This window comes from Vidua macroura, chromosome 25, assembly GCF_024509145.1.
Source record: "Vidua macroura isolate BioBank_ID:100142 chromosome 25, ASM2450914v1, whole genome shotgun sequence".
Taxonomy (NCBI): domain Eukaryota; kingdom Metazoa; phylum Chordata; class Aves; order Passeriformes; family Viduidae; genus Vidua; species Vidua macroura.
In genome coordinates this window covers 3,410,013-3,623,214 of record NC_071595.1, presented here as the reverse complement: position 1 = coordinate 3,623,214, position 213,202 = coordinate 3,410,013, and the positions used below count along the sequence as shown (strand labels likewise).

At 57.2% G+C, this 213,202-nt stretch overlaps 9 protein-coding genes and 2 long non-coding RNA genes across 18 annotated transcripts; 6 read left to right on the top strand and 5 right to left on the bottom strand.

The window, feature by feature from the left end:
* Window positions 1–4,491: 4,491 nt before the first annotated feature.
* AHDC1 (AT-hook DNA binding motif containing 1) lies at window positions 4,492–54,969 on the top strand. 3 transcript variants are annotated; one of them, XM_053998862.1, is made up of 6 exons: window positions 4,492–4,662; window positions 45,747–45,909; window positions 46,674–46,714; window positions 47,097–52,154; window positions 52,264–52,871; window positions 53,589–54,969. In XM_053998862.1, the coding sequence occupies exons 1-4, from the start codon at window positions 4,527–4,529 to the stop codon at window positions 52,109–52,111; spliced, it is 5,355 nt and encodes a 1,784-aa protein (XP_053854837.1). In that variant the 5' UTR covers window positions 4,492–4,526; the 3' UTR covers window positions 52,112–52,154; window positions 52,264–52,871; window positions 53,589–54,969. The 3 variants fall into 3 exon arrangements, with proteins under 3 accessions (XP_053854837.1, XP_053854840.1, XP_053854839.1); XM_053998865.1 differs by lacking the exon at window positions 4,492–4,662 and adding an exon at window positions 46,488–46,580 and having other exon boundaries at window positions 45,868–45,909; XM_053998864.1 differs by lacking the exons at window positions 4,492–4,662; window positions 45,747–45,909 and adding an exon at window positions 46,455–46,580.
* On the top strand, window positions 28,186–35,402 carry LOC128818993 (uncharacterized). Its single transcript, XR_008440620.1, has 3 exons — window positions 28,186–28,451; window positions 33,012–33,121; window positions 35,299–35,402. It is a non-coding gene; the product is annotated as an uncharacterized LOC128818993 (long non-coding RNA).
* Window positions 54,970–63,942: 8,973 nt separating the features above from the next.
* Window positions 63,943–96,379, top strand: WASF2 (WASP family member 2). The gene is given in 10 exon segments (XM_053998590.1): window positions 63,943–64,014; window positions 80,645–80,798; window positions 84,844–84,978; window positions 85,473–85,626; window positions 86,694–86,811; window positions 87,578–87,708; window positions 89,069–89,224; window positions 91,016–91,432; window positions 91,434–91,537; window positions 91,961–96,379. Coding segments are annotated over 9 exon segments (1,503 nt in total). The 5' UTR covers window positions 63,943–64,014; window positions 80,645–80,668; the 3' UTR covers window positions 92,119–96,379.
* Window positions 96,380–101,679: 5,300 nt separating this feature from the next.
* GPR3 (G protein-coupled receptor 3) lies at window positions 101,680–104,233 on the bottom strand. 2 transcript variants are annotated; one of them, XM_053998592.1, is made up of 2 exons: window positions 104,145–104,233; window positions 101,680–103,536 (listed from the first exon to the last, which is right to left on the bottom strand). In XM_053998592.1, the coding sequence occupies exon 2, from the start codon at window positions 103,518–103,520 to the stop codon at window positions 102,534–102,536; it is 987 nt and encodes a 328-aa protein (XP_053854567.1). In that variant the 5' UTR covers window positions 103,521–103,536; window positions 104,145–104,233; the 3' UTR covers window positions 101,680–102,533. The 2 variants fall into 2 exon arrangements, with proteins under 2 accessions (XP_053854567.1, XP_053854566.1); XM_053998591.1 differs by having other exon boundaries at window positions 101,680–103,691; window positions 104,145–104,227.
* Window positions 104,234–105,992: 1,759 nt separating this feature from the next.
* On the top strand, window positions 105,993–111,170 carry CD164L2 (CD164 molecule like 2). 2 transcript variants are annotated; one of them, XM_053998594.1, is made up of 6 exons: window positions 105,993–106,189; window positions 107,808–107,912; window positions 108,270–108,347; window positions 108,529–108,594; window positions 109,234–109,399; window positions 110,722–111,170. In XM_053998594.1, exons 1-6 carry the CDS (start codon window positions 106,105–106,107, stop codon window positions 110,726–110,728), a joined length of 507 nt encoding a protein of 168 aa, XP_053854569.1. In that variant the 5' UTR covers window positions 105,993–106,104; the 3' UTR covers window positions 110,729–111,170. The 2 variants fall into 2 exon arrangements, with proteins under 2 accessions (XP_053854569.1, XP_053854568.1); XM_053998593.1 differs by lacking the exon at window positions 110,722–111,170 and adding an exon at window positions 109,794–109,884.
* A 401-nt stretch (window positions 111,171–111,571) lies between these two features.
* On the bottom strand, window positions 111,572–117,649 carry SYTL1 (synaptotagmin like 1). Of its 3 annotated transcripts, none has more exons than XM_053998588.1 (15): window positions 117,406–117,645; window positions 115,437–115,707; window positions 114,973–115,118; window positions 114,797–114,896; window positions 114,436–114,475; window positions 114,084–114,126; window positions 113,794–113,888; window positions 113,403–113,522; window positions 112,980–113,146; window positions 112,795–112,897; window positions 112,535–112,696; window positions 112,391–112,469; window positions 112,221–112,320; window positions 111,938–112,143; window positions 111,572–111,864 (listed from the first exon to the last, which is right to left on the bottom strand). In XM_053998588.1, exons 2-15 carry the CDS (start codon window positions 115,655–115,657, stop codon window positions 111,725–111,727), a joined length of 1,722 nt encoding a protein of 573 aa, XP_053854563.1. In that variant the 5' UTR covers window positions 115,658–115,707; window positions 117,406–117,645; the 3' UTR covers window positions 111,572–111,724. The 3 variants fall into 3 exon arrangements, with proteins under 3 accessions (XP_053854563.1, XP_053854561.1, XP_053854564.1); XM_053998586.1 differs by having other exon boundaries at window positions 114,084–114,183; window positions 117,406–117,644; XM_053998589.1 differs by lacking the exon at window positions 112,535–112,696 and having other exon boundaries at window positions 114,084–114,183; window positions 117,406–117,649.
* A 3,412-nt stretch (window positions 117,650–121,061) lies between these two features.
* Window positions 121,062–127,846, bottom strand: TMEM222 (transmembrane protein 222). The gene is made up of 6 exons (XM_053998962.1): window positions 127,720–127,846; window positions 126,145–126,229; window positions 125,450–125,481; window positions 124,663–124,759; window positions 124,244–124,374; window positions 121,062–123,366 (listed from the first exon to the last, which is right to left on the bottom strand). The coding sequence occupies exons 1-6, from the start codon at window positions 127,833–127,835 to the stop codon at window positions 123,279–123,281; spliced, it is 549 nt and encodes a 182-aa protein (XP_053854937.1). The 5' UTR covers window positions 127,836–127,846; the 3' UTR covers window positions 121,062–123,278.
* Window positions 127,847–132,633: 4,787 nt separating this feature from the next.
* WDTC1 (WD and tetratricopeptide repeats 1) lies at window positions 132,634–157,138 on the bottom strand. The gene is made up of 16 exons (XM_053998585.1): window positions 156,976–157,138; window positions 151,206–151,353; window positions 148,759–148,842; window positions 147,676–147,722; window positions 146,409–146,520; window positions 145,799–145,986; window positions 145,228–145,410; window positions 144,850–144,944; window positions 143,561–143,676; window positions 142,409–142,484; window positions 141,717–141,813; window positions 140,270–140,443; window positions 136,756–136,991; window positions 136,214–136,382; window positions 135,615–135,807; window positions 132,634–135,494 (listed from the first exon to the last, which is right to left on the bottom strand). The coding sequence occupies exons 2-16, from the start codon at window positions 151,311–151,313 to the stop codon at window positions 135,297–135,299; spliced, it is 2,076 nt and encodes a 691-aa protein (XP_053854560.1). The 5' UTR covers window positions 151,314–151,353; window positions 156,976–157,138; the 3' UTR covers window positions 132,634–135,296.
* Window positions 157,139–159,366: 2,228 nt separating this feature from the next.
* On the bottom strand, window positions 159,367–161,558 carry LOC128818974 (uncharacterized). Of its 2 annotated transcripts, none has more exons than XR_008440609.1 (2): window positions 160,119–161,558; window positions 159,367–159,769 (listed from the first exon to the last, which is right to left on the bottom strand). It is a non-coding gene; the product is annotated as an uncharacterized LOC128818974 (long non-coding RNA). The 2 variants fall into 2 exon arrangements; XR_008440610.1 differs by having other exon boundaries at window positions 159,367–159,728.
* A 799-nt stretch (window positions 161,559–162,357) lies between these two features.
* Window positions 162,358–188,749, top strand: SLC9A1 (solute carrier family 9 member A1). Its single transcript, XM_053998945.1, has 12 exons — window positions 162,358–162,697; window positions 180,325–180,785; window positions 182,287–182,537; window positions 183,010–183,227; window positions 183,667–183,869; window positions 184,089–184,178; window positions 184,540–184,610; window positions 185,023–185,196; window positions 185,316–185,430; window positions 185,870–185,971; window positions 186,278–186,350; window positions 187,018–188,749. Exons 1-12 carry the CDS (start codon window positions 162,370–162,372, stop codon window positions 187,338–187,340), a joined length of 2,409 nt encoding a protein of 802 aa, XP_053854920.1. The 5' UTR covers window positions 162,358–162,369; the 3' UTR covers window positions 187,341–188,749.
* Window positions 188,750–194,448: 5,699 nt separating this feature from the next.
* TENT5B (terminal nucleotidyltransferase 5B) lies at window positions 194,449–201,219 on the top strand. The gene is made up of 2 exons (XM_053998746.1): window positions 194,449–194,882; window positions 198,644–201,219. The coding sequence occupies exons 1-2, from the start codon at window positions 194,706–194,708 to the stop codon at window positions 199,661–199,663; spliced, it is 1,197 nt and encodes a 398-aa protein (XP_053854721.1). The 5' UTR covers window positions 194,449–194,705; the 3' UTR covers window positions 199,664–201,219.
* Window positions 201,220–213,202: the final 11,983 nt, after the last annotated feature.

The following is a 213,202-nucleotide window of genomic DNA, read 5'->3' as shown; positions in this document are numbered from 1 at the left end:
TTTTTGCTTCAGAGCTTGCACTGGGGGCTTGAAGGGAAGAGCAAAGCTCAGAGCTGGGGGCCGTGCTCTGGCCCCTTCCCCTCCCGGCTGGCTGGTCCCTGCAGCACCGCAGGCAGCGCTGCAGCTGCAGCACCTCCAGAGGGGAGAGAGCAGCTCAGCACCACTGCCCCAGCCCTGCCCTGCACCCCAGGGTCACTCCAGCGCCACCAGGTCCCCCCGATGCTCCACGGGACCCTCATCCCCCTCGTGCTGAGCCCTGCTCGCCCCACTCCTGCCCGCACCCCCTGCCCAGCCCATGTGGCCCAGCTCTGGCTGGCTGCTCTGCCAGTGCTGGGCCAGCCTGGGCCACGCACGGCAGGGGGGTCTGGAGCCAGTGAGCCCAGCCGGTGCCAGGGTACAGGTGTGAGGACGCTGCAGATGGCCGGCGCTGCAGACCCTGGCACGAGGCAGCCGCAGCATTGCTGCCCTCCCCGGCGGCCCCCTCGCCCCCAGATGCTGCTGGGGGCCCTCGTCGCCGGGAAGGAGCCATCCCCACCCACAGCAGGACAGGGGTTTGTCCCTGTGCCCCCTGGCCCCAGCTCCCCAGGGACTGGCAGAACCCGCAGAGTCCTGGGTCGTGGACCGGAGCCACGTCTCCGCAGCAGCGATGGCCAGACAACAGTGGAAAATGGCCAAAAATGTGGGTTTAGACTTGACTAGGCTTGATCCTGCTGGTCCAGGCCTGCAGGCACTGTCCCCTCAGAGGGGAAACTGAGGCACAGATGGATTTATCTGCAATCACCCAACAGCTCAGCACTAGTCACTGTGAGGGGACACTTTTTTCCATGGAAAAACAACAGATAATTGGGAAGAGCTGTGCACTGACAACAGCAGCATCTGTGACAGCAACCTGTGGGGGAGCAGCAGGATTTGGGGACGGAGGTTTCCTGGGCGTTTGCTCGAGTGACAGAGCAAACTCAGGCAGTGGGGAGGGGGCACAGTGGGAGCCTTGCTCTGCTGGCCACAGGCTGCTCGGAAATGGTTTTATTGGGACAAATCGGGAATGATTTTGCTGCTGCTCCAGGGCAGACCGGTGCTGGAATTTGGGGAAGAATTGTGCTTTTCTGCCTCAGTTACCTTTATGGAGACAAAATCTGGCTGGTCACAACCCTCCAGAGACGTTGGAGGGGCAGCTCCCCCCCCCCCCAACCCCATCAGGGTCTCTGGACTGTGCTCCTCACAACGGCAACTCCTGTATCCCAGCAAAGCATCAAACACCTCTCTCTGTCTCCTCGGCCCTCTACCCCCGTGCCCCCAGATCTCCCCCACAGCACCCCACTGCCTCCTGACCCCCTGCTCCCACCCCGGGGAGCTGGTGGTTTTCGGGGTGACAGCTGCCACCACCCCCCCAGCCCAGCCAGCTGCAGCTTTCCGGGGCCAAACGCAGGCAGCTCGCCCTGGCCCTGCTCACGGGGGTGGCTTTACGGGCGTGGGTGGGGGTGGGTTACGGGGACACGGACTGAGCCGGGGACAGCGGTGGCAAAGCAGCCACTAGATGGTAGCGTAAGTCCACGCCAACGCTGCTGACACAGCACTTGGCTGGGAGAGAGTGCCCGAGTGACCCGGGTGGCCCCGGGGACCCGCCTTCGCCACCCACCTCCCCAGCTAAAAAGAAATCCTGGCAGGGCTGAGCGCTCGCGGAGCTGTGACATGAGTGGCATGGGCACAGCTTACCCGCCCCAATGTCCACTGCCATGGCTGGAGCCACCTGTGCCCACGGGGACAAATGGGGGACTCTGCTCCCAAACCCCCAAATCCCAAATCCACTTCTACCCCAAACTCAGACTCCAAACACACCCCTCAAACCACCACTGGGCACGACCCTGATGTGAGAGGGGTCAAACCCAGGCCTGGGGACAAGCAGGATGACCCACAAGGCACCCAGTTCAGTGTGGGGGTGCTGGGCACCCACGGGAATCTGGCAGGGCCAGCTGGGGGTGTCCACCCCACTGGAAAACACCTCATTTAACTCCTCATCCTCCTCCAGCCCTGCCTGGGGCTGCATGCCAGACTGATATATATATTTTATGATAACTATAGAGATGCACTTCAAACCTGACAAAGGACTTTGACAGTTTTAAGCATCTCTTTGATTAATACATGACCTTTTAATACTTTGGATTAAATTAATAAATCTTTTACATTCTAACCCATTCTGCTTGCAATGTCGTGGGTTTTGCACGACCTCTCTCTCTTCCCTGCCCTGTCCCTGCACAGGTACAGTAATCCACAGCCTTGCAATATTCATGGGGCACAGAGCCCTGCAAAGCGAGAAGGGAGGGGATACTCCTCGGTGCTTGGTTGTTTTTTTTTTTTAACCATCCCTAAAAATAGCAAGAAAATTCATAGCTGACATTCAGGGTGAGGGGACGAGGAAGCCTGCAAAGTTGCTCACTCAGCCACCAGCAATTGCAGCGATCCTGTCTGCGTGTGCAGATTCCTCTGCTGACCGGGCTGGAGCCCAGGCCTCCACTCTGCTCTGCTTCCAGGAGCAAGGCAGCCTGCTCCTCATCCTCATCCAGAGTGTGCAGATCCAACCAGTCCCAAATCCAGCCCCGCTGATCCTGATGGGGTGCACGGAGGGGACGGAGCTGACACCTTTCCAGTTCCAATAGGTCGCAGCTGGAAGGCAGCTCTCAAGCATGACCCCAGCTCACCAGTTCATCCCAGTTTAGCAGTGAAGCTGGGGTGACCAGTGTGTATCTGGAGCTCAGATTCCTTCCTTGCTGCCCATTGATCCAAAAACACGCGTGAAACCCCAACGTGCCCCTCACAGGCCAGGCAAAGGGCTGCTGTAAAGCCAGGTGCTGTGTCTCTCCCTGCACCCATGTGTTATTCCATCGATGACTCACGTGTTATTAGCAGCCAAGCAATATTCCCAATTCCCTGGAGTTAACCCTTCACTCGTCACTCACAAAACCACGATGTCATAACAAACATCACTGGTATTATCTATTTTAATTATATTGAATCTACCCAGCTCCAGGAAGATTAACAGCGACGGCGACTTGGTGCTGGGGAGATGCTCCATGGAGCTGCAGGGAGGGAGGTTTTGAGATGCTCAGGAAGTTGGGAGGCAGCTCCTTGCTGTGCCACCACTGTCCCGAGGGGCCTTGTTCACCACCTTTCCTCCTGGCATTCCCTTTATCACATGGCCAAGAGGAGACACAAAAAAATTGGAGGAGCAGGGTGTTAGCAAACAGCAGGGATATTGCCTGGTTTCAGATAGAGCTTTTGATTTAAAAAAAAAAAAAAAAAAAAAAAAAAAAAAAAAAAAAAAAAAAAAAAAAAAAAAGTTAAAAGTTGGGGGGAGGTGGGGGGGAAGGAAAAAAGGAGGTGATTGGCTCCATGGGCACCCTTGGCTCCGTGGGGGTGTGTGAGGGCGAAGGGCTGCTGATTTGGAGACAGCGATGAACCCGTGCACCCCAGATTGTGGGGAGGGGGGCTGCAGAGAGGGGCGTGTGTGCCCAAATCCTGCCTCCCTAAGGAGGGGGTGGGCAGTGCGGGTGCAACCCGGGAGAGGGCAGCAATGCCCCGCACATCCCACTGGGACCTCGGGGAGTGGGAGCAGCGGGTGGGGGGGGTTACCTTGCCCCCGGGGTGTCCCCCCCAAGGTATACCCCCTCTGTAAGTATCCCCCCTCCCAAAGCGGCGCTCAACGGCCGCGCGCCCATTTGCGCCCCTCCCTGCGCGCTTCGCAGCGACTGGGAGGAGAAAAAAGCGGGGGGGGAAGGAAGGAGGGGAAAAAAAAGAGGGGGGGAAAGGAAGGACTACAAGGCCCGGCATGCCCCGGCGGTGCTGCACGGCTCCCCGGGGTGCCGGATGCTGGCCGTGCCGCTGACAGCGGAGCGAAGCGGAGCCGCGGTCCCTGCCGCGCACGGAGAGAGAAGCGAGGGGCTGGGCGCGCCTGGCCGCCGGCTCTGCTCCCCCCCTTTTATCCCAGCCCCCACAAAGCCGGGAGCGGCAGAAGGCAAGAGAGAGGGAGGTGGTGGTGGTGGCGGAGAAGGAGGAGGAGGAGGAGAAGGAGGAGGAGGAGGAGGAGGAGGAGGAGGAGGAGGAGGGAGGAGGAGGAGGAGGAGGAGGAGGAAGGGGGGAGGCAGCGGCAAGCCAGGGCTCTGCTGCGCTGTGTCTTTCTTTGCTTTCCGCAGGCGGCGAGCGGCGGAGGCGCAGAGGGGAGGTCGGTTCCCCTCCGCCTCCCGCTCCGCTGCCTTTTGTGTGTGTGTGAGAGGCGAAGGGGGGGGGGGAGAAAAAAGAGGAGGAAAAAAAGGGGGAAAAAAAGGTGAAAAAAAAAGGGGAGAAAAAAAAAAGGAAAAAAAGGGGAAAAAAATAAGCTAAGCGGTAGAGGGGAGAGAAAATCCCGGAAAAAATAAAATAGAGGGGTGGAGGGGGGGAGAGGGAAGGAGGAAAGAGCAGGCAGGGGACGGAGGAGGGGGCGGGCTGGCAGGAGCGGAGTTGCCTGGGGAGAATGTGAGCAGGAGGCGCTGGAAATGCTCTCGTTGAAGGTGGCGAGCGGTGCCGAGGGCTCCGGGACCCCCGCGGCCGGTCAGGACGCAGCCCCGGCGGGCGGCAGGAGCCTCCCCAAGCGGGAGGGCTCCGAGGGGCGCGGAGCGCAGGAGCCGGCGGGTGAGTACCGGGGACCCCCGCCTTTGTGTGGGGCTGGGATGGGGGGAGGACACACGGGACACCCCCTTTGGGCAGAGCGGGGGGGGGAGGAGGCGGCGTGTCGCGTGCATGTTTCCCCCCCCGCGCCGTCCCCTCCGCTGAAGTTGCGCGGCGAGTTGGTGCCAAATTGCCGGAGTTTAATGGCACTTGTGGTGGGGAGGGGCGTGCGGGCGCGGGGGGCCCGGGGCGAGCCCCCCATTGCGCGGGGGCTGCCATCGCCGCCAGTTCGGCCGCCTCCCCCTGGACACCCCCCCAGCTCTGCCCCCCCCGGGTGCGAGCGGTGAGTGACAGCTGTCAGACCCGACTCCGGCCACTAGAAGGCAGAGCCTGTCAACAGCGCGGGGGGCTAGGGGGGCTCCCCGGAGAGCATGGGGACCCCCCGGAGCACAGCATCCCACCCCCTTCCCCTGGCAGGCTGGCTCGGGGGAGCGGCGGGCTGCCCTGCGGGGGGCACTCCCGGGAGGCTGCGGGGTGAGGGGCGTGCGGGAGGCTCCCCCCAGCCCCGTCGGTGAAGTTGCGTGGTCCGTGGCGCGGGGCTCGGCGAGCGGTTGTTACTCCCGTACCTGTCATCCCCCCTCTGATTTGTTTTTATCGATCAGCTGATTTATCCCCCCCCCCCCCCCCCCCCGCCCCGCATGGCCCCTCGGTGCTTGTGACAGGGACCACGGGGGACCGCGATGGCTTTGGCGGGGGCTGGAGTCACCCCACAGGGTCACGCTGACGCCAGACCCTCAATGTTTGATGTCCCCAAGGCCGACGCAGGTGGAGACACCTGAGTCCCCGCTTGTTTATGTGCTGGGGGGACGACGTGGCTGTGCCCACGACCAGGTGGCCTCGTGCATCCAGCCCGTCTGCCCGTGGCTGCCAGGAGAGCTCCCCAAAAGCAGCGGAGTGAGCTCATTGTGTGCCACAGCGTGCGGTGGAGTCACTCCAGATTTATCCTGGCGTGACAGAGAGCAGAAGCGAACCCCCGGGGTGACGGGCACAGACCCTGCCCCACTCTCTTTCCCACCCTGGTGCCGGCATGGTCTGAGTAGGGGCGCGTGGTCCAAATTGGGGCCCCGTGGTCTGAATCGAGGCTCCCCTCCCAAGCCTCTCCCCCTTTCCTCGCCCCCCCAGGTGTCCCCTTACACTGGCTTCTCCTGCTGGGCTGTGGAATTTGCAAGGGAGGGTGGTGGTGGTGGTGGGGAGCGGGGGGTGGAAGAGGAGGGCGGAGGGGGGGGCTGGAGAAGGGATGGCGCGGCGCCAAATTCCGCTCTGCCATGTCTCTGTAACCTGAATAGGCCAACTCCATCCCCGGTGCGAGTCCCCCGGGGCTCTGCCGCGCTCCGATGCAGTCAGGCGGGAGGTGGCTTTCGCTCGGCTGTTGGCGTGTCCCCCCTGTAGCCCGCCAGCCCCAGTCCCGTTCCCTCCCGGACACCGGCCGGAGCTACCGCGCGCCCGCCGGGAGGCGGCCGGGCAGGAGGTGGAGATGGTTTGGGGAGAGGGGTTGGCACCGTGGCGGCGACAGGGTAGCCAAGGACATCCCCGGCGCGGGGCGGCCGGCAGGGGAGAAGCCATGGAAGCCCGTGGAAGGTTACGGGAAGCCTGGGGGGGCTGACACTGCCCTGGCCTCCTTAGAGGAGGCAGCAGAGACCCGGGGCAGGCTATTTCTGCTGAGATCCCGAGGAAAGCTCTGGGAGAATTGTGGGCTTCTATAAATAGTGTGTGTCAGCCGAGTGGAAACAGGGCCTTGAAATGCTCCTGCTATTCTCCCGAGTGCTTGGAACCAGCTCTTGGTAAACAGGGCAGCGGTGGGGAGGGCTGTTTCCTTCTTCCGGGCTCGGTAACAGGAGCGGGAGGGATGTGGGGGGGATTTTTGCCTGGTGATATGGCAGCGTTCCCCCCCTGGGGCCGGCCGGCTGGATGCTGGGCTGTGGCCGGACTGCCCGGATGCGGGATGGCCCCTGAATGCGCCGCAGATGTGTGTCCTCCCCCACTGCCGTCCCCTCCCCGCCCCACTGCCTGCCAAACTTCGGCGCTGGGATGCGCCGTGTGCTCTGGTCACGGTCCTTGGGGAGCCGGTGATGCTGGGAGAGGTTTTTGGGATGTGTGGGCTCAGCTGGCCAGGAGATGCTCAGCACACCTCCCCCTCTGGCCGGCACAGGGGTGCATGGGGTCACAGCCTGGTTCCCTCTCTCCCCACCGTGTGTCCATCCATCCGTCCATGCCGGCTGGAGTTGTTCCCGCTCTGCCTCAGGGCACATGCTGAGCGATGCCTTGGCCCCATGCTCCTGCTGGAGGGCAAGGATTTGATCCCGCGGGACCTTCCCAGGCATGTCTGGACACCCAGGGTGCTGGGAACCTTATTCCTCAGGGGGTTCTGTATGCAGTGGGAACATGGTGACATGTTCCCAGGGTGTTTGCTTGGCTCTGGGGCACATCCTGGCAGCCCCAGTGCTGTGGTGAGCATTCAGCTTCCCACGAGGACCTGGCATCGTGCTCATTTGCCACCACCCCTCGCACCCACACCCCAATATTCACCTTGTGCTGCAGACAGTGGCTTGAAAGCTGACTTGTTATTATTTTCCTTAAAAATAACACAAAAGGGAAATAACTGGGCTGTGCTTAGCTCCCCACTGGGAGTTTTTAGGGTGATGTACAGTGGGCTGTACATCCAGTGGGAGGGATCCAGCGCACTTCTGGTGGGATTTGATGTTGGATTCGGAGTTCACCAGGGTGTCACAGGGCTGGGGGGTCCACCCCATCCCCGTGTGCTGCCTGCCTGGGTGTTCAGTGCCGGCACGGTGGAGTGTGTTCATGGCGTGGGTGGGAAGGGGCGAGCGCCAGTCCAGTGGGGCTTTTTTTCCTTCTCCATCTTTCTTTCTTTTTTTTTTTTTTCTCCTTTTTTCTTTCTTTTTTTTTTTCCCTCCCTCTCTGTGGGTTGAGCGTTGGGGCGACAGACAGGGAAAGTCTGAGCAATGGTCTCCGTGCTGGTGCTGTCTTCAATCACCGCGTCCCAGAATCCCTCGCTCTGGGCCTTCTAGGCACAAGGGCTTACAGCGAAAATCGGCAGCTGCAGCTGCGAGTGAAAGCACAAGAGCCCGGCTGGGTCTTTGGCATCGGCAGGAGAGCAAAAAAAAAGCTGGGGGAGGCGAGGAGGGAAGGGAAAAGGCGGGGGGAAATGTGCCCTGTGGTTTTTTTCCAGGCTTGCCACCGAGGGTTGTGTTTCAGAGCATCGGTTCCCGGGCGCGGGAAGAGGCGGGAGGATGGGGGGTGCAGAGCGATGCCTCCGGGGAGCTCATTAAAATCTGTCGGCTCCCCCCTTTCGCCGGCCGAGAGAGGCTGGATATGGAGGGAAGGAGGGAGGGACGTGCTGGGAAGGAACATGCCAGCAAACCGGCTGCCCGGTGGGGACAGTTGCCGGCCCAGGCAGGAACCCTGCCCCGGGGGCTCACCTGTCGGAGCACGTCGGCCGCAGCGTGCCAGCGGGGCCGTGACAGGGGCCGGCGTGTGCCGGGGACTCCCTCGGCACTGCGAGAAACCCCCTGGCCGCTGAGCCGGGCTCAGAGGGGTGATGAGCTGTCCCGGTGCTGGCATGGCACCAGGTAGGGTGGGTAGGGTATGGGTGTTTGGGGCCATGCCGGGGGTCAGTGGGGTGCAGGCAGGAAAGGGAGTGTGAGTGGGAGGTGTCAGCACGTGCATGGGCAGTGTCGGGAGTGTTGGCTGTGCAGGCAGGGTTTGGTGTGCAGGTAGGGTGTGTGGACAGGGTTTGGTGCAACACTGGCATGCAGGAAGGGTTTGGTGTGCAGGTAGAGCTTGGTGTGCTGGCAGGGTTTGCTGTGCAGGTAATTTGGTGTACAAGATGGGGGTGCAGGCAGGGATTGGTGTGCATGGGCAGAGTTTAGTTAGCAGGCAGGGTTTGGTATAGAGGCAGGAATTGATGTGCGCAGGGAGAGTTTGGTGTGCAGGCAAAGATTGATGTACAGGGATGAGGCTGGCTTGGAGAGCCTGGGTACTAAGATGGGTCTGGGCAGGTGCTGGCAGGGGGCACACCACCCTGGCAAAAATATCTCCTTCCCCTCCCAAGTGAAGGGGACTGACAGTGTTGGGGATCCCCCTTCCCATTCCAAATCCCATGACATGCCAGAGGGAGAGCGTTGTTGCAGCCTGGCCTGGCACAATGTGGGGAGACAGAGGAGAGGCAGAATGTGGTATTGATCCTCTCAGACGGAGAGGGAAGCAGTTCTGGCATCCTCCAGCTCCAATCCTCTGCCCTTCCCACTGCTAAACCAGCTCCAGGCAGAGGGGGCACCATGCCATGCCATGCCATGCCATGCCATGCCATGCCATACCATGCCATGCCATCCCATCCCATCCCATCCCATCCCATCCCATCCCATCCCTCAGCTGCCGCTGCCACCTCCAGGGCCTCAAGCCCCACGCACACTCTCCCTTCTTCTCTCTTCCCTCTTTCCTCTTCCCTCTTCGCCTCCTGCTGACTTCAGCGCATCGGCTTGGGCTCAGCGCCTGAACATTCCTTGCAAAACCTGGGCCTAAAATATCTGGAGGAGGATGGAGCGCCTTGGGCGAGGGAGATGAGCTCCTCAGCTGCAGGAAAGAAGGAGGCTGCTGGGCTGGAGGCAGCAGGGACGCTCTGCTCCCTGCCAGCTGCCAGCCCCACTGGCCCCCCGGGAAAATGCCAGGAATAAATCTTGCCTGGTGAAGTCACAGTTTGGTTTGGTTTGGTTTGGTTTGGTTTGGTTTGGTTTGGTTTGGTTTGGTTTAGTTTGGTTTGGATGTGCCCAGCAGAAGCAGGGGCACGAGCACCCTGTGGAACACCAGATGAGTGGCACAGGGAGCGGGGATGGTGTTGGGAGTGGGGTGACAGAAAGGCGTGGTGGCATGGAGTGTGGTGACAACAAAACAGGGGGACAGGGAGAAGAGGGTCACGGGGGAACAGGCCAGCAGGGTGACAGTGGATCAGGGTGGCAGGGAATGGGATGAAGGGGAGCAGGAGAATAGGGTGCCATGAGAGAGGGGTGGCAGAGAGTAGGGTGGCAGGGAACTAGGATGGTAGTGGAGCAGGGTGACAGAGGAACAGGGTGACAGAGGAACAGGGTGACAGAGGAGCAAGGTGGCAGTGAAACGGGATGGAAGGGTGACAAGAGAGCAGGGTGGCAGGAGAGTGAGCTGAGTTGGGGTGGCTGAGGAGGGACAATAACTGCTGGGAGGGATGTGCTACGCGGGAGCTGTGTGAGAACCAGTTTGCGAGGTCCAGATTGGCAGCAGATCCTGAACCAGGAGGAGCTGAGCATCCATACGGCCCCTGCCGAGATCAGACGCGACGACAGCGACTCGGTTTGGGGGAAGAAATTGGAGGCGGGGGAAGCTTTTTTGCTGAAATGAAATTTGAACCCCAAAGTGGGAGGGAAGTGGAGGTGGGGGGCACGGCTCTCTCCACATGGTTATTACTGCTGTTTTCCACCCAGCTGAAAGGAGAATGTAGCTTAATATGGACCCACGGGGAGGAGAAGCACTCGGGAACAGGGATTTGGCAGGAGGGAGCCGGGAAACAGCGAGAGGAACGTAGAGGTGAGAGTGGCCAGGGCTTTGCCCAGGGAGGAGAGGACGGAGCCGGGCTGGAACAAGGCGCTATTGTTCTTGGCGAGCAGGGGGCCAGCCGCGGCCCCCCCAGACCCACAGAGCTGGCACGGATGTGGGGAAGGTTTTTGGGACCGGTTTTTCCCGGCGGATTGCTGGCTGGGGAGTGAGAAGAGCTCACTGTGCTGGGGTGCACCAAAGGGAGCTCACGAAACACCCAGAGAGGCAAAGGGAGACTCTGGCATTTGATGAAGAGGTGATGGCAGGTGAGAGGACAGGGGTGAGTAGGGGGAATTTCATATCAGTGAGCGGAGTGGGGGTGGTGGGGCAGGGGCTGGGTGACCGGAGGATGATGTGGGAGTGGGGCAAAACCCAGTGTCCCTCATTCTGCCAGCACAGCAGCTCCTCCTTGATGCATGTGTGGGGCGCGGGAGGTCAAAACCGAGAGTCTGGGGACCTTGCTGGCCTGGGGACCTCTGTCACCCCAGGATTCACATCCTGCCTTGATCCCCTCTTGGCTGCTGGCACCTCTGCAGTGGTCCCCATTAGGCCCTGCTATCCCACATGTCCCTTTGGTCCCTTGCCCCAGCACCTGACATCGCCAACCTCGGCGCTTCACCGCTGCTGTAGATGTCACGCGCCACGTTGCCAGAGCCACCGGCTGCTCCCCAGGCCATGACAGTGCTTGGGGACACCCCAGGGTGCCAGTGAGCAGGAATGTGGGGAACCAGTGAGGCTCATGGGGCTGGAGGAAGAGGAGGAGGAGGAGAATGGAGGGATAGGCAGTCCCAAGGGCTCTGGGAGCTGTGGCCAGGGAGGGGGCAACGAGGCAGGAACCAGGCTCAGGGCAAAGCTGAGCTTACCCCAGCCTTTCCTGGGCTCCTGTGCCTTGGCCCTCCCAGCCCAGCTGGAAAAGAAAGACTCCCCCTGCAGCACATCCCTGGCATTTGCTCCCCATCCCCCCAGTTCCCACCTCTCTGATGTTTCCAACGCAGCAATGCCCTAAAGGCAGCAGAAGCACCTTTGCAAGTCCACACTAAATATTTGAACACGCTTGGGTGGCTCTGGCGCCACTGCTGCTCTCACCCTTCCCCATCCTCTTCCCTGGCCTCTCTGGACTCCCCAAATTTAGTGGGTACCCCTCCATTCCTTTAGTGGGTACTCCTCCTTTCCTTCCAGAGAGGGGTGTGATATTTGCTCAGCAGCTCTTGCTCAGAATTATTTGCTCCAGCCTAGCCAGTGCTTGGCATCACCATGTCACCCCGGGTGTGTGTCATCGCATGTCCCCCCCTCCCCAGCCCACCCACTGCCAGCCCCGGCTGCACGTGGTGGTACCACGGCATCTGCACGACACCCGCCTCCCCATCCTTCATCCCTCCTCTTCCTCCCAGCCTCAGCACCCTGCAGCCGGGCTGGGCGCCCAACGGGGCGGGAAGGCAGGGAGCAGTGTTCCCCTCCCCTCCCCAGCATTCCTTGGGAGTGAAACACAAGAGCTGGCAGGGCACTCCTGCTTTCTCTGGCCTCCGCTCCTCCGGTGCCTGAACAAAGCCTTCCTTGCCTCTCCCAGGAACCTGGGGTTTGAAACAGGAGAGATGGCTGGTGCTGCATGGCAATGCCCTCCTCAGGCATAATTTGGGTTCTGTGGTGGGTGGGGTGCAGAGGTGGGCACAGTCCCCACAGGGGGCAGCTCTGGACAGGGTACCCCAGGGTACCCACAAGCACTATGCCAGCCTCAAGAACTGTTGGCATTCTCCCCAACCTGGGTTTTTCGTCCCCACCATCTCACTGCCATCATATTGCCATGGAAACTGAGCCCTGAAGAGTACCAGTTCAATTCCAGTTTGCCCCCAGTTTGATCGTAGTTTGGCCCCAGCTCTCTTCCCAACCTGTGACAACACGGGTTGGTGTATCCTTCATCCCATGATCCAGGTTGATGCATCCCACAGGGAATGTGCGCTCCGTCCCCCTTCCCAATGTCCAACAACCCCTCCTCACCAAACAAAGCCCCCCCACCCTCCCCACCACCCCCGGTGAAACAGGCCCCTGTCGGAGCGCAGTCCCCGACAGCGAAGGTTATTTTAATGGATGCATTACTTTAAACGAACCCTCCGCCATCTGTTCCACCCCCTAATTACGCATGCAAAAAAAAAGCCCATCTCACAGCCAGTGCAGGAGAAAGTAAAGATATAAGTGATTTAAATGCATGTATCCGCAGCTCCGCCAGCAGCTGGGCTGGGCTGCGCTCCTCAGCTGCCTGGTGAGCTGGGCAACTTGGAGGCAAGAAGGCAAAAGGGATGGTTCTCCTGGACCCGGCCACGCCAACACCTCGGGAAAGCAGCCACGGTGCTGGGTGGATGGCGGGTGCAGCAGGCTTTGGAATATGGTGGCCGTATCCATCCATCCCTGCATCCATCCCTGCATCCTGCCATAGCCTTTCCCCATCACCCCCCTGAAGGTTAGCTCTGCCCGCTGGCTGCCAGCCTTGGTGTGGCGGTGGCTGAGCCTTCAAAGCATGGGGACACACCACCGTCCCCAGGCTGCCGTGGTGCATGGCGGGGCCCTGGGGGGGAGTACCCCCATCTCGGCTGGGCTCCTTGTCCTGACACTGCTTGGAGGTGGCCGGACGGGCAGGGCGTCCCCTGGGCATGAGGACGGGTGTGGGCGGCCTCCGGGCAACACTGGGTGCTTGTCCTCTGGAAGAGAGGCTGAGGAGGGGAGGCTTTTCCCCCGTGCTGCTTTTCCCAAGCAGTAGCTCTGTTTCTAATGAACCATCCCAAGATCCAGGTAATCTTGAGTCCTGAATGCTCCCAGAGGATGTTTGACCCTGAGAGTGTGTCCTTTGGGACAGCAGAAGGTGAGAGTGGGATGGGGGGGCTGAATGAGACCCACTTGGAGAGGCAGAGCTCATAGGTGATGAAAAACCCCATTTTTACATCAATCTCCTGCTTTGAGAAGTCCCAGCAGGGACAGGGAGGTGACAACAGTTTAGGGGGCTGTGTCTATCCCCTGTCTAGGGGGAAGCAGGGGAACCCTGCATCCAGGGCTGCCCCACTCTGACTCAGTTTCCCCCATCCCCAGTACAAACCACCCACAGGGATGGGATGGGTGACTGGCATGGCTTTGGGTGACCCCACAGTGACAATGCAGGACCACGACCAGCATAGCAGGGCCACCGCCTGGCGCCGGAGTCGACGGCGGTGCTGGGTGCCCGTTGTCCCCCCCTCTCCCTCCGTCTCCTCTCCGTGCCTGACTGCAGCAGATGCGCCAGCTCTGCAGGAAGAGGGAATTAAGTTGGGCTGGAGGAATTTTAAAGATTGCTGCAGGCCTGAGGGTCTTAGATCCCCCCGCGGAGATGGGCAGTCATGCAGAATTAATCCTATCGGCAGCCTGGCTCAGCTTCAGCCAGTGCAGAGCTCCGGGAGAGCGCGCGGGAGCGCGGGGGGCGATGCTGGGGGCGGCTGAGAGAGCCCTGGTGCCTCTCGGTGTCGATGGGAAATTAATAATGAAAAATTAAAAGCCCCAATTCAGCCTTTCACCCCCCCCCTCCTTCCTTCTCCCCATCAGCCTGGAGGTGGGACTTGTAGGGGGGAGGAGGTGGGTGGATTCTGCAAAGCTTAAGGAAAACCTGTTTGCCGTAGCCAACAGAGCCCATGGTGGGGGAAAATGCTGGGGCCACATCCTGCTCCCAGTGCACGGAGCAGCCGGGGCTCGCCCATGTGCCGCAGGGGGCTGGCACGGGGACACCCCTTTGCTGCCATCACCCAGCTCATCCACAGTGAGGTCACGCAGAGGCAGGAGCAGGCTGGGGTGACAGCGGGCAGGTTGGGGTGACAAGAAGGAGGTTGAGGTGGCAAGAGGGAGGTCGTGACAGGAGCAGGTTGGAGTGGCAGGAGGAAGGCTGAAGTGGCAGGAGGCAGGTTGGGGTGCTGTGCCAGCGCAGGGGACACAGGAACACGCCAGACATCCCCACGTGCTGCCCCAGCCACCTGCAACATGCAAGGGGACACCAGGATGACATCTGAGTGCCCTGTGGTTCTGCCAGCCCCACAGGCAGCCTTGTCCCTATCGTCCCTCGTGGCTGCCGGGGCTGCGGTGCCACCGTGCCAGTGGGCTCAGTGGCTGCATGACGCCAGGCAGGGTGGCCCGCGAGGGCTCTGCAGCTGTTGCCGAACCCTCTGCTCCTCCAGTTTATAAATAATGCAGCACCGAGGCATGTTGGCAGTGCCCGCACACACCTGCAGCCCTGGCGTGGCGGCGGCGCTTTGGGGGTGAGCAACGGGTGCTGTCACCCCGGCAGGGTGACACCGAGCCATGTCATCCCGGCAGGGAGATGGCGAACCCTGGTGTGTCCCCCCTCCCCTTGCTCTCCACCCTGTCCCCCAGCTCCACTTCCCGGGGGGTGGGGGGTGGCGGTGGTGGATGCCCGCGGTGACCCCACGCGTGGGGACGTCCCCAAGCCTCACGACAGTGGCGCGGATGGCGACGCGCAGCTTGCAGCGTTGCCATGGCGATATGCTGGCGCTAACGAACCCGAGTAAACATTAACGAGGGAGAGCCCCACGCGGGTGGGTGCGAGCGTGGGGACCCAGGCGTCCTGCGGGGCTGGCGCTGCGGTGGGCACACATCGTCCCCGTGTGGGGCGCCCCCGGGAGATCCCCCCCGGGTGGTCCCCTCTGAGTGCTGTGTGAGGCTGTGGTTTAATGGTTAGACTGGGAGCTCTGGGTGCTGGGTGAGGTCATTGGGGGCAGGATGTCAGTCCCCTTCTCAGTTCAGGGGCACCCAGAGTGGGAAGGTCCCCACCTTGAGGTTCCAGAGGTACTGTCGTGCCCCGGCACTGCCATCCCGCTCTGGCCACGGTCACCCTCTCTGTGCAGCGCCCGTGGGTGCTGGCTTGGAGGGGGGTTGAGTCCCCAGGGTGCCCCTCGGCGCTGGTGGGGACCTCGGGGTGTTCCCGGCAGCAGCTGCCACTGCCGTCGCAGTCGTCACCATGACTCAACTCCCCGCGTTCCTCCTTTCCCACGGCCACGCCGGCACAGGGACCCACACCCTGCTTTGGGTGGGGGTCGGGATGGGGGCAGCCCCCGCACCAGCACCCCCACCGTGCCCGAGGTCCCCTCCAACATTTAATGGTGCTGCAGCTCATTAAACGGAGGTGCAGGTGCCCCCGGTACCTTCATCCTCCCGGAGGGCTCTTAATGAGCGGCTGCTAACGAGCGCCCGCGCTCCCCTTGCAGCTCCGGGAGGAGGCTGATTGGCGAGAGGCACCCGGGAGCGACGTGCGGGCTCCTTTCAGGGGCTTCGAGGGCTCCAGCGACCCCTTTGCCATGCTGTAGACGTGGCCTTTGCACCGTGCACGAGGGTCCCACGTCACCAAAACTGCACTGGTGTCACATCAGTCACCAGTGTCACTGAAGCTGTCTCCACCTGTGTGTGCATCGTGGGCACCTGGTGCCCTGTGCCTCAGTTTCCCCCCTTCACCCCCGCTCGGGGACACAAGGCCTTGGGGATGGGCACCAGTGTTCGCAGACATGCAGAAGTGCAGGTTGAGGCTCCTGTTGGTCTTCCCAGCCCCATTGTTGTTCCCGGAGTCACACTCTACAAAGCCACCCAACCCCTGGAAGGGTGACCTGCTTGGGTCTGTCTGCACGGGGGACTCCAGGGGGTTTGGCAGAGGGGCTGTGTGGGCCCCGTGCACCCCAAAAACAACCCAGTGGCACTGATGCCGTGCAGGGAAGTGGGTGCCCAGAGGAGGTCAGCTGGGGGATGCCTGGCTCAGAGGGGCTCTTAAGCTTGTGCCCCTCTTTTGGAGGCTGTAGTGGGGAGACCCCATCCTGCAAAGAGCCATCGACCCACACCAGGGCTCGGTCCCCCAGCTCCCCACCAAAGGGAGCCCTAATCCTCGGTGACACGGTGCCCAGCTCCGTGGTGGCTAATTGCAGTGTCCCCAGCTGAGGATTACAGTTTAAAGCAGGAAAGGAGCAGCAGGAGCAGATGAGCTCCTGAGCAACAAAGCTCCTTTTCCCCTGCAAAACGACTTTTATTAGGGGTATAATTAAAAGCTGACAGGAGGCGAAAATCATGGGGATGGTCAGGGTGAGGGTTGAAGCCACCTGAAGGTCCCTGTGTCCCCCCAGGTGTCCCACCCGCCAGCTTTCCACTCTGACCACAGTGTTGCTGGCAGGGCAGGAGGGAGCGAGGTGCTGGGCTGGCAGAGGAAATCCAAACTCAGCCCCTATGAAAGGGGCTTTGTGTGCCCAAGAAGGAGCAGCCCTCCGCCTTCTCCTCCTCCTCCTCCTCCTCCTCCTCCTCCTCCTCCTCCTCCTCCTCCTCCTCCTCCTTCTCCTCTCCTCCTCTTCCTTCTCCTCCTTCTCCTTCTCCTTCTCTCCTTCTCCTTCTCCTTCTCCTTCTCCTTCTCCTTCTCCTTCTCCTTCTCCTTCTCCTTCTCCTCCTTCTCTTCCTTCTCCTCCTCCTCTTCTACTGGCCACGGGGCCACTTTCCTGCCTGGGGGTGGCCTCAACGTGGGTGCCAGAGGGAAAATGAGGCACAGAGCAGCATGTCAACCCTGTGGCCTCCTACCCTGCTCAGACTCCTGAGATTTTCCCCATTACTTGTACCCATGGCTGTGGACGAGGCAGTCCCTGGGGATGTGCTGGGATCCCCCATGGCTGCCCCAACTGCTGCCATCCCTGAAGAGTCCCTGGGATGGGTCCTCTGTTCCAGGCCTGGCCAAGGCATTTGCAGTGGAGAAGGAGCTGCAGGGACAGAAAGACACAAGGACAGAGGGACATCTTCCCCTGTCCCCTTCATGCCACCTGGATTGCCCTTTTCCAAAACCACCGCCTGCCTCAGTTTCTCTTTCCCCCCTCATGAGTGCTATGCCTGCCCTCCAGCACAACAGGACCCCAGATTACCCTGGGGGAGTTCAACCTTCCTTGGTGACCCCAGCTGCCCCCACAGACATGGCTGACGTCCCCTGGGAAGAGAACACTTTGTGGCACCCAGTGTTTGGCACCTTTCTGGGTTTGCTCTCACAGGAACATCGCTCCAGTGCCAGTCTGGTCCCATGGCAGGGAGGAGGGTGGGTGCAGGCAGGAACCCCCAGCTGGGAGCTGGGCACTGGCCACCTTGGCCTGGCCCAGCCCCAGCCCCAGCGGGCAGTGGAGGGCTTGTTCTTTGCCTGGACAGGAAGACGAATGAATTCCATTATGGGATCGCAGTTTTATTCCACGTGTCAGGGAGCCTGAGATTAACTTGCTCACCGGGCTGTGACAAACCCAGACACCCGCGTGCACGTGCTCGAGTGCAGGGGGCTTCACGCACTTGCCAGGCATGGAGCTGCTGAGACCCTGCCATGCCCACTCGGGGCAAGCAGAGCTGTGCTCATCCACACTGATTCCAGCAGGGAGCCCTCCAGCACCTGGGGAGGTGGCAAAGACCAAGGCCAGGGGGCTGGCACTGCCACTGTATTGTCCCGTGTCCTAAAGGTCCTTCAGCCACCCAAGGACTCCTGTCTTGCAGACAGGTGAGGGGCGAAGCATGATCCCAGCACAGCTCTGGGAGGCCATGTGCTGCCAAATAACAGGCTGGGAGGAAGGAAGAAGTGGGACATGGGGGCTTGGGGACCTTGACGATAGCTGATGACACTGGGGACTTGACAAGACCAATGGGCTGCTCTTATCTCACCTCAGCCAGGTGGTTGCCTACTTTGGGAGGACATCAGGGCCCTGCAGTTGTGTCGGGGCTGTGCTGTGCCGTGCTGGGGCTGGCTGCTCTCCCCTCATCACCCCCCCCTGCGCGGGCGCAGGCAGCTGGCTCTGTTTGCTGGAGGCTTTGCGCATTCCAGTTCGTGGGTCACTCGCCTTTGAAACCTCTCCGGGGACAGAGGCAGTTGGGAGCCGTAACAAACAACCCAAGGGCTCCAGTGACGCCCGCGCTCAGCGCTGCCTGCCAGCTCTGGGGTGGGGGGGCTTGGGAGAGGGCCCCCTGCTCCCCTGGGGTGTTGGAAGGGAGCTCTGGGGTGGTGCTGGGAGGTCCCAGTGAAAGTAACCAAGGAGGAGGGACATGCCGAGCAGGTTTCCATGCAGGAGGTGGGAGTGATCGCTTTTTGGGGAGCAGTGAAGAGTGCAGGAGGAATGCTGTGATCACGTGCATTGGGGACTGGGCACAGAGTGGGGCACTGGCAGGGGGGCGTCATCCATGATGCATATGGGGAGGAGTGGTGGAGTTGGCCGGGCACAGTACGGACAAGAGGACAACATGGGCAGCAAGTATGAGGTGGCTCAGGGCTGGTTATGGTGTCCTGCAATGTGGATCGGAGCCATCCCGAGGAGTTCCTGGGTCTGGTGGGGTGGTCTGAGAGTGGTGGAAGTGCAGTGTGGCTTGGGGAGGCTGGGCGGTGCAGAGAAGGTCAGCCTTGGCCAGATGCAGCCACTCCACCCTCCTCCAGTGCTTTGCACATTAATGCAAATGCACTGGCCTGAGTGGTTCATTAGCAGCATGTGGAATGGAATAATGCATCCGCATCCCATTAGCCTAATGAAAAAAAGGGAGCCGGCACCTGGAACAAAGCTGCCGACTCTTGGCTAGTGCTCTGGCTCGGCCATGCTGGGCCGTGGGGGCCCCCCCTCCTTTCCCCTCCCTTCCCCTCCCTTCCCTCCCTTCCCTCTGCTGCCCAGCCCTCTGAGCATCCCTGTGCCCAGCGCTGCGGAAGGGGACCCCATCCCCAGGGTGTCACCACAGATCCCATTCCCAGGATGTCACCACGGCAGGGTGCAGCCCCAGGAGGACTTCAGGGTGGTCCCAGCATCACCCCTCAGCAGCCCAGCGTGGGAGAGGGATCCAAGCCAGTAGTGCCACAGAGGCATTGGCTGGGTGTTGAGATGTCTCCATGTCCCTGGGGCTGTTGAGATGTCTCCATGTCCCTGGGGCTGGGAGTGCAGAGCCTTGGAGGATTCGGGGGCACCCCAGGGTGGGTAGAGCCGGTCACAGCATCATCCTTCTGCATCCGCGAGTGGGAGGGGGTCCAAGCTGGGAGTGCCGCAGTGGCGCTGGCCGGGTGTCGAGATGTCCCCATGTCCCTGGGGCCGGGAGCGCGGAGCCTGAAGGATTAGAGGAAACATTGCCAAACAAACCAGGCTGTGCCGGAACCAATTAGCCTCCAGCAGGCAGAGTTTCAGATGCTGTTATTTCTGCCTCTTCTCTTTTCTCTCCCTCCTTCTGTCTCCCCCTTTCCCCCTCCCCGGCCCTCCCCAGCCCCTCCTGCCCGCCCCCAGCATCCCTGCTCTCGCCATTCCTCTCCGTGTCGGAGCTTGTTTTGGGCACTGGCTCTGGAGTGAGTCATGCCGCGCGTAGGGGATTTTAAAAGCTTTCTGCTGTCGCTGGGAAGCCGGTTTGGGCTGCTCCGACACTGGGGGTGGAGCGCCATGCCTCGCAGACAACCCTCGTCTGGGGAACCCAAAAAAATCCCCCACCCCGATGCCCCGAACCCCTGGGATCCCAGAGGCCCCCCTTTGCAGGGTCGGCTCCGTCACCCCAGCCAGCGGTTGAGTCACAGGCGAAACTTTCGAGCCGTTGGAGCTTCCTCCGCCGGGCCCCTCTCCGAGGAAGTGGTCTGCCGGGGCGTCGAGCCCGGCGGGGCGGTTGCCCCGTCCCGGTGGGTGCAGCACGCAGGCGCGGGTGGCCAGCGCTGGAGCTCGGAGCGTGGGAGACTTTTTTTTTTTCCACCCCCCCTTTCCCTCCCTCCTTCCCTCCACTGCCGCCTCCGCCGGCCCTGCTGCCAAACCCGGGGTGGGGGCCCTCCGGCACGACCCTCCCGCCAGTCCGCAGCTGGCCGCGGTCCCCCCCTTCATCCTCCTCCTCCTCCTTGCCTTGAGCTGTGCTGCTGAGGGACTGCAGCTCTCGTGGATCAGGAGGAGATTTAGGTCAAGCGCTCGACTGAGTCGAAACAGCCATCTGTGTGCGGAGGAAACCGGCCACCCAGAGCCTCCGGCGCGGCTGGCCCGGCATCGCCACAGGGTCCCGGCACCGCCGACACTCCCCGGACCCTGAGCCTGGGCACACAGCCTGCCTTTGTCTCCAGCAAGGGAAAAAACCCACCCAACGAATAAACAAACGGGGGAAAAAATCCCCCTTCCTGCCGATCCGTCACCCCCGGCTGTGCCGTGGGCATCGCCGCGAAGTTTGGCACGGAGCGGCCGCGGCAGCGCTCCAAGGTCACCCTGACACGCGGTGGGAAGGTGTGTGCCGGCGTGAACCGGGCATGGATGCGGGAGCGAGGGCCGGAGCCGGCCACGGGCGCCGGAGCAGGCAGGGCGGGAGGTGCAGGCAGGAGGGAGGCCCTGGCTGCCTGCCCGGAGCCCGGACTCCCGGGTTCCTGCAGGAACAGGGTGGAGCGGGAGGAGGATGGGGAGCTGGTGTCATCCCGGCCGCGGCGGGGGGGAGCGGTTCCCTCCCCGGGAGAGCGAGGGGCTCCGCATGAAGCCGCGGCCGCCGTGCCTCAGTTTCCCCGGATGATGAAGTAGAGCAGCCCAGCGATGGCAGCGCAGCCGGGCACCCCAGCGAGGTGGGGACCCCCAGATGCCCCTTGGCACCCCGCACCGGGGCGGAGGTGACCGCGGCCCCTCCTGCTCTCCACCTGCCAGCCTAGTCTTGCTTTCTCCATTTCCTTCCGGAGCCTTTTCTCGCCCGCCGGTGCCTGTGCCGCTGCGCCTGTGCGCACGCTGGGCGCAGGGAGAGGAAACGCCGCCTTGGCCGTGGGAGGGCTGGCGCCGGATGGGCTTCCCAGCCCTGGGCGGTTTGGCACACCCCAAGCGTGTGACGAGTTGTGCCTGGTGTCAGGCCGGTGTCAGGCCGGAGCCCGGCCGGGCGCGAGGATGCTCCCCGGCACCTGGCCCCGTTCGCTGCCCGCCCGGAGCCGGGCCCACGCCCCGCCGGGCCCCTCGGGACTCCATCGACCTGCCCGCCGTGCCTGGTAAGGAGCTTTGTCCGGCTGCGCAGCCAGTTTGCACAGTAATCCCGCCTTGGCCAGGGGATTATGCGTGGGAAGAGCTGTGGGGGGCCCGGAGTACCCAGGCAGATGGGGTTTGGAGGTCAAGGTTTCCCTCAGTGCAGCGGGTTCTGGCCAGGAGGGTGACGGGGACATCCTTGTGCCTGAGTGGGTTTTGCCCCCAGCCACCGGGCAAAACCGGCAGGAGCTCAGTGCCCCTGCAGAGCCCTATGTCAAGCCAAGCCAGAGCTGGGGCTGGTGCTTCCCACTGGGATGATGTGGAGCATCCCTGCATCCTTCTCCAGCGTCCTTCTGTCCCAGTGTGGCAGCAGCAGGCATGTGCAGGCAGCTGCGAGGCAAGAGCTGCCAGGAGGTGCGGGTCCCATCCTGGGTCCCTTCCCAAGGTCCCATCCCAGCTTCCCCGCAGCACTGCATCCCCAGGCGGGCTCGGAGGGGGCTGGTGGATGCTGGGAGCTCAGCGGTTCTTTATGGTCTCAGAGGGCTCCATTAATTCTTTAAATATCCAGCCTTTCCAGGTGGGTTTTGTTGAAAATTAATTTCCGGAGCTATTTTAATTTTGCTGTATTTAATTTGCTGTTTATTTTAATTAATTAACGTCGGGAAAATCTCTTCTCCCCAGCATCCTGCAGCCGTCTGGGGTGGCTGCACCCGGGAGGTGAGAGCAAGGGGGTGTCATGGGTGTGAGGTGCACTGACAGGGAGGGTGCCCAGCCCCCACGGTGCCCACCTGACTCCATCCCACCTGCCCCAGGTGACAGGGTTGGCATGGGCGAGCAGCGAGCTGGGTCTCTTCCCACCATCCCTACTCCAGGGCTCATCACAGGGTTTGCTGCTGGCTCTGTGGGACGTTTGTCACATCTCCTGGTGGGAGATGGCTCAGGTAGTGCTTGCAACCACCTTTCTCCTCCTCCTCCCACCTATGGCTGGGGACCTGGGGGTGTGCATCCATGAGGATACCGTGCCATGCCGTGCCATGCCATGTGCCAAGCAGGAGAGTCCTGGTTTAACAGCCCAGCATGGAGCTCTTTGGAACCACACCCACACAGAGGGATGCTCAGGCTAGCCTCCCACTCCCATCCCCGCATCCCTCCTGGTGTTCCGTCCTCGATGCTGGCCAGACCCCAGCGAGGGGGTCCCTGTGGGGCGGCGGGCAAGGAGTGGGGGAAGGGATGGAGCCGCCTTCCTCCAGATCAAGGCCTCTGGTCTCTCACATGTCTAGACGCTGCCACACACACCTAATGTGGTTCTTGGCAGGAGCCGCGGCTGCTCTCTTGAGGTTAATTGCTGCTCACAGAGCTCTGCAGACAGATAACCCGGCTCCACGCTGCCCCCGACCCCCACCACACCCAGCCCTGCCTTGGCCGCAGTCCCCGAGGGATGCTCCCAGCCCCAGGGAGGAGCAGACTGGGGGTGCAGGACAGTGATACTGTGATGCTGTGCCCAGTGCATGGTTTGGGGTGCAGCTCTGACCAATGAGGGGGTCTCCCAGTTTTGGGGACAGGCAGGGATGGAGGAGAGGTACTGGCAGTACTTAGCAGGGGGTGACAGTGGGCGCAGGGGCTTTGGGGCAGGAGGAGGAAGAGAGAAGGGCCCCACCAGCCCGGGGCTGCTGCCATCCTCTGCTGGCTCTTGGCAAGGCAGCTGGACCAGATAAGGGAAGCACGGCGGGGGGAGCCGGACAAAGGTTCAGCCTTATTCAGCCTGCGTGGCTGGATCCAGGCTCTGGAACGGGAGCTGGAGAGAGATGCAGTGGGGACTGGGGTGGGAAGAGCTGCTTCATCCTCCAGCCCCAACATCTGGTGGAAAGAGGGGATGGGAGGAGAGAATGCTGGGCAGGCTGCAGGGGTGAGCCCCAGGGCTTGGCCACATCCAGACTCCCTGGGATGGGCTGGATGAGGCCATTCCCAGCAACTGCTCTTGCAAACCACCTTCCTGGGAGCAAACACTGCTCTAATGATACCCTTGGAGCCATTGGCACCCCAGTCCTGGTCTCTGCTTGGCCCCATCCATAGGGACCAGTTTCCCTTTGGACAAATCTCTGTTTTGTCAGGCCTGGTGCCGGCTGCCAGGTGCCATCACCAAGGCAGGGTGGTATAGACCAGGGCTGGGAAGTGGTACATTCCAAGGCTGGAATTACATTGGGTCCCTGGAGGGATCCCCAAAGCACAACATCCCCTCATCTCCCACAGGGCTGGGGCTGGCAGTAGAATCTGGGCTCGGTCCCGTGTCCCAGGGCTGTGTGGGGGTGTTCCCAGCCCTGGGACCAGCCCCACATGGGATCCACAGGGAATCGGGTGAAGGTTTCAGTCCAAGCTGTGTTTTGGTTTAGGGTTTCGTCATGATTTCATGGCAGGGAATTTCCGTTCGTAACCAAAGACAAGAACAAAAAAAAAGGAAAAAGCCGAAACCAAAGAAAAAAAAAAACCCAACCCTGCCTTGAATTTTTGCCAACAAAATGGGATGTTTCCATTCTTGTTTTGGCTTTTGGCAGCCCCAAACTGCAGCCAGTGGAAGAAAATATCCATGTGGAAACGCTGCCGGCCTCCTCCAGCAGTGCAACGGCCGGGCTGGAGCTCCTGCCCCACAGCCATGCTGTTCTGGGGGGAGAAGGAGCCCCTCCAGAGCATGTCACCGTGCTCCCTTCCCTGTGCTCTTTGGAGATGACATTGCCATGAGAACAGGCTTGTTTTGTGGGGAGCATCAAGACAGAGCAGGCAAGCATTTGCAAGGACACCAGTGGCACGCCGAGCTCACGCTTCCCACTTGTCCTTGCAGCGGGTCGCTCTCTCCTCCCCAGCTGGCAGCCGAGCCATGTTCAGCTCCAGCATGTGCTGAGCCATGCCATCCTCCCTCTGGGCATTGCCTTCTCCCCTGGCATCACCCAGCCTCTCCCCGCTTCACATCTCAGATTTTGGGGGACCCTCTGTGGGGCTACAATGCTGTGGATGCTGGGGAAAGGAGGAGCAGCCACTGCAATGCTTAAATGAGGTTGGGTTTTTTTCCACACATCCCCCCCTGCATCCATGCTAGGAAGAATTACAGTCGCCCAGGCATCTGTTCTGGCAGAGCTGAGCTAAAGAGCTTGTCCTGGGCTTGGCAAACCAGCCGGTGCAGCCAATAGCTTTTCCAAGGGCAGCCTTGGATGTGGAGCAGCAGGTTGACATTGCAGGGAGAGGAGCCTTGTGCTGCAGGCACTGGTGCTGTGCCCCTCAGCTCTTGACTGGATGGGATTTGGCAGGGAGTTCTGCAGGCAAGATGCTGCAAACCCCCTTCTCAAAAAGCAGCATCCTCTAGTAGGTCTTTGTTTGGAGCCAGGAAGAGGGCAAATGGTGCCAGCATATCCCAGGCTCCTTGTCCTTCTGCAGAGAGGACAGTGTCACCCTGGTGACCACCGCCAAAAAAAAGCCCTGCTAAATTCTCCTTGAAGCTGGAGAGGCTCCTCTGTGTCCCTGGGCTGTGCAGCATCCCCGTCATTGCCACGTCTCCGCATTGGCCACCCCATGGTTGTCAGCCCCAGTGCTCCAGAACACCGTGGGTGGGTACAGTGGTGGCACCAGGAGACGCCAGGAGCATGGCTGCCCCCTGTGCCAGCAGCACTGTGCACGGGCCCTGTGCCGTCAGCAGTCAAGGCAGGGGGAAGTGAGTTGGAGCGGCTTGGCAGGGAGGTGTGGAAGCCCTGCCGGAATGCTGGGCTCGGAGCTGGAGCGTGTCAGGCACAGATGGGATCGTTAGTGGTGGTAAAAATTATCCAGCCCCTCTTAAAAACCCAGGCGCAGCAACCTGACCCCACAGCTCCAGTGGTGGCAATTCCCACTGGAGCGGTGTTGCTGTTTGCTTCCCCTGCCATTACCATCCATCCCTGGGATCTGGGGCCACAGCTGCCCATCACATGCCACATGTTCCCAGTCCCCTCTGCAGTGCCAAGGGGAGGGGTCTCTCCTCCCTGCCCCAGGGACCAGCACCCTGACCCAACACCCACCCCAGTGCCACTGCTGCTGGGCAAACCCCCTCCCTGCGGGTGCTCCCACCCTTTGTGCCATTTCCTATTTCTTTTTTAATGCACCCAAGTCTCTTGTTTGCTTTTTTAACTGCAGTAACCACAAGAGGGAAGTTTCAGAGTGGTATGAGCCCGTCTCCACGAGGAAGGGAGAGGCAGCACCACTCTGTGCCCATCTCCGCAGCACCGTGCCCGGGGGCTTCACCGCCATGGTCCAGCGGCTGGTGGCTGTTGTGCTTTCCATCCCCCTCTTCCTGCCGCTCATCCCCAGCTCCTTTTCTCTTGGAAATGTGGAATTTGAGGCTGGTCTGGCGTTGCCAAAGGGCCTCAGGCCCCCCCAGCGCCAATCGATCGCTCTGCGCGCTCCTGCTCCCTGTTTTTTCTGTTTGTTTGCAGCCGCTTGAGGGCTCTTGTGATGAATCCAGCCTGGACAGAATTCAACAACAGCTGAAACGCAGCCCGGGGTGGGGGTGGGAGTGAGAGGGCAGCAGGGCCGGCCCACACTGGAATGCGAAATGGGGCAGCGGGCAGTGCTGGGACGGCAGGATGGGATTGCGCCAGATCCCACTCCAGGGGCGTGGAGGGACAGGGAGCACCGCCGGCACCTCCCCAAAACTCTGTGTGCTGTAGGGTGGCGGCGTGGGGACCTGCTCGGTTGAGCGGGGTGAACATTTGGGGCGTCTCCCTGTGTCTCCCTGCTGCCCTTGGCTGCTGCTGAGAGCTGGGCAGCAGGGAGAAGGGTTGGTTCCCTTGGCTGGGCTGCTGGGCAGGGTCACAGCTGCGAGGGGACAGGGGTCTGTGCCAGCTCCACCGCCCACCCTGCTGTGCCAGGTGCCGTCCATCCCTGAGCATCCACAGGGACTGGCTACCCAGCCTACCTGCCATCACTGTAAAATGGCGGATTTCAATTAAAAAGAAAACATTCCCCAAAACCCCAGTGCAAGGAGGGGGGTGAGCACCACCCTGTGCCGCCAGCCTGCTGCTGCCAGCTTTGCCAAGGGTGCCATGGCAGCAAAGTGGGGGGCACAGGCACACAGGAGGCACAGGAGGGGTGGTGGAGTCTCAGAGGGAAGCTTCCCCGACCAGGGCAATGCCGGTTGGCGTGGCTGCCATGGTACTCGGTGCCAGGGTTGGCTGCGATTTTGCAGCTGTGGCTCCGGGAGGGAGCAGGACATGGCTGTGCCGGCGTGCGAGGGTGTGCGCAGGCAGGAGGGATAATTAGTTCCTACTATAGCACTTCTCAGTCAAAGTGCTTTTTAAAAGCCTCCATTCATTAGTCTTCACAGCTCCCCCGAGGTGTCATGTCCTGGTTCTCTTCCCCCCTCCAACTCCCCACCTTCCCTGGAGCAACTGGGGATCCTGAGCTGGGGAAGGGGAGGATGATGTTACTGTTGCATCTGGGTCCTTGTAAAACCTGCAAATGGGGTGTCAGCAGTGGGGGCAGCCTCAGTGTCCCCTGTCCCAGTGGGGCTGCTGGGGTGTTATGGCCACATGAGCATTGTTGGGAAGTTTCCATGGAGGCTGAGCTGTGCCATGTTTGGAGCACCAGGGAAGAGAGTGGGAGGGCAGGAAAGGGCTGTGGGTCCAGTGGGTGCCACCGCCAACTCACCACCCTCACCAGCATGCCAGGGAGCAGCATGGTGGTTCCAGTTCCCAAATTACCCAGTGTGTGCCAGGCTCCCAGGGGTCACCAGGTGGAACGACGGAGGGTGCTGCAAGATGCCAGGGGGTGCCAGTGTGGCTCAGCCCCCAGACCTTGAGCATGATGTGGGTACAGGCATGGGGGTACCCAGGCATGTGCCCCAGTGAGGCAGCAGGGCCGGAGGGGCGCAGAGGCAGGCAGGCTGGCAGTGGGCCTCCACTGCAAACCCTAACCTTATTTTCCCAGGTCCGACGCCAGTTTCCATGGAAACAGCCAGGAGCAGAAACGGGAACCAGAATCCAGAAATGTGAAGCTTTGAGCTCCAGTTCGCCTTCCTGGATTCCTGTTCCCCATGACCCCAGCTGGATGCTGGCACCCACACTACTCCTGCTGTGTGTCGGGGGGCAGGGCTGCCCAGCCTGGGCACCCCCTGGGGTTGGGGTGCTCCTCTGTCCGTGCACGCTGCAGCATCCTGGGCATGGTGTGTGGGGATGGGCATGGTGTCCCAGCAGGGATGTGCAGGGGGTACTGTGAGAACGGTACACTGCAGGCAGGGACGTTGCTGGCTGGGGACGCTGCTGGCAGCCCCACATACTGACAGGTTCAAACAACACCTGGACACATCTGTGCATCAAGGTGCTGCACAGGGGTGGGATGTACGTGCCCATGTGCTCTTGCATGCACATCTACTTTATAGGTGTAATGGGGGTGTAGACACAGTGTGCATCAATATGTTCTCTATATTGCTGGTTAGCACTGGGAAGACCCCAGCCCCAGGTTGTTTACCTGCCCTGGTGTCTCCATCCCCAGGATGCAGAGGGGATCCCACAGCCTGGAGAGGGGCAGCACCAGCTGCCATTGCATGCAGGGGCCTGGGTGCTGCCCCAGTTCTGGGTGTATGTATATGACCCGGGGGGAGTCCTGCTCAGCCTCCTGGGGCTGGGAGTCCCCTGGACTCTTCTGGGCATCTCCTGCCGAAGTGGAGCCTCTTGGGACACATCTGTGTCCTGCAAAGTCAAGCTCTGAGCTCTGTGCTGTGCTGCGTCCATCCATCCAACCCATGCCATGTCCATCCAACCCGTGCCATGTGATGCCGATCTATCCTGCACCTTCCCTGCTACCCACTGGCCGCCTGCAGTCCCTCAGGTGTGCAGTGACATGTCCCATTCCTTTGTGAGCTCGTAGCAGCCAGCATCAGCACCCACAGCGTGGGACATTGGTGTCCCCCGGCACCTCCTGGCCAGTGACAGGGATCGCTCAGTGCCACCCCAGTGCCAGCTGGCCCATCCTCCCTGCAGCACCCCACTGCTCCCCACATGCCCATTTCACCAAGGTGCCAGCAGGCTGGGACACACCAGCACAGCTCGTGGCTGCCAGATTCCACCCCATCCCTCTGTCCTGTCCCCCATCCCCATGCCACACCTCAGGGGTGATGGTGGCACCGCCACGCCGCCTGTTCCCCCTCAGTGGCACACGGAGCCATGGGCGCGAGTGCTCCGTGATACATCATTTACCCACGGACAGGTATTAAGATACATTATGGATAACTCACAGAGAGAGACGCTATTAATAATACAGACACATACAGAGGGAAGAAAGTGCACACTTGATTTCCATGTTGCTACCAGGAGTTGTGAGGCTGGCTCTGGCTGCCTCTTCCCACACGTGACTGCAACACAGTGGGTAGCTGACAGCCCAGAGAGCCTGGCTTGGGGCCAGGAAAAAGCAGAAAACACAATGTCTGTGCATATCCTCTCTCTTAAAATAACACTCCAACACCGTCTGAGACGAATTAAAATAAGATCAGGAGCAGTCTCGCGAAGAGAGGAAGACGAAGAGGGAAAAGCCAGGCAGGGGAATGGCCGGAGCTAGGCGGCTTCAGCCCTTGGTGCAGATGGAGAGGCGGTGTTCTGCAGGGTTAGAGTTGAAAATAATTGAAGGGGAAAAAAACCCAAGGAGAAAGAGAAGGCAAAGAGAGAGAAGTAAATCCTGTTTTGGGAGGGGAGCGATGGCGGCAGCGCTGGCTGTCCGGCACATGGCTGTCCTTTGGAGGGGAGCCGGGCAGGGCGGGGGATGCAAGCGCAGGCTGCATGATGGAGAGCATCAGGAATTTCCTGCAGCTGAGGAACACACCAAATACCAGAATGCAAGAGCGAGCGGAGGAGAGCAGGGTGCCGGGAGGGAATGGGGAGGAGGAGGAGGGGGGATGCAGAGGGCTGGAAATAACCGGCGGGGAGAGCAGGGAGGGCAGGGGGCAGCGTGTGGGGGTGACCTGGGGCTTTGGGGCTTTTCCCAGCTGTTTCCATGGATTTTTTTTTTTTTTCCTGCTTTTCTACACCCCATGGTGCCTCATGTGCCTGAATGGGGGTTTGGGATATTTTGTGAGTTTTATGTCTTTCCTCCCTTCTTTTCTCCCTCTTCCCCCTGGTTATCTGTGATCAGTGATAGCCAGACACAGGGGACCCGTGGACCCCTGCCTGCCCCCTGGGACAGGATCCGGGCTTGGGGAGCCAAGAGCAGACTGGGAACTGAGCACATCCCTGCAGAACTGTGTCCCAAGGAGAGCGGGGGCCCTTTTGGGGGACCCTCCGTGTAGGCAGCGAGGTCAAAGGCTGCCCCAGGAGCCACGGCAGCACCTCCCACACGTGCAGCGGGTTTGCCAGTCTCTCTCTGACCACGCTCCTGCTTTTCCCTGGGCCAGGCTAGATTAAACACAACAACCCAAGCCTCCTGAGGCTGGTTTTGCATCCAGGTGCAGCCCGACCTCTCCCTCCTCCTCTTTCTCCTACTCCTCCTCCTCAGCCACCCCTGGCTTCCCCCTGCATCCTGCTCCTGGCTGCATCTAGCCCTGTCTCCCCCGGGGATGCTGGGGGGCCGGAGGGGAGGGGGGATCAGAGAGGGCATCTTGCAGTGCCGGATCCAGGTAGCCAGAAGGTCGCACTGAAAATCTGGAAGTGGAGTTTGGAGCTCAGCAGAGCGGTGAAATCCGTCTGGCTTTAGGGCAGAGAGGAGAAGGAAGAAGGAGGGAGATGCAGTGAAGGGAGCAGGAAGGAGAGGGGCTGTGTCCCCTCATCTTGGGGTGCGGGGTGTCCCCAGGTTAGTCCCATGTCCCAGCTAGGGCTGTGCCAAGCATCACTACGGAGCAGATTGGGGATATTTGGGAGACAGAGGGTGATGAAGAGGAGACAGAAGAGCCCAAGCGAGTGCTGGAGCCCATCCCGCCGACACCGAAGGCTTTGCAGCCCCTCACCAGGCGCCTCCCGTTTCTGCCAATCCAGACCACTGAGTCCCTGAGCGCTGACCTACACCTGCCAGGGCCACCCGGGACCGGGATGCTGGGAAGGGCCGAGCTTATTAGCAGTTTCCAACCTCCCCGCACAGGGGGTCAGGGAGCAGCAGCTGGGAGCACGGGGAGAGGCTGGAGGGGCTTTGTGTGGGCTGGCAGCCCCTGTCATGCTGCTCAATGGACCCCGGGAGCCATTCCAGCTCCCGGGGGTCTGGGGGTGCAGTATTGCCAGAAGGGGATCTGGCAGGAGGGTGCTGGAGGGCTCCCCCCACCCAGTGCTGTGCCTGCTGTGTTTGTTCCTTCCCCTCCCTGCCAAATCACCCCATTGCTTTCACTGCAGACCATGAGCCTTGTTCTGGGTGCAGGGGGTGCCCATCCCGTGCCACTGCCCTGTCCCTCCCTGCTCCCATGCAGCAGGGTCTCTGCTGGTTGCATGCCAGGAATCCCTTCAGCATCCCTTTGATCTCCAGCCTGGAGGGGTAAGAGGGCACGAGAGGTGCAGAGAGACAGGACTACAGCCAGGGGGGGCAGGTCTGGCAGCCTGGGACCCTTCCCTGGGCAATAAACCTGGGGACAAGGGGCTGTCATGCCCAGTGTCCACCTGCCTGGGTGGGAGATGCGATGCCAGTGCTCCCCCCAGAGTTGGGCTATTTCTTCTTAGGCATCAGCTAATTGCCCTCTCTGCAATTGGGGTGGGGGGGGGGTGGGGGGCGATCCTTTCCCCAGATGTGTCCCCCAAATCTTCCAGTTGTGCTTGCCTGGCACAGGGCAAGGTTCCCCATCATTTTGGGTGGGTGCTCCTTCGCTTGCACCACGGGCTCCAGGGTTGGGGATCCAGGGCTCCAAATCTGCCCTGGCAAGGGACACTCAGGGTGTTGGTATCTCAGGATGGGGACAAGGTGGCATTTCACCTCCCAGCAGATCGCAGGGTGCCCCACTCCCCCACCTACCCCTGCCCAGCCTGCCCCCCCTGCACATGCCTTTGCGTGGGGGCTGGAGGCAGGCAGTGAGGGGGGTGGGAATACTGGCTGGAGCAAGTCTGAACCTGGCATCTGTCGAATGTCACCTTACCCAGACAGTCTGTGCTTCCCTGTCTCCATATCAACCGTTCTGCTCCAGCCACCTGCGGGGGGGTGGCAGGGAGCGTCTTTGGGAGGAGGAGATCTCCCGCTCCCCTCACTCCCTGCAGCCTCCCTTTCCTTCCCTGCTGCCCCCTGGATGCCAGACCCTGGGCTATAAATCATGGGCAATGCTCCTCCAGCCTGGGAGCTGGGGGTGACCCCGGCGCTCGCGGCTTTGTGACCCCACATCACAATGTCTGGCTCCACCGTGCCTCAGTTTCCCTTCCCCAGTGCAGCTGTGGCGCAGGAGGGATTCTGGGGCTTGTTCCACCCCAGCCGCGGCGGTGAGGGGCTCTTCCAGGAGCTCGGCATTTTTCCCTGGACTTGTCCCTCTTTCCTGTGACCAGATGTTCTCGCCCTCCTCCCTGCAGCAGGGTCCCGGCCAGAGCCGGGACAGCAGCCGCCTACCGCGCACCTGGACAGCGCCTGGGGGCAGGGGACAAGGGACACTTCCTAGTGTCCTTCCGTGGCTCTGTCCCGGCTCCCATGGCCCGGTTGGGAGGGAGGGCCCAACCCTTCCCGCCCCGGTTGAGTTGTGGCAGCACCAAAGGCAGCAGGGAGCTGAGCCCATTGCAGGGCAGGGGGTGGTGGAATCAGGCCTTGGTGTTGTGGGGGTGCTGGAGCCTTTTGGGGGTGCTGGAATGTTTGGGGAGACACTGGAGTATTTGGGGAGATTTTGGAGTATCTGGGGAGATGCTGGAGCTTTTGGGGTGAGGATGCTGGACTATTTGGGCAGATGCTAAAGCATTTACAGAGACACTGGAGCATTTGTCGTGGGGGTGCTGGAACACTGGAGGGATGTTGGAGTACTTAGGGTGGGGATACTGAAGTACTGAATGGATGCTGGGGGACTTGGAGAAATGCTGGAGCACTGAGGAGACTGCTGGAACATTTGGAGCATGAGGGCAGTGCTGGAGCATTTTAGGGTTGCTGGAGCATTTGGGGAAGTGTGGAGGACATGGGGAGATGCTGGAGCACTGAGGTCTGGGCATCTGTGGGCATGCAGCGTGGCGAGGCATGGGGCGGGATGCTGGCATGTATGGATGGTGCTTGTGGGGCCACATGGGTGCTGCCATGGGGTTCTTGGATGCTGCTCCTGGGGCTCCTGGGTGCTGCTCCTGGGCCATGTGAGTTCTGCTCGTGGTTGGGGTGCCGTGGGAAGGCTCAGGGCACACAGCAGCCGGGGCGGACACACAGACAGCTGAGGATGGACACAAACACTGCTCCCTCCGCTCCCAGCCATGCGCAGAGGCTCCTGCAAGTGTGTAATTTCACCACAGTGCCTAAACGAGGGACAGAAGTAAATTGACCTTTTCACCCGTTTTCCTACCAGGGGGATTATAGCCTGTTTCCTGTTAAATCTCTCCAAGAACTGGCTCCATCCTGCTCACGGAGTGGGGTGGGGAGGGGGGAACAGACACCCACCCAAAGTGGGGGCTTTAATTTCCCTCCTCATCCCCCTGCACTGCGCCTTTTCCACCCCATCCCATTGCTCCACTACCTCTCATCTCATTAAAGTCTTTGGGGTGATTTCACCAACCCCAGGCAAAACCAACGTGGAAAAAATTGCTGGGAGGAAGGAACCGAAGGCGGAGAGTGATAAATATTGAAAGGGTGGGATTTCGATGTAGGCTGCAACAGCTGTGCCGGTTACAGTGTCACACTATCTCTCCACAGGTTTACTGACCCATTTCCATTCACACGGCTGCCAGTATCTTAGCAACTGCAACAGTCCCCCAAGAACAGGCATATTGCCTGCTATTAGTGACTGCTGCAACTGTGTCAAGGTTAGCTCTCTCCCTCCAAGCCCTGCCGGGTTTGTTTTTTGCCCAAAGCCAGCACAGTCTGTTCAGTGACATGTCCCCCGGCAACCGTCCTGGGTATTGGGTGTTCAACTCTGCCATGGAAAATGCCAGCGGGGCTGGAGTGGTTGGTGGGATGGTGGTTGTGGGGTTGGGTGGTGGATGGGATGAGGGTTTAGGTGATGGGATCGTTCAGGGTGTGGGTTTGGGTGGTGGGATGGAGCAGGATGCGGGGTAGGATGCCCTGGGGGATGCTGCAGGGTGTTGGTGTTGGGGTGGGGTGCAAAATGTGTCCCCAAAAATAGAACCATTGCCATCTAGTTGAGTGTCACTGTCAGCCCTGTGCAACTCTGAGCCCTGAGAACCTGGAGAGGGCTGGGGGCTGCGCTGATCCCACTTGGGTGCCGGGTGTTCATCCTTTCCATGAAAAATGTCAGCAGGGCTGGAGTGGTTGGTGGGATGGTGATGGATAGGATGTGGAGTTGTGTGGTGGGATGGTGCAGGATGCGGGATTAGGTGGTGGGATGAAGGATGCAGGGTTGAGTAGTGCAGTGGAGTGGGATGCACCTTGGCTGGTGGGATGGATGAGGATGCACTGCTGGATGGTGGGATGGAGCAGGAGGTAGGGCTGGGAGCTGCTGCAGGGTGTTCAGGGTGCTGTGGGGTACGTAACGCGACCCCCAGCGCAGGAGTGCTGTCATCCAGCTGGGTGTTGGCATCATCCCAGCCTCACCTGGCAAGTCACCTGGACTGGGGCTTGCACTGAGCCCACTTGGGTGTCACAAGCTGGATTGGCCTCATCCTGTACCCTCAGGGGCTCAGCACTTGGCTGGGCATGGGCAGGGGATGGTGCGTGTCCCTGGGGTCCACGGTGGCACCGGGGGCTTGGAGGACAAGGCACATCTGCCCAGGCACCACCACACACCAGGCTGGGACAGCACCACATGGGTGGCATCCGCTGTCACCATCTCTGTTCCCACAGCACCTGGCCCTGAGGGGAGGAGCAAGTGAGAGAAGGGACTTGTGGTCTCTCGGTGTCCCCAAAAACTGTGTGATATTGGGGTGACTGAACCCACACAGCAGGGAGAAGGCGAGAAGCTGGTGCATCCCCAAAACACTCCACGCAGGGAGGGAAACTGAGGCATGGGGCCCCTACCCCGGCAGGCAGAGCCCCTCTCACACAGCTACCGGGGCTGAGGAGTAGCGGGGTGGCTGCTGGGGTGGGCAGGGTGCGCCCCAACGACCCCAGCCCGGACGTGTTCCCCAGCAGCGCTGCAGACAGCAGGCTCCACACCAGCACGGCCGCAGGGATGGCTGCGAGGGAAGCCACAAAAATGATTTAAGGGGCTGGCGGGATTGATTTATTAAGAACAATTAAAAGCACTAAATACGCTTAGCTCAGCCAGACACTGAGCAGGGAGCCTGGGGGGGAGAGACCTGTCTGCCGGATCCGGAGGGCGCAGCTGGCAGCAGGATACTGGTGGCAGTGCTGGGGGGACAGAGTCGTGCTGGGCTGGGGCAGCTGGGGAAGGAGAGGGGTGCTGGTGGAAAGGCAGTGGAAAGGGGTGCAGCACCCTGGGGCTGGATTCGCATCCAGGGTGGATTTGGGCCCAGGGATGAGTTTGCATCTAGGGATAAATTATCACTCCAGGATGAATTTGCACCCAGGTGTGCGTTTGCACCCTGTAGTAGTGGGAGGAATTTGTACCCAGGGATGTGTTTGCATACGGGGATGAATAGTCACCCAGGGATGGGTTTGTATCTAGGGGTGGGTTTGTATCTGGAGATGGGTTTGTATCCAGGAGAGGGGTTCACCCAGCTATGAGTTTGCACCCTGCAGTGGGATGAATTTGCATCCAGGGGAGTGTTTGCACTCCAGCTGGAAGGGATGGAAGGAATGTCAGGGACCAGGAGGCCCCCAGGCAGTGCTGCACTGAGGAGCTGTTTGGAGCCAGTGCCAGCTGCAGGATGCCCCGTAGGAGCCGCAAGCCATACTGGGCAGGGTGCTGCTGTCCCAGTCTGACAGTGCTACCCTGGGAGCTTTGGCAAAAGGATTCCCCAGCAGTGGGCACCCATGAGGCTGACGCGAGTGTGGGTCCAAGGAGCTCATAGAGCAGAAATCTTGGAGTGTTGTGACATCTGCAAACCTGCATCCCTCACAGGAAATCCCAGCCAAAAGTCCTTGGAGGCTGGGAGAGTCCTTGGACGTGTCCAGGCCTGCTCAGCCCGGCTCCTCCCAGGCACCAGTGGCGGCTGTGGGGGACGGGGAGAGCTGGGCTCTCTCCTGGGGTCCCCGCTGCTGTCACCATGCAGGATGAGCTCCAGTCTGCAGTTTTGTGTCCCTGTGTGCTGCGGGGTGTTGGGATACCAGGAAGGGGGGCATTTTTCCAGTCCCAGTGGCTGCCTGCAGTGGGAGCACTGGTTTTGTACACATTTTCTACTGCCGTGCAGGATCCATCCCCTTCACTGAGCTCACCAGGCTGGCTGTACTTTGGGACGGGCTCCAGGGGATGCCCTGGGACACTGGGATGCCGAGCCATGCTACCTTCCTCCCCTTAACCCCGCCAGGGCTGTCAGGGAGGTGGGGGTCAGGTTTTTAGGTTTGGGTTCAGATCCCCCACACAGAGCCCCCACAACCTCCTTCAGTCACCTCGCCTTGGGGCTGGATGTGCCCGTGTCCCCTTCATCATTTGGGTCCCTGTGCCATGAGCCACACACTGGGCACATCCTGCTGGCTACATCCTGCTTGCCAAAATCCACAGTACTGGGGGGGCCCCTGCCCTGGCCCCCCGGATAGGAGCCCCAGGAGTCAGGAGGTGCTGGGAAAGGTGCAGAATGGGAACAAAAGGTCCGCGGAACGGCTGGCAGGGGCGAGTGGAGCCGGAGGCATTCTGCTGACCCCGCTCCGGCGGCCCCGGACCCGGCCTCCCCCCGCCGCCCCCACCCGCTCCTGCCGACGTCAGCGCTTCCCGGCAGCGCTTCCAGGTCTACCTGGAGCTGGCTGAGAGGTGTAAAAGCCACTTCTGCCTCTGCCCCGGTGCTTGCACCTGTGCCAGCCCTGGCCAAAGCCTCCCAGGGCAGGGTTGGTGCTCATGCCCTGTGCCCAAGCGTCACCCTGGGGTCGTGTGTGCTTTTCCCATGAGGATGGAGCCGTGGTGAGGTGTGGCATGTGGTATGAGCTGGGTGGTGGCCATGGGTGCCGGGTACCCCTCTGCACCCCACTGCGCTCACTGGGTGTGCCTGTGGGGACAGTGGCTGGGAATAGAGATGGATAGAGGTGGCCAGGAATGGAAGTGACCAGGGATGGAGGTGACCCTGCCCAGTGGCCCTGGCACAGCATTTGCCTCTGTGCTCTTGCTCGCCCAAGTGCGGCACAGCCACAGCCACAGCAATGGGGACAAAGACAGAGCCCGTGGGACAAGTGGGCTGCCTGTGGTCACCAAGTGGGACACGCTGGTGTCCCAGCAGCCACGCTGGGGCGAGGTGGGTACAGTCACTCTCCCAGAGCCGTGCAAGCAGGGCGGTGGCAAAGGTGGGGCAGCCCCAGGACACTCGGCCATGGGTCCCCGGGTGCCCCCGGCCCCGCCAGCGCTCCCGCCGCCGGCTGCCCAAGGGTTAACGAGAGTTTGCTGCTCCTGCAGACAATTAGTGACATCTTTGCTGACAACGCCACACTGAGCCTCTGCCGCCTCCCTGGCAGCACCAGCCCGGCAGCCCCCGCGCCCCACGCGGTCCCTCTCCGCCGCCTGCCTTCGCCACCGTGGTCCAGCCGGCACCGCGCCCCGGCACCGCACCCTGGCACCGCGCCCCGACACCTCGCCCGGCGGCGCTCGGCAGCGGCGGCAGGATTGCAATCCCAAGCGGAGCAGCCAGCTCCCCTCACTGCCCTCTGACCCGCTGTTGCTGTGGAAACTGCATCCCACGTAGGATTATGGAGCCAGAATCTGCAGGCTCCAAACCCCTCCAAATCCAGACGGTCACCGGGGTCCCCCCACCCGCGGTGCCTGCGGGGTGCCCACAGGGTGCCTGATATCCCCAGTGGGGTGGCATCTGGGTACTGGAGGAGGTGGCAGCAGCACTCCTGCGTCCCCTGGTTTGCACCCACTGGCTGGTGACACTGCTGGAGATGTCAGGGTGTCACCACGAGGCCATCAGTGACCCCTGGCCCATCTACTCCCTTGTGCCTTTGCCTGAGTATCATCTCCCTGTGTGCCATCCCTGCATCTCAGGGGGAGAGGGTGCTGTGCTAGCAGGACCCTCACCCTCAAACAGCCCCCCGGGAATGTGGGTCCACACCAAGGACCCATCCCCAGCAGCTCTGAGGCAGCAGCAGGAGCTGGACACCCACCAGAGACCCCCACACCTGCAGGGACCGTCAGCGTGGGTCCCCCACGGGGGGAAGGGGTGGGCACAGGGGAGAGCAGAACCCGTTTGGGGAGCTCTGTGGGCTGCACTTGCGTCTCAGCATCTCTCCTGCCACCCGAGGAGGTAGGAGCTGAATTAATCGCGATCAATTAGTGCTGCTTGCAGTCCCTGGCTCCCTCCCTGCACCAGCTTTGTGCCGTTGCACCCAGCAAGGGGGGCCCCAGTGTCCCCCACAGCACCTGTGTGCCATCAGGGACTGCAGCCCCTCCGGACCTCCAAATGGGGACAGGGAACAAGCAGGGTGTTCCCCAGCCCATGTGGCCAAGAGGAACATTCCTGCCATAGAATTTGGTGGAGGGGATGAGGAGGGGGCTGCATGAGTCCCTCGAGGTCCCTGTACCAAGCTGGAGGAGGGTGATGGGGTCTCCAGAGCCAGTGTCCAGATCCTGCAGGATACTGCAGCAAATGCCCTGCAATCTGCAGCCGGATGAATCCCACCTTCCTTCCCCCGCAACGTGCTGCCCTGGGCTACAGCTAATCTATTGTGTGCTGGGCTGCAGCCAGCACAAGCTGCAATACAGTAAATCCTTCTGCAGTATCCTGCAAGGGGACCGAGCCCAGCCGCAGCCGCCCGCCGCTGCCAGACAAAGACGGGGGCCCCCGCGGGGATGGGGTGCAGGGGATGAGGGCACCAGAGGGTGGCAGGACCCCTGGTGTCGTGCCGGCAAGGATGGGAGAATGAAACCCTTGAGTAGGGTGGGAAGTTCTCCAGGGAGTTTTGGGTGGTGCTGTGCATTCTCCTGGCCCCCCAAATCTGCGGGTAGGGAGATGCTCAATCCCCTGAGTTTGGGTTTTCCCTAAATGTTGTCACTACCATATTCCCCTTCAGGGTCCCAGTGCAACCATGTGCCTAGTGCATCCTTCCCTGTGCCTCAGTTTCCCCACCAGTATAGGGCCACCAAGCCCCCTCAGCCCCCTCCTTCAAGCAGGCTCCATCACATGTGAGTCCCACTGCCCTTTTCCAGGGGATTTTGCTTGGATACTGTCATTATGGTTATTATTACTATTATTATTATTATTATTGGGATGTTGGTGGGGCTCTGCGGCTCTGCCGGACCCGTCTTTGGCGAGCGAGGCATCCTTCAAAGGGAAGGCGCTCCGTCACCGCCCCACAGCAGCTGCGTTCTCCTCAATTAGAAGAGGTAATGAAGCAATTTATGGGCATCTACAAAGTGATGTGTGAGTGACAGTCTGTGTACGATCCGCGCCGGGGCTCTGCCGGCAAGTTGTGCTCCTCCAATTTTAATGGAAAGCTCCCCGGCGAGGGGGGAGAGCAAACACTGGTGTGTCTGTGGGTGTGTGTGCTCCGAGGGGCTGGGTCGGTGCTGCCAGTGTGGCATGGGTGGGTGCAGAGACCTGGGTGCTCCAATCCCCTCCCTGGGGAGCCTGAGCCGCGGTGTAACCGGAGAAGGGGGCAGCTGGGTGGGAGCCGAGCCTGGGGCTGGGGCACTACAGGACACCTGGGTCCTCTGGAATAGTTGGCTGCTGCTCCCTGTTTCCATCAGCACCCCGGGCACTGCTCACCCTGCTCCTGCCTCAGTTTCCCCGTTGCTATCCATGTCCCCGCTGCATGGCACTGGCAGACACCTTCTTCACACCCCCAGATTTTGCTGGACCACCGTGGCCTCTCAAGGGGGAGGGTGAATTGTGTTTTGGGGTCAAACCCCAGTGGCTTCTACTGCCACCACCAGGGCATGGGATGGGGGTGTGCAGGGCTTTGGTGCCTGGGGTGTCTCTGGAGCTCGTGCGTGCTGCCATAGGGAGCTGTACCTCCAAGCAGGTGTGATCCTGTGTCCACAGAAGTGGGTGTTGCACCTCCAGGTGCCGGCAGACCTGTCTGTGTACCTGTAACACAGGTGTGCAGCCATCACTGTGCTCACCAGTGCCTGTGCGTGTTCCTCTACCTGTCTGTGTGTACCTGTACACGCTTGCCACACGTGTGACCCACCCGTTGGTGCCCACATGTGTTCCTGTACCTGTGTGTGCACCCACGCCACTGTGGGTGTGTGTGGGTGCACCTGTACGAGGCCTGTCTGCACGTGTGTGTGCAAATCCTCCCCCATGCGTGTACCTGTGCACACACCTGCATGTGCACAACCATCTTGTGCACATTTAGGTTTGTCAGTGGGGCCACCACCTCCATACCCGCATATTTTGGGGTGCCATGCCGCCAGCGTGATGGGGCAGGGGTTGCCCCCACCTCCCCACAGCCCTGCCCCATCACACCGGTGTTGGCATCGTTCCCAGTGGCTCCCACACCCCAGCTCGGCCCCAACCGGCCACATCTCCCAGGAAACAGGATCCACAGCCAGGAGTTTCCGCTCAACTCGTGTGTGCCTCCCACAGAAAAAAAAAAAAAAAAAAAAAAAAGAAAAAAAAAAAAAAAAAGAAAAAAACCCACCCTGACACCAGCACACCAGCACGGCCGTTAATCCTGCCCGGCTCATTCTGCTTTTCTTGTCTAGCCAGTTTCTAAAATTGGCCAAGGGAGGCAACTGGCTGATCTCCCCCCACTCAGACCCCCCCCCTCGGTCCCCACCTGGGGGGAGGGGGGGTCCCCACGGCGCGGTGTCAGCACCTGGACCCCGTCACCCCATTGCCTGCATGATGGGGCTGTGACCGGGCGGCTCTGGTGCCCGGCATGGGGTGTGGGTGGGCACCAGCGGATCCAGGACCCCGGTGGGCACACTGTCAGCATCCTCCCATCCCAGCAGGCGCCCCTTTGCTGCCCTGGGCAGCCCCCCAGCCCCAGTGCCGGGGGAGCATGGCTGTGCCGAGCGAGCTTTCGGCATGGGCACGCGTCCATCTGGCGCCTTCCAAATGTTACTGGCCTTGCAGGATCCCGGCTCCACTTGCGTTAACCCGCAGCGCACCGGCGGGGAGTGGGGGGAGCTGGGCTGTGACCCCCTGGGGCCTCCAGCAGGGTGTCGGGGGGCTCTGCAGCTGCCCAAGGTGCTAGTGCTGGGGCTGGGGGGTGGCATGGGCAGCCAGCGGAGCCCCCTCCGCGCCAGCGCGGCCGCGGGTGTTACATGACCCGGCGTGGCCGGCGCTGGGCAGGGACACACCGGGGCTGTGACTCATGCTGTGGCTATAACAGGGAGCCCGGGGAGGGGGGCCGCGACCATCTGCACAGCCTCAGGGCTGCCAGCACACTGCGGGGGCCCTGGGGTGCGCTCCCTACGCCGGGGCACAGCACCCCGTGGCACCGCCGGGAGCAGCCGGCGCACGGAGATGCGCGGGCAAACACGCCCGGCACCCCGGGGAGCCCCTGGTACCCCGAGCCGGCACCCCGAGGGAGGAGTGCTGGTGCGTCCCGTATCCTCCCGCAGGCAGGGAGAGGGCAGAGGAGGGGGCCCGGAGGCTGCTCGCCTCCCGCGCCGGCTCGACGGGGCGGGGGAACAAAGCTGGCACCGAGGGAAGAGCTAAATTTAGCCCGTTTCCCTGCTAGCTCTGAACTGCGGCGCTGGGCTCCAGCCGGCCGAGGTGCCACCATCGCTGCGGTCCATCTGTCGAGCCGTTCCCCAGCCCTCTCGAGCACCCCCAAGCCCGCGAGGGGGGTCAGACCCCTCCACGACAAAGGGAGTTGGGGGCTGCATCCATGCTGGGCGCCCCTCAGCATGTGGGGGCAGCGGGGTACCCACGTTTGTGGGGTGGTAGGGGAGGGTCCTTGACTAAGGGAAGGGGCTCCTGACTGGCGGGATGATTGCTGGGCGAGGTGGTCGCTGGAGGGGGAGTGGTTGTTGTGGGGAGATGGTCTTTGAGGGGTAATAGTCACTGAAGGGGAAATGGTCATTAAGGGGGAGATGGGAGATGGTCCTCGCAGGGGAGATGGTTTCTCCTGAGGGAGATGGTCCTCGCAGGGGAGATGGTTTCTCCTGAGGGAGATGGTCCTTGCAGGGGAGATGGTTTCTCCTGAGGGAGATGGTCCTCGCAGGGGAGATGGTTTCTTGCAGCAGCAGCAATAGGAGCCTGACCAGGCCTCTCCACCCCTGCCCGCCTCAAGGGCATCGTGCCATGTTCTGGTGCTGAGGGCTGAACCTATCAAGGGTGTCACCAGCTCCAGGATGCCCAGGCCTGGAGGATACTGCCAGGCAGGTGGAGGTGTGCTCCAGGAGACCCCAGTGGCACATCCAGAACCAGGCCCAGGAGAAGGGCTGTGTCCCCTGACTCAGCACCGTCCCCAACAGCATGGGGGTGTCCCTGGGGTCCCTGCTGCCAGGACCAGGGGGATTGCAGGGAAATGAACTCCCCAGCCACCTTCCTGCAGCTCTGGGTTATGAGGAGATGTCAAGACCTTTGGCACTCCTTGTTTATAGCCCAGTGGTCCTAGGCCCTCCTCCCAGTGCCAGGGCGGGTGTCTGAGCCTGCCCTGGGGATGTGACACCCTGGGATGATGTGAGAGGGCAGAACCCAGGTATGTTTGCCCCACATGCCAGCCAATCCCTCCTGGCACTGCAGTCCCTGCAGCATCCCCGTAGTGCATTGGAGGGACAGGTCCCCTCACCAGCTCCCTGCTTGGGGGGCACCCCAAAAAAACCTCTCATAGCCCCACAAAGGGAACTGGCGGCCAAGCAGCTCGTCTGGACCCGTTACCTAAGATGAAACCCAGGCGCCATCTGCTCCATCTCCTAATTAAGAGCATGGCAGAGGAGTCAGGGCAGCAGGAAGACGTGGTGACAGCAGGGGGGATGTGACAGTGGGGTTCCAGCCATGGGGTGACAACTGAAGGAAGGGTCAGGGCTGCCTGCAGGCACTGCATGCCCCAGCACCCATCTGTGCCCACCCTTCTGAGCCCCCAGCTCTTGCTCTGCTCTCAGTCACAGGGTGCTGGGTCCCCAAGGCGGGTGGGTGCTCTGGGAGCTGCCAGTGGTACCCAGAGAGGACCCCAAACACCCCTGGCACTGAGGGGTGCCCCACTTCAGAGGGCAAGGTGCTGGCAGGGGACGAGGTGTGATGAGGAGGAGGAGGGAGCAGGACCCACGTGCTTTGGGGTCTGTGATGCTGAATTAGAGGGGATGTGGAGGTCGGGGTGGAGGGGGTGAAGGCAGAGAGACCCCCCGCGTGGCTCAGGGAGGAGGTGGCCAGTGGGGGCTGGCTGGGGAACACGGAAACCCTTGGCGAGCGCCTGCCAGGAAGCTGTCACTGGAGGGGATTTTCCATTGGTGTCAGCAGGCGCAGGACGGGCTGGGGGGAACTCGTGGGGCGGGGGTTGGGGGCGCCTGGGAGGGGACCAGGGGGATGCGAGGGACGGGGCGCGGAGGGGAAAAGCTCCCCAATGGCCCAGGGGTGTGGGGGGTTGGTGCGCGGGGGAGTTGCACCCCCGTGGTGCCCCCAGGTGCGCAGAAAAGGGAGAGGAACACCAGTAGGATGTGTGAGTGCAAGTGTGCACGGGAGAGGCGCCGCCACGGCGTCCCCGTGTGCCACACGAGTGGGACACCCCCCCTGCCACTCGGGGGGGGGGGGCGAGGGGGTCAAGTAGGGCACCCCTGCAGAGGAAGGCCAGCTGTGCCCACAGGACACGGGTGGCAGCAGGAACCGGACACGCCCCTACGCCCATGTGGGGGTACTTGGGGCCACCCCAAACCTTCGCAGCACCCCGCGGTGCCCAAAGACCCCCGAGGCGGCGGGGCAATAAGGGAGGACGCCCCGTCCCCAGTGCTGCCGCCGCGGGCGGCTGGGCACGGCGCCCCGGCGGGGTGGGAGGCGTCGGGCTAGCGTGTCCCCATCTGTGTGGCGGCTGTGTCCCTGCCGCCTGCCTGTCTCCCGGTGGCATCTCCGGCCCCACCCTGACGTCTGGGTGGCCTCGGAGCCGGGCACCAAACCACGTCCGTGTCCTGCCGGGCCACCCCTCCATCCCCCCGCCGCCACGCTGGTGCCATGACGGCCCCTCCGTGCCCGCCCTGTGCCAGCGCTGTGGGTCGGGGCTGGGTGCCAGCAGCCTCGGGGAGCATAGGGGGGCTTGGGGGCGCCTGCAGCCCCCTGCACACTCAGGCTGCCACCCCACGGCACCCTTTCCACCAAAGGGGAACCCTGTCTGGGTGGAGTGGTGGTGGTGGGGGGACATCCTGCCGGGTTGGACGGGGCTTGGAGCAACCTGGTCTAGTGGAAGAGGTCCCTGCCCGTGGCAGGGGGTTGGAAGGGACCGTAAAGCTCATCTCCTTCCAACCCAAACCATTCCATGATTCTGATTCCTCTCGCCGCCAACCTCCGTCAAGCCTGAAACCGTTAAACTAATTAAAGCTTTGCAGCAGCAGGATTAAGCCCGGGCAGGGGAGGTGGGAGCCCAGGTAGTCGATTAGTTCACCAGGCGAGGATATTGGATTTCTGCGAGGCGAGTCAGCAGTCTTCGGGGGCTGTTATCTTTGCAGGGCTGCGGGGTCAGGAGGTGGGAAGTGGAGGTGACTGCAATCTCGCCCGCTTCATCCCCCCGCTCTTCATCCTCACCCCCGCCCCCCCCCGGCCCCGCCGCAGCACCCGGTCTGGCCGGCTCTCCCCGCCCGCGGCGCCCATCTCTATCTCTCCTTCTCCCTCCGTCCCTCCTCGCTTGTGTGGTCTCGGCTGGTGTTTTGTAACCAGGGAGGAGAAAAAAAAAATTAAAATAAATTAAAAAAAAAAAAAGGGGGGGGGAAATAAAATTTAAAAAAATAAGGAAAAAGGCCCTACCCCTGGCGAGGAAGCCAGGAATGGCGAGGTCCAGAAAGCCTAATGGGAAACATGTGGCGGCTGCCTGGGGCTGAACGAGGAGGTGAAAGTGAGCGCGGCGGCGCGGCGAACATCCCGGTGCGCCCCGCTGCCCCCCCGCAGCTCCCTCCGCCCCGCAGCCCCCTCCCCACCGCCGCTGCCGGGCTCCCACCTGCGCTCCCACCAAGCTGATGCTGCCCACTCCGCGGTGTGGAGATGTTCGGGGGGGTGCAGGTGGTCCCCACTATGGAGGGTGGTTTGGACGGGGCGAGGGCGGAGTCGCGGCGCACGGAGGGTCCCCCGCGTGTCACGGGACACGTGGCCCCCCGTGGGACCGAGAGCAGGAGCTGGACACCGGCGGTGTGGGGTAAGAGCCCTGCGGCACCCGACGTGGCACCTGGGGATGAACGTGGGCAACGGCGAACACGCAGAACATGGGCGATGGCGTGTCCAGAGACCCCCCACACCCCGTGGGGACCCCACGGGCGTCCCGCAGTGTTTGCGGTAGCAGCCGCAGCTCCGTGCGCCACACCGGAGGACGGCGGCGGAGAGCTGGGGGGTGCATCCCGACACCCCGACACCCCGAATCTCCCCGTCGAGCCGCGCGCAGCGTGTGCAGCCGGGACCAGCTCTCGGCGGCTGCTCTGGAAAACGTCCCGTTTGTTTCCTTCCTGCCTGCCTCCCCTCCGACAGCTCCCTGGGCACACCAGCAGCCTCAGCAGAGACGAGACCGGTCTTTCTAGCACATATTTTCCTGCTCCACACAGCCCTCGGTGTAACTTTACACCGAGGTGCCCACAGCTCCGCGGTGCCAGCGCTGCGCCCAAAGGCTGGCGGGGAGACGGGGAAAGGGGGGGACGCGGATGGACTGGCAGGTTTGAATTCTCTTTCCCTGCCTTGTTGATAAGTTGTCACGCTAATCCAGACACCGGGAAGAGCCTGGATCACGCCGAGCGGCTGTGTGTGTGTGTCTGCGGGTGTGTGCTGTGGGAGGGAGCCAACCGGCAGGGATTCACACGCGGCGCTGGGGAGGGAAAACAGGCGGACATGCTGGCACGGGGGGATTGCGAGGGGCTGAGGGGCTCCACCGTGCACCCCTGTGCCACACAGGCAGCGGCTGTGGGTGCCTCGACCTCCTGCAGAAGAGTGGGCGGCCAGAGCTTTCTGCACACGCATGTGCAATGTGCACATCCATGTAGATGAGCACAAGTGTGCCTACGGCCTGGTGGGGAGATGCTCCCCCTCATATGGGCAGCCCCCGGTTCAATGCATGGACACGGTGGGGAGGAAAGGGTTGTCCTGCCCCAAAACGCCACCCCGGGCATCCTGTGACGGGGCTAAGGGCACAACGTGGGTGTCCCCATGGGCTGTGGCTTCGAGGGGGAGGCGTCAACGGGTGGCACACGGTGTGCCCAGCCCTGCGGACACCCAAGGTGGCCGGGGCAAGTGGTACTTCCAGGGGAGGGGGCCGCTGGGCTGATGTGCAGGTGTCTCTCTCGAGCAGATGGGAGCTCGGTCGCCTGCCAGCCCCTTGCACTGGAGAACGGTGCCAACCCGCCAGCCGAGTGGTTCCCGTGTGCCCAGGGCTCCGGCCCCCGCCAGCCCGGCAGCAACGGCGACAGCAGGAGCTTCCGAGTGAACCTGCACTGCAAGCACCCCCGGAACAGGTAGCTGGGGCCTCACCCCAAAAATGGGGTGCGGCACCAAGTGGGGGTTGGCGGCACATCTTGCTGCCGATGTTCTGTCCATCCCTGTCTGGGAGATATAGGGCGAGGGGGCATCCCTGACTCTGCACAGCCTCCCGGCTTGGGATTTTGGGGTGAACAGAGGGGCTGCAGCTCCTGTGCAGTGGGCACGTGGTGCCCGGCACCCATCCGTGAGTGCCCTAGCCCCTCCACCACAACCCTCGCTATAACCCCTTCCCGAGAGGGGAAACTGAGGCATGTACCACAGAGGGGCGTCCCGGCGAGTGGAGGGGTGGCACCGGGCAGTGTCACCGCGGGTGGGGTGCGGAACTGTGCGCGGGGTATCCGCGGGTGGGTGGGAGCCGGGGGGATGTGGGGGGTGGGATGTGCTGAGCACCTCCTCGGGCGAGGACCCCCCCCGCGTGTCCGGAGCGCGGCTCGCCGGGGACACCTAGTGGCAGCGCCGCCGAAGGACCCCCGCCAGCCCCCGCCCCACGGAGGGGGTGCTGGTGCTGCTGGGGATGGGAGGGGGGCGTAAATCTGTCCCCTCTGTCCCCCAGATCAGAGGCAGCCTTTCCCTCTTTGCCCATCCCCCCGCAGCCCCGACGCCACGGTGATGGGCGGCCGTGGGAGCTCGGGAGGATCAGTCCCTGGTATGTCCCGTGGAGGGACTGGCACAGGGGTGGTGGGCACTTAAATGAGTTCCCCCTGTGTGGGGCTGACCCTGCACACCCCTTCCTTTGCAGAGAGCTCAAGTGCAATAGCAGGAGCAGCAGCAAAGCCGAGGGTAAGTTCCAGCCCTCCCTGCAGAAACCCAAACTCTGCCCCTAGGGTGGGGTGGGAAAACCCAGACCCTCACAGGAAGCAGCTAACCCTCTTCACCTGGGAGGAGGCTCTGTGCCGGAGTCTGGCACGAGTAGTCCTGGTGTGGGGAGGACATCCAGCCCCTGCTCCTGAGCAGGGGAAGGCCCCATTTTCCCAGCTGTGAGCAGGGCTGTCATGTTCCTGCGGTGCCAGTTGGGTCCTTGCTGGTGACAGGGCAGAGGGAGCTGGGGAATGGATATGGGGACCTCATCCCTGGGAACAGGGGAGTGGAGTGAGGCTCTGCTGGCTGTTTTAGGCTGGCAGTGCCTGCGGAGCCTCAGTGTCCCCCTCTCTGCTGCCCTTAGGTCCTGGTGTCACCTTCCCTGACCCCCATGTCAGCAACTGCTTGGCCAAGCGGCACGCGGGGGAGGAGGAGGTCAGGATGCGCGTGAAGCCCCCGGGCCCAGTGGTAACGACCAGCGTTGTGCGTGGCTCGCCCGACTACGTTCGAGAGCCCAAATTCTACCCGCCGGGACACCCAGGGCAGCGGCCCCCCGCCTGCCCGGCCGAGAAGGCGTTATCCTGCAGCGTGCTCAGCTTCCCTGAGGGGTCGTGCCCTGCACTCGGCCGGGAGCACCAGGCAGGCTCGCTGCTGCACGGCGACCCAGCTGACCGCTGCCAGAGCGTCCACAGGGGCACCAAGGCAGCCGAGGACCTGCTGGGCTGTGCCGGGGAGCCCCGGATCCTGGGGGGCAGTGCAGAGGAGGCATCTGCCCACAATCAGGTGCCCAAAACCTTCCCCAGCGCGACACTGGCCTCGGGCCGCTGCAACATAGACAGCATCCTTGCCTTGCTCCGAAGCAAGTGTGGCAACGGGCACATCAACCTCCACCCTGTGGTGCAGCTCATCGACATCATGAAGGACCTCAACCGCCTCTCTGAGGACCTCAAAAACAGTGGGGTGCACCTGGACTGTGGCAGCCTCCGTGGTGGCGGTGGGGCTCACGAGGATAGCCGCCTCCTGCCTGCTGACCGTGACCTCCAGTACAGCTTCTTCTCCTCACCCTCCCTGGCCAACAGCATCCGCAGCCCTGAGGAGCGGGGGGTGCTCCTCAAATCCGACCCATCGCGGCATCCCCGGCCCCCAGCACATGAGGGAGAAGCTGACGGAGGCGGGGGGAGCACCCCGCAGCCCCCAGGACACAGTGTGCGTGTGGGGGATGTGTCCAAAGCTGCGGCGGATGAAGCTGGCTGCTCCCAGCCCGATGCCAGCGATTACTCGGAACTGGCCGAGGCGGACATCCTGAACGAGCTGGCCTCCCTGGCTTGCCCAGGGACGCAGCTGCTGGAGTCGCAAGCAATGGAGCCACAGCCCCAGTTGCTGCCAGCCCAAGAGCTGGACTCCCAATCCCGGCTGTTGGATTCCCAGTCCCTGGAGTCACAGCCCCAGCTGCTTGATTCGCAGAGCCTGGATCCACTGCCAGAGTCACTGGAGCTGCAAAACCTGGAGCCGTTGGGGCTGCAGTCACTGGAGCCGCTCTCTGAATCACTGGAGCTGCAGTCGCTGGAGCCTCTGTCCGAGTCGCTGGAGCTGCAGTCCCTGGAGCCACTGGCGGAGCCTCTGGGGCTGCAGACCCTGGAGCCACTGCCCGGAGCGCTGGAGCCCCCACTGCTGCCCACTGAGCCCTCGCTGCTGGAGCCACAGCCACTGGGAACTGTCTCGGAGCTGCTGGAGGCACAGCCGGGCACTGGGGACCCTCTGCGGCCCCATGGGCTGCAGCCCCGGCTTGGGGGGTGTCCTCTGAGCACTATGGTGAAGCGGGGCCCCTGTGGGGGCCGGGGGGCCGGGCGGTGTGGCGAAGACCACCGCAAGTACGCCCTGCGCCGGACAGATAAGCCAAAGATGCTGTGCCGCCGGAGGAGGGCGGGGCGTGGGCGCCGGGTGGACATCACCCCTGAGAGCCACGTCCTGTCCCCTCTCACCCTGCCCGCTGAGATGCCCCCCGGGCCTGAGGAGCCTGACACCCCAGTGCTGAGCCCCCCACCGCCACCGCCTCCCACTACGCTGGACCCCAACGAGATGCCCAAAGCCCCCACGGCAGGGAAGAAGAGCAAGTGCCGGGGGGTGAGGAAGATGGTGGTGAAGATGGCCAAGATCCCGGTGTCCCTGGGGAGGAGGAACAAGACCACCTACAAGGTGTCATCGCTCAGCAGCAACTTGAACCTGGAGGGGAAGGAGCTGGCAGCCAGCAGCTCCGTGGAGCCCACGCCGCTGCTCAAGATGAAGAACAATGGGCGCAACGTGGTTGTGGTGTTCCCTCCCGGAGAGATGCCCATTATCCTGAAGCGCAAGCGGGGCCGGCCTCCAAAAAACCTGCTGCTGGGCCAAGCCAAGCCCAAGGAGCCCACCCCGGAAGTGAAGAAGAGGAGGAGGAGGAAGCAGAAGCTGGCCTCGCCCCAGCCCTCCTACATTGCCGACACCAATGACAGCAAAGCCGACTACTCAGATGTGTTGGCCAAGCTGGCCTTCCTCAACCGACAGAGCCAGTGCTCGGGGCGCTGCTCACCGCCCCGCTGCTGGACCCCCAGCGAGCCCGAGTCCATCCACCAGGCCCCCGACACCCAGAGCATCTCCCACTTCCTGCACCGTGTCCAGGGCTTCCGCCGGCGCGGCGGCAAGGCGGGGGGCTTCGGTGGGCGTGGGGGGAGCCACGCTGCCCGTGCCGCACGCTGCTCCTTCAGCGATTTCTTTGAGGGCATCGGGAAGAAGAAGAAAGCCCCCACTGCCCTCCACGCTGACCCCGTGCATCCCCGCAAGCGCAGCCGGCTGGAGCCCGATCCCGTGGGAAAGCCCAAGCGGAAGCGACGGGCGCGCAAGAACGGGGCACTGTTTCCCGAACCCAACTCTGGGCAGAGCTTTGGGGACGGCCCCGCCGCAGAGTGGGGCGGGGGGGAGAAGGGCAGCCCCTGGGCCCCCCACCATGGCCACCCCGGCGGCCAGGCTGGACGTAACGGTGGCTACCAAGGGGCTGAGGCGAGACCCTTCCATGCTGCAGGGTTGGACTCGGGCTCCTCCAGTCGCGCTGGTTTCTACGCCAGCAGCGCACCGTCCTCGCAGACAGAGACCGGTCCAGAGCGGCACAGCCTCTTCACTGGCTACTTCCGCTCCTTGCTGGACTCCGACGACTCCTCCGACCTGCTGGACTTTGGCCTCTCCGCGTCCCGCTCCGAGTCCCGTAAATCGGCGGCTGCCTACACGGCCCCCCCGGCCACACTGCCCGGCCAGCGGGGCATGGCCGCCTACACCGCCCGTGGCAGCAAAGTGGCGGCGGCCAACCCCGGTGCCGAAGCCGCCTTCCACGCGGCCATGCAGGGCCGGCCAGCATTCCCACCTGGCCGCACCTCCAGCGCCTACGGGGTGACCCAAGGCTCGTCAGAGTGCCGGGGCACCGAGTCCTTCCCCAAACTGGCCCCGCCATCAGCCGTGTCCCGGTCACCCACGGCTCACCCAGCGGCCAGCGGCACCCCTGGCTACTCCCCGTACGGCAGCTACGGCAGCGCCGGGCAGAGTGTAGCACCCGCCAGCGTGTTCCCACCGGGAAAGCAGTACCCATCAGCACAGGACTGCCCCAACAGCAAGGACTGCAGCTTCGCCTACGGCAGTGGCAGCAGCCTCCCGTCCTCGCCCAGCAGTGCCCACAGTGCCGGCTATGCGCCACCGACAGCTGGTCCCAGTTTGCCACTGGGAAAAGCCGCCTTCTTCAACAGTGCTGAGCAGGGGGGGCAGTTCTCCAGCGCCGCACACACCCCCCTGCGTTGCGACAGCCGGGCCAGCACCGTCTCGCCTGGCGGCTACATGGTGCCCAAGGGGTCAGCATCCTTCCAGCCCTCACCTGAAAACTGCCGGCAGTTCCCCAGCGCCGCGCCGTGGGCCTTCCGGCAAGGCTACGGTGGGTTGGATTGGAGCTCAGAAGCCTTCAGCCAGCTCTACAACCCAGGCTTTGAGTGCCACCTCAATGAACCCAATGTCATCCTGGACATCTCCAACTACACCCCACAGAAAGCCAAGCAGCAGACGGTCTCTGAGACCTTCTCTGAGTCCTCCTCTGACAGCACCCAGTTCAACCAGCCGGCTGGTTACCGGCGCGCCAACAGCGAGGCGTCCTCCAGCGAGGGCCAGTCCAGCCTCTCCAGCCTGGAGAAGCTGATGATGGACTGGAATGAGGCATCCTCTGCCCCTGGCTACAACTGGAACCAGAGCGTCCTCTTCCAGAGCAACTCTAAGCCCGGTCGAGGCCGACGGAAGAAGGTGGATATGTTCGACACCTCCCACCTGAGTTTCTCCTCCTCTTCCTCTTCTTCCTCCGTGTACCCCTCCAAGAGGAACACGGGACCCCGGCAGCCCCGGGGTTCCCGAGGGGCTTGTGCCTCCAAGAAGGAGAGGGGGACAGGCAAAGCCAAGTTCCCCACCAAGTCACAGGCAGTGAATCCCCTCTTCCAGGACAGCACGGACCTGGGCTTGGACTACTACAGCGGGGACAGCAGCATGTCCCCCCTTCCCTCCCAGTCCCGGGGCTTCGGGGTGGGGGAGCGGGACCCCTGTGACTACACTGGCCCCTACTCCATGAACCCCTCCACCCCCTCAGATGGGACCTTTGTCCAGGGGTTCCAGAGCGACTCCCCCGGTTTGGGGCAGCCAGATTTGGAGAGCAAGCACTTCCCTGCCCTCCCACACCAGCTGGCAGCCCCCGGCCAGCAGACTGTGTTCGAGGCCGGTTTGCAGAAAGCCTTCTCGCCCAACTGCTCCCCGACCTTAGCCTTCAAGGAGGACCTCCGGGCAGGCAGCATCCGAAAGTTGCCCGCCTGCGACTCGCTCAAACACAGCATGCAGGGGGGGGCCCTGCCACACGCCCCACACCTAGCTTGCCGCGACCTCCCCATGCCTCAACCGCACTATGACTCCCCCAGTTGCAAAAATCCCCCGTACTGGTATTCCCCCAACGCCAGCACCCGTAGCCCTTCGTACGACAGCAAGGCGGGGGCTGGGATGCTGGTAGACTTCATGGGCAGGACGGACCCCCCGTGTCTGAACCCCCACTTGAGCAGCCCAAGCAGCACCCACCCCTCCAAGGGCGAGAAGGAGCCCTTGGAGATGTCCCGGGCTCACCACCGAGGACCCTACGCTTGTCCCTTGATCAATGACTTGAACATCTCCCCAGTACCAAGAGACTCAATGTTGCAGCTGCAGGACAACTACAGGTACCCCAGTTTTGCACCCCAAGGGCACCCCGTCATGGCCCCCACCCAGAAGAGCGGGTTTTTGGGACCCATGGTAGAGCAACAACACCCTGAGGACACTTTTACGGTCACCTCATTGTAGTGTCTGCTGACGTGCCAACGGGACAACGAGGTTTTGTTACAGGGTAGGTGGGGGAGAACCTGGGAGTGAGGGTGGCAGAGGGGGACACAGGGGACCCTCAGGGCCCTTCTCATTGTGTTCCACTCTCTCTCCATGTTGTGTTTCTCTTTCAGAGGTAATTTAGCCAGCACTTTTTTCTGGAATACTTTTCAAGTTCTGTATTTAACTGGGATTGGAACTGTTTGTTTGTTTTCTTAAAAAAAAAAAAAAAAAGAAAAAAGAAAGAAAAAAAGGAGAAAAAAGGAGGAAAAAAAAGATAAAAAATAAGTGAAAGAAAAGGAAAAAATTAATAATAATGGATGAAGAGAGAAAACCCCCGTTTTTCCCCCGCCGCACTCAAACCCGCTCCACCTGCCAACCTCCTGCTCTGCTTTCCGGACTGCCGCCCCCCCCGCCCCGCAGCAGGACAATCGGATGGATGGATGGACGGACGGATGGACGGACCCGCCAGGCCCGGCACAGGGGCGCGGGCAGGGAGGGCAGGAGGGGATCTGGGCGTCAGCGCTGGGTGCCCCCTGCCCACAGCCCGTCTGGGGACCCCTCGGCCGCCCCGGGGGAGGCTGTTTGGGGATTCTTTTCTTTTTCTTGTCCCTCCCCGTCCACTCACTCGCCGCGGGAGTTGCTCTTGCCGGATGGACAGCGATGGGTGTTGGTGAAGCGCTGACCCCCACCAGGCTCTGGCAGCGTCGCCAGCAGGGCTCAGAGATGCCACCATCACCAGGTAAATGCCAGCTGTGTTCCCCACCCAGCAGTGGTCCCCCACCAGGCTGTGCTGGGTGCTCCAGGCTCTGGTGGGTTCTCTGACCTGCCTGCACCCATGCTCTGGGTGCCCCCGGCCCCTTCTGGGCTGTGAGCAGTTGGCCCAGGTGCTGTCCAACCAGGCGTCAAACTGGCTCCCCAGTGTCCAGGGATAGCTGGAGCCTGGGCTGTGGGGTGCAGCAGGCCGGGTGTGCAGAGCTGAGGGGTGTGGGATGCCCCAGACCCCCTGTTCGAGTGCCAGAGGGGGGGAGCAGGACCCAAGAGCCCCGGGTCTGTGGGTGCCAGACAAGGATGAGCAGGACTCCAGACTGCAGAGGTGGGTGGGAAGGACCCCAGATCCTCTGGGACACGGGTGGCAGACTGGGATGAACAGGCCCTTGGACCCCTGAGTGCTGGGGTGCCAGATGAAGGAGGTGGGCAGGATCCCAGCCCCTGGGGGTCTGGGTGCCAGACTGGGGTGAGCAGGACCCAGGTGCCTGGGTGCCAGATTCATGGGTATGTGGGGGCTGAGTGGGAGGGGGGCAAGTCCCCAGGCCCCGGGTGTGTGGGTGCCACTCTGGGGGGGCAGGACCCCGACCCCAGGGTATGTGTGTGCCAGACCCCAGGTCCACGGGTGCTGGGTGGGGCTGGACAGGCACCCCAGGGTGGGACCCTCACTCCTCTCTTCCTCTCCCCCCAGCCACAGCACCCCCAGCCCTGCGCCCCCCACCCATCCCGGCTGCCGGAGCAGAGAGGAGAGGAGAGGAGGGGGCCGCCTCCGGAGGGGACCCCGCCCCGCTGCCCCCGCTTCGTCCCCGGCCCCCGCCTCGGCCGTGGCGCCGGCGCCGCGTTCTCTTTCTCCTCCAGCCAGAAGCAGAGGGACTCTTTAAGTTTTATTTTTTATTTGATTAATTTTCATTTTCTGCACAAAACCAGCAATTGTAAATACTTTTGAAGAAAAGAAGTTAAAAAAAATGTTTAAGGATAAAAAAAAAAATTAAAAAGCTGAAAAATCACAGAAAAAAAAAAAAAGAGAGAATCATGCACCAGAGGGAGAATCCAAAAATGATGGAGAACAGGCCTAAAGCATCCAAGAGGTGAATATGCAGCAGAAAAGAGCAAAACCCCCCCCCAGTATGCACTGAGAAAAAATTTATTTACAGATCGAGCAACAAAAAAAAAAAAAAGAAAAAAAAAAGAAAAAAGTAACAATAACCTATTTATTGTATATAATGTTTTATTATAAATCGTGTCTTGTATATTGCATTCTGTACATCTGCTGTGGTTTTGTGGTGTGCAACTTCCGCATGGGTTCCTTGGGTTTCCGTTGCCTTTTTTTTAATGATTCAATGATGATTTGAGTTTTATTTTTATTATTATTCTGAAGAACGAAGGCGGGTTTTTGATTTTTTGTTGGGTTTTTTGGTTGTTTTTTTTTTTTGGCAGTACACACCCAAAGATCCAAATTTGTATAAAAACAAAAAGGAGTTAAAAAAAAAAAGGAAGAAAAAAACTTTAAAAAAAGAAGAAGTCAATCAATCACAGACCCTCTTGGTGGGGAGGGGGAGTTGGGGGGGGGGGCTGGGGTAAAGGGGGGTCCCTTTCCCAGGGTCCCCTAGGCAGTGGCGGTGGCGAGCTCAGGGTGTGGGTGTGTGTGTCGGTGCCAGGTGGGCTTTGGGGTCCTCTCCTCCCACAAATTCCCTGTGTGTTCCCCCCCCCCCCCAAGAGTTTGGCAATCTCTGTACAGCTTTGTGGGTTGTGCAAAAAAAGAGAAAACACACACACACACATAAAGGGAAGAAAACCACCCTGAAATGGATAAAAAAAAACAAATTCACAAAAAAAAAAAAAAAAAAAAAAAAAAAAAAAAAAAAAAAAAACCTACCCAAATTTGGTCAAAATACCCCCTCCTTCCCCCGCCCCCCAGCTGCCCTGTGCAGTGCTTGTGCTGCCCTGGCCAGAGGGGCCCCTCCGTGAGCCCCCTCGGCCCCGCTTTGCCCCTCAAATGGTCTTTTTGTGTTATTTAGGAAGGAATTTTTAATAGGCACTTTTTTTATATTAAAAAGAAACCTATATATTGAGCGATGCCCGCTGCTTTCTTGCTTCTCGTTTTTGGGGGAGCACGGCCTGGCTGTGCCGAGGGCGGGTGTTGGAGGGATGTTCACCCTCCCTGGATTTGGGGGGAGCATGCCAGGATGTGGCGGAACTGCACCAAGAAAGCGGAATTTTGGTACAGGTCGGGATGCGGTGCCACCCGGGGCCCAGTGCTGCTCTCTGGGGATGGGGGGCACCGTGGGCCTGGGGATAGTGCCAGGGGCCCGGTGGCACTCTGGGGACCTGCGGGGGCTCTGCAGGCAGGAGGGGTGCCCACCCGGCCCTGGCACTGCCGGAGGGGAAGGGGGCACAGGAATCCAGGCGACTCCGCGGTGATGGATGGGAGAAGCGTCAACGCCAGGAAGGAGCAAAAAACGGAGGAAAAGAAGGATAAAACCAATAAAATTCAGGAATTCACCAACTTCCAGCCTGGGAAGATGAAGGTGGCAGCGTCCTCCGGGCAAGGAGAGGGGGGGGTCGGGGTGGGGGGGCGCAGGGTGAGCAGCGCCGGCGGGGTCGGGGCTGCGGCACGGGGGGTTTGGGGGGGCCGGGGGAGCAGGGGTTGCCATGGAGAGGAGCATGCAGCGCATGCTGATGGATGGGGGAGCAGGGGTGTCAGGGTTGCCAGTGCCACCATAGCCCGCGGAGGTGCTCGAGGGGGTGGGGGGATGCTGAAGGACCCCCTCTTTGCTGGGAGGAGGGGGTGCTGCTGGTGAGGGTGGGACGAGGGTTGTAGCCCCTCCTTCCCACCGTCCTCACACAGAGTGACAGGGCTGGGGTGACACGGGACAACATCGGGGGGCACCCCGAGGTTGTGCTTCCACCCTAGCGGGCAGCAAATGTCCCCTAACTGTGACATAACAGGGGGAAACTGAGGCACGGGAGCAGGCTGGGGGGGTCCAGCCATCCCTGATGCTGTGCCTGCATCCAGCACCCATTCCAAGGTGCTGGACCCCCCCTCTGGCTTCTCCACGACCCCTCATGGCAGGTCTCTTGGGGGTCCATGGCCCTTCATTCCCAGCTTGGCTCCAATATGATGCTTCCGACGAGCATCAAATTTACTCCTTCCCGCCCCATTTTTCCTCTCTCCCATTTCAGCTCACACAAGCAGCACTGAAAGATGATAAAATTTCCCCCCAGTAGGTAAATCCCACGAGGAAGCATCAGCTGGTGCACCAGAGCCTCACTGGGTATGACTGGCTGCTTGGACCACAGCTGGATTTCACTTATTTTATTATTTTCTGTCTTTTGTTAAAGCCTCAATTATATCTCTCAAGCAGCATGAGCCAGTCTGGAGCCTGAAAAACCTTGTGATGGGGCTGATTGTTGGGGATTGATCAGCACAGCCCAGCATCACCTGGGTTTGCTGGGGGAAAGGAGGAAAAAGCTCAAAATTTGGGGGGAAATGATTGCTTTGCTATTTTTTTATTTGTTTAGTGTGGATTTTTTGAAGGTTTCTGGGAGCTGCATTTGAGAGCACCCAGGGTGAGTCCGGCATGGCCACGTGGTGTGCAGGGATGTGGGGTGAGCCAGGTCCTGGTGCCTGGCAGTGCCTCGGGATGGAAATGATGGTTTTAATTAAGCAGCTCTGCTGGGAGGAGGGTTCTGGCCTCTCAGGACGCTGGAGCTTGGAGGCCAGGGATGCTGCAGGACCATGGGATGAGGGATGCTCCACGTCAGAGGGGTCTAGGGCTGGGCCAGTACGGAGCCAGAGCACTGGCCGCTCAATCCATGGGGAAGAAGGATGTAAGGATGTTCCGAGGGCTGTGCCAGGACCCGGCACCCACCTGGCAAAGGCAGCTCTGCCTCCATTTCCACTTTTTCCCATCCCCTTGGAAAGACGGCAGTAATTTGCCCCCCTGCCCCTGCCTTCCCCTCCTGCCCATCACCTGCGGCTGGAGCCCGGGGAATTCCTCATTCCCGGGATGGTGTGCATGGATGCACACGTGTTGCACATCCATGTGCACCATCACCCTGGCACGGGAAGCACATGGGACGCCTGTGCCGGTGCTAGGCTCTCCGCCAGGGTCGTGTCCCCCACGTCAGGCAGGGCAGCAGCAGGAGCCGCCCTCACCCCGCAGGGCTGGAGCTGCCGGGAGCTTTGGACACCCCCTTCTCCTTCAAATTAATGGCTGTGCCGTGAAGAAAATTGAAGCCATTATTCTTCGCTCGCATCCTTTATACCCACCAACTTCAACCACTTGACATGCTAATCACAGCTAACGAGGGAGGGAGGCGATTTCCCACGTCAGACCTGCAATCCAGCGAAGCCGGGTGGGGAGCGGCTCCTTGCCGGGGGCACCGGCGCCCCAACAGCGGCACCTCTGCCCCGCCCCCGCCCTTCCCGGCATCAACACCCCAGCTAACAGCCCCTTCAGCCCCGCTGGAGCCCCCATGGCCGGTGTCACCCCGCACTGCTGTGGTCCCCCAGCTCGGCAGAGCCGGGGCGGGTGTGTGGGTGACGGCGGTGCCACCCCGCCATGGGCAGCCCGTGCTGTGCCACAATTCGGCCCCTGCGCCGGCAGCGGGGGCGGCAGAGCCCGGCTGGAGCACCAGACCACCCCTGCTTTTCCCAGAGGAGAGCGCCCAGGCCCTTGGAAAATACTTCCAAGCCCCGTTTGTCTGACCCCCGCCACCCTCCGCGTGCTCCAGGGTCCAGCCGAGCCCTGCGCCCGCCTGTCCATCCAGGGCTGGATCCATCCCAGCCGCCAGCCAGGCAGAAAGCTCTGGAGTCCATTAACATTCCCCGGAGCGATCTAATCCCCCTCTCTGCCCTGGCTCTGGCTTTCACTCGGATTTTAATCAAGCCCAGCCTGGCGCCTCTTAAATAAGTGGGGTGGATGGCACCCAGTTCCCCGCATGGCACATGGGTGCTGCTGGCCCCGGGGTGGCTGCCAGGGAGAAGGGGGCAGCCGGGGGCAGGGTGTTCGCAGGGGTCTCCACTCTCTGGTAATTTTAAAAGGCATTTTGGAGCCAGAGGAGCTGAGCTCAGCAGAGCCAGGGCCAGCAAAGCCAGAGAATAAAAGCCCAGGCGGTTGCAGGGTTGTTATTAATATTTGCTGGATGGTGACGGAGGGAGGGCTCGGCACCAGGGAGGAAATAGCAGGCTGGGGTCCCTGGGAAGGGAGGGGGATTTGGCAGCTGGGTACGTGGGTGCCTTCCCAGCACCCCAGTGATGGGGGGCAGGGGGAGGGTGCAGGATCCGTGCCAGCACTCCTGGGGACTCAGCTGGGGCAGGAGGTGATGCTCCCCACACCAACATCCCTAAAACAAAGCACTGGGGCTCAGCTGGAGCATCATGGGGGCTGCAGGACCCCCCAGGGTGTCTCCCTGGGGACAAGGAGGGTGCAGAGGGGACACCCATGGCACTGTCCCTGGGCAGCAGAAGGCACAGGGGCGCCTGGGGTGCTTAACTAAGCTTCCTGGGGCTTTGCCACTTCCCTGCTGCAAAGGAAGTAGGAGCTGAGGGGGCAGAGCCTCCATGGGGGTCTTGAATGGGCCCCCTTTGGCTGAGTTTGGGGGCTCTGCAGGGTCATGATGGCCTCGCCGAGAGGGAAGGAACCAGCAGTGGTGCTGGATCCTCCCAGGATGGCAGTGGGGCTGGATGGGGGGGTCTGGGGATGTTGGGAGAGGGAGCCACAGGGCAGCACATGGAGTTCTGGGGGGCAACGTGAGAGCCAAAGTGTTTGTTTTTCTGGGGGCCCTGGGTGTGAGTTATCAGCAGCAGCAGAAGCACGGTGCTTCCCGGCCGGGAGTTCACGCCGGCTCCTCGGGGAGGGATTAAGGGGATTATATTATTATTTGTTATCACTGAGGGGGGGAGGAAAAAGAAGAAACCTCCATTGCTGGGAACTCTGCCTAATCTGTGCACAGATTAGCTTCCTGCCTCCGACCGGCTGGGATGGGCTCCCCTGCGCCCATCCCACGGGCAGTGGGAGCCCAGTGGGGTGACACGGGGTCATGGGGTCCCCAGGGGTCTGCCTTGCCTTCGACCACACATGGGACTGGTTTTTGGACCTGCCAGTTACTGCTCGAAGCAGTTGTCAGAGGGAATGGCAGCTCCTTGCAGCTTCCCCCAGGACTGTGGGGACCATCACCCTCCTCCAGGCATGGTGACACTCTGTCCTGAGAGCATCCCCACGGGTCAGTGCAGGGCCAGGCAGGAGGAACACTCTGCCCCAGGGTGATGAGAGCCACCTCCAAGGCTCTCAGGGAGGGTGAGCTCAAGGCCACAGCCAAGGTTTTCCAGCTCCTCTGGCCATGGTGGGGAGATATTGGACGGTTTGGGGGGGGATCTTGGCAGGCTCAGAGGCAGCTGGAGCTCAGCTTGGCAGCACAGGCAGGGGATTTGTGCCTCCCTCAGCAGTGGGATGAGGGCGAGAGCCCCCAGTGACATCCCAGCATCCCCAGAGGATGGAGACAAGCTCAGCCCTGATGGATCCTGTGCTGCTCCCTGTGCATCCTGAGCATCCCCTGCCCAGGGGTCTCTGGTGGCCTGGGAATGGAGATGCCCCTGGGCACCTGGCACAGAGGGGTCCCTTGTCCTGCTCCATGGGTGCAGAGTGTCACACCGCAAGGCAGAGGAGGTGTGGGACCACCCTGGGTGCTCCAGGAGCTGGTGCAGTCATCTCAGGAGTTCCAGCTTTCTTCCCCCCTGTTTAAGCCCCCAGCTCTATCTGCAGGGCCAGGAGTCCCCCCAGAACAGCCCTACACAGGCACATCTTGAATTTTCCTCTCCCACACCCCTAGTTCCCAGCAAGCAGGGGCCAAGCCAGGTTCACGTGCAGGGTGCAGGCACTGGGACAGCCCCTCTCCAATTTTCCCTTGCCTGGAGCCTGCAGCCAGCACCCCACTGCAGAGAGCCCATTATTAGAGCCCCTTCCACACATCCCATCCACTGATGGACCCACGATTTCCTTTAGTCTTTTATTTACACTTTATTGCTCTTGTTTTTGCACTGGCAAAGCGCTGCTGGAGAGCACAGAAATCCTTCAGATCTCGGCTGGCAGCAGAGCTCTGCCTAATCATAGTCATTATCTGGAAGCAGGTAATGGGCATCTTTCCCATGTTAATTTGAAAACAGAATCAGCGAGAGCAGGACACCGGGGATGGAGCGTGTTCCCAGCATCAGCCACTCCCTTTGGATGGTTTTTGGGTGGCTTTGTGGATGTTGGGGTGTGGGTTTGGGATGGGGGAACACAGAAACGCAGGCAGAACCACATGCCAAGCCTTGTGGCTCAATAAATCAGGCAGGAAAGGGGCGGCTGGCCAGAATCCCACATGAATGGAGCCTGTCCTTGCTGCCACAGCAATAAAATCCCCCGGCCTTGTTTTTTTGGCGGCGAGGAGGATGATGGTGGCTCTCCCTCCTCCCTGCGCCACCATCAGAACTTGCCCCCGTGGCTGGGTCCTTCGCTAACAAGGACTCGTCCCTTTTATCCCCAGCGGCAGGAGGGGATGGGGATGGAGGTGAGAGGCGAGGATTTCTCCCGGGGCCGGGAGGGGAAGGCTGGGTGGCGTTGGAGTTTCTTTTGCTGAGATACCATTAACGAGTGAGCAAAGGTTGCGGAGTCTCCATGGAGACAAGACAGCAAGAGAAGGGAGCGGGTGTGCGCTGGGTGAGAGCTGATTAGTAAATGTCAGCGGCACAGCCACTGCCCGCGCCACACTAGCACGGGGACGCGCCGGGCACCCCACACCAGGCACCTCCTGAGCGTCCCGGGCATCCCGGACACCCCGGGCAGCTCCTCTGCATCCTGGACATCCTGGGCAGCTCCTATCCGTCCCAGGCATCCCGGGCACCTCCTCTGCATCCCGGACACCTCGGGCACCTCCTGAGCGTCCCGGACACCCTGGGCAGCTCCTGAGCGTCCCGGACACCCCAGGGCTTCCCATGCATCCTGTCTGTCCTGTGTGCCCGTGGCATCACGGGTCCCCCAGCTATCCCATGCACCCCTTCCACCCCGTGCATCCCAGGTGTCCTGTGCACCACAGGTGCTGTGTGTGTCCTTGCATCCCTGGCAGCCCATCCACCCCGTGTGCATTGTTTAATCCTCGTTATTCCCTGCATCCAAGGCACCCTGTGCACCCCAGGTGTCCTCTGCATCCCAGGCACCCTGTCCATCCTGTGAGCCCCATTCCACCCCTGGTATGCCATGTGTCCTTGTGCATCCCAGGTCCATGGGAATCAGGGATGCAGGAGAAGCCCTGGTGCACATTTCCAAAGCATCCTCACAGCTCTGGTGCTCGCAGCCCTGGCTCCTTTCCCACAGGGAGCAGGGATGCAGCTGTGCCTGCTGGGATAGGGGCAGTTGGCCAGGGAAGAGACATCCGAGGCTTCAACAAGCTGCCATCTCCTCCCTCCCGTGGAGAATGTCCCCTTTCCCAGTCCCTGAAGCATGCAGAGAAAGCATGAGGCTGGACCTCCTGGATCCCACCTGATTTTCAGCAGAATCCAAGCCCACGCTGAGGGAATCAAGGCAGGGATGAGGCACTGATTTGTGCCAGGGTCTGCCTGGGGTTATCAAGGGCTTGGACATGGCTGGAGCCCACCTGGGAGAGAGGTGGGAGGCAGGAGCAGCCTGGCTGCCCTTGCCCATCTCCTGGAGCATCATTTACCTCCAGCAGAACACCTCTGGCAGGCAAGAGCACCAGGCAAAAAAGTGTCAGGGGCACAGCAGCAGGGGCAGGGTGGGCTGGATCCTGCAGTTTAGCAGGTTTTATTCAGCAGCTATAAACAGAGCAGGAGAGATAAAGGTTGCAGTGCAGATACAGATTAGGTAGGTCCCTTGAGGCTGTGACACCTTGAGATAGAGGCAGATCTTCAAGGGAACGGCTCGCTGGCAGCTTGGAAAACATGGAGCTGAGTGGCCTCCGGCAGCACCCCAGCTCCTGGCCCACACCCTCAGATGGGAACTGGAGGTGCTAGGGCAGGATGGGGGTACTGGGGCAGAATCCCATGTACCCCACTGCATCCCAGGTACCCTGGGCATGCTTTGTGTCCTGTGCATCCTGTGAACCCCAGGTACCCCATGTGCCCGTGCACCCCAGGTACCCTGTGCACCCCAGGTACCCCATGTGTCCTTGCACCCCAGGTACCCCATGCACCCCATCCACCCCGTGTACCCCTTTTCATTCTGCTAGGATGCACACGGGGAGGACCAGGAAGTGCTGACCATCCTACAGAGGTGGGACTCATGGAGGAAAGCGATGCAAAAAACAGGCAAGAAATGGCTGTTTCAGTCTGTCTCTCCCAGCAAGATCTGGAGGGACCCCGGGGCAGGCACAGGCTGTGTCACAGGGTGGAGGAGGCATGGACACGAGGGACAGGCACGGCTCACACCAGAGTGACCCTGGGTGCTGGCTCTGCCATCACGACTCAGGATTTGTTTGCTTCCTAGCGGGAGTGCCGGTGATTTACTCCCTGTGGTTTGGTTTAAAGCAGGAGCACAGAGCAGGGAAGAGATGGATGTCTGTGCCAGTGCCCTTCATCCCGCTCCCTCTTCCCCATCAAGCCCACAGGCTCGGTTTGATCATCAGGCAGGGAGGCAGGATTTAATATCCAGGTGCGCCAGCAGAAACATGGTATGCCATGTGGGGAATTTCTCATTAGATCTCTGCTCCTGCAGTTTCTGCAGGGCATTAGCATCACCCCAGCTCTGCCGAGGACCAGGATGAGTTGCAGGATGCTGGCCCCACCCCTGGAAGCGTTCAATGCCACACTGGACAGGGCTCGCAGCAACCTGGTCTAGTCAAAGGTGTCCTGGCCCATGAGTTTTGAGACCCTTCCAGCCCGAGCCATGCCAGGACTCCGCCCCTTTGCTGTGCCTGACAGCGGGCAGGGAACAGGGCTTTTCCGAGCCCTGGAGTGACCCCCACGTGCTCCATGTCCCTGTACCCACCCAGCAGGGCCTGTCCCCGTGTCCGCAACAGCGCTATTCGCAACTCCTGGCTCCTTTAATCCCTGACTCGTTCCCAGCCTCATCAAGTCATGGGGAGAAATCCAGGTGGGAGCCGAAGCCAGCATCACCCAGAGGATTCCAGTGGCCATCGCCCCTGGGTGGCCAGCCAGGAGGGCGGGGGGCTGTCCCCAGGGCCCAGCTCGGGGATCCCCGTGATGGGAACTTGCTCTGGGGGCTGGGGACACCTTCCTCAGGAGGGGCTGGAGATGGGCTGGGGGTCCTGCGATTGGCGGCAGGACTGGCAGCTGCAGGCTCCGGTCTCAGTGGCAGCCCAACACTGTCCCTGTCACCTGCACCGCCTGCCATTCCCCGCCTCTCCCCAAGGCCCCCGTCCCTCCAGCCCTTCTCCTGCAGACCTGTCCCCTAACCCCCCACACCGCACGCCTTGTCCCACAACTCCCACCCCAGACCCCAGACCCCAGCTCCCACATCCCACATCCCAGCTCCCAGCTCCTACACTTCACACCCCAGCTCCCACACCCCAAAACCCAGACCCCAGGCCGCCGCCCCGCCCTGGTTTGACACCCCCGCTCCCCCAGGTGGAACCATAGAGGCGAAAGTCAACACCAAAGCGGAACTCTCCGGGGGAGGTGCGGAAGTGACAGATTGGAGGAAAGGTCCTCCAATGCCACTTGGAAGAATGTCAAGTTCTAGCTTTCATAAACAAACAAAAATATTTTAAAGATGTTGCAATTGTGACTGGTGGCGCGGTTCTCCCCTCTGTCCCTGTAATCTGTCCCCAGACCGCCCAGGGTTCCCCCCGTCTATCTCCCCTCATGGTACACTCCTCCATATTTACTCTCTTTGCGCGGCCGGCTTGGGTGCGGTTCTTCCGCTGCGCCAGGTCCGTACGAAAGTGGCGTAGGACGGCTTTGATGGACAGCGAGCGCAGCCAATGGCGCGGCAGCATCTGCGAGCGGGCAGCCAATGGCGCGGCGGCACGGCGGCCGGGGAAGGCGGGGCGAGAGCCCGGCGGGGCAGGGAGGGGGAGCCGTGGAATGGCGGACGGGCGGGCCGGCCCGCCCTGGTGGAAGTGAGACCAGGGGCGCGGAGGGGACAGCCGCGGACGGGGTGAGTGCGAGAGGGGCGAGCGGGCCTCCCCAGCCCCGCCGGGCCGTCTCTTCCCGGGAGAGAGAGGCAGAGGCGCTGGAGTGGGCCGCAAGGCCCTTGCCAAATAGTGAATTGTGGGGATGAGGCGGGCGGTGTTTCCTGCCACATAGTGAGCCGGTTCTGCCGCGGTCCTGGGTGGAGGTCTGAGGGCTCTGTCCTGGCCCGGGACTCCATCCCCGGCCTGACACTTGTCCAGCCCCTCCCGGAGGCCGCGGTTCGGTGCGGGGTGTGTACCCGGGCTGGGCTGGCCGTGGGGAATCGGGGCGTAGGGACGGGCTGCCCGGGGATGCTCAGAGCCCCGGGGGTGTTCAGAGCCCCGTGCTGGGCGAAGGAAATGTCGCATGCGGGGCTCTCCCGAGGCCTGGCCGGTGTCTGCTGTCCTGGGGCTGTCCCGGCGGTCTGGCGTAGCGGGGAACGCTGGGGGACTCAGGAAACAAGGGGGTGCTGCAGGGTCCCTTTGAGGGGGGAGCAGAGGGAATCCCTCCCTTTCCAGGCATTTGCCGCCTGAGTTTGACATTGGGACTTGTGAAAACCTGTCTGTGTCCGTGTCCAGAGTCTGTCTGGGTGGGAGCTGGGTGCCCTCATTGGGGGACACCTCTCTGTCCTGCCTGTGTTCCAGCCCCGCTCCTGGGTGCACCCCTCGATCTGTCCAGGAACACTTCTGGGTATGTGTGTCACTCCCTTGTCTATGAACCATCCACAGCACATAAAATCTAGAGCTACTTGATGTGACCCCCTGTGGGTGCCGGAGCGTGCTTAGGGAAATGGGTTGGTTTTTTTTTTCTTTCTCTGAGAAAAAAGCTTGGGGTAGGGTTGGATAGTTCGGGTTAGTGCACTGACCTCCTGGTGGCCTCAGACCGTATTTCTTCCAGAGAAGTAAGTTGCTAGGGAATGTCCTTGTGGTTGTACTTCACCAGCGTTCAGGTTAGTGTTGGGGTTACTTTGGGATGCAGGTAGTCCGGAGAAAGGTGAGGGTTGCAGCTTCTCCCTGTTGGCTGTCACTTGACTTCACAGACCTTCCTGTGGTAGGACTTTTTATTTCCCTGTCAGAATTTCACATTTGGCCTTGCTATTTTGCTTTCTTTAGAAGGAGCAACAGAATTGGGCACCTCTCCATAGATCAGAGCACTGGTGGTGCTGAGGGATGTGCTGATGCTGGGAGTTCAGCACTAGGAAGCACGGAAAGTCTTAAATCTTTCAGCACTGCAGATGTTGGTGGACATGAAATTCTATTAATAATGCTTAAAAAAACTTGTGTTAAATACATCAGCTGCAGGCAGAGTCATAATTGATGGAGCCCTCTGTAAACCTCACACTTTAGTATCCTTCCTGAAGACTCATGAGAGGGAGAAGTTGAAATTAAAAGATGCTGAAAGCCAGCTGAGGGGTATGGATGTGTTTCCCTGAGACAAAACCGATGTGATAATGTTGCTTTTATAGAATCATGGAATGGTTTGGATTGGAAGGGACCTTAAAGTCTGTGATTCCACCCCTGCCACGGGCAGGGACACCTTCCCAGCCCTGGGAAGTCCTGCTTTATGGGAAGTACCGAGTCTTGCGCACTCGGTCACGTGAGGAAGGGCAGTAGTTATGTTTTCCACCCATTTTCAACGTCCGCAGAATCAGCTGCTGCTAAACAGGAATTTATGCTGCAGGAATTCGGAATGCTGCGTTACGACACTTTTCATTCTGATTTGTCCCTTTCTGACCTTGAGTGGGTTTTGCCATAGAAACCAACTCGTGGTTGAATCCCAAAGTGAGTTAAAAACAAACCAGAGCCAAGATCTCCCCACAAGAGCACAGCCAGCATGTCCAGAGAGTGACTTTGAATCCCCCTCGCATCCAGAGCCAAGCAGGAGCGTTACCCCAGCAGTGGGGTAGAGGTACACACAACGTTCTGGGCACTTTGGGGGTTTTATTTCTGCTTAAGGAATGTGCTTCAGAACATGAGGTCTGAGTGACAGAGCGTGAGCTGAGCTTGCAAGAGCGGCCTGACACTGATCTTGGCTCAAGCTGCAATCGTCACTGTTATCCCTGGGTGTGTTGGTGATGCTGGGATCAGACTTTCTGGGATTTACCTTCCAAAGCCTCGATTTCTGCACGATTTAAAGCCTGGAGGAGTGGGTATAGCCACTCCCTTGTAGCCCACCTGACATGAGGTGAAGCCTTGCTGTGCCTTCTAAGTGTGGATTGTAAGAGGATAAACTTCTAGCGGTGAACTCAGTGTAAACTTTTCCCTAAACTATATATTTTCCACTGGTTTTAAAAAGAACTGTGATATTTTTTTGTCTTGTCTGGTAATGAGATCAAAAATGAAATGTCCCAAATTCCATTATTTTAATTCAAAGAAATAAAACCTTTCTGATGGCTCCTGCCAGTACAAAACTGGCTTCCCTATGACTAATGTGACACACCACACAGAAATGGTATATTTTTGTGAGTTACAACTCAGAAGGTATTTGCAGACAGTGATTCATGACAAGGAATACAACCCTTCTGATCAGTCCCCACCCAGTTTCTCAGCGTGCTTTGAATATATCTCATTCTTCAGCGCTGGTGTAGGAAAAGTTGATTTCATTCACCAATGTTAGATAATCACAGTGTGTGGGTGGGGGGGTTAAAACTTCAGTGATTGCCTCATGTGCATAAAGTCACAGCAACAAATCCCTTTCCTGGGTTTATTTTTTTCTATTTTTGTGGTGATAGAAGAACAAAGGTTGGTAGGATTAGTGTTTTTCAAAAATTCAAGTTTTCTTTGACAGATTGTAATAAAGAAGATTTCAGCAAGTGTTAAGACTTGGCTTTAAGCCGTCTAGATAGTTTCTCTCAGTGGGTTTTCTGGACTCAAAATATCTAATAACTTTAGATGCAAGGTTTTGGGTTTGCCTCTGTTTGGTTTGATGATAATACTGAGCCCTTGGTCATTCAGCTGAGCAAAATACGTTGCTCATGAGTCAGTCACAAACCAGGAAAGGGATTGAATAGCGATTGTGTTTGCATGTGCTGTGGATAAAGTTCCTGCTGTCCTCATGCAGAATAGGACACCAGGAAAAAAAACTGCCAAAAGCTCTTTCTGAGGGTTCCAACAGCCACAACCAGCCCTGTCCGCTGGCTCAGCTCTGCCCTTGCTCCTTTCTACAGTTTCTACAACAAATGCACAGGAAACAACCCAAAAGTGACACACTCTGAAAACCCAGGAAGGCAAAATACAGCTATTTCCCCAGCCTGTCTTCTGCTGTGTTACTGTTTTCAACAACACTCTGGCTGAAATGGGATCTGTAGTAAGAAATTTGTGTATTTGAGTGTTTATTCTCACTGTGCAAGGATAAATATTTGTGAGATCAGGGCCTTAGTTACTGCAGATTAACATTTATTTAAATACTTTAGGTATTTATAAACATGGGATTAAAAAAGGCATGTAGCAATGGCTTCTGGGTAATAAGCAAATGACTGCTCAGAACAGAACTACCCTGGTGACATTTACTTCCTTTTGTATTTTTGCAACTCTGTGTAATAAAAAGATGTGTTGGTTCTTTTTTGAGGACGGGAGGCAGATCAGGCTTCACTGTGGAGGGAGTGCTTGGTAGAAGGTGATCAGATTCAGGCCTAATTCTCATTTATATGACATTTCTTTTTCCATCTGAATGTTTGCAGGATATTTTTTTCCCTGCCTGGGAGGCAGTAGGAGGGGAGGTCTCTTTCCAGAAGAACTTAAATATGAACTTCCACATTATTTTCTTGAGCAAGCAGCGTGAGCTGTTAATCACATTCTCCATCCCACCTCTTTCCCCACAGTAATGGGCCTGGGAAATAGTTCGTCTAGATCCTACCCTAATTCCTGAAATTGCAGGAAAGCTCTCTGGTGTTAGGTTGCTGCTGGAGAAGTGATGGAGCTCAGATATCTCAACTATGCTTCTGCCAGGGGCTTTGATGAAGGAATTCAAAGCACCAGGAAGCTCGATGGATCTCTCATAAATGGGTCAGTGGTGACCTGCTCTGTTCCTTCAGTGTCTGCTCTGTCAACTCCTCTCCACTGCAGTATCCCAGACACTTTTTGGGGAGAAGTGGCACTCTAAGGGATGCTGGTGATGCTGAGAGAGGAAGGCGGGAGATGCCCGTGAGGCAGCAGCAGTTGGCATTGGTTCTTGAGGGCTGGAAGTTCTGCCTGGGAGGCTGTTGCTGTGTCACTGCTTCAGGTGAGCTGTTCCCAGCTTGCTGTTGAATTGTTTGTGAGGTGTGGGTTCTCCTGCATTACTCTTGGAAGCAGTGCACAGACCAGAATGGGTCAGACACAGAGCCGGCCGCTAAATGTGGTTTGTTCTCACTGCTGCTGTAAATCAAACTTAAACCATGAGTTTGGTTCCTACTGAAAGTGCTCCCTAAGAGCTGAGCACTTCTCTTGTGTTGGATCATAGAACCCAGAACAGTTTGGGTTGGAAGGGAGCTTAAAGCTCATCTCATTGCTGTGCAATGGGCAGGGACAGCTTCCATAGAACAGGTTGCTCCAAGGCCTGTCTTGAAGATGGAGCCTGCAGACCCTCTACTCAGAAGGGGTTTGTTTTATGTGAATGGTGACAAATTTATTTGAACAGCTCCTTTGCGAAGCAAAGCCACACATAGATTTGAGATTGAAATCCCCGAATTGTGAAGGGCATAAAAGGTATCTTTTCACCTAACATAATAAATATGGGATTTGCTGCCCCATGATCTCATGGATACACTGTTCAGATGAGTTAAGGAACTGATCAGACCAGTTTAGGGAAGTGAAATCCATGAGGGACAGTTAAATGATTGTGTTTGTTTCCACATGGTCTTAAGGTTCAATGGGGTGCTGCAGCATGGAGAGCTCTAGCTCTGTGCTGGCCTTGTTCCTATGCTCTTTTTCTTGCTGCATTTGATGCCTGGCCATGATGGAGAGAGTACATGGGGTATCTGGAGGCTGGGTGATTCAGCATGGCTGATCCAAAGTTCTGTGGCTTGTCTTCTTCATTCACGGATGTTTCCAACGATGTTCCAGAGCAAACTGCCTCTTCCAAGCCTCCATTTCTTCCCGCTCATCAAACTGGGCTAATGACTCTGACCTTTTGTTTGTAAAGCAAAAGGAAAAGGATCAACAAAATACTGGAGCTTATTTACTGTCATTACTGAAATGATGAGCAATGCCACTTTGCAGCACTTCAAAGAGGCTGTGCTCATAAGATGCTGGAAATCCCTTGAGAGAGAAAATGTTTCAGATGGAAAAAGAGGAGTGTGAGTATTCCTCACATTCTCATCTCCTAAGCGCACTCCCCTGCAAGGCATAGAGGCACTATCCCCCTCCAGCCCTCTCCCCTTCCAGCTGGGCACTTTAAGATAGTGCTGACAAAATTTGCTGATTTTGGTAAACTCCAAACTTGCTGGTGTCACTGCTCCAAGTTCCGCATAAATTGTTCCCATGCTGTGGGAGTTGTGCAAAGTACTCTTGTTGACCTATTGTATTACCACTAATAAGATTGAATGTGGTTTTAATTTCTCATTTCCTCTTTCTCTGGATGCCCTTTTCCTACTACTTAGAGTCTTACTTCAGGTCTCTCTATAGCAAAAGTCTCTTTCTGTCGCTCAAAGAATGAGCTTTGCTTTCAGAGCGCTCCGCACTGGAGGGCTTTAAGTGGCATTCAGAGGAGGCTATCAGCCACAATATCTGATGTATTGGTGTGGCTGCAGTTCATGCATGGAGTGCAAAAAATGGGATTTAATTGGGAGGGAGGGGGAATAGCGGCCTTGGCTGAATGGATGGGTGAAAGTTCCCCGACCACCCCTTAGCCCAGCAAATGGTTGAGTGCTTGCCAGAGCGGAAGCGAGTTCCCTTTCAGCCACCCTGCCTTTGTCACCATAAGAAAAAGCACACACGCACTCGTATGGGTTTGGCCTTGCAGCTGCAAAAAAACCCAACCAGGCGAGAGAGAACCATGCACACACCCAGATCCTGTTCTTTCAATACCAGCAGCTGCAGAGCCGGTGCTTTGCTGGAGGAAAGCATAGAGCTATAAACACAGCTTGTGGAAAACCTTTACCTTCTGTCTAGGGCAGCATGAAATCACTGGCCGTTTCCCTTCTGCAAGCTAAATTAAAAACGGCTGTAATTAACTTATACAAAATAGTCTTTTGGTTGCTATTGAGAATTCAATATTGTATCAAGGAGGTTACATCTAGGGGCTGGCTTCACATGAGAGGTTTCCATAAAGCAGCTTATTATAGACCTTGTGGTAAGCTTGGCTAGAAAGGCCTGCATCCTTAGCATCCCAAATATGGTCTAATCTCTCTTTTCCCAAAAAGATCAGTTCAATAAAGTGATGATTCCCCATGTACTCCAGTACCTGATGTATTGCATCCAACTCTGGGCCGCCAACACAAGGACATGGAGCTGCTGGAGAGAGTCCAGAGGAGGCCATAGAGATGCTCTGAGGGCTGAAGCCAGGCTGGGAGAGCTGGGGGTGCTCACCTGGAGAAGAGAAGGCTCCCAGGGGGACCTTAGAGCCCCTTCCAGTGCCTAAAGGGGCTCCAGGAGAGCTGGAGAGGGACTGGGGAGAAGGGCCAGGAGGATGGTACGAGGGGGAGTGGCTTCAAACTGAAAGAGCAGGTTTAGGTTAGATTTTTGGAAGAAATCCTTCCCTGTGAGGGTGGTGATGCTGTGGCACAGGCTGCCCAGAGTAGCCCCCATCTGTGAAAGTGCCCAAGGCCAGGCTGGACAGGGCTTTGGAGCAAGCTGGACTAGTGGAGGGTGTCCCTGCCCATGGCAGGGGGTGGAATGAGATGATCTTTAAGACCCTTTCCATTCTGGGATTTTATGGTTTCAAACACCCTTGAATAGGTTTGGATGGTCCAGAGCCTGGAGTTTGCACTGGAGATTACGTAAGGTGAGATCACTGCTGGGCTCAGAACATGCAAAATGGAAACAACTACAGTTTAAACTGAATATTTTTCTGCCTGTCCCAAGGAGATTTCACAGGCATCTGTCACCACAGCCAAGCTGAAACCTGACCCCACTCTGTCAGACCAGGGGGGCTGATCGAAACAGTGGGGCCTTGCTGGAGTCTGCTGGAAGATTGTTTGGTCCCTGCTGGCTGCAGGGGTGGAGAAAGTGAGTCCAGGGATTGTCATGCTGTTGAGCAAAACCAGAGGACTGCTCCTCACAGCTTTCTGCAGCTCTGCCTGCAAATCCCAAATGGCAGCCTGGGATCCTGGGCCGTGCCTGTGCCTTGCACAGATGGCTTGTGCACACACAAACGCTGCATTCAGCATTTCTGTGGGATCACCTCACTGGACACTACCGTAGAAGAGCAGGGTAATCCCAGATGTGGAGGAGGCCCCTCTCCCCCAGCCCTGGTTCTTCTCCCCACCCTTGAACAGGACAAACCATAGGTGTGGGGAAAAACCGCCTGGAAAATCCCAGATACATGATGGCTTTTCGTACTGGTGTGATGGGATCCTGTCTGTTCTCCCGCATTCGCACCAGTGCCCATCTTGCTGGGCTCCTGAGATCCCAAAAGCATATTCAGGCTCTTCACGTGGCATCGTGTTTATATATTTATTTTTTTCCCTCCACAATGGAAAGCTTGTGTATTATTTTGACTTTATTAAGATGCTGTTTATAAACCATTTTGACTTAGATGCTCATGGCTGTTCTCTCGGTTTTTTGTGACCAAAATCCCTGCAGATCCAACACTTCTGGAAAATATCAGGGAGTCAATGTCCTTGTTTTTTTCCTCCCCTCATGTCAAAGGTTGACTTAAAATATTAATGCTGCAAAGATTCATTTAAGATATTAAAACTGTTCAGGCAAGAATACATGTACATATTGTAATTACTTCCTTTTTCTTACAATTAAAGTAATTGGATTATATTTAATGAGCTATTTACATTTAATAATTAAGAAAAGACTTATCTTTCCAGTATTCCCCAAGTGCAGCAGAAGGGTGGGGGCACTCAGAGCTGTGATATAATTATCTAGGCGTGAGTTGAAACTGAAAGAGCAGTTGAGCTCTATAGAAAACACTTGGAACTGGTTTGTTCCTACTCTTTCATTAATCAAAATAGTTTAGCGTGTGGCAAAGAAGGGAAGGCTGAGCTTAGCTGCAAATGAGACAGAGTTTATCTGCTGAAAAGGAAGGTTAAAATATGCTCGAACTTAACGAATAAGTCATTTAGGGGGAAAAAAGCACACCCTCTCTTTCCATATTAATTACCGAGCGCTGCCCAGGAATGAGAATGTGCTGCTGTATTGTGAGTTGGGCTTTGTTAGCACGACAGACACAAACCTTTCCTCTGGCTGGGGAGCTGCTAGGCAGTGAGGGAGCAGAGGCGCTGTGCTCATTAGTGGGAGTTCAGGCCGGGATGGAGGGAGGCAGCAGCCCTGCCGTTCTGGCAGTGGGACTGGGCTTCTGCGCAGGCATCCCTGCAGCCAGGAGCTCCTGCTGGACCTGCACGGGCAGCTATGGGCAGGGGCACTGCTGGCCTTCCCACCTACATGGTGTCTCTTCTAGTCAAGACCCTTTGAAGTGAACTCAGCACTGTTATTGACTGTGAGGCTTGGAAAATCCTGCCCCTCTGTTGCACCCTGGTGACCTCTAGTGCTGCCTCCGGCTCTGGGGTGCTCTGCACAGGAAGGATGGGGACCTGTTGGAGCGAGTCCAGAGATGCTTTGAAGGCTGGAGCCCCTCTGCTCTGGGGACAGGCTGGGAGAGCTGGGAATGTCCAGCCTGGAGAAGGACCCAGGGAGACCTTAAAGCCCATTCCAGTGCCTAAAGGGGCTCCCAGAGAGCTGAAGGGGGACATCGGGCAAGGGGCAATGGCTTCCCACTACCAGAGGGCAGGGTTAGGTGGGAAATTGGGAAGGAGTCTTTCCCTGTCAGGGTGGCAGGCTCTGGCACAGGGTGCCCAGAACAGCTGGGGCTGCCTCTGGATCCCTGGCAGTGCCCAAGGCCAGGTTGGACAGGGCTTGGAGCAGCCTGGGACAGTGGGAGGTGCCCCTGCCCATGGCAGGGGGTTGGATGGGATGGGCTTTAAGGCCCTTTCCAACCCATACCATTCTAGGATTGTGGGATTCTAGGACTGAAACCTGCCCAGGCCTCTCCCTACATACTCCTGAAATGTTTTAGAACCTATTGTGTGCTTTCAATACCCAAGTACACCAAAGCTACCTGTTGATTGACGCTAGTGATGCCGCTCTGTGTTGTCACTGACCTTGTATCCTTGCCCAAATTATTCACAGGTTTAGCAGAGAGCATTCTGCTCCCTTTGCTGCTCCTGTTTCCTAGGAAGCAACAAAGCCAGAGCTCTTGTGGCGCTGAAGGAGTCCTGCCTCTCTCTCCTGATGTATACCCTCACAGCAAAGACCTTGAAACCTTTCTGTTCTGGAGCTTTAATTCCTGTTTAATCAATAGTTCTATATTCTGAGAATCAAGTCCCTGTGACAGCTCTCTTTAATTGAGCTAAACTGCCTTTCTCTTGTCACATCTCTTCTAGAGTTTTATTTAAATGCATTTGTTCTCCCTGTATCCTAATCAGGTATTGATAGGAACACCAGGTGACCCTCTTTGTTTAACTTGTTTTTCAGCTAAATGAATGGAAACATTAATTAGTGCAATGGTTTGTTTCTTAGGAATTAAAAAATAAAAGTCTAGGTCAAACTACTGGCTCTATTAGCACTCCAGCAGAAGCCAGGAGGATCTGTATGTTCCCCATTAGTGACACCCCCATCCTTCCACCCCCAGACAGATTTCTGACAACAGCTCTGAGCGAGTCCCTCTCCAGGAGAGCAGCCTGGTATTTATTCCAGCAAGATCATCTTCAGCAAAGCTGATAACAAAAAGTTTAAAAGGAAGAGCCAAATTTTCAGTCACACCTGTGCAATCCCCTTGAGGGCAGTAAATGATGATGATAATGCATGAGCCAGACAAAAAAACCCGCAGAAAATGGCTTTCTGAGCCTCTTTTGCATTTTTCAGAGCCAGCAGACTGGAGGGGGGGGGGGAAAGGCAGGGGAGGAAAAAAAAAGGTTTATTTTTACTCTGGGATTGGAGCGGGCTGGATGTTCCGTGTGTCAAGGACTGCACGCTGTACAGTCCTGGTTATGCTGCGGGAGCAGGGCTGACGTTCCCACTGTCGGAGCAGGGCTGTGGAAAAGGGCAGCACTGCTCTTGCCCCACGTTATTGCCCAAACATCCTCTTTCATAACACCGGCACATCAGGCCCGCAGAGTTCTCCATTTGGTGATTGAAGTGCGTTATTAGTACACAGAGGGGTTGCGGATGTGGATTTTTGTGATCAGCTAAGTGTGTTCTCCCAAAGGTTCTGGATTTTCAGTAGATCCTGCTTTAGGAGAGCTTTTGTGTGGTGGTGGGTGAAAACACAGCGTGTGCTTCCCATCCCACCGGCTGCTGAGAGATGGTGGGCGATGTTTTCCACTGCGCCTGGGGGGATTTTACCCGTCCATCTCCCCCGTGGTTTTTTGGGAGAATAGACCACTGTGAAAGGAAGCAGCCCTGCAGCTGCCCTTCACTGCTGACTCCTGCTCAGCTGCTGGCAGGCTGGGCTGGTAATGACAGATGAGCCTGTGATGCATTTTTGGGAATGAATACTTGTTACAGCTGGCAGGATGGAGTAGTTTGTGGCATCACATGGCAGTTTGCTCTATAATTTCGCTCCCTATTGCTCGGATGCAGCACTGATTGCTGGGTCTCTCTCAGAGCATGGAACTGGAGCATTTCTGATTGCCACATCCCACTTCTCTGTGGCTGCATTGTGAGCTTGGATATAGCCCTGAGCACTCAGCAGAGCCTTCTGCTGATTTTTTCCCCCCTCAGTTCTCCCTGTGTGTGTGTGTGGCTGCTGCTTCCCTTTCTGCAAGTCTTTTGGGGTTACATAAAAGCCAGTCTCTTTCTGGCCATTACAGCTACATGGGGGAGTAGTTACTGCTGAGAGAAGCTTGAAATTTGAAGCAGAGTTGTCACAGACATTAGAAAGAACAGTCGGTCTGCGTTGGCAAGCTACTGAGTTAAGTCTTATTTCATACTGATGGGAATTTCAGATCTGATTATCTCCTTTCCCCCTCATTCCCAGACCTGCTGGTGTGCCTAGTCCCCTGATGGGCACTCCTAGAGGCGGCTCTCCGAAGCACTTAGCTGAAGGCTTGGTCTCCTTGACTGTGCTGCCTGTTTGTGTCCAGGCAGAGGATTTTGTAAGCCCTGCCGAGGGCAGGGTGGTTGGTCACCCTGACGTACTTGGAAATCAAGCCTAAATTCCCTTCCCTTTCCCAAAAAAAGCGCTCTGCCCTCCTTAGGTGCTTTGTGCTACACCAGACACTATGACAGATGATCTCACTGCTGGGGTCCAGATTTATTTGCAGATGGTCCCTGATCTAAGAGGTTGTGTGTCGCATTGAGCGGGGAATTACCCAGGTGACTCCCAGTAACGCTATGCTAACTGGTCAAATACCAATGAGGAGAACCTTGCCAGATCTCTCCCTCCACCTCACCTGTTATTTACAGCTCTTTGTGTGCGTTGCATCCGCAGGGCTCGCCTTGGAGTCCTGCCTGCCTTCTCCTCTGCACCACCACAGTGACTGTGCTATCTGCCTGCTCTACAAAAAAAAACCCAGAAACCAGGTCTGGTTCCTCTCTTGCTGTGCAGTGCTGTTTTCTGCTGTGCTCCAAACCACTTTTTAAGGAGTATTTGCTCCGAGTCACTGTTTTCAGTTGACAGAACTCACCTTGGAAAGCAAGTACTCAATGCTAAAACATCCCTGTATTGCTTCTCAGTAGTTGTAATCAAAGTCTGTCTCCTTTATTGTTCCTAGCAATTGTTCAATTTTACTGTGCCAGCCCTATTTATTAAAAATAGTCAATAAGACACAGCTTTGTGCGAGGGGTTTATGGACCGGCAGTTTTGTTTGAAACAAACCAATTGTACTTGATTCTAATCCAAAACTGGGATTCCTGAGTGATCTGCTGCAGCAGAGCTCATGGGGAGAGCGGTCGATGGCTTGCTGATAAGAAATCTTGGAGCAGCACGCTTATCTTGGTTTTACCTTGGCTTTGCTTAAATTGCTGGATTCGGAAAGGCAAGAATTGCAAGTCACACATTTTTCCCCCTTTTCGAGCCTGTGCTGGGCCATGCTTGTTCCCCAATGCCCAAGAGTATTTACAGAACTAATTGCCAAAGTCAGAATCCTCTTAAAAGCTGGTGAGCAGGATGTTCAAGGTGAGAGCATATTGTGGCAAGAGCAGGGTGTCAGATCAGCAGCCACGGGAAGAAGCTCTCTACTCATGGATCCTGCTTTCTTGGAAAAACATGAGGCATCCAAGACCACGATGTGTGCAGTGAGAAAGGACAGGAGTTGTTGGGAAGGATGATGGGGAGCAAAAACCTGATGAATCCTGGAAATAAGGTGCCAGTTGAGGCTGGAAGATCAGTAGGAATGTAGGAGCAGTGAATTCAGCTTCCAGGGCTTTTTTGTGCTCAGCAAACTTTTTTCTGGGCTAGAGCAGGCCAGGGCTCGGCAGAGCCTGCGTAAGCATTTTGGGAGAGGGGAAATTATGAGGCATCCTGGCAATGCCCAGCTGTAGGTGGGGCAGCAAGGGGAAAGGAGCTGCAGGGCGAAGAGCTGGGCCTTTTCAGATGGTTTGGCTTTTAGTCACTGCTCTCACAACATCATCCAGGCTCTTGGAGCTTTCTGTGATTCAAGTCATAACTTCGAGGCTTCAGAGGAAGTGCTTGGGAACAGGTAGGAAGGGTCTGGTTCAAGCGGGAGAGGAAAATAATTTGTTACCTTGTTTTTAAGAAGGTGTGAAGCACAGTGGTTGGGAGGATGAGTCTTTTGAACGTGGATTGATGCAGCAAGGTTTGTGGATTTTCCTTAGGGCTCTTCCAGCTAACAGAGATCACTGAACTTCTTTCCTCTCACCATGTTTCAATTTGATGCCTTTCTTTGTTTTCCATATTCATTAGAAATCTGTTGCAGAGTTTTCTGTTTCTAGAGGCAGTTTCCTTTTACTTCTAATATACTTGATCTCCTCTCCTGTTACACTGGGATCAGGGCAACTCCTCTGTGCCCATGTCATTCTTGCAGCTTCTTTAAAAACAGTGTCTGCACCCCAAAACTCTACATTCCTGAAAGAAACCTAATCTCCAGCATTCATAAGCAAATAGAAATGCTAATCTTTGCCCCAGAGATAAGGATTTTCGGCCTTGCAATTCATTTAAGTTGCATCTGAATGGTAGGATTTAGTTATAATATATGGTCTGTGGTCGTTATGTGGCAGTGACTAATGCTTGATGACCAAGCTGGCCAGTCGGGGTGCAATTCTGCTGTGCTGTCATGCCCTGAGCACTGAAAGTGAAGCAGTTCTGGATGGCCCGTGCTTGGCACTGTGCTGTCAGTCACCTCCCTAATGACTCTCTTAAAGAATAAGAGCATGAGCCTCCCAGAAAGCTTTTTTAGCTCTCTCCCTTCTTTTATTTACTGTATCTCCTCCCTCCCTGCCCCCAGCTCATGCCTTGTGCTGCCTCCAGTGTTTTGCTTCCTCTTCCCCCTTTGCTCTCATACCTTGCCCCTTCTCCACACCTGGTTTTCTACCCTACCTGACTCCTGCTTTTGAAATACACCACTTATTTTCCAATCCACACTATTAATCTTTGTCCCACCTACTCAGGAGGCATGAAGGTTTTACAGGAGCCCATTAGGTGTTATCTTTATCCCTACCCTCCAAACACTCCAGGAAAATGCAAGGTCTTAACAGTCTTCTTGTAGGGGCATCACCCGCTCTTTTTGCAGGTCCCAGATTTCCTTCATAAAATCTTGAAGCTCCTCATCCTTCTGCTCGGAAGAGAGGAATTTTTGCTTTAAAATGGCTCTTACCCAAAAGCTGGGAGAACAGGATGGTTGTCCACAGCCCGTCCTGCCCTTCCTGCCTTGATCATCTCTGATGCTCCACAGGGTTAATTTAATCCCTTTGTTTGCTGGATCCTGGCTGGGTTTAGGGGCTGCAGAGCTGTCCCCATGGCCTCGGGAAATGCTGCTGTGATCATGAGGGCAAAACTCTCCTTCTGCAATGGAGTGTGGCTGGGAGGCTGGGGGTGGCTGGGAGGATGAGCTGGGCTATAAAGGGAGCCTTTTGCTTAGCCTTTATCTCTGCTGTCTTGCGCCAGTGCAAATTTGTGCTGTAGGTGTGCTCTTAGTTTTTCTTTTAAGAAAAGCACTTCTCACCACTACTCCTTGCTTTTACTTTCAAAACATGCTTTGAAGGCAAACACTTTTGGGGTGTCTCTATACAGGCAATGTATTCAGAGCCTTTTTTTTTTTTTTTTTTTTTTTTTTTTTTTTTGTATTGGAGGCACTGCTCTCATTTTCTGTCTGCCCTGTTTTCTCCATCTTTGCAGAGATCGGTGTTACCTGCATTTATCCAACCATGCTACCCATCATCCTGGGGGCTTTTTTACTCTCCTTTTATACAGAACACTCACATCTCATCCCCCACTTCCAGGCTTATTTTTCCTGTTGCTGTTTTCCCTCTGTCTGTCCTCCACCTTGGAAGGTTTCCAGCCAGGCTGTCCAGTCAGCTCTGCAGATCCCACCGTGTGTGCTCCCTGGCCAAGCCCTGGGGAAGCACAGGGGAGAAGCTGGATGCAGGCAGCCTGCAAATGCTGCCTTGTTTATGAGAGCTGCTTGTTGGTGCAGACTGCAGTCTGGGGGGAGCTGGGAAAGTTTGTCTGGCATGAAGCACTAAAGCTGACAAAAGATTGTAGGGCTTGGGCTGGAATCGATAAAACACGGAGTGTTGGGAAGGGAAGGTCAGAGCCCTTCCTTAGTTCACCCTGTTCTTTAAATATCCCAGCAGTTACTGATGGCTGCAGTGGACACGGGGAAAAACAACACGGACTCGATTCTCAAAGGGTCTTGCTTTTATTTATTTGGATGCAGATCCAGCTCCCCTGTTCAATAAGGTGTTCCGTTTTGGGGACCCTTTTTGTGCAGCCTGGTCTTGTGGCAGGAGGTTGGAATAGGATGAGCTCTAAGGTCCCTTCCAACCCAAACCATCCTGGCATTCTGAGATGCTGTGAAATCCCTCATGTAGAGGCGTTGCAAAATGGCAGCAACCTACATCTGCTTGTCTGGGAGATATCCCAGCGCCCGGTGGTGAGGCTCTTGAACTCCTCTGCCTTAATGGGTCAAATTTAGCAATTCAAAATCTGGCTTCTCAGGTAATTAGGAGGGATAATGCCCACTTCTTCCTCTTAACACCCTGATAGAAAAGCATCCAGGAAGGACTCCTGGACCTCAAAGATAAGCTGCCAGCTGCCACAGAGACTATCAAAGGGTGGCTCAAAGTCAAGAGCAAACAGCTGATTTTTTATGGTTCTTGGGTTTTTGCTGGTGGTGACAGGAAGCCATGTTCCCCAAGCTGTTCGCTTCCTGTTTTATTTTTACACCCAACCCGAGCAGATCCGCATGCCTATCACATGGGAGCTGCCTGCTTCTCTTGGGTTGTTCCTCAGCTGACCTAGAAAAGTGATTCTTTTCCCTTCTAAATTAATCAAGAACTTGGGATGTATTTGCTTTCACTTAGTCCTAAAGATTTCAGGCATGTATGATGCTCCTTCTAGTGAGCTGGTCATGCAGCTTTCCTTCTCCTTCTTGGAGCTGGAGCTGTTTGATGCTTAAACATTTGGGCCTGTTAGCAAAGGAGATTTTTGTTAGTTCAAGACACTGACCTGCACATAAAAGTGTCCAAAGCATAACTTCCAGACACTTAGGTTTTCTCCAGGTTTTTTATTTTATTAGTTTTTTAAAGAACTGGAAGTTTGTCCTGCCTGTTGTACAATCAGTCCTGACTTGCCTCTGAGCACACTCCAGTCCTGCATCCTGATTAGAGCTCCCTCAACCTTTAACTGCTCTAGCACGAAAACAATGGTCCAGTGTAAACCTCATCTCCGGGGGATTTACCAAGGGAAGAGGGGTGCAGCCTTCAGGATAAGGAACAGTCACCAGAAAGTTTCCTGGTCAGCTGCAAGCGCTTCCTGTTGTTCCAGGAGAGCCCCTTGTGCTGCTCCAGGAGGGAGGCACGATGTGTGCTTTGGCATGCTGGGAGAAGCCTGTTTTGTTCTTTCTTTTTTTGTGTAATAACATCTGTCTTCACCTCCATGGTTTAAGCAACTATTGATTGCAAGTTGGAAATGTTTCCGAAGAAGAGCTCATAAGAGTCGTGCCAAGCGCTGTGTGAGCGCGGGAGGCAGGAGCCCTGTCCAGGCTCCGGGCAGGTAGGAAGGGAACAACGGCTGCAGCAGCACTGGCAGTGTGGGCGAAGATGTGGAGTTCTCCATCTCTGCCTCTGTACCTGGGCTGGTGGGGCTCTGCTGCCACTGCAAGTCTGAGAACAGGAGGATCTTTATTTCTGATGAACCAGTTTTCTCAGGGTGGGGAGCGGGAGAAAGAAGGCTTATAAGTAAAGCCGTTTGAAAGCAGGAAAAACGAACACCATGGCTCTGGTGTGCCTGGAATTTGCGGTTGAGTAATCCTTTCCTGTTTCTTTTTTGGGTTGTTTTTCATCTTTCAGAACAGTGCCTGAAGCAGGTCCACCATGCCATTAGTAACGAGGAACATTGAGCCAAGGCACCTGTGCCGTCAGACGTTGCCTAGCGTTCCGAGCGAGCTGGAATGCGTGACCAACATCACCCTGGCAAATGTCATTCGACAGCTGGGCAGCCTGAGTGAGTACCATGGCGAGCCTGCGCGTTGCCCTCAGGAGTCGCTACTGCTCTTTATTTAGCTCCCTTTCTACTCTCGTGTTCCTATTTCTCCCCCATCTGCCTTCCCTGGGTAATGCTAAAATGTTTTCCTAAAGAAATCTGGTGCTAATTTCATATCCCTGGTCCCACTGCCTTCCTATCTAAGAGAAAATGTGGAGGGAGGTGTGTGTATGTGTGTGTGCATGTGAGAGGCTGCAGTGCAACTGCATATGGAAGGATGGAGCACAACTCAGGCTTGTAAAATGGGAGGCTCTTGGAGCAGGCAGGATCTTATGTCAGAGAACGTGCCTCTAATTGCATGCGCTACTAAATGGAGCTTGACTCTGTTGAATCTACACCATGTCAGTAGTCTTATTTTTAATGAAAGATAATTAAAGCCCCCACGCAGAAGCTCCACTTTGCCCCTGCTGCTATTTGCTGCGTTGTGAGACCCAAAGACCTGTCTGAGCCAAGTGGTGCCTCCAGAGCATCGGTACTTTGGGGCTGCTCACTCAAATGGCAGCGTGAGCTGGAGCGATGCCTGGCTCAGCTCTCCAGTGGGCTGACCCATAGCCTTGGAAAAGCTGGAGGGAGAACACAGGCCTACATGCCATAGGAGAAATGAAGAGTTAATTGTGGTCTCTTCGGGATTACTCCATACTCTGTTGAAATGCTCTGGGTTCTGATTAACCACCTTTGTCCTTGAAGCAAGACTTTGATAATCAAATTAATCTATTGTTTAGCTTCTCTGGGGTGTTTGCAAGCCCTTCTGCTTGCTCTGCAAAGCAAGCCCTTGTCTTCCGCCATGTGGCAGGCAAAATTTGGGTGCAGCCTCTTCCCAGCAGTGCAAACCATGGCTGTCACTGAAATCTGGGCCCGTGTTTGCTGCCAGTCGGTGTCACATTTTGTTAGGTTGGAGAAATGTCACTGCACAGGCGAGACCAGGCTCTCTGTTCGCGTTCAACTGGCCCTCGTTGTTCATTTGTTAGGTCTGGTAGCCAAGACGGTTGTGCAGTGTGAGTGAAATCCATCTCGTGCATGTGAAATGGTGAGGAAGGAGGCAGTAAAGCTGTGCAAAGCCCAGCTGCAGGGAAGGCTCATCCCTGTTCAGAGACACGCTCTGGGTTAGTGTGACAGCCCTGGCCAGTTCCCACAGGTTTAGACCTTCTTTGCACAGGTACTCAAAGCTGCTCTGCTTCTGAAGCGCTGGGAGCCAAATCACAGCCTGGTTTCTTCTTTGGGAAGGTACCCTGGGAGCTGGGATGTGGGGATGTGGGGAAAAGGTGTGAGCTGCTGGACTAGTCACAGGTACCTGGGGGGGAAACTGAGGAGAGGTGCCTCCTGCTGACACTTGGTGTGAGAGCAGGGCAGGTGGGAGGGAAATGCTGAGCACCCTCCACTTCCCCAGGGTCAGCAGTATTTTAAATAAAGCAATGTTTAGACTACGCTTGCACCCAAATGACCAAACTCCTGCCCCCCGCCCTTTCCTCTCTCCAAAAAACAAATTCTCGCTCTCCTTGTACCTTGACTATTACAGGAACTTAGAGCAGGTTCAGTAGGCTGTGACAGCCCTGTCAAGTGAATAATCAGCCATGCCTGGTGCACCACAGTCTCTTTACAAAGATGCAAACATAAATCTTGTCAAACTTTCATATTCCAGTGAGTTTACCCTTCGTTACTATCGCAGCTGGGAGCACTTTGTATAAGTCGACTGCACGGTTTTGTGTGATTTTACAGAATCCACAAGCTAAAGATGGAAGGACCTATTAAATCATGCCGTCTGTCTTCCTGCCAGTGCATGACAAAGATAATTCTGATTGTAAGCTGCACTTTTGCAGTCAAAGTAACTAAACTAAAAAATTAATCTCCGTTTTACCCCATCTAAAAGTGTTTGTGAAGCTCAGGCGACGTGTGAGATGCTGGGTGATAACTCCAGGTGCACTTACACAGGCAAGTGAACACAGACCATCTCTTCTTCTCTCTTCAGGGTCAAAACCAGTATAGAAAATGCTGTTATATATTATTTTATACTTGAAATATACTTTGCAAACCAAAGACTTAATTTTCCCCTAGTGCTTGTTGCAGTTCCTTGTGAAATTCAGAATTGTTTTTCATTTCTTGTGAAAGTACAAACAAAATTTCAACTTTTCTTTTTTTGAGCTGTTGCTGGAAGGTTTCGCATTTTCCCACAGATAAATTTTTACTCTCTTTGGTCAAATAGGAGAGCTGGTCTGTGCTGATGTTGAAAATGGAGATTGCTTCATGAAACATGGCTACAACGAGAGCTACCTGGCCTTAGATCTCCAAACATAAAATCCTTCTCATGATTTTGGGTTTGTTAATTGAGCATATGCGGAGTCTGCATTGTCTAGAAGGGTGGAAGAATGAGGTCAGTTGAAGTTAACCTTCAGCATTTGCTTTCTACAAACACTTGGACCTGGCATTGCCACCAGAAGGGGTGGAGAAGGTTGAATTTTAACCTGGATTGTTCCCTGTGCTTGGCAGGAACAAGGAGTTGATATGTCAGGTTAGATAGCTGGGTGTGTTTGTGCAGCTGGGCTTTGGGGGATGCCCTCGCCTTGCCTTGTGCAAGGGGTGTTTTGTCTCTCTGACTCTGTAGACAACCACATTTTCCAAAATTGTTGTTGAAATTAGACTTCCAACTGGTTTTTCTTTCCTGAGTGTCGGAGAGGATCTTTAGGAGTAACAGATTCCAGAACAAACTGTTGACCATATGATGATGCACTTCAAAACCAGACTGCTTATTGGGAGCAGCCTTGTACTCAGCTGCCATGGCTGGAAATGTTTCCCATCAGTGGGAGCACCACGGGCCCATGTCTGCAGTCCGTGCCAAGTCTGCTCTGCTCCACGCTGTCCTCAGTGGTGGGGGCTCCCTGTCTTGGGTTGTGCCTGGGAGCAGAACAAAAAAGCAGGACTCGGTGAAAGTTCTTGGGTTTCTTCCAGGTCTCCCACCTCTGTCTACCTGTCTCTTGTTGCACTGTAGGTATTAAACTCCTAAGGACGGGGCCATGTTCTTGTTGCTCCTGTGAGTGATGCAGTTCCTGATCTGAGCCCTGGGTGCTCTCATGGCCCAAACCATGGATGGTGCTTATCATAGCAGCCCACTGGGTATTCCAGGGTGTTCCAGAGAGAATGTCCCTGATTGAGAAGTTCCTCTTTGGTTATGATTTAGAATCAATGTAAATGCATCAATTTTTCAGACACTGCCACCTGAAGGAACAGCAGGGTCAGTGCTGTCAGCTGTGGTTTCAGCTCCAGCTTTAGAATCCAGGACTGGGTCTGCTCTCTACTTCCAGAGTACTTTGAGCTTGTAAATGTGTGCCAGCTCCCCTGGAGGCAGGCCTGCTGGAGACTGAGAGCCTTTGAGATTCTCCAGAGCAATAAAAATCTAACTGTATTTCCTTGTCTAATAAACAGAACAGCAAAGAATCTTACAGGACCTTTAGATCCATCCACATTCAGACCAGTGTAGCGTTGTCAGCCCTCTTTAGTTTGTTACTTTAATAGACTTTAAAGTGTGTCTCAATTGTTTCCTTATTGCTTGAAGATCCCTTGGAAATGTCAGGTTTTGGTGGAACAAAGCGCTTTCTTCCTGGTTGTTAAACTCAGCCCTGACAAACTTGAAAAGAAGAATGGTTCTTTTTCTTTCTTTCTTTCTTTCTTTCTTTCTTTCTTTCTTTCTTTCTTTCTTTCTTTCTTTCTTTCTTTCTTTCTTTCTTTCTTTCTTTCTTTCTTTCTTTCTTTCTTTCTTTCTTTCTTTCTTTCTTTCTCTCTTTCTCTCTTTCTCTCTTTCTCTCTTTCTCTCTCTCTTTCTCTCTTTCTCTCTTTCTCTCTCTCTTTCTCTCTCTCTCTCTCTCTCTCTCTCTCTCTTTCTCTCTTTCTCTCTTTCTCTCTTTTTCTCTCTCTCTTTCTCTCTCTCTCTTTCTTTCTTCATGAAAACAATCTGGGAGACTGAGTATGGTCTGATGTGGTTCATAAGGGTAATGTGGACATTTTAATATTGCAGGTAAATCTGCAGAAGACATATTTGGAGAGTTGTTTACTCAAGCCAACACCTTTGCCTCTCGGGTGAGCATTCTCGTCGAGAGAGTTGACCGCTTGCAAGTCAAAGTCACTCAGCTGGATCCCAAAGAGGAGGAAGGTAATGGAGTGGAGCACAGGCTGAGCATGGTGAAGGTTCTCGTTGAGTCAGCATGGTTGGTTCAGCACCGTGAGCCCAGCATGACACTGCCATGGGTGTTGGAGTGTGTTCTCTGGAGCTGAGAGGGACTGTTTCCCTGCCTCCCAATAGAGCACTTGGACAGCTGTTTTGGCTTTGCTCTTCAGTGACTCTCCATGTGGGAACTTGCTCTCCAGCAGTTGGGTGGCAGTGGATGAATTGCTTGAACTTGGTCACAGGGCTTCCAAAGCCCATGGGCCACTCGAGGGAGAGCTCTGTTGATGGAGCAGTAGATCTTGGCAGCACGCTGGAGATTTGATGGGTTTCCCAAGGGATCTCTGGGAAAAGGAACCTGACCTTAAGAACTGCAAAGCATGCCAAGAATTCCAACTGAAATCAGATGTTCACTGCTTGGGCTTCAGTGTAGTTGGCCTGGGTCAAGTTGTTCTTCACTTGTTCTCTCCTCTTCCTTACAGTCTCCTTGCAAGGCATTAACACCAGGAAGGCCTTCAAAAGCTCCACCACTCAGGACCAGAAGCTCTTTGACAGAGATTCTCTCCCTGTACCTGTCCTCGAAACCTACAGGACCTGCAATACCCCTCCACCTCTCAACATCCTCTCACCTTACAGGTAGGGCTCCAATACCTCCTTGTTCCTTTGCAGAGAAAAACCTCTTCCTCCCAACCTGCCGGGGAGGTCCCTCCCCATGCTGTGCTGGACTGAAGTAGCTGTTTCCACTGGGAAACTGAGTCACTAAACAAACCCGCCAGGAAATCTCTGTCCTTTGGATTATGTGAAACTTTGCCTTTGAGGTCATACAAATGAACGTAGCTAGAAAATTATCTCTTTGGTTTTCTGCTGTCACTTTTGTGAGTGCCTTGGGGCCAGGCGTGGCTGGCTCTGCAGAACCATGCTGGGTGTGCTGCAGATGAGGCATTTTCCTTGTGCTCCTCCGTAGCCCAATGGCTCCTTTCCAAAGAAACAGTGTGAGATGCAGAGCATTCACCTGGAGGTGGCTCTCACCCAGGTGGGTGCAGCAGGCTGCTGTGATGCTTCCTGTGGCCTCCACTGCCTGTTCTGAGACATCTGGTGGGACCTACACTGGCTGTGTAACCAGTTCTGAGCAGTCCCACTTTGATTCCATCTTGTAGGTAGTAGAAGTAAAGGGGGTCAGAATCCAGAGACTTATCCCACATCCATAAATATCTTCTGAGCAGGTAAAAAGTAATTACAGATAGCTGGAGGCAGCTGTCTCCTGCCAGACGCGGCTGCACTGCAAAGTGGGAGGAGAGGGAGTCTGTGTGCGCTCACTCAGGAGCTTCAAGGACGCTGCTGGTCTGATTTAGGGTTCCTGAGCTGGAGGAGGAGGTTTTTTCACACCAAAATACAGCACAAACAAAAGGGAGTTGAAGTGAGAGACCTGCTGCTCTCCTGGTGATTGTTCATAGCAGTTAAGCTCTTCAGGTGCTGAGTAATGGAGGGTTTGTGTGAGGGCAGAAGGAGTGGGATGTGGGAGAGATGGGATGACTGAGATGGGGGTCTCTTCCTGTTCTGAAATGGGGGCAGAGGCAAGAGCAGCACTTGTGACCATCTCACTGCACTTCTAAACTCTCATCTGAGATAGTGCCTTGTGTTTCCTTCCAAGAAACGTGTGACCTGATTCTTGTCTGTGTGGTTTTTTCCTCCCCCTGTTCCAGGGATGATGGCAAAGAGGCACTTAAATTCTACACAGATCCTTCATATTTCTTCGACCTTTGGAAGGAGAAAATGCTTCAGGACACCAAGGATATCATGAAGGAAAAGCGGAAACATAGGGTGAGGAAGGGAGGAGGAGGAAGTGGGAAGTGTTAATAAATTTTGGACTCCAAATTTGCTGTTCAAAACTCAGGTTTGCACTTTTGGACTCCTATGGGATCAATTCAGTGAAGTTTTATCTGGTTTATCCACATCCTTGTTAATTAAAAAAAAGAGAACAAAGATACCTCTAATTGGTTTTTCCAAATGCCACTGTCTTTGGGCCTTAAATTATATCATAGTATAAGAGATGTAGTCTTAACGTACTTTATTTAGCTTTTGAGCAACTGGAGTATTAAGCATGAAAACAGATTGTGATTCCTCAATGAAAAATAACAAAGGAGAGATGTAGGGTGTGTTAGAATTCTGAGTGAGCTCATCTAAAGCCCAGTTCTCTGTGGGCAAGTGCCCATATTGCAGCCCAGAACACTGACCACCATGAGGGCGAAGGTGAAATTTGGACGTCTCAACACAGAGGCCAAAACCTAAATAGATTTGGGAAACCGAGCTTTTACTCTGCCCTCAAGCTGCTTATGCCAGGGGGTGATGATGGCATCGTGTCTGGGCTGCTCTGGGCAGCCTGATGTTGTCTGGCATTTTTTATGTTATCTGTGCTCTAGCTTTTTTATATGGAAGATCTTTGGAGAGTGCAGCAATCAGGAAAGTAAACTAAAAATCCTCTTTGAGACTGTGTCTTGTTGTAATTGCTCCAGGTCTGTCCTGTTCCTCTCTATTCCCAGTGAATTTAAAGCAAAATAAAGCTTGTGTTTGATTCCTCCTCTCTTAGAAAGAGAAAAAGGAGAATCCGAACCGAGGAAATGTGAATCCGCGGAAAATCAAAACCCGGAAAGAGGAGTGGGAGAAGCTGAAAATGGGACAAGAATTTGTCGAGTCAAAGGACAAACATGGTCCTGCTGGGTAAGCAGGTCGGGGGCTGGGTGATTGGGATGCAGTTCACCCTGTGCTGCAGCTCCTCCAGATTCACAGATCAATACTGCCACTAATCAGATTCTCCAAAGTAAATCCGCCTGCTGATCTAAAATTTGCCAAATAAATCAGGGAGCTGCACGGTTGGAACAAGGTGGCTCTGGCTGCTCTCGCTGCCTGTGGGCACAGAGGTGTTGGGAGCTTTGGCTCTGCCCCAGGGCAATGCCCTTCCCTCACACCCAGCCGAGGGTGGCATCTAGGTGCCATTGTGTGATGGCTTTGTTACATTTCACAAATGGCTCTTCACACCCTAAAGTTGAAGCGGGGGCTGTCCCCATCCAAGTATTTCAAGCTACAGATCTCTCTTTAGCACTTCTGGCTTGGGAATTCATTTAACTTTTGACACCAGCAAGGCTGGAAGCAGACCGAATTCCCCACAATGCTCTTCTTCCTTGCAGCTTCCTTTCATATAAGAAAAAAATCTCTCTTTAAATCACACTCTCCAGCTAAAAATAAAACTTGCTTTTAGTTTAATAAGAGAACAGGTTTGGTTTCTAGCAGGGGAATCGAGCAGCACAACAGCACCATTTTCTTGCTCCTCTCTTTTCTCATGTGAGTGTGTTCTTGCATTTGGATTCACTTGGGGTCCAGTGCCCCCAAAAATAGGGTGGTTCCCCCTCCCCACAGTGAAATGAGTCCGCTGAAAGCATGAGAATCTCTTTTCAGTACTATTCCAGCTTTGAATACTTATTTTAATGGCATTGCGGTTTCCATTTTGATACTCTATTCTCGAGCTTATTTTTTGGCATCTTTGAGTATCTCCTGTTTTTGCCACTGATGATACTCGGTGTAACTGCAAGTTCTTTAAGTCCAAGTTGGTCAAAACACTCTTAAGTGCTTTTACAAAATCAAGTGTTAAAGAAAAATGCATTTATTCAGGTGTTTGCTTGTTTATTAAAACACATACTCCTGCTGTTCTGGTGTGCAGCAGCCATAAACAGGGCAGCACCTGAGCAAATTTTAGCCACAGAATTACATTGAGCAAATACATACAGGTGTATGTAGTTCTCAATATAGCAGTCTCTGAGAAGTAAAGGTTTTTTTTAAATGATGTAAAATCATGGATTGATTTGGGTTGGAAAGGGCCTTAAAGTCCATCCAGTTCCACCCACTGCCATGGGCAGGGACGCCTTCCACTAGACCAGGTAGTTCCAAGCCCCGTCCAACCTGGCCTTGGACATTCCAGGGATCCAGGGGCAGCGAACCTCTCTGGACAACTCTCTGGGGAAAAAATGAGCTTTAGACATTGCCTTGAGTTCTATAAACAAACTCTTTATCTTGCTTTTCCCAGGTACCCCTCCAACATGGTGTATCAGAACGGCAGCATCGGCTCCAACGAAAGCATGGATGGGAACTGCTACCCGCCACCGCCACAGACTGACTCTATTGTGCCACCACCTCCCTCTTTCCCAGATGACAGCCTGCCTCCACCCCCGGTGGAATTTAGGTAAGCCTACGGGATCCCTTCTGTCACCAAGGAGTAGTAGGTGGTGTAAAAGGATGACATGAGACAGGCTGAGATAGTTCAGCAGAACTTCCTAATGGGTGTTGTATGGGAACCAGAATGCTCCTGTCTGGAAGGGAAGTGCAACTGCAGGCAGGGACAGAGGCACAGGCAGCACAGCTCTCCATGGATCCCAGCCACCATCACCATTCCCAGGCAGAAGGGGAGAACTAGAGTGGATTTATTCCACAGCAGTGTCCCAGTGAATGGCTTGGCCCCATTGCCATGGTTTTCCAATGGTTGTTCCATAGCATGTTCCTTATGTTCCTTTTGCACAACGCTCTCAGGCACATAGTGGAATTCCTGGGGGTGTCCTGTGCAGGCCCAGGCCTTGAATATGATGATCCTTGTGAGTCCCTTCCTACTCAGGATATTCCATGGCAGAGCTTTGCAAAGAACAGCTTCTTTAACCTCTTTTGCTCTGATCTGTGAGAAATGCACGATGTGGGCACTGGAGATGGAGATGTATTTAAGTTTCAAGGACTTGAGCACAGCAGCTGCCTCCTTCCCAGAGACTTGGGTGCAAGTTCAGGTCATTTACTTTGGATTGAATGAAATGGTGACTCCCAGGCACCTCCAGAGATGAGAGTTACGGTCCAGCAGTGGCTCAAGACGCAAAGGGCGAAACAAGAGTGGACTTTTTTTTTAAGACATTAGAACAGAGTCAAGAGGAACAAGAGAAAGTCTGTCTGATAGACAGGGCTGCTTGGCTTCACTCCATCTTATCCAAAGGCAGCAAGACTGCAGCAAAGGCTCTTCTGATGTGTCAGAGAGACCCAGCACTGCACTCTGCAGCCTGTGCCTCTTGGGTGGAGCAGACATGAGCTCTCAGATGAAGCTCTCACTGCCTTATGCAGTTGCTTAGATCTCTGCCCAACACCACAGATCTCCCCTCTTGTGGCTTTGTTTTGATGGTTGTTTTTAAGGAACCCTGGGAGGTAGATTTGATCTCCGGGAGTCTGTTTTGGATCAGCACTGTTAAAAATGCTGATGTTTTTGTGGCAAATATACCTTATTTTTCTGTCTTGCCATGGAAGGAGGTCTCAGTTTGGGCTTCCCTTGCACAGGATGTCACACTGTCACATGGGCAGTGGAGTCCTGTGGGATGAACAGAGCCTCCATAATGGGATATTCAGTCCCTCATGCCTTGGTGTTTTCAATAAGAGTGCGTTGGGTTCCCATGTCCTCCCCTTCACTCCCCACGGCAAGCTCTGAGACATGGCTGTTGCGCTCCAACTCCGAGCTGTGGAATCCAGGGAGGAGATCCATTCCCAGCAGGTGTTCTGAGCGTACACTTTCCTGGCACCCCCACCCTCCTCGTGCAGTTTATTCCGGCAGACATCCCTGATCCCTGCCTGGCGTGTCACGGGCCTGACCTCGGCGAGGAGGGGCGATGGCAGGGGCTCTGGAGCTGCTCCGAGCTCGGACGTGCCTGCCTGGCCTCTGACAGAGGTGAGGTGGCTCATGTTCTTGTCAGCCTCGGAGATGGGATGGAGGACAACATTCCTGCCATCCCTAGAAGCTTTCTGTTTTCTGGAGGTGTAGGCCAAAAGAAACAGTGCAAGGGAACTAAAACCAAGGAGTGAGGTCTTATGGAAACATCACATAAAGCTGGAACTTGGATTTTTTTGTCTGGACTGCAGCAAACACACATGATTTGCATTAACATGGAGACTGTACAGTCTGATCTGGCCCCAGGGCTGATTCCCTGTCTCTCTCATTCTGTTGCCACAGCTATCCTGTAGACAACCAAAGAGGTTCTGGTTCTGGAGGGCCCAAACGATCCAGCCTGGTTAGCCCAAGCCACCCACCACCAGCTCCTCCGATCGGATCGCCCTCCGCAGCCAGGCCGGGCTTTGCTCCCCCTCCAGCTCCTCCTCCACCACCACCACTAATGGAAAACACCCCCCCTCCACCACCTCCCATGGGCTTCCCCTCCCCGGGAACCCCCCCGCCACCCTCACCCCCCTCTTTCCCCCCTCACCCTGAGTTTGCTGCCCCTCCACCTCCCCCACCTCCTCCAGCAGTCGACTATTCCAGTGTTCTCCCAGCTCCGCTGCCGCAGCCGGGCACTGGGATTGCGCCGCCCCCGCCGCCGCCTCCGCCTCCTCCGGGCCCACCCCCCCTGGCTTCCAGCAGCCTGGATGGCCCCCCACCCCCCCCCTCCACCCTCTGACACCTCCACATCCAAGCTCAAGTCATCCTTGCCTGCGGTGAGCGATGCCAGGAGTGATCTGCTTTCGGCTATTCGGCAAGGTAAGGCTGTGTTTCCAGGCCAGCGCTCTCCTTTGCCTCTGGAAAACCCTTGGGAGCTGTCTCCTGGGAGCAGTGTGACTGCCTTGCTGCTCAAGGCTTGTCCCTTGTGGTCCCTCCTTGTCTCCCCACCCTCATGAGCACCTTGCTGGGTTTTACGCTTCCCCCAGCACTTCTGGAGATGGCAGTGTCAGAATTGGTGTGATCCACGTTTGTGGGGGAAGGTGCAGCAATGGGGTTAGCCTGTGGAGGGGCACAGAAAGGATTTGCTTCCCATTCCACCTCCCCACCCAGCCTGTCCTGGCTGTCACCAATGGCGTTACCCCAACACACCCAGCCTGCCTCACTCAGAGCACTGTGACAAAGGGGGATTTCAGTGTGACCAAGCCCTCAGCATGATCCCCTCTGTTCCCTTCTCCCCAACAGGCTTCCAGCTGCGCAAGGTGGAGGAGCAGCGGGAGCAGGAGAAGCGGGATGTTGTGGGCAACGACGTGGCCACTATCCTGTCCCGCCGCATCGCAGTGGAATACAGCGACTCCGAGGACGACTCCTCCGAGTTCGATGAGGACGAATGGTCGGATTAGCCACGCTCCCACCCCCTCCTTCCCTTCTCTCCTGGGTTTGCTTCTTACAGAATCAGGTGGCCAAACCTCACACCACATCCTTTTCACCCTGTAACCAAAGATGTGCCAAGGGTTTTCAGACAACCAGCAGCATATCTCCCCTCTCTCTCCCCCTCCAGCTTTGGCAGGACTTCGTGCTCTGCCTTTCCAAAAGGTCTCCTCACGGACACTGAGGATGCGGCGCTGGGATTTAGCTGGAGGGGGTGTAACGGTTGCTTATTTAAAAGAGAGCTAAACCTCCAGATTTTTGATGCCACCAGGCAGAGCACATATAAACCCTCCATCCTGAGGGATTTTTAAAGTAAAGATGGATGATCCTGTTGTGGCCATGTGGCCTTTTGGATGAAGGACATTTTCAGCTGGCTTTCTCAGTGCAACAGCAGACAGTTGATCTGATGGCTCTTCCTTGCCAGTGAATACTGGTAGTGCTGCAAGAAAATGGGCTTTAAATGTCAGTTCTCTGCTGCATCCCACTGTCAAAGAATCAGGTTTTTGGCAATAGTGCACAATTCTTTCCCCCCGACCCCTGAGTGTTAATTCCAGATCACCCTGTGTGGGGTGCGCTTCCCAGCTCCAAGGCTGCTGAGTGCCTTGGGTGCAGTGTAAGGAGGGACTTTTTTATTTTAGAAGCTGCCTTTACCTTCCATAAATCTCCTGGACTGCTTTGCCAAGAGGAGACTTGCACAGAGGGATGTAAAACTGGGGCAGGATGCTTGCTCAGCTTCCCACTCTTGGGAAAGCAGAGCCACTGCCCCACTGAGACACATCCGTAGTCAGCTCTGAGCAGTGGCCAGGCCTCGCCAGGCTGATTTTCTCCAATTCATGCTGAGATTGTGTTTTAAAATTCCAAATCCAGTGCCTAAGACAGGGAGGTGGGGTGGGGAGGGGTTCTCTGAACACCAGGCACTGTGGTGGTCTTTGGCCTACCAGGGCAGTTTGAGAGGTGCTTTTTTTTAGTGGGGTGACTGTATTTTTAACACAGGGACTTAAATGCTGGTATTGCCTTTGCTTCTTCTCCCTTCCCCCTAGGGAGGGGAGTTTGTGTGCCTAATAACATGGTGTGTGTGAACTGAGTTGCCCATCAGTTACATCAGACCTAACCTACCCTAATTTTGTTATTATAATTCATCCGTTAATTTTAAGAGAACATTTTTTCTCCTCACTAACCCTGTGAATTAATTCCCAGGCTGCTCACTATAGATCCAGTACTGGCAGGGGAAAATGGGGAATTTGAACTAGCCGACCTCGGTTTTATTGCTGTTTTATGTTACCTTACATAGAATATGAGCATATCTTGGAAATCTAACCCAGATACCCTATGTGTATTTTAATTTGGACATGACTCAGTAAGGGTCATGCAAAAAACAATTCCAAAGCCTTTTTGAGGTTATGGGTCCAGCTGTTGTGGGATGTGTGTCCCACTAAGACCAACTCTCCCATCTTTTTGCCTTTCCTAAAGTATTTCACCAGCCTGTGCCTGTCTCTCTTCCCTGCCTCGCCTCCTTTAATGATGTTACTGATACCTGGAACGCTGGGCCCTTCCCGAGGCTGGCTGGAAATCCTGCTTGGGAGTTGATTGATGGCTTCAGCTTGTGCCATCGAGTTCTTGCTGATTCCTTGTGTGTTTGTGTGTGTGTATGTGTTAATCTTGGCCAGGGCAGAGGTGGCCTGGAGGATGGGCTCAGGGGTGCAGATCAAGCTGGGACCCAGTGGGGCCCCGGAGATTCCCTGGGTGGCAGTGCCATCGGGTTTTGTTGGCAGGCAGGTTGCAGGGGGTGTGGGCAGCCGGGCATCCCCATGGACTGGGAGCATCTGAGCAGCACAGTGCCAGGTTCTGGAAGAGGGAAAAAACCCCTGGAGTGCAGGTGAGCCGTGGTGCAGTGGAGAGACTTGGAAATGCAAAGGGATGGTTGCTGCAAGCTGGGTGAGGGGATGAGAGAGGCACTGCCTCGTTCTGCTGCTCTTTCTGAGAGCATCCTCCTCCAGCTGCTCTGAGAGACAGGTTCCCAGGAAAAACAGGCCCTGAGCTAACCTGGGCTGACAGCAGGATCACACACGGGAGTGAGGAGCCCGCAAATGCCAAACCTGGCTAAATTTGAGATTGCATTAACTAGACTTAGCCCTTGTTGGGAGAGGGGAGGTGAGTCTTCTGTCACCTGAAATACCAAGAAGTGCCATATTCCCTGAGCCCCGATGGATGGTGTGTCAGGCAGGGCCATGCCTGGAGCACTGGGGACACGTCCCTCACACTGCCTATTGCACAAGGATGCTGCTGTGTGGGCAGGGCCGCGGGTGGAGGTGGTTCCTCTGGCCTCCAGGCAGCGGGAGGGACACTGCCTTGTCCCTGCAAGCCTGCTGGAAACACCCTCTGCTCCCAAATCCCATCCCAGGGCAGGCATCAAAACTGCAGGATCCTAAAGAGAGGGGTTGTGGACAGGTGGGGGAGGTTGGTTGTTGGAATGTTTTTTTAAATCTCCTTTGATCCCTGCTTTTTTTTTTTTTTTTTTTTTTTTTTTTTTTTTTTTTTTTTTTTTTTTTTTTTTTTTTTTTTTTTTTTTTTTTTTTTTTTTTTTCTCACTAAATCTTTGCTTGCCTTAGCCTATGTGGGGATCCCTGAGAAACAGCTGCTCTACAGAGGGACCATCTCTGAGTATCCTTGCAAAATCGCAGAGCTCTGGGCCACCAAAGGAGCTTGATGTTTTTGAAAGCAGTAGGGGAGGAGGAGAGGTGCCAAAACCAACCTTTGCAAGACAGAGCAGCTGTGCTGGAAGTGCAGGGCTGTCCTACCACCTTTGCCCTCATGTTGGGGGCTCTCACTCCTTCCTCCCCTTTCGTGGGGCTGGGGTGAACCTCAGGCATTTCCCGAAGCCCAGGGCACGAACTGTGCTCCCCCCAAGCTGTGCTCCCCCCGAGCAGCCTCCCGCTCCCCCGAGCAGCCATTCTGCCCATCCTGGGAGCTGCTGGCTCGGGGCTGCAGGTCCGGGCAGGCACGGCTGCCTTCCCTTCCCTGGTTAAACATTCTCCCGGTGTCCTCGCCCGCAGTGCTTGGCTGCTGCCGCCGGCAGCCTCTCCCCCGCCGCCCCCCTTCCCCTCGCTGGGAAAGCCTCGTCCTGGCTCCCCGGGCTCAGCCCGGAGCCGCAGCCGGTGACCTTCACCGCTTCTCCTCTCCTTATCAGAGCCAAAGCACCAGGCCAGCACCGGGGAGGGGACTCCTGGAGGTCCCAGATGGCTGAGGAATGGTGCGGAATGTCATTTCAGGGAAAGGGTAGATTGGATTTTATATATTTTTTTTTTTCAGAACGTGAACTTATTTAACGTGTTTCTTTTGGAAGTCCCTGCCCTGGAGGGGTTCTGGAACGGAGCTGCCTGGCAGGGCAGATGATGCTACCCTGGGCCAGATTTCACTGCTGTTGGATTTCGGGGGTGCTTTCTTCTCTTCCTTTTTAAACAAAGCCTTGAAGTGGAAGTGGATCCGATGTTTTTATTACTGTATTAACATAAAAATTAATTTTAATTCACTTCAGAAACTAACCCATTTTTCTTCCTGGTTAGAATGTCATAGAATTAGACAAGCTGTAACCCCTCCTGAAGTGCCTTATTTTCCTACATGATATAAATATATTTATAAGAGTAATTATTCCACTTATATCTTAGGGGTTTATTGCTGAGCAGGAGATAAGGTGGGAGTGGAGGGATGGAAAATGCCCTCCACAGATCCAGCCAGGCTGAAGGTCGGAAGGGCAACGTTTGATGGATACTCTCAGGGTGCAGGGGGTTCCTCACTTCAGACCAAAGGAGTTTCAGCAGTGAAACTCTGCTTAGAAAGACGAAAAAAGGACGAAAAACCCCAAATATGTGAGAAAAATACTGTAGATTTTTCAGGATTTTTTTTTTACCCCTGCAAAATAAACACTGATGGCCGGACTCTGCAGGGAGGCAGTGGGTGTGGGGGATCACAGCCCACCCCTGGTCCATCCTTGCACATCCCAGTGCAGACTCCCTGCCTTCTGTATTCCCGTGTAATGTCTGTGCTTTCCCCTGTCGGTTGCTGTATAAGCCAGATTTCCTGCTGCTTTGTTTTGTTGTTTTTAATAATCAGCTCAGTAACCCCTGGATGAAGATCCCAACTGCAAATATTTTGTAATGTACGTGTATAAAAAAAAAAAAAGTAATAATTTTTTTGATTCTTTTTAAAAACTTGATAAAATCTTTCTATCCCGTCGGTGCCTGTGTGTGTTACTGGGGGGTGTGAGCCTGGGCCTGGCACAGGGGCTGCTGTGGCTTTGTGTGTGACTTGGAGTCATGGAAAGGTTTGGGCTGGAAGGGACCTTAAAGCTCATCTCATTCCACGGGCAGGGACACCTTCCACTATCCCAGGCTGCTCCAAGCCATGTCCATCCTGGCCTTGGACACTCCAGGGATGGAGCAGCCACAGGTGCTCTGGGCAAGCCTAGCTCATTCCTGGGAGTGTGGGAGGTGCAGGGCTACCTGAGCCAGTCGTGCCTGTCCTTGTGTCCTCAGTGCAGCTACCAGGGTGTCCCTTGGGAAGCGCCGTGTCCATGGAGCTGCCCAGGCAGAGGCCAAGGAATGCTGGCGCATCCTGAACTGTCCGGCAAACACCATAGGCACAGACACCTTTTCCATGCCGAGGTGGGCTGAGGGCTATTACCAGTGGGAATTTGAGGGTCACAGCACCAAGGAAGCTCCACCAAGGAGCAGCCTCCCTGCAGCCCTCCCTGCCATAGGAAATGAACCCGGGCTCCATCTTGCAGAGCAGAGTTGCTGCAGCTGGGCCGGGAAGGGGCTGCAGCAGCCTTTTGCCTCCATTTCACAGCTCCAGCTCCCTCGTGCAGTGAATGTGCCTGGCAGTGGTGGCTGCTGGCCCTGAGCTCAGGTGCCTCGTCTGGCCTCGCTCTGTGGGGCTCTGTTTTCTTGCTGGTTGGTGAAAAGCAACAAAAGGCTCTGTCCCTGCTGTTCCTCGTCCCTGTTTTTACTGCCGGCTTTGCTCTGCCAAATTCCCTTGGCTTTAGGAGACACCGGTGCCTCGCTCCGCAGCGCTGTGCCTTTCTTGGCTGACAATGGTCCCTGGCTGCAAAACCTCATTAGATTAATTGGCCTTGCCAGCTCCTGAACAGGCAAGGCCTTTAGTCGTGCAGGGGCGCAGAGGGCAGGGGAAGGAGGGAGCTCTGGGCTTCCACACTCCCTCGAGCTGCATGTCCCAGCTCTTGGCTCCATCTGGAGCTGAGGAGGAGCAACTGGAGCTCCTGGCTGCCTTTGGATGGGCGTGGCTGTGGCCAGGTGGTACCTTTGCTTTTCTGGGGTGCAGGACAACAGGTAGCCTTGTGCTTTTGGAGCGACAGCCCTTGGAAGTCGTTGTCAGAATTTGGAGGGTGTTGGTGAGTTTTGTGCTGGTTTAACTCCCTAAACAACAGGGAAATCATAGTTCCAGATCTGCCTTCCTGGGTAACCCACAGGGAGATGGAGCTGGGAAGCTCCTGGAGACTGAGGTTTAGCTGGGTGCAGGGAGGAGAAGGCCAGCAGTGATTGATTGTGTGAGCCTCAGCCCTGTCCGTGAGCAGCACTTTGCTGCCGCAGGTGGGGCAGTGTCTCCACAGCTCCGCAGCCTTGGCACACCCACCTTGGCCCCGGCCTTTGATCCCTCTCCGTGCCTGTCTGTCTCTTCCACATGACTCGGCACAGGATCACAGCTGGCCAGGCTGCAGCTTCACAGGAGCCCCCGTCTCCAAAGACCTATTTAATTTTCTCCTTCAAGGTGGTGTTAGCAACACCCAGAAGATGCTGCTGGCTGCCTTGGACGAGTGGGCTGTGTGTCCTTTCCACCACTGACGTCAGCTTCTCTCCCTTAATTCCCCCTCTGGGACCGAAGCAAGTGCAGGCGCTGCCAGCTCGGATCAGCGTTAACAGCCTGCTCTCCCAGTGTGTGGCAGCGCTCCACTGTGCCAATGTCACCCCCGACTCATGCTGCTGTCCCTGGCCAAGCAGCCATGGGTGGTGGGAGAGCACTACCCTCTTCCAGCATCCTGGGAAGGGCCCAGTGCCAGCAGAAAGTCCCTGTTCCTCACACGTAGGTGTGCTGAGATGGCAGCTCAGCCCCTCAGAAATGGCTGACTCCTCTCTCGCACTGTTGCTGCCTGGTGGGTTTTTCTCTCCTCCTCCCTGCCTTTGCCGTTGCCTACGCGGTTGTGTGGGGAAGGCAATCGGCTCCCGTGCTGCGGATGGCTTTATCTGTAACTCTTCCATCTGCTCACAGCAGCTCACAAATAACCACGGGGTGCCAGAGGAATTATGTTATTTGGAGCTCAAGTTTCTGCAGTCTGGCAGGGCAGCAGCTCTGCGCCGGGCTCAGCCGCTCTGCAAAGGCCAGTGCTGGCATGGCCAGGGCTTAAGGCAGGAGCTGGGGAGGTGGCCAGGGCTGAATTACTCTCCCCATCCAGTCAGACAAAGCCCCAGCTCTGAGCCAGCATGGTAGCCTGGTCCTCTGGGAGCTTCCTGTGGAGAGCAGAGGGTCCTGCTGGCCCCGGGTCCCTGCGCAGCCGTGGGTTTGTGGCACAAAGCCGCCTTCTGCATCGCATTGGGTGACAGGGATAAAACAGGAGGCTGCTGACCCCCTCTCCTTGAACTCTGCTGTTTCCCACCAAGCACAGCCCTTTCAGACAGACTTCCCTCCCTGGGAAGCACCATCGGCTGCCTCCAGAGCCATGGCTGTGGTGGTAGCCGGGGACAATGCTCGAGGCCGAGCTGTGCCGGGAAATGCCTCCTGCTGCCTCCAGCATTTGGTAAAACACTTACAGCAGGGCCATGTTTTCTTCATTTCCTGCCTGCTGCCGCTTCCAAGGAAACAAAATCCCCCAAGCTAGGGCTGAGGTTTCTCATTTAAATGTAACCCAGGCCCATAACTGGAGCTGCCAGCCATCCCCATGGCCCGGGGGTCCCAGGGTGGTGCAGGAGGAGGTACATCAGGACTCGTGGTCCCATCATGGGCACTCCAGCAAGGCACTGAGAGCAGAGACCCATCCCTGGGATGGGGTGTGGGGAAGGGCAGCTCTTGGCTGTGTCCCAGGCAGGGCACTTGGGGTTCAGGGTGCCAGGGGGAGGTTTTGCAGTAGCAGCAACCTCCTTCCCTCCTCCCATCTGGCAAAACCCCGGTGGTTTTGGCAACAGGGCTGGAGCAGGGTGGTTTGGGACCAGCCCTGGCTCTGTTGTGGGTGCTGCCAGCTTTCTCACCTGCATGGTTTCCAAGGGCAAGTGCTTGGAGCCAGATCTGAGCCCCCCTGCTGCCAGCAGGACCAGGGCTGCTCACACCAGAGACGGGGAGCAAACCCCAACCCGCCCCCCTGCCTGCACTGCAGCACGGGCAGCCCTTGGAGGCAAAAGCTGCCTGTGCTTGCAGCATCTGCTGGGAGCCTGGGAAGGGCTGGCCCTGCCAGATGTGCGAGCACAGCTGGGGTGAGGCCGTGCCCACGTCTCTTAGCTCATATTTTAACCCCAAAGTTGGGCTGTTGGTCCTTCCCAAGCCTCTCCTGCACATCCCTGGCATGGGGGTGGCTGCTCAGCACTCTGGCACCGTCTTGGATGGATTTGACTCTTTTTTATAGCTTCACTTTCTGCATCTTTCTTGACTCAAAAAGGGAGCAGGCTGGGCCCTGCTGTATCTCCCCACCCTGTGCCTGCTCCATCATCCCCCAAAGGCCCGGAGCAGCCAGGAATGGCTCTGGGCTCGCTGGAGTGCTGGGAAGGTTGGGCCGTGCCTTCCTCCAGCCCGTGCTCTACCCGGGCTTCCCTCATCCATCCTGCAGGGAACCGGACACAGGTAGGAGCCAAAGGGTGCCTCTCCCACCTGGGAAGGGGACACACGGAGCTGGGCCATGGCCACCGTGGTGGCAGCAGGGGACGGGGCTGAGGGTGACATTCTTGGGGTGGTGGTGACAAGGATTCAGTGAGGGCTCAGCTCCCACAGCTCCCAAATTTCTGGTCCTGGGGAAACGCCTGGGCCTGAGCTGTGATGGCTTTTGATGCCATGCTGTCACTGTGGGTCACCGCAGCTCCTGAGCCCTCTGCATGCCCCCAGTCAGTCTGGGGAGCTCACCAGCAGCGGCACAGCCCTGCCAGGAGCTGGGAAGGGGGGGCTGTAGCCCTGTGCCCACCCCCACTGCTGGCTGTGGTGGGTGGGAGCCTGAGGAGGGCTTCCAGCAGACCTGAATGGTGCTGCCTTTGTGCCTTGCACCCTCTGGTGTGTCACCCTGTCCCCAGGGGAAGTGACAGGGACCCCAGAGAGTGGGAGGAACTGGATGGGCTTGCACACCGTGGAGAAGCTCCCTCTGAAGACATCAGCAGGGGAGGCACGAGGGAGAGAAAAGCAGTTTCAGCTGCCATGTGATGTTGACATAAGAATCACCAGGTAAAAACTGCCCGTGAACACAGCAGAGCTGGGAATTATGGGATTTTTCACTGCTCGGGGAGGTAGGCTTGGGAATTATTTCCTGAGGGATCTCAGCTGAGCTCTGGGGTAGAATGAACACCTCCAGCTTAACCTCACTGGGGACAGGAGGAGCCCGAAATTCCCCGTCCCCAGCGCTGAGCCCAGTCCAGGGAGAGCAGGGGACAATCTGTGGGTCCTTCAGCCCTCCCAGCCCCATCTCCCCTCATCACCTGCTAGCACAGCCCTTTGCCAGTGCTCAGCCGAGGGAAATCTTCATTTCCTTTGCAATAAAAAGCCCCAGCCCTCGGGGCTGCCACCAACTCCCCAAGCCCAAGGTGAAACGGAGCCTCGGGGGCCGCACACATCCCTCGGCACCGAGCCGGGCCCGGCTGCTCCCAGCCCGGGGCTCTGCCACATCTCGGCGTGTCTGCGGATGCACAAACGCCTGCGAGAAACCTGCTTCTCCCCGAGGGGGGCGGGCAGGGGCACAGGGGGCTCTGGGGGCGCAGAGGCTGCTACCGGAGGGGCTAAGCTGCCCTAATTAGCTCTGCCATCATTAACCCCGCCTTCCCCGCGACCAGCAGGCAGCCGGGGCAGCAGGGATGGGTGTTCAGATCCTGTTTGAGCAGTGACTTTCAGTGTGGGGGTGCTGGGCACGGTCCCCCTGTGCCCCCTTCACCAGGAGAGGGACTGGGGGGCAGAGATGGAGGCACAGACACCGTTCCCTCGAATGGACGGCCACAGTGGGAATGAGTCCTCGCCATCCCTGGGTGGGGGGACATGTCACACATCACCAGCAGAGCTGGACGCAGCCCCTGTGCCTGCTGGGGCTGTGAGGATGAGGATGGTCAGGGGCCTCAGTGCTGCTCTCCCCAGGCCAGCTCCTACTAACAGGATGTGATGGGTGCGGGAAGCGCTGTCACTCGGCATCTCTTACCCGGCAGCAGGGAAACAGAGCAGGGGGATGGCCCTGGTGAGACTCGGGAAGCTCAGCCTTCTCTGCCCCCTCGGGAAACACCATCCCAGCCCCTCCCCAGCATCAAACAGCCGCACCTCATACCACAAATTAATTTATTCCCCTTGCCAGAGTTGTAAACAAGAAGCAGCCCCCCACCCTGACCCCTTGAGAAGTCCCCATCCAGAGGGGTCCCCATCCCAGGGGGTCCCCATCCCAGGGGATCCCCATCCCAGGGGTCCCCTTCACAAGGGGCCCCCTTCACATCCATCTCTCCAGCCCAGAAATGTGCAAATCCAATCCCAGTGCAAAGAAAGGCTTTGGCAGGGGGAGCCCTGGGTGCCATGAGGTGGGGTGGCAGCACACAGAGGACCCCAAAACTTGTGGGTTTGGGGGTGCAGAGCCTCCAGCAGCCCCCCTCCTGAAGGCAGCGAGCACTAGAGGGCAGCAGGGCCCAGTGCTGGGCAGCAGGAGGGAGGCATGGAAATAAAATGAAATAACAATTCAAATACCAATAAATAAATAAATGGATCGTTGGGAGAAGGGGGGGAGGGGGTTGAGTCCCTCCTCCTCTGGCAACAAATCTCTCCTCCCCTTCCCCAAATGTATAAAATATATTTTGACTATCTGAGGTAAATAAAAAGGTTGTAAAAAAAAACAAGAGGGGGATGAACATTCCTGGTGTTTCCCCACCCTTAAAAAAATAAAGCATCATAAATAGTTTTAAAGAAATATGAGGATCAGCCCCCTCTCTCTCACTCATAAATATAGATTATATTACAGATAAAAAATACGTCTTTCTCTCCATTCAAAAAGTGGAAAAATAGAGGAAAAGAAGGGGTTGTGCCCAAAAAGGATGAGGCTGGGAAGAGCTGCTTGATTCCAAGAGCTCCTGCAATGTGCCTCTGGGAATGAAAAGGGGGAATCAAAGCAAATCCCCCAGCTGGAATCGGTAAGTGAAAGATGCCGGGGGGGGGCACATCAGACGTCACTGGGGGAGCGGGAGCGGAAAGGCAGCATGGAGGAGAAGCAGCCGCAGCACACTGCCCACAGCATTTTCTGGATCTCCTGGTTCCTGAAGGCGTAGATGATGGGGTTCAGCATGGAGTTGTAGGTGGCAGGGAGCAAGGTGGCGTAGGTGTAGAGGGCCGGGGAGCTGCAGTCCCCCAGCAGCCCGTACACGGCGAAGGGCAGCCAGCAGGACGCGAAGGTGCCCAGCATGACGGCCAGGGTGGCGATGCCCTTGCGGGTGGTGACGTAGTGGGAGCTGGCCAGGAAGTGCCGCTGGACGGCGATCTGGTGGGCGTGCCGGCACACAATCCTACAGATCTGCACGTACAGCTGGAGCATCACCGCGAACACCGTGAGGAAGGAGGCGGAGAGGATGATGAGGTGGTTCTTGGTCAGTGGTTTGACGATGCTGCAGGCGGAGGGCTCCTTCAGGCAGTTCCAGCCCATGACGGGCAGCAGCCCGTAGCAGATGGAGGCTCCCCAGGTGAGAATCAGCATGATGTAAGTCCTGGTGACCGTCCTCTCCGAGTAGTAGGTTAGGGCGTTGTAGAGGGACAGGTAGCGGTCGATGGTGATGGTCAGCAGGCTGCTGACGCTGGCCGTGAAGGAGGTGACCAGGAGCCCCACGGTGAGCAGGTTGACCGCTTCCGACGGGATGAAGTACACGAAGGCAAAGTGCAGGATCAACCCCACACCTGCCAGGAGGTCGGCTGTGGCCAAGCTGCCGATCAGGAGGAACATCGGGGCGCGGAAAGCCGGGGTGTAGAAAATGACCACCACCACAATGGCGTTCTCACAGGAGATGATGGTCCCCGAGATGCAGAGGACAACGTCCCATGGGTTCAAGGCAAGGGGTTGCACCATAGACTCCAGATCCAAGGAGCTGCCACTGCCATTCCTGGCTGAGAACCAGCCTTGCTGGCCTTCGCTGGAGTTGCGGGGCCCTTTCTCCATCATGATGGCGGAGGGTGACCTGCAAGAGCAGCCCCTCAGCACCTGCTGTCCACCAGCTGCCCCTGTGCCACCCAGAGTGGGCAGTACTGCCTGCCCCCAAAAGTTGTCTTCAGGAGGGTGGGCAGAGCAGTGGAGGTTGAGGGCGTGCTGGCTGTTTGCTCCGAGGGGATTTTTCTGGATGAGATGTTTTAGTTCTAAAATAAAATAAATAGGTGAATGAAGGGGAAGGAACACACACACACACACACCCCACCCCTGCTCCTGCCTGCCTTAGCTGCTGGGGGTTGGGCATTGCAAGATTTTAATGGGTAAATCCAGGGGAGCAGGACTGGCAGTGGAAAACACCCTCCCCCTCGAGGAGTTCGGGGCCAAAGTGAGGGGATCCCAAGCAGCAGGTAAAAGGGGTGACCCTACCCCCACGATCAGCACCCTAGCGGGAGCAGACACCCTCCTATCCCCACCATGGCCTTTTTACCCTGGGGGATCTGCCTCTCCCCGGGCGGGCAGCACAGCCCCTGGACGGGCTCTGGGGGGCCCGGCCGCCCCTCGCCACCCTCCCCCTAGCGCGGCGCTCTGCCAGAGCGGGCTCCCCCCTCCGCCGGTGCCCCCCTGGTGCCGGGCACTCACCTGCCGGGATGCCGGGCCCAGGCTGCGCTGGACTGCCCGGCCGGGGCGCCGCTGCCATGGGCGCCGTCGAGTTATAGCGCCGAGCGGGGCCGGGGGGGCCGGGGCTCGGCGGTGACTCACGGCCCCCCCGGCCCCGCTCGCCCTGCCGTGACGTCAGTGGCGCGCCGGAGCCAATCAGCGCCCGCGCGGGCAGCGCGGGAGCGCGCGCGCCGCATAGTAATCGCAGCTCATTCATAAACCCCCCCCCCCCGCCCCCCCCCGCCCGCGCCGGCCCACGCCCGCCGCAAGGGCCCCCAAAACCCCCACGCCCCCCGTGGGAACCCTCACCAGCCCGGGCAGCAGCAGGCCGTGCTGCAGGGGAGGGGACGCGGTGTGGACTCGCCCCTCTCCCCGCAATGCGGAGTTTCGGGGGTTCCGCGGTGGAGGGGGCGGCCTGCAGTTTGGAGGGATGGGGGGTGGTCGAGGATGGGGGGGTGGTCGAGGATGAGTCCTGTCCTGCCCCCGCATGGCCGGGGCTGCGCAGCGCCCTCCCCTCTCGCCGTGGGTCCCCGTGGGACTTTCCCATAGCGGGCTGAATAATTCACGGCCCGGAGAACCGGGAATGCCGGGCTGGGGAGGCTGAGGGGACCTCTCCCCCCGAGAGGAGGAGGAGAGGAGGAAGGAGAAGGCTGCGCGCCTCGAGACTCTTCCCCGGCGATCTGTCCGCGCCGAGGAGAGAGGGGGTCCCGGAGAGCCCGGGCCGGGGTGCGGCTCTGCTGGGACCCCGCGGGAGTCGGGAGACCCCGGTGGTTCTGGACGCGGCTGCGGCCGCCCCTCGGAGCCCGGGCGGGGGTTCGGCTCGGCTCGGCTCGGTCCGGTTCGGTTCGGCCCAGCCTGACTGGAGCTTTTCGCGGTGCTGAACGGTAGGACCCGGGACCCGGCCCCGGGGGATCGGCCGCGGCCCCGGAAAGGGCCGGAGTGTCCCGGACACGGGACAGGAGCGGGCAGGGTGCGCGGGAGAGCGGGCAGTGAGTGCGGTGCGCTGGGCACAGCCGGATGCAGGCACACGGTGCATGCAGGTGTGTACAGGGCGTGCAGGATGTGCAGGTGTGCGGTGTGTGCACTGTATACAGTGTGTGCAAGTGTGTACAGCTGTGTACAGGTGTGTGCAGGTGTGTTCACTTGTGTACAAGTGTATACAGCGTGTGCAGGTGTGTACAGCTGTGGACAGCTGTGTTCACTTGTGTACAGGTGTGTGCAGGTGTGCGCAGGTGTGTTCAGGTGTGTGCAGGTGTGCAGTGTGCGCAGGTGTGTACAGCTGTGCACAGGTGTGTTCAGGTGTGTGCAGGTGTGCAGTGTGCGCAGGTGTGTACAGCTGTGCACAGGTGTGTTCAGGTGTGTGCAGGTGTGCAGTGTGCGCAGGTGTGTACAGCTGTGCACAGGTGTGTTCAGGTGTGTGCAGGTGTGCAGTGTGCGCAGGTGTGTACAGCTGTGCACAGGTGTGTTCAGGTGTGTGCAGGTGTGCAGTGTGCGCAGGTGTGTACATCTGTGCACAGGTGTGTTCAGATGTGTGCAGGTGTGCAGTGTGCGCAGGTGTGTACAGCTGTGCACAGGTGTGTGCAGGTGTGCGCATCTGTGCACAGGGGGTGCAGTGTGTGCAGATGCGTACAGGTGTGAGCAGGTGTGCACAGGTGTGCAGCGTGTGCAGCCCGTGCAGCCCCGGCTTTCCCACGGCCGATGGATGTGTGTGTGTGTGTGATGGGGGGAACGCACCTCGTGGGAGACCCCCACACCCCCGGGCCGCGCCTGCCGGGGCGGGGCGGGGCGGGACGAGGCGGGGCCGCCCCCCCTCCCCCGCCGCCGCCGCCGGGGCCGCCTTCCGCGGGCGCGCATCTGCTCCGCTCCGCTCTCCCGGGAGATCCGCGGACACACCTCCCGCTGGGACCGTGCCGAGCCGGGCCGAGCCGAGCCGGGCCGGGCCATGGCCCCGCCGGGCCCCGGGGCGCTGCGTTGTGCGCTCCTGTACGCGCTGCTCTGCGCGCAGGGACCCGCTCCCACCCGCGCAGGTACGGCGGGGGGCGCGGGGGGGAACTCGGGGCTTTGCAGCTTTGGGCCAGCTGAACTTTTTTGCGGGGGTTGTTTTTTTTCCCAGGGGTTCCTCTCGCCCCCACGGGACTCGGTCGCCCGACCTTGGTTTGGGGGAGAGGGACCCCGCTCCCGCTCGCAGCCGTGCTCCGGGGGGCTGGGACCCCCAAGGGCCAGGCGGGTGCGCTGGGCTACAGCGGGATGAGCGGCGTGCAGGGTCCAGGCTCCTCCCCAAAAAGTGTGGGGATCCCGTGGACCGTGGTGGGGAGAGGGGAACGGAGCCGTCACCTCCTTCCCGAGGCGATGCAACTCCGGGCGTTAATTATGCAAACCCCAGGCTTCCTTCTGCTCCCCCTCTCCCATCCCCCTGCTGCTGCTGAAGGGAGACGTTTCTACCCTGACTTATCCCAGCGGGACCCACGGGTGTTCCCAGAGCACCCCTGGGAGTGGGGCTGCCCTCGGCCGGCCCCGCTGCCCCCCTTCCTTCCCCTCCCTCCCCACACCTGACGGCAGGAGCGGGAGTTGACAACGTTGGGTTTAAACGTCTGTTCCTGCGCCTGCCGCGATAAAAATAAATTACAAACCTGCCTAAACCCTCGCGAACAAAGTCCTACTTTCCCATTGGCTCCCGGCAGGTCTCCAAATGCTGGAAGGGGGGGCCAGCGGCGTGCCCACCTCCCCCTCCCGTAGCCATGACAATGGGGCTGCAGCATCTCCACGTCCTGCCTTACGCCACCAGTTGCCCCTTGGCTTTTCCTGGGAAAGAAGGAAAGGGGCTTCTCTATCAGGCGCGCATGGTTTTTAGGGACCCCTAAAAGCTGGGGGGCTCAGTGGTCTCTCCAAAGGGAAGTGGTGCGGTGGGAAGCACTGCCGGCAGGGGTGCCTTGTGCCTGTTCCGTCCCCTGGGGAGAGAACCCGGGTGAATGCCAGCTTGCAGCAGCCTCCTGCGAGCCCTGCCAGGAGGGTTTGCCCTGAGCCTGGAAACACATCCAGCGTGGGGAACGGCTCCCGGCTCTTTCCCGGGATGGAGCAAACGCGGGCGTGGGACGCAGCGCGGTGCAGGCAGGGCCCGGCCGCAGCTCGGCGCAGCCTCCCTCACCGACAGCCAGCGCTGTAAATTAATGATGAGCGTGTGTGGGGGAAGAGCAGCTCCGCAAACACCACAGTGACTCACCGCCGCACCGGGCCGATGGGAACGGGGGGTCCCGCGGGGTGACCTGGGTGGGCAGAGGGGCAACACTGCTCGGGTAACCCCCCCCAGGGTGGTGCTGCCGCCTCAGCTCATTTCAACCTCCACCAAAAGATCCCAGACCCTGTGCCGGGGCCAGGGGATGTTTCCTGCGTTGTGGGTGATGGGGGAGCCCTGTGTGAGCTGAGTGGGTGCTGGCGGCTATGGGTGTCCCCTCGCTGGAGGGCCGGTGATGCTACGAACACCCCATCGGGACGGGGCTGTTGGGTTTGGTGCTGTGGGATGTGCCTTCGTTCCTCCTGCTGCATCATCAGAATTGCCCCACCATGGGGCTGCGGGTCCAGCCCCACCCCACTGCCGCAGGGATGGGTGCTGGCCCTGCCCTCATCGCCTTTCCCTGGCTTTGGCAGGAGAGTGTGGCAAGCTGAAGTCCTGCGAGGTGTGTACAGCCAGCAGCCACTCCCACAATGGCACCGACTGCGTCTGGGTGGGCTGCGGGACCCCCGAGGAGCCAGGTGAGGGGCTCGGCTGGGTGGGCACAGAGAGGGTCTCTCATCAACCCTCCCTACCCCCTGTCACTGGAGCGGGGCCATGCCCGGGTGGTGTCGGCACTCAGCACCCTTGGATGCCCAGCCCCAGCTGATTTCACCATCAGGGTCCATCTCAGCTGTTCACAAAGCCCCTGCTCGGGGCTGTGCCCTGTGGGGTGCAGGTCTGAGCCCCCACTCCCAGACCCTCAGGTGGATGCCCACCCCTGGGAATGAAACCTGTTCATCTCACCCCCTCAGGTGCCCAGGGCAGCCCTGGGCCTGGACACCGCTGGCTGCCCTGGTTTGGGATCCCCGGGAAAACTCTGCTCCCTCTTCCCGCAGGAGCAGGGAGCTGCGTGCAGAGAGGCTCAGCAGTGCGGGAGACCTGTGCACTCTACAACAGCAGCACCCTGTGCCGAGGTAACCCCAGACCCCAAAGCCCCCAGACCCTCTGGCCTTCGGGACAGGGGTGCTGCTGCGAGTGCCAGGGCCATGGGAACGAAATCCCAACACTGGGACAGGGACATGGGGTTGCAGGGGTGTGTGGCAATGTCCCCTGTCACCCCTTTTACCCCCTTCCCTCTGTCCCTGCCCTCTCTAGCACTGAAGTCTCACACGGAAGAGCCTCCACGATCCCATAGCAAGGAGCAAGTGACACACTCCACAAGTGAGTGGGTCTGGGGAGGGGTGGGAGGCAGTGGGATGGGGGTCCTGGATGCCCCAGGGATCAGTGACTTGTCCCAACAAGGCACTTCCCTCTCTAGTTCACATCTCTTTGGGAGGGATGTGCGAAGCTGACCTCGGTGTTGGCCCATGGATGTGCCCGCTGTCCCCTCTGTCACAGCCCTGTCCCTGTCCCTTCTCTCTGCACTGGGCAATGCAGCGGCTCATGGCACCCATCAGCCCTCCAGGAACAAGCCCTGATTCCATCCTTGCTGGGAACTACCACCTCCAGCCTGGCTGGGAATGGAGCAGGAGCCTCTTCCAGTAAGGGGGAACTGGAGAGCGCTGGGCTCATTACAGCAGGAAACCGGAGCCTGGAGACTGCTGAATTATTGATCCCACTGGGATCTTCTTGCTGCTGGCTCCTTTCCTGCAGCTCCAGCTGCTCTGGCACGGGAAGGGGCTGAGCCCATCCCAACAGCCATGTATTGGTGGGGACCCAAGCTGGGAGCTGCCATTCCTCCCTGAGCAGCCTGGTTTTCTTCAGGACCCCAAATCCCCCCTCTTTGGTGGACACATCTGTACTCAGGGATGCCAACAGCACCCATGACTCCCCAAACCTCCCATTTTCCCTGGCCACCAGGGACCACCACCACCAGTGCCCCGCTGACGGGCAGCCCCGAGTTCCGCCCGCCCGGCTTCGACACCGCGAGTTTCATTGGGGGCATCGTGCTGGTGCTGTGCATCCAGGCCGTCGCCTTCTTCATCATCAAGTTCATCAAGTCAAAGGACAGCACCTACCAAACGCTGTAAGGGCCCCGCATGGGATCCGGGATGGAGGGGGGACCCGGGCCAATCCCACCCTACAGTCAAGCCTGGGGTAGCCCTGGGGTGTGTCCTGTCCCCCGCTGTGTCGTGTCCCGTGGCTCTTTGTGCCAGTCTGTCCCCACGCTGCAGGGGATGATCTAGGAGATGGAGGGGTTCACACCCCCCTGCCTGTCCCCTCGCCGCTGTCCGGCTGTCCTGCCTGCTCTGTCTGTCGCTGTCTGGCTGGATCCTGACTCTGAGCCCCGCAGGGGGCGGGGGGGCCCAGGTCTGTCCCTCGGAGCTGGCCCATGCTGCTCGGTGCTGTCCCCGCGGCCCGGGATCGCTGTGTCTGATGTGGGGGCCGTGCCCCCTCTCTCTTTCCTTCCACGCTGCCAGAGAGGACAACCAGTAGGTTCTGGGTGCCGGCGGCACTGGGGAGGGAGTGTCCCCCTGCACCCCCAGGGCTTCACCCCTGCCTCGCACCTCCCCGGGCAGAGGGGGCGTGGGCCCTCCCTCCTGGTTTGCATGACGGGTGTTTCCCAACTGGTTTTGCTGTTTCCTGTGAGTTGTTAGGGATGGAAAGGAAGGGGTCCCCCCTTGCCCCCTTTCTGGCATGGAGCCCCTCAGGGGGACAGCCCCTTACAGCCCCTTCTGCCACCGGGTGAGGTGTCCCCAGTGCCCCCAGCCTCACCCTGAGCCTCCTTGACAGCACGGGGACTGCAGGGCTCCCAGTTTGGCCCCAGCAGCCCCCTTCCCACTCTCAGCACCCCTGTTCCACTGCCTCCCCACAGCCTTGAGGCTCATGGGGCCTGGGAGTCCCCTCTCCCCCTCATGGACTGCTGGGTAATTTTCGCTCTAGCATTTTGGCTGGAGCACGCAACCATGTTCTGGGGGACATCCCCCATGCCCCCTAGCCCCCCGTGCCCGCCAGAGGAGCGGAGCCAGGGCCTTGCTGTGTGCTTTTGCTGTGCCTCTGTGTGCTCTGGGGGGGCTGGGGGCGGTTCCCTCTCCCCCACCCTCTTTCTGTGTGCTGTTCTGGGGAGGGGGCTGCATGTCGTGTGCTGTGGGGTGACACTTGTAGCTCAGGCTGCCCCCCATTAAACTCTGCCAGGTGGTGTCTGTGTTGTGTCCGGGGGTTGCTGTGGCTGGGGGGGTGCAGGGGATCCCCTCTCCCTCCAGGGCAGTCCAACCCTCCCCCATGGTGTGGGTGGGCACTGGGACCCCCCCAGCACCCCCTCCCTGTGGGGCTGCGAGGGGCTGGGACCCCCAGGGTGAAGCCCCCAGGACCTTTCCTGTTACATCTCCTCTCTGTCCAACGCACCAGGATCTGAGGTCCCTGCGCCCCCAGGCTGGGAGGTGGCTGTCCCCGTCCTCCCCAGGTGAAGAGGCCACTGCTGGTGTCACCCTGCCCGCGGCCGGACTGTCCCCCGTCCCCCCCCCCCCCACCAGCACTATGCAAAGCCAGGACACCAGGGTGGGACACCCCGGGTCGCCCGTCCCCACCCCCGCGGGTGCTGGGGATGCTCCGGGGCTTTGCGCCCCCCGGCTGCTCCCAGGGGGTGCAGCTGGGCAGGGGGGCCTATCCAGCCCTGAATTCCACCTTCGGCCCCACCCTGTGCTTGCCAGACGCCCAGGGGACCCGGCGCATCCAGGAATCAGAAGACACGTGGCCCTAGGTGTCAGTGGGGGACCCTTTGCTGGCCCCAGCCCCACACCAGGCAGAGCCCGAGCTGGAACAGGGGGGGCAGAAAACAGTAAAGGATTTTCCTGTAATTCCTGGTGTCCGTGTCATTGTCACCCCGCAGCCCCAGCAGTGGGGCTGTCCCGGGAGATTCCGGTTGCAAAAAACCTTTGGGGATTTGGCTGCTCTGCCTACAGGGTGTGACTGGTGGGTGGCCCCAGGTGACTCCAGTCCTCCCAGTGACCGGGAACCAGTGTGGGTGTCCCGGTGGGACAGGGCAGCCCAGTGTGGGCTATCCCAGTAAGAAAAGGGACATCCTAGTAGAGCAGTGCCCCTCCACCCCTAGGGCTGCGACAAGGCCACGCCCAGGGGCTGGAAGGATGGTGATGGAGGGCACAGCCCCACACTGGGAGCACTGGGATGCAGCAGCTCCAGCCCCACAGCGGAGGGACAAGTCAGGGTATGGTGGCCAGTGCAATAAACAGCCACCAGCTGTGCCCACAGCAATAAAAAGCTGCCAGATGTACCCTCTGGTGCCACTTCATTGCTGCTGGAAGGGGAGGGCACAGACCCCAGCTCGCACAGTGACCCCAGGTCCCCACCCCTCAGATCCCACAGTCCTGCCGGCACCAGCTGGTCCTGGGGGCTATGCCCGGGGCGCCAGGTTGGTCCGCAGGGGGAGCAGCGCCTCCACCCAGTGCCCGGGTTGCTGCAGCAGCTGCTTCCACACGCGCTTCTCCTCGGCCGTCGAGTCCATCCAGCCCACGGGCAGCCCGTAGCTACTCCCTGTGGAGAGAGCACCTGTCAGCCCCGACGAGGACAATGGGGACACCCTGGGGAGCCGGGCCCTGCTCCTCACCAGTGCCCAGGCTGAGCCGGATGCCACCCAGCTGGCGCTTGGAAAAGGCTTCACGGTGCCAGAGGGTGAACTCGGCGCAGGCCTCGGCCAAGTCCTTGGCCTGGAAGCCGTCATACACCATGGTGTGGTTGAAGAGGGGGTTCAGGCTCCGCTTCACCACCCGCGTCTTCTGCCGGCTCGCCTTGCTGTCATCCGGCAGCACGTAGCTGGGGTGACACTGGGGTGAGGGGGGGACACCCCAGCTGCCCCTCTGGGTGCCCCCAGGTGTCACCCCCACCCTTACCACTGCACGAAGGCATCCACAGTGCCGCTCTGCAGCGGGATGAGGTTCTGAGCATCCTTCACCCAGATGTGCAGCTCGCCCGTGGGTGGCATCCCCCCTCCTGCGGGCCAGAAGGGTCAGGGGCACCCTGCCACGCCAGACCCCCCTGGCTGCCCACAGGCCCCTCTCACCTTCCGAGCCAGCGGGGATGAACTTCAGCGCCACGTTGAGGTTGCCGCGGCTGGCGAGGCCGTCCGAGGGGATGGGCATCTGAGAAGGACAGGGGGTTACGGGGGCAGTGCATGAACAGGGGGCTGGGGAGGTGAGGAGCTCACCCGTGGCTGGAGACTGAACCACTCGGGGCGTGTGTTGGCCCAGTCCCAGGTGCCCAGTGCCACCTCCACCTCCCCCAGGAAGAGGTTTCTGCCCAGGCTGTCATGGTGCCACACGGAGAGGTTCAGGGTCCGGCCCTGCAGGTCCCTCTTCTCCAGCTTGTACTGGTGGGGAGGGGACACAGGGTGAGATGACCCACCCCCACCCATCCCACTGGAACCACGGGGACCCTCCAAACCCACCCCAAAGGAGGGTTAGAAACCTTGAGGGTCTCATTGAAGACGGGATCCAAGCTCCTCTTCCTCACCGCGGTCTTGCGCTTGCTGCGGTTGGACTTGTCCGGCAGCAGGTAGGTCTTGATGTACCTGGGGCCAAAAAACAAGGTGGGGGCAGTGGGGCCAGGGGGGGCATCCCCTGGGCAGCGCCACCGGGGGCTGGGACACTCACGGGTCTGAGCGCTGCTTCTTGGCCTCGGCCAGCTCCCGGCAGCGCAGGACGTGCACCTGCAGCTCCTTCTCGGCCGGCTGGTAGCACAGGGAGAACTGCACGCAGCCCCGCACGGCCACCCTGCCCAGCTCCCCCTCGCTGTACAGGCTCATCAGGCTCCCACTCAGCTGCGGGGGGACACAGGCAGGGCCACTGGGGAGGCGCCCCCTGCCCACCCTGCCCCAGCCACAGCCCCAGCCCCAGTCCCAGTTCCAGTCCCAGTCCCAGCCCCAGTCCCAATTACAGTCCCAGTACCAGAGTCCCAGGCCCACAGTCCCAGGCCCAAATCCAGTCCCAATTCCAGTCCCAGTCCTAATTCCAGTCCCAATGCCAGCCCCAGTTGCAGCCCCAGCCTCAATTCCAGTCCCAGCCCCAGCCCCATACCGTGGAGGAGCTGAGGCTGGACACAGAGGAGCTGGTGCTCAGCAGGCTCGGGGGCGCATGGCCATTCTGTGAGGACAGTGGGTCTGGGGGGTTCTGATCCATCTGGGGGGTCTCTGATCTCTGGAAATGCAAAGAGGGGTCAGCACCACCCAGACCCACTGAGGACACCCAGCTCCCAGCAGTGCTGGTGCTTGGGTACTGCCCATGCTGTGCTGGCTTTGTTCAGTCCCCCAGGTCACCAAAACCCCATACTGACACCTCCAGATCCCCAAAACCCCACACACCCCCTCCAAAACTCCTTACAACCCTCTCCAGCCCCCCCAATCCCATATAGCAACCCCAATTCCATACAGCCCCACTAACCCCACAGCACCCCCAGCCCCCATCCCACCTGCCCAGCGTCGTGGCTGCCGTGCGCCGAGTCCGGCTCCTCCTCATCCTCCTCCGTGCTGGATGAGCCGAAGGAGGTCCCACCTCCCGTGTCACCTGCAAGGACAAGGGCTGGGTGGAGGTCCGAGCCAGCAGGGCTGGGCAGGAGGGGGATCCCGTTTTTAGCCAGAGCAGCAAAGTGAAGGGCTGCAGTGGGGGGGGGGGGGGGGGGGGGGCAAGAGGAGGCTGGTGAGCAGTGCTGGGGGACTCCAGCCCCCAGCCCTCCACAGCACCGACCCCCACCCCACTCACCTGGCTGGGCCGGGCTCTCCTGCTCCCTCGCTGGGACGTCACCCTGGAGCACAGGCTGTGACCTCGGGGTTCCCTCCGCAGCTGGGGCGGGGGGGCTGGGCTGGGAGGAAAAGGCTGAGAAGGGGACCCTGGGCACCCCCTCCTCCCCCAGATGCTCCCCCCAGCCCAGCCCTCTGCATTCCTGGGGACAGGATGAGGGATGACCCGTGGGACACCCCATGGGACATTTTGTGGGACATTTCCCATCACTCCAAGTGCAGCACAATCTTGGGATGGCACTGGGGTTGCTGCAGGGTGAACCCCACCCATCACCGGGGTTCAGGTACTGCTCAACCCCCCACCAGGGACCCACCTGGGGCTCAGTGGCCTCCTGCACCTCCTCTGGGGGGGAACTGTGGGAAGAGACCACCATTAGTTTGGTCTAGATGGTGGACAGCCAGACACAGGGCAGTGGGAGACACTGGGATAATGGACAGATGGACACTGGGATGGTGGGCAGACAGATGCTGGGATGGTGGGAGGCAGTGGTGGACAGATGGTGGAAAGCCAGACCTGGAATGATGGGATGATGGGCAGACACCAGCCCTGACTGCACCATCCCCTCCACCAGGGGTTCTGCCCCCCTCCAGCCCCCTTGTGCCATCCCCAGTGGGTACCTGGGAGATGCCACCAGCCCCGGGGCACCTGTGGGGTGACACCCTCCCTTCCCTCACCTCTCATCTGTCTCCAATGCACCATCTTCATCCTCCTTCTCCTCTGCCAGCAGCTCATCAGTGGCCTCCAGGCTGGGGCTGCGTTCCAGGTCCCCCGTTCCTGGGGACACCAGGGAGCTCAGCGGGCCAAGCCCCGGCCCCGCGGTCCCTGCGCCCCCGCGCCGCCGCTCGCCTACCCCGGGGCCGCCTCCTGTGGCGGATGGAGGCTCGGACCAGGTCGGAGCCCAGGCGGTGCTGGTGGCGCTGGGCCCGGGCGTCGCAGAACCAGTCCCCGGTGAGGCTCCGCAGCCGCGCCGGGTCCGACACCGACTTGCGGAGTTTGCTGGTGGGCGGGAGGGGGACGTTGGGACCCCCACACTGGCACTGCCATCGGCCCCTGTGCCACTGCCCCAGAGCCCTCGCAGTGGATGGAGCCGCCCCAGCAGGGCCTGGGGGACACCAGCCGCAGCCCCCCGGGCCTCTGGGACCCTCGGTGCTGCTGCGACAAACCCGGCTGAGCTCAGCGGTGACCCCATCCCCGGGGGAACAAGGGACCCTCGGCCTGGCTGCTCTGTCCCCAGGGGGGACAGACCCCAGGCTGACTGCTCCTGGGGGCTCCACGCTGTCCCCAGGGGTGACGCCGACAGGGACCCCAGCCCACCTGATGCGGCCCTCCTCTCGGCGGCGGAGCTGCCAGTCCCGGTGCAGCACCCGGGCGATGGAGCTCCGCTCCTCTTCCGTCAGGAAGCTCAGGTCCAGCAGCGCCTCGGGCTCCAGCGCCATGGCGAGCTGCGAGGACAGCCCGGGGACACCCCGCGGGGCTGGCCCGGCTGGGGACGCGGAGTGCTCAGCGTGCCGGGCGTGCACCAGCGATGCCAACATCTGGAGGGGCAGCTCGGCGCCGCTGGGCAGGATCCCCCCCGGTCATCCCGCTGAAAGGACAAGCGGGGAGGAGCTCAGCCCACACCCACACCCTGAACACCCCCGCGACCCCCACCGGCGACAAACGAGGAGCGGGACGATGCCGACGGAGCCCAGAGAAGGGCACAGGCAGCCCGAGGCCGGGCTCGGGGACCCCGCGCCGCTCCTCCCGCTGCCGCCTCCGTGCCAGGCCAGCCCTGCCCGCGGCCGCTGTTTGCCCAGCGTGTTTGCTCAGGGCTGGCTCTGCCCCTGCCCGCTTTCCCAGGGATTCACCGGCTGCCAGGGCACACGGACAGATGGCAAAAGAGGCTTGGCTGCCCCCACGATGGGCCGAGCCCGAACCAGGCTGAGACTGTACTCAGCTCATCACATCTCCCAGAGGGGTCTTGCCCCATGCCCAGCGCTGCCTCACCACGGCCCTTCCTGTCCCCGGTGTTGGGAAAGCGCTGCCTGGTGACACCGAGGGCAGGAAATTGCAGCAGCTGTGGGGCAGGATCAGCCCGAACCCGTCCGGGCACCTCCCGGGCACACCCCAGACTCCTGGGGAGCCACAGAGCCAAGCCCTGGGGTGCCCCACCTCCACCAGCGGCCCTGTCCCCAGCCCCAAAGGGGACTCTGACCCCGCCCCCGGGTGGCCTTGTCCCAGCCTGTCCCCAGCCCCTCGAAGGGTCCCATCCCTGCCTCACAGGTGCCTGTCCCAACCCCGGGGGTGTCAGATACCCCCCAGGGTTGGGGATCCCAGCCCAGGACCTGAGGACGGTGGGTGCCAACCCTGCCACAGCCCACAGCAAACCAGTACCAGGGAACCCCCACCACACACAGGGGAACCCCAACACCCCCTGTCCCCCTCGGGGCAACCTGGGACACCCACCAGCCCCCTGCCCCCGACATCGCTCTGGGAGGTGTCTAGGGGAACATGAACCGGCTCTGCCCGGGGCCGGGAGGGGTCTTGGAGGCCACGAATCGGCTCGGCCGGGGGCTGGGGTGATGCTGCCGCTGTCTCCCCGCCGCAGCCGCTTGTATCCTGTTTATTGCTGGCACACCGGGGGGTCCCCCCACCCCGGAACAGAGCTACCACCTAAAAATGTCACCTAAGTCTGAGCCAGGTGCTGCTGTGGTGCCCAGTTCCCTGCGGGGTCCCCAAAACCGAGCCGTGAAGAAGCAGCACAGCCCCTCCAGGGTGCAGAGGGGTGCTGGGCACCCAGCCCCGCACCCTACACGGGGGACCAGTCAAACCAGTTAAACCTCCCCAACAAGCCGCAGCTGTGGGTTGCACATCCCCCCCTTTTTCATTGCAGGCAGCCCGACAAGATGGAGGGGAGGTTCAGACGACGTAAAACACACCCCACGCCCCCTCCCCAAAATGCACCTACAGCCAGCCCCTCCTGGGTGACCCCCATAGCCCCCAGACAGGTTCCGGTCGCCTGGAGAACAGCCCAGGGCTGCCCTGACCCCCTCGCCTCCTCCCAGCAGCAGGGACCCCATCAGACCCTGGCCAGACCCCGGCCACTGCCACAGCGTGGGGACAAGAAAAATCACCCCAAAGGCGTGACCCGGAGCCCCCAGCCCACGCTCCTCTCCGGGGAGCAGAGGGAGGAGGGGGTGTGGGGGTGTGCAGCCCCGCAAGCGGGGCGAGAGGGGCCGAGCCAGCCCCCCCGGGCCGCCGGTGCCGCCCCCCGCGGTGGGCTCAGCCCCACGCCCCCGCTTACCTGCCCAGGTGGTGGGGTCTCCGTGGCTCGGCGCCCCCCCCCCCCCCCAGCACCCCACGGGGACCCTGGCGGGTGCGCGGTGCCCCCGGCCCTGGCTGGGTGCTGTTCCCGGGGTGACTCAACCGCAGCCCTGCGAGCGCCTCCGCGCCCGGCGGCACGAAAGCAGGGACTGGAGCCAGCAGCACCCGCCGGACGGGACTGAACTGGGCTGAACTGGGAGGCGTCAGCGCCTGGGAAGGGGTGGCGCAGTGGGGATGCGCCCCGGGATAGGGGGACCCCAAGCCTGGTGGAGACTCCAAGCCAAGGGTGTGGAAAAGGGGATGGGTGGGAGTTGTCCCACCCCGGTGTCACATGCAGGGCTGGGGGCAGGATGTGGCTCTGGCGCCTGGGCTGCCCTGGGGGAACTGGTGGGACTGGTCTGTGCTGGACATGGGGGAGCAGTACACCTGCCCCCTGCAGCGCCCTGAAGCCCCCCACCCCAAAAGGCCAGTGTGGAGCAACATCAGGTCCCTGGGGCTTTGCAGGACCCCATCCCCCAGGGTGTCCTCGGCTCCACAGCCCCCATCCCGTAATGCATTCCCAGCCCACGGGATGGCCCCAGCCCCCTCCTCAAACCGTGGTTCCCCCCCCCATCCCCTCCCACCCCCACCCCACGGCTCCCCCAGCCCCACATTCCCTATCCCACGGATACATCCAGCCCCACACCCCCCATCCTGCCGGCAGCAATCCCCTCTTGCTCTGAACGGCCGGGGGTCCTGAGCACCTAGCACCACCCTGGGCACCCAGCAGTGCCAGGCAGGGATACAGCCCGGGCAGGAGCACCACAGCGGGCCCTGTGCCTCAATTTCCCCCAATGCCAGAGGGAGAGCAGCTGGCTGGGGGTGGGGGACAGGCTCCCCCCCATTTTTAATGTGAGATGGCAGCACTTAACGAGCAGAGGACCGCAAGAAAAGGGGATTATTTTTAGCCTGGTTTCTCAGGAAATGAGACTTCAGCAGTGGCTTCGTATGTCTGTTCGTGGGCCACTCCCCTCCTTCTCCCCTTGCAGGGTGCTCGCTGCTCAGCTCTGGTAGGGGGGTCCCAGAGGAATGGGATCCCTGCGATCCCAGGGGTGTCCTGGGAATGCAACTAGGCCTCTGCAGAGGGACAATGCTGTGAGGACACCTGAGTCCCCACAGGGCTTCTCCTGGGCTGGGGGCTCAGCTCTGGGGCGGGGGGGGGGTCACCCGGGGTGGGCACAAAGCCCCTTCCTGGGCATCCTGGACCCTTTGCTCCTGCAACATCCAGAGTGAGGAACACTTCTGGGACGGAGAAGGGTGTGGGGAGAAGTGGGACACATCCTGCTGTGTGTCCCACCCCATCCCTGGTGGCCCAGAGGTGCAGCGAGTTTGCTGGGCCTCAGCCACAGCCTCGGGTGTTGGGGACGGAGGCTGCCCCAACCCGGTCACCCCCAGGAACACCCTGGCCACCGGCACACCTGAGCCAGGTGCCGAGCCAGCCCTCGGGGATGGTTTTCCTTGCAGGCAGGTCGTGGAGCAGCCCCAGTGCCACAGGCACGGCACAGGTTCTGTCTCACTTTGGCGCCGCGTGGGCAGCCCCGAGCCAGCGCTGGCCAGGGGCGAGTCCCGGCCTGCCCCCAGCCCTCCCCCCCCCTCCCGCAGGACTTGCTCCTCAGGTCCGGGAGGAACAGGCAAGTCTGGTTCTCCGGTCAGGAAACTGAGGCAGGAGCCTGGGCAGAGACTCAGCAGTGGGTTTTTGGGCGGTGGGGAAGCCCTTGCAGCACAGCACCCTGGCTTTGACACTGCTGTGTGTCCCCCCAAAGGCATGGGGCTACCTGGGCCATTCCTCTGCTGGGATCTCAGCCTCCCGTGCCCTCTGTCCTCCCAGGCCCGTTGATGTGGCATTCAGCGCTCCCTGGACACACAGGAATGGTGCCACATCCCCCTGGGACAGATCCCAGTTCCCACAGGGACGGACCCCAGGTCTCATGGTGACAGACCCCAACTCCCTGGGACTGGGGGCCCTTTGCTTCCACCTACTTTTAATTTTTTATTTCAAATTCCCATACCAGAGCAGGGACCTCGCAGCGTTTCCAGCTGTGCCTCTGGCTGGGAATGACATTCAAGGCCTGGCTGGGAGGCCAGCACTGGGTCTCACACCCCCTTCCCTCCCCTGCCTGGGAAACAGCGGCTGAGGACAAGGACGGATGCACAGCCGGGGAGGCACCGCAGCCCCCGGCAGCTTCCAAAGCTCCCAGTGTGCCCCAGTGCGACGGATATCGCTCCTGGGGGAGCTCTTTGATGCACCCCCCAAAGGGGGTGACCCCTGGGACCCCTCCCCTCCGGCCAGCTGCCGAAAAGTGACCCCACTTCAAAGGCGGCTCCCTGGCGGTGACATTCCTGGCTCCCCGCGGGGACATTCCCAGCCCCGCTGCTGCCGGGGTCGGTCACACGCGGCCACCCCAGGCGAGGAGGGCTGTGGGGGGAGCAGCGGGGTCGCTCCGGGAGGAGGGCTCAGGCCATGTGGCAGCTGGGACGGATCCTGACATTCCATTCTGCAGCACCCCTGGCTCCCGGGACTGCGCTGGCTGCACTGGGAGCTCGGAGAGGAAAGCGAGGGGAGCAGGGCTGGCACAGCAGCCTGCCTGGAGCATCTGAGTGGGACTGCCCGGCACACCCGGCCCGGCTGCTTCCCTCCAGTGCCCACATTCTGTGACCTGAGGCACGCGGCTCACCCCACGCATCCCACTCGGATCCCCCGAGCTCCCAACAGAAGGAAGGAGATTGTTTGGAAAATCCTGCCAGGCTTGGGAAGGGATCCCTGTGGTCCCGGGGGCTTGGCATCCTCACCTCACCTTCCAGCGACAGACGTGTGCGGGACAAAGCCCGCGGAGCCGCCTGCCAGCCCGCAGGAGCTGAGCTTGCTTGCCTGGAGGGGCTGAGCAGGAGGATCCAGGTGGTTTTCCATGAAATGGCTGCACCATGAAATCCCCTGGCCTCGGACACAACCTAATTTTAAGGCTGATGCAGTCCCTCCCCACAGCTCCAGCCTCTGGATATCAGATGGAACAGAAAATCAGTGGCTACATCCACAGTCAGCAGGCAGAGCTTTCCCTGCTCCCAGTTCAGGCAGCAGATCCTGCTGGGAGAGGGGAAAATGAGTCTGGCTCTTTGCTTCTGGCAGCCCCAGGGCCAGGACAGGTGAACCCTCCCCTGGGAAGATGGGGGCTCCGGGCTGGGAAGGGAAAGGAACTGGGAAAGCAGTGCCTCCTGGAAAAAAGGACACAGCACAGACAAAAGGGAAGCTGTTCACAGCTGAAGGGAATCAACCTTGGAGAAAAGCATCTCCCACCCCAGAACACTTGGCTGCCCCTGCCCAGGCGTCGAGACCCCGCATTAAATCCCACAAACTCTTCCTGCACTGCAGGGACGGGGAATTCTCCTGCCCCCCAAACCTCCTTCCCAGCAGCAGGGTTGTGAGTTTTCCCTGCAAGAGGGAAAAGGGCGAGTTCATAAATCCAAAGGTGTGGGAGCTTCAGGATCCGGCTCCTTTGGGCAGGAGAGGGGCCAGCGCTCAGTGGGGCAGGGAGATCCCAATCCCAACCCCGCTCTTGGCTGAGGGCTGGGAGCAGGGAAGAGATACAGCACTTGGAGATATCCACAGAAATCAGTTTATTTCCCTGCCGTCGGGATTATGAAACCACAGAAGCAGTTTAAATATTTACAAAGAAATCCAGCGCCCCGCAGAGATGAAGGGAACAAAGGATGAGGGATGGGGGCTCGCCCTCGCCATTGCAAACTCCGCTCTGGTAAAAAGCATCAGGAGCAAACGAGAGGGAATTTCACAGTGGGGTTTTGGAAGTCCAGGGGCCCCCTGACACCCCCAAGTCTCAGCTTTGGCAATTCTTGCAGAGCTCGTGGCTAAAACATGGCTGCGATGGGCGGAGGGGCTCGAGGTTATTGCTGAGGGTGGATCCAGCCCCGGGGCCGGCACTCCAAGGAATCACACTGAACTCAACACCCAGGGAAAGCATTCCCCTCTCCCAGCTGGCTGCCTCGCCATGGGCACACTGGGCAACGGCTCCTGGGCGGAGAACAGAGCTCGGAACACTCCGTCCTTTCATCCAGGCTCTCTCTGATTGGGATTTCGGTGGCCCAGCAGCCCCAGCAGCCTCCATCCCAGGCTCTCCACACAGGAAGGGAGGGACTGCACAGAGCAATGCTTCAGCTCCAGGCTGACGGGGAAGGCCACCACCGGCTGACAGAGGGACAACAGTGACCAGGAGGTGTAAGGGGCAATTTAAAAGTGACTGAGGAAAAGGGGGAAACACAGAAGCGAGCTCAAGAGGAGGGTCCAAGCCTCCCACGTGGCTGGAGGAGTCGGGGAAGTGGCAGAGGCACGTGGGGAGGGGCCTGAAAACCAGTGGGCTGACAGTGAGTGGGCTCTGCAGTCAGAGGAAGCTGCAGATGTGGCAGGGACCCCAGAAAAGCTTTCCTGCTGGCCACAAGCACTCCTTGAAATGGATTCCTTGGAACCCATCAGGTACTGGAGTAAAGGTGTGAGTGGAAAAGCTCTTCTCCCCCCTCTGCAGTCAGCAGGGACCTGCTCAGCTGCACATGACCCTTCAGCCAGGCTGGGGTTTCAAATTCCCCTGGCTCAGAGCCCTCCAAAATCAGCACCTGCAGAGCAGATTCAGGTTCTTCTACAAAGAAGGGGTTCCAGGTCACATCCAAACTCCCTTCCTGCCTGGCACTCAGGGACAACCCCCCCACCATGGCCCATCCTGCTCGAGCTGTGCTCCTCACACCAATCCCTGCACAGCACCTGTGCCCAGGTGTGCTCCCCAAAGCTCCCTAAACCATTCCTCAGTTACCACTCAGGACCAGCCAGGAGAAAGCCACTGCCCCAGTTTGCTGCTGCAAAGCCCAGCCAGACGGGCAACTTCCAGTGCCTTCACCTCCTCTCTCCAGCTCTAGGCTCAGGTGCTGCTCCACAGAGGTTTTCCAGCCCCAGGCTCAGGCTCTCTGTCCCAGCTGCTGCCTGCTCGGAGCATGGGGATCAAAGGGAAACAAGTGGCTTGTGAGGATTGCAGATTTAGCAACAGAGAGCCCAGGGAGAAGCAGGAAGTGATATTTTCTCTGGCACAAGCTAAAAGGGACCAGGGGCTGCCTCCCAAAGCTGCAGCAGGCTCCTGAAGGGTGCACCCTGCCATGAGCCACTTCCAAGGCAGCCCTTCAGCTTTCCTGCATTTCCAGGCTCACCAGCAGGACCAGGGGAGCCAGCCCAGCCACGGAGCGTCCCTCAGGAGTGTCCCACCTCAACAGCCTCCTGCCGCTGCTGGGGGGCCATCGCTGAGCGCTGGGGCACCCCACCCTCCCAGGAAGACCCCCACACTTCCCCTTTGGAATGTGTGCTGCTGGAGAAATGTGCCACAGGGAAAACAGCAACTCCTAACTGGAGACCCAGGGAATCTGAGGAAGCATCTGGTAAAGAGGAAAGCAGGTGATCAGAGAGACCCTCCCAAGGTGTATCTGCCTGTGCCACTGCAGGAGGCAGAGTTTGCCTTGAGGCTTTTCTTGGCACTGAAAGCAAAGGTGCCCATCCCTCTCCTTTCCTGATCCCATTCCCACCTCCCCAACTGCAGAAAGGGAGAGGGCAGAAGCTTCCAGACCCCTGACACTGGGAGAGACCATCGACAGAACAGAAACAGGAGGAAAAGAAGCCAGCTCCAGGAGACGAAGATGAGCTGTCACGATGGAGTGGGGCTGCCACCTTCCCTGGAAAAGGCTCCCAGAGTCCCTCGCCTCCATCCTGCTGGGTCAGTCACAGTTTCTTCCTTTGTGTGCTCAGGCACTGGGGGGTCAGGGCTGCCATCACCGCAGGTGGAGGGTGAGAACCACGGTCACAATCACCCCCAGGAAGAGGACAAAGGGCAGCCAGGTCTTCACAAACCCCCCTATGCTGCAGGAGGGAATGGGAAGAAGGTTTAAATGTGAGAAACCAGCAGAGACAAAAGGATGGGAGAATAACTGGAGGAATCAGAGGGAGACAGATGCCTGACTGTTACCTGCTGCTGGCACTGCCACACACCCCAGCCTGGAAATTTGGTGTTAAAAACTGAGACTCAGTCAGGACCACAATAAATATACCACAAACAACAGGGCTGGAGTCTCCTTCCAGCTTAAATTAAGTCAAAGACAAGCCCATTTCATACCTGCACAGACAGGAATGGTGACAGGAGGCCCAAAAAATGAAACCTCATTACCACAGGGCTTGTCATTCCAGCTGCTGGTGGATTTAACCAAGACAGCTGGAGTTATCCTTGCCCAAAAGCAGGTAAAGAAGCTCTTCCAGAAAAGGGAAGACTCCACAGAAGTGGAGCTTCATAAGCCTTTCCTTAAAGAAAGCTCAGGGTTTCCCTCCCCACTCCAGTGGGAAGCTCCACAGCAGCTGGAAATCAGACCAGTTTTTATGTAAACAAATTCAAGAGAGGGGAGGGAAACCAGTAATCCTTGGAGAGAAGCCATCCTGCGACCTTATGTTCTGACCTAACCCAGTCAGAAGACAACACAGAGTGAGATTTGCTTTAGCCAGCATTTCCCAAATTCCAGGCACTCCAAATTAGCAGCCAGAAACAGTATTTTGGGAACAGCATCTAGTGCAACCCAGCAAGCACTCCTCTTGCTGAGCACAGGCAGTGACAGCACCACCCACCAGCAAGACACCCATGGTTTGGGGGATGTTTCTCCCTTCTCCATGGGCCAGGTGATGCTTCAGAGGGCTCAGGAGAAGGAAAGAGCCCCTTCTGCTGCCAAATGCAGGCTGTGCCTCAGCTCACCTGACGTATTTCCCATAGAGGAGTGTAAAGAAGCACAGTTTCACCATGTTCCAGGAGGTGCTGTTATCGTATCTCATCAAGTTTAAGGCCAGAGCCACGTGGGAATGGCAGTTGTCACAGCAAAGGTTGTGCTGGAACACAAAAAGGGATTAGAAATCCTGTCCCCGAGGTCTCCCAGTCCTGGTGAAGAGCCACAGGTCCCACCCCTGTGGCAAGGAGCCAAATACTGGGGAGGGATCCCTTCCAACCACTGCAGAGATATGGAATTGTGGAATGGCTTGGGTTGGATGGACTTTAAAGCTCCTTGCTCCAACCTAGCCTTGAACATTTCCAGGGATGGGGTATCCAGAATGTCTCTGGGAACTCCCTGGAGCCTCTGGGGGATCCTCCCTCCCTCCCAGCCAGCACAGGAGCTGTACCATGCGGTGCTTGTACTCCTCGGACGCGTCATGCACGGCTGTGTCCCAGGCGTTGGGACCAGTGGCATAGACTTTGCTGGGATCCAGTTTCCAGTACCTACAAGGATGAGAAGAGTTTCCTTTGCATTGCTCCACTGCTGCACCTCCCCCAGTGTCTGCTCCTCCCAGTAGGAAGATGGTGGAATCACAGTCTCAAAGGAGCCACGAGCATCATCGAGTCCAACTCCTCGCTCTGCACAGGCTTGGAGGACTTGGGTAAACCCACTGCCTCTGACACGCACGGAGCCCAGCTCTGGGAGACGAGCAGAGGCAGCAGAAGGGCTGCTCAGCACCCCCAGCACCCCAGACAGAAATCACAGAGCTCAGGGACAGCCTGAGCTGCTCCCACCTCCCGAAGGAGCCTCTCGGCCATTCCGAACACAAAGCTGACCTGGGAGACACAACCCTGGCCCTTCTCCTGCCCCAGCACTGGCAGGATGGGAGTGACCTCAGCTCATCAGCACAGTGTTTACTCAGAGCACTTGTTAACACCATCCTAGAACGGTTTAGCCTTCTCTTTTCCTTTTCTCTAACAAAGGCTCCACACAGCTCTGGTTATTAACACCACCACGCTGCTGTCATGCTGCTAAAAAGATTTAATTTAATGTGGTTTCCTGAAAAGCAGAGACACAGTGGCCACCAAGGTGCATGAGGGCAGCTGAGCACCAGGAAAAGCAATGTCACAGCACGTCTGTCCCCAGGAACTGCAGGGCAGTTGGTCAGTTTAATACAATCAGGCAGCACTTACTTCACAGGTTTCCCAAATGCCATGTTGTCTTCCTAAAAAAAAAAAGAACTGTCTCAGGAGGTTGAAGCCAATATCCAGGGCATGGGTGGTGCTGGAGGTCTCACAGTCAGCTGGCTGAGTGACCCAACTGCCCAGACACCAGTTCCAGTGTGCCTGGCTGAGGAATCCTGTTGTTTCCACACTCCTGCTCTGGGCATGGGCACCTTTACACTCCACACACAGTGACATCACTTACCTACAAGTGCCTTGTTCCCCTCCCCCTTTTTTTTTTTAAGTGTTAATATTTTATTAACTCTTGGTTGCAAATGTCTCAATCTATTAGGAGCATTAATTATCCCAAATTAAAACTCTCTTTACTTTCAGAATGCCCTGGACCCTCAGCAGCCTAAGAGGCCTGGCACACACCTGATGCTGAGCAGCATGACAGAAACAACCACGCTGAGGCAGCTGAAGGCACTTCTGCTACTCAGAATTAAGAGAATTTAAGTCCTAGACTCCTAATTTAGAGCCTGGAACACAAGATGTTTTTCCCCCTTCTCCTCACCCAACCAGCTGTTATTTATCAGGCCCCCCAAATGAGCTCCAGTGGAGCAACAGCAAGGATCCCAGCCTCTGGAAAGCCCCTGGAGGTGTTATTTGAGCAGGAGAGGGCAGGGCAGGAGTCCTACAGGAGCCCTGGATACAGGGGTACTCACGGACACGAAGTAAGGCCCCGCAAAGTCGCGGATGACGCCAGCCGAGGTGCAGATGCCCATGTGGCCAATGATGGGGAACAGCCACCTGCGGGGGACAGGGACCTGTCAGATGGCACCTGGCCCTGCCCACACTGTAGGGAGCTGGGACACAAAGCCAAGCAGGGGCTGGAAGGGACCCAGGGAAAACACCAGGAGAGCAGTCCCAGCCGCCCTGGCGGGAGGCTGGAAGCAAACAGCACACCCCGAGCGCCCTGCACAGGGCAGGCACGGGCCAGCCCCAGCCCCAGCCAAACCTCTCTGTGCAGCCAAGCACAAAGACCAGATCCTGCAGGCACTGCCTCGGCAGAAAACCGGACTTTCCACTCCAGCAACCAAAAACCAGGTCACCCTGCCCGCCTTCCCATCACGCTGCAGCTTCCCACAGCAACCCAGATTCAAGCTCTCCAGACAGAAAACAGAACTCCCGGCTCCAGGAAGAGCATTCCCTCCTCTAAGAGATCCCACTGTGTCACAGACCTTCTCCCTGATGGATGTTTACAGCCCCAGGGAGCAGCAGACCTATATCCCAGCCCCCTTCCCTCTCCACATCTATATCCCAAACCCTTTCCCTGTCAGACCTGTGTGCCAGCCTCCTCCACAACTATCATGCAGGAGTGAATACTCTAGGTCCCGTTGCAGCCCTCTCATCTCCCTGATTTCCCTCTCCTCTCTCCCTGAGGGCCTGAGTGCCTCTGGCAGCTCCCCTCAGCACTCCCAGCTGGGGCTAGGAATGTTAAAAAGCTCTGGGAAAATCCTCCAGCAAAAGGCTGAGGTGAAAATTTTAAGCAGTAAAAAAAGAAAATAGATTCAAAAAGATAAAAGAGACAGCAGGAGGCAAAGCACAGCCTCTCCCTGGCGGGCTGTTCCCGATGCCGGCACGCCCCACACCGCAGCTTATACCTGACTCAGGTACAAGAGCAAACATCACCTGACGCAACGCCGGGGGAAGAGGCAGGTGCGAAAACAAGAACACCAGCCTCGCTGTGCCCGGACAGCCCCCACAGCCACAGCTTTGCACCTTCTCACGACCAGAGCTAACTCCCGGGCTCGCCCTGGCGCCTGCCCACGCTTGGCTGGCGAGCCCGGCAAGGCAAAGCCGGTCCCGCTCGTGCAAAGGAGCGCACCGAGTCCCGCCGGGGGCACGGGCCGCCCCCAGACCCCGGCGGCCAAACCCGTGCTCCAAAAACGCTCCCCACCTTCCCCTGGACCGCTCCCGCAGGGACAAGCCCGTTCAGCATGGAGCCGTCCCACACCCGCCAGCGCTGCGAGAACGAGCCCGTCCCCGGGCCGGGGTCCCACGGCGGCCGAGCACCCCGGGAAGGGCAAGCGGGACTCGGCCCGGGAGGGGCGAGGGAGGTCCGGGAGAAGGTCCCGACAGAGGCGAGGGGGGACCCGGAGGGGCAAGGGGGCCCCGGGAGAAGCGCGGGGCTGCCGGGACAGGCGAGGGGAGGCCGCGGCGGAGGCGAGGGGGTCCCGTCCCGGGCCCGGCCCCCGCCGTGCCGCCCGCCCCCGGTGCGGCCCCGGCGCCTCGCTCACGTCAGGACGGGGATCGGGGTCCACACCACGCAGTGCGGGAAGCGGCCGCGCTCCGCGTCCGGCGCGGCGCCAGCGCCGCCATTGAACTGCTTCATCCCGGGCTCCGCCGCCGCCATGCCCGGGGCGCGCCCGCAGCGCGTCACTTCCGGCGGGCCGCGCGCGCTTCCGGCAACCGGGGAACCGGGAACGGGAATGGGCCCGGACCGGGAATGGGAACGGGAACGGGAACAGGACAGGAACGGGAATGGGACTGGGAACGGGCCCGGACCGGGAAGGGGAACGGGAATGGGAACAGGAACAGGACAGGAACGGGAATGGGACTGGGAACGGGCCCGGACCGGGAAGGGGAATCGGAACGGGAATGGGACCGGGACCGGGACCGCATTGGGAATGGGACCGGGAACGGGAACAGGAATGGGCCAGGAACAGGACAGGAACGGGAACGGGACTGCACCGGGAAGGGGCCCGGGCCGGGGCCCCAGCCCCAGGACCAAACCCCAGGTCCGGCTCCGGACCCCAAAGCCCGAACCCAGCGCCCCAGAACCCCCGGGCTGGGTCCCCGGGACGACCCCTCCTGCTCCCTGCACCCCTCACTGGGGCAACCACGAGCCCGGGGCTGTGCCCGAGGCCAGGAGCTGGAGGAGCCCCCCCCGTAAAGCCCCCGAGGGAAGCGCGGGAGCAGAAGTAATCAGAAATCATCATCCCACGGAACCTCCCGGGACAGGGGAGGAACTGCCAGAGCAGCAACAGCATTTGCAGAGGGTTAGAAAAATAACAACTGCTTTATTAGGAAGTTAAATTGGAACTACACGAGGAAGCTGGAGAAATATGATTATTGCAGATTTCCACCCACCACGACACACTCGGAGCACAGAGAGACCCTCGGGGCTGGGGGAGGCACAGGGGGGCCTGGGCTGCCCCAGCCCAGCCAGGACGGGTCTGTTGTGCCCCAGGGGTGCAGGAGAACTGCCAGTGTCCACCTTCCAGCTCTGCACCCTTCCTCGTTTTCCTCGGAAGTCGCTCGTTTCCTCCTTGCCCAGGGGCTGTGGCCGTGCTTCCTGTCCAGGCGGTCCAGGCACGCAGCAGCCAGGGCTCTCCAGGAGAGCTGGGGTGTCACGCTGCCCTGCTAGGGCCTGGGAATCAAAATAAACAGTCCTGGCCCCTTCCTGCACGTGGCACAGGGGAGGATTTGGGTGGATTTGGGGACGGACAAACCCCGTTCCCAACACTCATCACAAACCTTCAGCTCCCACTTTTTACCGACATTCCTCTCCTTCACCAAAGGCTTCTCCCTGCTTTGTGCCCTGCTTTCCCTTCCCTGCCTTGTCCCACCTGTTAGGCTGAATCTGGCCACGGATGTTCTGTGTTTCAGGACAGAACAGCACTTCACACTGAGCTTTAGAGCCCTGAGGCCTCCAGGGGAAGGCTCGGGAGATGGGTGACCTCCACCCGCCTTGGAGGGGCCATCACCTGGGGTCCTTCCCTTTGGAGGGGCCACCGGGGCAGCAGAAAATGTCACTGAAGTTTCCTGTCAGGGTGGCCTCTCCCCCTCAAGCCACAGCAACTCCCCTTGAGTGTTCAGCTGTCTGATGGGAAAGGTATACACAAAATAGTCTGTCTCCAAAAGACAGAAAGCTGAGGAAATCAAACACGTGAGAGTGAAGCCATGGCTGGTGCTTTGGTTTCTGCTTTCCTCTTTCAGGACAAAGAGTAATGGCTACAAACTGAAAGAGGGAAATCAGATTGGATAAGAGGAAGAAATCCCTCCCTGGCAGGGTGGGGAGGCCCTGGCACAGGTGCCCAGAGCAGCTGGGGCTGCCCCTGGATCCCTGGGAGTGTCCAAGGCCAGGCTGGACATTGGGGCTGGGAGCAACCAAGGCAAGGTGTCCCTGCCCTGGCAGGGGTTGGAGTGAGATGCTCTCTGAGGTCCCTTCCAACCCTTAACATTCTATGATTCCATTTTGGCACAGGGGATGGGAGATGCACACAAAGGTTGTGTTTCAGTGAACACTTTTTGTTCGACAAAGAAAAAAAAGCCCTGGCATTGATTTGCTCCAGGCCAACATATCGGAGATTGTGAAAAAGCCACAAATGAGGGCCAATGTTCACATCAGCTAATGTGGTCCTGGCACGTCTGTCGGATTAGGCAATGGATTTGCTCTTCCTGCTCATGGCTGGGAGGCTGCTAAGCAGGATATCACCAGGGAGCAGCTCCTTGGCAAAGGCGCAGAGCAGGGACAGCTCTGACAGGACGTGTCTCTGCAGTGCCACCTCCAGCCTGGGCAAGGGGCAGCTCGGACTCTTCACTCCCTCGGGAGCCAAGTGCAGGAAGGCAAAGCCCACTGCCGGAGCTCGGGAAGAACACAGGTTTCCCCAGGCTGGATTAAAAAATAATAATTAAAACCCAAATCAATAGAGCACTGGTTTGCTGTGCAGCTCTTTGTGTCTGTCGGGAAAGCACAAGGGCTCTCCAGCCCCGACAGAGCACGGCTGAGCTGGAGCTGACAGCAGGGTCTTCCTAGTGACAACTGGAAAGCTGCTGCTGTTGTGCTGCTATTGATCTAAGCAGAATACAAAACACCTGAAGTCAGCAGGGAAAAATAGCTGCAGTTGGAAAAGGAACTGTGGGGGGGGACGACAGGGAGGGGAGAGCAGGTAAGAAGTTCTCCATGCATAAAATTAAAGGCCAGGGTTTTATTGCAGCTTTCTTGCCTGACTACAGCACTGGATCGATGTGCAGAGCAGGAATGGTGCCATCATTGTTTGTGCAAGCTCCCATTTCAGGAGAAACAAAAGGGTTTGCCAAGGACTTGCCACCGATGGCTCCTCTGCCTGCCCTCAGCCAGACACGCGCAGGACAACGGGGCTGTGTCCCCGCTCCCAGCTGTGCCAGCGGGCTCCCCGGGCTCAGAGCCTTCCTGAGGGGAGCCATGGGGCGATGGAGCGCCGTGGGTTTGTCCCAGCGCAGCCTGGAGCCCGGCCCGGCCGGACTCGGGCAGAACCCAGGAGCAGCGGGCGCCCGGCCAGCTCCTGCTCGGCAGCGCTTCCTTGGGAACCTTCCCTGTTGTGACAGCTCCAGCACTGGAGAGGGACTGCCAGAGCCAAAGCACTCCAGGAGGAGATCCCCTCCCCCTCCTGACATTGGCAGCCCAGGCGGCAGCAGGAGCTGACTGGAAATGTCACCGAGGCTGGGGCCGCTGGAGGACACCAGCCCCGCGTCCTTCCCGGCCCGCAGGGGAGCGTGCGCTGGGCTGGCTTTTGTTGTTCCCCTGCTGTGGTCTGTGCAGCCTGAGAGCCTCTCCTGGCTCAGTGAGAGCCCAAACGCCCCTCGGGGCTCTGCTGTGCCACTCACACCCCGCCATGAGACACGCCAGGCTCAGCCACCCTCCCCAAAAGTGGCCCTGAGCCACCCCGGCCCTCAGCTCCAGCCTTCAGGGCTTTTCTCTCTCCCCTCACTTGGAAGCTGCATTTCCTCCTCCTTCTCCAACCCACGCAGCCAACCCACAGGGCGGCTTCCCTGGCTAAAGGAAAAGCCACCAGTTTCTCAGGGACAAGGGGCACACGTGGAAGCGCTCCCAGAGCCGAGTGCTGGTTACACTGCCATGAAATCCAGGACAGAACCCAGCTCCCCTCCAGGCCAGCCCAAGGGGGTCCCCACCAGCCTCCTGTCCTGCACGGCAAGGCTTGAGCAGCCTCAAGGGCTGAGCTACTCCCAGCACCCACAGCAGGCACATTCCGACACCCTGCTCCCATTTTGCTCATACACAGGGCCCATCTTGAGCCCTCTGCAGTTTTGTCGCTGGCACTGCCAACAATTCCATCAGAGAAAAGTGAATTTGTCAGTCAGGCTGCAAATATGTTCCTCCCCCCACATCCCGGAGCATATCCCTCCTCTGCCTCCTCAACCCAATCCTCTCATCCAAATGACAAATACAACTCATTTTCTGGGTCCTTCTACCCATTTCCACCCACAATTCAAACACTCAGCTTCCAACCACTCACTCCAAGAGCTGACCCAATTAGCTGATTGCCAATTCCAGTTATGGATGCTCATTGCTTTGTTACAGCAGAGCTGCCTTTTAAAGCAATAATTTATATCAGACAGGATTTGAAATGAAGAGGCCTCAAAAGACCTTCGGCTGAAAGGTGTCCAACAGGAATTTTTAAGAGAAGAGTTCAAATGGATTCTGAGAATAACAGCCTGGTTTTCTAACTCTCCCTTAAGGCCTGCAGATTGGACAGCAAGGAAATACTTGGGAGGTTTTGCAGCAGGAATCCGGAGGAAGAAGTGAGTTTGTGAAATCCTTTAGCAAAGGAACAGCTCTGTGTGCAAAGGGCATGTACGGCATGGAATGTGCTGCTGCTGACACCGGAACCCCTCGGGAGCTCCCTCAGGAAGGGTGACTCGGGCAGGTGACCCCATGTCTTCCTGAGCCCCCAGCCCGGGCCAAGGGACTCCCCTGGGAGCAGCTCCAAGGCAGGATGGGCTCGTGCAGCTCCGTGCCTCCACACTTCCCTCGGGCTCCTGGGCTCAGCAGGGGCCTCCCCAGGATTTCAGAGTTCTGCTGTCTCTGAGAGCAGACACAGGGACTGCTGGAACAGCTCTGCAGGATGTGCTCCCTCCCCTCCTCCCATCCCCACCCCAGTGCTGGCAGCTCCAAACCCTCACTCCACCGACACCTCCGAGTTCCTAAACCTGGATAAATTAACTCAGCTGACTCCGTGGCCATCACAATTTAAGGGCCACATTTTGGGCTCCCCAGCCCCCTTCCCACGCAAGTGTTTGGAGCCTCTGTTCTCTGAAGAACTGACAGCACCTGGTCCAACCAGGCCACCCTCCACCCACCCTCACAGAGGAGAAAGGTAGAACAAAACCACAAGGATCCCCTGAACAAAACGACACCAAGAAAGAACTAGAACAAAGATTTGTTTAATCGCTTAACCCCTTCTCTTCCAGGGACCAGAGAAACAAGTTTTCTGCTCCTTCTAATGAGGGCAGTAAGGCTCGTGTGTTACCTCTACAACTGCAGGGGCAAAGTTTACGAGATGATCGTCTTTAGTACTCAAAAAAGGGAGAAGCAATGGTCACTGCAACACTAAGAGAATCCTAGAGTCTCCTAACGGAGAGCCCATTGCTAGAATACAAAAATAAAGGAGGCATCCCTGCATATCCCAGGCTAGAAAGAGTTAACCAGAAAGAGCAGGAAGAAGCTTTCCCAAAGAGGGGGCTGAAGTAAACAGCAGAGGTCAATAAAGCAACATCTTCTCCTGACTTCCCCAGTGTGTTTTTTTTCCTTCACGAATAAATACAAATTCCTCGTTAACAAGCGACAAGCAGGTAATCTGCCCACAGCAAGGGGAAAAGGGGCTAGAGGCAGAAAGATTTTCCTCTCCCCTTCTCTCCTATTATTATTAATCTTCCTTTTTTTTTTAACCAAAGCAGCCATTAAAAACAGCAACCCACTGCAGAGGCAGGGAATCTGGTTGCTTTCACACTGCAACTGGCAGGTAAAAGAGCTGCACTGTCTCACAAGGGTAAAAAAAACCAAAAAATAGCTGCCACAGCAAAAGGTGAATGGGGAGGGAGAGGTCTGTTCTCTTCAGAGCTTTCCATCTCAGTCTCTCAGTTTAAAAATCAAAGTCTGCAGACGTTGTCTACTGAAAGCTGAAAAAAAAGTTTGAGTGGGAGGAGAATAGGAAAAAAAAAAAAAAAAAAAAAAAAAGAGGATACATCTAGTCGGAAGCCTTAAGCAAAAAAAGGAAAGGGCAGACTATGTCAGAAAGCCACCCAAGTGAAGAGAATTTTCTGCTGCCTCTGGGTTTGGAAGAGCAGCAAATGCCGGGGGTGCACCTGGCCATGCCCCCAGCCAGGTGAACTCAGCCTCAGCACGAGAGGGGAGGCTGATCCTGCCCTCACAGCCAGGCAGAGCACGGGGAGCTGGTCCCTTTGAGGGGCTCCCACGGCAGCGGGGCGAGCGCAGGCTTCACCCCGGGACAGAGCAGGAGAGTCTGTCCGAGGGGCACCCTCGGCTCTCAGCCCTCCCTCTGCAGGAACAGAGAGATGCTGCCAGCTGACCTCTCTCGCTCCTCATCTCCAGGATTGTTCTGGAAGGCAGAGGCAGCCCTGGCTCAGGCAGCCCCGCGCAGCTGCGCTCAGCAGTGCCTGGCAGCCAGAGGCAGCCAGGGGAGGAAAGAGAGGCCTCTCATCTTTCCACAGCAGCAACAGGAAGACCAGGGATTGCACCACGTGGAAGAACAGCACACACACATGTGCACACACTCCCAGACACACACTTCACACCCCTGGGACCAAGGCTAACATGTTCAGACCTTCGGCAGGAAGAGACACGAGACAGCGCAGAGCGGTTCAGATCTCCAGGGGCTCTTTGGTCTTAGTTGATAGTCCTAGAAAAAACAACCTCCAGAGGTGGTTGTAGCACAGCTGTGTAAGATCTGTGGGGTATTTAGTGTTTGGCAACTGCAAGAGGGGAAAACAGGGCTGTGTGTTACAGGAGGGGGAAGGAATGGAAGTACAGTGCTGTGTTTCCAGGTGTGCTCCTGGCTGTGCAGCCAGCCAGGCCGTGGGGACTGGGAACAGGAAGGAGAGTTCCTGAGAGGACCACGAATCCATCTGATGTTACACCAACAAAGAGGCAGGGAAGGCCCACCTTGGCCAAGACAGAGCAGCCACCTGCACAAAAATGCTGCTTCTGACAGCTCCAGACTGTAGCTGTATCATTCACACGGCGACAACATCCTCAGCTCCTGCACAGGTGACATGGAGAGGAGGAAGTGAACACAGCTACACACCTTGGGCAATGGAGAGGTGCTGTCACCTGCCCTTTTCCTCAGCAGCTTTAGCTACACAAGTCCTGGGCCTCTGATCTAGCCTGTGCCCATTGCTGTCACCTCCCTGCAAGGACTCAGAGACCACAGGAGGGAGTATCAGAACTGGGCAAGCTCGTTTTGCCCCGTGGAGCTGCACACACCCAGTGCCTTCACTGATCCCTCAGCTACGACAGGGGGACAAGACAGGCAGCCTCCAGTCCTCAATACAGCACAGCTACATCTGCTGACGTGTCTGAGATGGAAGCCAGAAGAAAGGTGTTCTGGGACAAAACAGGTGTTTCATGGCCAACAACCGTAAACCAGGGGCCTCTAGACAGGCTGGTAGCACAGTCAAGCTTTCAACATCACTGCAGTAAATTAATTCCATAACCCCTGCCCTAGGTTTGTATTTTATTCAGGAATTTAACATCCCCCCTGCAATGCAGGCAACAGCCCCTGTACCAGATCATACAGCAGCTCTGGAAAAATAATCACCAGTTACACTGCTCACAGACAACTCAAAGACCCCTGCTGGGACTAAATTCCACTAAAGGCAGACCCCGGACTGCACTGCCATGGAAGAGGAGGAGGTGGTGATGATTTAGAGACGGCCGCTCCTGCCCCTGCCAGCTTGTCCTACCCTGTGCATAGTGCGAAACAGTGCAGTCATTCACCAGATAAAGTTCAGGACCAAGGAAACTCGGTTCCCTTTCAGCCAAACATTTAGAGGAAGGAGAGGCAGTTCTGTTTTAGCTGGGCCGGCATTGGACTTGCCCCTCTGAACTGTCTTCATCATCTGAGCCTCCAGCCCCACCACTGGTCAGTCCTGTGATCCGGTAGCCCATGTTGAGCAACATCACCTCCAGTGGGTCCGCGTTCATCCGCCGCTGGTTGGCTTGGGAAGCACCTTCCATGTCCACGACCACGCGGCCGTTGAGGGTCTCACTCTGCAAGACACCAGGGGAGAGCACTCAGGACCAAGGAGGGGCTGCTCCTGCTGCTGCAATGGGAGATCCCAGTGGGAAAAGACAGCAGGAAAAGAGGGAGGCTCTGGCTACAGCTCTTACCTCCGGCCTGGGGTTCCAGAGTCGCACGACCGGGTCGATGCCGCTGGTGGCCAGGAAGCAGTAGCTGGGATGAGGCTGGAGACAGTTCACAATGGACTCGTCTCCCTGCAGCACACGCACCAGGTTGGTGGTTTCCTTCTCCCAGATGAAGAAGGAGCCATCGTCCGAGCCGCTGACGATGTACTGGGCATTGCTAGGGCAGAGGAGCAAAGCCTGGGGGTCACACTCAAGAGCCAGGCTCCAGCAGGCTGAGAATTTCACATGGCTTGTCATCAGCAGGTTGACATCCCTCACACTTACGTATCCAGATAAAGCTCCCCATGCTGGTTCCCTGCATTCCCAGGAGCCCTGTTTTCAATCCCAAGTGGATTTCTGAATTGCTAGCCCAACCAGGTCCTCTGTGGATCTGCTCCTCATCAGCTGCTCATGCAGCAACGTGGGAGGAGGGTTCCTGTCAGCTCCTCCCAACCCTCCAAACCAGTGTGTCCGTGTCATTTTATGAACAGTAACATGGGGCTATACGTGAGGCTTCCACGGAACAGATAATCCTGCTGCTGTTCACTCCTGTCCTGCACCCTTGCTACCATCTGCCAGCATACCTGCCAAAGAAATTGGCCTCCTTGATGTCTGTCGTGGTGTTACAGTGGCCGCAGTACCGGAACTTGTAGTCGTAGCTGCGCTCCCTCAGCACCATCTCATCCTCAGAGATGGAGTCCTTGCGGCCCGTGGCTCGCAGCCGGATGGGGCCACCCCCCTTCTTGTCTTCAGCTGCAAGGACAACACGTTTCCCTCAGCACCCCTGGGGGAGTTCTAAGCAAAACACACCCCAGGAGACCCCAGCAGCCTTAGAGAAGAGTTAAGGGCAATTCCAGCAGGAAGCAGGGCTCAGAGCATGAGCTTCCTTCCTTCCAGATTATCTCCTGGCTACATCAGACTCCTTTTATCACACTCTCACTCAAGAGCAAACCAGGACCAGGCACAAGGAAAGAACAGGCTCAGGCCAGTTTTTGTGCACAGCAACAATCAATCTCTCTCAGAAGTTGGAGCTTTACTTCAGAGGGGCAGTTTAAGGAGGAAAGTCCTTGTGTGCTCATTAGATTTCACTGTAACCTTGGAGAAGCCCAGGAGGAGCAGCACTCACCGTTATCACTCTTGGAGAAGAGGGCAGCATTGATGTCCCTGTCTAGTGCATCGCAGGCACTGCTGTGTGCTTGTTCTGGAAACTTCCCTTTAAAGTCATCCAGACACTCCAGTGCTTCTGCCACGTACTTGAGTTCAAAGAGACAGCGGGCGAGGCGGAAGTGGGCCTTCAGGTGGCATGGATTTAGGGATATGGCCTTCAAGCAGTCCCTCAGAGCATCGTAATGGTCCCCATCCCTGAGGAAAGCAGAGCGGTGGATCAGCCAGCCCAGGCAGCAACAGCAAACATTTTCCACTGCTGTTTCCCAGCCCTCATTTCACTGCACAGCTTGTTGTTTCCAGCTCTCTACACAATCCCACACCCCAGGAGCTCACTAACAGCATTTGCTGTGACTCGGGGGCACCACCTGACCCAGCCCAGCCTCCCCAAGGCCTCAGCAGACGCCCACAGGCAGCTCTGGGATGTGACCACACCAGGCTGCCCCGCCAGCCCTGACCTGCCATTTTAAATCCAAGAGAGCAGAGCTCCCTGCTGCAGCACATTTCGGGAAGTCCTTTGAAGATGGAGGATGCAGCAGCCCTCTGGCCAGGCAGCGCAGCCCTCCCGTGCCAGGCGGGCTCCCTGTCACAGCTCAATCGTGCCCCTGTGTGGACACACGGCACAGCTCCGGCCCACAGAGCCCCGGCCAGCAGCTGCAGGACCTCCCACCACCAAGGGACAAATGTCTCGAGCAGGAACCTTTTCTCACCTTTACAGGAAAAAACGGCAGAGTTTTAGAAGTGAGCGTTACAGCAGATGGACTGTTCTGGGTATTTGTATCCCGTTTACAGCCTGATTTCCCCAAGCTCAGGGCTCTGGCAGTGAGGCTGTCTGTGGCTGTGTTCTGGAAGCAGGATGGACTTGGTGAGCCCTGTGTGGTGCCCAGCTCAGGCTGGCAGGGCAGACACACCTGGGGTACCTCAACTGCTCAGACACCACAAGCTGCCTAAACAGAGTGCCAAGGCTCCATTTGATGGTTAATAATAGTAATAATAATGATAATGTTTCATATCTGTAACCTGCATGCCCTACTGTGACTGCCCCATCCCTGGAAGTGTCCAAGGCCAGGCTGGACAATGCTTGCAGCAGCCTGGGATAGTGGAAGGTGTCCCTGCCCGTGGCAGGGAATGGAACGAGACGGGCTTTAAAGCCCCTTCCAACCCAAACCATTCAAAGATTCTGTGCACTGTTTTGCACCAAGGTCCAAAACACTCCCAAGGAGAGGATGAATTCACAGAGCAGCAATTTTAGATCACGTGAAACTTCTGTCAGGGGACCACAGGTAGGCTCAGGTTGGAAGGGAGCACTGAAAGTCATGCAGGACCCCTTCCCTGTACAAACAGGGCTCCCTACAGCACATTCCTCAGGACTGTGTCCAGTTTTTGATTATCTCGAGTAAAGGAGACTCCACACCCTCTGTGGGCAGCCTGTCCCAGTGCTCTGTCACCCTCACAGTGAAGAAGCTCTTCCTTATGCACAGGTGGAACAGGGAAGAGGCGTCTCAGTGTCTGGACTTATTAAGGGGAGCTCCAAATCTTGCAGGAGCTTGTTTTGCAATCCATGCACGCTGCAGCTCCCTCCTGTCCAGGTGGGTCCTGGACACTCTCCAGCACAGCCCTGCCCATGAGATCTGCAGCAGGAACATGGCTCTCCAGGTACCTCTGCAGCACTGCCAGGGTTAATTCAGGACATGCAGCAACAGGCCATTTTTAGTCAGAGAAAGAGGGAATGCAAGTTACCTGTTAGGGTGACAGACAGGTGTCCCACACTTGCACACATGACTGGGCTTTTAAACTGCTTTGCCACCCTCAAACATCCTTCAAGCTCAACTACCAGCATTGACAGCCCAACAGACTGGTGTGAAAATGGACATGGTAAAGCAGGCTCTGACTTCTCCCTTTGTTACAGGATTGACTCAGCTTGTGCAAAACTAGAAATCAGCTCAGTACTGCCAACGTGGACTGCTGAAAGCAATCCAGAGGGGGATGCAGTTGGCTTTTAGGAGCAAAATTTCAAAGGACAGCCTTAGAAGTGCTGGAAAATATGAGCAGCATCTTAAGGGAGATGAACAAGGGGAGGTTAGGAAATTACAGACCTTCCTTTTTTCCTTGCTCTGTTATTCAGAGAATGAGGCCAAAGCAGAACCTGCAGGGTTCTGAGGGTGGCCTGTACCTGTACCTGCTCCAGACATCAAGAACACCTCAGAGACACATAGTGGTTCAGCCTGGGTCACTGTCTGCCTCTCCCCCTGCTCAGTGACATCCCAGCCACCTTCCCCACATTCCACAAACTGTTCCTAGCAGAAAAGTGCCCCATTTCTGCACCTGGCAGGTATCACCTCAGTGCTATTGAAATCCTAGCCCCTGCATGCCACAGAAACCCACTGTGTATGTTTTCCACATCTTCCTGCTACCCAAAACTGTGGCAAAGCAGTAGCTGACACACTGAAAGGTTCAGATGTGCCAGCACCCTTCGGGAAAAATGATTCCTATAAGAAAACTGTCATTCATGAGATCAGCACTCAGCTTCTGTGTTCCATCCCTTAATCTCAACCTATTGTTCTTCTCCTTCTGAACACTGAGGTCTTTTTGAGGCAGCTCCCAAATCTCTGCTATTGCAAAACAGCCAGTAGGCCAGTTACCAACAGTCACAACTGCTGGCTGCTCTTTATCTTGGCAAGAAGAGAGGAGAATTCATACTGGGGATTTCAGCAGGGAGAGGAGAAGGATATCCTCACAAAGCAAATGGAGATGAAGGACCACAGCTATTTTAAATATGTTAATGGCAAGTCATGGTACTCAGTCTTACTCTACTCAAGGGGACAGGCACTAAAATAATTCAGCTGTATCTTGCAGATGCAGCTCTGGCCACTGGTCAGAGCAGACATTACCTACTGCAGAGACTGACAGGGTGTTTTGCAAGCAGCAGGGCAGAATCCTCTCCGGACTGCAAGGATCCACCACCTCCCCAGACCCCCCCAGAGGTTTGTTTCCAGTCAAAGGAGTGTGGGTTAACTGGGGTAACACAGGAACCACTAGGTCTGAGTGTCTGCAGTGTGAGGTTCTTGGATAAAGCAGTAACCAAAGCCACCCCAGCAGCCCTAAAGCAACTTCTTGTCATGGGATATTATAAAGCACAGTCACCATTACATCATGTGTTGAGAGCAGATTTAAGAGCCCTTATTTAATGCAAATCCAAACCATCCAAAGAAACACAGACATCCTTGGAGACATCCAGAATGCTGTGAATCAGATGTGGATTTTGGGTTTCTTTTTAAACAGGAAAGGATCAGGATTTCACACAGCACATCAGTAGGTGGGCTGTGCCTCCCCAGAATTTGTCCAGCACAGACTGCTGCACCACCCCTGTGTGCCAGAGGTGCCCAGTTATGTTTCAGTGTGACAACCCCAACCCTGCCTGCCAGAGGGACCAAGGTGGCCCCTGGGAGTCACCTGCAGTGACACTGCCCCCTTACCACTTGCGCTTCATGTAGGCAGCAGCTCTGTTCCCATAGAGCATGGCATTGTTGGGGGCCTTCTGCACAGCTTTGCTGTACAGCTGGATGGCCTGCGTCCACAGCTGGCAGGCAAAGGCCTCGTTGGCTTGTTGCTTGATCCTCTCCAGGTATGGGGGCAACTCCACCTGGGGGCTGCAGGAGAAGAAGGGAGCAGCACAGGTAAGTTGTACGTCCTTTGCTCCAGGTTAGAGTCTGCAGTGTTTAGTTCCAGCTTAGCTAATATTTGCTAGACTTCCTAAAAAAAGATTCAGGAAAAGGCAGAAGGGATTCTGGACCTGAAGAACTGGAGTTTAAGAGGAAAGTTTGGTTTTGACCACAGAATCCCAGAATAGTCTGGGTTGGAAGAGAATGTAAAACCCATCCCGTCCCACCCCCTGCCATGGCAGGGACGCCTTCCACCACCCCAGGTTGCTCCAAGCCCCATCCAACCTGGCCTTGGACACTTCCAGGGCAGCCAGAGCTTCTGTGGGCACCCTGTGCCAGGGCCCCCCACCCTCTGGCAGTCTCACTACATCATTTGACTGTTTCCAATTTTTCTTCATCTACAGACACACTCCAAATTGAGCAGTGGGTATTTTAAGCATCAGACTTCACCAATACGTCTTTGTTTCAACTGCATAAACAACGTTTCCACTGCTCTTTTAGAAATGCACAACCATGCGCATGCAGAAGCATCTGAGCTCACCAGGCCCATGCTCCACAACCCAAAATTCCAGCCCCATTCCTGCTGCCGCGGTGGAGGGGCCATCTAGAGGAGAGGAGCTGAAACAGCCCACAAAGTGACTTCGGAGGAACCCAGACTACCCATATATGGTATTAAATAAGTGTCTTGACTTTGAACCAAGTCTCAGCAGCTGGAAGAAAAACAGCCACCAAGATGTGCTGCTGCTCCTTCACCCCAATTGCATTTTGCTCCTAAAGAAAGAAATCAGCAGGAGCAATAGAAGAGGCTCCATCCAGTCCTAGCTCCCATGTGCAGAATGGCACTAGTGTTCCAGTGTTGTCACAGAACAATTCTGGCTGCTTCAGTTCAGTTTGCAGCAGGCAAGTGCCCAAAAAATGGCAGAGGGAAGCAAGGTTCCTTCACCTGCCAGCCTCCGCCACTATCAACACACAGTTCCTGCAGGCCAGGAAGCAACTACCACTCAGGACACTTTGCTTCGAGGCCTGAAAAATCATTTCTTGGTTTTGTCCACCTTAATTCATCATAAGAGGAAATATCCTCACAGACAATTCCTCCCAGCCCAGGCACAAGTGGCCAACACAGCCCCAAGGACAGAGGCCACTTGGCAATCCAGGAACAGGGCAAGGGATTTGAAGCTCACACCTTTCTGGCAGCACCTCACCCTGAGAGAGGCAAAGGACAAAGCCACAGAACCACCTGGAGGGGCAGCTGTGCCCTCACCTCACGTGTGCCCTTCCCTCGGCCAAGCGGAAGCCATTGCTGTGGAGATGGATCCCATTGGACACTCCATTGGTAGAGGTTTTTCCATTCTGCACTTCTGAAAGTCAGAGAAAGATATATACAGCCATGCTAAGTATCAATGTAGATTATACAAGCTCAGGGTTTATTTTACAGCAGGGCCAACCAAACACGACTGCTCCATTCAGAGCAGAAACAAAACTTCCATGATTCCACCTGCTCCAGCCACCTGGATTTGATTTTTCCTCTTATATTTAGAAATCTCTGCAGTGTCCTTTGCAATACAATTCTAGATCAGAAAACCAGACACACAGAGAACTAAGTGCTAAGGGAATTACTTTTGACCGATTTCAGGCCATGGTTGGAGTATCATGGAATCCTGGAATGGTCTGGGAGGATACCAGGACCGCAACCACTGAACAGTCTACTTAATCCTGAGCACAGCTTCAGGCACTCTCAACTCACACACCCCCCACCCTCTCCACATGGCACTTCTGCCCTCATGTTTTGTCCCACTGCAGAAGGATTTTAGCACGAGGGTATGAACTGCACTGCAGAAGCAGCCTAGCAACACCCACAGCCTGCTTCATTCTCCTCCTGCACCCTGAAAATGAACTGTGCAGTACAGAACTCCCCTCTGCTGTTTGCTCCCTTTGTGACTGCATCACACTTACCCCCTGAAGTGTGGCACTTCTTTGGGAGGAGAAAAGTGTATGGTCGCTGCTTGTATGTCAGATCAAACAAATAGACCTGAGGAAAGGAAAAAAGAGCATGAGACAAATCTGCAAAACAGAGATGCTCAGGTCAGAAATAAAAGAGGGCTCAGTAGGTACACAGATCCGTGTTTGTGTTTGCTACTTCCAATTTTCTCACTGGGAATCTTTTTTATAGATAGGCACACAAGGGATGGCAGCAGTAATTGGGGTGTGTCCCAGTCCAGCCCAGTTCAGAGAGAACAACACTGACTAACAGGAACCTGGTCTTACTCCACACCTGCAGAATTAAAAAGATGACCTGACCACTGACCTACCTGCTCAGAAAGCTTCATATTTCAATTAAGCAACTGAGATATTTCAATTAACACCATGATAATGAAGAAACCAAACACCTATTGACAGAGAAGAGGCAGGACACTGAGGAAAAGTCTCCCTAAGGTGAAACCAGTATTTCCCGAGAACCTCCCAGGGCAGCTCTGTGAAATCCTAATTTACAGCTGTACTGGGACAGGAATGGACAGCCCAGGCCAGTCCCACGGTTCACCCTCTCCTAAAGGGAGTGAGTGCACGTGTGAGAAAGAGCTGGAGAGGACAAGCACAGTGCAACCTGCCCACAAGCAAAGGTCCTGTTTAATCCACGCTGATTAATGCTGTCAGGAGGATTTTCTCATTCCATTGATAGGCTTTACAAAAGATCCATGAATATCACCCAGAGCTTAAAATTAAAGCAATCAATATTCCAGGTGAAGGCCTTTGCTTCTCCAAGTTCCTCATTAACTACATTCTATTATAGAAGCAGTTTGATGTTTCAAGAATGAGTTATGAAATCCTTTCTAGGTCAACAAAGGTCAGTTCCAGAACTGGTTTTGTTTATTTTCTTTCCCCTCTTCCAGAGAGTGAAACGTGAATTGGAAAACCACAACAGAACATGGTTTAACTTTGATCAGTGACAGCGTAACAAATATATCCCTAATCCCAAGTATTTAGTCTGAATTAATCAGAAAGCAGTTTAAAATCAATCACATTACCCACAGAGAAGTTGCTGTACCTATTTTCAGTAGCACACAACAATGTCCACTGACCCAATGTGAAGCTTTTCTGACTCCTTACCTGCTCCCCTCCCATGTTGACCAACAGCTCGGTGCCATCAGGGCTGAAGGTGACGTACGTGGCCACTAGGACCCTCAGCCGGTTGTTGTAGTCTGGAAGCTTCACTGGGAGGTGCCCTGTGGAGAGGACAAGTCCAGAATTATTGGCTTAACTCTTAACTGTTGTCTTTGTCCTACCCCAGCTGCTCCCTTTTACAAGAGCAAAGCCATGGAGCACAAGCACCCATGGGATTTTCCATTTCCCGCTGTTTACAGGATCCTTCCACGAGGAACCAAACCATGCACAGAGGCCTTTTCACAGGTTCTGGGAATTGATGCCCCATCTCTGGAAGTGTCCAAAGCCTGGCTGGATGGGGCTTGGAGCAACCTGGTCTAGTGGAAGGTGTCCCTGCCCACAGCACGGGTGGAACAAGGTGTGTTTTAAGGTCCCTTCCAACCTAAACCGTTCCGTGATTCCATGATTCCAATTTTGCACAGCAACCCCACTTGAAGACAGGAATCATAACTGCCTTGTTAACAATGAGCCTCCAGAACCCAGCAAATCTCAGTTTTGGGGATTCACTAGGATTTGGCTTTTGTGATTTGTGGCCATCTGCAAATACCTCCATCCTCAACCCCCTAATTAGGTTTCCTTAATAAAGCCCTCAGCACAAGGAAACCAAAGCTCCTAAATATTCAGCTCACACACAGGTTCTGTTCTTCAGACAGCAGATGTGTTGCATGACCAATTCAGGGGACCTGAGGAATCCTCTAGTGGGAATCATCAGGAGCAGGACTGTCAGAACTGGTCTGCTGAACATGCTGGTCTGAGATATTGTAAAAAAAAAAAAAAAAAAACAAAAAAAACCACAAAAAAACAAAAAAAAAACCAAAAAAAAACCCCAAACATTTTGGGGTAAAAGAGAGTAAATAATGAGCACTGGAGAAAAATGTCATCTAGATTGCTCAGATACTGCATCACTGATTCTTCATCTGCAGGATGAGGACAAGTCACTTCTGTGCCAAAAAGATTTTGAGCAGCAGCTTTGCTGGGACCAGTTCCAGGAAAGCCTATAGAGCCCAGGTTATATCCAATCCTTCACTGTGCAGTAGGAGTGACAAAAACACAGTTATGCTGGACAAAAAGCAGCAAGGCTAGCTCACCACCCCAGTGAAATGACCTGCAATTCCATGGAACATCCCATGGCAGAGCTCCCCTGAGCAGGGGTTTGTGTGTGATGGGCAGAACTCTGTCTCTGCAGGCAGTGGAGTCCCCGGTCACCCCCATGCCGCCCAGAGCGAGGCCCGTACCTGCCACGTAGTACTGAGCCGCCCCGTCCGGGAGGGGCTTCTGCCGGTCACAGAACGTGTGCACTCCAGCTGAGGGACTCTGCTTCATGCTCTTCCTACCCAGAGAGAGGAACAGCCTTATGATAACTCCAGCATTCAGCTGCTGGAAGCCTCATCTACACCAGCTTTTCTTGTCCACCCACGAGGACAAGGCCTGCTGCCAACACAGCAATGGGGTCACCAGCCTCACACCACCCCGGTGTGCTCAGCTAAAAGACTTTGGGTGACAGAAAAAATGGAGGGAAACTTCCCAGAAAGAGGCGAGTGCTGGACCCCTGCAAGTCCCTCTTCCCACCAGATCCCTGCACCAGGAAATCCCCAACAGCCAGGTGCTGTTACCTGTGGTTGTGGATCATGCGGATGTCATAGAGCCGCACAAAGGGCCCGCTGGCCCCCACGGCCAGGTAATTGTTGTCCTGGGGGTTCACTGTCAGGCACTTGGCCTCCACCAGCTGCCCACAGTACTCAGTCAGGTCTATCAGCACCTCAGAACGTTTGCTGTTCTCCCGCAGGTCGTACTGCCTGCAAAGGGGTGGGAGTGAGGCAGACATATCACGGGGGAACAGAAGCAGCAGGAAGAGACTCATGCGATGTCCTGAGCTGGGACCACACACTAGGCCTCAGTACCAGGATAATCATTAAAAGCAGATCTATAATGTGCAGAGATTTATTCACATTCCAAATGAAACTCCCAAGTCATGACCTGCTCCTTTTCTGGCCTCCCTTTCCAGCAGTGAGGAAAATGGAGGAGCTGAGGAGAGTCTTTATGACTCTACAAGATACATCTTTCCAGTTTTAGGAAAGGGAAAGATGAGCTTAAGCTGTTTAGTACAGAGACAGCCTCCCTTCAGGTCTGTGCACAGCACACATTGCAATGGTTCCCAAAACCAAACCAACCGGAATTCTGTACCTGATTAAGCCATCTTCTGCTGCACTCCAGAAAGTGTTTGGCCACATGGGAGCCGTGGCAATGCGCTTCACTCTGTTGGTGTGATCTCCAAACATGTGCACAGTCTCCTTGACAGTCAAGTCATGGACGTGCACCTTGGAATCTGCAGCTCCCGTGATGAGGATCCGATCCCCCGAGTGCGGCAAGAACTGCAGAGAGGGATTGGACACTCAGCTGGAGAAGCACTGGGGCTGCTCACATGGACACCCTGGCAGTCACAGAGCAGGAACTCTGCTTCAGGAATGTGGGCCAACCCATGTTATTCCCTATTACACAGGTCAGTATGCACACTCAAGAGTCACCAGCTATAGCAGGACACACAAGAGTGTCTTCATCCCACATCCCAATCTGCTACAACAATTTCCTTCCAACTCACTGAGAGAATAAGCTTGGGATCTGCATAAACTAAGTGCAATATTAGATTTAATCCTTTTCCCCATAATTAGAAATATTAATTTTTTTTTTGCGGGAGGTGGAAGTGCTTGCAGGAAAATGCTTCCCAGCAAGGATTTATCCTTTTACTGCTCAGGTTGCTGTTTCTGTTAGCTGCTCTTTCCTTCTAAGCACATACCTTGACAGAAAAGATGTTTGCAGTGTGTCCTGTGTGCATAGAAAGGAGTTTCTTGTGGTGCAGAGGATCCCACACAATGGTATGCTGGTCATCAGAGCCAGAGGCCAACAAGCTAAAAGGAACAGGAGACAAATATGCACCATAAATTCTTCTGTTCCACACCGTGCCCGGGTCTGTGGAGCTGTTTGACCACAGACATCCATTAAATTAATTCAGCCCTAACCAGCCCATTTCCTCTCTTCCCTCAGCTCTCTGTTCTTGCTGCTCACCGTGCACCCATCCCTTCAGCCATGTCTAGAAGCTAAAGCAGACAAATAGCAGCTCCACAGGAAACACAGTTGACTGAGGGATCTCACCACATTGTGATGGGAAAGCAGGAGTGTTTGGTCAACAGCAAAATGCAGGGTCTCCACCTTCCCTACCACCCTGGCTGTGTTAACTGCTCCACATCATCTCTGAAGCCCAGCCAAGGCATTCACTCCCAGGCTCCAGAGGTGCCCAGGCAGTCCCAGGGCTCACGGGGTGAACCACAAACTGCTTTTAAAGTCATTGCAAGGTGCTCTTGGCCTTGTCCATCCATCTGCATCTGGACCAAAGGAATCTGACATCTGCAACTCTCTGGTCTTTTAAACTTAGATTTCTTCATAGCCATTCTCTTTCAAGCACATGAAATTTTCACTGGTAAATAATTCTGAAGAGTATCAGAGGGCAGACTTTGGATGTTGTAAGAGGCATGTGCAGAAACACCCACTCTTCCTCCAGTGCACTCATTTCTCACACAGAAACTCTTCATTCCACTTGGTTACTGGAAGTTGCTCTTTAGAGTCCCTCTAAAATTGCACAGGGGCGAATTCTCTACCTCCTTCCTTGGATATCTGTCCACCAGCAGCAGCTTTTAACAGCATGGTGAAGGGGGTGGGGAAATGTCACCACCGCTGGGCAAATCCTAAAGATCCATTATAATCCATAATACCACTTAAGAGAAGAGAAGAGAAGAGAAGAGAAGCAGACTTCAATCTCCACTTCTTAGTCTGACCATTTCCCTTCTGAACCAACTAAAGGGCCATTTCTAATAATACCCAGATATATTTAACAAAATAAAGCTTCTTTTGAAGCGTGAGCTCTACTACAGCTCAAAATTTGAGCTTGAGCTCCACTTTACTAGAAATGGGAAGCAGCTGCTTATGATAACATGACCTACATCCTACTCTTGGGAAAACCTGGGGCTATGGCTTTGCTGATTCCCCAAATTAAGCCACATACTTACTCTCCTTTTTCATTCCATTCCAGACAGTTGACACACCCAGAGTGACCCTGAGGGAAGGAGGCAAGGGAAGATGGCATTACTCAAACTTCAGATGTATCAAACAGAGCTGTCCTAAGACAAGGACACAGTGAGCTCCTCACAAATAACTTCTTCCAATAAAAGTAGGGTTTTTTTAATTCCAACCCTGCAACGAACTCCACATGCTCAGTAGATAAGCACCTCCAGAAAAGACAGACATGCTAGAGCAGTTGGGGTAGAAAAGGCAAAATGAAACAAATAGAAAGAGGTAGTGTTGAATAAAATGGCAGTTTAGTCTCAGAGGCTACAGCTGAAATCCTGCTGTACACACAGAAAGGTGACTTTCCTTCCAAAGCCCTTGGCTAGGCTGACAAATTACATGTACAGGCACTCTGGGAACACAGGGAAAATACACTTTTGATAGCTCTGTTAGAAGCACCTTGCTGCTGGGTGACTACATCATCCATTTTCATCCACATTAACCAACAACTGCACCAGGAAGCGGGGGAGTGTTGAGCAGCATTTGATGTGGAAGATGTGACTGAAAAGGGGGACAAAAGAATCCTTTTCTCCCCCAAACCAAGGTAATTGATGTGTTAGAGGTTGGCTCAGTTGGGTGGAGCAGGGTATAATGGAGCAGTTGATAATGCCAAGGTTGCGGGTTTGACCCCCAGATGGGGCTCTTCACTTAAGACTTCAATGATCCCTGTGGGTCCCTTCCAACTCAGAATATTCTGTATACTCTTACAATGTTTTCTAAGGTGTGTCAAAGTGCACTACAACCTGTTCCTTAGGGATCCCATTAGAGCTGGGCACATTGAACAGATGACAGCTGTCTTCTTCAGGCATCAGTGCTGAGATTAGGTGTGCCCACCCTGTTAGAGGTTCTCCTGCAGGTGCACCAGGTAGTGCAGAAAGCTCATGCAAGCTCTCACTGGGCTACTCCTGGCTCTAATGCAGTTTCGGGGACCAAGAAATCAGCACTGACCTCATAAAACAGAGCAGTTCATACACTCCTGCAGCAAGGGGCACTCCAAGGAGCTGGTTTGCTCTCAGGACACTCACCTGCAGTTCAGCCTCCAGCCCCAGGCGGCGGATGAAGGGGTCGGTGACATGGTAGTGGCGCTCGAAGCCCAGCGCTCCCCTCTCCTGCAGGAGCAACAGGCACCACACTGAGCACGGCAAGCACAACACTCCTCCTGCCCTCTCAGAGAACATTCTTCAACTTTAAAAATCACACCAGGTATTGGGGCGTCCACAGGTCCTGTACTGTAGTAGGGAGTCACAGAATCCCAGAATGGTTTGGGTGGGAAGGGACCTCAAAGCCCCTCCAGCACCACCCCTGCCATGGCAGGGACACCTTCCACTGTCCCAGGCTGCTCCAAGCCCCGTCCAGCCTGGTCTTGGACACTGCCAGGGATCCAGGGGCAGCCACAGCTGCTCTGGGCACCCTGTGCCAGGGCCTGCCCACCCCCACAATAAAGAATTTCTTCTCAATATCCCATCTAACCCTGTCCTCCTTCAGCTCAAGGCCATTCCCCCTTGTCCCATCACTACACATTCTTGTTACAAGTCTCTCTCCATCCTTCTCATCCTCTGAACATCTCCAGGTGGGCAGATCTTAATCTTTGCCCCTGAACTGATTTAAAACGCTGTGTAACTCAGTGCCAGGCTCCAGCTGAGGAGCCAAAACCAGCTCTGGGAAGCCCACACTGAGGCAGAGTGAGTGGACCCTAACTGGGGCCTGAAAGAGAAGATATGGAAGAACTTGGGAATGCCTGCTATTATCCCTTGGCAAGGACTTCAGCAGGACCTCCATCCTGAGCACAGCAGTCCTGGACCAGAGCTGCCCAGGAGAACTGTGCCACTGCAGAGCCTGTCCCAAGGCACCAGCAGCATAGGGTGAAGAGCTGGGGAGTGGAACTGGCCAGCTGCCCTCAGGGATAGGTTATTCCTCAGGCAGGGAGCAGAGCTGCAGCACACAGGCTGTTCCAGAGGGATGGGAACAGCTGCCACAGAACTGCATCAGTACAAATGAAGGTGAAGGAAAGCAGGACAGTTGTTTCCCCTGTGATCTCACAGGGCTCACAGATGCATCAGCAGATGGCTCTGATGAAAGAAGGCCAACTGCAGAGGCAGGAATGGAGGAGAGAGAATGCCAGTCAGATTTTGGATGGGACATCTAAATGAAGATTCTTCCCTAGGACTTGACCTAGCTGTGGTCTCACTCCATGCCACACTCGTCAATGTAATCCTTTGTCATCAGCATTTAGAGATGGGAACACCAATGTCAAAATCACCCTGGTGGTGCCCAAGAAATCACCCTGGTGGTGCTTGGAGCACATCAGCAGTCCCAGAGCAGACACAGAAGTGCTGAATTCCCTTCCCAGCCCAATGCTCAGTAATGAACTCCACACACCAAAAGCTATTTGAAGACAAAATGGAGACAGACATAAAAGCATTGGAGGCAAAACAAACCAGGCTTTTTGTAGGAGCTTCCATGACAGACTTCAAACCCCATGATGTACTTCTGTGGAGAGCATTCCTAAAGCACTGCAAGGCCCATGCAAGGTGCTGTAGGCATAATTCTGTGCTACTGCAGCCTCAGTGGCTTTGTGAGGGCTGTGGGGTAGGATACTGCTTTTCCTACAAGGAACTGCCTGACTTAGCAATCTTCCCAAGGTCACATGTCAAAGTCTGACATGCAGACAGTCTGAGACAGTCCCAGGCTAAGACTCAAACCACAGAACCAGCCCTTCCTTGTTAGGGCAGCAAAACAAATCTTTGCACATGGATTGAATTACAAGCTTATAACAGAGTTTATAACGGTACCAAACTGCAAAGCGAGCACTCGAGCGCCCAGTTCCTTATTCTGGCCACTCACAGATGCCTTTCCTGAATGCTGATTATCAGCAAAGCTGCAAATGATTTCAGGCCTCTGAGTCCCAGCAATAATTGCCTATTGTGTCTGCTGCAGCCAGTCCTTTCACGTTGATATTCCACCAAAGCAGCCATCAGATGACTGATCCCACCACTGCACAAGATTTTTTTTTTCCCTACACAAAGGAAGTAACACAGCACTCTCTAAAGAAAAGGAGACAGAGAGGCTGTGACAGAGATCATTAGCTTTACTACAGTCAGAAATACCTCTGATGGCAAGATCACACGGGGAGAACACAGAAAGCAGAGAGGGAAGCTGGCTAAGGGCCTTTGTGGTGCCCAAACATAAGCAGCTCTATTTCTCTCTTCAACTCAGAAGGAACAGAGCTGCTGATGGCAAACCAGCCCAGGGAGAGGAACTGTGCTCCTGTCATGCCAGACTTCATCCCAGGTCTCCATTAAGGACAGTGACAGGTCCTGTGTGGTTGTTCCCCTAAGCTCCTTACAGGGCTTATCAACATGTAAGTAACAGAGATCTCGTTCCTGAGTAAAGGCAACACCAGGAGTTTTTCCCACTCCAGCACTGACTCTCCCCTCTCCACCAACACCAGTGAACACGGGGTCACACGTACCTTGATCTGCCTGTGGATGATGTCCCTGGTGATGTTGGCTTTTGCCATCTTCTTGCAGTGGGGCAGACGAAGAGAAGCTGTGGGAAGAGCTGCTGTGCATCCAAGCATTCCAGCTGGGCCAGGATCCACACCGAGGGTGTTCAGTTACCTGAGGGCAGCACGGGGGACAGGGCAGGGACACCACACGTTAGGCCGCTCACACAGTGTCAGGCTCCCAGAAACAGTGGTGGCTAAGAGCTGGAAAGTTTGGAATAAAGGCTCCTGAAGAAACTCAAGGAAGGAACAATGGGAGAATGAATGTCTGGCTCAAGGCCGTTCCCAGTTTGTGGAAAAATTCATGATGAGCAGAATTCCAGGACTATATCAGCCTGGAAAATCCATGTTTCTATCCCAGCAGAGACCCTATGAGTCAGAAGCAGTTTCCTGTCCCAGGCTTCCCTCCCACCATTCCATGACCACTCATGTCCAATGTCACGTTTCCCAAACTCTACAACCAACAAAGATTATACTATGCCGTGAATAAACACAGCACTGATGCTTTTGGCCACATCTTGTCTCTCATTTACTACATTGGATTATCAGCAAAACACCCCTAAAATATCCAAAAGGACATAAACATTCCTTGGAAATCACAACAGCCAACCAGGAGGTCAGAACTGAACACCTAATTACCTCAGCAAGAGAAAAGAGGTGACCAGTTAAAATTGAATTTCCAGGAGAAATTAAAGAGTTTTGCACACTCTTAATGGAGTTTAATGTACTAACCTAAATAATTGAAACCCCATGGAATTGGCTACATCTGCTAAAAAAAACATTCAAATTGCAGACTGATGGTCACAACCCTGAGCTGGACAGGCTGCCTAGCAAAGGATCAGTCAGTCCCTGAGAAATGCTGCAATTCCCCCAGTTTCCATCCCACAGCCCGGCCCATTTAGGCATTTCTACAGTTCTCTTTAAAATAACAAAAAGAATGAAAATGAATTTTCAAACACCCATTTTGTCCTATGTAACCTTCTATCTTAAAAACATTTCCAAGCAGAACAAGCCAAATTTTTCCTCTTCTAAATGAGGAAATGCTGATTCATTGAAACAAGAGCATTTCACAGGAATGCCGCAACAAACAGGAGCCCTGGCAAACCTCATCTGATTCTCTGCAGTCACGGGAGGGCTTCCACTGGCCCTCCCTTGACCTTCCCACCCTGCCACAGGCAAGGACACCTTCCACTCTCCCAGGGTGCTCCAAGCCCTGTCCAGCCTGGCCCTGGACGTTTCCAGGGACGGGGCAGCCACAACAACAACTTCCTCAGGAATGGTTCCCAAGGACAGGAAGGGGAGGAAGCAGCAGCATCTGAGCACAAGGGCAGGTGGATCTGCTGACTTTGCAGCTCCTGAGGGGTTTCTGAGCTGCTTCCCCAAACTTCAGGAGAGAGACTGAGGAGCAGGAGAGTGTCCAGGGAAGGGAATGGAGCTGGGAAGGAGCTGGAGCCCCAGGAGTGGCTGAGGGAGTGGGAAAGGGGCTCAGCCTGGAGAAAAGGGGGATCAGGGGGGCCCTTCTGGCTCTGCACAACTCCTGACAGGAGGGGCCAGCTGGGGGGTTGGGCTCGGCTCCAGGAAACAGAACAGGAGAAGGGGGAACAGCTTCAAGCTGTTACCAAGACCATCCTCAAAAGACACAGGGACAATATCCCAGCACACCTCAGCACCTTCCACTCTTCTTAGAGCCTCCCTACAACATTCCCAGGCTCTGTCCACAGTCTCCCCTCTCCAAACAACATCCAGCTTCCTCCTCTTCTTCCCTGCCAGGCAGATTTCTTGTCTTCCTCTATGAGAGCAATTGGATTTGGCTCTTAGGACCCCGCTATGCCAGTGCCAGGCAGGCTGTCACCTCCCGACTGACAAACACTCCACTGCTCTTTTGGGAGCATTTTTGTCACATTTCCTACCTCTAGTTATGGCTAATTTCTAATCAGCTCCTTTCTCCTCCAACAGCACCAAATAACCTCAAGGACACACGTGGAAAAACGCATGTGCATGGAAAGATCCAGATCTCCCATACACAGCCATAAATAACCCACACCAAGAGGCCAGTTTAGAGCTAAATAAGTCACTGCAAAACCATTAACACCCTATAACCCCTCTGTACAAACAGACAGAAGGAATATCCAAACCTCCCAAAACCACCACTCCTTAACAGACCCAAATTCTCTGGTGTTTCAACAAAGACTCCTCTGTGCCAGCATTTTCTACCTTGTGGAGCCCTGACACCCACCCTGCCTGGGTGGGAGCAGCAATATAGAGGAGCTGGCTATTTCTGGGAGGGCTTTTGGGATTACTGATGTGTTGTGGAGCTTCCCAACTCTCTGGACAAGTCAGTGCCAGCTGTGGTAACTCAGAGGTGGCCCAGGTCTCAGGAGATCAGCACATCTTAACTTTTCTTCTTAAAAAATACAGGCGAGGAAAATCATCCAAGAGATCAGACCTTGGGTAACAGGCTTGGATAAAACCCAGTCCAACAGGAATGCAGGAGTCTAAGGTGTCTCTCTTTCCAGGAAAGTGCTTGATTTGGCAACTGGATGGAATAAAATGCTCAAAGGCCTCCCAGATCTTGTGCCTTTGCTTGGCCAAGAAGGCTCCAAGAGCCTTTCCTCCTTTCCCTTTGCTATTTTTTTGTTACTCAGCAGGTATTCCACAACTACAAAGGCTCTGGCAACCTTTAAATTATCATGGAAACACAGACAAAGGATTAAGAAGCCCAAAATCTCATTCCAGATCACATTTTGAGCATTAGCCACAACTGATCACAATCCCAGACTCCCAGTTCCCATGGATATGACAGTGACCTCATTCAAATATTAAATAAATAAAAAATATTAAATAAAATAAATATTAAGTGTTCTTAACACTAAAGATTATTGACCCCACCACTGTACAGGTAGATCCAGCCTCCAATGTCAAACTGGAATAAAACAAAATCTCCCTAGATTTGTAGATCTCCTGCAAAATATATGTAATAAAAAAAAATTAGACAAAAATCAACTGTGCCTCCCAATTTCTTATGATACGAAGGCTTCCAAACATGAAGCCCCTCCAAAGAGTCTTTGTCACCACTAAAGGAATTGGAAATTCCTTGGAAACTTCCACCATGGAAATTGGCAAAGAATGTTCCTCTTTAGGCAAAACCACCGTGCAAATTCTGCTCTAACCCATTCTTGCAGCTTCTGGCTTTCAACTAACCCGGCACAACCAGCCCCTGGTGGAATGAGGGATTAAGTCCCAGAGTGAGGGACAATTTAGGACAAATCTGCACTGCTGCTACTAGGGCTGGCTCCACAAGTAGCTTCACTTTGGCTACACGTAAGAGATAACCTCATCCCTCCTTCTCTCTGTTCCAGGCCAGGCTGGACAGGCTTTGGAACAATATGGAAGGTGCTCCTGCCACTGCAACAAAATCATCCATAAGGTCCCTTCCAACCACACCATTCCATGATCCCGTGACCTCTTTGTGGTTATTTCTTGGATGACACCAGGGCACATTTCTCTATCACCCTTCAAGGACAACTTTCCCTCATCCCTCACTGCTCCAAACCTGCCTGGGACACCCCAGACAGGACTAAAAACCCGGGATCCGGTAACTGCTGTCACCTCCCCCAGTGACAAGCTCTCCTCAAGCTGCTCCCTGGAGCACACAGAGGATCAGCCCACCTGCAGCTCCTGCACTTTCCCCTGGACTCTCCAGCCGCTGCCACACAGAACTCCAGGGCACAAACGGAACTTTCGCAACGCTTAAATCCACAGTCAAAAATTAACAAGGCACAGATTTCCATGGGCTCCAAATCTGGCAGGCTCTGTTTACACTGACAGTCACTTAAAAGCCCCTTAAGCTCCTGGGAAAGTACACTTCCAAAGGGTACTCCAGGGCATGGAGAGGAACACTCACTCCAAGCCTGGAAACAAAACCTCGACACTGATAACACAAATAATTCCATCAACTTAACATCAAACGCTTCCAACACAGCCTGGATTTGGGGGATGGCTCCTTTGCTTTGTATTTCCCTCTCATGGAACCACCTGAGCACCTCCCACCCACAGCAACACAACGACAGCGATGGGCTCTGCACTGAGGGGGCTGAGCCCCAGCCTTGGCACCAGCACCCTTTGGGAAAGCTCCATCCACCCCAAGGAACCCCACAGAGCAGCAGGACTCCTGAAATCAGCACTTTTAAACAAGCAATCCCATTCCTAACTGCTTGGATGAGCCCAAGTGTCTCAGGCTCCAAACTCAAGGTCAGTGGAAAAAAGCAGCACTCTGCACACCACGAGCCTCTGGATACATGGCTCATCCCAAGGGAGGATTCCTTAGAGCCTTCCCTTCAGCACCTATAAATTATTTCACCCATCCAAACACCACCCAGAACCCACCCTGAGAGGCTTCTTTATCCTCACAACTTGTTTCCCGGCCTTCTTTACCGTGACTTTCCAAGAGGTCACAGATCAAATTAAAATACATAAGTGTAGATAGGAATATTTTTTTTTTTTAGGAAACCTGAAAAACCAAGAGGGAATGTCCTGGCTATCAGCAAACACCTTGTTAAAAGAAGGTTTTTCTCCAGCTGAAGGAGTTGTCAAGAGCAGCAGTGGCTCCCCAGGACAGATGGCTGGAGTAGGGAGCCAGAAGAAGAGGGTCTGAGGTGGGATCCCTGACAGAGCCAGCACAGGGGACTCTCAGGGAAACTCTGACACGCTCAGGCCACACGGTGCTCGCAGCCCAGCCCTCCCACTGCAATCCTGCCTCTCCCCTGACCCCCAGCTGGCACATCCACGGGAAAAAGCGAAGACGCCAGGCAACCCCTCAGCCCCGCACAGGCAACACTCCAGTGCCAAGTCCCACATGGAGCTCCAGGAAGGAGTTTAACTGCAAAGGAGGAGAGGCTGGTCCCCTCTCCAAGGAGAGGGGCTGCAGGACACCCACAGGGCAGGGAACGCTTCTGTGAAGGCTTTAGCCAGGGGACAGCAAGCAGAGGAGGGAGCAGGGCACGGTCACACCCAGGAAAGGGGAGAGGAATGTGAGGACAGGGCAGTGCCAGGGCTGGGATAGGGAAAGGAAGCCAGAAAGCAGGAGCTGTTCCTGGCAGGGGGGGCACCAGCAGATGATGCAGGGCTGGGGGGAATAGGGCCTGGGGAAAACAGGGGTCAGGGGCTGGGGTGGGAGGATGGATAAAGGAGAGATCCTTAAAGGCAGTCAGACTCCTGGTAAAGGGAAGGGGGTGACACCTCGGGGAAATAAGGGGACACCTGACAGAGCCTGGGGTGGGGGGAACTGATGGGAAAGACAGGGGTGGGGGGAAATGTCAGAAAAGGGAGGTGAGGGGGGACAGCTGAGAGGGAAGGGGTACGTGGGGATGTAGCTGTCAGGGAAGGGTTTGGGGCCTACAGGGCGGGCAGCTGACAGGGAAGAGGGTACAGGGGCACAGCTGACAGGAAAGGAAAGCCGGCTGACAGGGAAGGGGGACGAGGTGTGCTGGACTGGGGAGGGAACGGGGGATGCAGCTGCCAGGGAAGGGGACACCGGGGGAAGAGAGACCTGCCAGGGAACGGGGCACCGGGGCCGGCTGACAGACAAGGGGCCCGGCAGATGCAGCTGCGAGCGAAGCGGGTGCAGGGTGCAGCTGCCAGGGAAGGGGGCATCGAGGGGCGGCGGGCAGGGAAGGGATCGGGGTGGGGGGTGTGTGTCAGGGCGGCGGGGCCCGTCCGGCCCGCGGGGGCCCGTTACCTGTCAGGCCTCCCGGGCGCGAGCGCAGCGGGCACGGGAGGTGGCGAGGCTCCATCCATGCAAGGCAGAGCGGGACGCAGCGCAGGGGCCGCGGCGGGGCCCCGGCCGTGCCCCCCGCCCCCGGCACCCCCGCCAGCTGTCCGGGGCTGCGCTGCGCCCCCCGCCGCCGCGCGCTGCGCATGCGCCACGCCAACTGCGCAACCGCCCCCCCGGCGCGCCGCCGCGCCCCGCCCCGCGCAAAATGCGTAAATCCCGTTCGTGAATTCCGCCCCTTCCTGCCTGCCGCCACGCCGGGACTGACAGCTCACCGAGCCAATGGAAAGGGAGGAAACTGATCATGGGAGATCCGCCAATCGGCGCTGAGGAGGCGGGAGCGTAGCGAAGGGACTGCTGGGAGATGTAGTCAAGGAGGGGGAGTGATGGCCGCCGGCTCCCCTTCCCCAAACCTGAGGGTTAAAGCCCCCTGAGCTCGGACCGCTCCACAGCGGCGAGGATGGTGAAGGGCCGGGAGGGGAAGCCAGGGAGGCATAGGCTGAGGTCACTCAGTTTGTCCAGCCTGGAGAAGAGGAGACTGAGGGTCCTGTTCCTGTCCCTGGAAGGGCCCCATCCCACCCCTGCCATGGCAGGGACACCTTCCACTGTCCCAGGCTGCTCCAGCCTGGCCTTGGGCACTGCCAGGGATCCAGGGGTAGCCACAGCTGCTCTGGGCATCCTGTGCCAGGGCCTGCCTACCCTCACAGGGAAGGACTTCTTCCCAAAATCCAATCTAAACTTACACTCCACCAACTTAAGGCTATTCCTCCTCGTCCTGTCACTCCAGACCTTTTTAAACAATCCCTTTCCCTCTTCCTTGCTGGCTCCTTCAGGTGCTGGAAAGCCGCAGCTGGGTCACCCCGAAGCCTCCCTGCCAGCCTTTCCTCTGGGTACCCCTGGTGCTGCGGGGCCCTGCGGGGCCTGCCCGGGCCGTGTGTGCCTCCGGAGCCCCCCGGAGCCGGAGGCCTGCGGGACAGCCCAGCCCGGCTGCCAGCAGCACCGAGCTGTGCTCGAAAAACAAAACTGCCATCGAGAGCCAAGAGCCAGGCGGTGGCAGTGTTTGCAAAACCCTTCCCTTCGCCTGGTCACCGGCCCTGGGGACACTGAGGACAAGGGCGTCCCCTCCAGTCCGCGTCCTCCGAAGGAACTGTGGAAAGTCCACATTGAACTAATGCCTTTCTTTTACACACCTCCCCTTTTTGGGAGGGTTCTGTGAAAAACGCCAATCACTTGTTTTACAATTTTAAAAGTTTGATAGTAATAAAATGGTTACAAAAAATGGAGTAATAAGAATTTGGACAATCAGAGTTAGGACAATAAAAACCAAAGAAATACAGACAGTCTGGGTCCCTTCCTCGGGCATTTAAGCCCCGAAAGCACACACACTAACACAGGATTAACCCTCAAAAGCAGCAGCCTGTTGCATATTCATATATCTCATACATGAATATATCATATTGAGGTGATATTATATGACTGGCTCTTTGCAAAGGAATACTCTATGTGTTATGTTGTATTAATTAGTATTACTGTATTAACCTTTTTTTAAGTACTGTGGTAGATATAGTTTTAGGTTATAACATAATGTTATAATAGAAACTATGTAATGTAAGATATTTTTTTAACTAGCTCAAGAAAGGGATGAGATAATAAAGAAATTCTTCACACAGAGATAACAACAATAAGACACCTAAATCCTCCAGAAAAGAGTTACAGCCTCCTTATTGGAAAAGACAAACATTCTTACAACTCCTCTCCATCTTTGATTAAGGGGAAGAAGTTGACAATAACCAGAGAACACCCTTTGTTTGAAAAGAATTTATGCATCATGTATGAGATATATGAATATGCAACAGGCTGCTGCTTTTAAGGGTTAATCCTTTGTTAGTCTGTGTGCTTTCGGGGCTTAATTGCCCTAGGAAGGCACCCAGACCATCCATATTTCTTTGTTTTTTATTGTCCTTTATTGTCCTAACTCTGATTGTCCAAATTCTTATTACTCTATTTTTATAACCATTTTATTACTATTAAACTTTTAAAATTGTAAAACAAGTGATTGGCATCTTTCACAGAACCCTCCCAAAAGGGGGAGGTGTGTAAAAGAAAGCAAAACTTACCAATTCACCTCCCTATAATTTATTATCAAAATTAAACATTCCTAAAGTCTGCTAGAATAGTTTAAATTTTCATTTGGAACTTAATTCCCTGGCTCCCAGATAATCCCAGCTGCATGGCAGAAGAAAATTCCTACTTGATTATTCCAAAAGAAGGAGGAAAAGCCCCTTAAATCAGAGACATCAGCACTCTTCCTTGCACCTCCAGCCTCATAAATGACAGCTACAATGATTTGTCTTCATCTTGCAAGTCATTAACCTATTCAGCTGTTGTCAAAGTCCTTTACAGAAGGTAATTGTTAATTGTTGCCTCTGCATCAGTCCAGACTCTAATTAAACAAATAATAATCGGGATCCATCCTCACAAAAGGGTTTTATCTTCTTTTCTCAGATGCCATCTCCATGGGGACCCAAAGCTCCATGCAGAAAATCAGGCAGGCTTCAGATGTCCTTGACATGGAAGTTTTCCTCGCTGGTGGAGAGAAAATTGGGGCATGGGAGCTTGATTTTTTCTCAAGCTGGTGACAGGAATGCCAGAGCTGGAGCCAAGGAGGACTTGCTGGTTCCGACTGTCAGACCTGGAGCTTCATGATGCAGTCTTGAAAGCTGGGGAATGCAAACAAGGTGTTCTCCCAGCAGCACAGCTCCTGCAGGAGAACCACACCTTGGAGAGGATCCTTGTGGAACAGGGCTGTGGCTGTTCCAAGAAAGGGACAGGGAGCAAGGAATAAATCTGCCTGAGAGCTTGCCCTTCTTACAGTTGAAGGGAAAACAATTTAAGTCATACAAAAGACATTTTAAATTATTATTAATTTTAAAAGGCATTTAAATAAATACCTGTCTCCTTTTCTATCTGCAACCTATGCTACACAGAAAAAAAAAAAGGAAATTCAGTGTAAAAACCCCACAACACGCACATAAAGTTCAATTTTACACCCTGTGGCATAGTTAGGATGTCCCAGGGTGCAAATGCAGTTTCACAGACACGGATCTTACTCTGTAAGTGGCTTGTCCTGCAAACACCTGGAGCTGGACTAGGATTTGTTTGCAGGTTAAAATGGTCAGGCTGGAGCAAGGAGATTTCCTCTTGGCCAAGAATCTGCACCAACCAAAATCCTTTGCAGAGCTCAACAGGCTGACAGGCCCTTGTCCAACCAAGACAAGCAGGATCCTGCTGCCAGAGCCATGAGGCCTCCCCAGGATGCTGCATCCCCCCTGGCCAATGCCCTCCACCACAGCTCCGGCTGATCCAGGCACGAGGAGGGAGCAAAACACGACCCAGTTATTTCACAGGAACATTGTACCTGTTCTAGCTTCTAGGAACTGTTTCTGAAAGCCAAGCGGCCCGTGTTTTTGCCTCGAGGAGTCTCCCGCTGCCAAAGCACAGTCCTGCCTCAACCCAAACATCACCAGCTGCATCACCGGCCCAGGCTTCTCACCCAGATATGACTAAGCCCTTCAGAATGAGAAACGCTCAGGGTTTCTTGCTTAATTGCTAAAACAGATAAATTTGACTACCCAGCACACAGCCAAACGGAAAAGAGGAATTGACACACCTAGCAGGTTCCTGCTGGGGCTGATCATCTGCTTTAATTGATGGGTCACGTCTGGGGATGATTTTCCATCCCGTAAGCTGCCACAGGCTCCCCTCCTGCCTTCTAACCGCTAACGCTTTGGGAGGCTTAAATCAAGAATGTAACTGATGCAAACCAGCAAACGTCACCTTCAAAGCTCGAGGCTCAGCTGCCACATGTCATGGAAAGGGCCCATGCCTTCCCCACATGCAGTTCTCCCCAGAATTAGGGGCTGCATCTTTACCAAAAGGCCCCTTGGTGCCTAAAGTTTAGGTTTGGCAAACCCAGCTTTGGGTTGCTCTGGTCACACACATGTGGCAGTCAGGATGCTGGAGACGAGCCAAGAAATCAGGGTGGCTGAGCCTGGCCGCAGTGCCAAGTGACACCCCCCCCCCCCCCCACTGCTCCAGCGGTTTTACTGGAGCCTTATCAGATTTCCTGGTGACTCAGAGCAAGCGGTCACCGGGGAGAAGGGCATGGCCACAGCAGCAAGCAGAGATGGGGTTACAGCCCCACGGTGGTCCAGAACAGCAGCCAGTGGCCACCAGGCCCCTCCGTCCCCCCAGAGCCCCCCACCCCAGAGCTCTCCTGCTGCACACTGAGGACAAGCAGAGCACGCTGTGGCTCTGCAAGGAGCAAACACAGCAGGCAGTGGCTGCTCAGCCATGCCTAAGAGCCCAGGGAGCTATGCCAGTCCCCCGTGGCCTGGCTGGTCCCCACAGGGTGGCTGGGCACCCCCCATGTCCCTGCTAGTCCCACGCTGCCGGGCAGAGCGCAGAGCTCCCCTCTGCTCCCCTGCAGCAGCAGCCACCTGCTCGCAGATCCCGCTTTCCTCCTGTCCTCTGGCACCCCCACCCCTTGCTTTGGGGCCTTTGATTCCCGCACAGTTCCCCTCCCTGTGCAGCCCCTCTTGCTGCCCCCGAGCCAGCCTTGCAGAGCACCCCCCGCCCCTGCACCCCCTCCTTCAGCAGCACCCCCCTCTCCCACACGCACACACCGCATCCCCTTCCCCTGCACGCTGCCTTCCGCCCCCTCCCACGATCTCTCCTTCCCCTTCCCTCCCTCTGCCATCAGCACCCCCAGCTCCCGTTCTCCCCCTCTTCTCCCCCTGTCCGCTCCCTGAGCACGGCCCCGGCCCCATCCCCATCCTCTCCCTCTCCCTCTCCCTCTCCCTCTCCCCTCTCCCCTCACTCCGCTCCCATCCCCATCCCCTCCCTTTCCCCTCACCCCTCTCTCCTCTCCTCTCCTCTCCTCTCCTCTCCTCTCCTCTCCTCTCCTCTCCTCTCCTCTCCTCTCCTCTCCTCTCCTCTCCTCTCCTCTCCTCTCCTCTCCTCTCCTCTCCTCTCCCTCTCCTCTCCTCTCCTCTCCCTCTCCCTCTCCCTCTCCCTCTCCCTCTCCCTCTCCCTCTCCCTCTCCCTCTCCCTCTCCCTCTCCCTCTCCCTCTCCCTCTCCCTCTCCCTCTCCCTCTCGTCCCGCTCCCCGCCCCGCTCCCGCCTCCCGCCGCCGGCGCCGCCCCGCCGGTCCCTCCCGCCGGTCCCTCCCGCCCGCTCTGTGGGCCGTGCCCGGCGCCGCGGCCGCCCCAGCTCCGCTCGGGCTGTGGCGGGGCGGCTCCAGCCCTCGCGGCCGCGGCGGCTCCGCCGCCCCCCGCCCGCCCGCGCCCCTCGCCTGCCGCCATGGGCGCCGCGGCCCTGCGCGCCCTGCCCTGGGCGCTGCTGCTGCTGGGGCCGCTGCTGCCCGGGCAGGTCCTGCAGGCCAACCCCATGCTCACCTCCGAGGGCCAGCCCGCGCCGCTGCCCGGCGGCGACGTGCCGGGCTTCACCCCCGCGCCCCCCGCCGCCCCCGAGGAGATCCACCCGCTCAAGGAGCAGCCGGCCAACGGCTCGGGAGAGGGGCACACCAAGCCCCGCAAAGCCTTCCCGGTCATCGGCATCGATTACACGCACGTCCGCATCCCCTTCGAGATCTCCCTCTGGATCCTCCTGGCCTGCCTCATGAAGCTGGGTAGGTGGGCGGCGTTGTGAGGGGAGTCCGTGGGAGAGGGCCTGGGAAGGGGCCGCCGGTGGCCTGGAGAAGGAGGGACCCCCGGAGCAGCACAGAGCGGGATGCCCCGGGCAAATGGGACAGACACCCCCAGTCATCACAAGGAGTGACCCTCGTGAGCATCTGCCACAAGGGACACGCCGAGCATCCGGGGGTGGGACCCCCTGGGCAAGCCAGGGCAGGACCCCCCAGCTGGGTGGGACAGACACCCCCAGTCACCCCAAGGAGTGAGTGACTCCTGTGAACATCCCACAGAGGGATCCTTTCGAGCATCCTAGGGAGAGACCCCTCTGAACATTCCAGGGTGGGACCACCCCAAACATCCCAGGGCAAAATCTGCACACCTGCGAGCCTCCCAGGCTGGCTGGGCCGGGGTGGGCACTGCTCTCCCCACGACCTTGGGTCTCTGTCCTGGGCCTGGTGGACAGCGGCATCCCAGTCCCTCTGCTCCCACAGACTTCTCATCTCCGTGCCTGGAGATGCTCCTGACCCCTGCTTGGACCAGGTTTGCTTTCCTCCCTTTGACACTCAGGGCGGAAGCACCCAGTTTGCTCACTTCCTCTCTAAACCACAGATGCTTTTTGTAACCTTGGAGAAGTCACTCAAAAACCTCCCGGTGCTTCGGCCTCCCCTTCCTCCCCCTCCACAGCAAACCGGGGTGGGTTTGCCTCTGCTGCAAAGCATCCTGAGATTCCCGCATTAAAGAGAGCGGCTCAGGACTAGAAAAGTCACCCGCTGGGATGACCCACTCTGGAAAGCATCACTCTGCCAGGGCTGGGGTTGTTGACAAAGTGTTTTCCAAACTTCTGCAGCTGGATCAATACCAGCCTAATTAGCCCAAACCTGTGACATGATGTAACCTGCTGTGCTGTCCCCAGCCTCTGGCAGTGCAGAGGTTGAGCTGGCCCCGGTCCCATCCCTGGTGATAAAGCCAGGGGGACAGATGAAATGTTTGCTTTGGAGCAGGTGAGGAGGGATGGGAGCTCTGCACTCCTTCATTTTGCTCCTCAGTTACCATCACTGGTTTAATAAATGGGGCGCTCCAGCTTGCTGAGGGAAATCTTGCTTTGGGAGCTTTTAAAAGCTGGTTCCTGTTGTAAACCGTGCCCTGTTCTGGTCTGGAGGGGTCTGAGAGACCCCCAGGAGTTCAGATAGTTCCTGCTCAGCTACTCCTCAAAATATCCCATCCCCTTCCCAGCCCGCTGCAAGTGTGCGTAGGCAGGTGCAGTCCCATTTCCACAATCCTCCTGAGTGCTTTATTTACATGGAGGCAGAGGAGTGAGAACACTTCAGACCCGGAGGCTTGTCTGGGAGACAAGCAGTCAGGACAGGGTGGAACCAGGTGGGAATCATGGGGTTTCTGCCTTCCTGGCATTTCCCAAAATGACCTCGAGCCCGTTCAGCTGGAAGGTGCCTCTCCCTAGGGAACGCAAATCTCCTTTCGTAGGGCTCCGCTGTTGCACTGCGCCCTCAGCGCTGCTCGGAGAGCAGAGAGTGATGAAATCAGGAGTATCTGTGCGGAAGCTGGAGGAGAAAGGAGGGGCCAATGGCCTGCGGCCCTGCTGGGGTGCGCGGGGAAACTGCTGGCAAACACCCGAGTGGGCAGCGGCTCGGGGGGATGGACGGACGTGGTGGGGACACCCACCAGACTCTCCGTCACTGGTGCTGTGGGAAGCTGCTCCTGCCGCCCTTGCCTGCAGTCAGGGCTCGTTTGTGCTGCAGAAAAAGTTGTGGCTGCCGGCTGTCAGGTGTTTGATGCTACACATACTATGCAAGACTGCGTGTTTTAAGGGGTGTATTTTAGGAGAGGCTGCCCTGCAAGTTTGGCAAAGGTCTTTGGAGGTGGCAGGTGCTCTGCAGAGCTCCGGAGATGTTGATTATGCCAAAATCCACACCTTAGCTTACCTACAGCAGTGACAGGGCCTTGACAGCAGGGCGGTCCTGGGACACCCTTTTCCTTGGCCTCCTTTCCAGCGTTTTGAGTTTCTTGTCTGTGCTGCCTTGGCAGGTAGTTCCCAAGTTGCAGGTACAGCTCCCTGTGCTCGTGAGCAGCAAAAAACGTCTCACTGCTCTATGTCCATATCCCAGCCCCATCTATCCCCCCCTGGACCATGGGGCGTTGTTCAGCAGCAGAAAAACGGGCTTTTTTCCACGAAGGGATAGCTCTTACACAGCTGGGCACTGCTGGCAGCACAACCTGGAATGGCAGGATGAGGCTCACACAGCTCCAGGCTCCCTAAACCAGACAGGGTCTGCAGCATCCCATTTCCAGGACGAGGAGAAGGGGACTGATAAATGGAATGGGAGTTGCAGTGCTTCCTCTTTCTCCCCACACTGTCAGTGTGCATTTATTGATGCATCAGGGTGATCCTGAGGGGACCAACATCTTCTTTTTCCAAGAACAGCAATTCCTGCGGTGCGGGCTGTGCATGATAGCTCGGCACCTCCTGCCTGCCTCTCCCCAGCTCCACAGGCCTCCTTGCTGGACTGAAGCTGGTGACTGAGACACAGGTTGCTACAAAACTGAGTCTTCAACCCTGTGAGTCATTTCAGGGTGTCACCCTGGGGTAGTGCAGGGTGACCATGTTGAGGAGCTCAGAAATACAGGGCTCTGCTCCAGGCCAGGAGATGCAACCTGACCTTGTTCCTGTTGCTCAGTTTCCCCCTGTTGCTCTTGATGCTTTATACAGCTCTTCAGACTTAAATGCAGCCTCCTGTTGTCCCATCCAGGGGATTTGTCCTTTCTCCAGCAGCTCTCACTGTGAGTTTGTTTGGGGGATCAAAGGTGTGAGTTGAGCCCTTCCCCTCTTGCTGCAGATTTTGTAAAATGCCTCAGAGATGTTGGTTTCTGGAGGATTCCTCACCTGACAGGGTGCAGAGGGATGTGTCTGCCGAGTACGTCCTGCAGGCATGGGCTGTTCCTGCTTTGTTAATCCCCATGGAGAAGGGGAAGCTGGTGCTGGCTGCTTTACTTAATACTCACATGATATTTTAAGGCTGTGTAGAGGAAGAGTGAGGGGCAGCTACAGCTACATGCAGATCATGTCTGGTGGTGGCCTGACTTTGCCAGGAGAAGCCTTTGCAGCTGCAAGTTGCAACCAGACATTGTCTCAACCTGTTGTGTTGTTGCAGAAGGTCAGATCTTCACAAAACACCCCAGTCAGGAGCTCTCTGTACCCTTCTCCAAGGTTTTGCTGGGGTATCCTAAGGGTTCCTTCACACTGTGCCCAGGGAGTGGTTGGGAAGCTGGAGGGATTTCCCAGCAGGAGAACCTGGTTTCCTCACACTGATGGCTGACCTTTCAGCTCACGTGGCTCCCAGAGATGTTTAGTTTGACTGTAAATACGTCCTCATTTCAGGGGAAAGGGAAGGAGTGAGTCAGGAATGTAAATAACAGATTGTGGTCAGCAGTGCCTTTGCTGGCTGTGCTCAGCAGGCAGAGCTTTGTGGTGAGCACCAGCTCTTACCAACCTTGGGGAAGAGCTGGGGCTACCTGCATCTCCAAAGCCTATGCTGGCCCTTCCTTCTAAAGCCAGAAAGCAGAGAGTCATACTCCATTAGCCACCTTCCACTGAGGCATGTCCTGTTGTCTGTCTGCACCAAATGGCTTCCCAGCCTCCCTGGAGCATCCTGGCCATTCCACCACCAGCTCAAGGAGATTGCAGGGTGTGGTGGCTTCACCTTGACTAGAAAGTAACCTAAAATTTATGTCTTGAGTCCAAGGTTTGAAAGTTGGGTTGTGCCTTTCCTTCTTTTGTCTGGGAGTCCCTCTCCCCCAGATGGAAAGAGTCTTCATACCAGGGCCTGTCCTAACAGGACAGGGGGAAGTGGTTCTGTGAAGGCAGGTTTAGATTAGATATGAGAAAGAAATAACATGCTCAGAAGGCAGTAAGGCCCTGGCACAGCTTGCCCAGAGAAGCTGTGGCTGCCCCATCCCTGGAAGTGTCCAAGACCAGGTTGGACGGGGCTTGGAGCAACCTGGGAGAGTGGAAGGTGTCCCTGCCCGGGGTGGGGGGTGTGGAGCTGGATGGGCTTTAAGGTCCCTTCCAACCTAAACCATTCCATGATTCTGTGACTTGTGGTGCCCACCAAGCTGCTCTATCACTTCCCTCCTCTGCAGGAGAAACTGGGATGGAAAAATCCTCATGGCTCAAGATAAAGGTGGTTTAATAAAGAAAAAGCAAAGGTCACGTGCGGAAACAAAGGGAAACAAAAGATTTATTCTCTACTTCCCATCAGCAGATGATGTCCAGCCACTTCCTGGGAAGTACCTTCAGGAACGTAGTGGCTGCTCCAGAAAGCAAATGTCCTAATTGGAACTGCCCACCCTCTCTTCCTCTTTACTCATTGCTTTGTGTGGTGTGGAATATCCCTTTGGTCAGTTTGGGGCAGTCCCAGCAGTGTCCCCTCCCAGACTGCTGCCCACCCCCAGCTCCTGGTGAGAGGTGAGTGTGGGGGCAGCTGTGATGCTGTGAGCAGCAGCCAGAGCACAGGGTGTTACCAACCCCCTTCCAGCCACCACAGAGGCTCTGCACTCTGAGGGCTGCTGTGGGGCAGATGAGCTCCAGCTCAAACAGACCCAGGGCGTGGGGACATCACTCCCTGTGTCCCCACACCAGTGACCGTGCTGGGGGTCCCCATGAGGCAGCACTTGCAGCTGAGCTCCAGACACTGCTCACTGCCTTTGGAGCCTGTGGCTGTCACTGAGTCACTGCTCTGTCTCTCCTTCCCCCTTGGCAGCACTGCTATCTGGGGTGTTCCTTGCCCCTCCAGACCGAGTGACAGCTGCCAGCGCCAGCCTGGCACTCGCGGAACTGTCCCCACCGTGTCCCTGTTGGGCTGGTGTAAAACGAGCTAGGGACGGAGCCTTTGCTCAGCGAGCAGAGCCCAGAGCTGTGCCGGGGCGGGTTATGTGGGGACACACTGGTGCCTTGGGGAGGTTAGGTGTCACATCTCAGCCTGCCGTGCCAGTGCAGCACCGGTGCTTGGTGATACTGTTTTGGAGAGTACCAGTGGTCCCCCAGCACTGCTGCGCCTGCAGAGGAGCAAGATTAGGGAAGCTCTCGGGGCCTGTGAGCTGGTGATAGGAGCTGGGAGAAGAAGGGCAGAACCTGATGGGTGCAGGTGGGGTTGTGGAGCCCCACAGAGGCTCAGGGCATGGGGGGTGGCTTCTGCACCTGGAGGAGACAAGACAATTTCAAAATTGCAAGAGAAACGTTTGTAGAACGTTTGGTGGCTGCTGGCTGACAGTGAGCTTTGGGTGCTAAAACTCTTGGGTGCTAAAACACTTGGGTGCTTTTCAAATGTTTTTATCAGCCCACATCCCTGCTCTGAAATCGTGGCTTTTGGAGGGGCCACTCCGAGGTCTTACAGAGCCCTGCAAGTTGAGGAACTTGAGGATTCCTGTGGGCAAGGGTTGATAAGCAGGGTAGGAAACCTGCTGTGGTGGTGGCACTGGATGGAAGAGCTGGATCTTGAGACCAGACACAGCAGAAACACCCCGGAGCAAAGCCACTGGCGTGGGGACGCCTCTGCCAGCGCCACCTGCAAGGGTGGGAATGGCACAACAAAGAAACATTCCCAGAAGTGCTTTGTTGGTGATACGTGTGTCTGACATGCAGGATGAGCGTGCTGGGGTTATCTCTGTGGCCCTTCTGCCACCCAGGTGTGACTTCCCTGGGCGCCAAGATGGCCGTGCTGGGCCAGCTTTGCTGGGATGGCCATCCGCAGAGCCGGGCAGGGGGAAGGGGCTGTTCCTGCTGGATCCAGCACTGGCTGAGGCGGGTTCCTCACTGGGCCAGAGGGAAATGTTTGTCTCGTTCCTGGCAGGAATGTTTGTCTTACAACCTGGCTTATCACTGCTGGCTGCAGACACGGTGGTGGTGAGAGCTCGGAGATCGCCCCAGTGTCCCCACTTGTCCCAGGGAGCTGTTCAGGGGAGCTGGGCCTTGGGGAGTGACTGTTCAGAAAGGATTTTGAAGTGCTGCTGCAGCTGGTGTCACAGAAGTGTAAATTGTCAGGATAATGAATTTAAACAGTCTCTTCCAATGCAGACTTGTTGCATTCCCATTTCCTTATTGGGAATGATCTAAACACATGCTCTGGCTCCCTTTTCCCCCTCTTTGCCATCTCAGAAAGAACAGCCACAGCATTTATTTTTTCCTCCCTGATCTGCCAATTGCTGGTGTCTGAGCTAAAAAACATCCAAACTGTTCCCTCCATGGATCTGAGAAAACCATTAGTTTAATTATGGTTGGAAGAGTGAAAGATCCCTGCTGTGAAATACAGGATGGTGATGGAGTGGGAAAAGCAGAACAGGTCTGTAATCACAGCCATTCCTCCCTGGTGAGCCCTAATGTCCATTAAGGCAGGATTACACTCTGTTGCAGCCTTGGCTTTGCTCCCTGCAGGGACCCTGTTGCCTGTGGCAGCTTCTGGACCTCAAGGCCCTCAGGAACCAAAGCTTTTGTTGCATCCCATTTATCAACAAAGGCTTGGAGACCTGATGCTGGGGTCAGGGATGGGCTGGCTTCCCACACAGGCTGTGGGTGGAATTTGGGATGTGGGTGTTGCAAGTGCTGTGGCAGCCAGAGCCCAGACTGGTGCTGGCCTGGCTTTCAGGGAGATGCTGTGGAATTGTTCCTCCCCTGAGACCTGCAGGTGACCTGGGATGGTTTGTGGGGGAACAGCAGAACGTGTCAATTTTTGGCCTGTTTGGTTTACATCCTTTCTCCCAAATTGCCCAATCACCCAACCACAGTTTGCCCATGATCCCCAGAGATGCTGGAGTTCCCTTGGGAATTAGTGGGGTAGAGGACAAGTCTTTTGTCTGCAATTAATGTAGCTAAGTAGTCTCCTTTGGGGTTTGAGAGTTACCCATGGGAGAAGGGAAAACCAGGTGGTGGTGGAGGGCAGAGGGTTGTTCTTGGGGTGACAACAATCCTGTGGCACAGAGGGACTGCAGCCCCTCTTGTGCAGAAGAGACACAGATATCTCCCTAGCATTTGTACAAACCAGACGCTCATTAGGCTTGCAAATAAATACTTCTGTAACACAGTCCTTCCCCTTTTCCCTCCTGCAAGCCCTGGTTTTGGCTGTAGGTGCAGAGGTGGTGGGGGCTCTGAGCCTGTCCCAGGATCATGCAGGGCTTGGTCCTTTGGTCCTTTGTAGAGCATCATTGGAGCTGTGGCAATAATGGGGATGAATTACTGCAGCTGCCTTGTAAACATTTGGTTTCTCTTTTTTTTTTTTTTTTTTTTTTTTCCTTCTGATTTGGGTCCCCAAGGCCTAATTTGTTCAAATAAAACCCGAAATCCACACGGAATACTCTGTGAAAACACAGCCTTGCTGAGTGGAGCTGGAGCTGGGTTACACCTCATCCCCTCCCATCTTCACTGGACTGCCTGAGTCAGCAGCAGCTTTTTCTCACCTTTTGGGGCTCAAAACTGCCAGTGTAGGTTTGATGCAAACCTCAGTGTTCTGAGATTAGGGCAAGACAGCTTCCAAGGGAGCAGCAGAGGAGCAGGGGATGGTTTGAGTTGAACCAATGTTGGTGGTTGATCCTCTCACTCCACTGAGGTCCCAGCATCTGTTCCCCATGGTGTTGGATATCTCACGGACTGCTCTGATTTTACAATGTCTTCCAGTTGTGTGTTAAATCTTGTCGTGTTCTGTTCTTTGGCTCATTTCTAGGGCCGCAGAACTCAGGTGTTTCTGCTTGGGAAGGAAGAAACCAAATTAAAAGCTCAGCAGACGGGCGTGCACACACTCGTTGCTGCCTGTTTGTTGGAAAAGGCAAGATCCAAGGCTGAGCTTTGCTTGGAGTGGAGCAGTGAGAATGAATCTGGTGGTGTGTCACCTCTGGTGGTACAAAAATCTGCTGTTACATCACCCCACGTCTCTTGGGGTTCCTTCCCAGAACCTGCCTGCGAAAGAAGGGCACGACTAAGGCTCATTTGAAGCTGGGGTGGTGTTTTGAGTGGAAAGTTGAAGAATGCAAAGTACTTTTTTAGTCAGAAGAGAACTAACCCATTTTCTTGGGTTGCCCAGGAGTGACTCACAAACATCTCAGCATCCAAGGTCTTTGTCTCCAGAAAGTTGCAATACAATCGACCTCCAGGGACAGCACTTAAATCCCACTTAACAGAGGGTGCTGCTACGGAAATAATTCCCCTCTCTTGTGCAAGACACACACTTGCAGAGCAGACACCCCGTGGCAGCAGTTTATTTCCAGTGCCTGGAATTATTCTGCATTTTGGAGTCACAACATGCTAAATCTTAATCACGGATTTGGAGAGAAGGCAGCTTCCCACCCCACTGCTGGAGATTTAACAGCAGACACACCAGGGGCACAGATTTAAGCACACACAGGCCTTTAAAGAGAAGAGCTGGTGTTTCCAGCCCTGTTAGTGCCTCAGTTTCCCTTGGGAATGCTTTTCCCACAGCAGCCTTGGTCCCTGGGGGTGAGTTTGCAAGGAACAGCTCCTCTCCTGTCTCAGCTGCTGCGTGGAGGGAGAGCAGCTGCTCCAGGACCTGGGCTGGGTGTGAGAAGCATCGTGGCTGGGGATGGTGCTGGAAGGCAGCAATGGTGTCTCTGTGTGCTGGGGAAGAGGTGACAGTGGCTGGGTGCTTGTGCTGGCTCCGGACGCACTGCTGGCATGTGCTGAGAGTGGTGTCACTTTGTCTGGGCTTGCAAAGCCTGGTAGTAATCAGTGCTAATTGCAATTACCTCCTCCCTGCTGTCCGAGTGGAGACCAACAGGTTATTTCCTGAAAAGCTTTTGTTTGTCTTTCCTGCCCGTGTTCCGGGTAGGAAATCTGCCCTTCCTGGGAAGGGCGATTGGCATCGCTCTGCCTGGGGAGTTTGTCTGTGGTCACCTCAGGCTGGCTCAGGTTTAACTCTCCCCAAGGCTTTGAGGGTCAGCAGGAACTGGGAATTAAATGCTGTGTCCTGCGGTTGAGGGTAAGGAGCTGGGAGAGCAACTGGAGCCTTATTTTGGGTGACCAGGCACTTTGCATCACCTTGAGTCCCTTCTGCTCCAGAGCATCCATCTGCATCCAACAGTGTGAAGGCTCCCTTTGCACCACGCAGATGTTAACTGGGAGGATTCTATTCCATAAATCCCCTGGCACTGACCCCTCTAACCCAGCTATTCATGGCATCCAGCGCCTTGTAGCAGCTGAAGGAATCTGGAAAGAGCATGGCTGGTGAGAGTGAGTTATGTTTAACTCCCTGTCCCTTTCCCTGGAGCTAAAGAAGTTTTTCTAGACCTTAAGCCTCTTCAAAATGTGCAACTCCAGCTGCTGTCACTGTTCCGAAGGATATAAACCTGGATGAAGATGCTGTTGCCCTATAGAGAACTCACTTTTCCAAGGTAAATGGGCCGTGCCAGGAAGATCCCAGCCTTGCAGGCCTGGCTGTGAGCTGCGCCCATCCAGAGCTGGTGGGGAAAAGTCAAAATGAGTCTTGAAACAACCACAGCGGAAATCTGGGTGGCAGTTTGTCCCCGTGTGCCTCTGTGCCCAGCTTCTCCTGGGTGAATGCCATGGGTTGGTAAAGATTCGCGGTCCCGCCCTAGAAAGCTGTGTGAAGCCTGCCCAGAGGCTCCGAACAGGTTTGGTGATTGCAGACTGTGGGTTGGGAGCGGCTCTGGAACATGCCTGTTAGAGGAATGCAGTCAGCAGGATTGGGGTTACCGGAGCACCAAACCCTTGACTGGTGTCCCAAAGCTCAGCAGGAAGGGTGGGTTTGGCATCTTGTCATGGGGCAGCTCTAGACCTGGAGAGAGGTGGAGGAGAGCTGCTCCATGCACAGCTGTGCACAGCTGGGGCTGGAAGAGGACTTTTTGAGATGTGGTGGCACCAAGCCTTGGAGCCTCCCAAGCCATCGCTGCTCATTGGTTCTGTGTTTTCCTCCCTACTTGGAATACTGCAGCCATGGGGTGACAGTCCAAGGGCCCTGGGTCTCTCAGTCTTTAATGGCAATTAGGTCTTTCTTAATATGTGCTTTTCTTGCAGAGTGTCCCTGCCTTCCCTTCTGGTGTGAAGGAGAAGCATTATCTAAACACAGGACTGGAAACTGGGAGCTTCTGGGTTCTCATGCCAGCTCTCACACCATTCACTTGGGGACTCGGGCAAGTCCATTTAATGTCTTTTGTCTCTCATTTCCTTTTTACAGCTGGGAGGAAATTAATACCAGCTCTGTAAAAGACTCCCAATTGATCTGTTAATTTCTTGTGAGTGCTTCAAGATAAAACCAGGGTACGTGCTCTTGCTGCTCTCAAAAAAAAAAATGTGTTCAAGTGTTTGTGCTAAAGGCCTCTGTCCATGGATTGTTCTCAGAGCATGTTGTGGTTGTGTGTGGGCACCTTCCCCTCTGGGGAGGCTGCTGCTCCAGGTCTTCCCAGTCCTTCCCAGAGTCAGGGCAATGAGGTTTAACTGGGAGAGATGGCTGGCAGTTCTTTGGCTGCAGGCTGAGCAGTGTGTGCTCTGTGAGGAATGCCGAGTGTTGGATCACACCAGAGGCTCACCAGGCTTCTCGGAGCTGTCCCACAGTGTTTGGAAAGAGTGGTGCAGCAAACCAAGGAGCAGCCACCCATCCCTGTGCTGGGGGGAAGAGTGGGTGCTGAGCCTGGATCAGGGCCAGGGAGGAGATGTCCGTGCTATCGTCGATTCCCTGTGTAAACAGCTCATTTCTGAGTGTACACAGTGGGTTCTGGCAGGGGGGCCGCCCATCCTGGCAGGCTGAAATCCAGGGTGCCTGCAGATGATTCAGACCTGGGATCGCTGCGTCCTCTCCCGCTCTGCAGCACTGCAGCGCTGCCACGGGGTCCCAGTGCACCTGCAGCACTCACACACTGCACCCTGCACCCCTCCAGGAGTGTGCTGGGGGAGGAACACAGGATTTGCCTTCGCAGAGACAGTGTGCTGCTCCTGGAGGGGGTCGGGGCAGTGGGGAGCTGGGCTCATCTGCATGCAGCTCATGGCTCTGACTGCTGCAGGATGCAGGGATGCCTCTGGTCCTGTTCCTCAGGCTGCTCAGCTTTTTGGGGACCTTTCTGCATCTCCAGGTCCAGCCCGACATGGGAAGGACAAGCTCATGGTAGTGCCATCATCATCCTTGGGATGAATTTCTCTGCTGGTGCCCATGGCTGGGAGGGGGCTGCATCACCAGGGTTTGCAGTTTGGCACTCCCTGCATCCTTCTTGACCGTGGCAGTGCCTGCTGTGGCTGGCCTGGGCTCAGAGGCACATTGCTGCATGATGTTGTTGCAGGCACTGAGGTACCAGAAGAGACTTTGTCCTTGCACTCAGTCGCCAGAAGAAGCTTTGCCCTTGCCCTGCTGTTGCTGTCTGTGCCAGGGCTCAGCTGCTTGTCCTGTCCCTAGGAGTGTCATGCCAGTGGCTGGTGCTGGGTGGGAAGGAGCTGTACCCCCCTCCCCTGCTCACCCTCCTCTCTCCGTGCCCTGCCCCAACAGCTGCTTTGACAGCACACCAGAACCCATCCCATTATCACCATTAGCAGCTGCAATGCATGAAATGGCTCTAAAGAGCTGCTCTCCAACAGGCTCCATGCACAGAACAACCTAGGCTTCTCCCCCAGACCATCTCTTAACTGTCCTTGGCCCCTGGACCTTGCAGAGAGACATACCAGCATTGCTCCTGCTGGTGCCCTGGCATCCATCCCCTCTGTGCCTGGAGCATGGGAAGCTCTCAGCATCCTTCCAAGGAGAGAGGCTCTGGCTGCAGCTTATTCTGTGTTTATCCTGCCCTGGGGTGCAGGCTTTGCTCCCCAGAGGCCTCCAGGGAACAGTGAGATTTGGGAAAGGCAAGTGCACTGCTGCTCCCTCCAGCTGCCTCAGATGAGGTGTCTGCACTTGTCTCCTTTTCCATCAGAGGATTTATTCAGGGCCTGCCAGTGGGAATTTCCTGGGAGCTGCTGCTGCAGGAGGACAGTGAAGCTGTCAGACATCACAGCCCTGCTGCACCTGCCCGCCAGCCCTTCTCAGTGATCTCACAGTGATGCAGGGGAGCATCTGTTGTTTCTCAGGGATGAAGGGCTCTTGCCTGGGGCTGCACTAGCCAGGCCTCCTGCTTTGGCTGATGTGCCTGTACCTTGAGGCCTCGACCAAGCCATTTCTCACGAGTCTTCCTGTGTGGAGCCAGCTCAAGTTATGGGTTGTGGCTGCTTGGCTGAGCTGCAGCAAGGCTGGTACCTGGCAGAGTCTGCTTTTTGTCCTGTGGCTTTCAGTTTGGGAGTCACCCTAGGGCTGGCCTGATGCTATCAGCCCTGTTCTTATCTTCTGCAAAGCAGGCAGGGTCCGGCTGTCACCTTCCCACACACACCTGCCTCGCTGGGGGCTGGGGCTGTACCAGGCAGCCCTCGGGCTCCTATCGAAGGAGCTCCTTCCGTGTGCCCGGGGCTGTTTGCACTGGGTGGGAAAGAGGGGTAAAACCAGGGGCAGCTGGATGGCTGCAGGGTGGGGCCAAGCTGGGTGAGCAAGGTCTGTAGGCACAGGGGTGATAATGTCACAACAAGGGGAAATAAAACAGTCCCTTCCTCGTCTGGCAAGGGGTCCTAATGGCTATGGGCTGTGACAGCATGGCTTTTGGGGACGTTGTGTGCAATCCAGCTGGGCAGGGTCACAGCCAGGCTGTGCTGGGCACCTTGGGGTCCCCCAGGGTTTCATCCCATCCCATGTGGAGGAAGCTGATCCTGACTCCTGAAAATGCCTGGAGGCTATGGGGCACTGCTGGATGCTGATGGTTTTTAACCAGTGCTGAGCACCAGCCTGGTTGCAGCCCCTGCCCACCCGAGTTTGGGGTTCAGTAGTGACCCCGAAATCAGGGCTGGATGTTTTGCTTTTCCCTTCTCTGTGTGCTGGCTTTGCACGCTGTGCCCATGGCGAGGTTTGGAGGGTGGCTCTGTGGCCCTCGTGTGGGATCTGCATTCACTCAGTGACTCACAAAAAGCAGCATAAATTAATTACCTTCCTGGTTCTTGGCTTTGCTTCGTAATTAGTGACAACAAAATAATGAGGCTTGAATGAAACATTTGGTTTGTTCTGGAGGAAATTGTTTTGCTTAGAAGCACTTTCTGTACCTGTGCCTTAACACAAAAAACAAGAAGTCAACTTCTCACCAGGAAATGGCATTTTGGGGTGGAAAATCAACGCTTTTCCGTTCTGGACATTGAAGCCACTGGGTGCTTAAAAGATTGCCCAAATCAACCCAAGCTGCTGAAACCAACCCAAAAAGAGCTGCAGGGGAGCACTGGGGTGACCCAGACCTGCTTTAAAACTCTGCCTGCTCCCTGGTGAAACAGAAAAGGGTTTGGCAAAGCCCAAACTGCGTCATGGCCCCACATGTGCCCTCCCAGTGGGATGGCTGTGGGAATAAACCAGCTTGGAGCTCTGTGGGGCTGGAATTTCAGGGCACATGGTGATGTTGGAGCTTGTGAGAGGCAATGAGTGTAATTTAAGTACAGTGGTTTTACCCCCTCTCCTGGCAGGGTGACACCAGCCGTGGCCTCACTCTATTTATAGGTGTAAATCACCAGCTATTTAATTCCTTTTGAGCAAGTTCAATTTTCATCCCCTTCCCTCGAGGCTTCCCCATTACATCTGGTGCAGCTCTCTCTGCTCTCCTTGTTCCCTGTCTTTGCAGGGAGCCGCTGGATCTGGCTCCATTTTCCAAGGGAGAAGCACAGCAGAGACATCCCAACATCCCTGATGGCCCTGCTGGAGGCCACAGCAATCAGCAGAGCCTGGCTGATCTTTGGCCAACTGCTGGTCAGGCGAGGGAACAGAGAAATCCACTGTGTTTTTTTTCTGAGGAAGGATAAATGGAAGAAGCTGCAGCCAAAATCTGGAGGACTGGGATGGATTTTCCCCTGGGAGCCAGTTGCGAAATGTTCTGTCACTGCATCGCCATCCTCGCAGGGCTTTAACCCTGCTGGGGTCTTACCCCCATCCTCGACCTGCCCAAAACACAGCGTGGGAAAGCCAGATCCCAGGGGCTCGGAGCTCTGCAGACCCTGGAGCCCAGCCCAGCCCTCCTTCCCTTCCCTCCCTGCTGCTCCTTCAACAGGAGAAAGAAGGGCATGCTGCTGAGTCATGGCTTCGTGGATCACTTGTCCCCAGGGCTGGTGACACATCTGTGATTTTGGGGCTCAGCCAGCAAAGTGTCAACGTGCGGGGGCTCTCCGTGGTGCCTGTGTCACACGGGAATGTGGGAAGGTGTGCACACCTGCCTGCATCCCTCACCTGGGATTGCTGCTGCCCCTCTGCAGGGCCCACCCGGCCCCTGCCAGCCTGGTGTCCTAAGGGGTTAAAGTGGCCCTCGGAGGGGCCCAGTGCTGTCAGAGACTCGTGTCTCTTCCAGCCCTGCTGTCTGCAGTGTCCTTCAGAAGGGCAGCCCTTCTGAGCATGCCTGCTCCCCCTCGTGCCTCCTTCCCAGACCCTGTGCCGCTCCCAGCCACCCTGCAGCCCAAACAGCAACCAGCCTGGGGTCCCCAGGGCTGCAGAGAGCATCACCCGGGGGGCTTCACTGCCCCCTTGCCCAGACTGACCCTTCATCTGCCACCTCCTTCTAGAACAGAATCCCTGGGGGTGGGAGAGCTCCTAACCCTGGTTAATAATTGAGTGATTCCTCTGAGCCTGCCTGCTGGAGCCTGCAGCTGCTCCAATAAACCTGGGCAGCCTGGGAGGACGGGGGGTTTGTGTAACCACTCTCCTTTCTCGTGCCTCCTCTTGGCTGACAGGATCATCCTGGAAGCATCCAGGCTCTCCGAGGCTGTGTCCCTGCGTGGGTGCTTGGGAATGTGGGCTGAAGCCTCAGGAGCATCCAGCTTAACCATGAAGGTGCTGGGCCCTTCCAGCCATGCCCTGTGCTCCCTTCCCTCCTCCCTCCCCATCCAGCAAATCCACTGACCCCAGAATAAACACCAGAAATGCTTAGAAGCTGCAGAACAAACTTTGTCAGAGCCAGCTCTCCTTGCCTGCAATCTCTTTCATTTGAAGGATGGGATCTAACCAGTCTGTGGTTAAAACTGGGATTCCTGTCCCTAGTTCTTTCTGCCCAACCCAAGGAACTGCTGTTCACCAGTGAGCGATCCCTGTGTGTGCTTTGCTGGGCACGTGGGAGCTGATGTAGGCAAGGAGCTGTTTTCATAGGAACTGTATCTCCTGGATTTCCTTGTCTGTTTTTGCTCAAGCTCCTGGGGTTCATGTTTAACTCAGCTGTGTCTCTTTTAATGGTTCTGGTGGTATTTGGTGCTGGTGAGAGGGAGCTGCTCCCATGGAGTTTGTTTTCCAAAAGAGGAAGCTTGGGTGACTGTGTGTGCCCTGTGCTGGGGATTTAGAGATCTGGGGTCACATTATTATTATTATTATTATTATTATTATTATTATTATTATTATTATTATTATTATTATCATAGTAATCATCTTTAAAGCCATTATCAAGGCTTGTTCCCCTTTCTGCTGCCCCTGCATGTGCCCGTGGCTGGGCATCCTCATCTCCCAGCATCCTGCCACAGCCTTCCTCATTTTCCAGGAGGGAAGTTCAGGCACAGGGCTGGGATAAAAGCAGCTCACCTTTGCCTGGCCTCATCCCCACAGTGAGGGCATTCCTTCCCATCAGTCACCCCCATCCCAAAGTGGGATGCTGGCTCCCACCAACAGACTGGCACCAATGAGCTCTGGAATGCTCTAAAAATACTGAGCAGAGCAAGCAGGGAGCAAAAAATGGCTGAGATTCAGTGAAATCAAAGGCATAATTAAAATGCAGCCCGTGTAAGTGTATTTTTAGGGCCCTACAAAAAAGCTGTAAACCATTGAATTCCCATCAGCACACGAATGTTCCAGTTTAATGGAATCCTGGGGCCTGTGGGGAAGAAGTGAGAGATGCTTAATTGTCAGTGTTTGTGTTTTATTCATGATTGAACAGACTTAGCAAGCAAAAACTGATCTGCTGTTGGCTTCTCGCTGCTTGTGTGGCTTTAAGCCTTATTCGAGTCAGAAATTGCCCGGTGTGCTGGAAGGGTCGGTGGTTCCCAGGGTTTGCATGAGCTGTGCATGGAAAAGGGATTATCACCTCCCCTCCCATAGGGAGCTCCATGCCAGGGCTGCCTTGGGTTGCTCAGAGCTTGTGTGGGCTCCAGGGGATCCAAGGAAGAAGAAAAATCCCATGGGGGTAAATCAGGAGCTGCATCCGGGCTGGGAAGTTCCTGAATGCAGGTGCCTGGGTGCTGGGGGTGCCTTGGGACAGAGTTTGGATGTTCCCAGCTCCTCCTGCCTCCCCTCGAGCCTGCGGCCATCGAGCTGTTTGCTGGGGTTGGTGCTGCTGGGCAAAGCCAAGGCAGGAGCCAGACTCCTTCCAGCATCACTGCAGCACCAGGGACCCTCTGGAGCAGCTGGAATGGTTCCTGGAGTCTTGGGTGTGATGAATCCTCTGGGCTCGCCCATGCTGGAGCCTGTTCTGCAGCTCAGGTGAAATTTGGGGGCTAATCCTCCCCCCAGGGGCTGGGCTGGGGGCTGCTGGTCCTTAGGGAGGGCCTGTGGAAGTGAGGCCTTTTCCCGTGGGAGCTGGGGTGTCTCTGTGCAGGTGGAGGAGCGATGAGCCGGCCGTGGCACAGATGTGGCCCTGCGGGCTCGGGGGTATCTGGCTTGTTCTGGAGGGGATTTAATCTGTTGTGGAATTGCTGCAGATGGCACGGCCGGAAGGAGCGGAGGAACACGGCATGCCAAGGCAGGGTTCCTTATTTTAAACTGCTTCCCTTGCCAGGGAACAAATATGCCTCGCTTCAAAATAATAATTATAAAGCCTGGGAGGAGATCCAGGGAACCCAAAATCTTTCTGTGGGTGTTGGTGTGCTGGCAGATGCCCGGCTGGGGGTGTTTGGTGGGAATGTCATCCCAGCGGGTCAGGGCTGGCTCAGGCACCTGCATTTGGAGTTGTGCTGTGATTGGAAAAGGGGGAAATGTGTTCCCTGTTACCTTGCACCCCAAGGATGCATCCTGTCCCTGCTGCAACCAGCCATGTTAAACCTCCAGGAAGGAGAATTGCATCCTAAAATCCACCAAGCAGCCGCTCTCATCCACATCCCACAGTGCCTCGTGCCAGGGATGCCCGGGGATGGGCTCTGTGCCTGGCACACTGGGAATAGTGGCACTGGTGGGCAGGCTGCTGTCTGATGGGAGGGAAATGCCACTGCCTGCATGTACTCAGGATCAGTGCTGCAGTGGGAAGGGCTGGAGCCAGGGACTGCTCATGTGGAGAGAGCTGCCTGTGCTGCAGGGCTGTCACTGGCCTGGGGTCCACAGAGAGACCCTGGGGTGTCCCAAGGGTGACTGTCACCTGCTGCTGGGACTCCCAGGGTTCTGGCCTGAGACCAGCAGTACTGGTTAAGTTGCAGTTTCCACTTGACAGAGCAGGGCAGGAGGGGAAACTGAGGCACACGAGGAGTGACAGGTCACAAGGAGTGCAAGGAGGGCTGGGAACTGGTCCGACTCTGGCAGGGGTGTCCCCCTGCAGACAGCATCCTCCATTCCTGTAGCCAATGTGTCTCCTCCTCTCTCCTTCTCTCCAGGCTTCCATGTGATCCCATCAGTGTCCAGCATCGTTCCCGAGAGCTGCCTGCTCATTGTGGTGGGCCTTCTGGTTGGGGGGCTCATCAAAGGGGTGGGTGAAAAGCCCCCCATCCTCAAGTCGGACATCTTCTTCCTCTTCCTCCTCCCCCCCATCATCCTGGATGCTGGCTACTTCCTGCCCCTGCGCCCGTTCACGGAGAACCTGGGCACCATCCTCATCTTTGCCGTGGTGGGCACGCTCTGGAATGCCTTTTTCCTGGGGGGGCTCATGTATGCCGTGTGCCAGCTGGGTGGGCCCGGCCTCAACCACATCGGCCTCCTGGCCAACCTGCTCTTCGGCAGCATCATCTCGGCCGTGGACCCGGTGGCTGTGCTGGCCGTCTTTGAGGAGATCCACATCAACGAGCTGCTGCACATCCTGGTCTTCGGGGAGTCCCTGCTCAACGACGCCGTCACCGTTGTGAGTGGCTCGGCCCGGGGAAGGGGGTTTGCTTCGGTGCAGGAGCATCTCAGGGTGGTGGCAGCTGTCAGGGCCATTCCAAGCTGCCAGGTGCCTCCTGGCAGCTCCACTTGGACCAAACCTTGTCCATGTGCAAAGCTAAAAATAGAGGCTTAAAACACTGCAGAGTTGGGTTGAGGTGAAGTCTTTCTCTTGGTGGGCCGGGGAGGCTGAGGGCATGTGCCCAGTCAGCCTCTTGGTGCCATGGGCTCTGGGAATCTGCTCTCCTGGCTGGAGTTGCTGTGCCTGTGTCTGTCCTGCCAGGGGAAGCATGAGGGGCTGACCCTGGGTCAGGCAGCATGGCCATGTAGCTGCTGCTCCCTCTGTCTCCTTTCATGTGGTCACCCTTGCTGTCCTCCAGCTCCCAGGAGGTGGGAGAGCAGCACATCAGCCATGGCAAAGGGGAGAACTGGAGGGGCTGAAGCCAGGCAAGCATCCCACCTGGATCACCCCTGAGCCCCACTCCAAGCAGCACAGCTTTGCAGGGACCTTTGGGAGGTGGGGCCAGGCCTGCTCCCTTTCCAAAGGACATCATTGTCCAGGTGCTGGCTTGGCCATCAGCATGGCCTTCTCCTCTCTGCAGAGCTGACCTCTAAACTGACTCCTAACGCATGCTTTTTCCTGGCTCTTTTCCCATATCCCAGCTGTCCATTCCGGAGCTGGCTGCTCAGCCCCTACTGACAAGGTTCCTGGTGACAAAGAACACTCTGTCCCACCACGGGGCTTTTTCCAGGCACTTCTCCCCCATTTTTCAGCTGAGGGGTGCCTGCAGGGTCTGTGTCCCCACTCTCATCCCTGGGGAATGCTTTTGTCTGCCCCTGCCCCAGGGCCTGGCCCCAGCAGGCAGGAGCTGGCCCCTCTCCCTGCCTGCAGGTGCTGCTATTCCTGCAGGATGCTCTAAATCCTGTTTCCCATCCTGACATGTGCTTTAACATCTCTGCAGTGTCTGGGGGTGGGAGAAGGCAGCACAGCCCAGAGTCTTTCCCTCAGGTTTCCCTCAGCTGCAGAAGCTGCCTCAAGGGTTTGGGTTCTTCTCTGGGCTGTGCAGGGCTCTTCTCTTCTATCTCCCTGCATCTGTCAGGAGTCCCCCAGCGTGGATCTGTCCTGACCTGCTCATTGGGTAAACAGGAACAGCCTCTGGCTGGTGACCAGAGGCCCTCCTGGCACAGCTGGAGAGCAGAGTTGTCCCAGACACATCTTTGGTGGCACCGTGTCCCTGTGGGCACAGAGGACAGGGAGCCAGTCCCCTTGGCTCTGTGTCTGGCACAGCAAAGCACCAGCAGCTGGTTTTGAGTGAGCCTTGGTCAAGCACAGGACCCAGCTCAGGGTCACCAAACAGTGACCCAGCTCAGCTCAGGTGTGCCACACTCCCAAGGGAGGTCCCTGGGCAGGTCTTCTCCGAGGTGAGGCTGTCCCTTACCAGAGGGACAGTTTGAACCCCGCTCTCATTTCTCCCTGCCAGGTCCTCTACCACCTCTTTGAGGAGTTTGCCAGCTTCGAGCAGGTGACCATCCTCGACATCATCCTCGGCTTCCTCAGCTTCTTCGTGGTGTCGCTGGGCGGGGTCTTGGTGGGCGTCATTTACGGGGTGATCGCTGCCTTCACATCCCGCTTCACCTCGCACATCCGTGTCATCGAGCCCCTCTTCGTGTTCCTCTACAGCTACATGGCCTATCTGTCTGCCGAGCTCTTCCACCTGTCCGGCATCATGGCGTGAGTTGGCAATGGGGAGGAGGTGCCCTCCTGTCCCCAGGACCCCTGGGGGATTTATGGGGTGTAACCACAGTCTTCTGGCTGGCCCAGTGTGGTCAGTACATGCCCAGTGAGGCCCAGTGAGGCTGGGATATGCAAGGAGGCACACAAGAGGAGTGAGTCTGGGGAGTTGTTCCACACATCCCGGGGTGCTGGCAGCCTGTTGCTGTTCTCCTGGGCACACAGGAGCAGGCAGGGCCGGCTGAGCGCTCAGGACACCATGGGTTTGTGCTCCAGTGCTCACTCCTGCCCTGCCAAGGGAAGAAGAAACCTCATGTTGCCTTCTCTGGAGGCCCTGAATATTTGCTGGTGGTTCACAAGGCCCATCCTGCCCTGGAGCTTGGTGTCACAACACAAAATGCTGCTGCAGGGCCAGGGCTTGAGGCTGTCCCCATGTCCCCATGGCTGCTGAGGGCCCCAACCTCACCCCCAGGCTCATCGCTGCTGGCGTGGTCATGCGGCCCTATGTGGAAGCCAACATCTCCCACAAGTCCCACACCACCATCAAGTATTTCCTCAAGATGTGGAGCAGTGTGAGCGAGACCCTCATCTTCATCTTCCTCGGTGTCTCCACCGTGGCTGGTCACCACTACTGGAACTGGACCTTCGTTATCAGCACGCTGTTCTTCTGCCTCATCGCCAGAGTGTTGGGTGAGTGTCAGTGTGGTGGCAAAGCCCTCGGGGTGGTAAAAGAATCATGGCATTTTTTGGGTTGGAAGGGACCTTAAAGCCCATCTCGTTCCAGCTGCCATGGGCAGGGACTCCTTCCCCCATACCAGGTTGCTCCAAGCCCTGTCCAACCTGGCCTTGAGCAGCCCTCTGGGCCATGATGGTTTGCCTTGCTGGGGAGGCTGGAGATGGCTGGGTGGCACTGCTCCACCGTGGGCATCACCCATGCTGGTGGTTGGTGCTGTGGGGAGATGGGGCTGAGGCCGTGATTGTGCCAGACATGGGGTGGAAGCTGCTCAGGGATGTTGAGATGAGCAGACAACTCTCACCTTCACCCACAGCCCTGAGGGGCTGCAGGGTGGGCTCTTTGGGACTGGAGGGGATCCTTGACCATTCACACAGGACTGTGCTGCTCCCCCAGGTGTCCTTGTCCTCACCTGGTTCATCAACAAGTTCCGAATTGTGAAGCTGACGCCGAAGGACCAGTTCATCATCGCCTACGGGGGCCTGCGGGGAGCCATCGCCTTCTCCCTCGGCTACCTCCTAGACTACAAACACTTCGGCATGAGGGACATGTTCCTCACAGCCATCATCACTGTCATCTTCTTCACTGTTTTCGTGCAGGTTGGTGGCACTCAGGCTGTGCTTTCAGAGGGAAAAGGGGCTCTTCATGTCCGTGTGGAGACCGGGGAGCCCATCCCCAGCCTCCATCCCTGACCCCGTCACTGTCCCACGTCCCCAAAATGCTGCACAGTGACACCGACAGCGGTTTGGCTTTGCTGAGCCCATCCCATTCCCACCGCTTGCCTCAGGCAGAGATGTAACCCCCCTCCCCCTCGCCAGGGCATGACCATCCGGCCCCTGGTGGATCTGCTGGCTGTGAAGAAGAAGCAGGAGACGAAGCGCTCCATCAACGAGGAGATCCACACGCAGGTAATGCGCTGCTCCGGCTGCCCCACGTGCTGCCTTAGCCCTCTGCTCTCTCTGCTTCTGCCACTCCACCTCTGTCACTGGGACCTGCCCCTAAACCAGAGCCCAAGGTAAGGGGGGCCAGAGCGAGGGCTCTCCCCTGTCTGTGTCGTCCGGTGCCTGCTCTGACCCAGACCCCCCAGTGCCTGTAGAGCCAAGCCTGGTTGTGTGGGTCCATCCTGCCCTCCCAAAGCCCATCCTGGACCCACAGCCCTGATTTTACACACCTTGAGTGCCCTCCCCATGTGTCACTGTGGGTGGCAGGGGAGGGAGAGGCTGAGCAGGAGTCCTCCGAGCTGCTCACGCCTTGGACCATCTCTTCCAGTTCTTGGATCACCTTCTGACAGGGATCGAGGATATCTGTGGTCACTATGGGCATCACCACTGGAAGGACAAGTGAGTGGGGAGGTTTGGTGGCTGGGGAAGGGTTTCAGTCACCACCCAGAAGGTTTCACAGCTCTGTGCCAGGCTTTAACATCCACACGCAGACTCACCGTGGGGAATTATGGCCCTGGATTGGGAACAAGTGGGGCTGCAGGGCTGCACCCTTGCACCCACTCCATGGCAGGGTGGGAGCTGCCAGTGGGCAGTCCCTGCAGGAGCTCAGGACCATCCCTAGTGGGCACCAGCAGGTGCTGGGTGTTGTGGAGACATCCTGGCTTGGGAAGGATTCAGGGAAACCTGGCCTGAGCCATGCTGGTGGAACTGGACCCAGCACTGAGCCCAGCAGTGCTGTCCTGGGACTGGGGACTGGGGCAGGGCCAGGGCTGACCTGTGACTGCTCCTCCTCTCCCACGTTCCCGGGAAGGCTGAACCGCTTCAACAAGAAGTATGTGAAGAAGTGCCTGATCGCTGGGGAGCGCTCCAAGGAGCCCCAGCTCATCGCCTTCTACCACAAGATGGAGATGAAGCAGGCGATCGAGCTGGTGGAGAGCGGGGGCATCGGCAAGATCCCCTCTGCCGTCTCCACCGTCTCCATCCAGTGAGTTCCCTGCCTCCCGTGGCACCCTGAGTGCTCCCTGCTGGTGGCCACAGGGCAAGCAGCCCTTGGGTGCTGCGCGGCCATGGTGGTGTGGCTCTGAATCCTGTCTATCCATGCAGGAACATCAACCCCCAGACCCTCCCTTTAGAGCGTGTCCTTCCAGCCCTGTCCAAGGACAAGGAGGAGGAGATCCGGAAAATCCTTCGCACGAACCTGCAGAAAACCAGGCAGAGGGTGAGGTGTCCCCTGGCGTGTCCCTTGTGTGTGTCCCCTTTGCCTCGCTGGCAGGGGCAGGGACACTGCTCCCCAGACGCCCTCAGCTGGGCCTTCACCCCTGCTGTCCCTGCCCTGCTGTGCCTCGTGCTCCTGGCCTGACTCTTCTTCCCCAGGAGGCTTTTCTTCTTGGCATGGTGCTGGGATAGTCTGAGGGGCAGGCTGATTTGGTCAGTGGCTGAACCCAGCCTTTAAACCCTCGTTGGGCCAGGGTGGGTCAGGATGGGTCAGGATCAGGCATCCCGTGGTGTCACACAAGGGATGAGCCACGAGCCTGCCTGGACCTGCTCTGCCCACTGGTGGCTGTTCATCCATCTCCAGGAAGAATGGGGCTGCTACCTTTCTTTCCCTCTCCGTGTGGGATTTTAACCCGTCTCCTTTTCTCGGGATCTCTTCCCAGCTGCGATCCTACAACCGGCACACACTGGTGGCTGACCCCTACGAGGAAGCCTGGAACCAGATGCTCCTGCGGAGGCAGAAGGCCCGGCAGCTGGAACAGAAGGTGTTGGGGGAACACCAGGGCGGGAATGCTGCCAGGGCTGGGCAGGACAGGGGCCAGGGGGGCTTCCCAGCCTGGGTGGGCACAGGGAGGGGGCTGAGGTTCAAATGCCAGAGTGTGACCCCAAGCCTTGGGGGTCCTGTGATTGCCCCAGGCCCCAGGCTAGTCCCTGGAGCGTGGCTGGGAGGATCTGTGCCCGTGTCCTCTGCGTTCCGCTGCCACTCCCTGCCCATCCCTGTGTCCAGTTCCCTGCCTGCCTTCCTCGCCTGCCCTGGCCATGCTGCTGACGGTGCCTTGCTTCCGTTGCAGATGAACAACTACCTGACGGTGCCAGCGCACAGGGTGGACTCGCCTACCATGTCCCGGGCTCGCATCGGCTCAGGTAGGTGGGAGGGAGCTACACGAGGAGCGGCACTGCCGGCACCTGGAGCCCTTGGAGCTTGCGCTGTCCTGCACCTCTTCAGCTCCCTGTGGCTGCCAAGCCCCGACCGTCCCCATCCCACACCCATCTGGCCGAGCCCCAGAGGGTTGCTGTTCCGAGCAGAAGCACCCAGCTGGCTCCCCAGCACAATTCTCACTGGGAAGTCAGGTTGGGCAGTCCCTTTGGAGCTCGGCTCGCTCCATCCACGCAGCCACGTCTCTGTCCGTGCCCCTCCCAGCCCTCCTCAGGGGAGGGCATCAGGAGCACTTAGCCCCCAAACCTGTTGCCATTGGATTCCCACTTTGTCCATCGCACATTCGCTTTGGCACCCTCGGTTCCTCCTGTCCCGTGTGTCCCCTCCCGCTCCGGGGACAGGGTGTCGGGTGTCGGGGTGTGACGCGGCTGCGGAGACGGTGGTTCATCAGCAGAGGGCAGCTTCGCCCTTCCCGATGGAGCCGGGCTGCCGGCAGCTCCAGCTGGGGTGTGGGAATCGGGAAAAGGAATTACACAGCTGAATTGGAAATCAGCGAGACAGCCCAGGCACCCCAGCCCCAAACAAACATCTGGGGTGCATCGCCGGGGGTCCCTGAGACCCCCCTTCCCTGCCTGACCCCTCTGTGCCTCCCAGACCCGCTGGCCTACGAGCCCAAGGAGGACTCGGAGAACCTGCCCATCATCACTATCGACCCGGCCTCGCCACAGTCCCCCGAGTCCGTGGACCTGATGAGCGAGGAACCCAAGGGCTGCAGTGGCCTCCCACCCTCACCCGAGGAGGATGAGGAGGGGCTGGTGATGCGGGTGAAGGAGCCTTCCTCCCCAGGGACTGACGACGTCTTCACCCCGGGGACCAGTGACAGCCCCAGCAACCAGCGGATGCTGCGGTGCCTGAGTGACCCCGGCCCACGGCCGGAGCCCGAGGAGGGGGAGCCCTTCATCCCCAAGGGGCAATAGCTGCTGGCACAAAGCCTTCAAATCGTTTCTCTCTCTCTTCATTCATTCGTTCTTTGCTCTCCGTTTTGGTTTTTGGTTTCTTGTCACTACACACTGGGTTCAGGAAGGGGAGACTGTCCTCGATGGACTGGGATTGCCAGGACAGCTCTGCCCAACAAGCCCTGGGCTGGCCCCAGTGAGCAGGGAAGGAGCCCTGGGATGCCCTGGGCTCCTTGGGCTGCGTGGCCTGGGGGTGACGGACAATTTTCCGCCCGGGATTGGGATTTGCAGGTGCCTCACAGCCCCCGCGGGGCTCTCCCAGAGGTGCCCACCCACTCAGGACCTGCGGCTGGCTCTGACCAGGGGGTCTCCACAGTCAGTCCCCATGGCACAGCTTCCCCTCTCCCCTGTTGTGCTTTATTGCCCCCTGGCCTTGCTCCAGAGCGGAGAGATAGGACAGCAGGAGCTGTCAGCGGGGCTGGCACACACGTGCTCCCCCTGCACCCTCCCAGGCACCTCGGGCTCCTGCCGCTGCTCCCCCACCTTGGCAACTTCCCCGTGGGACCGGCTGTGCCTGGGGTCCTCCCTCCTGGCCTCACATTTCATCACAGGTCTTTTCAAAGAAATATTCTAGAGCCATGCAGGGGGGAAGCTGGGACCCCCCTTGCTTTGAGCAGCCTCTCCATCCCTCCTGGAACTGCTGTCACTTGTCCCCATGGGCACCCTCCGCCAGCCTCGGCCCCTTGCCCTGTGCCAGCGCGGCAGCGGCTGCTCCTCAACCAAAGATGGGGCCCGGGGTGTGCCAGGGGGATTATTTGTCCCCCTGCAAGTGAGAGGAGCTGGGGGGAGCCGAGTGCCAGCTCCCCAAGCGTGGGGACACATTGGATCCGGAAGGTTGGCACCAAGGGGACAACTGGGAGTGCCGGGGGTCCTGGAAGGACCCATCTTTCCCCAAGGCTTGTGAGGGATCACTGGGTGTTCTGGTGATTTGCAGCCCTCCCCAGGCTCAGGGGTGTCCTTTGTCTGTCACCTTGTCCCCCACGTGCCAACCAGCTCCTGCCATGTGCCACCTTTGCCATGGGTACCACGGGGTGCTCACCACCCCCTCCCCGGGGACCCTGGCCGCTGTCCCCTCCCTGTGCCGTGCCTTGCCACGCTCTGCCCTGCTGCCTTGGTGGGCACCTGTCCCACATCCCACCCGCTCCACATCCCACTGGGACGCCCAGATCTGGCGTCCGCGGGGCTCCGTCACCGGGGCGAGCGCCCACATCGCTGCCTGCGCCTGCCTGCTGCCCTGCTCTGTTTCCAGGAGGAAAAAAAGCAATGGAAATTCTCTTGTATAAAAAGGAAAAAAAAAAAAACCAAACCCACATGTAAAGAGATTCTTGGTTTTTATCATAAGTATTCTAATAAATTAATGCTAATTTTTAGTGGGGGTTTTTCCAGCTGTTCGGACTCCTGCTGCTCCTGCCACACGGTCCCGGCTGTCTCAGAGGAACAAGGTGGCTGTGACGCTTCGTCCCCATCACTGGGATGGAGGGTTTGCCTCTCACCCTCCTGCCTGACTCAGGGACAGCTGGAGCCCCCTCCAAGGGGGACATTTTAAGCCATTCCCAGCTTCGGCAAAGAGGCTCAACAGAGTCTGGGCTCCCAAATCCTGGAGCTGCGCCAGTGTGAGGGTGTGTAGGGAGGGTCTCCCGGGGGAAGGTCCTTTTCCAGGGGCATGGCTCACCTGGCACAGCCCCGGGATGCCGGCCAGGTGTCCCAGCACGGGATCATTCCAGCCTCAGCAGGAGTCCCCGCCCAAGGGCCAGGGGTGTCCCGGGGCAGCCAGAGCCGCTCGCTCTGGGCGGTTGCGATGGGAATGCATTCCATGGCTGCAAACCTGAGCCGGGAGCCGTGACTCAGCCTGCGGCCATCCCGCAGTGCGGCAGCGCTGGCTTGCTCACTTGCCCAAAATACCTGAACGCCGGGGTCCCCCTGGCCTGGGGCGGGACTCGGCTGGGTCACCCCACTGCAGGGGTGACCCGAGGGGTTCCTGGGCAGGATGAGGTGGCCAGAGATGTGGGGCAGGCGGTGCTGTGAGGTCCATGGTGGTGCCAGTTTGGTGGGTGCCACCCTTGCATCCCACGCAGGGTCTGAGGTAGTTTGTCCCCAGGGCAGGGGACACCAAAACAGGGTGATTTGGCAGGAAAAGGCAAAGCCAGGCCATGGCTCATCCTGGGGGAGAGCAGCAGCTTTGCAAGCCCAGTTCCAGGGATGGGAGCACAAGAGGTGCTGGACACTGCCCACCCTGGACACTGCCCACACCTGATACTGCCCACCCCGGACACTGCTCATCCCAGACACTGCCCACCCTGGATATTGCCCACCCTGGACACTGCCCACCCTGGACAATGCCCACACCTGACACTGCTCATCCCAGACACGGAGGGAGCAGCAGGAGCACAGCAGCCCTGGGCAGTGCCCAGGTAACTCACCTGCCCACGTGCTGGGGAGCATCACCTGCAGCCTGACTTCAGTCATACCTTTAGAGCGAGAACTCCCCAAACCAAGGCATTTCCAGGATATTCTTGTTTCTGTCTCAAAGGGTGAGTAACTTGTTTTAATGAAGGAGGACTAATGATCCCTCCAGGGCTGTGCTGTCACCACTGAGCCACTGCCAAAGCACACGCAGTGCTGAGGGTGGGGCTGGAGGGGCCCCAGCGTCCTGGCAGTGATGTCTTTTCCCTGTGTGCGCCCCCCGTGCCCCATATTCCCCTCTCCCTCCCAAAGCATGTTTGGACACTGGTGGTGGCACCAAGAGCAGGGAGAAAAGGGACTCTGAGCAGGATGACCTTGTCCTTTCACATGTGTTCCACCGTGTTTATGCCACTTCCACAGCCCCCATCCATGAGGGTTAAAGATCTGCTGCCTCTGCAACAGCTGGAAACTGCCCCAGCCAGGAGATGGGCTTTCCCGTGCCTCAGTTTCCCTCTGTGGTCCAGCACGAAGCCTGGGGTGCAGCGGGTGGCAGGAGGACAGGAGTGACTGTCCCCATGGCCCAGCAAGGACCGAGAGCCCTCAAAGCGCCCCTGAAATCACTGCCCGAGTCACTGGCTGCAGGCCCAGCAGCCCCCAGAGCGGAGCTCCCAGCTTTCCCGAGAGGAGCAGCCGGACCAGTGTGGGCACAAGGAGCTGCCACCACCCGCAGCTGCGCTCAGGTGTCACCCGGGGCCCAAAAACCCAAAGCGAAGGGAACGGCTGTGCTCCCTGCCAGGCCCAAATTAGTGGCACTGAGATGGGTCATCCTCTGCCACGGCTGTAAAGGCACAAGTCATGCCAAGGAAAACAGCATGTGGTGTCACCGGGAAGCCACCGAGCCTGGGGACGCACAGGTCACGCTGCCCGGGGACAGGGATGTCCCTGGCCAGTGGCACCCTAGGGGAGATTCAAGGGAGGGCACATCAGTGCTGGGGCCGCGCTGTTGCTGTGTCCCTGTCCCCGCAGCCTGGTGGTGCCGTGTCCCCCCCCACTCCCCAGGCAGCATTTTGCAGCAGCCGGGGGAGGTGACAGGTGCCATTCCCGAGCTCTGTGTCACCTTCAGTAATGACACCCTGCGCTCCCTTTCATCTCAGGGCCTCCTGGGTGGCCCCTCTCCAGCAGCATCACTCATCATCCCTTCCAGGATGGGATGTGGCCGAGTCTGGGGGTCCAGGGCGGTGACACAGGGGCCCCAGGCTGAGATCAGAGAGTGGCAGGAGAGTGACACCCCTCATGCCATGCAGTGGGTGCTTACAATGTCCCTTATGCCAAATCCAGCCTTGCTGTGGCCAGCACGGGGAAAACTCCTCTTTGGACAACTGCAGCCACCGCAGCAGCTGGTGCCACTGCCCCAGGGACACGGTTGGCCAGCCAGGAGTGGTGGCACCTCTGGGACGGGCTGTGGGAGTGAGCAGGGCTAGACAGTGAGCTCGAGTGCCTGGGAGGTGTCCAGGAACTGTGTTTGCCGAGGGAGGATTTGGACAAGGCCATGGAGACGGACTCCACCTCCTAAACCCACAGCGGGCACGTGGAGACGGGCATGTGCGTGGGGATGGCAGCGTGGGCGTGGGGACAGTGACGAGAGCAGCAGCTGTGCTGGGGACAGTGGGGGTTTGCCCAGCGATGGTGGCTTTTGTGCATGGGGATGGCTGGAATCTGCCTGGGGACAGTTTGTGTCTGCGCAGGGCAGCCACGCACAGCGGTGCCCGCACGGTGACAGCTGCTGCGGGCACGGGGACAGGGCCAGCCCAGGACACGGCTGACGTGAGCACAGCGGCGGTGCCAGGGCGCTGCCGTGGGAGCGGGAACCGGAGTGCCCCCACCCCGACAGCAGCGCTGCTGCTGCCCCGGGGCGGCTGCGTGACGTTGGTGGCTCCGGGAGCAGGGCTTGGTCCCTCCTGCTTGCTCAGGGAGTTGGCACACGCCCTGCTTAATGCCGAGTGGGACGGAGCCGTCCCACGCGAGTCACGGAGTCCCCGAGGTCCCTTCCCCTGCAGGCTGAAGAGATTTTCACCCACTGCCCCACTCCCGGCCGCTCCCAGCCCCAGTTCCCCACTGGCCGGGCTCGCGGGGCTGCCCAGGGTCCCCAGCGCCCCGAGGGGCTCAGCTCAAGTTGGGGGGTCCCAGCTCTGCCCCCAGCCGCTCCTTGCCGTGCCCGGGCACTGTGGTGTCCTGCTCCTCCCCACGGTGCCGCGTTCCGGCCCCGCCCGGGCCGATTTCCAGGGGCCGGAGCAGGGTCCGTCGGGCAGCCCCGGGGTGCTGCCGACCCCAGACCCGTGGGGCAAGCGGGGTCACGGCGTCCCGAGCCGCCTTCCCCCTGCCCAGCCCCTGTCCCACCCCCGTATCGCCAAAGGGGCTCTGCCACCCTCGTGCCACCCCCGGGAGGCAGGATCCGCCCGCGTTTCACCCCAAGACGATGATTATTCCTTAACTGCCAACAAAACAAACGAATAAAGACCGGGCTGGCCCTTGCTGAGCTAGAAGGAAACGGCCCGGGTGCCATTCGCAGCGCCGGGCTCGCTGCCGGCGGCTCTCGGGGATGATCGAGTGGGGATGGACGGTAACGAGCGGCTCGGCCGGCCCGGCCCGAGCGCCTCAGCTCTCTCCAGTGGGTCGAGGTTTCCCCCGGAGCCAGCAGCACCTCTGTTCCCTGGGGCCCGGGCAGCACCAGAGTCCAGCCCAGCTCATCCCGGCGGGATCTGCAGCGCCTTGTCCCTGCCTGGATCCTGCGGCACCGCCCCGGGCGGCCACAGCTGCGGTCCCCCAGGCCCCGCGGCCGTGGGGTGCTCAGCCCGATCAGCCCTTCCTCCCGCTGGGTCCCCCGGCTGGATGGATCCTCATCCCTAAAGCCATTTGGCCCCTCTCAGCCTCTTGGGAAACGCTCCCTGATCCAGCTTTTTCGCTGGAAACTCTTTTTGAGTTTCGCTCCAAAACATCAGAAGGGTTTTGCAATGAGAGGCAGCTGCCTGATTTTTTAATCAAGTTCCTTGGAAAATCACTTTCCAGCAGGGCTCCCCCTTGTCCCGTGGCCCAGTTGGGAGCCTCACAGGGAGCACCCGGGAGCAGCTTTTCATCCCGGTGGAGAAGCCTGGGGGAGTCACAGGGAGCAAAACACCACAGCAGGAGGAGCATCCCAATGGGGACCCCGGCAGAGGGGACTCCAGCCCCCCGGGAGCCCCTCTGGCTGTCAGCGCATCAGGGAATGGGGAGGGTTTCAGAGGGAATCAGGGCTCGGGACACCACTTCCCTTCTCTCCCCTCCAACCCCAGCTGTGGATGCTCCTGAACACCCCAATTCCCCCGGTTCCTCCTTCTGTAGCCACTTCCAGCTTCCAGCAGCAAACCCTTGGGATGTGGCAGATCTTCCGAGACAGACTTTGCATCTCAGAAGAGCTCTACAGTGCCTTCTCTGAGGTGGAAAGTCCCAAGGCAGATGTTCGGGAGTTTTCAGGCGAGCTCTTGCAATAAAACCTTGTGAGGGTGTAAAAAAAAAATCAGCACTGGCTCATCTCCTAGCGGGGCCCTTGGCTTCTAAGGATGGATCCCAGCTCCAAGCAGGAACCGGGGAAATGGGAGTGGCCAGGGCAGGTGTGGAGCTGGAGTCACTCTGTCCGTCCCCGGGACCGCAGGGCACCAGCTCAGCAGGGAGGGCCCTGCTGGAAATGTCTGCAGGGTGAAACGCTGGAGAAATGAGCACTGCAAAGGGACGGGAATTGTTGGGATGAAAGGAAATGGGCGGTCAGAGGCTGGGGACACGTCTGGCCCCAGGGGGAGGTGGTGGCTCAGCTGAGAGCTGGGCCACGCACTGGGATTTAGGGGATGGGTCTGAGCTCCTGGAGCTCCATCTCCCCCGGGGGTGACCCTGCGACTCCTAGCTGCCAGAGCTAGCACAGGGGGGCCCTTTTGGCCAGGGACAAGGGCCTGGGGCAGCTGGGCGTGTCAGGATGGGGACACCAAGCTGTGGAGTGACAGACTGTAGGGTATCTGTGGGGTGCCAGCCCGTGGGGCATCACTCCAGGGAGAATCAGTGGGGTGCCAGCCTGTAGAGCATCGATGGAGCATCAGATCACGGGGCATCTGTGGGGCACCAGGGTGTCAGTGGGGCATCACTGGGCCATCAGGTCATGGGGCATCACGGGCATCGATGGGGCACCAGTGGGGTATCCAAGGGCACCAAAGACCTCTCGAAGGGCACCAACGGGCACCAACAGGACATCAAAGGGCACTGGTGTGGCACGAGTGTGACTCAGTGTCACCTAGGGCCATGGCCGGGGTCCCACCGGACAGTCCCAGCCCCGGGCACCCCAGGACGGTGCCACCGGGGCTGGTCCTGTCCCCGCTGTCCCCCGGGCGCGCGCCCGCCCCGCCAATCACGGCCGGGATTCCCGCGCGCCGCGGGGGCGGGGCCGTCCCGCCCTCTCCCCGCCTCTCTCCCCGCCCCTTTCCCTCTCATCGCCGCTTCGATTGGTCCCGGTCCAGCCGCGCTCCTCCCCCTGGGTCCGGGCTCGGGCCAGGATTGGCGGGGGGCCGGGCCAATGGGGCGCGGCGCGGGTCCATAAAAGGCGCTGCGGGGGGGGGGGCGGGCGCAGCGCTCGGCGGAGCCGGTGGCGGGCGGGGGGCGGCCGGGGCTGGTTCTGTGCGAGTCCCTGCGGGCACCGACCGCGCTCCCGCCGCGCCCCGCGCAGCCGCTCCTCGCCGGCGCCACTCGGGGGGTTGTTTTTTATGGTTTTGGTTTTTTTTTTTTTTTTTTTTTTTTTGCTTCCCCCCTATTTTTAAATTTTCCTGCCGCTTTCCCTCCGCACCGGCACTTCCGGCTGGTTTCCGGGCGGGTTCCGGGTGAGTGGCTCCGTCGGTGGCGGGGGCGATGCTGGAGGCGGCGGCAGGGGCCGCTCCGGGCGGCGCGGAGCAGCGCGGGAGCCGCTTCAGCGTCCTGACGTGGGAGCAGGTGCAGCGGCTGGACCAGATCCTGGGCGAGGCCGTGCCCATCCACGGCCGCGGCAACTTCCCCACGCTGTCGGTGCGGCCGCGCACCATCGTGCAGGTGAGCGGGGGCCGCGGGCCGGGCTCCGCCGCCCCGTTGGACTCTACCCCGCTCCTGCGGGACTCGGGGAGAAAATAAAAGTGCTGAGGCGGCGATCCGCGGCCCGGCGGGCCCCGAGCCAGCCCGGCCGGGCACCTCGGCCTGGCCCGTGCGGGTCCCCGGGAGCGCAGGGCCGCTGAACGGATCGGGTGGGAAGGGACCTGAAAATCGGGGAATGCCCTCGGCTGGAGGGAGTGCAGGGAGCCCGGGCATGGCTCTACACGGGACACACCAGAAATGCCGCTGAGTGTCTTGAAGCGTTGTCCGAATGCTGCTTTACTCCTGCTGGGCTTGGAATTCGGGAAAAGCCTCTTGCTCCACCATGGGCAGGGACACCTTCCACTGGAGCAGGTTGCCCCGAGTCCTGTCCAGGCTGGCCTGGTTGCTCCAGGGGGAGTTTAGAGTTTTGGGGGGGCTGGCCCCCATCATCCCAGGGGTGGTCAGCTGGCCCCAGTTCCCACTCCTGGGGGTCCTGGTGGGACTGGCCCCTGCCAGCAGCCACAGCAGGAATTCCAAAAGCTGGAAGGACCCTCCTGAACAGCTCACCCCATCCCTGGAACTGCTGCAGCTTGTGCCATTGATCCTGCTTAGCTTCCTCCCCTCTTAGGTTGTTCCTACTCTTTTTGAGTTAATTTATTGCCCTAAAAAGCAGCGAAATGTGTGTGGCCAGGGCAAAAGTGGCTTTTTTGGAGCTGCGTCCATGAAATGGCTTTGTGCTGGTGGACATGTTGGGCTGGTGTTGGAAGAGGCAGAGTTATTAATTGAAAGGCCGGATCAAATGTCCATGTCCTTTGATTTCTGGGCACCCCTGGCTGAATTCTCCAGAGCCTGCCTGAGACTTTGGCTTGTTCACGAGCTCCTCTTAGTTTAACCATCAAGTAATAACTGTGTTTAATATTAAACTAGCAATGTAGTTCGAATGAGCTGATGCATATTCATATTTGGGAGGTGACTTCATTCCTCAGTAATGACTCATCAAATATAAAATCGGGCATGTTGGCTTCTAATTAAAAAGCCTATTCACAGCGCTAAGACCCAACTGGCTTTCACAATAACCAGGATTTTGGAGCTTCAGCTGCTTGAGAAATAGTTAAGAGTTAAGCCTGGGAGATGGAAAGATGGCATTTGAAAGGCTGGCTTGGAATTCCTTGAGTTGCTGCTGCATCTGTGGGGGGCAGGAGCGCTGGGTTTGGCTACTCTGGGCTGAGCTGAGAGCTGCAGGCAGGACGCTGCCCTGGGCTGGGGCAGCACCACGGCCCTGAGCAGCACCAAACCTTGCAGCAGTTCTTGCTGCCCAGGGGATGCTGCCAGCAGCAGCTTCAAACACGGCATAGCTGAGGGCTGTAATTGTGCCCGGCTGTGCTGGCAGAGCCTGTGTTTAGGGCTGACTAAGCTGGAACAAGTAACCCAAAAGGCAGTTATTTATCCTGTTGTTGTTGTTGTGAGAGGTGGGAAGCACAGGTCAGGACGCAGCAGGATTTGCTCCTGCCTGGCTGTCACAGTCAATTATCCCAACCACACGGAAGGTGAGCTGCTGTTTTGGGAAGCAGGTCAGCAGCTGCCTAACCCTGGAACTATCCAACCCTCTGGGAGAAAATGTGGCCCTGAACCCACTGCCTGCAGCCGGGGGGGGACGAGCTCCAGGTGAAGGTTGGTGGGTGGAAGCTCCCAGGGAATGGCAAAGTGCTCTACTCCCTGCTGCTCTGCAGGTTGGAGACTTCTGGGATTATTTGGGACAGCGCTGACTGGAGCAATTGGGTTTTTTCCCTGTTTTCTGAATATATCTTACACAGACAGAGGAACTTGAGTGAGCTTGGAGCCTGTGGGTCTGGAATGCTGCAGGTCCTGAGCTGTGCCCAGAAAGGGGTTAAGCAGATGTTCTTTGGGGTTAGGAAATTAATCTGGAACAAGATCTTCTCCAAGCACTGGGCCCAGCTCTGCATCTGAGACTTTGTGACCTATATCTTGTCTCTCTAAGCCCGAGAGCACAGAACCCTTTAACTGCACGAGCTGGAGCCATGCCCCGGGTGAGTGACTCCAGCTGGCAGCGAGGGCAGGCCAGCAGTTCCCCTGTGTGACGTTTGCTTGGTTTGGGGGAACAGCCCTGTGTGTCTTCTAGGAGCACACTCCTCTTGTCAAACTGTCTGCCTTGGAAAACAGCTTTTTCACTGGCCATGCTGGTGTGGCCTGGGCTCCTGGTGCTGAGCAGTCCCTGGTTAATTGTTGCCTGACATGTGACTGTCACCACCGGCTTGGCGAGGAGCCCGGCTGCGTTTCCAGCCGGAGCGGGGATGGCTTATGTCAGGGAGAGAGGGGAAGCACCACCAGGGAAGCTGCCTCGTGAGCCTTGACAACCTCCTAAGTGTGCAAACAGCGGTGGGTTTGTTCTGGGATGTTTTTGGGAAGGCAGCAGAACTTGCTGCTGGCCCTTGGCATGGTCACTGAGGATCAGGGATGTGACGAGGGCTCTGTGCTGCAGTCCCTGACCTTTTGTGTGTTCTTCCTTCCAAACAAGACCCATGGAGGGGCAGTTTTACTGCTGAGACCAGACCTGCAACGCTTCTCATCTCCCCCAAAACTGCTCAGGCCCAGGGCAGCCAAGAGTATGTTGTGATACAGCTTTGAACTGAAATTCATGTTTTGGGCAGCCAAAACACAGAGTTTGTGGGGCCTCTCAAACTAGGGCAGGCTCACAGGGCTGCGGGGCCCAGTCAGACTGGCTCTTGGTGAGCCAATTTGTCCATTTGTGTCCCAAGCTTTGGCTCTTTCAAGCCATGGCCTTGCTCTAGGCTGGCTGGTTGGGACTCCAGGGAAATGGGGAATGGCTGGAGGGGAACACAAAAGTAGGATGAGATGTGGGAAGAGCTTCTGCTGGAAGGTGCAAACCTAATCTTCCTGGGATCTCTGAGCTGAGTTAAACTCAAATTATAAGCTGGTGTCCAGGTAGTTTATTTTATGGTCTTGGGGGTTATTTTAGCCTCCTTCTTGTTAAGTAATCAGGCAGGTGATTCAGCTTTCCTGTAAATGAACAAAGCTTTGGAGGGGCTGCTGGGTGTGCCAGGACTGAGCAGGCAGCATTAAAATCACCGGAGTAACACCCGTAAGATGAAAGCTGCCTCTTGTGCTTGATAGCACGCCAAGCTCAGCATGAAGCTCTGACACACTGGAAATTGTTAGGATACACTTACTAGTTGGGACATGAACTTGCATACGCCTGGCTGAGCTGCTCTGGCATCTTGATTTGCCTTTAATGAATCTTGACAGGCCAAAGGGATGGCTAAAAGGGGTGAGCCACCCTGATTAAATTCACGGGGACTGCTGCAGACTGTGCTGCCACCTCCTCTTTGGGGTCGGCTGGTCTTTGCTTGGTCACTGGAACTGGGAGGGGATGTAGAGGGCAGAGACCAGCCCAAAAAATGGGGTCAGGAAGGCTCTCCAGGCCAGAGTGGGGAAGGCAGGGAGAGTAGACACTGCACTGGAGGCAGAACAGCTGATCATGTGCAGTCAGATCTCTAATGCCAGGGAATAAGTAAAGGAGAGCCACCCCCAGCTGCTGGCAGGGCTCAGGATGCTTTCCAAAGTGACCTATTTCCAATGGATTAGCTTTTTATTTTACTGTCTTGCACTGGAGTGACCCGTGTAAGCGCTGGGAGTGCTCCTGCTGTCCCCAGGCTGCTCCAGGAGCTCCCTCCTACCTCTTACTGACTCTGTCTCTGTCTCAGGTTGTCCGTAGCCGCCTGGAAAAGAAGGGAATCCCGGTCCACAACGTCAGGCTGAACGGCTCAGCAGCCAGCCATGTCCTACACCAGGACAGCGGCTTGGGGTACAAGGACCTGGACCTCATTTTTGGGGTGGATCTGAAGACCGAAGACGTTTTCCAGCTGGTTAAAGATGTGGTCATGGATTGCCTGCTGGACTTCCTCCCTGAAGGTGTCAACAAGGACAAGATCACACCCATGACCCTGAAGGAGGCCTATGTGCAGAAGCTGGTGAAGGTGTGCAACGAGACCGACCGCTGGAGCCTCATCTCGCTCTCCAACAACAGCGGCAAGAACGTGGAGCTCAAGTTCGTGGACTCCCTGCGGCGCCAGTTCGAGTTCAGCGTGGACTCCTTCCAGATCATCCTGGACTCGCTCCTGCTCTTCGGGGAATGCTCGGAGAACCCCATGGCCGAGAACTTCCACCCCACGGTCACCGGGGAGAGCATGTACGGGAACTTCGAGGAGGCCATGGAGCACCTGCGCCACCGCGTCATCGCCACCAGGAACCCCGAGGAGATCCGGGGCGGGGGGCTCCTCAAGTACTGCAACCTCCTGGTCAGGGGCTTCAAGCCCAAGTCCGAGGTGGATATGAAGGTGCTGCAGAGGTACATGTGCTCCAGGTTTTTCATAGATTTCTCTGACATCGGCGAGCAGCTGAGGAAGCTGGAGTGCTACCTGCAGAGCCACTTTGTGGGCATGGAGAGCAACAGATATGACTATTTGATGACCCTGCACAGGGTGGTCAACGAGAGCACGGTCTGCCTCATGGGACACGAGAGGAGGCAGACCCTGAACCTCATTGCCATGCTGGCTGTGAGGGTCCTGGCTGAGCAGAACATCATCCCCACCGTCACAAACGTTACCTGCTACTACCAGCCAGCCCCTTACGTCAGTGAAATAAACTTCAACTACTATGTGACCCACGTGCAGCCCTTCCTGCCTTGCAATCAGTCTTACCCCACGTGGCTTCCCTGTAACTGAGCCAGGACAAACTCCAGGGTCTGTCCTCCAAGGTATTTCTTTGCCTTGGGGGGTTGGGAGGGTAGGGAGGGGGAACAAAATAAAACCTACCAACCTTCCTAGAACTGCAACGAAAGGAAACTTCCTGGACTCTTGCTTGAGTTTCTCGATCCTGGGATTGTTGGGACGAGCCTTGTCTGCTGTACACTGTGATGGGAAGTGCAGTGTTATGGAAATGACTCCTTATGGAATTGTGGAGGCAATGGGGCGGGTGGGGTGTGTGAGGGGAGATTGTAGAATTACGCTAAGGTAGAGCTGCACTGCCCTGAAATGGATCTGAATTGTGGTTTGTTTTTTTTTTTAATGCAGGAGGTGTTATGGGTGTGCAAACTTGTGGTTTCTGCCAAGAGAAGCCAGGGTGGCTAATTCCTTTGAAGGACCAAAGAATCCTGTTTAAGTGCCTGTAACAATATAAACACAACTGTACTGTAAACCTTTATTATTTTTTGCGGGGGCTGATGGCCCAGAGCTTGAGTGGGGAATGTCTGAAGAGGAAAATGTTTCTGTTGTGGGTGGGGAGGGTCGCAAGATCATTTCTTATCCTGGCTGAGGCCAGAGCAGGTTCTGTGTCGCTGAGGGGTTTGGGCATCACTTGCTGCCTGTGAAGGACCAGCTGGAGCAAAGAGCTGCCAAAGTGGGGCTGCATAACCCGGGGGGGATTGGAATGGCTGCATGGAAATGCCTGAAACTGGGAGCACTGGGGAGGGGGGGAGTGCAAGGTGGAAAATGCTGTGCAGGGCTTGCTGGAAAAAAAGGCAGCAGGGACCTACATGTGGATTTCTTCAAGCTCTCAAGTCTGCAGTGCCAAAATATAGTAGAGTTCCTAAATGATGAGGCAGGTGATTTGCCCAGAAGCTTGCCCCAGGCTGCCATACCTAATCCTGTATTTTCTAGGGGAATTTGAAATGCTGCTCTTCCAATTTTTTTTTTTTTTTACAATTTTTTTTTTTGACATGCAGTGTGATTTTAATGCACAAAGCCACAGGCCAGCTGGGCCATTGGGAAAGGTGAGGCTTGTCCTTTGAAGTACAAACCATCCAGGTCACTGGTCAGTCATTTCCAGCTGTGGCTCTGTCCTCCAGGGAGGTGGACAGGCCTTTTCCATGCTGGAGATCATCCCTTGGGCAGGTCCTATCTCCAAAGCAGCCTATTCCCAGCTCTGTGATTCCTTGTGTGAGCCACTGATAGCATTTGAAATTCATTCTCTAGCTAGAAATGGAGCCTGGGGGCGGAAAGGGGGGTGAAGTTAGTTGGCCTTAGGGAAAAAATGTCTTCTAAACAGACCTTCTGGTGTTTTGAGGGTTTTGGCTCTCTCAGTCCAATGTGGCTTTGAAGCTGTTGAGTGTCCGGAGCACAGAAGTTTTTCACGGAGGTGCCTGCGCTACTGCGCCCGCAGAGCTCTGGGCAGGCAGCAGGCATTCCCTAGGGATGCTGCTCCGGGAGCACCACGGCTTCCTGGTGCTGCCTCCCAGTCTGACCTACTCGAGTATCTTTACTAACTTCTGGTTTTTTTGGTTTGTTTTTTTTTTTGGGTTTTTTTTTTTTTTTTTTGTTTTTTTTTGGGGGGTTTTTTTTTTGGTTTTTTTTTTTTGGTTTTTTTTTGTTTGGTTTTTTTTTGTTTGTTTGTTTTGTTTTGTGGTTTTTTTTTTTTTTTTTTTGTTTTTGGTTTTTTTTTTTTTTTGGTGACAAAACTGTAATAGCCGGGCAGATTGAAATAAAGACTAGATCCTTGGAATGTGCGTAGCCAGATTGGTACCTTTTTTGGGGTAGGGGTAATGTGGACGGGGAGTAAGGGGGGGTGGCTCTTCCACTTGGCATGAGCTAGCGTGGCTGGAGCTGGCCCAGCTCTGCTCCCTGCAGGGCTGGAGCTGGCCCAGCTCTGCTCCCTGCAGGGCTGGAGCTGGGGGAGTGGCACTGACCCTGTGCTGATTGCAGGTTTTAGCTGCCTCCCTGCAGCTCAGCTCTGCCTTCATGGCACTCCCCAACTCCCCGGAGCCTCATCCCTGTGCTGTGAGCTTGGGATTTCCCATGCAAGGTAAAACTGGTTTGGGGCTGCTTTTGAGAGCCTAACTGTGCCACTTCCGTGGCTTCGAGGAAGATGAGATTTTTTTTTCTTGCATTTGAAACTGAACATAGATGCCATGTAGCATGTTTTTTACAGGCTGCTCCTACCCACAGACACACTAAACTGAGATTCCCTCCTTCCCTTTGAGATGTCCAAGCAGATCCCCTACAGCCAACAGCTCGACAGGGTGACCTACCATTGAGATTGCACTTTGGCTTTATGGAGTGTGTGTGGTGGGACTCTCGTGAGTGGCTTGAACCTGAATTTTTCTAGACCTTGCAGTGATACTGTGCTGCCCCCTCCTGTGAGGGGACAATTGGGAGATTCCAGTAGCTTGAATGGCACTTAATTTCTTTTTTTTGTTGTTGTTGTTTTGTTTGTTTTAAATATCTTTTTTTTTTCCTACACCTGTATCACTTGTCATGCGATGGGCTTGACATAGACTCACTAGATTCTTTAGAATCTGTTACAAATAAATACAGTGTATTCAAATTTGTTGGATTATTTTTGCTTGTCCATCTGGGTGGTGTGACGAGGAGATGACCTGACCCTGTTTCCACCAAAAGCCAGGCTCAGAACCAACTGGGCACCTCAAAAGGGGCAGGCTGAACCCCTGGCTCTGGGTCTGCCTGGTGCTCCCCCAGCCCAGAGTAGCTCTAAGCCTCGGGAAGCGCCATGTCTGTCGTCAGGTCCCTCCTGCAGCCCAGGGATGTTTCTGTTTTAAACACTGTTCTTTGGTGTTCTTTGCTGGAGGGGGAGGGTGGCTGGGGTGGCAGCCTAGTGCCTGTGGTGGGGGTGGCACCAGGACCCTCCCTGCTGGCTTTCCACAGCTCCATCCCTGCTGCTGTGAGCAGCAAGAGGTGCCTGAAGCCCTCGGGCTGGGTTCTGGTGTGCAGCTGACCCACCTGCAGGCTGCTTCCTCCTGGAGGAGGAGAGGCTGAGGGCTGGGAGGGTCCTGTCCCAGGAAAAGCCGTGTGCTGCGGGTGGCACAGCTGGCAGCCGGGTGCAGCTTCTCCAGCCCTGGCTGCCCTCCAGCCCAAGATGAAGTTTCACTTCCCCCTGTCAAGCTCCAGGCAGTTCTGGTTCCACTGCCACAATGGAGCTGACGATGTGCCAGTCCCTCTTCGGGACAAACTTGTTGGCTCTGCATCTCCAAATTTTCACAGTCCTGGGCCAAAGCTTCCCTCTGACAACAGGGCTGGGATGTTCAGGCTGGGCTGGCACTGTCACAGTCCCTGTCCCTGCTTGAGTAGGCTCTGCCTTTTGCAGGGCTCATTTCTCTCCAGACCTGCTGGATTTGGGAGGTTTCCCTCTTTCTGGCCCAAACCCAGCATGATCTCCTGCCTTTTCCAAGTGTGTCTCACGTATGGAAGCAGCTCTGAAGCATCTTAGTCCCTCAGCTGTCTTCTGTGTGGGTGGCTGGCCCTGCTGTGGATGTGTGGTGAATAAGCTGCTGCCGGATTTGTGACCGTGAGCAGAGCAACAAAAGCCCTGACAGAGTTGGCTCAGCATTGTTGGCTGGATCACACCATACAAAGGGATGTTGGTGGAAAGTGCTCGTTGTGATCAGAAAGGAGCTATCAATGTTTACGGCTGAGATTCCGATCCCTCTTTTGTTAATTGTCAAATAAAAAAAAACCCGATATATTTTCTCACAGCCTGTAGCCTGTCATTATTTTCCTCTTTGAGCAGAGGGGGTGATGGGTAAGTCAGGATGTGCCCGAGGCTCTGCTGGGTGAAATTCAGACTCAGGTGCTGCTGCAGTGCTTCCCTCAGCATGGCTCTGAGCTCAGGCATGTGTGGCAGCTGTTCCTTCCAAGCAGCTGTCTGTAAATGCAGTGCCCACCTCGGTAACTGGTGCTGGGAGCAGGGAGGGTGGCACGGTGGCACAGTGCTGCACGTGCCCGCAGCCCCTCTGCACAGGGCTGTGCCTGCTCCGGGCTGTGGAAGCATCCAAAAATACTCAGCCTTGCGGAGCAGGATCACTCCTGGGGCTGGATGCAGCTTTTTCTCCTGGAAGGACACCTGGCCGTGCTCCAAGCTCACTGAAACGGCAGGAATTTGTCTTGACTCCAGCATGCAAGAAGCATCTTGCTGCAGCCCTTCTGCTTCCAGCCGTCCCTAATCTGCTGGCACCAGCTCTGTGCAGGCGGCTTGCTAGACCCAGCATGGCATTTAAATTTTATTTTAATCTCTCTATTTAGCTTTTTCCTTGCAGTGTGCCAGTGTTTCTCTCTGGCTGCCCTCCTCCTCCTCCTCATCCCTGGGTGTGAAGGCTGCTCCTGGAGCTGCTGCAGAGGAGAGAACAGCCTGTCTGTGTGACTCCTCTGGCCATTTATAGCCGCACTCGGGGCTGCTGCGCCTGCTGCCAAGCACGGGACAAACGCTCCATTGATGTGTCCCTTCCTCGACGGCTCCCGGGCCGGACTGAGCTGCCCAGGGATGTTACAGCCCCGCTGCCTGCCCCGGGCCCGGGGGAGCTGACAGCTGGGCAGGCCTCTGCTCTGTCACTGACCCGACCCCACCTCCCGGCCCTGCTGCCAGACCGGGCTCAGCCTTTCCTGTTCCAAGGAGGGTTTAAGCTCCTGCTGGAGCTGTGCAATACCCTGGCTTGGAACAGGCACACAGAGCTTCGAGGACAACCCCAAGTGTGCTTCTGAGAGTTGTCCAAACTCTTCCTGACCTCTGGCAGACTCGGTGTCATAACCACTTCCCTGGGGAGCCTGTTCCAGGGTCCAGCCCCCTCTGGGTGTAGAATATTTTGTGTGCACAGGCAGAGGAACCTTTAAAAAGCTTTCTTCCCCTTTTTACATGGAGTATTTGTTCTGTTCAGCTCTAAACACAGGTTGCCACAGACCTCTTGGCTAACAGCTCCATGATTTCCCTGACAACCACCTTCTCTCACCTCTAGCTTCTTGGATCCAGCCTGGAATGAGCAGCTCAGGCATTCCCGTCCTTCCTGAGCCATCACAAGAAGAGATCAGCTCCTGCAGAGCCTCTTGCCTACTCCACAGCATTCCAGCTTCCCCCAAACTCCCAGCGTGCCAGATGCCTGCTCTTCCCTGCTCCTTTTCTCTGGGGAATGACCCACACGTGGCCGAGCTGCTGCTGGGCTGGAAGGTGCTGTTGGTTTGCTGCTCCCTCACCTGGGTGGATCCCCGGCCCGGACACACATTCCAGCTTGTAGAAACACGATGGCTCTGACAAATTTGATTGAAATCCTCTGCTGGCATCCCGAGTTGCTCAGGGGAATGATTGACAGCCATGGCAGAGGCGTTTCCTGAGGAAAGGAGGAAAATAAATCAATTGCCTTGTCACTGCAACCTCGAGAAGTTGCACAAGCGAGCCGAGAGAGGCCAAGGACGGGTTGTCCTTGCACTCCTTTCCCCATCCCACCTGCGGTGCCAGGGGGAAACAGTGACATTCCCGGGATGGACGAGGGCTGGAGGGTGGGACGGTGGCCCTGGAGCGGGCGAGAGGCTGGAGAGGAGCCCAGGGAGGCGCCGGGCGGTGTGAGATGTGTTATCTCTCCCTATGCAGGTGAGAACTCGCATTTTCGCTGCCAGCACAGAGCTCAGATTTTCACTGCCAGCAGCTCGGTCCTTTCCCAGCGCCGCGGCCGTTCCCCCCCTCCCTTTGCTGGCAGATGGGGACGGGATGGGGACACAGCCCCGGCTGGCTGGGATGGTTGATCCTTGCCCTCTCCACCACCGCGGTGTGTTTACCCTCCTTATCTTGCCGCTATCAAAGCCCGGGCTTGGCTGGAGCAGTGTCACCCTGCCTTCAAAGGGGAAGCCAGCACTCCCGGGCTGTTTGCGTGCCCTATATTTCTGCCTTGTAATCCAAGGAGGGGTTGGAGGTACGGACACCCCTCCAGCCCTCCTCCCTTCCCCCCGCAGCCGGCGTGGCTGGAACAGCTGATTACTTTAAGCATCCCTCTACTAATATGTAATTACAGGAGGCTTGGGCTGAAATCCCGGCTGAATCTGCGTGTCCGTGCCGTGACTCACCTAACGACTGCTCCCCTGATGGATCCTGGATGCATTCCTTAAAGACTGGACATAATGGTTAGCATGCCACTCACAGTCACCCTTCCCAAATGTCACCAGTGTAACGAGTTCAGCCAGTTCCTGCCTCTGCTCCTACTTCCCTGGATGGCGCTGGCACGCTCCGATGGCCGATGCACCCGGGCTGGGACCCCCCTTCGCAGAGGGGTTTGCTAGCAGGGCTCGGGAGTAACCGGTCCCTCAAAAGATGCTGGTCTGCCCGGGGGTGTTTGAGCTGAGATCAGAGACTAAAAACCCCAAACCGTGGACGGTGGGAAGGGAAGGGCAGACCCAGCCCTTCCCTAGGGTGACAGTGAGGGCTGGGCACGTGTGTGGCCTTCTCCCGGCCGGGGCTGCTCCCAGCACCAGCAGCTCTGGGCTTTGGGAACGTGCCCTTCCAGAGAAGAGGGGAGCCTTTGAAGACAGCCTGCTCGTTTGGGCAGGGCGCTGCCGCTCCGCTCGTGCCGTGCCGGAGGGTGCAGTGAGTAAGAGCATCCTCAGCAAGGGCCCACGTCAGAGCTGAGCTCAGCCGGGAGGGACCAGGGCCCTCCGCCCCCACGAACGCCCAGGGAATCGGAGATGGTGGCACTGCTAATGGCAGTAATTGCCCGGTGGTTATTGAGCCGATGATTTGTTTTATCCAGGCGGGCTGAGTTACCCCATCAGCCCCGAGGCCATCCCAGGTGTGCAGAGAGCCAGGAGAGACCCGGGGATGGCACAAGCACGGGCTAGGGGGTGGAGGGGCAGCAGCCCTGGCGAGGAGGGCTTGGGGCTGCTGAGGGGTGAGAAGCTCAGCAAGGCCCGGGATTGTGCAGCCCAGAAATGCAGCAGTGTCCTGGGGACAAGGGCCTGGCGTGCCAGGACACGCGGAATGGCTTCAAACTGACAGAGGGAAGGGTTGGATTGGGTATGAGGGATAAATTCTCCCCTGTGAGGGTCCCCTGGCAGCTTCCCACAGCCCCAGGTGAGGGCCAAACCCACTGGCAGCTGGGCGGAGCCAGCGCCTGCCCCCAGGGCAGGTGATGGCAGAGGCTGGTGGGCTTTAGGGGAGGCTCAGGGCTCTGGGTGCCAGGGCTCGTGTCTGTGGGCAGCCAGCTCAGCGGCTTCTCACTCACCATCACGTGTGTGGGAGGAAGAAGGCTCATCCCGCGGCTGGCGCTCCCTAAACCTTGGAAAGCCGAGATTACCGGCATTATCCCGTAATTGAGGAAATCCCCCTCTCATTAGCCCCTCACTGGCTGCAGCCTCTTCCCTTCCCTTCTTCCTGCTCGGGGCGGGGGTCCCCACTGCTCCCCCGTACCCTGGACCTCTCCAAAGACACCACCAGCCCCGAGTGGATCTGGGAACCCAATAGCTCTGCGGTGGCCACGGGGCTTGTCCCAGCTCCCAGCTCAGGCCCCTGAGGGCTGTGGGATCAGAGGTGTTGGGATGGTTTTTCCCTCTCTGCTCTCAGGGAGGAACTGCCTGTGTTTGTTCCTGACTGCTGGGGGTGAAGCTTCATCTTCTGCTCCCGGTTTTCTCCTTGGTGGAGCTGCCAGCAGGAGCCTGTGGTCACTGCTGAGCCTGTCCCTGTCCCTGTCCCTGTCCCTGCCCTGGCTCCAGCATGGCCCTGAGGAGGAGGAGGAGAGGAGGAGGAGGCTGAGATAACCAAGGAGCTCGGGCAGCACAGAATCCCAGTGCATGCCAGGATTCAGGGGGTGACAGGAGGTGCTGCAGCACAGCCAGCGCAGGAAAAGCCTCGGCCTGGGGGGAGCACCCTGCTCTGCCCCAGGACGTGGTTCAGTGTCCCACTGCGGCATGGGGGATGTGTTCTGGTGTAAAGGGCTGCCAGGAGGTGCCACCTGGCAGAGCCTAAATGCCAGCACAAGGGTTTGGGCATTGGGAAGGGACACGGAGCCCAGCAGAGCTCAGCACACCCTCGGGGCTGGCACCACCAGCACCCCTGGATCCACAAGGTGCCCCCTACTCCTCATGCTCGTGGAGATGCATCACCCCAGTGGGAATTGCCTTCTCACCTTGCCAGAGGGGCTGGGGAATGCAGCTGCCACCAGCCTGGTGTCACAGCTGGGCAGGACAGGGCCACCCCTGCAGCAGGACAGCCCGGAGAGGGCTGTGGGGTAACCGGACAGGGCTGCTCTGGGAGTCCCCACGTGTGTGTCACACACAGGGAAGACCTTTTAACTGTCCCCTGGGGAGGAGGCGCTGGGGGCTTTGTGCTGCCCACCTGCCTGACCCCTCTGCTCCAGCCCAAATCCCTGGAGCTGTGTGTGGTCAGCATGTGGTCAGTGTGTGGTCAGTGTGCGATCAGCATGTGGTCAGTGTGTGGTCAATGTGTGCCTATCCCCTGCACGGCTCTTGATGTGTCCCCAGCGTGATAAGGACAGCTGAGATAAGGACACAGGTGTCCCTGCGCTGTGCTCCAGCTCGCTGGCCCCAGCATGGGGGTCTGACCCAGCCTTTCCCTGTATCCAGCTGTGCCCACAGCTGTCCCCTAGATCCCCACTGTCACAGCCCCTGTGGCCATCCTGTGCTGGCCCATCCTGGTGCCCGAGCTCGGTCCTGCCTCATGCCATCCCTGCTTCGTGTGCCCAGTGCTTTGCCCCTGCTGCATGGTGGGGTGAGCTGAGCCTAGAAATTCCTTTCCCACCCCTCTGAGCCCCAGCCCAGCAGTGCAGCACCCCTGCACCACCAAACAGCCCCAAACCAGCCCAAAAGCCAAAGCAGGAACGGGATATTTGCTCTCAGAGGCACTGTTGGAATTTCTCCCAGTGACTCCATGGCTTGGACAGCCCCAGCTGGAGCAGTAATAAATCCCCCTTGCCATGCCCTGTTTTTCGGGTATTTCAGGATTACATGAACCTTTGTTTTCTCCCAGGCTGGCTCTGTGTGCAGAGCAGGAGGCTGCAGCCCTTTGGGGCCATTTTTGTTCATGGCTTTGGGGTTATCAGAGCCCAGCAGGGGACAGAGCCATGTGAAAATGGCTTTGGGTTAAAATGCAGTTACAAGCTGGGGGAATTGGTGGGTTCCTCGAGCCCACGAGCCACCGTGAGTGTGAATATGGTGCTCTGCTTCACCTGGGATGGGCTTTACTCAGGTTGGCCCCAGCCAACCCTGCACTTGTGCAAAGCCAAGTGAGGCTTTTAAACTGACCTTGGGGGAATTTTGCTGCCTGCTTTGAAAAGCCAGGGCAGCAGGAGGACAATAACGTGGCTGTTTCCCCCCCAGATGGATCCCTGCATGTCCCAGGCTGGGCTGTTTTCACAGAATCATGGAATGGTTTGGGTTGGAAGGGACCTTGAAGACCTTTTCATTCCACCCCCTGCCATGGGTATCCTGTGCCAGGGCCTCACCACCCTCACAGGGAGGATTTTCTTCTAAAATCCCATCTAAACCTACTCAGTTTAAAGCCATTCCCCTTTCTGCCACTTGTCCTTGTCTTCTTTTGCTGCAAAGCTCTCAGCAGCTCTTCTTGAGTGGAAATACAGCTTCAGCTTGGCTGAAATTCTGGCAGAAAGTGGGGATTTGGGTTAAAATCCTGGGCTGAAAGCAGAGCAGGTGGTGGGAACTCAGAGGGTTGAGATTCTGGGAGCTCACAGTGCAGCTGAGGTTTAAATTTAGGATGTTTCCAGGCTGGTGAGCAGATCTGTGGCTCAGCCTTCAGACTTTGAGTCCCAGTCACAGGAAGGATTTATCAGCTTTCAGGAAGAGGGGAGTGGGGAGAACACATCTCTGTGATCCCCTTTGGAGGGCTTTGGAGGATGAGCAGAGCTCTTTGGGGCTCACCATGGCACAGAGTGTCCCAGCAGCGGGAAAAAACACCAGGACCTGATCCAAAACCCTCACTGGGAATTTTTCCATCTGCTGCACTGGGCTGTAGATCAAACCTTGGGTGACCTGCGGGGCTGACACAGGGAGAATGGACTTTTGGGGTTTGTTTAATGTCACTGGGGCTGGGAAAGGACGTTCCCAGCCTTGCTCCTGTCCTCCCTTTGTTCCTGGGCCGGGCATTGTAGTGCAGAGCCCCAGCAGGGGCTGTGCTGCCCCTGTCTCTCCGCCTTTTCCTCTGGCAGCCGGCTTGGAGCTGCTGGATTTTGGTGCTCACCAGGATTTTCAGGGAGCTTCAGGACTGTGCAGGTGCTGGGGGTGGCCGTTCTCTGGGGTCTCCAGAGCAGGGGCTGGGGATGCAATGCCAGCATCTCCCTGGGAGCAGAGGGGAGAGCGCCTTCCCCAGAAAAGGATCCACTCCCGGCTCTCACAAGGCTCCGTGTGTCCCATGGCCCCAGCCCACTGTGGGCAGGGGATGCTGGCCAGGAAGGGAGCTGGGAGCACTGGGATGAGGGAATGGCCGCAGGAGGAGGGTGCTGCTGTGTGGGATTTGCCCACAGCTTCTCCTCCAGGCAGCTGCTTCCCCCCTCGGAGCGGAGTTATCAGAGCTCTCCACTGGCAGCGATAGCACAAGGACACTCCTGGGGACACAGGGACCTCGGGGACAGGCTCCTGGCTTTGCCTATCACAAGGAAAGAGCTGAAAACAGGCAGGGAAAATAAACCCAGGGCTCCATGTGGGAGCCTCGCTGGCATCAGCAAAACTTTCCATGGAAATCGGTGGCACTCGGGGACAAAGCTTCACCTCCGGGACACACGGAGGGGACACACCTTGTCCCCGCATCCTCTGGCCGCTGTTCGGTCACCCAAGAGACTAAAGCTTTGTTGATGGATGGGATGCTGGTGCTCCCCACGGGAATGGGTTTTTATGTGATGTAAAAGGGGCGGTATCCCAGAGCCGGGTATGGTGCCCACCCCGGGAAGCCACGGCCCCACAGCCATCCCTGCCACCACGGTGCTGCCAGTCCCCGTCCCTGCGTGTCCCTCCGGTGCGTATTTTTCTTGGCAGCCCCCGGGCAGGAATGTTTCCCGCTGCCGAGCGAAAGTGGAGGCAGGAATTGCTGGAATAGCGACAGGCTGAGTAACAGCGCTAACTTTATTCTCCGAAACAAAGGGCAGTATCCCGGCGCCGGGCGCTGCTGCCGCTCCCGGCCGTGCGGGGGCCGGCGCCGGGGAGCGCCGCGGGGTCCCTGCCCCGAATTCCTGTCCCGGTGACCCCCCCGGGCCCGGGCCCCGCCACAGCCCCCTCTGCTGCTCCCACCGGCCAAAAGCGCATTTCCAGAAGCAAAGAGAGGCTGTAAAAGAGCACAGAAAGGCGAGATTTCCCTCCGAGGTTTTCAAGCGGCTTCTCAGGGTTTCTACCTCTGCAGGTGTATCCCCAGCCTGTCTCCTAGGATTTTGGGGGGCTGCGAGCCTGGTGTAGACATTAAAGAGCCCTGAGCACCCCGTGCCCGTCCCCCACGGCCGGGGTGCTGCAGATGGGGGGCTGACCTCCCGTCTGCCCTTCCCGGGTGATTTCTCGCTGGGGAAGGGGATCCCCTCGTCAGAGCCCACAGACCCCACGGGCTGTGGAAGCACCTCCTGCTCTGAGCAAGGTGCAGACAGGCAGAGATCATCCCCTGGAATCCAGCCCCGGGGCCGCTCCCCTGCAATCAAGAGCTTTGGTCAGAGCAGGATCCGTCCCTGCGAGCAGCCTTGGTGCCAGGGCCGGCCTTGGCTGCAGGGCTTGGGGCAAGGCAGCGCTTTCCAAAACAAATATTTGTCCAGCGCAACAACACGTGGGAAAGAGCAGGAGGATTTACTTCCCCGGCTCCAGGGGGAGGTTCCCAGGGAGCTGGACTCGGCCGTGGGGTTCAGCTGTGCCCTGACCTGTCACTGAGCTGAACTGCTCAGCTTTTGAGCCTCTTTATGCTCCGTGGGTTTGCACAAAATGGGTTTTGATTTGCAACCCAGAGGGGAAATCTCTCTTGGATGGATTCAGAAAATCCTTCTGGACATGAGGGAGGGGGTGTTGAGGGAGAACTGGGACTGCACCGTGCTTGGCTCTGCCCTGCCCTCTGTGTTAAAGAATCTCAAAGAGCCCAAATCTCCCCCCAAATCCTCCTGTGTGTGAAGCTGAGCAGGGTTGTGCACTGGCAGCCCTGAGGTGTTGGAACACCCAACAGCTCCGGGGCTCCCCAGCTCCTTCTGCTCCTGACCTGGAGCACCGAGGGTCAGAGCTCACTGGGGATTGAGGCACGGAAACCCCGGGGTGAGGCCAGGGTGATGCCTGGCTGCTCCCACCAGTGCCCAGTGAGAGCTCTTCCTCCTCCTCCTTCTCCTCTCCAAGAGCATCAGCTGTAAGGTGGAAGTGTGGCCTGCTTGTGGTCCCGCTGGATGCCAGTCCCTGTCCCTCTGTGCTTTATTGCAACGCGTCCCTCTGCCCGTGTGGGGATCACAGAGCCTCTGGCAGCTGTCAAAACCCGGGGGTGCCTGCTGCACCTCCAGGAAACCCCCCGCACCCCCTCAGCAGCACGGCTGGAACCCGTGTCTCTTGGCTGTCCCCAGGGGTGGTGGCATGTCCCAAGCACGTTGTTCCCCCCGTGCCCTGCTGGGCTGACACGGCTGAGCCAGGGCTTCCCCAGGGCTTCTCCATAACGGGAGCTGCTCCCGGCCCTCTCCCTCCTGCTCCTCTCCATAAGAGGCGAGACGGGGAGAACCGAGAGGAGCCTGTGCCTGGCTCTGCTCCCTGGATTCCTTTCCTGCCTGTCACTGACCGATTTAGTCCCCAGCGTCAGCCTGGCCGGCCCATTGGGTAGGCGCGGGGTTGGCACGGCCCGGGGATATCGCTGGGACCTGACGGTGGCACTCATGGTGCCCAGGGGTCCCGTGGGGGGGGTGGGCACAGGGCTGTGCCCGGGGTTGTTCCCACCCAGCCAGGCCCGGGGTCCTGGTGTCCATCAGCCCAGGGGAGGATGAGCACCACACGATGGAACTGGGACGTGTGGAAACCTGGAGCTGTCTCTGGAAGGGAAACCCAAACCCCAAATGTGTCCATTTTGAGGATTATGCTGCTGCAGTTTTTAGGAAATCTTCACCTGCAGTCCAGCGCTCAGGGATCTCTGGATCCTCCCGAGGGAAGGGCTGCGAGCAATAACTGGTGCTTTTGGCAATTAGTCTCATTAAACCTCTTAATGAATGTGATCAGGTTACAGGGCTCCCGTCTTCTCAGAGTGCTGGGGATTAGCGGGGGCAGGGAATGAAGCAGGCAGGGGAGGGGGCATCCCTGCTGCAGGGCTGGGAGTTGGGCTTAATACCTACCTATCCCACTTCATATATTCAATTTTATATATTCATTATAAATTAGAGCATCAAGGTTGCAGGGGGAATCTGTCCCACTCCCCCAGCGTGAGATGGGACAGTGAGCAAGGTAAAACCACCCACCAGCACCTTGCCCTTTGCTGTACACATCATGGAGCTATTTTGGGGGCCATTCCTCACTGCTCTGCCCTTCCCAGGACTTGCC

Excerpts from the sequence above, each read along its gene's own strand:
- AHDC1 (XM_053998862.1), top strand. The coding sequence starts at position 4,527 with ATGCTCTCGTTGAAGGTGGCGAGCGGTGCCGAGGGCTCCGGGACCCCC. Across the intron at positions 4,663-45,746 it reads CGGAGCGCAGGAGCCGGCGG|ATGGGAGCTCGGTCGCCTGC; the intron begins GTGAGTACCGGG and ends TCTCTCGAGCAG. Across the intron at positions 46,715-47,096 it reads GAGCAGCAGCAAAGCCGAGG|GTCCTGGTGTCACCTTCCCT; the intron begins GTAAGTTCCAGC and ends TGCTGCCCTTAG.
- GPR3 (XM_053998592.1), bottom strand. The coding sequence starts at position 103,520 with ATGATGGAGAAAGGGCCCCGCAACTCCAGCGAAGGCCAGCAAGGCTGG.
- CD164L2 (XM_053998593.1), top strand. The coding sequence starts at position 106,105 with ATGGCCCCGCCGGGCCCCGGGGCGCTGCGTTGTGCGCTCCTGTACGCG. Across the intron at positions 107,913-108,269 it reads CGGGACCCCCGAGGAGCCAG|GAGCAGGGAGCTGCGTGCAG; the intron begins GTGAGGGGCTCG and ends CTCTTCCCGCAG. Across the intron at positions 108,595-109,233 it reads GCAAGTGACACACTCCACAA|GGACCACCACCACCAGTGCC; the intron begins GTGAGTGGGTCT and ends CCTGGCCACCAG.
- SYTL1 (XM_053998586.1), bottom strand. The coding sequence starts at position 115,657 with ATGTTGGCATCGCTGGTGCACGCCCGGCACGCTGAGCACTCCGCGTCC. Across the intron at positions 112,321-112,390 it reads CATCCCCGCTGGCTCGGAAG|GAGGGGGGATGCCACCCACG; the intron begins GTGAGAGGGGCC and ends TCTGGCCCGCAG. Across the intron at positions 112,144-112,220 it reads GTGGATGCCTTCGTGCAGTG|CTACGTGCTGCCGGATGACA; the intron begins GTAAGGGTGGGG and ends GTGTCACCCCAG.
- TMEM222 (XM_053998962.1), bottom strand. The coding sequence starts at position 127,835 with ATGGCGGCGGCGGAGCCCGGGATGAAGCAGTTCAATGGCGGCGCTGGC. Across the intron at positions 126,230-127,719 it reads ACCCCGATCCCCGTCCTGAC|GTGGCTGTTCCCCATCATTG; the intron begins GTGAGCGAGGCG and ends TGTCCCCCGCAG. Across the intron at positions 123,367-124,243 it reads CTCTATGGGAAATACGTCAG|CATAGGGGGGTTTGTGAAGA; the intron begins GTGAGCTGAGGC and ends TCCCTCCTGCAG.
- WDTC1 (XM_053998585.1), bottom strand. The coding sequence starts at position 151,313 with ATGCTTGGATGCACAGCAGCTCTTCCCACAGCTTCTCTTCGTCTGCCC. Across the intron at positions 147,723-148,758 it reads GGCTGGAGGCTGAACTGCAG|GGTCACTCTGGGTGTGTCAA; the intron begins GTGAGTGTCCTG and ends TCCTTCCCTCAG. Across the intron at positions 136,383-136,755 it reads CTTCTCCAAGAGTGATAACG|CTGAAGACAAGAAGGGGGGT; the intron begins GTGAGTGCTGCT and ends TTGTCCTTGCAG.
- SLC9A1 (XM_053998945.1), top strand. The coding sequence starts at position 162,370 with ATGGGCGCCGCGGCCCTGCGCGCCCTGCCCTGGGCGCTGCTGCTGCTG. Across the intron at positions 180,786-182,286 it reads TCAACGACGCCGTCACCGTT|GTCCTCTACCACCTCTTTGA; the intron begins GTGAGTGGCTCG and ends TCTCCCTGCCAG. Across the intron at positions 185,431-185,869 it reads TGCAGAAAACCAGGCAGAGG|CTGCGATCCTACAACCGGCA; the intron begins GTGAGGTGTCCC and ends ATCTCTTCCCAG.
- TENT5B (XM_053998746.1), top strand. The coding sequence starts at position 194,706 with ATGCTGGAGGCGGCGGCAGGGGCCGCTCCGGGCGGCGCGGAGCAGCGC. Across the intron at positions 194,883-198,643 it reads GGCCGCGCACCATCGTGCAG|GTTGTCCGTAGCCGCCTGGA; the intron begins GTGAGCGGGGGC and ends TCTCTGTCTCAG.